Genomic DNA, 288358 nt, shown 5'->3' with positions numbered 1-288358 from the left:
CTCCCTCTCTCTCTCTGCCCCTCCCCTGCTCATGCTCTCTCTCTCTCTCTCTCTAAAAAATGAATAAACATTAAATAATAATAAAGAAAAGAAAAAAAATCGGACCAAAAGGTTCCTAAATAGGCTGAAGTCTATGAGGCCCCCTGGGAGGGGGTGGCGGTGAAGGTGGAAATTCTAATTACTTCCATACCACGTGTCTGGGCCCTGGGGCCAGATGACTCTCCAATAGTGTGACCCAAACGTCAAACAAAAGTGTTCCCATGATTCCTCTAAACGCGGTAAAGACTGACTGGAACTTCTGTCAAAGTTTTATACGGTTCTAAGGAAAACCAGAGGAAATACACACAGATAGCGGTACCATGTTCACAAAATGGGTTTTTTGGACCTTGATTTGAGCCGTGCGTTTCCAGGGCGATTAGCCCCTAGCCCGCTTCATGCGCAGCGATGGTGGAATTTGTGTACTGAAGCCCAGATTGCCAAGTTCCTGCCTTACCCTTTTATTTATTTTTTTAATTTTTTATTTTTAAAAATTTTTTTAATTTATTTTTGAGACAGAGAGAGACAGAGCATGAACGGGGGAGGGGCAGAGAGAGAGGGAGACACAGAATCGGAAGCAGACTCCAGGCTCTGAGCCATCAGCCCAGAGTCCGACGCGGGGCTCGAACTCACGGACCGCGAGATCGTGACCTGAACTGAAGTCGGACGCTTAACCGACTGAGCCACCCAGGCGCCCCCTGCCTTACCCTTTTATATCTCTGCTCCTGTTGCCATGTGGCTCATGCCATCATGAAGCCTGCCCCCCAAGGCCTTGGCTAGCCTATAAGGCACTTTGTGAACTTGACAAAGCTGCCTTCTCTGTGGCTTTGCAAGTTCTTGTCTTAGCACAGGGCAGCGTGGATTTCGGCCTCTACTTACTCCCTCAATCAGGCACCCTTGTTCAGTGAACAGCTTGCCCAACTGTATTCAGTGGCCCATCACTCAGGGCTTTTCAAGGGAACTTGATTACACATACCAGGTTTCTTCTACCTACCTAAGACTTTGGCTTTCAGACCGGGCTTCTGATCTAAAAAAAATGCTTCTTCTCCAGGTAACTGTCAGTAAGAACCGTCCAGGCCAGGATACCACTCCTTATATAGACTTTCTGGCCAGCCTATCACTGTCTCAGTTTAAGGTCATGACTATCTCATTTATACAGTAAACTATGTCTTTGAAGTCATAAAGGGGTTATTCCTGCACTGAGAGAATTTTAAAACAAACAAACAAACAAACAAACAAACAAACAAAAAACCAAGTTTAAAGGTCCCTGGATAAGAAATAGTTGAACTCAGTTTGGACTTCTAAACAGCAATAAACCAGCTCTCTAGTTAAACAGCATTCACGGTGAGCCAGCATGGAGCCCCCCTTGTTGATTGCCATCCAATTTTACAAAAGCTCAGAAATATGTTTTTTTGAGCAAAGCAGATAAGCTTTGTGCCTAGGATCAACACGCTGATATTCAGCAAAACACACATCCTGCTGGGTCCTGCTGTACTCACTCTCCCCACGTCTTGAACAGATTATCTTACAAAAGCAAAGGATTGTTTCCTTGTAGAAAAGCCCATGTCCCTTGCAAGGATTGTACCCTGAGTTTCAGCGTATGCATGATGCTTGGGGCAATCTCTCGTTGCCCAGGCGTCCCTGGGTCTAAAAAGACACCAAATGACAAAAGAAACCCTTAATTTAAACTACTTGATCATCAGCGTAGACAAGGAGCTCTACATTTACAAATAGTTTGTGCCCTACCGTGCTCTCCCCTAGAAGCAATGTTATTGGCCACTCAGGTTTCCAGGTTCTTCTGCGTCACCCCCCAAAAAACGACACTGATAATAATGGTACATTTTAGTTAGAATCGTGTTAGGGTATTTTCAGCACCACATTTAAAACAATTTTTTTAAGTTTATCTATTTTGAAAGAGACAGAGATAGTGCGAGTGGGGGAGGAGCAGAGAGAGAGAGAGAGAGAGAGAGAGAAAGAATCCCAAGCAGGCTCTGCGCTGTCAGCACAGAGCCGGACTTGGGGCTCGAACTCAGGAAACCGTGAGATCCTGACCGGAGCCAAAACCAATGGTTGGACCCTTAACTGGCTGAGCCACCACTTTTTTGTGGAAAAAGTTTTAAACATGTGTTTTGCTTTTAATTCCAAATGCTGGGGTTTGGGATAAAAGCATACTTGGAAGCATTTGAAAAGCTAAAGGGTGGGGCACCTGGGTGGCTCAGTCGGTTGAACGTCCAGCTTTGGCTCGGGTCCTGCTCTCGTAGCTCCTGAGTTCGAGCCCCACATCGGGCTCGCTGCTGTCAGCCTGTCAGCGCAGAGCCCACCTCGGATCCTCTGTCCGCCTCTCTCTCTGCCCCTCCCCTGCTGGCACTCTCCCCAAAACACATAAATATTACAAAAAAGAAAAGAAAAGAAAAGGTAAAGGATGATTGAGGGGGCTTCCAGGTGGGAGAATTGACAGAGGAGCAGGATCGCCCAATGTGCAGTGAACCAAGATGCACATAATCTAATATTTTTTTTGAAAGTTTATTTTTGAGAGAGAGAGAGAGAGAGAGAGCAGGATAGAAGCAGAGAGAGAGGGAGACACAGAATCCCAAGCAGGCGTCAACCTGTGGGCACGGAACCGGACGCGGGGCTCGAACTCACAAACCGCGAGATCATGACCTGAGTCGAAGCTGGACGGTTAACGGCCTGAACCACCCAGGAGCCCCAAGATGCGCATAATCGAAAAGGCAAGAAGGGAGGGAGGTGGTGGCCCAGCACCATAGTTACAGCACTGTAGTTACTGACTAGAGCAGTCACGGTGGGGAGGGGGGTGGCGGGGAGGGGGGGGTGCAGGCAAAGGGAAAGTTTAAGGAACAGACCACCGGCTGTTCATGCGTATGCTGCATCCCTGAGTTAGGTGTTTTTATGGCTAGCGGAAGACCTTTTTTCCTCCTAGTGAAACAAATCAATTGACAGAAAATCCGGAGAACAAGAATCTATCAGAACTAGTTAACATTTATTAGGCTCTAATCACCAGCCAAATATTCAGGTAATACGCTGAACACACCGTTTCCTCCTTTCTTGCCACCCCTCTTGTGATCTACACGCTATGGTTCTCCCCATTTTGCGGAAGAGGACATTAAGGAACAGAAAAACTACAGAGCGGGTCCCAAAGTTACAGAGCTTGTAAGTTTAAGGGACAGACTTCACACCAAGAAATCTCAGTCCCAAGCCGCATGATAAAGCCCTCGTGGAAATGCTGAGATACCTAAATAATGATTTGTAATCAAAGTGATAAAATAAATTAACACATTTCAAACCGCAAGAGTGTTTTTGTGACTCTATCAACGGCTTATCTGTAGTTTCTCGGAGGAAGAAGCAGCTTGAGAGAGCTTATTCAACATCCTTCCCTTGAGGCTTTCTCTCTCTCCCTCCCAGCTTCAATCAATACAGAAGAATTCATTAAGCCCCCTCCTCTGTGCTGGGCACTGTGCTGAATTCCAGGGATATAATCGCGAAGATCAGATCCTGTTCTCAAGGAGCTCTCGGGGCAGTAAACAGACTCTTACAACAGAATGCTATCTGGGTAGGAACCCCAGAGTGGTAGGGGGGGACCTCGCCTAACTTGAAGGTTGGGAACCCCGGAAGATTTCTACACTGACCTAAAGGAGGAGTAGAGCTAAAGATGGATGGAGAAAAATGTTGGAGGTAGAGAAGCCAGCGTCAGCAAAAATATCCAGAGGGTCGATCTGTCATTTTCCTTCTGAAACGGAACCTGGTCAATTTCCTATCACTCAGCGGAGTGCCCCATTCAAGGGGAGCGCTTGGGGATGAGGGAGGGAAGGGTCACACTCCGATGTCCTGAAGCCAGCTTCACATTTCTTCCCAAATCTGCATGGGGCGAGGCCGGGCTGGCGGCTGGGAACTGACCACGGTAGGAGTCTCTATACTACGGAAATCGGCAGCCATCACAGAGCGGGGATTTTTATTGCCTGGAGATTCGAGCCCATCCTAACTGCAAATATGTCGGCGATGCAGCTTTAGTTCTGCTTTTCACCTGGAAGCAAACGTATTTTGCTTGATCTTCTGCATCACCCCCCAGCCAGCTGCTCTTGAGCAGAAAGCAGAGTGGATGGTACCCCAGTGGTTTCATCACCCAGGTCCCCTTTGACTGTGAATCTTACCGCACTCACACGTGCTAGCATCCCGTGAGTTTTCCCACATGCGCAGCTTTGAAAGTCAAACATATGGTAAAAAAAAATAAATAAATAAGTAAACTGACACTGTTTTCCTCAGACATTAATGCTCATTAACGCGCACCTAGACTCCCACTGCTTCGTCCTCACACCTGTAATTTGATTTACATGACTAACCAAGTCTTTGCTTCTGTCTGCGGCACCCGTTTCACCAACCTGCTCTTCATATGATCCGGGAGGAAGAATACATTCAAAATACACCTTGCCCCACGGACCCTGTTTCCATGGCAAAGGTCATGGGCCATGATCTTAAATAAGAAATAGACCAGAAATAAGGAAAAGACGGGAGGTCAAGTAGGTCAAGCATATGACACTTTGTCATTTTCGGTCATTTGACCTCCTTTTCTCCCCCCCCCCCCCCGCCTTTATTGATCTGGAACAGATTTATATGCCCAGAACGGACTGAGCAAATTCCCCTGTGCCCGGTGGATGGTGTCTCTCTGTGTCCCTGAAAAGAGAGGCAGCAAAGATAGATCAACTCGTATTGACATGGCGAATGGTGCAAGACTGTCTCCATCGGAGAGGTAGAGAAGAAAATTCGATCCAACTCACGGCATGCTGGGGGTTTGTTTATTTCTCGTATCCAATGTAAATTAGCATCTTCGAATTTATCCACATGCTTTTTCAGCAGGAAGAGGAGATTTTTGTCCTGGAACTCATTCCAAATGTTATGCATGAATATCTAAATCATTTTATTTCTGCAGATTTAGATGTTAATGCCTTGATACACAGGCGCTGAAAACATATCTTAAAACTAATTGAAATGAAGCAAGGCTGTTCCCTTCGAACAGCCCATCAAGGAGTGGGAAGGTGGAATAGAAAGAGGTTGGATTACCCAACTAACTTAGCGGAACAAGACTCCCTCCTAATTGAATCTCCTAATTAAATGCTTTGTCTATAGTCAAAAGTCACTAATAAAACCAATACAGGGGCGCCTGGGTGGCTTAGTCAGCTGAGCGTCTGACTCTTGCTTTCGGCTCAGGTCATGATCCCAGGGTCGTGGGAATCGAGCCCTGCATCGGGCTGCGTGCTGAGTGTGGAGCCTCCTGAAAGCTTCTCTCTCTCTCTCTCAATCTCTCTCTCTCTCTCTCTGTCTGCTCCTCTCCCATGCTCACACTTGCACTCTCTCTCTCTCAAATTACTAAAAAAAAGAAACAACAAAACAAACAAACAAATAAACATACAGAGTTGGTGTTCATATCAATAAACAAAATAGTAGGAAGTTTCTAAAAAGGAAATATTTAGGGGCGCCTGGGTGGCGCAGTCGGTTGAGCGTCCGACTTCAGCCAGGTCACGTTCTCGCGGTCCGTGAGTTCGAGCCCCGCGTCGGGCTCTGGGCTGATGGCTCGGAGCCTGGAGCCTGTTTCCGATTCTGTGTCTCCCTCTCTCTCTGCCCCTCTCCCGTTCATGCTCTGTCTCTCTCTGTCCCAAAAATAAAAAACGTTGAAAAAAAATTTTTTTTTAAAAAAGAAATATTTAAAGGTTTACATAAATCAACTTCCCCCAGAATGCCAATTACTTGATTCCCACCCCCACAACCTTTTTTTCCCATCTCCAATTTAGAAGACAATGCAGAGTAGCTGAAAAAGCCTGGACTTGGGCTCTAACCCCTGCCCCCACTGCCTTCTGGCCACGACACCTCTATACATTCAAAGTTTCATTCCCTGTGTCCAGTTTGGAAGTTCTAATTTGTAGTCTGGAAATAAAGAAAAAAAAAAGTGCATCATTCAAGACCTTACAGAAGTGATCAAGAAATGAGGAAAGTAGCGGGATTAGGGTCGTCATAGCAGACATTCAAGCCCATATTCTTTTGCCATGATGATCCCCACGGGGAGGATGTGGCCATGTTTCTAGAGAGATATTTTTGGGTAACCTCTCTATGCAAAATATTTCCTATTTTTCTCAATAATTTTTTTTCCCTGTCCTTCCTTCCCTCTTTCCTTTCTTCCTTATTTCCTGTCCCAACATTTAACAATATCCTCTCACATTCTCTATCCTGCAACGCTGTGTGTTACACATGAACGTCAAAGCGAAAATCCAACCTCCAGGAATTGAACTGGTCTTTTTTCCCTGACCCACCCGTGGCCGGGCCTGATTAGATCAGTGATCTCAGCTGGGCTTTAAAATATATACCCTCCTTTTCTAGATTGGCTTGTGACTTACCGATGATATTTTAGGTGACTCGCCATGCATTTATATAATCTTGTTTCACACGAAGGAGAGTTTTGAATACAACCATAACCATCTCCATAATTGGGAAAAAAAAAAAAAAAAAGCAGTCAATACAAAGGAGTTCTCCAAAATCTACTCTACAACCCTCAGGGATCCAGACCGCTCCCATCAACTTTCTCCAAATTAAATTTCAAAAGACGTAAGGGCCAGTCTTCGCGTCGGCCAGCCTGCGGCCCCACGGCCACTATGCCTCTTTGATTCTTCAAAGTGCTTTGAGGGCCCTGATCCCCTCCATCTGCCTGTGAGATATCGCTGGCCCCAGGCCACCATGGCCCATTAGGAGAGCACAGTCCCCCAGCCAGATGGAATTCAGACGTCCACCCCCAACAGAACTGCGAAAACCCCTTCTCTTCCCAGTCCTGGGGACTTCGTCCCCGGGACGGGGCCCCTCCCGCTTACCCTCTGGAGACACTGGGCGGCCATTTGGCACCTTCCACTTTGCAACGCAACTTTGCTTTTGGCTGGAACGATACCAGCTCGACACGGGGGCTCTTGGCCTTGTGTAGGTGATGAGCTATTAACAGCTATGCGTCTCTCTAACTAATAAGAAATGTTTTAATTGTTTAAAGGTAAATGCAGTGTGTTTGTTTGTCGGTTGAAATCTTGATCAGCTGGGGTCCTGCGGGAAACAGATGACACACTCCAGGGACGACTGACGGGAAGAGAACTACTTACAGAATGGCGGACAGGGTTAAGGGAACCGTGAAGGTTGCTGACGCGCCCCAAGTACTAACAAAAGTGGGAAACCATTACTGCCCTACAATTAGAGGGGCAGGTGGAGGGCCCTGAGAGCCCTCTGGTTCCAACCCAGAGAGACCTACAGCTATGGGAGAAGAGCTACCTAACTAACGCTACAGTGTTGATAAAGGAAACTGTGGCTTGGCACGGAGGTAGGGAGGGGGCGAAATACATTTCCTGCCCTCTCGCCTCCAGCCCTCTGACTTCCTGTCAGTGCCTCACATTGGCCTGACCCAACTAGAAGCCAGAGGTTGGGTGACCCCACTGATGCGGCACCGTACGGGTCAGCCTCCAGACACAGAGAAGGACAGAGAGGAGAGGAACATGGGCCCGGAAGAACAAGCCGAGGCAATCACCAGGAGAGCATCTTTTAATGCAATAGAAAATGCACAATGGGTGAAAAGATTGCGTATTAAAGAAAATAAAGGATTGGAGCGCCTGGGTGGCTCCGTCAGTTAAGCGTCTGACTTCGGCTCAGGTCATGATCCTGACCTGAGTCCGTGAGTTTGAGCCCCGCATCAGGCTCTGGGCTGACAGCTCAGAGCCCGGAGCCCGCTTCGGAATCTGTGTCTCCCTCTCTCTCCGCTCCTCCCCTGCTTGCGCTCTGTTTCCCTCTCTCTGTCTCTCAAAAATAAATATTAAAGAAAATAAAGGATGGGTGCTGGTCAGTAGAAAAGGTCAGAAGGGACGAATTGAGTCATGAGGGTCAAGGGAGCCCCTCTCTTCCTGGCTGCTTCCCAGGGAGAAATCCTAGAAGTTGTAGCTAAAGAAATCCTCTTCTCACTATATCCATGTGAAGAAGAGACCCTTCCCCAAATGAGCTCACCTTCCTCCAATCCACCATTAGAAATGCGAGCTTCAGTTACTGGCTGAGATACCTTCAGGCCATCTATAATCAAGGCCGTCAACCCCCAAACGTAAAGACTAACGTCTTATACTTGCCCGTTTTGTGGCTGGGGAAGGGAAGAAGTGGTCTGGTTACCTTCTACTTCATAGCAAATCACTCCGAAACTTGGTGGAAAACAACCATGGCTTACTATTTCTCACAATTCTCTGGGTCGGCAAGGCTCAGCCGGGGCCACCTTAGGCTCCGTGCCACAGAGCTGAGGTCACTCCTATGGCTGCGTTCAGCTGGGAGCTCAGTGGAGGTGGGAATGACCAAGGTGGCCTCTCAACGTCCTTCCGGCCATCTAACCTGGGTTTCATCACAGCATAGATAAGAAGATAAGAAGAAGATGTCTAAGAAGAGAAATCCCAGGACGCAAGTATCCATCCAGCTTCTGCTTGCACCTTGTTTGCTAATGTCCCATTGCCCGAAGCGGGTCACGGATCACATGCCCAAACTCAAAGGCATCGCGGGAGGGGACTACAGGAGGACACAGATGCAGAGGGGGATGGTCAGTCGTGAGGGGCCACTGATGTCAGCCCACCACAAAAAGTGAGAGACCCTGGTCTCTGAAGAGTGGGAGGGCTCATCACCAAAGTGAAATGGTGTCGAAAGGAATCAAGACATCAAAGCCGGCCAGGGTCGTCGGTTTTCTTAGGTTTATGAAGGTAAACGTCGGACGTGCTCAGAAGCTTGTTACCGTGACCGCGGGCAGTGCTGCTTCCGCGTTTCGTGAGGGTTTGACCTGAAGCAATAATGCAGTTCTTTACCCAGGAGAGTCATTGCTGGAGCTCTCGGTGGGGCCGGCTCGCTCCCTAGGTTTGGGGAGAGGGAAAGAGGTGTCTGGGGGAGGGAGAAGGGGTGACCGGAGGAAGCAGGAGGATGGAGCTCAAGGTCATAGTGCACGGGCTGAGGAGTCGGCACACAACTAGAGCCCAGCTTATCACCTCCAGCCTTGGACCTAGGAAAATAGAGCTTAATGGAAATAACAGCTTCGCTAAGTTTGACAACATCTGAGACATCTATCTAACCATCGGGAAGCATTCTGTTCATAAACAGTTTGTAATCTTGAAGGTTCTGAGTTTGGAGGGGACCTCCCCCCCCCAAGAGTAGTCCCCCTCGGTTGTGAGGTAATGTCACTTTGCTCCTCTCTCCTCCCAACCAGGTTAAGGATAGTGGCTATGGGGGGTTCTCATATTGACTCGCTAACGATAAACCTGAAGGGGGTCTCAGATGCACGTGTGGACAATCCCTCTGTGCTGGAAAAGCACCCTGTCTATTCGTGGGGTGGGGGTGCACTCTGGAGCCCACTCGGGTCTTCTCTGGGTCTCTCCCTAGTGCCCCTTTCTGTTCCATGTCCCAACATGGCCTCGTGCTTTCTATTTGCCCCAGAGTATCGGGTGCAAAGTCAAATGTGTGAACACATAAACCGTAGCTATGAAGGATGCAGATTGAAAACCTTCAGATTTTAAACATCCAGCTGAAGGCTAAATCAAAATAATCCTTTTCAGGCACTGCCTCCAGGGGCAATTTATAAGCCACATATGGAAATCCGTCTTTTTATTTCATATTTACCAAAGCCAAGACTAAAAACCGGCATTGGCGACCTTGATCACTAACCTTATTTACCTGAATAGCTCTTAATTCTTTCTATTATTCAAATCTACCTGCAAAGGAAAAAATGATTGACCCACAGGCACTGAAGGCAACCCTGAATAAGAATTTAAAAAATCGATTTGAAAAAAATTTTTGAAACAATTTTTTTAATGTTTATTTATTTTTGAGAGAGTACAAGTGGTGTGGGGTGTGGGGGGGGGTGTTGCGGCCGAGAGAAGAGGGGACAGAGGATCCGAAGCAGGCTCTGTGCAGACAACAGAGAGCCCGATGTGGTGCTCGAAGCCACGACCTGTGAAATCGTGACCTGAGACGGAGCCAGACACTCAACAGACTGAGCCACCCAGGCGCCCCGAAAAATATTTTCAGTGAGGATATATATTACTGTTGGAATGTCTAGAGCCTTGTAATTTGTCTGGTTCAACGGGGATGGCATACATTTATGTCTTCAAGTTCTAGCATGTCTGTCTAAATACAGACTTTTCCTGTACCTTAAGCCACGTTTTAGTAAATGCTAAAAGCTCTGTGTCAGGCAGCCTCTAAAAGCCCCATCATACTCTCCACCTGCTGGTATTTGCATCCTTGAGCGAGGGCTGGACCTAGAGACTTGCTCCTAGTACACAGAATACAGCAAAGGAGGTGGGATGTCACTTCTGAGATTAAGTTACAAGAAGAACGATTTCTTTTCTTGCTTATGAAAGCTACCCCGTGGAGACGCCAATTTGGCAAGAGACGGAAGGAGGCTTCCAGTCAACGGCCAGTGAGAGTCTCGGTCCAATCACCTCTGAGGACCCGAATTCTGCCGACAACCACGTGAGCGAGCTTAGACGTAGACCTTCCCCAAGCAAGCCTTGTGAGAGGTCCTAAGGCAGAGGATCCAGCTACACTCTGCCCAGATTCCTGATCCACAGAAACTGTGGGCTAATACACGTTGCTGTTCCTAATGAATAATAAATGTGAATTATAGTCAGTGTAAATGTTGCTTTAAGACGCTTAGTGTAGGGGTAATTTGTTGCATAGTAGTAAATAGTTAATACAGGATCCCTAGCATGGTATAATCAAGAAAAGAAACATTTCTTTCTGCTGTCCTCTGCCTGTAGAGAGCATTATTCCAATACATTTATATAAAATTTAAAATAATGAGCTTTCTTTCATAGTTCAAGATTCTAAAATGCGAATGAAGGAACCTTTTAAAGGAGCTAACCAACCAGGGGAACAATTCTCCCAGGAAGTTCTGGTAAACTGGATGATGGCCACCTACAGCAATGCCCACTGTTGGTAATGTAGAATGTTAAAACTCACCTTTGGGGCAAAGACCAATTTTGATTCCATACATCCCTTTTAAAATTTCCACTTCCTCTTGAAAGGGAAAGCTATTTTTCGCTAACTTCATCTTGTAACATTTAAAAAAATCAATTTTCACCAATAGAACACCCTGGAATGCCTTCCAGAGAGGATATTAATTATCGCAATCACATAAACAGAACCGTATCTGCTCTGAACAAGTCTTTATTTCATGCTTGAGATCATTTCCACAACCTTTGGAGACAACCCTTTTATTTTCAGGAGGAGTTCTAAGCCTGTGTCCCTGCTGAGAGAGGATCACGGCGGTCTGCAGCCAGTAGCTTCTTTGTACGAGCCTTTCTTCCCTTCTCTGTCCAGGAAGTTCACTCAGCTGAAGCTATCTGGTGTGACAGTGAGGCAGCTGGATGAAGTCATGGTCATCATTCAGCCTGAATCCAGCCCATGATGGTTTCTCACAGGTTTGGTGAATGACTGCCCACGGAAGGAAAGTCTTGCCATCTGAAGGGAATTGTATTTCTTGGGTTGAGTCTTGGAAGACAGATACAAGCTAAGCTTCTCTCCCACCCTTTATTTCACTAATGGCTCACTAAATAAACCGAGTTTTAATGACAGAGTGATTCCCCTACAGGTCTTAGAGTCTGTCAAAAACATCCAGTTTATAAACTCAAATCAAGGAAGTTTACATTATGGTTATGCGTCTTGGCAGATTAGATGCAAAAGAGAAAATTACAGACGCGAGGCCTCTCATAGAGCGTGCAGCCAGAGTTCAGATTGTGCCAACATTTCCCCTGCAACCCATAATTCTAAGCGTCAAAATGGGAACCGAAATAGAATATCCCATAGGGCTCTGGCCATTTCTGAGAAGGGTAGTTTGGTGATTTTCCCAGTTCACACTTGGATGTGCATCTTTACGCACGCACGTAGGAACAAAGATCAGATTTCAAGAGGACTCGGTCAACTTTGAGTTAGAGATGAAACTCCTGATTTCTATTGATGTGAGTCTGGCGATTTGCATTTCTGGCAGTCACTGACACTGCCAGGCCTTCTGGGCCAGCCACGGTGGGAAATTTCTACAGTTTTCTGTCAAATTTCTTCTATGAGAACTTTTGAGAAGAGCTAAGAAATCTATTTCACTGAGGAAGCTGAAGCCTGATGTGGAATTATTTGGGGCTGCATCGGGGTAAATAAAAGATCTCTGGGACCTGAAGACCTCTCTCTGCTGTCCTGAATTTAGATAAATGAGATGATCAAGGCCAATGGGGTAGTAGATTGGATTTGTATTCCTAATGCTTAATTCCTTTCTTGTAACAGAATTACACATCCGCACCCTTTGCCGATGGGGATTTGCAGTGCCTCTTGGGGAAGAAAGATTATCCCTCACCCATTGCCTTTGGCCTTAACCAGGTGACCCGCTTTGGCTAATGGAATGTAGGTAGAAGTGAAAGAGTGTCAGCTCCCAGCTGACACCGTTAAGAGGTATTGTGCATTTCCACTCATTCCTTTGTGTGTGTGTGTGTGTATATGTGTGTGTGCCCCAGGTAGCTGCTGGCCCCAGAGGAACAGGGTGCAAACCCGAACCCGAGTCAAAGCTTGGAGCTGAGCGCAGCTGAACTATAGCTAGTTCAGAACTAGTTTCAGAACTGTAGCTAGTTCTGAAAATCTGGAAGATTTTCAGATCCCCGAGCTAGGAATCAATGCGAATAGTTATAAATCATCAAGTTTTGGAGTCGTTTAGAACACAGAATTATTTTGGCAGAGTCCTGATTAATGCACCTGGGACCGTCCGTCTTTCGTGTGCAAATGGTAGGATTTTAATTCTACCTGAGGCCGATGCTTGTCATCCTTTACTTCTAGCCCTTCATGGGAGCATCAAATCCATGTCAGTGAGATGACAAAGTCCTAAGGTAGAAATGTTAGGTGACAGAGTCAGGGCCCAACCTCAAATGTCTATATTTCCACGTCATGATAAAATACATCCTTAATTTTTTTCCGGTTTATTTATTGATTTTGAGAGGGAGAGAGAGAGAGAAAGAGAGAGAGAGAGGAGGAGGGAGGGGCAGACAGAGAGAGGGAGAGAGAGAGAGAGAGAGAGAGAGAATCCCAAGCAGGCTCCACACTGTCAGCAGAGAGCCCGATGTGGATCTTGAACCCACAAACTGTGAGATCACGACCTGAGTTGAAATCAAGACAGAGCCACCCAGGCACCACCCGCCCCCCCCATCCTTAATTTTATTTAGAAAACACTTTCCACTCAAGAAATCATATGTCATATCCACATAAATGTTGGATATACAGTGTAGTAAAAAAACAAAAAAACAAAAAAACAAAAAAAAAACTAACCAAGATGATCTATAGACAGATCAAGCCAGGAGGCATCAAAATGATGGTGTCCTAGTTCCAGAAATTCCTCCTAGGACATTTTCTCATCAGCCCAGACATAATATATATATTTTTAAACATGAAGCAGGTGTCTGCTTCCTGAATTCCAGTGCTGGATGGGCGAGACAGGAAGAAAAACATTCTGTTAGAGATTGAATGTTGATCTGGTCTACCTCATAGTCACCACTTATACAATCTCGGTTACAAAAATAACCGTTAGCTCCCCGTTTCTGTCTCCGTGCAGACCTGGAGAGTAAGAGAGACTGTCATCTTACCATTTCTCTGAAGATCTTCTACAGTGGACAGAGTCGGGTGGAACAAATGTGATCCTACCTGGAGACGGCACGTTGGGCCAGATGGTCTTTGACAAATCTTCGTTTCAGGGTCTTCTACGAAACGTCTGGTCCTGTCAGCTAATTTGCCATTTCTCCGCTTCCATAAATCCACGGGCGCATTGTCTCAGAGTGTTCCAATGCCATCTCTCTACCATAAACATAGCTGATAACCTTTCATTGCTTGGCTTTTTCCTACAGGGTGTAAAAGATTTAAGGAGGCACGGGCGTGCGTTGCTGTGACTCAGCGTTCAGGCGGCCTGAACTTGTCCCTGGTCCTGGACTTGTGGGGTCGACACGCAGAGAGAGAGAGTGAGAGAGACCTGGGGGACCTGACTCCCACAGACGCCCAGTCTCTTCCCGTCACAGGCCCACAAGGGGCCTAATTACGAAGAACTTTCCCTCACTGTGTCATGACTGCAGTACGGGGAACCCCTAACCCCAGGAGAATGGTCTGTTGGGCTTGGGCTTCCCCTTTGACCACAGGCCTGGGTGTCTGGGAAGCATGAGGGCAGGAGGAGTGCGGCGAGAGAAGTGCACAAAGAGAAAAACAAAAAAAGATTGAAGGAAAAGAGTTCCAAAAGACGCTCACTTTTTCATCACGAAGCTGGTTTAAGCTCCTTTCGGGGGAAGCTCCATCAGTGAAGAGTCTTTACGCGCTCAGGACATATTTCCCTGGAAGGAGGCGTGACATAGGAGACTGAGTCCCTTTCTCTTGGCCTTTCCCTTGGCCCCATGTGCCCGCCTTGTCGCCCTCTGCCTACGAGTAGAGCAATAGATAAGCGCACCAATGACAGTGGGCAATCATAAATTATAAAAAATTCGACCAGCCTTCCCGGCCACATCCTCCACCGCCTCCCCACCCCCCACCCCCACCCCCCGGCCTGCATCCCCCAACCCAGACCTCAGCTCCCACAATTCCACACTGATCTTGTCAATGGTTGGCACTTCCCTTCCTTTCATAGTATGTAGGTGTATAGTCAGAGTTCTAGCAGGAAAAGAGTTGACACACTCACCAAAGGATAATGGAAGGAGGACTTATTGACAAAGTTGGTACAGGGGAACCACAAAGGATAGTGCAGTAACCTGTAACCAGGAGTCACCAGGTTTTTGCTAGGGCTTGGCCCGAAGGTTGCCGGAATTTGGAAAGAGTGAGTCTTGGAATCGTCAGAGAGGCGGCCACCCGGAAAAGGTGGTTTGCGGATGTAGCCAGACAGAGGGAACGCTTCGAGGAGGGAGCCAGGAGCATAAATACCCTGACCTCACTTTCCTTTCTCCCCGATCATCTGTAGGTGTTCTCTGTTGGCCAGACACGACCGGGAGCCAGAGGGGATGGGAGCCCCGGTAATGGAGTCCAGACCCGCAGGGTCCTGGCAGAGAGCAGGGAAGACAATGGCAGAAGAGTGGAGCCGAAGGGGCGCCTGGGAGGCTCAGTTGGTTGAGCATCCGGTTCTTGATTTTGGCTCAGGGCAGGATCCCGGGATCACGGGATCGAGCCCTGCATCGGGGTCTCGGCGTGCAGCCTGCTTAAAATTCTCTCTTTCCTCTGCCCCTCTCCCCTGCGCGCGCGTGCACGCATGCGTGCCCTCCCTCTCTCTCTCAAAATAAATAAACTTAAAAAAAAGTGGAGCTCAAGGAACCCAGGGGAAATATGTGACCAGTAGATTCTTTCATGCATCCTGACTGTCCGCAGGTCCTTGGACACACGTGGGCACATAAAATGCCTCTCAACCAGTTGGTTACTCGAGGCTAACTCATGCCTGGTAGTACGATTTTTCACGTTTCAATTATTGACGCTACTTTAAATCGTGTGACTAATCCTATAGCTCTTTTGAATATATTTGCTTACCAATCTCCCCCACTTTCTGCCGGATATTTCACTCCGGGGAGCGGGTGAAGATTATGTGGTTTAGGATGTGAAACCGGGCCATCCTGGCCGGGACCATAATGTCGTCCTCCAACTGACAGGCATCCCAGAGAACCGTGTCATTCTTGGGGATAAATTAAGGTTTTCCTTGAAACTGCTAGGGAATGCACGTTTTGTGTTGCTGAGCCCAGTGATAATCACACAAAAATTGTATAAGACTTAAATTTTAGATTTTTCTTTTGTACATAGAAGTCAATATTCCCTCTGGATAACGGCACAAAAACACATTTAGATATCTCACCCACTGCGTTCGAAGGCTTGACAAACGTGGAGAGAAAAGCCCTGAGGTGCCCTTTAAATAAATCAGGGAGGGTTGCCTGGGTGGCTCAGTCGGTTAAGCTTCCGACTTTGGCTCAGGTCACTATCCCACCATTTGTGAGTTCGAGCTCGCATGGGGCTCTCTGCTGTCAGCACAGAGCCCACTTCAGATCCTCTCTCTCTCTCTTTCTCTCTGCCCCTCCCCTGCTTGCATGGGCATGCTCTCTCTCTATTTCCACCTCTCTCTGTCTCTTTTTCAAAAATAAATAAACATTTAAAAAAAATTTTAAAAATCAGGGAAACAAGAGCTCACACTCTTTTCTAGGACAAAGTTGAGTCAGGCAGACACCTAACTCTCTTCCCTTTACCTCCTGCACGATAATAATACGATCATATCTGTGAATGACCCCTAGAAATATACGACAGGTAATGGGCAAACACTGCTGAGTTCACCATCTACTGTGATAAATATGCTACCGCGACGGGACTGTCCCTTGTCTCCCTGCTTGAGAGGCTCAGCATTGTTAGATGTTGACATTAGCAGACGGGATAAAATATCATATTTGAAATTGGAGTCGGGGTGGGATTAAACTGGAGGAAGTAAAAATGCATTAAGTGTCATACTTTGTACATACAGACTGTCCTGAGGTCCTGAGGCAGTCTCTGGAGGTGTGATATCCATAGAAGATGTCAGGCATCACCGAGGAAACGATGGTCAGTATCCGGGGACATCCAGGTTGAGAATTTCGATGACGAGTAGGAAATGCATTCATTGGCATTTGCTCTTGAAGCGTGTCTTGAGTACCTGTGTCCCCAGCATTGTCCTATCTAGCCATGGGCGACGCCAAAGGAGCAGACTCCACACTTGCCCTAAGGAGACAAAGGAGAAGCTGGTGGTCAGGAAACATATTGACAACATAGATTGGGGACAGGGATGCATGTAAGAGATAGAGTCATTCTTGCCTCAGAAATGGAACGTCCGTGTGACTCGGCTATGCCGAGAAAAGGTATTGGGATCGGTGGATGTTGATGGCACCAGGTACATGGGTAGGGAGGGGCGGCAAGAAAATGTGCGCGTTTTTACACAGGCGTGCGCATTGTGTAAAAAATGCGACCCGATGGACAGCCCTGAGAGCTGTCCCTTTTCTCATTCTTCGTCACTATTTCCTTATATTTCTTTCACAGGGGCTGTGCTAGCCCCACACTCATACAAAAAGAAATTGAGTACCACGGGAAGATTAAGGGCTTGTTTGTTTTGTTAAAAAAAAAAAAAAAAAAAAAAAAAGTTCCGGATGGCCATATTCTTTCCTTCATGCAAGCCAAGGGAACATTTCTCAACACTTACCCCATGCCAACCACAAGTCCTAAATCTGATTTCCCTCTGAATCCAATTTTTAAAGAAGACACTCTCCAAATGTTATACCACCAAGGTGCCTGCCTTGAGGTGGATCCTTGAAGCAAGCATTAATTGGAAAAGGAAATGCAAATAGATAAGACCGTATAATTTGGGAGCTAGGGACGGATGGCTAACGTATATTTTGTTTTAACAGATATAATCTCTCAAATAACAAGTGAGCATTTAAGGGAAACATAGTGCTGTCTTTTGTATAGGACCTCGATGAATTCTAGCTCCTTCCTTTAGCATGAGTGAGTCACTTCAAGGGTCTGAAACTTTGCCGTATGAGATGATCTTTGGCAGATAAACAATCCAGGGCAGTATACCTGGACCCGTGTGTAGAGTCCTTCAGTACACAGAGGGCTTTTTCTGTATTTCATGGTCACTCTCCGCTGATGGCAGAACTCTCAAGATAGTGGAACATCTTTACTAGCAACGAGGGAGGAAAGGTCCTCAGTTTTGTAGAGGATCAGGACACCCAATGGAAGGGAAAACAAAATGGTGAGTACGTAGACGATTTGTATCACTACAGTCCTCTCTCAGTTATGAGTGGCGATTTTTAGATAAGCACGAAGAGGGTAGGGGTGCAGAGTAAGTTACTCTGCTGAACAGCACCTTGTGGATTACAAAATACTTTCCCTACACATTTGGTGCCTCTCGCTGATTCAGGCTTTCTCAAATTATTGGGGTAGGGTTTCTAAAGTTAAGACAACAAGTGAGTGCCTTGGGCTGATCCAGAACTGGCAGGTGGACAAGGTTAGAAGCAGGTATGTATTGATAGACATATAATCAGATAGGAGGCGGATAACGTGTTTCCTTCATGCAGAAGAGCACATTCCAAGGAGGAAGCGGGGTGCCGCATCCCATGGGTACCTTGGAGAAACAGCTGTGACCAGCAAGACTGAGCCGGGCGGAAACGTTTTCGGTGATGAGTGGGTGCCCAGCAATGTAGCAGCTAGAGTTGGAGGCCACGATCATTCCAACCCCTGCCTTGGCCGGTCCCTTGACCTTGTCCAGGCAAGACGCTGGCTGAGTCTCACAAGTGAGATTTCAAACCCAGATGTTCTTCTGAACTTTCGCTTTAAAAGGTTCGTCCTGCCCTCTGTTATTCTACAAAAACGAGTCTCCAATAATCATTTGATAGGATTCAGCCAAAGCAGCCAGGAGAAGACAGGGAGGGGACGATGAACACATTTGTACTAAAGATCATGAAATCATGTGATGATAATATTCAGAGAGTTCCTAGACTATTCCAGAATTTCCCTTCCTACCCGTATGCTGTTTTGAAATGAATAGTCCAGAGATTGCACGGGCTGATTATGTGGGCCACTTCGAGGCCTTTCTCTCACAGACTTGAAGCTCTTGGCTGAGGGTCTTTTGAAAACCTGCTTCTTTCTAAAAAAATTTTTTTTTCAACGTTTATTTATTTATTTGGGACAGAGAGAGACAGAGCATGAACGGGGGAGGGGCAGAGAGAGAGGGAGACACAGAATCGGAAACAGGCTCCAGGCTCCGAGCCATCAGCCCAGAGCCCGACGCGGGGCTCGAACTCATGGACGGCGAGATCGTGACCTGAGCCGAAGTCGGACGCTCAACCGAACGCGCCACCCAGGCGCCCCTCTTATTTTTAATGTTCATTTATTTTTGAGAGAGAGAGACAGAGAGAGCGTGAGTAGGGGAGGAACAGAGAGAGAAGGAGACACAGAGTCCGAAGCAGGCTCCAGGCTCTGAGCTGTCGGCGCAGAGCCCCACGCGGGGCTCGAATTCCCTAACCGCAAGATCATGACTTGAGCGGAAGTCGGATGCTTAACCGACTGAGCCCCACCCACCCACCCCGGGCACCCCTGAAAAGCTGCTTCTGAGGCTCATCAAGCCATGTGCTTCAGGTCCTGCTCCTGGGCAGTTTCTATAGCAATAGTCCTCAGAGTCCAGTACCTTACGACTCTGTGTTATCATTACGGGCCTTCAGAAAAGTAAAGGGAGCACACAGTTTATCAGAAGGCGGCCTTTTGCCCCATCTCCTGAAGCTGGGCCATGGGCTGCCAGAACCAGCCTCCGCCCACTCGTTCCTTTGGGAATTTTGGAATTATTTGTAACTAAGTAATATGCTTTTCTTGGCTAAGGAATCACTAATTGCTTATTTTCCTTGGTGCTTTGCAAATCTGACTAATGTTGACTCAGGTAGATATTATAAAGTTATTTCTGCGGCGGGGGTGACAATTACTTGCAAATACCCTCATAGCTAGAGCGAAGCTTTAGCGAGTGGGTACGATTCAATTATCTAGGTAACGATTGCTGGGTAATGATTGCTCCCTCTCCTTTAAAAAAAAAAAAAAAAATGTTACGACTTGTTCTTGATGCAGATGGTGTCCTGAATTTCACCTCCCCAGCTCATTACGCAGGGCCATCGATGTGAAAAAGGGAGACGAAGGTAATTTGTATTTCTTTTTGGAATACAGCTTTGTGATGGCTGGACTGCCCCCTTTACAATCATTTATACACGGAATACATATTGCGTGGCACCAAGCTCATTGAAAAAAATCCAGTGGCTCATTGAAAAAGAAATCTACAGTTTCTAGAAGTAGACAATGGGCTACAAGTGGTAGATGGATTTAGTGGTTAATTCATTGCCAGCACATCCTTGCTGTTCCCCAGCAGGCTACATGTTACTTTTAGAAAAGATACATACTTTAGTACAAAGTAATTGACTTTCCTCCGGGTAATAGCAAATTATTTTTCCCCACCCAAGATTTTGGCTTGTAGCTCAAAATATTTTAAAACTGAGCTTTACTACCAGTCACGGTTTCCACAGGAAACTACCTCTCTGGTAAAAATAACTTACAACACACATTTTTTCGTACAGCACGACCCATCCACATTGATTTTCATTTTAGCTTATTTCCCCCCCCCCCCCCACTCCCCTAACAGGGAACTTGAAAATAGTATTTCCTCGGGAAAATTACTTGGGGGGGGGGTGCGAACAACCCAACCTGTGGTATTTTTTTAAGTTTCGGAAAAGCTGAATTCACAGGCAGTAGACAGAAACGTGAAGGTATTTAAGATTAATGTCGCGCCAGATTCCCTCAGTGTAAGACAAAAAGAAAAATGTAACTGGAATAAGGATGTGTGGGTGGGTGTGTGGGGAAGGGTGGTTTCTAGGGACACAATTTTGGTGGGAAGGAAAGAGCCCCCACCGCGCTCTTCTGCAATGTGGCTTTGACGCTCCCCCCATCTTGAGTGGGGACTGTGCCCCCCGCTTCCCATGAAACCGGATGTGCTGTTGGAACTAGTTCAACCAACAAAATACGGTCGAAGTGGCGTTAGAAGGGCATTGGAGGTTAGGTCATGAGAGACAACTCAACTGCCACGTTGCTCACAAGCATGAGCCTCCATAGTTGCGGACTGACGGACTCCCCGGAAGTCCCCAGGCTTGGCCCGCGTGGCCAAGCCCGAGTTTGAGGGGTGATTTGTCTTCCAGCAACAGCGACTGGCACCCTGGCTCAGGATGCGGCACCTGAGTGGGGATGGAGAGGGGCGGGAGAGGCGGAAAAGGAGGCTCATGTTTCTCGGACTTCCCTATTTTCACCATATTTCCTCAGGGCCCTTCCATCTCCACATCTGGTTACCAGAGAGTCGGCTCCTTTATTCCTCCACTCTGGCTTCCTTCAAAGGCAAAGGCCCTGCCTTACAGTGGCTCCGTGACCCTCCATGAGGCCTCAAGTGGCTCCCAGGGCTGAGAGAACCAAAGAACCATGCTTTACCAAGCAGCTGAGGCACTTGCACCTGACCTGCTTGAGGAAGGAGCGGTCCCTGGCCTCAAGGGGCTCATAAGTCCTTGTAAGAGAAGGCCAGGCGTAAACCAATTTATAGTTGCTTCCAGGCACTAGTTGGAGGTGGGACCACAGAGGGGTCAGGCACAAGATGGCGGACTGCATTCTGTCCTACCCTACGCAGCTTGCCACAATTCTCTCTCCATCTCCTCCTCCTTCTCAGACGGCTAATTAAATTGCTTGTTCCCGAATGTGACGAGGTGCTTTAGATTCACCAATTTCAAAACTCCAAACTGGAGGGGCGCCTGGGTGGCTCCTAAAGCCTCCGACTTCGGCTCAGGTCATGATCTCACAGCCCGTGAGTTCGAGCCCCACGTCGGGCTCTGCGCTGACGGTTCAGAGCCCTGGAGCCTGCTTGGGATTCTGTGTCTCCCTCTCTGTCTGCCCCTCCCCTGCTCATGCTCTGTCTCTCTCTGTCTCAAAAATAAAATAAAAACATTAAAAAAAATTTTTTTTTAATCTAAAATGGAGTTTATATCTAATTCCCAGACAACACCTGGGGAGCAAAGGGTGATCCAAACAGATCTGATGCAACAAGTACTCAGGCAGGCATTCCTCAGCTGAGATCAACTCATTTCCAAAGTCTTTTTTTTTTTTTTTAATCTCTTCCTTCCCTGCAGGCAGTCCTATTTCCTTGCACAAGAAACAAGACATGGTTGTTGAACTGAGTTAAACTTAGGTGTAACTAGTACGTTTACAGAGTTATATAATCCCTTCACCGTAACCGACAAGTGTAAGATTATGAGAATAAAGCCGGAACTCTCGGAACTTGGTTTATAAGAGAAGGAAAGGCCGCATATGGGATGGGGATGCTAGACAGAGATTGATGATGGTAAGGATTGGTGAAAATGTGTTTTGAAAATTAAAATACGTTCCACATTTTTTTTTTTTTTTGAAGCCCCAAGCAGGCCTTTTCAAACTTAAACTCTGTTTGCACTGGGTAAAGTGCGACTTCCTGTTTTGAAGAAAAAGTTCCAGAAGGTTCCTAAGGCCTCTCGGGGACTCACTCATCTCCTACGAACACAACATTTGAACAATTTTAAATGTAAATTAGGGAAAATGTGGATTGGATTTCATCTGAAACCCAACTTAAGGGAGAGAAAGAAACAAAATAGATTTGAAAATTCTTGCCACCATTCGAGAGCTCCAGACCCACGTCAGTTTCCATTATCTTCCACCAGCAAGAGGCCGGGCAGGACAAAGGCTATCAGTTTGCTTTCCCCGACCTCACTGTAAACAAACACCCACTTAGGGCTCATCTCCCCTCCTCCTTGGGGCCAGCGACAGTCTCTCTGAACTGGGGCAAGATTTTGAAAACAGAATACAGGTTTGCCCTCCCTGTCCAAAAACAGGGATACCTTAGGACACCTCTCGCCAACAGATGCACAAAATAAATCGAGATAAAGCACAAATGCTCCTAGACACGGTGCAAAGCTCTGGTGGCTGGATGCTGAGATCCTGGGTGTAGCCGCCGGGGAAGGAGCTTGGAGGGACCACTCTAGCTACTCAGGGCGGGCGCCGCCCCTCTAACAGCTCAATTGCAAGACAAATGCTGAACACTGCTTTTGCTTTGCGGCTTTTTTCCTAAAAGCAAAAACTCCCTTCGGACTTCTTCTCATTAGCAAAAACAAGTGCCAATGTAGCTGTTTTTGTAAAAGCGAAGTGGTGTGCTGCGAACTGGGTTAGGTACGATTGCTTTACGACGAAGGTGTCAAAGTTTCTTAAAATAATTACTGTGCTTACCCGAGATGAAAGTGTTTTCACCTATTCTTGTCTACCCTGTACTATTTTCCTCAACACGTTCTTCCTGCGGAGAAAGGGCAGAGGTCAACGTCAGCCGGAGCCAGATTGAATCATCATGAATTAATGGACTCCAAATCAATAAAACCTTACTGCATTTGATGGAGAAATTTTGTTTGTTTGAATTTAATTATCTGACGTGGGAGCACTTTGCTAGGACTGGATTCTACTAATGAAATAATTTTTTCATCGCTTCTTATTTACACACGCTTAGACGTTCCGTGTTAAATGCGACCGAAGGGCAGTTGGTTTATCCACGAGATCGGCTTTGAACTAAGAAAGGGCGATGTTGGAATGCCGACTCTGATTAAAGTATACTTCTGTGCACGTGGAGAGACAACACCAATGCTCATTAAATACTCACTGTACAGAATAACAGGAAATTATAAGGAGGAAAAGCTTCCTGATTTATTCTTATCTCCCTTCCTGGTATAGAAACCTTAGCTCTGTACCCCCCCCCCCACCCGCCATCAATTTAATGCTCTGGAAAAGAGATCTCACATCCATCCTTATACCCAGTTCAGTAGTTTTATATCCAAACTGTTTCATGTGTTTAATCCATAAACACGAACCTGTAGAACAAATGGCTGCCACTGTCTTCGTGGGGAAAAAAAAAAAAATCTCTTATTTTATAACGATGCTCTAAGATCTCAGCGTTTGGGGCTCCCGTAAAATGGAAACCATGGAGAGGCAGCAGGAAGTCGTGAAAAGGGGATGGGAATATGGAGTCAAAATGCCTGTGTTTGAGGGGCACCTGGGTGGCTCAGTTGGTTAAGCGTCTCTTAATTTCTGCTCAGGTCATGATCTCACTGTTCATGAGCTTGAGGCCCGCATTGGGCTCTGCGTTGACAGGGCGGAGCCTGCTTGGGGTTCTCTCTCTCCTTCCTTCTCTGCCCCTGCCTCACTCCCAGCCCCCCACCCCCGCTCAAAATACATAAATAAACTTAAAAAAAAAACCCAAAAACCTAGGTTTGACGGGTACCTCTACAACTGAACTTCTTACTGACGTTCTCTGAAATAAGAAAAATAGCTCTATGAGGGGGTCCTTGGGAAGCTTGGAGAAAAAATTTAGCCAAGACTCCAGCGAATTATGAAAATGCTATTACAAACAGTAACTATTTATCGTATTGAGTTTTGTTACAGGTGTTGGACTGCGTCAGGGAAGATGATGCTTCTACTCTTTTTGATCGATGTGTCAGTTAGGTCCTCTTGGCCCGGTTTTCAATGGCTGGTATTTGATCGTGAAACAAAATAAATCTCATTCAAAAGAAACTGTTCACTCAAAGCTCCCTGATGCCACGCTTTATGGCATACATCATTGCGGGCACATCCAAATGGACCTCCGAGATGACAACAGTGATGTCTGTTGGCAAAATTTACACTGAACGGAAAACCAATGTCATCTATTGACCGGGACCTCAACCCATATGTATTCGTTTGCCAGGGAGGCCATAACAAAGTGGTACAGACTGAGGGGCTTAAGCAACAGAAATGTATCGTCTCACAGTTCTAGAAGCTGGAAAGTCTGCGATCAAGATCTTGGCAGGGTTCGTTTCCTCTGAAGCCTCTCTCCTTGGCTTGCAGACGGCCACCTTCTCTTTGTGTCTTCACTTTGTCCTCCCCCTCTACATGTCTGTGTCCGAATCTCCACTCCTGTTGCATTAGGGCCCAAACTGATGATCCCGTTGTGACTTAATTAACCTCTTTAAAGACCCTATTACCAAATCCTGTCACGTTCTGAGGTACTGGCCGTTAGAACTTCAACATATGACTTTTGGGGGAAACGCAACTCAGCCATATATATGCCCATAACTTCTGGTCTATCTTAATGGGATGGAGATGACAATACTCTTCAGTGACTTCTCTTAATGCTTAAGTAAAGGTAGTCTCTTGAGCGTGTTCTAGAAGCGGTTTTGACCACCAGAGGGCTCCTGTATTTATGCAATGAAACAATTAGAATGACGTGTTCCGAAGTAAATACGAAGTGTATCATGAAAGTTAAATACTCGATGTCCGTGTTTCCTTAGTGACTTAACCTACTATTAATTAATAGCAACTAGTAATTAACCCGATGATAATGACAATGATGATGATACGTTTATTGAGAGGCCATGATGTGTCCCTCACCATATCGGGTACTTTACATAGATGATGCATCTTAAAGGTCTCGACTCCCCTGTTACTTACATTCGGTGTTTTGTTACTTCAGAATCCCAACTGATGAATCTAAGGCTTGGCTAAATAGCGACACAATGCTAGCGAGAGGCCACATAGAAACATGAATCTCCAACATCATCATTAGCACCAGTGGCATCTTATAGCCCTTGGAAGGTAATTCCTGATTAGGTCTGAGAGGTTTGTGGACTTCCTGAAACACTCTGCAAGATTTGCCATCCTGTGAAGTTCAGCTCTGTTCTGTAGTCTAGAAAATGTTGATTATATATACAAACAAGAGTCGAAGTGGCTCTGAGCTACCCCCTGTGTTTTTGTGTTTTCATTGCTTGATTGAGTCTCCATAGTCTGTCCTCTGAGAGCTTCTCTACTGGATGTATGACTTCCATTATCCTTTCAGTGTTATCACCTGTGTTGTCCTGAGTGGCTGAGTTTTCTTTCCCCATTGCTCAGGACTCTTGGTTGCAAGTGACAGAAACCCAATTCAAACCAGCTTAAGACCCGGGAAGGCTGGAGCTGGCCCCAGAAACACCTAGAACCAGGGACTCGAATTCCATCAGGACCCTGGTTCATCTTTTCTCCATGTGCCCCCTTCACTGACTTCTGCTACAGATGGGGTTTTTCCATCTGGCAGTAGCCTGGCCATAGGTGTTTTAGGTGTGTGTCCTCACAGCCTCGGGGCTTCCCTCTCAGCGCTAGTTAGAAAAAACAAATCCAAGGAATGGGGCGCCTGGGTGGCCCGGTCGGTTAAGCATCTGACTCCAGTTCAGGTCATGATGTCGCGGTTCGTGAGTTCAAACCCCACATCTGGCTCTCTGCTTTCAGCGTGGAGCCTGCCTCAGATCCCTCTCTCTGCCCCTCCCCTGCACACACACTCTCTCTCTCTCTCTCAAAAATGAAAAAAAAAAAAAAGGAGAAAATTCCAAGGAAAAGACTCATTAGCCTGGCTGTAAGAATGCACCTACTTCTCGAGTAATCACTGTGTTCAGGGGGAAAGTGGGACTTTGGATGTCCAGGTCTCACTTATGGGCTCTCGTCTCTGACTAGGTGGACGGGATATCATGAAGAGTGGTCTGAAAAGAATCACATAGATGGGGTCGGGGAGGAGCAGCTCCCCCCGCCACCCCAAGGAAGAGTCGTGCTATGAGTGGAAAAAAGTGGGGGGATGGGCCAACGAATGTATCTAAGATCCACCAGGGTGGTGATTTTATTTTATTTTATTTTTCTAATGTTTATTTTTTTGAGAGAGAGAGAGAGAGAGAAAGAGAGAGACAACACAAGCAAGGCAGAGAGAGAATCCTGAGCGGGTTCCGTACTGTGAGCGCAGAGGCCAACCTCGATCCCACGAACCATGAGATCAAGACCTGAGCCAAAACCAAAAGCCAGCCACTCCATCAGCTGAGCCACCCAAGTGCCCCTGGGATTTTAACCAACAGAGGCAATCCCTTCTCCTTCGTGACCCAGAACCGAGAGTGCAGCAGAACTGAGTCGCCCACAGGAACCCGGACTTAGAATTAAGTCCAAGCTGACCTTGGCTCCTGATTTTGCAGAATTGCTGGTTGTCATGCCCAGAAAAATTGGGCACTCTTCGTGAATTTTAGCATTTTGTCTATTTTAGTGCCCCAAAGGGCAGTTGTTTATTATATAGAACATTCTTGTTCTATGATGTCTAGAAACGTACAAACGTCCACTATTTATTGACACAAATGATTGGTATGGATGGGCTTATTTTTTTGTTGAACACATTCTTTAGTTCCTGAGGGTCATAATGGCACACATGCCCACCTCCCCAAATGAAATGGCTGTTGGGACTTTGCAGTGAGACCTAGGACATAAACGCTCCTTCAGGGAAACGCCCTTAGCTTCCAGATCTTCCTGATTTCCTTCTCCTGCCTCCACCTCTAGCTATTTCAGGTCTTGGAATCTCCTCCTGGGAAGACTTCCTAGACCCTCTGGGCTTGCGTTAGGTCCTCTCCACTCCGCTTCTGGGGGTAATGGTTGGAGACAACCTGCTAGATCTTTCCGTTTTAGCTTTGCTTTTCCATTTGCTTTTGGCCAAGCCAGGCTTCACTCTAGCTTCTATAAATATAAAATTAGATGAATAATAAGCAGCTTTTCTCCAAGATTTATTGTATGTATGCATGAAGCAATATGTGTGAGCCCATATGGTGGGAAGCTATATGCATAAGGGGCTCAACAAACGTCAACAGGAAATGCACGCGGTGGTAGGATAATAGAAAAGAATAATATAATTTTTTATTGAAAAATTACTAGATGTCAGCATCGTGTTAATCACTCTATACACAGTTGAACCTGATAGGGACTGTAAACAATAGACATTATTATTTCCATTCCACACATGAGGTGACCAAATGTCCATTGTCACCCAGCTCGTAAGTTCCAGAGCAGGATTTGAACTCACTGACTCCAAAGCCTTAGCACAGAGCAAACTGTCAAGACTTCTAAATACAGACGCAGTGTAGCCCTGTTATAAAGCTCTTCACCGTCCTGTGCCTTTTGTTATGCTTGAGATCTTCTTAGCTGGGCCCCCTCTTCTGTGAATGTTGTAATAATCGGAAGTTCTTCCTCACCGTAACCCATGTGGTTCTTTTTCTTCGTCTCTCTCAATAGCATTGAAACCAGAGTCTATTGTGGTATTATTTCATATCCCATCTCTTTTGACGGAAGTCTCCCAAAAACATTCTTAGATGTGTGAGGAAAATAATTAGGTCCAGACAGACTACAAACCAGCTTGGGCTTTTTTTTTTTTTTTTTTTTTAATTTCCGAACATTATCTGAAATTAGAAGTTGGACACGAAGACGCAATATGTCCTATTCAGCATGACTAATGATTTTCTATGGGAAATGATTCCCCTGCCCCATCTGTTTGTGGCCGGAAGTTAAGTCCATGCTTGTTCCTGAGACTCTGACTTGGTGATTACCCAGCCTTCCTTGTCACATCCCTGGATCACCAGGGGAAAAGTGTTAAAAACGCTTCACATTTTTATTTCTTTGTAAGGCTACTGATGCTACATTTTCTTTTCTTTTTCTTTTTCTCTTTCTTTCTTTCTTTTCTTTTTTTTCTTAGAGAGGGCGCAAGTGAGCGAGGGCAGAGAGAGATAGGGAAAGAGAGAGAGAGAGAGAGAGAGAGAGAGAAGTGGGGCTCACCCAAGTGGGGCTTGAGCTCACCCAATGTGAGACTCAAACTCACACACTGTGAGATCCTGACCTCAGGCGGAGTCAGACGCTTAATGACAGAGCCACCCAGGCACCCACGATGCTCCATTTTCAATGGCAACTTTCATCAGTTATGAGAGGAGGGGTGGTGAATGGTTGAGGGAATCTGCACAGTGTTCTAAACAGCGGTTATGTATTTCATTAACAAGATGATCTTTGCCTAAGTCAAAAGCTTTGAGTAATTTCCCCTGTCTCATTTCCACGGTGTTTAAGTTTGGGCTTCCAAAGACTTCAGACAAAACACACACACAGGGTGGCATATCATACAGCAAAATGAGCTACAGGTCGTATATGCCAGAGGGCTGAGGGGAAAAAAAAAAATCAAATGAAAACAAATGTGTTGGGCCAAATAATAAGAAATAAACAGAAATGAAGGAAAGTCACAGACCAAGCCAGAAAAGAAACAGAAACCCCATAAGAAAACACACTTAAGGAAATCAACAGAATGCGTAGCCAAAGGAACATCAGGAAGGTCGTTCCCAGATGGCCATCTCTCCTGTGCAGTCTCCCCTTGGGAATGGAATGGAGCCTTGGGCCCGGAGCAGGGCATTGCCTGTGGAAGAGCCTGGGCCTTGTGAACCTTCAGCAGATTTTAGTGAGCAAAGGGGAAAGGATTCTTACCTCGCGGGCTAGCTTTTTCTGGGGAGACCTCATTGCTGAGGCTCCCAAATGTAGCGTTGGGGGAATGAGGTATGAAGTGGAAAGATAAGGGGCCTCCCCACTTCCCAGAGAGAGCAAGATGCTTCGGAGATAAAACAGCAGGTGGCGAAGACCATGAACTTTGCAGTCCCACAGTACTGAGTCTGAGTCCTACCTCCAGTCTGTGACCTGGGGTGCTCATTTCAGCTCTCTGTATCTCGGTTTCCTCATCTGTGAGAAGGGGATGAAAATAGCATGCATCTCACAAGGTTACGGCGGAAATAAATGAGATAATGTAGGTAACCACTTAGAATGGTGTTTAAAATGGTATCTGCTGTTAAGTTAGTTAAAGTGTCTGTTACGTTAGTGATTATGTTGGGGAAGAGGATAGGGACAAAGGGTTAACCAGAGGGTGACAGAAATCCTATAAGGTGACAAAGGAATATGGCTTGTTCAGGAACCTCTGTCCTTGTGATTATTTAATCACAGTATTCTTGAAGTTTCTTATGAGTTGTTGAGTGTCTCAGAGGAGTAAGTCCTCTGGGACCTTCCCAAGAACCAGTTTGCCCTTCCCAGATGTCCTCAAGAATTGTCTGGAACACATTCGCCACATAAATGTGTAGATCAGGTGTGGTGTGGGTTTCTTTGTGACGGAACCCAAAGATCCCGGCATCTCTGGCATTTCCTGGGTACCAGGAGTTGAGTCCAGGAAAGCAGCCACCCAGCATGGCGGGCTGCAAAACAGACGTATCCAGCAAACAAAGAATGGAAAATACCCCCCGCTCTTGTGGGCTTTCCCTGAGCTTATCTGAACCTTTACGGTCTCTAATGGCTGAATCAACATGCAGTACAGGGATATAGGAAAAATAAAGATAAGGTAAAGAAAATAAATATTCCCTCCGTTTTAACCTTAGCCAATTCCCAGAGGGTCTAGTCACATATCCATTTGTCTCAACTGTCTAGCAACAGAGGGGACACGGTTTCCTCAAACTGGGTGTCTCCACCATTGGTGCAACGCCAGAGTGTTTTTCCATCCCATTTCCCTTTTTCTTCCTTTCATGGGAATATGGCGGCCATCTTAGTCAAGCTTCTCTGTCAAGCAGAAATAGGGGGGTGTACAGGCAGTTTGGAGTCCAGTGTGAAAAGCCCCACATTGCACATTCACCTTTTTGTCTTAGAGATCGTTGGATGATCAAAACGTTATTTCACGCTGCATTCTTACCAGCCTCTCAAGGTAAAATTGTTAGGTAAGTGAATTCTTTCCTTGATATTCCTATACCTTCTTTTTAGGTGTTCTTCATCCCCAGTCCAATGCTTTCCTCCTCCTCAGGGTCCCAAACAGACCCCCCACACTCACACGCCTCAGCTCAGCTAGCCTTTCTCTCCCCAACCCCTCTCTACACTCAACAAAAAGGTGCGGGTCCTGGGTCCCTCTCAATGCCAGGAGGTATCTTCTGTGCTGAGGTGACAAATAACTAAGCTGATCGATGAATTTCTGCAAGTAGGTTAATGTCCGTAACCAATTTGTATGTAATCACTCTTGAAGCATAGATTTCCATTTTAACAGGCACTTTCTGAGGGCTTGATGTCTTTAGTCAACCCAGAGGAGGGGGGAGATGTTTGTACATCTGCCCAGTGTCCATTTGGGGCACTGACTCTTGCCTTCATCATGTTAGTCATCTGCAACCATCAAACATCTTGATGTGTCTTGGAAAAAGTATCTGTTACATCCCCGGAGTGGGATAGGATACTTGGAAGACATCAATGATAGCCTGGCTGTGCTACAGAAAATAATCCAGAAGCTCTTGCCTTTCCAAGCTTGAACTATTTTATTTACACTGTCGGATACTTGTGAGGTTGCTGCCGTAAGGGTGGCCTTGAGGATATTAATAGATTCACCACTAGAATTGAGAAATTCGGCGATACCTCTGTCACCAACTAAGTTTATTTATGGTCCCAGGAGAGCCCCTTCACCTCTCCGAACCTTGGTTTCTTCCTTTCACAATTAGGAGAGTTGGACTAGATAATCTCTAATGTCCTTACGAGCTTGAACATTCTATAATTCTAAAATCCATTGGTGAACTCGGTTAGGGTGTTGGCTGTCCAAGTGTTGAATGCTGACGTGTTTTCAGCGAGGTTACTTCAGGTCGTTGCAGTAATATGTCACTGGGGACATTGTTTTTTTGTCTGAAGATTGATATCTCGCCACAGAGAGTTCTCTCGCATTGTTCCAAGCCCTGTGTTACAAACCCATAAACAGTGCCTTAATAGTTTTATCTTTCCAAGAACAATTGGATGGTCGGTGAGTATTTCTTCTGCACATCTTCAGTGTACTTATTTCAGCTTCACTTGATTCCAATCCAAGGTCTTTTGGTTAGAATATTTGTCTTGATGCTTATTTTAGCCAGTGATTTTGTCTGCCCAGCTCGGAAGGCCACACTGTTGACCAACTGCATGGGGTACACTTATACTTTGTCAAGCTTGATAGCTTCCACACCAGGAGACTCCCCAGGTAGTCTCCTGACAGTTCTGAACATCATATCATCTCCCAACATGGGTCAAGCACCTACAAGTGCGATTTAAAATAATTGGTTACAGGGGCGCCTGGGTGGCTCAGTCGGTTCAGCGTCTGACTCTTGATTTTTTGGCTCAGGTCATGATCTCGAGGTTCGTGAGTTCGAGCCCCCATTGGGCTTTGCGCAGGCAGCTCGGAGCCTGCTTGGGATTCTCTCTCTCTCCCTCCCTCTCTTGCCCCTCCCCTCCTCGTGTTCTCTCTCTCTCTCTCTCTCTCAAAATAAACACACTTAAAAAAATAAATTGGTTACAAAAAATACAGTAAAATAAAATGATCGATAGCTCAACAATTCCACTTCTGGGTATGTATCCAAAAGGACTGAAAGCAGGTCTTGAAGAGAAAATGGCCAGTCTGAATGCTCATCAGCAGATGAGTGGATAAACAAAGTGTGGTCTATCCTCGGAATGGAATATTATCCAGCCTGAGAAAGGAAGGAAATTCTGACACGTGCTTCAGCATGAATAAACCTTGGGGACATTACAGTAAGAGAAATAAACCGGTCACGATAAGGCAAATACTGTACAATCCCACCTATTTATGTAAGGTTTCTAGAGCAGTCAGACTCATAGACATGGAAGGTGGTAATGGTGGATGCTAAGGGCTCAGGAGAGAAATGGGGGTGGGGGGGTTGTTTAATGGGTACAGAGTTCCAGTCTTACAAAATGGAAAGGTTTGGGAGATTGGTTGCTCCACAGTGTGAATATGGTTAATGCTATGGCACTGCACACCCTAAAATCGTTAAGATGGTAAATTCTGTGTTTTGTGTATTTTACCACAATTAAGAAGAAAATAGAATTCTAAAAAAAATTGTTGCCTGCCACTCCTTTAGAAAAAAATTTTTTAAGGTTCTTATTTATTTGTTTTTGAGAGAGAGAGAGAGACAGAGCAGGGGAGGGGCAGAGAGAGAGAGAGAGAGAGAGAGAATCCCAAGGAGGCTCCACACTGTCAGTGCAGAGTCTGATTTGGGGCTTAAACTCACAAACCCTGAGATGGTGACTTGACCGGAAACCAAGAGTCGGACGCTTAACCGACTGAGCCACCCAGGCGCCCCTGCCCGCCACTTCAAGTTCGGCAATTCTGCCACAAGGGCTCCCTAATTTGCTGTTTAGGCAAGCTGCTGGGAGCTGCATCGGTTACCTTGTTTTCTGTAGCCTGTTTACAATAACCCTCCCCGGTAGTATGTTCTGAATGTCAACTTGAGCTCCCAAGTTTGGTGTTAGGTTTCAGCTGCACTGATCTTGCATTTTCCCCTGTTTATCTCAAGGGATTGCAATTCTGGGGATAAGGAGTGCTCGATATTGTCTTGCAATTTTAGGCATCTTGGAAGCTATCAAGTGGCTCTTCCATTGGAAACTTGGATGTGGCCATCCCCCAAACATCCCCTCGACGACTTAAAGAATGGCATATGGTCTATCAATTACTTTTTTCACACGTATCTGCTGCTTAATAAATGTTGAAGTGCAAAAAGAAACGTCCCCCAGGGCCGGCTTCAAGGGTGTCTGATCTGTGTAGTTACACAGAGGTCCATACTCAGAAAGGTCCTGCACTTTGGTTCCATGCCCTGCTGTCACTTTCCTGAGCTTCTTAATTTTACCTTGAACTTGTGTCTTGCTCATGAAATCTGATGTAACAGCGGAGAGTGAGTGTGAGCAGAGAAGATATTAGTGAGATGTGTGTGTCTGGGGTCCCTTGCCAACTCATTAGCATATAGCGATCATGAGCACGGGATTCCAGTGGACCCGTGACGTGAATGCCGAGCGATGCCAAGCATGTTCTATCTACAACTGAGTGAGTGGGGGTAGCTGACAGCTTTGTGAGGTGATGGTCTCCATTTGAACCAGAATTTGCTTCAATCGTGGAACGAATGCAGCAGTGTTCTAAGAACCGTGAAGGAACAAGGAGCCCTCTCGTACTCTTTCCCACTTGCATTCTTTCCCTGTATGAGCCAACCACTCGCACAGAAAATGATGAGACTGAAAGGAAGGGAAAAACAGGGCAACCCATAGCTCGTTTCCTTCCCATCCTTCCTTACTCACCAGGGCGCCAAAGACTGAGAGTGTTGATAGAATGCGTGCATACGAAGAAGTGAAATGAACGCAGTTGAGTTAGTTTTGCGCAGTATTTCCGCTATTCTGATAAGAACAAAATACACATGTCCATAGTGAGCTAGGAAGTCAGAGTTGTGTCATTGCAGACTTCCACATATGGGTTAAATGCTCTTATATTTGCTTTTGTGGCTGGCGTTGTGCAATATAAGATGAATGGTGAATTCATGCTAATAATTTAAAATTTGAATTTTTCCTTACTTCGAGTGACTGGAAAGAGCAAATGGAAAACATCATGACAAGGCAAGGGAAAAACTGGAAGAAAGGAAAAGCCTTTATATTTTGGTACCTTTGAGGCCCCCTTGCCCCTGCTTTTGAACAAGGGGCCCTGCGTGCATTTTCATGTTTCACTGGGCCCCGCAAATCACGTGGCTGGCGCTGTCCCCCACGGCATGTGGCTAGTGTGTGTCTCAGGGAGATGGGGAGAAATGTCAAAGGGCCTCTGTGTTCACGTGGGCCTCACGTCTCCGGTTCCAAGGACAAAAAGGCCCACGAGACATAGTCCTTGCGAGTCTGTCCTTTGTTTTTGTCCCTCACCCATACTGGACGTGTGGTCAAGCCAGAGGGATCTGAATGAGCCGCTTCTATCCCAAAGGTTACAACGGTGAGTACTTTTGCTCCCATAACATTAACCAGTGGCACCTGTGCTAATAGTGACATGTGAAACGAAGTTAGGAACAGATGGACTTCTACGGCCAACTGTTGCCAATCATGGAAAACCTGCTCTCCTTAAATAGCCTCTGGTGCAATTATCTGCCCACTTTTCGGGTTTAAATACCAGGTGACATTTGGTATGCATTTCCTGTAATAAGGAAGCATGTGATGATTATTCCCAAGACGTTATTTTTAAGACTATTGTTAACTGTGGTCTGTCTTGGCTTTCTCAGTTAAGGAAAAAGCAACTAGACTCAAAGCATCTTTTGGTGCATGTTGGGCAACCACAGCAGAGCAAATCCCCCGAAGGAAAATTGAGTGGGGACGCATTTGCCCCACCCCCCCTTTGCAGACACGGAAGTATGGAATGAGTTGGTGGCCCCCGGGGAGAGATCAAATCTTATAACGCCGTGCACAACACCGGGAGTGAAACAAACACTTGGGGCTATCTGTTTTCTTGTAACAGTCGTAAAGAAATATATACTTATTTGAATATACCGTCTTGAAGACAGCCTCGGTGTTCCTTGCCTTTTTTTTTTTTTTTTGAGTTCTACTTTGAGCGTTAGAAATCATTTGAAAATCAATCATGTCGCAAGGTAATTTTTTATCTTTCTCAGGACGTACAAAGGAAATATGATGCAGGCCAACGTCATCAATCAAAAGAACAAGACCATGGGTACACTTACATTGGGAAGGGGCTTGTAACACAAACGAAGTCTACGGTCCTATGGTGGGAACGTGACTGAGTCTGGTTCACACTTAGGTCTTCTGTCTTGGGCCCAGTGCTCATCTAAAGAGGTTGGCACCAAGAGGAGCAGTGGGAATGGCTTCAGTAGAGTCTCACCTTCCCTGGAGAATGCTAAGAAATGTCCTGCCTTCTCGTTCCCGGGTAAGTAGTAAGACATTAGTAGGGAGGTGGTACCTACAGGGTGAAGAAAGGCCTGATCTCACTACAGTTTCCAGGAAGGCTTCAAATTTATGAAAAGGCTGGAGGTCCACTTACTTAGCCCTGGAGTGGACATTCCCAGATAAGTGTGTTTGAAATTAGGTGCAATTTACTTAAGAAGGTATCTGGTCGAGGTTAAGAGTGGGGCAGGGCCTCTTTAAATCTATATTGCATGTATAAAATCTGTAAAATCCAGCCAATGTTCGTAATTCATGTTAGCTTGAACCACGTGAAGAGGCTGGTGGAGATTTCATATGGTTCAACTTAATACTTAAATATTTCTACTTGTTATTTCCCTAAAAAGATATCATCATGCTGGGGGGGAAAAACATTGTATTTGGATCGTACTCAATCCCTGCTCCCCCCCGCGCTAACTGTGCTTGGGGTAGGATGAGTCATTCGTGTGTTGTAGCGTTATCCGAAATCTCGTATGGTTCCGTACCACCCGCCCTGGCCGTTCTGGTATACAGCGATCAGTGTTAGGATAGGTTGCAAATAATTGATTATTAATAATAGCTAACGCACTGATGGGTGCGGGTTTTTAACGTGTTAAAAACAAACCAGTGCAGATTCGAGGTTATGCCTGTCAGGCTGATACTCTCAACCAATTGCACAATAGACTTTCTTGAATGGGAAAGAAAAGGCCACCCTGGGAGCGAGTGATGCCATGGGAGTGACGCATGCGACTCTCGTACGATAGCGGTCATGGTGCAGGCAAGAGACGATAGGGGCTTGCATGAAGGAGGTAGACATGGCAATGGAAGAGTTTTCGAGTGAGGTCTTCAGAAGTAGACCCTGAGATAAGGATTTGTGTGCCAGTGCATTTTTCAGGAAACGCTCCCAGAAGAAGCCAGGAAGGAAATGGAGGCAGTAGGAAGTGGAGGCAGTGAAGAAGAAGCTAAGGGAGCTGGGTCAGAAGCAAGTCCCAAGGAGGGTGGCCTCTGCCCGATCCTGGGAGGGGCTCTGGAGGGTAACTCAAGCCTGAGAGTCGTCTCAACTCAGAGCAAGAGGGCCGGGTTCTCATACTCCCATACCAGTCAGCCATTGGCTAAGGGCTGGTCAGAGACGGTGTGGGGCGGCAGTGGAAGGAACGGAAAGTCCTAAGCACTCCCGGCTGTCCTATTTGGGCAAAGCTCTTCAGTAGCTGGAAGACAGTCCTAGAAAGAAGAGTCATTAGTGCAGGCTCTTGTTGGCAAAAGCGCAGACAGCTGGGAGACGGGCACATGGGAGCGATAGAAAGAGGGGGCGCCTGGGTGGCTCGGTCGGTTGGGCATCAGACTCTTGGTTTCGGCTCAGGTCATGATCTTACGGTCTCGTGGGTTCGAGCCCCGTGTCTGGCTCTGCACTTCCGACTCGGGATTCTCTCTCTCTCTCTCTCTCTCTCTCCCCTCCCCCCCGCTCTCTGTCCCTCCCCTGCTCACGCTCTCTCTCTCCAAATTAGTAAAGAAACTTAAAAAAAAAAAAAAGAGGTTGTGGGGGGGATCAGAGCAGATCCCCAACAGTGTCTGCTCCACATCTGAATTCAGAAGCACCCCAGAAAGAAGAAAGGAAAAGCACAGCTCGCGCCCACGATGCTACGGAACTGGTGACCGCGTCAATCATGTCCTCACAGAGAAACAAGAGCCTTCCGTAAAGCCACTTTGCTCCATTCCCCTTGCTACCTCCTTAATCCAGGGCACTATCATCTCTTCCCGGTCCGTCCCCCCCCCCCGCCAGAAAGTATCACAACCAGCTGCCAGACAAGAGTAGATACTCTTGCCCACCTATGTTTCCTCTCTACCTTAGTAGTCGCGGTGGTTGAAAACACAGCGGTGACGCACGGGGATGAGAGTGAGTTGAGTCGGAGACAACTTGGGTCATCTCATAATCACCACTAACCCCCCCCCCCCATTCTTCGGTAGGCACAGTGGACACTTTCTCAATTTTATGCAAAGTGCTTTACCCCACCTCCCGCCTCCCCCTGCCCACCATCTCCCCCTCAACAGCCTTGTAAACATCTTACCGCTTGCGAGCTCCTTCCGCGTAGAAATTCGGGAACCACCAAAGTTAAAATGCAAACACGACCGTGTTGTCCTCCTACTTAGAATCCTTCAAAGCGTCTCATCACACTTGGAATAGAATCGACCTCTTGGGGCGCCTGGGTGGCTAGGTCAGTTGAGCGTCTGACTCTTGATTTGGGTTCAGGTCCTGATCTCATGGTTTGTGGGCTTGAGCCCCGCGTCGGGCTCTACGCTGATAGTGCAGAGCCTGCTTGGGATCGTGTCTCCCTCTCGCTACGCCCCTCCCCCGCTCGTTCTCTCCCCCTCAAAAATAAATTTAAAAAATTAAAAAGAAAAAAGAATCGACTCCTTCCTGTGACCCATGAGCCCCACTTCAGCTGGTTCCTGCCTCTTTTCCAATTTGGTTTCACCTCAAATGTCCCCTCCTTAGAGGGGTAGCTCTCCATAACTCTCTGACCACCAGTCATTTCCAAACCATTCTTTTTCTTTTTTTTTTTTTAATGTTTATTTATTATTTTTTTTGAGAGAGAGAGACAGAGACAGAGTGTGAGTGAGGGAGGGGCAGAAGAGGGAGACACAGAATCCGAAGCAGGCTCCAGGCTCTGAGCTGTCAGCACAGAGCCCGACGCGGGGCCCGAACTCATGAAGCGTGAGATCTCGACCTGAGCCGAAGGCAGAAGCTTAACCGACTGAGCCACCCAGGCGCCCCCAAATCGTTCTAAAATGATTTGAACGTCAAAGCATGTCAAGGACATCCTCATTCTCATTTCTGCCATCTTGTCCACAGACTTGTCGGTTTGTCGTCTAGCCCCGATGCTACGGTGTAAGCTCCAGGGGGCCTTGCCTCCACAGGCCACCACTGTCTACCTCTGTGACGGTGCCTGTCACGGCCATAATAAGTGCTCACTAAATACTTGCTAAAGCTGAAGTCAGCCTACCAGAAGAAGCAATTTATGTAGAGGCACGGGCAAAAACCTCACAGGCCTTACAATGGAATTTGTGAGGCATTATTTTTTTTTTTTACCACAAGGTTTCACAAGCAGGCAGATAAGAGAAAGGGGAGCCTTCAGAAGTCTCCTTAAGAGGAGTCTCCATTTTTCATACACCCTACTGGTCTGAGCCCCCCGAGAGAATGGCGTTTATTGCCAGCGGCCACGCTCAGTAATAGAAAACCAGTCCATGGTCATGGGGCTGAGTGTCGTTAGCCAACAGGCCGCAGCTGCCACACCCGGGGAGCCCGCTGCCTCGATCGCACTCTGGGATGACTGGGCACGGCGGGGGTTACTAGAGCTGGGCCATTTCAGCCGTTGGCCATTTCTTCCGGGCACATTTTATTCCAGTGCCGCCCATCTGCTGGGACTTCGTCAGAGCCTCCCTGCACTCTACGGCTTCCTTCTGCTCAGTCTTCCTTCTTTCCCTCTTTCCCTCCATTGGCATAAAAACATCCATCTTGGCATCACACTCCTCCTCTAGAGAGTTGAAACTCTCCACTCACTTTCGTGGTTCTGGGTCAAAGTACCGATATCAACATCCTTGAAAATCGTGGGTCCTGGAATCCATGTTTTCCCCCTTTTAAAAAAAATACTTCTTGATGTTTTTTTTAATTTTTGAGAGAGAGACAGACAGCCCAAGCGGGGAAGGGACAGAGAGAGAGAGAGAGAAGGAGACAGAGAATCCGAAGCAGGTTCCAGGCTCTGAGCCGTCAGCACGGAGCCCGACGCGGGGCTCGAACCCACGCACCATGAGATCATAACCCGAGCCGGAGTCGGACGCTCAACCAACTGGGCCACCCAGGCACCCCGACTCCTTTTTAAGAAAAGTGTATTTATGTATTTATTTTGAGAGACGGGGAGAGAGAGAGCAAAAGTGTGCACGTGGGCAGAGGCAGAGAGAGAGAATACCAAGCGGGCTTTGCACCGTCAGCGCAGAGCCCGATGCAAGGGGTCCGTCTCACAAACCCTGAGATCATGACCTGAGCCAAAAATCAAGAGTCGTATGCTTAACCGATGGAGCCAGCCAGGCACCCCTCCATTTTTTCTCCTAATTGGGATCCCAATACAGCAGAATTGCTCTAAATTAATTCAGTGGGGCTTGATAGTCGTTTGTTTCATAGAGAAAGTTGGTTCAGCCTGGGAATCATAGACTCGATTTACACAGGAATTAAAATTTTTAAAAATAATTTAAAAAGATGAGCACTGACTCCTGCATAGAAGTGTTGAATCACAATATTGTACACCTGAAGCTACTATAACACTGTATGTTAACTGTGCTGGAATTAAAATTTTAAAAATGATTGACACATTTCTTAACCTTTTCCTTTTCACTCCAAACCTGCAAACTTGCATGAATCCCCCAATCCTTTGATGAAGGACCAAAGCTTCTATAATCTCTAGTTGTTTCTTGAAAGTGAAGCAGACATTTGGGGCGCCTGGGTGGCTCAGTCGGTTAAACGTCCAACTTCGGCTCAGGTCACGATCTCACGGTTTGTGGGTCAGGTTCTGTGCTGACGGCTCAGAGCCTGGAGCCTGCTTCAGATTCTGTGTCTTCCTCTCTCTCTGTCCCCTCCCCACCCCCACCCCCCCACTCGCACTCTGTCTCTGCCAAGAATCCAAAAATGGGAGGGAGAGGTGGGCTCAAGGCTGGAGGCCGCAACGAGTGTACTTGACGGATGAAGCAGAAAGCATTGGTTACTCGGGAGTCTGTTGAGGAGTGGCTGCTCAAGAGGGCTTTTACTAGATGATGCCTGACGTGCAATGCTTCAAATTATTAATGCTATTGCATCCGCAGTTCCTTTGGCTCTCTGACATGCCTTTGTCAGACGACGGCCATCACTGATGCTGACTCTCTGGCAACGGAACGTTCTTTCACACTGGTTAGTTTTATCATCTGGGGGCCCATGGTTTCTGTCGACAATCTGATGAGCTATGGAACTTCTTATCAGAAAGATGTGCACACACACACACACACACACACACACACACATGCAAACTTGTAGGTGGGGTTTTTATCCCTGCACCTAATTTGACGATTCCTTGTTCATAACCCCCATACGCTATCGATTGAATGTTTGTGTCCCCCCCCCCAGATTTGCATCCTGAAGCCTAATCCCCACAGCGATAGTAATTTCAGGTGAGGCCTCAGGGGAAGTGATTAGGTTACGAGGGTGGAGCCCTCATGAATGTGATTAGTGCCCTCATAAAAGAGATCCCAGAGAGCTCTGTCACCCCTTTTCCCGTGTGACAGCACAGTCAGAAGGCCCGGTCTGTGCCATGATCTTGGACAACCACGTCCAGAACTGTGAGAAATAAACGTTTGCTGTTCATAAACCCCCCAGCTCGTGGTGTCTTGTTATGGCCCAGCCAGGCTAAGGTAGCATGTTACATTATGAAAACATTCAGAATGGGATGCCTGGGTGGCTCAGTCGGTAAAGCGCCCAGCTCTGGATTTTGGCTCAGGTCACGATCTCCTAATTCATCGGACTGAGCCCCGCGTTGGGCTCTGTGCTGAGAGCGTGGAGCCTGCTTGGGATTCTCTCTCTCCCTCTCTCTCTGCCCCTCTCCCACCCATGCTTTCTCTCTCTCTCTCTCTTTCTCAGAATAAATAAATCAACATTTTTAAAAAACATACAGCGTAAAATGTAAATAGTACACTGGCTTGTCGTCTGTAACCAAGAAAAGGAAACAAAGCATGGACCCTATTTGCCGGATAAGACTGATTCATCTGGAAATGCCACTGTCTCGTTCTTAGGAAAAGACACGCCCACACGCACACTCACATTTGCTTAGTTCCCTCAGAGAGTGGCAAGAGTCATGCCAGTCTGATTCATCTTTCAGGAAGGCAGAGGGAAGTGCAGCGTAAAGCCACAACCCAGGCCACAGAGAGGCCTTGGTCCCGTTGCACAGCAGAGGTTGGGGCCATGCGAGGGCAGGGCAGTTGCCGTCAATTGAGTAAGACTGTGTCCCCAAGACCGGCACGGCCTAACGGGGCCTTGGAGCTCATCCAGACCAACTCATTTATTACTCAGTCCCACTAGACGCACACTATTACAGAGTTACAAGCAAGAGACCATTCTCTCAAATCTACTTCAACTCCAGGAGCAAGAAGGATTGCTTTCCTGGCCTCGACTGGCATGGGGGTATTGAACACCAAGCACTTTCCTCCTTGTCCTGAAGATGATGAAACGTGAAGGCATCGTGGTTAGTGCCTACGAGTTCGTAACGAAAGCGTAGGTGGGCATCCAGCCTTTCTATTCCTCTTCCGGCGCTCTGGCTCCCAAACCCCTCTGCCCCAGACCTTGAGGGTGTTCCTGCAGTTCAGCTAATTCTAAGAAAACGACTGGAATCTCAAAACCTTTCGAGGACATTCTCATTCTGTCCCCACTCTCCTCGCTTGTTCTTCTGCTCAGGAACAACTTTGAGGCCTCAGGCATAACTTCCAAAATCGCAAGTGACATTAAGGTTTCTATTTAAAGGGCTTGTCAGATCCATCCGCGTGAGGTTGACTTCCATTTCTTAAGGGCTGCTACTAACTTTGTACTGAGTGCCAACAACCCAAAGTCAAGTGGTTAAAACCTGCAATCAAGTGCAAGGCAGCTTAAAAGTGTGGGTTAGGATGGCCTTTTCGCTTTGCTAACTTTTTTCCAAGAGCCGTGAAGAGTGATGCCACTTAAAATGCGCAAAGCAATTACGTATAAGGCAAGGTGACAATTGGTTGAAAGCTGGTTTCTCAAGTGCCAGTTCTTGAGCTGAATAAAGACCTTAGGAGTGGGGTGGAGAAAAGCCCAGGGGAAGACAGAAAAGAGACTTAATTGTGCTTTGGGCTTCAGTGGAAGGGGAATACCTACAGGGGTTGTGGCAGACAGAATAATGCCCCTTCCAACAGTGTCCTTGTCCTGATTTCTAGAACCTGTGACTATGTTAGGTTACACGGCAAAGGGGAATTACAGTAGCTAATCAGCTGATCTTGAAATAGGGAGACTATCCTGGATTATCTGGTTGGCCCAATGGAAAAACAAGGGTCCTTAAAAGTGGAAGACGGAAGCAGATGGGGACAGTCAGGGGCTGATGTGACCATGGAAGAGGTCAGAGTGATGTGATGTGAATAGGGCTTAGCCTGCAGTTGCTGGCTTTGAAGATGCATGAAAGGGCTATAAACCAATGAATGTGGACAGCTTCTAGAAGCTGGAAAAGGCAAGGAATATATTCTCTTCCCAGCCTCAGAAGGAGCCTGGGACAGGGAGCACAGCATGGAGACTCAAGGACCTGAATCAGGAGTGAACCTCAGATAACCAGAAGACAGCTAAATAGATATGGAAACCAGCAGATATAATGATTCATATGTGCTACTGATCGACTGCTTTGGCTAAGAATCAACACGTAAGGGGCGCCTGGGTGGCTCAGTCGGTTAAGCATCTGACTCTTGGTTTTGGTTCAGATCATGACCTCAGGGTCACGGGATCGAGCCCCGCATCAGGCTCTGCACTGAGAGTATGGAGCCTGCTTGAGATTCTCTCTCTCCCTCTCTGTCCCTCCCCTGCTCACATGCATGTTCTCTCTCTCTCTCAAACTCAGTAAATAAACATTAAAAAAAAAAAAAAAAGAATCTGCACACAAAATGGAAATAGCCCTGAGCTTAATACTCTCTTTCTCAAGAATTACACAAGACAAGAAACAATTACTTTCACAAGCATAAAAAACACGCAACATAACTGAGGAGCGCCAGTTACCCATATGGTAAAGGTGGCTAGTTGTCTTCTGTTTTTGTTTTCCTCTTGCTCGGTCCTAGTAGAACATTTAAGATGGCACAAGGCCACCCAGCTTCACTTGTACAGAGGTATAGCCATGTGGCTAAGTTTTACCCATTGGCATGTGAATTGGAGTGACATGTGGGCACTTCAAAAGAGAAGAGTTCTACCTGTCACTCTTCCTCCTGTCCACTGGCTGAAACAAGGATGTGGTGGCAAGCCATCTTGGACCCCACAATGAGGGCAGTACCCTGGAAATGGGAGGCAAGGAGATAGAAGGAGCCTGGGCCCCTGCTGCCTTCTGAGACACAGCACCCTCTGTACTTAGGTCTTACAGAAATAAAATTGTCTCTTGTTGGACCCACTATCATCGAGGGTCTCGGTTTCCATGCCCGAAACAATACTGAATGTTTCCCCAGGTAAGTTGGGTTGAGGCTCTTTCAAGTCACAATAATTGGGATCCTTTCTGCTTTGCCCAGAGGTGACTTAGGCTTTTATAAACTCCGACCTGACAAAAGAGTTTCTGTCACTGTTCGTTTTCTATGGCCATCGTAACACATGACCATAAACTTAGTGACATATAACAACATACTTTTATTACCTCACTGTTATGTGGGTTAGAAGTCCAACATGGGTCTCACTGGGATAAAACCAAGATGTTGCCCTCTCTGGAGGCTCTAGAGGAGAATCAGTTTCCTTGCCTTTCCAGCATCTAGATGTCACCTGCTATCTTTGGTTCGTGGGACCCCTTCCTCCATCTTCGAACATCTTCGAATGTTAGTTAATTCTTCTCATGCTAGCCACCTGTCTTCTGCCTCTGTCTTCTGCTTTTAAGGATCCTTGTGATTACACTGGACCCACCTGGATCATCCAGGATCATCTCCCCATCTTAAGGCTGGCCAATTAGCAAACTTAATTCCTCTTGTAACTTTAATTCTCCTTTGCCACGTGACCCAAGATATTTATACTTTCTGGGCAATCTGACTTGGACCACTATGGTGCCTACCTCAGTCTCTTTCTTTTTCTTCCTCTTCTGTGCACTGCCCACTCTCCAAAAATTCTGTTTTCTGTACATATATGGATGTTTCTTTGTTATATGCCTCCATCTATTCGCTACCTCTGTCCAATGGGTTGGCCTAGAAGCAATCTTAGAGACACCGTAGGAGCGATCGAGCATGCCTTGCACCTAGATTTGGTTTCTATCTCCAAAAAACAAATCTAGACTTCTTGGAGAAATAGATGATTCCACGGTGGGGGCAGAGAAAGTACAAGATGAGTCTGGAACATCTTATTATGCCATCCAGTAAGGAAGGGCTCAAGGAGTTACAGAGACATGACAAAAGGACACAAGAGCGGCCTTGAAAGGGCTACCATTGGGAAATTGGAGACCATTTGAGATTAAAATAAACAATGATAATAAAGGGTTATAACCCACCAAACAAAATAAGAATCCATGTGTCCATGTGTCTAGGAAAAACTCTGTTTTCCTTTATTCTCACATTTAATATTTCTGAAACTAGATTTGGGGGGGGACTTTTCCTACACTGACCAATTCTCTGACACCAGCTGGGTGCCCTAAAATTCAATTCAATTCTGACCATCCCCAGGGTTCTCATAAACCCCACAGATTAAGGGCTCAATTCCATAAGACTGCCCCCCACTTCAGATGCCAATCACAAGTAGCAAGTCTCAGGTTACCCACAACTCTTGTACAGCTTAGCTGCCGATTGGAAGGTCCCATGACCCCCTCTTGGAGTTGGCTAATTTTCCATAGTGGCTCACACAACTTAGGAAAACTGTTTACTTACTAGTGCTGATTTATTACAAAGAATGTTTTAAAGGATACAAAGAACAGCCAGATGGAGAGATACATAGAGTGAGGTCTGGAAGGGTCCTGAGTTCAGGAGCTTGTGTCCCAGTGGAGTTGAGGTGTGCCCCTCTCCCCTTCCCAAATAATGGCAGGTGAGTCTAAAAGTTCCAAACTTCTAATCATGGCTTGGTCTTTCTGGTGACCAGTCCCCATCCTGAAACCATCCAGGAGCCACGAAGAACCACCTTACCAGAACAAAAGACGCTCTCTGTCACCCAGGAAATTACAATGGATTTAGGAGCTCTGTGTCAGGAACCAGGGTCAAAAACCAAATAGTAGAACAAAAGACACTCCTGGTGTTCTTATCACTTAGGAAGTTACAAGGGTTTCGGGAGCCCCGTGTCAAGGATGGGTCAAAGGCCAAATGTTAGAACAAGAGATGCTTCTAGTGCTCTTATCACTTGGGAAATTACAAGGATTTTAGGAGCCTTGTGTCAGGAACCAGGGGCAGAGACCAATGCATATGTTTTCTATTATTTCACACCATGGTAATATAGATGTGTCCATAAATAAATACAGGAGAAGATAATACTCTTTCTTACAATAGAAAGGTCCCAAATAGAATTAGAAGGAATGTCAGAAATGGAAAAATCACCATTTAGCATCATTCTAATGATCACTGGGTTAGGCAAGAATCATCAATGGATGACTAGAACCAGTCAGACACGTCCCATCCAGGCTGACCACAGTGGGACATCTGATCTTGCTCTACACATAAACAAAGTAACACAAGTGACCCACTATTATTCTTTAAAAGCAGCATCCGGGACCAACTGTTGTTTCTGGCTTTGAGTAGATGCCTGTGAGGGTGTAGTTGACCTCCTCTGTGGCTTCTAAAGAACTTTTCTTATTCAGGCTCTCAGCGGCTGGTCAAGAGCTTCGCATCCAGGATCTGGGACCCAGGAGGCGCTCAGGGAACCTGTGTCATGGGCACAAGTTGATCATGTCCCAAGACGTCCATCGTCATTTGTATCTCAAAGGAGCCACCATTTCTTGAGCTAGCAGATATTTTGCACGATTCACCATGCTCTCTCTTTTGTAACTTTGGACATTTGAGGAGGACGCACGAGGCTTCCTGGGAGGAACAGTCGAACCTGTTGCAATGGTGGCCCTGCATAAGCCATGCCTCCCTGTACTCTTGTTCCGTGTACTCCCTTTCCACGCTGACCCTGGGCTGGCGCATTGAAGCTTTTCTGCTCGGAAAGCTCACTCTAAGAGCCAACCAACCCCCGTGTAAGAAGCCTGCGGATTCTGAGCTCACTATGCTGTCAGGAAGCTGACGCTAGCCACGTGGAACAGCCAAGGTACTCAGGCTGTGTTACACAAAAGAATGGCTCCCCAAAGATCGCCATGTCCTAAACTCTGGAACCTGGAAATATGTCATATTACATGCAATGTTACACGCTGGATGCTATGCAGCGTTTCCGGTGTTCTGGTAAGAACAAAAGACATATACATGTAACAAGCTGTAAAATATGAATTGAGTAACATTGGTGATTTGGCACGTGAGTTGAGTACTCTTATATACGCCTTCAAAATTGGCATTGAACACTATAAAGATAAATGGTGACACTTGAACTCATAATTTATAATTTTAATTTTTAATGACAGATCTTTTGATTGCAAGTAACAGAAAAGTACGTGAGCTATCTTAGGTTAAAAACAAAAATGGCGGGGGGTGGGGGTGGGGGGGACATGGGTGGCTCAGCCAGTTAAGCATCCAACTCTTGATTTTGGCTCAGGTCATGATCTCATGGCCTCTGGGATTGAGCCCCGCGTCGGGCTCTGTGAGGACAGAGCAGAGGCTGCTTGGGATTCTCTCTCTCCCTCTCTCTCTGCCCCTCCCTTGCTCGTGCGTGTGCATGCACCGCCCCCCCCAAATAAATAATTAAAAAACCCAAAAATGTATGAGGAAGATTTATTATAACAATACAGAGGTATGTCACAAACCGGAAAATGAGGGAAGAACACAGGAGGGCCTTGAACCAGGACCTGATAAACCATCAGAAGCACAGCAGGGCTCTCTCTGCCTCTTTAGAAATTCATGGTCAAACAGGGTATTCCCAAGCCCAACCTTTCTTTAGCTTGCAGTCCAAGCTCCCAGTACCCCCTGTGATCCTCGACTGTAAATTCCTTGGAGAAAGTAAGTGGTCCAGGTGGGTCCTTTATGCATCCATGGCCCAATCGGCAGTGGCCAGGGGGGGCGGGGTCAGCGGATGCAGGGCCTGTGTGCATGCATGCGCGTGTACATAGGGATGTGTGCGTCCACACGAGCGTGACGGCATTTTGAAGCGGGCAGGCACACTAGACATGTCCTTATAACCCAGCATGTCGAGGCGGTAGTCATCTTTTGGGGCCTGGCTCTAGGACTTTGAGGAAAGTCAGAAGCGTAGGTAGGACAGGGGATCCCAGAGGCCAAAACCAGGAATCCTGGGACTACGGAGCCAGATGCCCTTCTCGGGAAGGCCTGAGTCAGACGCCGCTTCCTGGAACTCGCACCCCACCCGCTCACCCTCAGATGGGAGAAGTCCGGACCTATGGGACTTTCGGGGCATGGGCGTTCGGGAAGCTACCGTGTGGCGTGGGCGGTGAAGAAATAGCCTGTCTGTGCCGAATCTGCCTCTAGACAACGTGCTCCTTTATGTTTCGCTACCCTTCCTAACGCACGTCTCCCTTTGAGGAACTGAAACTGCCACACCCTCGTAAGTGTGGTTGCGTCTTCCAGGTGAATTAGTTATCGTGGCTCACATCCAGTCTGTAGTTGTAACAATGACAATTCATTTTGAAATAAGCATCCATCCCCCCCCCTCCCCCCCAGGAGATTCTGATGCATCGTCTCTGGGGGAAGGGCACTCCACTGCCCCACACCAAAATGGAATCCCACCCCGGGTTGAGATTAACTGACTTCAAGCATAAAACAGACTCTTCCTTTCCACAGATATTCTTATCGGTGGTAATTATTATCAAATCAACACTTTGGGAATCTAAGAAATGGCTTTCGAGCGAAGATTCATGAGGATGCATTTCCTTGCAACGAAGCAGTCGCCTTGAGCCACTTCATTTTATTAAATTGCCTTTGTATTGGACATTTTTATATCTGCTATTAAAACGTCAGCTCTTTTAGATGTGCCCTCATATTGTGCTATACTTTCTGAAGTCTATATAAAATGCCATTTGTGCAAATGAATAAAATCGCAAACTCGACGGCTGGCTGATCTCTGCATGGCCGGGATAATAAGTTTTCCCAGCGTGGCCCTCCTACCTACAAGCCAAGTGGTAGTTAAGAACCGCATTATGTCTTTGTTACTCTCACATCCCATCATTCACTGAGAATTGGGTTTATTAAGGCCACCTCTTGTGGTCTTTGAACATTAGCAAAAGACCTCATGCTATTTCTGCTTGAAAGATAAGTTGTTTTCAGCAAATATCGAGAAAGGCTGACGTCTAAAAACCTTCTCCCTAGAACAGTTAGAACGAGAACAGGTTGAGCCTTTCTTGTCTTGGAAAGATCTAGCAGAGTATTTCCCCAACTGTGTTCTGTGTGATGTTATCAGATAGGATGCAGAGAGCTGGGGGATGAGAGTCCTCGTGTAAACAAACATCAAGAGCTTTACTGCAGGACCACTCAGCATCCGTAACACACTAATGCAGGGTGGATATATCCAGGAAGACGACACGGGTCCACTGCTTCAAAGCAAATTGGACCACGGAAGTCCTTTTTGGAGAACCATGTTGGGAGATTATAACTCCATGCAATGTGTTTTTGGAAAAGCCCATCTATCGTATGGTGGCTTTTTAAGAAACTGAGGTGAAATTCACATAACAGAAACTAAATCATTTTCCGTGGCAGTTAGTGCATCCGGTTTGTTGTGCAAACACCACTTCTATCTAGTTCAAAACATGTTCATCATCCCAAGAGGAAACTCCCTGCTCATTAAGCAACCATTCCCTGTTCCCTCCTCCCCTAAGCCTCTGGCAACCCGTGATCTTCTGTCTTTACGGATTTAGTATGGTGGCTTAAAAAAACAAAACAAAACAAAAAAACAAAACAAAACAAAACAAAAAAACCTTCATTTTTTAGAGCAGTTTTACGTTAACAGCAAAATTGAGCAGAAGTTACAGAGAGTTCCCATTACCCCCCTGCCCCTACACATGCAAAGCCTCCCCCACCATCACCCCAACACCAGAGAGGTACATTTGTTACAATTTTATGTTGGCTTTTTAATTGGACACTTGTAATGGTTCTTTATTATTTTTTTAATGTTTATTTATTTTTGAGAGAAAGAGAAAGAGAGACAGAGCATGAGCAGGGGAGAGACAGAGTCAGAGGGAGACACAGAATCTGAAGCAGGCTCCAGGCTCTGCGCTGACAGCACAGAGCCCGAGGCGGGGCTTGAACCCACGAGCTGTGAGGTCAGGACCTGAGCTGAAGTCGGACGCCTAACCGACTGAGCCACCCAGGCGCCCCTGTAATGGTTCTTTAAAGCCTTGTTTCCCTAGCTCAGATATTTTATATGAAAAGCTATGCATGGCATATTTCTACAGAATTGTTCTATAGTTCCGCGTTTAACTCTGTTGTCCTCTTTCCCCCAAATGGTGTCTACACGAGCGTTTTCCCCTACTCATCTGCATCATAACATCTTGCTTCATGACCATGATGCTGAAGTGCAAAGGTATTTTCCGATGACCCTTTGGAGTTTGGTCGTGTCACCTCTCCAAGATTGGCATGGTGGCTTCCACAGAAGACATTACTAAACATACCTTACACCTCACCTCCCTGGAGCAAGAAGTCTATTTCCTGAGCAGAGTAATGGATGCGTTGTAGAAAGATGGGGAAGCATCCGGTTTTTAAATGTAGTCCTCTCAATCTTCGGGTGAAATGTAAAACTTTAGGCCATTGTTGTTTCCATCTTAAGATAGCCACTAATTTAGAATTTGAAATCAGTTCATCGATCATTCAGTCATTCGATGACCATTTTTCAGGCACCCTCAGTCTTCTGGTTGCTTTGGAGGAAAACCAAAAAATGTAAAAAGGAAACAACAACAACAAAAAAAAACCCCAAAACTAGATACCTGTGTTTAGTTGGGGAGATGATGAATAGTTGTGGGTAAAGTTCCTTAGGCTTGAGTCCAGGCACTCAAAACACGCAACTTGTATTGATTTTCTTTTTTAAAAAAGTTTTTATGTACATTCTAGTTAGTTAACATGTAGTGTAATATTGGTCTCAGGGGTAGAATTTAGTGATTCATCGCTTACAATACAGCACCCAGCGGTCAGCCCGATAAGTGCCCTCCTTAACGCCCATGACCCATTTAGTCCATCCCCCCACCCACGTCCCTCCAGCAACTCTGATTTTCTACTATAGTTCTCGAAAACTCCTCTGTATGACTGGTTATCTCTAGCTCCCATCATGCTTGGTAAAAAGAAACTTCACTATAGTTTTTTTTCCCACATACATTTCATCCATCCGGGGTTTTCTTGGTCATTTCAAAGCTTCCCCGTTCTGCCTTGTCTCTGGGGTGGTAGCCAACTTCTCAGAGGCTCAGTATCAGGCAAGGATTGGGGTTTTTTTTTTTTTAATTTTTTTTTTCCAACGTTTATTATTTATTTTTGGGACAGAGAGAGACAGAGCATGAACGGGGGAGGGGCAGAGAGAGAGGGAGACACAGAATGGGAAACAGGCTCCAGGCTCCGAGCCATCAGCCCAGAGCCTGACGCGGGGCTCGAACTCCCGGACCGCGAGATCGTGACCTGGCTGAAGTCGGACGCTTAACCGACTGCGCCACCCAGGCGCCCCAGGATTGGGGTTTTTAGCTTCAGCAGAGGAGCCAGGATGGGTCTGCTCCCCCGGTCCCTGCACGTCATTGGCATTCATGCTTGCTCGCACCCACCCAGATATTTCCACCTGGTCTCTGGTCGGTGGAGCTCTGCCAGTTACCTGTGTCCTCCTCGCCCCAACTCAGGATGCTCTAGTTCCATTGTTGTCCTCTCGGTTACACCTATGCTTGGGAAAACCCGGGACTGCTCCTTGGACCATACTGGAGTGCATGGGGGCTCCCCAAGGGTCCCTTATGTCCTTCTGCCCGGCCATTCCCAACCCTCAAGAGCCACTGTCACTTATCTGTACTCATTCCACAGAGGAGGGCATGGGAAGCTTGTTCAGAGTAGTTCACTCCAACTGGAAAGGGACCACAGGTTTCTATCTCCATCTCCTACTTCCTGCAAAAGCCCCTCCCCCCGCTCTGACTCTCTTTGCCTTTGCCCAGCTCAGGTCATTGTTATCTCTTCTCCATGCCTTTTGATCGGCAGTCTATGGCTCCTGAGTGTCCTTGACTTTTCAAACTGGAAACGACTCTCCTCTTGGAATGCGATCTTTTGCTTTCAAACTACTGGCTCTTCCACAAATTTCAAAAGCCTTTTTTTAAAATTTTTTTTTCTTTCTTTCGGTAAAACAGTATAGAGATTCCTCAAAAAAAATAGGTATTTATCCAAAGGATACAAAAATGCTGATTCGAAGGGGCACATGCACCCCAATGTTTCTAGCAGCATTATCAACAGTAGCCAAATTATGGAAAGAGCCCAAATGTCCATCGTCCATCGACTGATGAATGGATAAAGATGTGAGATAGATATCTATATCTATATCTATATAGAGATATAGATACAGATAGATATAGATATCAGAATACTGTTCGGAGATTAAAAAGAGTAGTATTTATAACATGTGGATGGGACTGGAGGGTATTATGCTAAGTGAAATAAGTCAGTCAGAGAAAGGCATATATCATATAATTTCACTCACATGTGGAATTTGAGAAACAAAACAGATGAACATAAGAACATAGGGGAAGGGAAGGAAAAATAAGATACAGAGAGGGAGGCAAACCATAAGAGACTTTTTTTTTTTTTAATTTTTTTTTCAATGTTTATTTTTGGGACAGAGAGAGACAGAGCATGAACGGGGGAGGGGCAGAGAGAGAGGGAGACACAGAATTGGAAACAGGCTCCAGGCTCTGAGCCATCAGCCCAGAGCCTGACGCGGGGCTCGAACTCACGGACCGCGAGATCGTGACCTGGTTGAAGTCGGACGCTTAACCGACTGCGCCACCCAGGCGCCCCGAGAGACTCTTAAGTACAGAGAACAAACTGAGGGCTGCTGGAGGGAAGGTGGATGGGGGAATGGGCTAGAGGCATGATAGGCAAGGAGGGTGCTTGTAGGGATGAGCACTGGGTGTTCTACGTAAGTGATGAATCACTGGGTTCTACTCCTGAAACCAATACTGTTAACTAACTTGAATTTAAATACATTTTTTAAAAATTTTAAGCTTATCTTTATATTCAAAACCCAAAAAAACTGGGCACACTTTTTCCCGTTTACTCTGCGCTAATAATTCTTTCTTCCCTAAGTTGATGCCTGTGCCTAGAAGGGGGGAGGACCGTCAGGTCACATCTCAAATTGCTAACCTCCCCCTCTCTGTCTCTGTCTCAAAGAAGAAGAAGAGTGTAAGAATTCACTAAAATATAAGGCTACATTACAAGAGGTGTCACAAAGCTGCGTTTGGTTATTGACCAAACTGATATAAATAGTATGCAGTCAGTGGCAGGTCAGATCAATATGGGATGGTCTCGGGAGTTTTCGAAGAGGAGAGGGGCATTGATCTGTTCGTAATACGTAAATCAGTGGAAAGAAACACCTAGTGGGTTCCACGCTCAACCACTTAGATGGGAATGCACAAGGCATGGCCATGGAGGGCACATGGGGACGACTTCAAGGAGGAAAGGGCCAAGTGTATGACAAGCTATAAGGAAGTAAAAGCAAAGACCTATTGAGAAAAGGCTATTGTGTTGGCTGGAAAGTTCCCATGTGTTGCTGTTGGGAAACCACCCAGCAACATTCCCTGATGTTTCAAAAGTATTGACTTCTCAATGGAGCGAAACAATGGAGACTGTAGGAGTGGACAAAGACAGGTAGGACATGTTGGGCTCGTGGTGGAAAATATTCACTGACCCGGAAAACTGCCAGAGAACAGTTCCACCTCCCGTGGATACAGGTCCCTGGGGCTCTGTACCCATAACAGACATACTGGGGGTGGGGGCTACTTGGCTATCCGCAAGTATGCAAATGACAAGAAAAGAGGAATAATATTAGCATTCTATTACAAACTGGCAAGCGAGTATGTTCAAAATCAGCCTTCCTTTATTATTTTTTTTCAGCTTATTTATTTTTAGAAAGAGACAGAAGGAGAGGGAGAATCCCCAGCAGGCTCCATGCCACCAGCACAGAGCCTGACAAGGGCGTGGGGGGGGGGGCGGGGTTCAACTTACGAACTACAAGATCATGACCTGAGCAGAAATCAGGAGTCAGATACTCAACTGACTGAGCCACCCAGGTGCCCTCAAATCGGCCTTACTTTAATCTGTGCATATAGTGGGGCGTTCTCTCAGCTGTGCTCAGCCGTTATTTATTTATTAGTATTCTAGATGGGCTCTCAATGCCGTATCTCTACATTAGAAATGCACAAACAAAGTTAGTGGAGAATCAGCCTGCAGTATTAAATTTTATATTGCATAGCATGTTCATAATATTCTTGGGTCTTTTTTTTTTTCATTTTAAAGAATTCCTTTCTGTTCCACTGATTTGAGGGGGAGAATAGATGACTTTCATTAGATTGTAAAAAAAAAAAAAAAAATGGCTTTGGCTTACCTGGAATCAGTGTCTTGAAGCCATTTTAGTCTTGTCTTTGTACTGTGTATAAAATGAATACAGAAATCTGCTCAGAATGATGAGTCCAAAAAATCTATAACTTTAAAGGGCTCAATCTATTTTTTTTTTCATGTTTATTTATCGTTGAGAGAGAGAGACAGAGTGTGAGCAGGGGAGGGGCAGAGAGAGAGGGAGACACAGAATCTGAAGCAGGCTCCAGGCTCTGAGCTGTCAGCACAGAGCCCGATGCGGGGCTCGAACCCAAGAAATGAGAGATCATGACCTGAGCTGAAGTTGGACGCTGAACTGACTGAGCCACACACCCCCCCCCGCCCCTGATCTATTTTAATGCAGTTACTGAAGGATCAGTTTGATGTGTGACAGAGCCTTCAATAGCATCAATTTTGAAGTAACTGCATGGTGAACATTTGCTGTTAGCCAAATAAGCATTTGGGGAACTTGGTGATAAGAATAAAATCTTGATCCGAGTGAGAGGACACTATCAGAGCCCAGTTAAAGTGTCTGTCTGCTGAAGAGCCAGATAATGGTTCCACTGGGCAACTGGGAATTAGACCTCAGAGCAAAATGAGGGTGTGAAAGACACCCTCTGTCTCAGTGACAGCGAGAGGCGGAGGGTGCAACTGAATGAGTGGCCGCAGGTGGTTGATGAATGACCGCGAGGGCGTGAAGAGAACGAAATTGATTTCGAGACACTCCCAGGTGTAGACCTCCATCCACACGTGACCGTGGGGTCACAGTCTTTCTGCTTACTTAAGTCCTCACTTGGTGGCCGCCACTCTTTCACGCATTTCACCAGGATCAGGCAGTGACCTAGAAATGCTAGAGGCACCCGGAAGTTTTTAGGACAGGGAAAAGAGTTTCACAAGTACAGACAGTCACTATCACGAAGTGATCTTTACCAAAATTAAGAGTGCCCTTGTGGTGATGAGCCCCGAGTGATGTATAGAACTGGTGAGTTGCTATATTGGTGCTATACCCGAAACTGATAGAACACGCGGACGTGTACGTTGATTATCCTGGAATGTTTTCTTTTTTTTTTTTTTTTAACGTTTATTTATTTTTGAGACAGAGAGAGACAGAGCATGAACGGGGGAGGGGCAGAGAGAGAGGGAGACACAGAACGGGAAGCAGGCTCCAGGCTCTGAGCCGTCAGCCCAGAGCCTGACGCGGGGCTCGAACTCATGGACCTCGAGATCGTGACCTGAGCTGAAGTCGGACGCTTAACCGACTGAGCCACCCAGGCGCCCCTCCTGGAATGTTTTCAATAAATAAATAGATAAAAAGACCAAAAAAAAAAAAAAAAAAAAAAAAAAAAGAACTAAACCAAAATAGAAAAAAGATGAATCCTGGAAGAAGGTCTTTCTACTCCACCAGACTTTCTGGATTCACGTGTCTGTGACGGAAGATACTTCTTACAACGAAGGACTCGACCGAAAAAGCAAGTGAGCAATGAATGATGGGGCCCACGTTGGGTGCTGAGGACTCCTAGTGGGTCCGGATGTCTGTCACCAGTGCCTCCTCGTAGGACCTGTTCAGCCTAGCTTGACTCTTACATTCTGGAACCCGCTCACTTCTTCTCTGCCCTGGACTCGCATGCGTGCTGCCCCTCTACTTGGGATGATTTTCCCCAAGTCATGGGCCTCTTCCTTCTCATCCCTCAGGTCACGGCAGCAAGCTGTCCTGAGTACTCAACCCGGACAGTTCACCACTCATAATGATATACTTGTTTGTCTGTTTACTTATTGGCTCCTGTTCCCCCTCAATGGTGACTGGCTTCATTTCCTGGGGCTGCCATAACCAAGTACCACAGGCTGGATGACATAAGCAAAGAAAGTTCATTGTCTCATGCTTCTGGAGGCCAGAAGTCTAAACTCAAGGTGTTGTTGGTGTTGGTGCCTTCTGGGGGCCGTGAGGGAGAATGTGTTCCAGGCCTGTCTCCTTGCCCTTGTAAGATGACCTTCTTCTCCATGTGTCTTCACGTTGTCTTCCCTCTATGGGTGTCTGTGTCCAAAGTTCCCGTTTTCATGTGGACACCAGTCCTACTGGGTCAGGGCCGACACCAATGACTCCGTTTTTGTTTTTTTAATGTTTATTTTTGAGAAAGAGGGAGAGAGAATGAGCGGGGAAGGGGCAGAGAAAGAGGGAGACACAGAATCCGAAGCAGACTCCGGGCTCCAAGCTGTCAGCACAGAGCCCGATGCAGGGCTTGAACCCATGAACTGTGAGATCGTGACCTGAGCCAAAGTCAGATGCTCAACCAACAGAGCCACCCAGGCGCCCCACTAGTGACTCCATTTTAACTTGATGATCTCTGTGAAGACCCTATCTCCAAATGTAGTCACATTCTGAGGAGCTGGGGGTTTGGACTCCAAGACGTGAACGGGGAAGGGGCACAATTCAGCCCAGAACAACAGGAATTATGCAGTTTTCTCATTATTCGCTGTACGGCTGCTCAGCACCTAGAAGAGGGTCTGGCACATCATAGCCCCTCAACTAATGTTAGTTGAGTGAACGAATGACCTATTCTCAGCTGTTTAAGAAATGAGTTCTTTTGTGGGGCTGGTACCGACTCCCCTCTGCTGTGCTTTATGATTCTTGCATGCTGGGAAATTCTTGCATTACCTCACAGCCCTTAGCGGGTGTACTTACAACCTTATACCAATTCTGTGTCTTCCCTGGAAAGACTTAAGCTCACTTATTGGAATACGCAAAATACAAGATGACAAGGTTCTTACGCGGAACAATTACATGTCACATAGATTCATACCCTTGTTTACAGAGGTGAACATAGGTTGTCTCCAAGCTTTCTGGTTTACATGGTTCATAGGGTCCATCAGATAAAAACAGGTCAACTGCTCGGGACAAGAGCAACTGTCATTGGTTGTTCTTGTCAAGAATGGATAAGAATCTCTCCAGGGTGTTCCCCTGAAGGAGGCACTGCCTGTCATGACAAACGCATACTGACAACAGATTTTGCCATCAGACACACCAAGAGGTCCACGAGACTGCTTGTTTCCCTTTTTTGACTTCTTAAAAGTATTTTTGACTTAATTTTAATGTACTGACAATTTCTGATTATAGAAGAGTGCGTGCTCGCTGAAGAAAATGTGAAACCGACAGGTAAGCCAAAAAAAAGGATGTTATAAATCATCTGAAATCCCAGCATCTAGGAAAAAAGCATTGTTAACATTCCGGTATGTGCTTTTCCTGTCTTATATTCTGCATGAATGTAATTTTTAACAAAAAGTTCAAACTGCATGTTATTTCTCAATCTGTTTTTAATTAAACTATATATCATGCGCATTTTCCCATGTCATTAAATATTCTTTAAAAAATACATTTAATGGCTTCTAGGTATTTCATTAGATAAAGGCATTTATTTATTGAGCCAATCCTTTATTAGAGAATAGTGAGTTGGTTTCCAAGATTGGCCATTATAAGAAATGAGGCTGTGGATGTACTTACAGATAAATCATTGGAGAAATATATAATTATTTCCTTAAGGACAAATTCCCAGAAGCCCAATGGTCCATATATATACACACACACACATATATATATATGTGTGTGTGTGTGTGTGTGTGTGTGTGTGTGTGTGTATACGTATATATATATATACGTGTATATATATATATACATATATATATGTATATGTATATCTGACCACTTTTATACACAGAATGTTATAAAATTTACACTCTCGCCAGCTGTATTTGGGAGTACCAGGGGTGGCACACTTCACCAAACTTAGTGTGTCGTAATTTTATTTCAGCCTTGTCAGTTGACTACACAAAAGGTGATGTATACCTTGTGGTTATTTTGATTTGCACTCTGTTGTTAAAGAAGCTACACTTTTGCTAAAAATAAAGCGACTGGCTCTGCGATTCGGTGAATTACATTTTCCTGGCCTTTGCCAATTCCAACATTACTTTTTTCTCTGACTTGTGAAAGCTCTTTATGGTGTATCTTTTTATTTTTCTGCTTCATATGTAGTCACGATGTTTTCCCAATTTTGTTTGTGCTCTTCCACCAGAGGAGCACACTAGGCTTGAGTTTATAATATGTATTGTTGTTGCTTTTACGTGTTAATATTTTTATAGAGTGAAAGACACCAGTGTTTGCTTCTTGTGATGTTGCTTTCAGTGTTATGATTTGAAAAGCCTACTGCACTCCAGAATGACATAAATGTGTATCTATATTCTCTTCTGGAACAGTTCGTGCTTTTTTTTCCCCCTAAAAATTTACATTTTTTTTTTAGCCCAGCTGAAATCTATTCTGGAATGTAATGAAGTTAAATGAATTTTTCCACAAATATTTAGTCAAGTTCTATAAAAATATGGTTTTTAAATGAGACAGCTATCATATGCTAAATTCTTAAACATTCCCGTGTCTGTTCTGGACTTTCTATTTGTGTTACCTTGAATTGTTTGGCTAGTCTTGCATCCACACCACATTGTTCAAATTATTGCGGCTTTATAATATATTTCAACATTTGGCTTCAAGTCCCTTCTCATTTTTCTTTAAAAAATTTTCTTGGTTATTCTTGCCTGTTTATCCTTCTGGATAAACTTGAAAAGCCTTTGGTCAAGTTGCAAGAATGTGAAGTTGGTGTTGGATTAGATTAGAAATGTATCACATTTGTAAAGCAAACTGGGAAGAATTAACACTTTAGTAATAATGGGTTTTCCCATCCAGAAATACAGGGTGCTTCTGCATTGTATTCTAAACTCTTCTTTTAAGTCCATTTTTGTTTTCTTTTCTTTTTTATTTTACGAAAGTTTATTTTATTTATTTTTGAGAGAGGGAGAGCATGAGCAGGGGAGGGACAGAGAGAGAGGGAGAGAGAGAATCCCAAGCAGGCTCCAAGCTCTGAGCTGTCCGCACAGAGCCTGACGCGGGGCTCAAACTCACAGACTGAGATCATGACCTGAGCCGAAGTTGGACGCCCAACCGACTGAGCCACCCAGGCGCCCCTGTTTTCTTTACACAGTGTTGCACATTTCTTGTTAAGATCATTTGTAAATAGGTTATATTTTTTGTTCATTTTGTGAATGAAATAATGTATATTTTTTAATATGTGAAAGTTATCGACACTTGGAAATTTGTGTGGGTGCCCATCACTTCCTAGTAGTGACAACCTTTTCGTGGATGATTTTCTTGAAGTTTCAAGAAAAAAATTCAAAATGGCATTACTTCTATTCTCTCTCCAGTGTTTATGCCTCCTATTTCTTTTCTTGTTTCCTTATGTGGTTTGGAACTTACAACAAATGAAAAAGAATAGTGATGATGTGAAGCATCCTTATAGTATTCCTCTCTTCAATTGAAAGGCCTGTCAAAATGACGTAAATCGTTGGTTTGCAAAATATGCTATTTATCATGTTGGCAAAATTTTCTTCTAGTCCCAGTTTACTACACATATTTGTAATGCATGGTATTTAATTTTATCACTGATTAATTAATTTGGGATGTCTGTTGAATTTTTTTCTCTTCTCCCTTGATGTGATAAATTATGTGAATCGATTTTTAAATACTAAATAACCCTTGCATTCCTAGTATAAATTTGTGTCTAGTGTGGTGTACTATTCTTTTCTTTTCACGCTGGATTCGGTTAATGAATGCAATGTTTAGGATTTTTGTTTCTACAGATTTGCTGGACTATTTAATAAGCTTTGTCTCTGAGTGTTTAATCTTTATCAGGTTTTCACATCGTGGTTTTGCTAGCTTCGTAAAATGAGTTGGAAACTTTCCATTGCTTTCTCTACTTTGGAATTATTTAAATAGCATTGGAATATTATAAAAATGAAAATAACTCAATAATTCATGTTTGACAAGGTTTGTGATTTCTTCCACGGTCTATTTCTGGTCTACTCCAGTCTATTTCATTTCTATTTCTGGTCTATTCCAGTGTCTTACTTCTTCTTGAACCAGTTCATAAAGCACTTTCTCAGGAAAGTGTTTCTGGAACATTAATGTACACACAGATCTCCTAGGGATCTCCTTGGTGTCTAGATTCTGATCCGTTAGAACTAAACCATAAGAGACTCTTTTTTTTTTTTTTTTTTTATTTTTGGGACAGAGAGAGACACAGCATGAACGGGGGAGGGGCAGAGAGAGAGGGAGACACAGAATCGGAAACAGGCTCCAGGCTCCGAGCCATCAGCCCAGAGCCTGATGCGGGGCTCGAACTCACGGGCCGCGAGATCGTGACCTGGTTGAAGTCGGACGCTTAACCGACTGCGCCAGCCAGGTGCCCCAAGAGACTCTTAAATACGGAGAACAAACTGAGTTGCTGGAGAGGTGCTGGGTGAGGGGATGAGCTAAATGTGTGATGGGCATTAAGGAGGGCACTTGTTGGGATGAGCAGTGGGTGTTATATGTGATGAACCACTAAATTCTACTCCTAAAACCAATACCACACTACATGTTAACTAACTTGAATTTCAATTAAAGAAAAAAACAAAAAGAGCTACACCATGTATCCTACTCTCTAGTGAGTCATCCTAATTCACAGAAAGCTAGTAGAATGTCGTAGACTCTGGGGCTGGAGTTCTCTCTTGTCCAGCAAGAGCGCGGACGCGGGATTAAAATGCAAGAGAGGCTGATGTCCAGGAGGAGACAAGAGCCCCAGGTAAGGGTCCTTGCTCCGTTTTTATTAGGATCAGAGGGCCGGCAAGCATGATGGACGTGCACAAGGAGACAATGAAATCGTGATCATTAACTCACGGGTGTGGGGGAGAGGGGGTTTTGAAGATACGCGGTGTCAGGGGTTTGGGTCGATACAAAACAAAATCCTGGCACCGGGAGGATGGCTGTTTACAGCAGACATGAGACACCACATCTGTTTGTCTAAACTTGCCTAGGGGACAAGAAAGGCAGAGCATGCTACCTCAGGGTCAACAAGGCAGCTTTCTTTTGCTAATTAGCTCTGCTCTGGGCAACTTCGCCCTGCCATGGACTGCAGCCCTCTGTGTTCCTGTTTTTGTCCTTCCTTCCTGTGAAAGCGGCTTTCTGCTATTGTACTAAGTTGGGAGATGCTTCCGCCCTGAATGCCTAATCTTGTTTACCTCATCTTGGAGGCTTTCATCCTGAGATTTCCAATTCCTATGCCTTTGCCCTGTTTACCTAATCTTGTTTACCCAATCTTGGATGCGTTCATCCTGGGACGTTCTATGTCTTTATGCCTCGTTAACCCATCGGCGCAAGCTCAGGGAATTCCTAAGCTTATTCCCCACAGTTGCCCCTTTTTGTTTTTCTTGGTTCTTCCAGTCTTGTGTTTGAGGACCGTCATGACCAGCTCCTGGTCCTTCTTTTGCTTTTGGATGGTTTGGAGGCTGGTGGTCTGTGGAGTGGTTTCAGGACGAAGAGTCCATGAAGAGGCATCCTCCATCTTGAAAAGGGGGGTGGGGGTGGGGGCTACTCATTCAGAGTCATTCTCTGGATGTCCTGGTTCATTGGAAGATATCCAGGGGGTCTCCACCATGCCCTGGTACGGCTTCACCAACTGAGAGGGAATCCACAGAGGTCTGGAATCTGAAAGAACACAAGCATATTCTTGACCCCGGGTGTGATGTTTAGCGGGTCCAGTCTGTGTGGACCCCCATTCAGGGACTTTGTATAGCGTCCTAGCTTGAGAGGGTTTATTTGATTTTGAAGAATGTCACTCAGGGGCAGGTAGTCCTTGAGGATTAAGATTTAAAACCTTAAGAATCATCATAGCACAATTCAGAAGGAGCTGAGGTCGTCATGCAGACAGTCAGGGATATCTCCCCCTTTTTGTTTTTTTTAACATGTTTTGGAGCGTCTTATGTGCTCATTTTAAAGTTGCTTGGCCTTGTGGATTATAAGGAATGGGCAATTCCAACCAAGGCTTAAGTAAAACAACTTAAAAAGGGCATTGTGTCCTGTTGTTTTACCCTTTGGGTGAAATTATATTTATTTATAATTAATAAATATATGTGTATGTTCATACATAAATATATGTGTATATTTATTTTCAATATATGTATGTGTTTATTTATTTATAAATATATGTGTGTATTTATTTACTTACTTATTTATTACCTGTAACAAAAAGGTAGTTTCATTTTGTGTATCTTTCTTACGTATCTCTCACTTTCTTATAGACGAAGTTACTTATTTCCATTAGCCTTAATTACATTTAGCAGAATGTTAACTTTTAGAAGTCTTAGTCTCCCTTGAAAACTAAGTAGCGAGCAATTGTGAACTGTTTGTTACATCAGAAATTTTTTAGGTGGCGGACTTATGAATCCATTAAGCATAGAGCATGTTTTTTTTTTTTTAATGGGTTTAAATATTCTTAGTTTTTGTGGGTTTTTTGCCATAAGAAGTCAGAAGCATAAACCTATGTTTAGCAAGCAAAGCTGCAGCATCCCGTTGGATTTGGAAGAGGCCTACATGTCCGACGAACTTGATTCAATGTGCCATTTAAGCAAAACGTTCAAGTTTTAGGTTACCAAAGACCCTGAAAGCTATTTTAACAATTACGCCTGAAAACTCTGAGACGGACAAAGTTCACCATTCCTTTAAGTCGTCCTCTTGCTGACAAATTGGAAGAGATAACATGAGTTTATTGGACCTTTAGTAAACCTTAGTAGAATGAAGTTTTATTATTTAATTTTAATAATTCAAAAGACATGTCTACCTTAATTAGATTTCAGCTGTGTCCCCTTAAAAGTTTACCATTGTTGGGGCGCCTGGGTGGCTCAGTCGGTTGAGCGTCCGACCTCGGCCCGGGTCAGGATCTCACTCACGGTCCGTGAGTTCGAGCCCCGCGTCCGGCTCTGTGCTGACAGCTCGGAGCCTGGAGCCTGCTTCGGATTCTATGTCTCCCTCTCTCTCTTTCTTTCTCTCAGGCCCTCCCAGCGCATGCTCACACTCTGTCTCTGTCAATAATAAAGAAACTTAAAAAAAATTTTTTTGGAAAAAAAAAAAGTTTACCACTGTCAATTTTTTTCTGGTGGAAACAGCGAGGAAGTCTGAAGCGTAAGTCTAAGGGGGTGTTTTTTGCTTTCTGACAGGTGGGGAGGAAGGGAGGGCAGAAAAGGTGAGGTGCCTCCACCAAGAGGCCTGAAGGCAGATAAAGGCGCAGAGGGCAGAGAAAGAGTTCACGCGGTCCTAAAGCCTGTCGGCTCAGAGAGATGAGCAAGATAGCGATTTTGGTTGTGTTTTGTATTATTTGGTTTTCCACTAGTGGGATCTGGGCAGTCCGTATCGGGCCAGAGAAGACAGGGAAGTTCCCCGAGACAAAAGGAGTTTCGGCAGCTGCTTGAGAATATTCCTTAAAATCTCCATCCCGAGGTAGACCCTTAGCCAGAGACAGTTGGCGCTAATCATCATCGTTCGTAAGCCGGGAAATGAATGAGGGAGAAGCCCCCGCGTACGGTTAGTGCATTGTTTTATTGTCAATGATTGGAAGCTGGGCTCGCTGCCTTGGTTGGGAATATTGCCCTGTGCTGGACAGTCGTTCAAAAGACGCCGGAACAGTGGCGTCAAAGTGTTGCTTAGCACAAGCCACGCAAGCAGCCCGAAACCCTTGGGCATAGGTAGCGTGTTGGGCCGGGGTCAAAACGATGTTGGTAAGGGAGCCCCAGTCCCAGGCCCACATGGAATGAGTGCCACAAATATTTTCTAAAATGCCGATCGCACAAGGGCTGTGCTGGCCATACAGCTGAACTGATTCTTGCCATTCCTTTACTATTGGAAAGAGCAGGCCTTCATGGACGTATTGCCTACTTTGCCTGACAACGGGGAAACCGCTGGAATTTACCGGCCTTATGAGCTTCCTTCACGTACTTTTGCATTGGGGTAAGGACCTTATCAGAACCGGTCAGTGAGGTTTTTAGAGGCTCAATATCGTCCCATCTTTTTGAGGGAGGGGGAGGTGCGGGCTGTAAAGGCACCGAAGGCACAGGCTGACTAAAAAAAGCTCAGGGTTTTCCTCTTCTTTGGGGTAATTTGACATCTTTATATACATCCTCTGAACTCAAGGGGAGAGGGGCAGTGTGGACAAGGGACCAAGTGAGGACGACCTCAGGGGCGACATTAGCCCCCTCAGAATGCCCAGCTCTAGATGTTTTCCCTACTTGTTCCCAAACGTCAAGATCACAAGTTCCCTGTTTGGGGAACCAAGGGCAGTGTTGCTGGGTACTCATTAATAATGTAAGGAGTGCTTTCTGATTGAGGATAATGTTGGCCACCTTTTCCGATGACTGTAAAATACGAATGTGTCGTTCCTGTTTGGGGGATAGGGAGTCTCCCGTGATAAATCTCTCCAAAGTTCCGCGGCAGCGAATCCTAATATAGTTTCGCTTATCTCTTACCTCGTCAGGAAGAGATTGTAATCTGGTGCCTTTTTCTTGGAGCTCTTTAGTCGCTCCACGGCGTCCTGCAGTCCTTGAGTCGCACCGCCTCCTGGCCATGTCGGCCTGTAGTGCTCTGGGTTCCAATCCCGCCGGCGTCACCGTCTGTCGTAGACTCTGGGTCTGGAGTTCTCTCTTGTCCAGCAAGAGCGCGGACGCGGGATTAAAATACAAGAGAGGCTGATGTCCAGGAGGAGACAAGAGCCCCAGGTAAGGGTCCTTGCTCCGTTTTTATTAGGATCAGAGGGCCGGCAAGCATGATGGACGTGCACAAGGAGACAATGAAATCGTGATCATTAACTCACGGGTGTGGGGGAGAGGGGGTTTTGAAGATACGCGGTGTCAGGGGTTTGGGTCGATACAAAACAAAATCCTGGCACCGGGAGGATGGCTGTTTACAGCAGACATGAGACACCACATCTGTTTGTCTAAACTTGCCTAGGGGACAAGAAAGGCAGAGCATGCTACCTCAGGGTCAACAAGGCAGCTTTCTTTTGCTAATTAGCTCTGCTCTGGGCAACTTCGCCCTGCCATGGACTGCAGCCCTCTGTGTTCCTGTTTTTGTCCTTCCTTCCTGTGAAAGCGGCTTTCTGCTATTGTACTAAGTTGGGAGATGCTTCCGCCCTGAATGCCTAATCTTGTTTACCTCATCTTGGAGGCTTTCATCCTGAGATTTCCAATTCCTATGCCTTTGCCCTGTTTACCTAATCTTATTTACCTAATCTTGGATGCGTTCATCCTGGGACGTTCTATGTCTTTATGCCTCGTTAACCCATCGGCGCAAGCTCAGGGAATTCCTAAATGGACTCCCCACAGTAGAATATCTAAGGAAATGGAGAGCACTTATGCCTTGTTCTCCAGAAGCAGACCCTCCCTAACGTGAGGGCTCAAATTTGTGCCCTCAAAATTTGATTTCTTTAAAACGTGTTCCGGGGCGCCTGGGTGGCGCAGTCGGTTAAGCGTCCGACTTCAGCCAGGTCAGGATCTCGCGGTCCGTGAGTTCGAGCCCCGCGTCGGGCTCCGGGCTGATGGCTCGGAGCCTGGAGCCTGTTTCCGATTCTGTGTCTCCCTCTCTCTCTGCCCCTCCCCCGTTCATGCTCTGTCTCTCTCTCTCCCAAAAATAAATAAACGTTGAAAAAAAATAAAAAAACAAAAACAAAACGTGTTCCCAGGAGAAACTGGCAAGGGCGTCGTCGGGGCAGACAAGAGGGAAAAAGGGGAAGAAGCTGAGGAAGGGTGTGAGGTCGAGTGACGTCCCAACCTGAACCTGATCCTACAGGGGGCTCTGGAGGAGAAATTGCAACTCAGAGTCTGTCCTGACCCGGGGCAAAGGAACTGTCCTACGCCCACCAGAAGTTGGGGGAGGGGGGGACACACTGTTATAAGGGATCCCGGGGATCTGAGCAGAGTAATGAAAGGGGGGATTCTGTATGATTCTATATGAACAGGGGGAATTCTCTGTCCCTCAAGTAATCTTCCCCAGACATTTTCTTTTTATTTCAGACAAACATTCAACGAAAAATAGAGCCACAGAGGGTTTGAGATTGCGCTCTGATAAGTTCTGACAGTCAGCCTTTGTATGTTGGAATACTTTTGCAGACGGTCGATCACCCGGGAGTAGGGTTGACATCCATCTGCAAAAAACTGGGAATCAGTTAATAAGGGTATATGACCGAATAGGGAGCCATATTACCTCTGCTTTAAGGTGAGACAGGGGCACACCATGGGCCAGGCCAAGATCCTCCCAGAAAATTGTTTTTCATTTACTACAGTACATAGACACATAGGAAATAGAAGCCCAAACGCTATTTCATATGCAGCAGCAAAACTATCTTTGGTCTGGAATTTTTCAAGGCTCTGAACATTAAAGCTATCTCAGTAAATGACCCCAATTATTTCCAAACGTACAAGATAACTACATAAAATAACGCATACGGACATTTAACCTATATACTAGTTTGTAATTCGAGGAAGGTCTACCAAAACGTCTTTAATTTTAGAAAAGCTTATCGGCTGCCTCTCTTCCTTCATGTAATTATTAGCTAGAGTTTCAGTAATCTGTCCAAACCATATCTGTGTGTAAGAAAGTGTCTGTTATTCTCATCTCCATAGTAGGAGGGCAAAAATTAGCTTGTCCCAAAGTAGTGTTGGTTCCTTAACAAACACATTGCTCATTTTCACTGTGACAGATTGTATTTTTCAGAGATGGTAAGTCCATGTATATATATTTTTTTCCCCATCCTTCATGCCCTTCTTATAATACGACATGGACACTTCTCCACTGAAAGGCGGTGTCTGTATTCTCTCCCTTAAACCTGGGTGAACCATTGCAACTGCCTCAATCAGTAGGATGTGGCAAAAGTGATGCTGTGTCACTGCGAAGGCTCAGGTCGCCATAGGGAGCACGGCCCTTTTTTTTTTTTTTTTTTTTTTTTGCTTACGTTCACCCTTAAAACCCAGCCACCATGTTGTGAGGCTGTCCAGGCCATGCAGAGAGGCCACACGTGGGTGTTCCAGCTGCCGGTCCCAACGAAGCCTCAAGCCAACAGCCAGCATCAGCTCTAAACGCTGTGCAGGGTGTGGAGACGAGCTATCGCCATGCCATTCTGTCAGAATTCCTGACCCCCTGAATCTGTGGGAGACAATAAATGATCACTGTTGTTTTGGAACACTAGGTTTGGGGTTCATTTGTTAACTTAGACGTGCACCAGTAATCCGTATTTCCTCACTGCTTTAAGACCTCATTGTCATATACTAAACTTGTAAGTAGACACGGGTCTATTTATGAACCCTTTGGTATTTCATTGATCCGTTTGGGAGTGTCTTTTGAGGAAACTTTCCTTTTGTATCACTATATACATATACGCTATGGGAAAACCCAAACCCCCAAATCTCTGTAGTTGAATACAACAAAGACTTGCTTCACATTTACCTGAACTCCACCTTGGGGTGGGCAACGCTCCAGACCAGTTGTCTCTCATGGAGAGATTCTGTGATACAAGCCGCTTCCATGGGCAATGTTGCAATCTTAGCACATGGCCTTCGGGTCACCAAAGCATGGGAAGAAAGAAGTGAAGAGTTGGTGCCCGAGGTCGTAAATGGCGTGACCCAGGGGTGACACCTTTTCTGCCTGTTGGCCAAAACCAGTCACATCATCCCATCAACAACGTGGAGGCTGACAAATGTGAGAGTACGTGAATATTGGGTGAGCAGTAGGTGTTTTGGCCACACCCTTCGTTAGTTATTGTTTATCTTCCCAGAAATGTCTCGGCAATGCTCACACATATCTTCTACCTGACACATTTTAGAATCCAATCCATTACATTTTCGTGATCTTTTTGTTTTAGAGGGGAAGAAATAAACTAACACCAAGAGGGACCAGACTAGTTCCCTAATTTTTACTTGTTGCTCCACTCCTATCAACCAAGACTCTTTCGGTTCCTGATTAAATATTACTAATCATGATTTAATGTCTACTTCATTTAGCTTAGGCCACAACCAATTCCTGGCTGTAGAATAAGTGGAGGGAAGGCCGATGGCATTTTCAAATTTCCTTGATGATTTCTCCCTAGAGTATTAGAGAACATAAGCCTGATCTGCGGTAGAATAACCATATCGGAAACATCGTTGCTCTGTAACTCAGGCCAAAGAACATTGGCCTGAAGGTCCTCCTCTTGAAGCAGAAAGTAGACATATCCCACGAAGGGAATGTCTACTAATTTAATAGTTCTGTAGTTTTATGGGAGGACAGAGTAAAATATAGCCCAATTAAAAATAGGATAAGATGTTGCATTCGAAAGAAAAACAAATCTTCTCCAAAAAAACTTTGAGATAATTATATCATTTTAATTGAAGTCTCTGCAAGAGACGAATTTTGCCAATTTTCTGTTCAGCTGATAGGTAATTCTCCTTGGAGGAGTGAAGAGAAAGCTGTGGTTTAATATGTGTATGTTCGTCATGTTTTGTATCTGTGTTTGCAAAAATACTCCCCCATGGCCTTGGAACGGGACGCTTCCGGTCTGTCTCAGGCCTGCCTTATGCGGTAAATCACAGGCATTATTTTGAGATTACATTGTGCTTGAATCTTCCTTCTTTTCTTGGTGTAGGCAACCGAGAGTCTAGTGGGCATTAGGAGAAGTGGGTATGAGGCCTTCTCCAGATTTCTAAATATTGATTATAACCCAGGCTGAGTTCAATTTGTGGCCCTTTTCTCTTTTATATTTGCTCCTGAGAGGATCCAGTCCCCTGGCTCTATTGTTTTTTTAATTAAAAAAAATGTTTATTTATTAATTTTTGAGAGAGAGAGAGAGCAGGGGAGGGGCAGAGAATCCCAAGCAGGTTTCACACTGTCAGCGCAGAGCTCGATGTGGGGCTCAAGCTCACGAACTGTGAGATCGCGACCTGAGCTGAAATCAAGAGTCGGTTGCTGAGGGGCGCCTGGGTGGCGCAGTCGGTTAGGCGTCCGACTTCAGCCAGGTCACGATCTCGCGGTCCGTGAGTTCGAGCCCCGCGTCAGGCTCTGGGCTGGTGGCTCAGAGCCTGGAGCCTGTTTCCGATTCTGTGTCTCCCTCTCTCTCTGCCCCTCCCCCGTTCATGCTCTGTCTCTCTCTGTCCCAAAAAATAAATAAACGTTGAAAAAAAAAAATTAAAAAAAAAAAAAAAGAGTCGGATGCTGAACCGACTGAGCCAGCCAGGCGCCCCTAGTCCCGTGGTTTTAAAAGGCACCTACGTGCCGATGACCCCAAAACTTGTATCAGCTACACAGATCTCTCCCCTAAACTCCAGGTGCTGGCCGCCTGTCTACTTGGGTGTCTATCAACCATTTCCAGATCAGCACCTCCTTGATCTCACCTCCGCCCTCACTACGCACTTCTTTAACCTTCCTTATTTCCGTGAGTGACAACAAGATGAAATCAGCTGTTCGGGACAAAAAAACTCTACGTGCTTCTTGAGACCTCTTTTCCCCCTCAACTGACGAGATCAATCCATTAGCAAGAGGTTTTTTTTGGTTGGTTGGTTTGCTGTTGTGTTGTTGTTTTAGAAAATCTGTATTCAGACTGTTTGCAGAATCCAAGCACATTTCACCCCTCTACCAACTTAGTCCAAGTTTTTTTTTTACTACGAGGTAGGTATTAATTTGTCTGTGATTTATCCCCTGTAGAGAGGAAGTTGGCCTCTTGCAAATCTCCGTAGAAGCTGGCCAAGGCTTAGTACTTAAGGACATCAATCCTGGTCGACCATGAGACTTGGACCTCAGCCCTCCAAACATGCCCAAATTGAAGCTGGTGCTCCTTTAATCGTGAGCACTAGTGTGACAAATCCTGCCGCTAGGCTCTCTTTGTCCCTACAGCTGCGGCACAAGGTCTGGACCCTTCAGTCACTCCCCTAACACGGGAAGAGGCGCTGGCAGGATAGGAATGGGGCACAGCTCGACTTTTTCATACTGCTTTTACGTCCTGGCCCCTCATCATGCCAGAGAAGAACTTGGCTCAAGGTACCCCAGAGTGGGAGGGGCCGTGTGGAACTCACGTATCTGCCCCAATCCTGTTCCCCATGAGTTTTCTTCCAATGAGTGATGTTCTTACAGGTCTGGTCTGTGTGGTAGCCATTTTTCCTTGTTGCACAATAGGTGTTCTATTACGCCCAAATCCCAATTCTTGGTTCTGCCTCCCTCATCCGCTGTTTCAGTGAAACGAGAACGCCAACCGATCACCCATTGTGTTCCTACCAAAAACCTAAGTGTGTCATTGCCTATTCCTCTTCTTCACCTAAACCATACATTCGGTCCTTCAGCCAGTTCTGCAAGAGCTCTACTTTCAAAATACAGTCAGAATTTAACCATGTTTCATTGCATTCGCCTCCTAACCAGACTATTTCCGCAAAAGACCCCGAGGTCATCCTTTTTATATTTTCAATTTTTTTTAAGGTTTATTCATTATTGAGAGACAGAGAAACGGAACATGAGCATGGGAGGGGCAGAGAGAGGGAGAGACACAGAACCCGAAGCAGGCTCCAGGCTCTGAGCTGTCAGCACAGAGCCTGACGCGGGGCTTGAACTCACAAACTGCGAGATCGTGACCTGAACTGAAGTCGGACACTTAACCGACTGAGCCACCCAGGCGCCCCCCCAGGGTCATCCTTCATAAACCTGAATCAGGTCATGTCACCTTCTGGTTTGAAACTCCCAGATGACTTCTCATCACATTTAGAATACCCTCAAAAGCCTCATCATGGCTACAAGGCTCTACGTGATTTGGCCCTTGCCTCATTTTCTTCTACTCTTGCTCTGTTTCCTCTGCCTGGAATGATCCTCTCCCAACATGACTCTCTCTTACCTTCACCCACATCTCTGTTCAAACATCACTTCCTCCTGAGTGCGTTTCCTGGTTGCCCACTCCAAAATAATAGTCCCCTTCACTCTGGATCTCCTTATTATTACTATTTTTTTTAATGTTTATTTATTTTTGAGAGAGAGACAGACACAGAGACAGAGCACCAACAGGGGAGGGGTAGAGAGAGAGGGAGACACAGAATCCGAAGCAGGCTCCAGGCTCTGAGCTGTCAGCACAGAGCCCGACGCGGGGCTCGAACCCACAAACTGTGAGATCATGACCTGAGCCGAAGTCGGACGCCTAACGGACTGAGCCACCCAGGCGCCCCTATTACTATTTTTTAAGAGAGCATGTGCGTGTGCACACCAGTGGGGGAGGGACAGAAAGGCGGGGGGGAGAGACTCTCAAGCAGGCCCCATGTCCAGCACAGAGCCCAATGCAGGGCTTGATCCCACAACCCTGAATTATGACCTGAACCGAAATCAAGAGTCTGACACTCAACTGACAGAGCCACCCAGGAGCCCCATCTTTACTATTGTTTTTTGTTTGATTGTCACCATGGCGCTTACCAATTCCTGAAAGTATATTGTCTGTTTGTTTATGAGCCTGTTGTCGGCCTCCCTAATGGAATTTGTGCTTCACGAGAGCTTGGACCTTGTTCGTGTCCTTTGCTGTTCTGCCTCCAAGGCCTAACACAGGGCGTGGCTCTGCTCAAAAATTATCTGTTGAATAAATGAATGAGTGGGACTGAAAAAAGAGGTCTGAAAATAATTCCTCAGAGATCTGGGAAAATCTGAAGACATTTCTAAAAGCATAATTATCCATCAGCCCCGTTAGGAAAGATGGAGCCTTCTGCACTTAATAGGTGTTTGATAAATACAGATCGAATAAGTAAATGGATAAAATCAAGCTGCCTTTATTCATCACACGGAACAGCTATAGCATGCCTCTATGCCTGTTATTTTTTTCTTGACTCAAACCACCACATGTGATTTTTAAAATGAAAGTTTTGATTGAAAAAGTCACAAATTTGCGGAAATGGTTCAATATGTGAAAAAAATTCTTTGGGGAAAAAATAAAGAAGTGGGAAGTATGATGAGTGGTATCTTTTTGCGTGGCGGGGGGGGAAGATCAAGAACTATAATCTTTCTCTGAACATCAAGTGAGTGATTATTCATCCTTTGAAAAGTATACGTGAATTAGAAGCTGTCAGTACAAACTCTTAGAGTAATTCTTTCTGCGTGAAACTGACCTTAAGTAAGATGAAAACTGGCCTAACATGAATTTGTTGAGCTACTAGTGAACGTAGTTTGTCCTTGATCACGGAGACATGCAAAGTTAATTAAGAATGTTATTTCCAAACGAATGTCGCCTTTGGTACTAAAGGAAGTGAATGTTTCTTAATACTGTGAAATTGAAGAATCTCTTTGATTCTTAAAGAAGAATCAAGAGTTGACAGCAGAGTCTATTATCTTACAGGAAGAACCAAAGAAGTTGAAGTTCAAATATGACGGAAGCAGTTCGGTTTCATTCTGTAGAGAAAGTCATTACTTCCCAGCCTCCCAGTAGTTTTATAGGCATCTTAACATGGGAGTCGAAGACCTTGGGCCTGTTTGTAGTTGGGGCTGAGTTCACCATTTCCGTTGGCGTTCTCCAGCAGGGTAACAACACACAGCGATAATCTTTGAAATCATGTCAGCTCAATGCCTCAAATAACCTTCACGCCGAGCCTCTTAAATTGGTTTTCTTCACCCATAAAACAGATGAAGTAACTGAGGTTGTAAGGAGTTTAACGACTCTGCCCAAATTGCTGAGCTAATGAGATTTGCCAGGCTGGGGCATCCGTGGTGCAATTGAGTTAAAGGTGCAGATAATGTTGGAGACTTAGAGGATAATCAGTTGCACTTATGTATCCCGTCGAGAGGTGCCCATGGGAGATTTAAGTGGTGCTTTCTCAGGAATAAGTGGCAATTCCTGTTTCGAAGTTCAGAAACTAGGCTGAGAACAGAGATCGACGTGGAGGTGACGTAGGAACCAGGAACTAGATAAATCATTCAGGTGGGTGTTAGTGAAGAGCATGGAGGCCATGAAAGAAAAGGATGTCAGGGAAGAAAAATTTGGAGGAAGAGTGGCTCGTTTGTGTCCGATATTATTGAGGGCTCCTGTGGAGTGAGGACTAAGACCTTTGAAATAAAATGGATATCGGGGTCCTTACCGCTAGTATGAAGCACCCCATGCCCAGTAGTGTGGCATAGTACTAACTGATGATTTTAGTTCTATTTCTCCCCTAAATAAGGAAGAGCTTATTAGCAAGCTGACACATTTTGTTAGAGGATTTGTTTCCCCCCTAAATATGTCCTTTTTTTTTTTTTTTTTTTCTTTCTCAAATGTTCTTCGGACTGCTTTGAATCTTTGCATTTCTAATTGTGTGTATAAAATGATTGTTCACTATCTTTCTGGAGTAACTCGCGGATAGAAGAATGGATTTAAAAAAAAAAGGGCTAGATAAAAATCTTAGTTTTCTTATTGCACTAACAATGTGGCCCTTAAATCACTTTTTATAAAGTTCAAAAGGTGCTTGAATTTAGGGCTGAGAGTCTTTTTTCTTTCGTCATCTTTTTATAAACTGAAGATTGTCCTGATTTATGCTTTGATGAGATGTACAGTATGCTGTATGAAAAAGATATCCTCTCAATGCTTTGAAGATTCTCATAAAATGGTGAAAACCGTGCCAAAAGAGATTATTCACTAAAATTAGTACATATGCAGTGGTTCATTAGCTTGAATTTACATTGTGAAATTGCTCATTGAATTGACTGGGTATTTTTATAATGGTTAAAGACTGGTTCTTAATTCTGATTGTGCTTTAGAATTGCCTGGGAGTTTCCCCCTGCCCCTCGAGGCTGTCTGCTTAATTGGGTAACATTTCATGCGGTGGGTGGGGGGAGAAAGAGGGTGTGCTATGTTGTTGGGTTTTTTTACATAGACTTTATTTTTCAGAGTAGACTTAAGTCCACAAAAAAAATTGAGCGGAAAGTACAGAGAGTTCCCGTATTTCCCCTGTCTCCCCTCCCCATGCACACACACCCTCTCCCCATATCAACATTTCACACCAGACTGGTACATTTGTCACAACTGATGAACCTACATTGACATCATTATAACCCAAAGTCCATATAGTTGACATTAAGGCTCACTCTTGGTGCTGGACATTCTATGGGTTTGGACAAACGTATGATGACATCTATCCATCATTACGGTATCTTGCACACTATTTTCACCGTACTAAAAATTCTCCATGTTTGGCCTATTCATTCCTTTCCCACACCAACCCCTGGCCAAACACTGATCACTTTACCGTCTCCATAGTTTTGCGTTTTCAAGAATGCCATATCGTTGGAATCATACGGTAGGTAGCCTTTCGGATTGGCTTCTTTCACGTAGGAATGTGCATTTTCCACGAATGTAAGCTTTATTGAGGTATTATTGACATATACGATTGGAAAGTAATATGCATTCAGGATTCTTTTCTGTCTTGTCATGGCTGGATAGCTTACTCCCTTTTAGCACTGAATAGTATTCCACTGTCTGGATGTACAGGAGTTTATTGATCTGTTCACCTACCGAAAACAGCTTGGTTGTTTCCAAGTTGGGGCACTTATGGATAAAGCTGCTATGGATATCCACGTGCAGGTTTTTGTATGGTATAGTTTTCAACCCTTTTGGGTAAATATTAAGGAGCACACCTGCTGGATCATATGGTTAGAGTATGTTTACTTTTGCAAGAAACTGCCAAATTGTCTTTCAAAGCGGTTGTACTGTTTTGCATTTCCACCCACAATGAATGAGAGTTCCTGTTGCTCCACATCCTCGCCTGTGTTTGGTGCCGTCATTGTTCTGGATTTTGGCCATTCTAGTAGGCATGTGGTTAGTAGCTCACTGTCGTTTTTGTTTTTGTTTTTGAATGTTTGTTCATTTTTGAGACAGAGACCGAGCATGAGCAGGGGAGGGGCAGAGAGAGAGGGAGACACAGAATCTGAAACAGGCTCCAGGCTCCGAGCTGTCAGCGCAGGGCCCGACGCGGGGCTCGAACTCATGAACCGCGAGATCATGACCTGAGCCGAAGTCGGCCGCTCAACCGACTGAGCCCCCCAGGCGCCCCTCACTGTCGTTTTAATTTGCATTTCCCTAATGACATATGATGTGAAGCATCTTTTCATTTGCTTTTCTGCTTTCTTCTATGGTGAAGTGTCTGTTCGGGTATTTTGCCCATTTTTTCATCAGGTTGTTCATTTTCTTCTTTTGAGTTTCAGCATTCTTCACAGATCTCATGTCTTTTGCAAATGTTTTCTCCAAGTCTGTGGCTTTTCTCTTCATTCTCTTACCATGGTCTTTCACAGAGCAGTCTTTGTTTTAATGAAGTCCAGCTTATCAGTTGATTATTTGATGGACTGTGCTTTTGATGCTCTAAGGGAAACTTTATTTTAATTAATGTATTTTTATTCCTTGTCTTCTTATTCTTTTTTTTCACACCTCCAGTTTTGGTAACCACCTCCACTTTCTGTTTCTAAGGGTTCTGTTTTTTTAGATTCTACATGTAAGGGAGATCATACGGTATTTGTCTTTCTCTGTGTGATTTATTTCACTTAGCATAATACCCTCATGGTCCATCCAAGTTGTTGCAAATGGTAGGATTTCCTTATTTTTCGTGGCCAAATAATATTCCTCTGTGTGTGTGTGCGTGTGTGTGTGTGTGTGTGTGTGTGTGTCTCACATCTTCTTTATCCATTCATCTGTTGATGAACACAGGTTGTTTCCATATCTTGGCTATTGTGAATAATGCTACGTTGAACACAGGGGTACATATATCTCTTCAATATCCCGCATTTTCATTTCCTGTGGATATATACCCAGGAGCGGATCATATGGGAGTTTTATTTGTAATTTCTTGAGAAACCAAAGAGAGCTTTTTAAAATACCAGATGCCCTGTCTCCACCTTTAAAAACCCTGTGTTTTTTTAATGTTTATTTATTGGGGAGCCTGGGTGGTTCAGTGGGTTGAGTGTCCGACTCTTGATTTCAGGTCAGGTCATGATGCCAGGGTCGTGGGATCAAGCCCTGCATTGGGCTCCTCACTGAGCATGGAGCCTGTTTAAGATTCTCTCCCTCTCTCTCTCTCTCTCTCTCTCTCTCTCCCTCTGCCCCTATTCTCTGCTCATGTGCACACATGCTCTTGCTCTCTTGCTCTCTCTCTAAAAAAAAGAAAATGTTTATTTATATATTTTGAGAGAGAGAGAGAGAGCAGGGGAAGGACAGAGAGAGAGGGAGAAAGAATCCCAAGCAGGCTCTGTGCCATCGGCGCAGAACCCAATGCACGGCTCAAATTCATGAACTGTGAGATCGTGACCTGAGCTGAAATCATGAGTCGGGCACTCAACCCACTGAGCCACCCGGGCGCCCCAAGAGCCTGTTGTAATTAGCCTGAGTGAGGCCTGGGCATTAGCATTTTTAAAGCTCTTGTCTATTCTGAAGTTGAGAAGCACAGTGCCATCATTTCCTTTCTCCAGTCTTAGGCAACAGCTTTCAGTGTTTAAAAAACAAAAACAAAACTATCATTTGTTTTTTTTTTTTTTAACGTTTATTTATTTTTGAGACAGAGAGAGACAGAGCATGAACGGGGAAGGGGCAGAGAGAGAGAGAGAGACACAGAATCTGAAGCAGGCTCCAGGCTCTGAGCTGTCAGCACAGAGCCCGACGCCGGGCTCGAACTCACGGACCGCGAGATCATGACCTGAGCCGAAGTCGGACGCTCAACCGACTGAGCCCCCCAGGCGCCCCTTCAGTGACCTCTCTTGTTGCCCTCTGCCCTTCCCCCCTCATCTGCCCATGACCCACCTGCATATGAGGCAGAGTGAGCTTCCAAAAATGTGAATGATTGCTTTACACTCATCGGTGCGTTCCTATCCGATGGCAAACAAAATTGTGTTAATTTCCTCTATCAGTGTATCAAAAACTGTGCGGTGTTAGACAACAGAACGGTATCGCATCACAGCTCTTGAGGCCAGAAACCAAGATGGCAACAGGGCTGTGTTTTCTCTGATGGCCTTAGGGAAGAAGCGTTCTTTGCGTCTTCTATCTCCTATTGTTCGTCAGCAACCTTCGGCCTTCCTTGGCTTGTGAATCCATCACTCCAGTCACACGACCGTCTTCTCCCTGTGTGTCTTCACCTCATCTTCCCTCTGTCCGTGTCTGTCTCTGTGTCTAAGATTCTCCTTCTCATAAGGACATCAGCCATATCAGGTTAGGGCCCACCCTCGGGACCTCATGGTAATTTGGTCATCCCTGTAAAGATCCTATTGCTTTTTTTCAAGCCTATTTATTTGTTTTGAGACAGACAGAGAGAGTGAGCAGGGGAGGGGCAGAGAGAGTGGGGACAGAGGCTCTGAAGAAGGCTCTGCACTGACAGCAGAGAGCCCGATGTGGGGCTCGAACTCACAAACTGTGAGATCATGACCCGAGCCGAGGTCAGACGCTCAACCGACTGAGCCACCCCCATGCCCCTAAAGACCCCATTTCTAAATAAGGTCACGTCCCGAGGTACTGGAGGTTAGGCCTGCAACGGATGGTTTTCCGAGGGGACACAATTCGACCGATAGGAAGACCCAAACTCTCTCCACTGGCCAATAAAATTTTATTTTATTTTATTTTATTTTATTTTATTTTATTTTATTTTATTTTTTTAACGTTTATTTTTGAGACAGAGAGAGACAAAGCATGAACGGGGGGGGGGGGGGGGGGGGGGCAGAGAGAGAGGGAGACACAGAATCTGAAGCAGGCTCCAGGCTCTGAGCTGTCAGCACAGAGCCCAATGCGGGGCTCGGACTCACGGACCACGAGATCATGACCTGAGCCGAAGTTGGACGCTTAACCGACCGAGCCACCCAGGCGCCCCTAAAACTTTATGTGACGTATACGACTGCCGCTTTCATGTCCGGCCCAGCTCCTATCACTTGTCGCTCTCCCTCTTTCCAGCCACCTTGGCATTTCTGCTTCCCAAGTTTGCTCTTAGCATTTACATTCAAATGCCACCTCCACGGGGGTGCCCAACTCTGCTCACCCCATTAATTCAGCCCTCTTCCTGGGCTACTTCACTTACTCTTTATCTCATTACTGTTTTGTTTGCCTCATAGCACACGTCACACTCCGAGGTATATAGCGTGGCTCTCCCTGTGGCAGAGGCTACCGGCGATCTACCCACCTACTGGTCAACCTTTTTGATCACTAAGAAGCAGGCATAGAGCAAGCTCTTTCCTCCTTCCCTCTTGATCCCTGAATCGAGAGGCGATTTCTAGAGTCCCCACCGGTTATCTTGAGTTCACGAATTAACCTCCCAGGGAACAGAAGCCAAGAACGGTGAGCACGACAGAAGTGGAAAGAGTTTGAGGTTTTTGATGACACCAGGTCCTGGTCTCACGGTTCGTGGGTGCGAGCCCCACCCGTCAGGCTCCGTGCTGGCACTTCGTGAGCCTGCTTGGGACTCTCTCTCTCCCTCTTTCTCTGCCCCTCCCCCGCTCATGGGCACTCTCTTTCTCACTCTCTCAAAAATAAATAAATAAGCTTGAGAAAAAGCCTTAGTATAAAAGAGAATAACAGTATTCACCTTACAGGACTGTTGTGTATCTCTCTGAAAGAGAGCATACGTATAGAATATTTCGCTCAGAGCCCAGCAGACAGTAAAAAAGCATTCAATAGTTGTTGTCGTTATTATTATGGATAGGTATTTTTGAATGAATACTGTCCTATTCATGAGGATGGTAAAGATTAGTATTCTCATAGAGAATTAAAAACTGTGGGGGCGCCTGGGTGGCGCAGTCGGTTAAGCGTCCGACTTCAGCCAGGTCACGATCTCGCGGTCCATGAGTTCGAGCCCCGCGTCAGGCTCTGGGCTGATGGCTCGGAGCCTGGAGCCTGTTTCCGATTCTGTGTCTCCCTCTCTCTCTGCCCCTCCCCCGTTCATGCTCTGTCTCTCTCTGTCCCAAAAATAAATAAAAAACGTTGAAAAAAAATTAAAAAAAAAAAAAACAAAAAAACTGTGACTAGCAGATTATGCCAGTATGTCTGGATTTTACACACACACACACACACACACACACTCGCACACTCCTATCTTTATCCATGTAGATATGATATGAAATGTTATTGGCTCTCAGTGGGTACCTCGATAAGTATTGATATATAAGAACTACGGGTCTTGCTGGGAATTTTCTACATTTGAAATTTTATAACAGAGACTATAGTAGACGGTCAGTGAATCGGAAACCATTTTTTTATTTGGGGAAGTGGCTAAGAAGAAGTAAAGGCTACATTTCCATCTGTATGCTAATGGTGTTGGTTTGCCTAAATTTGGAAAATCGAATGCTCAGGTCAGGACACCAGGTCGCCCATCTCAAAAACTGTTTCTTGCTAATTAAAGCAGAAAGGAATTTATTGGCAGGATCTTGGTGGGTATGGTGATGGGGGGTACCGTTCATAGAATCACGTGGAAAGCTGGAGATCCAGGCTCATAAAATGGTGAATACGGATGTAGTCAAAAAGAGCAAATTGCTAAGGATGCCTTCTTGGACCCTGTGTCCCCAGGAGAGCCACCTCACGTGGCTGGGCTCGGTTGCCCCCGACATTGGCTGTTGTATCCTCCGGGCTCTCCATTCCAGAACAACCATGGAGAATAACCTTTGAATGTCTGCATGTGTTGGCCACTCCTCCTGGATGGCACATCCACCTGGCTCTCCAGCTGCCCAAAGAGGGGAGAGGAAATACCTCCTCCCTTCAGATTCCGCAGGGAGGAGGCAGGACCTATCTTGGGATTACCCATCCCTTCCTAGGTGTTTGGATGCTCGGCGGCTCCAGTAAATACCCACGAGAGCTCCCAAGAAAGAGAGAGAGAGAGAGAACCTGAAAGCAGCACCAGAAAACAAAGGCTCAGAAGCGAGCCCTTAAAAGATTTCCCATCCAGCTGATAGACACCTCCTTCTCAGAACCCCGAGTGCATGTGAAATCGCAGCAGGAGTATTTTCATCCCTTTTGGCATGGGTGGAAATTTAAAGGGAACCCTTCTTCCTCAGCAGTGTTTACAACAAGCCAGTAAAGTAACCATACGTGGCACAGCGACCTTTCTGAAAAGCACGATGTGAGAAAAAAAGAGTTCCTGTCGCCAGATGCCTATTGATAGGCTCGGAAACGGGTCTTCTGGAGCCCAATGGGCGGAAGCGAAGCCTTTCTCTTGAGAAGGGAGCAGATGGTATTCTTCGCCACCCCTGACAGAATAAACGGCTGGAGGAAGCAGTGGGGCTCCATCTGGGAGAGAGCCGGTCTTCTGTGGCCAAGCAGTCAATGTGTTTGCGATCTTTACACTTCTCTGTGGTGCTCTTGCAGAAGGGCAGGTTGTACAAGGCTGGAAAATTCCAACCGGGAAGGACCATACACCTCTTGACGTCCCTTCAGAGCAGATAAACTCTGAGAAACCCAGAGGAAACAGATAGTAGGGCGGAGTGGTGACCACGCGTTGGGAAAGCCACAAGGTATTGATTTGAGAGAAATGAACAAAGGTGGATGGGCGTCAAGCTGTGATATTTGAACGTGTTGGTGGCCAAAGAGTTCATCCTCCCTCCCGATCTGACCCAGAGAACTGAGCCAGAAAATGTGTTCATGACTATTTCCATGGCTCTTACTCAGCTACAAGTCATTTTCCCTTTCAGATTGTTTCCATTTTTAAGGCCCAATTTCCATTTGCTTTTTTGATCTTCTGCTTTTAAGACATTTGGCCAGCATCATCATCGGCCCTAGTGCCCGGTTTTCTTGCAAGGCTTTGAACTTGTCATTTCTCCTTTGGCCTTGTAGGTGGATTCTGTTTGTAACTGGCTGGTCCCAGGTAGACAGAGTTTTGCTGACGGGGCAAAAGGAAAGGCTTCTTCTGAAAAAGGTAGAGGTATAACTGAACATTTGAAGACACCTCTTGTAAACATCAATGACGGTTTAGAGTAAAAGTTCTGTGGAAAAGTAATGACGTGATCATCAATTTATTAATGAACAAATGAACATGACAGTTTCGGCATCAACAACCCTATGGACCTCCCAAGAGAAATTTCTTCTTCAGTTTTATGATACATTTACTCTTCCGTGAAATGCCATTTTTTAAATATTCTCAGTTTAATTCTTCATCAGGGTTAATTAAAAAAAAATCATTCTGGGGCTGTGTCCGTGTGACATAAAATAATGCATAAATGGTTCAATGGTTCTTTGTGTTCTCCGCAAAAATTGCTTGATGGTTTTCTGTCTTAATTTTAAGCTTTTGAAGGAAATATTCCCCTTTGTCTTTTCACAGCTCCTAAACAGCGTTATCCAGCTAGCAAGCACTTAGCGCCCACACATAGTGACCTTTGCCACTTTTGTACAAAACTAGCTGTTTCGCTGGGGAGTCGGCCTTACCTATTAGTTTCACACTCCTCTATTCCAAGGAGCCACGGACTGCACTTCCTCATGGTTTCAAAGTCGTATGGAGAGTTACCTGTTAGTTTCACACTCCTATATTCCCAGGAGCCAAGGGCTGCACTTTCTCATTGTTTCAAAACCATATGGAGAGTTTTATTCTAAGTGATGCAGATGAAGGCACTTATTAACGTGCCCTTGTGGATTTCATCGTGTACACGCTGCTAGAAATCATGTAATGGATGAACAACTCAGAAAAGAGCTCTCGCCACCCACACACATCGTGATGAAACGGGGCAGCGTTTTGCACTTGCTTCTACAGCATCGCCTGAGAAGTCGTTCTGATTCCCGTCCTCCTCCTCCCTTATACTTAGAATCTCAACTTCATCTCGGGCAGCTGCTGAATCGTCAAACAGAATGCCACCGTCCCTGTATTTCCAAAACTACGACTCTTCCCTGCGGACTGCCCATCTCCAGGGCATGCTTGCCAAAGAATTAAACCCAGAATATTCATTCAGCCTCTTGTTATTCCAAAAGGGGGATGGGGGTGGGGGGAGGAAACTTCCTCGCCCTTGCCCTTGTTCTTCTGTGTCGTTCCCATCCCATCGTAAGATGCTCCGTGGAAGGGAGCCGAGCGGTGGGCAGTGGCCGAGTCCCCGATAAGGAGCGCCTCACATTTCCGTGGCATTCTCATTTGCTAGTGCGCTGCTGCGGCCGCACGCCTGATTGATATATGACTGCAATGGCACTTTTCCATTTGACATTCTCTCTCTCTCTCTCCCTCTCCCTCTCCCTCTCTCTCTCCCTGTGTCGCTTAAACAACAGTCCTAACTTTTGTGTGTTGCAAATATAAAAGGCAAGCCATGTGACAGAGGGACAGAAGAACAAAAGCATTTGGAAGTAACAGGACCTCTTTCTAGCTCTCAGAAAAGTCTGAGAAGAAAGGAGCCCTACGTTTCCCCCAAGGTAAGCAGGAAAAACAAACGCTGACGGCTTGCCTAGGAAATTGCTTCTTTCCAAACCGACCATTTCATCCTCCTCTCAGACAAAGAGACAACCTTTAAATACCACTTAAATTTGCATTACTTGAATTTGCATTAATCGGTAGCATGCTAGCATTGTGGGTTTTTTTTTTTTTTTTTTTAAATGAACGGGTCTTTGAAGTCTGTGACAGAGCCGGGGAGCCTCTCGGAGAGGCTGCTGGAAAATCCCTTTGGGTTTGACCGAAAGAGATTTTATTTTCGAACTCTCTGCGTAGTTCGATGGAACTTTGTAATGGTTCTTATATCTGACCCGGTGAAAGGAGGCTGGGAAGGAGCATTGGGCGACATGGATTCCTGGAGCCCCAGTATCTTCCCCACCGCCCTCATCCCTGTTACAATGGGGGCACTATGAAGGCGGGCAACCCTCCGAGTTTAAAAGCGCACTGTTTACTTTTATTACTACTTCTGTATGCTGCTGATCTCCTGCCAGGGCTCCGCCGGAGTGCTTAGAATGACTTCAAACAATAGGCAACATTTATTTCTAGCTTTCTCTGTCACGCTTTGCAGGAATCCTGTTCCTTTGCACTCTCCTCCCAATGTGCAAGGACTTCGCTTTCCGTAGACGCAGTCAGGAGCGCCGGGGAGAGAGAAGGACGGGTTTACTATAGGATTTTGATTGGGCAAAAAGTCCAAGGAAATGCATGCTGTTTGCCTTGGCCTTATCGCAAAGGGTTATTTTTAGTAGTCAGCTTGTCCCTGCGGCTCGACCGATGCTACACTGTCCGAACGGTGACCGAGGAAGGATGCTCCCACCAGCGCAGGGACCGGGACCTGTAGGAATGACTCCTACAGACACCTGAGGAATATTCGGAGGGTTCTTTCGAGCTCCTGAATACAAGTTCTCTCTTTAAATGAACAATTGGGCTGTAGGAGGCCTGGGCATAACTCTTTCTTGAGGGACGGGAAGTTTGTGTACAGAATGTTAATGACTCAGGACGCGTTGTAACTGAGGCTCATTGTAATTCACGAGCCCAGATAAACCTGCGTGAAGAGTAGACTCCCTTCTCCAGTGAGATTCAGGTGCAGCAAAGGAAGCTCTCTGGCGAGATGGGAGTCCCACTCCCTTGCCCTTTGTAACTGTCAGTAACAACAGATATGGATGCTGTGAAACCGTCTCTTCGTTTCTAATATTCGTGTATTTTAATTTACAAGGAGCTGGCTACGGCAAACTGCTCCAACATGTAACGTTAAGTACCTGGTATATTTGAAAATGTGGAGATGCCTGCAATACGGTGTCGGCTGTGGGTGTCAGCCACATACAGCGGGGACTGCAGAATGCTTCTCGAGTGTGTCCTTAGACCAAATGCAAATATCTGCCCATTTCCTTCTCGCCAGTCTGGCTTCTGAAAGTGAACTTTAGGGTCCTATTCAGTTTATGGGGAACTTGCCTGATCTTCTCTAATAACTAGCCTCCCGGGCATTGCTGAGTGGAAATGCAGCTTCTGAATGAGTTCATTTACAACTTTGGGCTATTCGCCGCCGTTTGAGAAAGCCTGAAACGATGCTATGGGTTCTATTGCTATGCAATTTTATGGTGATTTTTTTTTAACTACTGCGGTTAACAGAGCCATCAGCTGAGTCGAAACAATAGTCTTCTACTGTTCTTCAGACCGTTGTATGAGAATGTCTGAACACAAAATGCAAAGTTTTGCATCATTTACTTTAAAGTACGTTTGGTTCAGGTAAAGGGACAACTGACCGAGGCCTTCTTGAGCGGCTCTGTAACCAAGCAGCTGACACCCACAGATGGAAACAATGCCTGTGGAGTTTTCAATCTTAATCCGGGTTCCAGTGACACTGTCAAGGGGAAAATAAATCATTTTTCAATACATTTAACAATTTCCAACTCATTTGTTTTTCCTGGGCCCTTGAAAAGTGTGAGTTTCTCGGAATCATAGCCACCAATGGTGGCTGGCAATTTCTACCAGACCTTAAGGACTCAGGATTCAAGTGCTATTATTCTTACTGGTGAATTATTCATTCCATCATTCCTTTAAGAAATTCCGCTAGTCCTGATGGATGCAAAGGTGAATGAGGCATTGTCCCCTGCCTTGATTCTCAGCCTGTATGCCCTCTGCAGTTAGATTTGGGGACTGCGATGGACTTTGCCAACGGGGAAACGGGTCAATGGCTTTCTTGTAACAAAGAGCTATTTCAAATATCTGCTGATACCCAGGCTTACGTGAAATGATTGTCGCTTATCAATGGGTTTTCTTTCCATTTGTGACGAAGGGGTTCCCCTGAGGCCTCTATCACCGGATCTCGGGTACACATCACTCAAAGCTGACAAGGCCCGGACCTTTCCCGCCTGGGTAGAGGAAGCCTGGAAAAAGGGCAGTTAATCCTTTCTCTGCTCCCTTGAGCACACTTTGGAGAGGATCACGTGTTGTCTCTATCAGCTGTGAGTCACCTACTCAGCAGCTGACATCAGGGCCGCTGGATGAATCACTGAATTAAAAACATGCCCGGAGGAAGATGCTATCACTGTCTCCCACCGCTCACTAGTCCCGCCCCCAGGATCCAAACCAGTGACCTCTGGGGTCTGGCCTAAATTCAAGGGGGCCCCTGGGAAGAAGTTGCCGGAAGTCATTCCCCAAGCCTAGGTCCCAGGCAGAGCCACACGCAGTGTTCCTTTGAAATAAGGCAGTCTTGTGTTTTCTGGCTTCGGTAGGTTACTCGGGGGAGGAAAAAAAAAAAAAAAAAAAACACCCTGAAGACAGCATCACCAGAGTCCTTGATTTCGGTCCTTATCAGCAGATAAGCCCCCGTGGTTGGATTAAAATGCCTCTGACTCCCTGGGGTGCCTGACTCACCCTAGCCAGCCTCAGCTTTTTGGCCAGCGGCCTCTAAGGCCAGGCTCACCTCTTCCCATGACACTCCGCTCCTGCTCCTGCTACTTTGTCCAGGCCACCTCTCCCCCTCCCCCCAACACCCCCCCCCACCCCCAGGCTGGGCCAAGCAGGGGCAGAAGGGATGGGGAGGCAGGTGGAATGACCGAAGTGCTAAAGCAATGGAAGAGAGCTGGGCCATGTGAGGGTGGGTAAGCTCCAGGGCCCAGATCGCTGTGGCCTGCCCTGGGCTGTGATCAGCTGTCATTTCCTCTTTGTGTATGACACTGTGGAACATATTAAAATTTCTCGGGGCTGGTATGTGTGGAATTCCTCTGATGCCCCACCTCACCAACTTACCCGGACAATAAAAGCAAGGTTGTAAGCCTTTGAACAGCTGGCAGGCTATATATTTCCCCGCTTTCTTTCGCATAATCTAATTCAGAAAAGAATCCAGCTAGACTGGCAGTGCCACGTCTGGGCACTTGTTGCCTGCAAGTCCTTCCTCCGCCACCTCCTTCCCGCCCGCCCTGGAATCTTCCTGGGTGGCATGTGGCTTTTATTTTCTTTTGCTCTCCACCACTCGCACCCCGCCCCCTTTTCCCTGCGCCGGAGCTTCTGCCATTGTGAGCTTGCTCTTCTGCCCTGCCTGAGTTTCCAGACAGCCTGGGTCCGGCTCCATCGGGGGGGGGGGGGGGGGGGGGATGGGGGGGAGAGCAGCCCCGTGAGGTCTGCTAGGATTCGGGGGGCTTCTGGAGCCCTTGAGCCTGAACCCACTCGCAGAGAGGAGCAGGGCTCGGCCTGCCCCTCAGGCGGTTGAGAGCGGGGCTGGAGTGACCCCGGGCTGGCGGGGACAGGCATACCATCACAGTGACCCGGCACATCTCCTCCGGCGCAGGGCTGGGGGGTGGACAGCTATGGGAACGCCTGGATGCACTTCGGCCTACATTAAGAGAAATGTGATTATTGTCTGTTCCGGGGACAAGTGGCTTAAAACAAAGCTCCCTGGATCCTCAGGCCCCACTCCGCCCCCTTTCTCCGTCCTTCCCACAGCCGTCCCTTCCCAAGGAAAAAGAAGGACAGACAGGGTTTTTCATTTGGCTAGCACGAGCTTGACTGTCTTTTGGAAACCCAACTGGGCGAAAGGGAGAGGGAAAAAATGGATCCTAGCCGGAGCTGAACTAAAAATGCATGGGGCCGAGGAGATGGGGAGGACTTTTTCTCCCTTCCTTCCTTCCTTCCTTCCTTCCTTCCTTCCTTCCTTCCTTTTTTTTTCTCTCTCTCTCTCCTAACAGCAGAACAACCGTTTGGTTTATGAGTTGCCAATGGAAGGCACTGGACTTCTCAATTAGGCATCCCCATTTAAGAGCCTCATGCAAACCCTTCAAAGATGGGTTTAAAAGCATCCTTGAAAGATGCTGCTAATGTCTTTGGGACCAAAAGGTATCCAAGAGCAATCGACGATGCAGCTTCCTATTCCTTTTCTTTTCCTGGGGGTTTTCGTAGTCTTTTCTGAATTAGCTCAAGTTCATTAAAAGACCCAAAAGGAGAAATTTAACACAGCTGAATGAAAATGAGTCTTTTCCTGTTCGCTTGACAAGGGGTGGGGGGTGGGGGGGGAGGAAAGAAAGAGAAGAAAGAACCCTCCTCTGCCACTTCTTGGGTTTTAATATGAATTATTCCATACAAGTCCCTAGGCTAGAGGATCTATTTAAAGACGCCTGGCAGCATGAAGGGAGAGGGTAAAAATACAACCGCTCTTTTGTCCATCAAAGGTTTTCTTTGGGAGGACATTAAGAGCATTTCTATTTTCCTGTCTGCCCCTGCCAGTGGCAACGTTCCAGCTGGTAGTACCCACTCCTCACCAGTCAGATCAGCAACCATGAACTTCTGTGTTTGATTCGGGCAGAAGACAAAGGGTGGGGAATCCTTCCGAAACCCCCAAGCGTGTGCAGCGCGGCGGGAGAGGCTGGTATAGAAATGAGTGCTGGCTCGGCTGTTCAGGTTGCGTGCTGCAAATCCACACACACACACACACACACACACACACACACAAACACCCCACGTTTGAGTTTCTGAGGACGATTGTGCCGATGGCTGAGAGTTACACCCCCTAGACCCATTTTCAATCGTCAGACTGTAACACCCTGGATGGGGTTCACAGTCTGGAACAACCGCTTTCTTGTTAGAAAGAGTGCTGACTCAGAAAATTCAAAGAATGGGTAACTTCAGTCGACAATATATCCCCAGTGCTTAGAATCAGGAATTCATCCAATTGGGGGTCCGTTTCGCCCTCATGTCAAAATCTGCACATGAACGCTGACTGGTGGCTTTAAACTGGCTTCTAGAAGGTTTGCAGTGGATGTGTTTCTCTTTTTGTTTTTCTGCAAAAGCTAAGAATTTTTCAGACAATTTTCTCTCTTCCAAGGCCTGGCTCAAGCCCAGCTTTTCCTTTCAAACTGTGATCCAACCAATTGCAGGATCCTTTAAAAATGAAAGGGCCACAGGTTAATACATTCACAAAAGTTGATGAACTGTCAGAATGTCACAATAGCCCTAAACAGGGCGTCCCCTTCCGTCCTGCCATCAATAGGGAATAAAAGCGGGGAGGGAGCCGGGCACGGGAGAAGCAACAAAAGAGAAGGAGGAAGGATTATTTTTGATGTTCAAAATCTGCCACCCCACATTTTCAAATGGCACCATTTCAGAAAAGGAAGCTTCCTTCAGTTTCACCTACTCTCCCCGCCCCCCCAGGAAGAGGGGTTTGAACTCTGAGGTTGCCTTCTTTACTTGGCGTTAGAAAAGGAGGTCAACTCTTCAAGTGAAAAAATATCCCCATCCTCAGCTCTCAGTGAAATGTAGGCACATACGTGCCTAAAATGGACGTGAAAAATCAAAGTCCGATTTTTTTTTTTTTTTTTTTTAAAGCACAAGGCGATATTTTAGGACTTGATACATTTCGGTGATTTTTTTTTTCTTTCCTTCAAACTATGGGAAATTACTCCTTTTCGGAATTTAGATTTTTCTTTTGAGGTTGGAAATCCAAAGGCAGCAGAACGGAATTGTTCAAGGCGGACTGACAATCAAATGCCATGGCTAGCCGTAAGTGTGCGGAGTTTACGCAAAGCAAGAATACAAAGGGAAAACCCACAGCCCAATGAGTTCAGAATTCTTAGCAATATGGGAGGAAAATGTACCCCGGCGTGTTTTTATTTTCACCTTGCCCCTTTGACGGAAGTCTGCATGGATTACAAGAGGATTGAATTCGGTATTCAAATCCCACCGTTGGGCAGAAAAGGCCATTTGAATGGAGACTGGGAAGAGCGAGTTTGTCCCATTGTTTATGCCCCATTTCTAACTAAGGGCTCTACAGCTGTTAGGTGAGATCAACTACCCACCATTCCAAATCGCTGTTGCGGGTGAGGAGATTCAAACGCAGCTTTGGAAACACTTTGCTGGATACTTTGAAGAAAAGCCAACATACTCATTTGGCTCCAGGGCAAAAGGAAGCCTGTACCCTGAGCTAACATTGGTCACCTCTCTTCTCCTAAGGCCACACCAAAGCCAGCAGTCCAGCGGCAGAGCAAGTATCGAATTGCACCGGCACTAGGGTCCCCAGAACACCTGGTCACCTTTTCTTTCCCGTAGGGAGAGCAGACCTTCATGCTCTGGCAGGACTGAGTCCCCTGGGGTGGGTATCTCAACACTCTCACCCCTCATGGGAAACCCCCTTCAGGGGAAAGAGTGGGCAAAATGTAGGGAGTCTTCCCTCTCTGAAATTGGGCTATTTGCAATCGTTGAAAGAGCAGTGGCAGATTTTGAACATAAAAAAAAAAAAAAAAAGAAAGAAAATCCTTCTTCCTTCTCTTCTGTTGCTTCTCTTATGGCTTCTGCTCTGCTCTCCCTGTTTTCACCCCCTGTTGATGGAAGGATGGAAAGGGGCTCCGTGTTTAGGGCGGTCGTTGATTCGTGGCACCGTGGAAAGGCCACCCCTAAGCTTTCAGTGGAGTGGTAGATTTACAGAAATAATCCAAACCCCCCGAGGAGAAGACTTCAACCAGATCGTGCTTTTTGACACACGCGGGTAATCAGACTTCATCACTTCCAATTTATGCAAGGTTTTGTACTCTAAAAGTCGGTTAGTCATATCAACCATTAAGAACTCAGAATGGGTCTTTTCATAGAAACTATAGAAGCCCACAGAAGCCCAGCACTGGATCCAAGAGCCATCACCAACAGGCAACTCTTTTAGACCCGAGTCCCCACCCGGGGCTTCAGGAATGTACCTCCCCTAGCATAAAGGTTCTATGGATGCTTTACCAAGCAGAGTGCCTGGCTCTTGACCGCTAGGACCTTATTCATTTTGCATCCACCAAGAAGACGGCCCTTCTAATTAATCTTCCTCTTCTATCCCGAACCAGAGTATCACAGATGGCCCCACCAGGGGATGCCGATCTGGGGCTCAACCTCGGTTTAGGAATAAGGTCATTCGTAGGAAAAGTGCAGGAGGGTTGAACTCACTTTATATCTACCATGATCGGCTGCCATCAGTGTTTCTCCTCTCCCCACTTGGTGGACACTGGAAAGAAACACTGCAAATTTTAAGACGGGTCTAAGAGACATAGGGACTGGTTACATATCCTCGCCAACCACTTCTTACTATGAACAGCATATCACTAATTTATAACTATAGTTGGTACATTCGGGGACTGAGTCAATTGGTTATTTAGGGCTATTTTTATTTCAGGCCACCAATATGGTCTCATCAAAAGGGCAAATTCCTATGGCTTGACCTTCGGTTTTGCTTCAGGCCCCACGTTACGACTTGTTTGGACTTTTCTGCAATCATTAACTTCTGGAGTAAGAAAGGAACCCTTTCTTACTGTAGTATTGCTTCGGGGAAAATGAAGCCCCAAAGCACTTGCTGTACTCTGAGAAGGTAGGATAGACTTGGAGGATGTTGGAAATGGATAAAACCCCACCAGCATCTAGAGCAGTCCGTTCCTTTTGTAGATGAGAAAACTGTGTCCCGGAGAAGGCGAGGGACTTGCTCGGGATCACACAGCCAGTGAGGGGAAGGGTTTCTGGTTTCAGGGGCGCCTGGGTGGCCCAGTCAGTTGAGCGTCTGACTTTGGCTCAGGTCATGATCTTGCAGTTCGTGAGTTTGAGCCCCATGTCGGGCACGCTTCTGTCAGCACAGAGCCTGCTTGGGATCCTCTGTCCCCTTCTCTCTCTGCCCCTTCCCCACTCATGCTGTTTCTCTCTCTCTCTCTCTCTCTCTTTCACACACAAAAATGATCTTTTAAAAAAATTCTAAAAATGCTCTTCTAGTTTCAGAATGCAGTGGAATAATTATCTAATATTTCTAACAAATGAGTGCAGAACACTGGGGCATGGGACACGGAACCCAGGCTGGCAGTGGGTTTGGGGAAGAAGAATTGAAAGCTGTAGGTAAGCGGGAGGTTGACTAACGAGAGGCTCCTCTGGAGGTCCCGAAAATCAGGATTTTTAAGTTTCAGTCAAGTCTCAAGGTCAAGTCCTCCCACACCAGTCCCTCCCCAGACAGTAAAACTATTTAATCCAAGGACACACACACATAGGAGGGGCCACTTGACACTTGACTCATCCTCAGAAATCACTTCTATTCCCAGTCCTTCTTTTTTGCACCCTTCGTTCCTCCGGGATCGTGATTTACTGCCTTTTTCCCACGCTGTGGTCCTCCCCCCCGCGCCTTGCTTGTCCCACCACTCCTCTCTCCATCACTGCCGCTGCTGCCTTTGGCCATGCGTGGCTAGGAATGCAGGTGGTGAGAACACAGAGTCCCATCCCAGACGGGAAGACTCAGGTCGACTTGCAAAGAAGTTGCCGTCTCTCTCCCAAGGTGCACCGTGGAGGCAGGCGTGGCCTCACACCCCACGCGCCCCGCCCCCCCCCCATCGGAGAATAGACACGGGGAGATGACAAGGGCGCGAGCCACACCCTCCCCAGTGACCTTGTGGTTGCCCAGCCTCAGTACCGCTGCCCCCGGGTCAGCCCGGGCTTGACTGCTTGGCTGCTTACTGATGTGCCGCCAGATGGGAAGAATATCAAAAACCATTCGTTGAGCGCATGGCATGCTTTATAAAATCCAACATGCTGTTTACAGTTTATAAATTAAGTGCCTTGGGAAGAGGCATCTGACTTATTCTCCAAGGCATCTAGTTGACTAGATCCAATTGGAATTCTTGGAGTTCCTGAAAAGGAGTTACTTAGCATTCACACTCTCTGATTAGACCTAGAATTCTTTCTTTTTCGAAAAGCCTAGGTGTGATGCGTCCTCTCAAGGCAAGCTTTCTTCCACACTTCAGTCTTCTCGTTTTCCTTCTGGCCGTTCCTTTGAGAGAGGCTGTGTGTTCTGCCGTGTTTACCCTTACTCGTGCCTGAGAGGCTTGCTGAAATTTTTTAAAATGTTTTCATTTAGTTTTGAGAGACAGGGCGGGAACATGAGTGGGGGGCGGGGGGGGGGGGCGGAGAGAGAGGGAGACACAGAACCCGAAGCAGGTTCCGGGCTCCGAGCGGTCAGCACAGAGCCCTAAATGGGGCTCGAACTCACGAACCGCGAGATCGTGACCAGAGGCAAAGTCGGATGCTCCACCGACTGAGCCACCCTGGCGCCAGGGTTGTTTTAAATGATAGGAAATATCAAATCATTCTGTCTGTTACACTGACGCCATTCCGAAGTCATGATGTTCTATCTGTTTAACTTAATCTTCTTAGAAATGATGCAATGCGTGTTAGATATGAATTAGATGTTAAGAGAGTTGATCCTGGTGTCCAAAAAATTACCCAGGAAACAACAGGCCAAGCCTCTTTGCTCGTAGATGCAGTGAGCTGGAAGAAGGCACCAGAATAGGCCCTATTCCCCCCCCCCCACCCTTAACTGTTATCTGCTAGAGCAAAAAGAGACACATCGTAGGTGCTTAACGAATGTGTGTTAAACACATATTTGTACAAAGAAGCCACAGGAGGGGCGCCTGGATGGCTCAGCCGGTTAAGCGTCCGACTTTGGCTCAGGTCACGGTCTCACGGTTCATGGGTTTGAGCCCTGCGTGGGGCTCTGTGCTGACAGCTCAGAGCCTGGAGCCTGCTTCGGATTCTGTGTCTCCCTCTCCGCCTGCCCCTCTCCCACTCGTGCTCTGTCTCTTTCTCTCTCTCAAAAATAAGTAAAAAGTATTTTAAAAAATTAAAAAAAGAAACGAAAAGAAAGGAGCCACATTACTTGCATCTATCAATACTGAAAACAGCCTCCCGTGGGAATATGGATACCCAAGCACTGCCCTCTCTCGCCTGGCAAGCGGGGCAAGAATAAGGCCATTCTTGGCACAGGCCGCTTGTCTTAGCCTGTTGCCGGAATAACTTGCGTGAAACCAGCAGTCCGGCCTCTGCCAGGCAGAAGGTCAGCCCAAGAGTGAGCTGATCTGTGGACACAACACCATCTCTCACCCAGGAGGCTGGGCCCGCTGTAAGCTCTGCTATATTATTTCCCCGAGGATGACAGGTGGGGAAATCTGGGCACCAGTTGTTCTTTTCCACTGGTATCGTTTGGAGGGTAGCTCCAAAGTCGGGCACGCGGGCCTACGTGCCTCTCCTGCCGGCAGAGGCTCTACATCGGAGGGATGAGAATGTGGGCTCTGTACGTCGGCCAAGTCCGTGTCTCAGAGACCGTACCCAGCGCACGGGGCGGCCCTGGAGCTCCTGAGTTCAGCAAGAGAGTCGCTTTCTCATTCAATCCATCGCTGGCCAGGCCGAGGTTCTCAGTCTCGATGGGCAGCATTTGATTTTTGATGCTATGTGGCTTAAAGAAAGAAAGAAAGAAAGAAAGAAAGCAAATTGGAATTAATTTAACTTTGGGAAAAGTGACAGGAGCTCCTTCAAGACAGACATCAATTGCCGCTAAGCCGCCGTAAATCAGGGCTCTCGAGTGACGTGAATTTCCCTCATTTTCGTGTTCCTCTTCGTGAATGCTTCCCCCGGCCCTGTGCGCTTCTCCCCTATGCACCCGCCACCGACACTGCGTTAGGACAACTTGATTTAACATCGCTCTTTGTTTCAGCGTGAGGTTTACTTCTTCCACACGACGGTGGCGGTTCATTCGATTTGAGCACTTCAGGCAAAAATCCCAATGTTAAGTTGCAAGAATCTGACCTTTATGTTTTGAGAGCTCTGTGAGTTCTGTGGCATTATGTGCATTGCTGCTTGGATTCTTGTTTCGGAGTTTAACATGAAAACTGAACAGAAAGTACCATGCTTTGTGAGTGTGTGGAAATGAAAAATGTATTTCTTATCAGCAGTAAAGCAACATTTTCCCTGTCATGCTTTTATACTTTATTACCACTTCTGGGTTCAGCTTATCTTCAACGAGAAAATCAGATAATAAAGTTACATTTTGTGTGACATTAACTATCTCTTTGCCGTTCTACGCTTCCCAGCATTCGTTGGCAAAATACTTTTGCAAAAAGTATCTTTACCTTTTAGGAAAAAAAAAAAAAAAATTCAACTGTGCTTGCAATTCAGGATGTTGCTACTAGGTGGCAGTAGTGCTTAAGAACCAAATGATCCACCAGGAACAATGTTTGACTAAGAAACCAGACTAGCCCCTACGCGGCTCAGTCGGTTGAGCAGCTGAGAGTCCCACTCTTGATTTCGGCTCAGGTCGTGATCCCGGGGTCCTGGGATCGAGCCCTGTATCAGGTTCCATGCTGAGCCTGCTTGAGATTCTCTCTCTCTCTCCTTCTGCCCCCTCTCCACTGGTGGTCTCTCTCTCTCTCTCTCTAAAATTAAAAAAAAAAAAATTAAAAAAGAGACTAACACGTCTTCCAATATTTATAAGAGATAAAAATATAATACTACGAAAATACTCAAACTGGCACAGATCGCAAGCATCCATTAACTTAATTGCTATTTTTAAGCCAAGTTTTGAAAAGACAAAGTGTAATTTTTTCGAATGAAATTTTGGATGGGCAATACATTTACAAGTTCGGAAATGCACAAAGAAAATAGATGTCTGTATACAGTGAAAAGTCTTCCTCCCATGCCTGTCCTCCCGCTGTCGCAAATAGCTCATCATAGAGCTTCTTGACTACCCTGCCAGAGCGACTCTGTGCCAATATAAATGAACACAAATATATGTTCTTATCACACACAAATTAGTAGAGTCACTGCATCCTTCTTTACACAGTTGCATAGTATTCCATTGTGCGAATGCTGTATAATATATTTAGCCAGTCCCTTGGTGGTGGGTATTTTGTGCAGTGTCCAACTTTATGCCATGACAACCAATGTTGGAGTGAATAGCCATATGCTTGTGTGATCTCACACGGAGGGTAATTCTCAGAAATGGACTAGCTGGGTCTCGACATTCACATATATAGGGTCTTGTCATTGGATGTCGTTTGCTTGTTTTTTTTGTTTTTTTTTGTTTCTTTGTTTTGTTTGCCATCAAGCTATGGGTTTTTCTTTCATTTTGCTTTGTTCATTTAACCATCCCTGCCGGCCATCGGCTCTGAAGAGAAGTGGCTGGAAGTGGGGAGGGAGGGCCAGGACCAGAATGTCTGCCTTTCCCTTCACCCCTTCACCGCCGATTCCTGGGGGGAAATACCTGTAGGGCTGGAGCGGTAAAAGGAGAAATCCATAAATTCCTTTTCTGAGACTAATTAAGGCTTCAAAGAGACAGATAACCACTTGGGATAATATAGTCATATTGAAACTCAGGAAATGGTCAGTAATGCTGCAGCTTCTGAACGTTGAACCCTAGAAAGCTCTGGCTCTTTGAGGTGAAATCTTGGTGAGTTTCAGTGTGATGTGCAGCCGAAAAGAAAACAAAAAAAAATGCTCTTTGTCATTCTTTGCCAGTTTGGAGCTTTAGGCTCAGGTTTGACCAATTTTTTAAAAATAAAAAAATTGGGGGGGGCGCCTGGGTGGCTCAGTTGGTTGAGTGACCGACTTTAGATCAGGTCATGATCTCACGGTTCATGAGTTCGAGCCCCGCGTCGGGCTCTGTGCGGACGGCTCGGAGCCTGGAGCCTGCTTCGGATTCTGTGCCTCCCTCTTTCTCTGCCCCTCCCTCACTTGCACTCTGTCTCTCTCTGTCTCTCAAAAATAAATAAACATTAAAAACATTTTTTTAATAAATAAATAAAAATAAATTTTTTAAAGCTTATTTATTTATTTTGAGAGAGGCAGAGACAGCGCTAGTGGGGAGAGGCAGAGAGAGAGGGAGACAGAGAATCCCAAGGAAGCTCTGTGCTGCCAGCGCAGGGCTTGAACTCACGAAACCGCCAGATCATGACCTGAGCCAAAACCAAGAGTGGGACGCTTAACCGACTGAGCCACCCAGGCGCCCCAGGTTGACCAGTTTTCATGAGATGTTGCCATTAGCAAGCTCATAAAAGAAAGTGGTGCAAAGTCGTGTGAAGATATGGTCTTACCTTTAGGACTGTCTTCTACATTTGGAGATGGTGGTGACTGAATCCGTGCGTATCAGGCGGGGCCGTTTTAGAACAAGAGGGGACGGTAGGCGCTATCTTTTCCGACTCTCCTACTCTACAGATGGGGAAACTGAGGCCAGACCAGTTGAAATGCCCTGTGCAAGGTCTCCCAGCTAATCGATGGCAGTGCTCCAGCCCAGGTGTGTCTCCTCATTACTGGTCCCTGCCGGTCCTGCCATTTATAGGATTTCCCAGAAACACTCGCGATGAGATTGTGCCATCACCAGGGATGCTGTTCTCTGAAACGGCCCTTTGTCACATACACTTTTCAGCCTGGGATCCCCCCCCCCCATAAGAGAGCTAACTGAGGCTAAGTGGGTCTGGGGCCATTCTATTGGAGCAAAACGAATTGACTTACGGGGACTTGAACTTCTTATCTGGATCTTACCATTACTTTGCCCTGTTTATTTGGAGTGGCCCTAAGTGGGAAGTTAAAAAAAATGTTGTACCATGAACAAAATAATCAAACTCTTATCTGAAATACCTTTTGAAAGTTTGTCTGAAGCTTTTATTATCATGTTCCTTTTGTTTGGGATGTAACGACAGGTCCCCCTAGTTTTCCTAAAAGTTTGCAAGTATTTTTGATGCTCTGTCATCTGGTGGGATAAAAAGCACCCATGTTAGCCATGTGGAGGGGGGCTAGTGAGGTGAAATGAGATCTCAGGACCTCAGTCCCTTGCCCAAGAAGTACATAGTTAAAAGAACAAAGCAAATTTTGGGGCGCCTGGGTGGCTCAGTCGGTTAAGCCTCCGACTCGGGCTCAGGTCATGATCTCGCGGTTTGTGAGCTCGAACCCCGCGTCAGACTCTGTGCTGACAGCTCGGAGCCTGGAGCCTGCTTCACATTCTGTGTCTCCCTCTCTCTCTGCCCCTCCCCTGCTCGTGCTCTGTCTCTCTCTGTTTCTCAATAATAAATAAACCTTAAAGAAATATATATATTAAAAAAAAAAAAAGCACAAAGCAAATTCCAGGACAACTGGTATACCCTGATCCCATCGTAATGGTAAGGGTTTGCTCTGACGACCGCTTACTTTGTCACATTATACCAGGTGCTCAGGCTACAGAGGCTCTGCGGAAACGTGTGACTCTTTGGCAAATAACGCGGGTGTCGCTTTAACCACACTGGGGGCTGGCGCGCATAATGTGTATTTCAGATGCACTTTGTCATTGATGCTGGGTGGCACGGGGCTTCAAACGAAAACAGGATGGGCCAAGAGCACAGAAGGGGAAAACTAGGTGGGTGGACTAGGAAATGAAAACTGAGCTGCTTTCCCCTGGGACGCGGCCTGTGTTCATTCGGGCTGGCCTGCCTCCTTTCTAGTCCTGTGCGCTTGACGTGGCCACCAGAGCTCACTGAAAAGCTGGATAGACCTTCCCGCCCCCACCAGCCAGGGATGGGGATGGGACCACCCGTATTCAGTTACGCTGGGGCCAGAACCACATGTTTCATCTTGACCGTGAGTTCAAACTATCCTTGCTCCTAGAAACGTGGGGCTCCGGCAACTGAAATCAACATGTGCTTTCCTGAAACCATTGCGTCCACCTCCCAATGGCTATAAATACGTAGCACAAGCTATGGGGCGGGAGCTGGTAGGATGAAGGACAGCCCGTGCTAATGGCACTCTGGAAACCGATACTCTTTCCTCAAAACGACATGGAAAAATTCTACTCAATACCTCCTGGGCTCCATTCGTTTTTCTGGGTAAATGTTTCTGGGGAAAACTATTTCTGTTTTCATTCCAGCTGTGCGGCAGATATCGTGAGGGTGGATTGCAAGTGGAAAGAGTGAGACCCCACTCCGACACACAAAGGACAATGACAACCAGAAAGCTCCGGCCAGATCGTGCCCTTTGCTGGGAAGGAACTGGATCCTAGGGGGCGAAGGCATTGCCAATCTTTAGTCCTCTGCCTCCCTCTGCTGTTCCTTCTGAGAAGTTTTCCTTACAACAATGAGAAATCATGCACTCGCTGCATCTTTTTCTATGCTCTCCCTGCTGGCGCTGATGGGAGATACAGACAGCAAAACGGACAGCTCGTTCATGATCGACTCGGACCCTCTGCGCTGCATGAGGCACCACTATGTTGATTCTATCAGTCACCCGTTGTACAAGTGTAGCTCAAAGGTAAGACGAAGGGCTCGGTGAAGGTGGTGCGACTTCCCAGAGTCGGGAGAGGAGCCGTATTCCTTTGTCAGGGGCTGCAGAACCATGATCGCAGTCCGAACCTGAGCTAGATGGCTGGCCCACGGGGCTTGCGGGAGAACCGTGCCTTTCCTGCTTTTCGGGTTTCCCAGCATGCTTTGGACCTTTGTCAGTAAAGCCGCCTAATTGACCGTGTGCACACCCAGGCAGCTTCTCTCCTTTCAGGCTGCTCAAAGTCCATAGGAAAGGCCGGAAGGTTCTCCCAAGGAAATTGTGGCTAAGCACGGGGGAGAGAGGTGTGTTTCGTCCCTGGCTGTGAAATTCACGAGCAGTAATGTTCTTTATCGACAAAGAAAAGTAGAGTAGAGGCGCCTGGGTGGCTCAGTCGGTTAAGCATCTGAGTCTTGATCTCGGCTCAGGTCATGTTCTCACGGTTCGTGGGTTCGAGCCCCGCATCGGGCTCTGCGCTGACAGCGCGGAGCCTGCTTGGGATGCTCCCTCTCACTCTCTTTCTGCCCTTCCCCTGTTCTCTCTCTCTCTCTCTCTCTCACAAAATAAATAAACTTAAAAAAAGTGGAATCTACAGGTTATCAAATCTCCTTCTACTTTCACTGGCAATAAAGAGGAAACAGAGGCAAGAAATGTGGTTGAGCAGCAAATCGTACTTCTCAGGGGGACTCTTCAAAGCCATGCCTGATGACATAGCTGCTCACCGGCCTCGTGGCCCAAACCTTTCTCCACCTGCCACGTTTACCTTACGATGATTTCGAAAGATAAGTGGCAATTTGATCATTTATCGTTCTTACCTGGATTATCCAAACCATTCTTGTCTGGAGTAGGTTGTATGCTCATTTGTGGAGGCATCCTGTGCGGGTAATGTCTCAGTGTTGGGACGAGGCGTGAGAAGGAGTACCATGCTTCAAAGGCCACCGACAGTGGCCGGCCACCTGGACCACCCAGAAGGGAGGCACATAGTAGCGAAGAACAGACTCAGACTGAAAAATGTCACGACCGTCACTGCCCCCAGTCACATGAATGAAATGTGCCCACATTTGGTAAATAGGAATCCTTTTAGCCCAACCTCAGAGATTTTCACTGCAGTCCTGAGACCAAAACCGCTTAAGCATTCTCATATGGCAAGTATTTTTTAAATTACCAGTATAATTAAGAAGTTTGGGTAATATCAACCACGAGAATTAAGACCATATAAGTTAATGTCCCTACCCTCCATTTAAGAACATTATGACTTCTGTCTGCCTTTAAAATTTCCATCACTTCTCTGATTACACCTCGATGATAATGGCTTGTTTTAGTTTGGGGGAATCAGAATTTGAATTAAATCATTTTACCCATTATATTAATAAGATCTAGGACTGTGGGAAAAATAGAGAGCCTTTCCACTTAAAAACTTTCTGGCTCTCATTTGTAGTTATAGAACTAAAAAAAAAAAAGGAGTAAACAGATAAACTTACATTTTTGCAAGATTGCAATCCCTTCTTGGGGGGGAAAAAAAACTGAAGCAAATTGAGGGAAAAAAGTCGGGACATGTTTTTACAACTGTGATTGCTCAAAGACTGTGGGCCTCAGCAGTTATTAGCTTCTCCTCCACTAGTATTTGAAAGAAGAGATGCTGTGAACTTGAGCCCCACACACTCAGGGTGCTGCAGCACGATTCCCAGACACAAACTTTGGCCCACCTTTGTTCACGTCTGTTTCTTCCAGAATGCCACGGTAACTAGCACAAACTTGTGATAGTAGCAGAAATGTTTGTAGTTCTGTGGGAACAATCTGTTTCCAAACATCCCCAACTATGTCAGATAGAGCAATATTATTATGTAAATGGTGCTCGTAATTATAAACCTTTCTTTCTCGGCCTTAAAATATGCCTGGCAGAATCTGAACCACCCAGACCTGTCCAGGAACAAAAACTGGTTTTCATTTTTATTTTATTTTATTTTATTTTATTTTATTTTATTTTATTTTTTTGGTTTTCATTTTTAAATATTCTATAATTCTTGACTCTCACAGACTCAGGCTGGTCTTCTTTCTAACGGGTCTCGTTAACGAAACTGTTCGTCTTGACAGACTCGGGATAAAACTCATGCTGTTCAAAGACTGTTATTTACTAGACACATGTCTACCGTTGGCCTGTTGCTTGTTAATACTTCCTGACTTACATTTATCCCACTGTCTGGCCTTGGGAAGACAGGTGAACGGGAGAGTGCGAGCCAGGCTTAGGGGAGGGAGAGCATCTCATAATATATGATCATTGCCAGCAATGATTAGATCATATATTATGATCTCACGGTCACGGCTCGGGTCACGGTCTCACGGTTCATGGGTTCGAGCCCCGCGTCGGGCTCTGTGCAGACAGCTCGGAGCCTGGAGCCTGCTTCCGATTCTGTGTCTCCCTCGCTCTCTGCCCCTCCCCTGCTCTCTCTCCTTCTCTCAAAAATCAAATTAAAAAAAAACCTAAAAAGTGTAAAAACGTATTCAGCATAGATTCCTTGTTTAGTCCAAGAGTGAAAGTGCCTGTTTCAGATCATTTCTTTCGACCGCTGGGATCTTCATGTTGGAAAATTGCAAGTAAAATGGAGAAGGCACTTTTAAAAAAAATTTTTTTTAACGCTTATTTATTTTTGAGACAGAGAGAGACAGAGCATGAACAGGGGAGGGTCCGAGAGAGAGGGAGACACAGGATCTGAAACAGGCTCCAGGCTCTGAGCTGTCAGCACAGAGCCCGACGCGGGGCTCGAACTCACGGACCGCGAGATCGTGACCTGAGCTGAAGTCGGATGCTTAATCGACTGAGCCACCCAGGCGCCCCTGGAGAAGCCACTATTTCGAAGTCCAGGCTCAGCTTCGGATCCACGGGAGATAGTGATTTCTACTCTGCAATGTTTCTAGAAAATAGGAAGAATAGTGGGAGTCTTCTGTGAGCCTATCTGATCCCCGTTGCCCTGAGTTCCAGAGGCCTGGCGCCCATCGCCTAGCAGTTCAGGAAAGGGCCGTGATGGAGTCTGGCAGAGAAGACTGGCCACCGTGGTCCACCAGGGAGGTCAGTGTGGCCACAGATTAAGATGTGCCTGCTAGCTTTCGGGGGTGACACTTCCTAGGACTGGGTACAAAGGATCCTGGGAGTGGCAGGTTCACTGACAGTCTTCCCTGACATTCTGAGTGCGTAAAGGCTCTAGAGCGAACAGCCAGAAGGTCAGTGGTTAGTGGAATCTTGAAGGGAGCTGAGGCATCTCAGACTTTGAAGTGAGAGGGAGCCGGTTTCCTATTCCAGCTCCACAGTGCGCCCAATGGGTGACTTTGGGAGAAGTGAAGTAGTTCTTGGGTGCCTCGACTTGTTCCCACGTAAACTGGAGCCAATGCCGCCTATCTGAAGGTGGGGTGTGGATGGGCATGGGTGATGATGTTTGCCAAGCACGCGGCACGGTGTCGGGCGTATCATAGACGTTAAGAAACGACGTTATGATCTCGATGATGAAGTTATGCACCGGACAGGTGTTCAGACTCACTTTTCTATTTCAGTCACTACTAAGACCTCAATAACGGTTGGGATCTCGGATAGCCTTAAAGGATCAGGAAAACGAACCTCATTGGGGTTCTGGTTTAGCACGGAAACCTGGCGGGGGTGGGGGGAGCGTGCCGAAAAGCAACGTAAGCGTAAGCCATCACGCTGGCTGCTAAGAGTGGGGATAAAAGCAGACGAGAGGCAGATCCCGCTGTCTGACCTCCCTTCCCAGGTGAGTGGAGGAGGGCGGGGCCGGTTCTGGATTCGAGCCAGGGAGGGGTTTTCAGGAACCGAAGCTGGAAGGCAACCTGGTAGGGGAGGCCTGTGAAGTCAGAGCTGGGTGAGCGGTGGGAGATGGTGGCCCCGCAGGGACATGGGACCAGGGCAGATGGCTGTCTGAACTCAAGGGCCACAAGCCCAGCAACCGAGGAGAAGGACAGTTCAGGGGATAAAGCCTGGGAAAATTCCCAGGGGTAAAGGGGCCTGGCAGGCCAAGGGTTACGCCTTGGGATTCGGAGGGAGCTGTTAGGATCTCTCTCCCAGTGCCGCCCAGGAAGCTCATACTGTGGTAGAAGACATAGGGAGAGTCCGGAATATTGAACTTATAACACAATCAACTCTTGGAGAGATAGGACTTCTTTTTTTTCTTATTTTGTATTTTTAATGTCTATTATTATTTGTGTGTGTGTGTGTGTGTGTGTGTGTGAGAGAGAAAGAGAGAGAGAGAGAGAGAGAGAGAGAGAGAGAGAGAATGAGCGGGGGAGGGGCAGAGAGAGAGGGAGACACAGAATCAGAAGCGGGTTCCAGGCTCCGAGCTGTCAGCACAGAGCCCGTCGCAGGGCTCGAACTCACAGACTGTGAGATCATGACCTGAGCCGAAGTCGGACACTTAACCGACGGAGCCACCCAGACGCCCTAGGACTTGTTTTGGGGTTTTTTTTTGTTGTTTTTTTTAAGGAATGATTTAATCCTGAATGCCCACTACGGACAGGCACCGTGGCCGGTACTGGAGGCACAAAAACCAGGGGGAGGGCAGAAATGGGTCTCCGGGAGGTGCCAGAGAATAAGGGGTATGTCGTGTTCACTGCTGAGAAAAAAGGCAAAAAAAGAAAAAGAAAAAAAATAGTTTCTCACTTAACTGAGGCAAAATCCGGTTTTAGCATAGGATGTTTTGTGTGCAAAGTCTTTTTTTTTTTTTAAGTTTATTTAGTTATTGAGAGAGAGAGAGGGCAGGATAGGGGCAGAGAGAGAGGAGAGAGAGAGTCCCAAGCGGGAGCTGCACTGTCGGTACAAAACCCGATGCAGGGCTCGAACTCACGAACTGTGAGACCTGATCAGGACCTGAGCCAAGATCGAGAGTCGGACGCTTAACCGACTGAGCCACCCAGGCGCCCCATCTGTGGGCAAAGTATTTATTCTGCGTCTTTATTCTGAAACCGATGAAGACACCTCGTCAGTCATGGCCTGAGCCAGGAATTCACAGGGGTTCCACATGACAGACGAGGAAAGTGGCTTTGGCAACGGTAAGAATCTTTCAACAAGGAGCGATGAAAACCATCTGTGGTTGGGTTTTCTCTCACTCAGAAGATAGGTGTATACAGCAGGAGAGGACCCAACTGCCCAAGACGTACGGGCAAGTCTCCGGGTGCAATCCTTGGTCGCGACCCAGGAATCACAGCAGGCTGTAACCCTCACGATGTAGCCTGAACTTGCCCATGACCACCTGGAGCAACCTGAGGTTGACAGGGGCTTGACAGGCTGACTGTCATGGTTAGGACGGAGGGCTCAGCGATGAAGCTGTCTCTGTTCAGCATTCTGACCCTCCGTTATACAGCTGTGTGATTTCAGGCCAGTGACTTATCCTCTGCCTTTTCAGTGCTTCATTTGTAAAATGGGGAAGGCTTAGCTTTTGAGATGGCTGTTGAGAATGAGATTGCACATGACGGGCTTGGCACAGAGCCTGGAGCCTGCTAAACGTTCAATACGTGTTATATATGTCATCATTACTCTTCTGTTATTATTATCCGAGGGCCTTGCATTCCCCTTAGCCCCAGCCCACGGAAATCAGATGACAACAGGAAGGAGCCCACAGCTCTGTTGGCGGGAGCCAAGTGACTCTAAGGTTGGGGGGCCCCCAAGGGACCGCCGGAGAAGTCGCCTAGCTTCCCAGAATCAGGCCACTCGTCTGGGGAACATAAGACAGCAAACATTAAACTGGACCCAAAGCAGATAATGTGTGTCTGTCACCCTCCTGAGCTGTGAGACGTCAACAGAAGGCCAATGAGCACCAACCAACTGTTGAAGCTTCTCCTTTAATGGTGGAGCCCCGTGCGGGCTCGCTGGCAAAACGAGGTCGTTTCCTGATTTCGCAAAGGAGCCGTGTGGATGCCCTTTGTTAGGAGCAGTTGAGTGCACAGTGAAGAGTCTTCCCGTGTGAGTAAGACACGGCCGAGTCCCCCAGGCATGAGGGGGGTGCGTCTGACCCGCAAACTGGATCTTGGCGGGTGAACTGATGTTTGAAGGTGGTGAAGGTTTGTTGAACCGAAGGGTGAGTGGGTTAAGGAGTTAGACACTGTGTGGTGTGGTACCATCCAAGGAATTTCTGGGAGTCCCCAGAAGTCCCCCAGTCGCTGGACGATGGAACCGGTGGAGGGTCTCGGTAGTGGAGGAGATATTATTTAGGAGGGCACTTTCACCATTCAGCTCTGCGTAAGCTCGGAGGTGGTGATGCTATCTCCCAAGAAGTTCATAAGAAAAAGGGCAGACTCCTATGCTTTTGATAGGGTTAGGGCTCCCAGAATCAGGTCAAAGTAGATGAGAGAAGGGTGGGAGCTGGCTCATGCTTCAGGGAAACATTTTGCTATGATTTAGACCCGGGGGGGTTGGTTTTGGACAGACCCGGGTTTGATTCCAGCTCTGCCTTTCACCAGATATGTGAGTTTGGGCAAGTTACTTAAACTCTCTAAAGCCTCGGTTTCCTCATCTATAATAATACTACAGATAATAATAGTACCCCAGCAGGGGAATGTTATGAGGAGTAAATGAGATTGTAAGTGTTGTAAGCACTCAGTAAATGTTAGCTGCCATTATTATTATTGGCTAAATGACTGCTATCTAGTGGCCCATCTAGTGTGGAACCTGTCGGACTCTCCCACTTTGCTACTCAAAGAGTGGACCTTCAGCAGTACCGACATCAACCAGAATCCGACGAGAAATGCAGGCTCTCCGGCCTCGGCCGGAACTACTCAGTCACAATCTGCGTTTTAGCAAGATCCCCAGCTGATTGACATGCCCATTATAGTTTGAGAAGCTCTGGCCTGGAAGAGGTGAGAAGATCCTCGTGAAAGCCATAAAACAGGCGAGGCACGGCCGAGAGCGAGCCTAGAAAAGCAGACATTTATCCCTTCCATCCCGTAATGACACTCGTTTCTCGATCTTCCCTTCCAAGCTCCCGGCTGTACCCCTCCAACGCACATTCACAAAACAAAGCTAGCCTTTTATAGCATTTCCAGCGTTGTGATGGGATCTATATACTGGAAATCTCCCAGAGGGGAGATTTGCACGTGTGTGTCGAGACCATCAAGGGCCCCGATAATTCTTTCATAGTGTCTTCTTCGAGGAGAGGGCATCTGAACGTGGCAATGGAGGATAGCCGGGATTTCATTAAGCAGAGCTAGGAGGAAAGGGCATTCCTGAGAGACGAAAGACAGAAGTGAAGGCAAGAGGCAGGGAAATTCAGGGCGGTTCCCTGAACTCCTAACTGATTAGGCTTGATCAGAACAGGGAGTGGGTAATGACAATGAGAACAGCTTTAAGTAAGACTGGAAAGATGTGACATCCGGGTCACAGAGGATCTTAATACCCTTTCAGGATCTGGGGTTTTATTCTGAAGGCTGGAGGCAGCCACCAAATGCGTTTATGGCACATGTCTGTGCGTTCTCCTTGCGCAAAAATCCAGCTGCGGAGAGAGGGGGATCCATTGGAGGTGGTCTCGGGGTCTTTTCAGCGCTGGAGTTCTTGTCCTTCAGAAAGAGCCGAAGGTGGAGCTTGAGACCCTTGAACACGTTTAGTGAAATCACGGTCAGGTTAGTGCTTCTACCAATGGCCCGTTGCTGACTTGGTCGTTTTATGGACAGTGTTAATTACATGGTCATCCAAGGTCTACATTCAGTTCACCTGCATTTGCATCATTCGGGTATGATGCACCGCCATGTCCGTGCCCCTTTGAATTAAATCTGTGGACACGGATTCACTACATTCATCTGGACTGAAATTGGACCTCTGAAGACTTCCGTCTGGGGAGGTGATCTCTGAATATTGCTTAATCTGCCTAGGAGATGACCCGCATTAGAGATGAGCACATTTAGAAGACCTTGGAACCCATCTCATTAGGGGGATGGGGTGGGCACCAGAGACTGGCCCGTGTGCTGCTGATTTATGGCATAATCTCTCAAAACCTATTTCAGGTCCTGTCTGTTTTGCCTATCAACGGGCAGGCAGGATGGCACAACGCTTTCATAAAACCAAGACGGTTTATAGCTGCCATTTCCTCTCTGCCCCTGCGATCTTTCAGAGAAAATAAATCAATAGGTCCTACCCCCCACTTCACCAAGCCCAGCTGGTCGCTTCCTAGCAACTCGTATCCTCTTGCGGGATTCATCCGAGCATCTTCTTCGATAATGGGGCTGATCGTCTATAGTTACCAGAGGTCATCTTGGATTCCTTTGAGAAAGATGAGCAGGCCATGTCTTTCTTTTAATTCTTTTCTCTTTAATGCTTATTTATTTTTGAGAGAGAAAGGGCGAGCGTGCATGAGTGGGGGAGGGGCAGAGAGAGAGGGACAGAGAGAATCCTAAGCAGGCTCCCCACTGTCAGCTCAGAGCCCGATGCGGGGTTCGAACTCACAAACCATGAGATCGTGACCTGGGCCAAGATCAAGAGTCAGATGCTTAACAGACCGTCGCCCCCCCCCCCGGTGCCCCTTCTTTTTTAATTCTTAGTGAATCAAGCTCCCCACCCTACCCTACCCATGTCTGCCACTGCCAGGATCCCGGGATTTATGTACGGGAGACATAAATGAGCGCACTCCATCCCCGTGAGCTGGATGCTTGTGTCCATCGTTCGGAGCATAACCTTGGTAGTTTGCATCGGACTCTTAAAGGAGACTCTTTACTAAAGCCAGGTTAAGAGCCACTAGAGAGAACACACAGCCTCTGTTACTTCAGCCCAACCTTTATTGTCACCCTAACCTACCTTCGGAAATGGAGATGGTCAGAATGGTAATTTGCCATAAATGACTCTAAGATTGGGTTGTACAGGCTCCTTCGGCGTATATAAGCCCAGAAGTGTGATTCCGGGGCCCCAAACGTATGCTGTTTCTGTTTCATTCTCTTGTTTCAAAACATATTTTTTTTTAATGTTTACTTATTTTTGAGAGAGAGAGAGACAGAGTGTGAGTGGGGGAGGAACAGAGAGAGAGAGGGAGACACAGAATCTGAAACAAGCTCCAGGCTCTGAGCTGTCAGTACAGAGCCCGACGCGGGGCTCGAACTCACGAATCGTGAGATCATGACCCGAGCCGGAGTCGGACGCTCAGTCGACCGGGCCACCCAGGCGCCCCTCGCCCGGTGATTCTAATGTGCAAGTGGGGCTGGGAGCCGCTGGTGTCATCCAGCGGGAATTGGCCAAGGGTGTTAGGATGCTGCGGGACCCGGCTGAGGTTTTGGCACCCCCCACAGGGTAACCATTTCCCTTCTCTCCCCAGATGGTGCTTCTGGCCAGGTGCGAGGGGCACTGCAGCCAGGCGTCACGCTCGGAGCCCCTGGTGTCCTTCAGCACTGTCCTCAAGCAGCCCTTCCGCTCCTCCTGTCACTGCTGCCGGCCCCAGACCTCCAAGCTAAAAGCACTGCGGCTGCGCTGCTCCGGGGGCATGAGGCTCACAGCCACCTACCGGTACATCCTCTCCTGTCACTGCGAGGAGTGCGGCTCCTGAGACCGGCCGCTCAGCGGCTTCTGGACGGGACATCCTCCTCCCTCGCCGAGGCAGATCATCCAGCCAGGGAGAAGGACTGGCAAGAAAAGAGTTAAGGAGGAAAAAAACCCCCAAAAGATGCAGCAATTCCCACGGGATTCTGCATATTCTAGTAATAAAGACTCTCCATGCTTGTTGACAGAGAGACAGAGAGAGAGAGAGAGAGAGAGAGAGATGCTCTGGGAACTTGGTTTCCATCCCCGTCTCCTTTCCCTGGTACAATTTCTTTCGGTTCCTTTTCAGATTCAGGCATCCCCCCACCCCCCCTCCTTGGCCTTGGCACTGAATGCCGTTTGGGTCTCCAACAATTCAGCGTCAGTCGGGAACGTGGGCCCCCGTGCAAGCGTGGGTCAGGCCGTCACATGTTGGGTGCGCGTTGGGGGCGCATTCGCCTCGGAAAGCAGGAAAGCGCAACCCTTTCCGCGATCCCGCCTGGCTCTCTTTCGCTCCGGTCTTTATCTTGCCATTTGGTCTCAGGTCGCCACCCCTGCTCAAGGTTACCCATTTCAAATTGCAGGCACCGAGCACGTGGATGTGCGTAGCCAGGCTCACTCGCAGCCGGCTAACCAACATTAAAATAGCTAACAAACGGATGCTGCAACTCCCGAGAGCGGTAATTATTGTTCCGAAATAACTCCTGGGAAGTAAAGGTGGCATAAGGAATTCGTCACCCGAAGGCTCTTGCAGATAAATTACGGTAGAATTTTGAAAGGGAGCAGACTCTTAAAGACCTGCACAAATACGGATCCTGCACTGACTTTGAAAAAGGCATACACGTACTAGTGGCATGGAGAACATACTATACTCATGCATGCAAATTAGACAACTCAAGTATGAACCTATTTGTGGGTGTGCTATAGTTTTAGCCATGTTGCGGACATCATTCTCAACCATCCACTTGTCCGTGTGAAGCTTGCTGCCCCGAAGGCAGCCTGACTCATCCTCGGAACATTTGGCTCAAATATATTTTGGTCCTTGAGACTCAAAATTTGAGTTATTCCCATGTTGTGAAATAAAAAGACAGTATCTTCAAGATTTTGACTGTATTAGTGTTTTTTTCCTACTAAATATCCTACTATAATGCATGCCCGACGGTGTGTGTGTGTGTGTGTGTGTGTGTGTGGAAGGAGGTCCAGAAAAAGAGAAAGATAGGGTTCTAGAATGCACGGTAAGGACATTTTTTGAAATTTTGTCGTACAAAAGAATTAAATTTAATACCTAAAGTTACAATGGTTATAATCCTTAACTGATTATCCTTAACTATACTCAGGTGATGGAGGCTTAGGGAACTTGGCTTTTAGTTTCAGAAATTAACTTATTGAATCAACATAAAATCTGATGCATTCCGGCTTCTTTGGGCACTATGGAATGAAATAGAGGTCATTTTCTTTAAGTTTATATAGTTATTTTGAGAGAGACAGAGACAGCACTAGCGGAGGAAGGGCAGAGAGAAAGGGAGAGAGAGAATCCCAAGCAGGCTCTGCACCATCAGCGTGGAGCCCGACACAGGACTCGAACTCACCAACTTTGAGATCATAACCTGAGCCAAAATCGAGTCGCTTAACGGACTGAGCCACCCAGGTGCCCCAAAGTCATCTCTTTTTTAATGTCTTCAATTTACTCGGAAAAGAGTAAGTATCCATAAATGAAGTCTGAAGAGCCAGGACGACAAATAATTCACCCACCATGGTTTCTGTGCCTTTGACTGTCCGGGGCCCTAGGTCCGATTATACTCCTGAGCATTATGAGAATTATCGCAGCGCTTTAGGCGCCACAACACTACCCCAGACTGGCGACTCAGTTTCCAGGGCAACCTTGACACTGAGCTGTCTTGGTTCACCAGGGATAACGGTGCACCCCACTGTTAGTGCAGCCATCTTGTGAATTGCTTTTCCTTTGTACGCTCTCTGGGCATAGCTTTCGCACCGTTTTTCAGAAAGCCAGCAGGGTTGAATTTGTATTTGTGACCTTGGAACGGAATCAAACGAATGCTATTAAACCTTGACCTTGATCTCAACCTTCCTGGTGACAGAGCCAGGCAGTTGACTGATTAGAGGTCTCCTCATTTTGAAGGCAAATGTGAACTGGTAATTTAGACCATTACGTAAAGAGAAATTTTGTCATAAAAAAAGAATTAAATTTGATACCTAAAGTTACATGGTTATAATCCTTAACTGACAATGAAAGTATTAGCTGCAGGTCACATTTATAGCTATATTCTTTCATGTTGCTAATCAAAAAGCGCAAATAATGCATCTAGCCTTAAAAGATCTCTTCCCGGCTTTGAAAATTCAATTTGCTTTGAGCGTCATATGCCCCCAACTCCAGTTTTTGTTTCCTTACTACCAATTTGGGACTAGAGGGGGCAGTTATGTGACTCATGTTTTCCAAATTCCCCAGAAGCCATTGAAAATGTTCCCTTCAAATCCCATTACATAGCCTATTGTCAAAGCTTCCCCCATGGAAGTGAGCAGACTATGCTCGAAACACTAGAGAAGCAAAGAACAGTGGCATTGAGAGAGCCATGAAAGACCACCCATCCTCTTCTCTCCCTAAACACGAGCAAATGGAGACCCGCAGAAAGCCAGGAACTCGCCCAGTTGCCCAAAGAGTGAGAGACACAGAGCGAAGTTTAATGGGGCATATCAAGGCTGAGAAAGAGGAAAAAGAATGATATTTTCCCTAAAGACCTCAAAATAGCCCTGGGAACGGAGAGAAGTTGGACATTATTGGATATTGAGTTACTATGGAATTTGTATTATGTCTTTAAAAAATCAAACATATTTAGCCTTGTTTTAATGTCTACCCCTAAGGATTGAGAGGAAACCAAATGAAAACATTGATCAGTTAAAAACATTACCCCTGGAATGCCTGAGAAATGTTCACCCACCTTCCCCATTTGCTATGCATGAATAAAGGGAGATCAAAGTATGTTATGATCTTAGTAGCATACATCTTCAGAATCTGCATGAGAATCCATGACGGTGGAGGGCAAGACTCTGGTAAACCGATTTTACCCTCACCATTTATAAGCATTTATTAATGGTGAGTTAACACCGCCCTGGAAGATAGAGGGGATTATGGACCAAATTGATTTTCTTGAGTTTCCCAGACCAATCTCTTGAGCCTTATTCATGTAAGCTTCTGAACTTTCCCCAGAAGCTTAGAATGAAGGACAAATGAGCCCTTCTTGGCGCTAAGGAAATAATGGTTGATTTTTTTTTTTTTTCTAAATTCAAGTGCTTGTTAATCCAGCCAACGCAGTATTTTGTATTAGGCAGGGCGGGCGGCATCCACATTATGACTGGGTAACTGAGTACGTTCATTTCTTCCTTGGGACGTTGGAGGAATTAAGGTCCAGACATGCTTTAGGCCACTTCTTCAGGCCCTGCTGAAACAGACACGCTTGAGCAAGAGGGCCGACCAATATGGAGCACCAAATGCACGGGGGTCAGGTGGTTGGGAAGGTTTATATCCGAAAGGCAAGCCATATCCTGCTGACGCTGTCCTCTTCAGGACCCCAGGGCGCGGTCACATCATGGTGGATAGACATGGCCATTCCCTCCAGGAACTGGAACAGTGGAGACGCTCAGATCTGGGAAGAGAGGTCCTGCCCGTAGCTGTATCATTACACGTTGGGAGCAGCGTTTTGCTTAGTAATGCCTGTGACAATGCACAAACGGGTACCCAGCAACTACTTGCCGAAGGAAGGTGTTTCATGGGAGAATGATAATCACATGCCAACAAATCAATACCTTCCTCTTAAGTCTTCACTACGTTAATGAAATGTTTCGGTACGTTCTACCCTAAATCTGTAAGGGCATAGGCCTTTTCTGTAATTCAATTAGGAATGTATAATTCCAGGGGTGCCTGCGTGGCTCTGTCAGTTAAGCATCCGACTCTTGATTTCAGCTCAGGTCAGGATCTCACAGTTCGTGAGTTCGAGCCCTCCGTCGGGCTCAGTGCTGGCATCGTGGAGCCTGCTTCGGATCCTCTCTCTCTCAAAAGTAAATAAGTAAACATTTTTTTAAAAAAAGGAATGTTGGGGCGCGTGGGTGGCTCAGTCGGTTAAGCGTCCGACTTCAGCTCAGGTCACGATCTCGCCGTCCGTGAGTTCGAGCCCCGCGTCTGGCTCTGGGCTGACGGCTCAGAGCCTGGAGCCTGTTTCAGATTCTGTGTCTCCCTCTCTCTCTGCCCCTCCCCCATTCATGCTCTGTCTCCCTCTGTCTCAAAAATAAATAAACGTTAAAAAAAAATTTTTTTTTTTTTAAAAAAGAATGTAATTCCAAATTTCTCATTCATTGAAGTCATTCTGTGCCCTCAAATATTAACACCATCTTCTCGCGGGGTAGACAGAATCTTTTAAATCTGGTGACTATGGTGAACATGGACAAACACCAAAGAAGGATTTGTGGCTTCGACTGTCAATCCCTTCAGGAACTGCCTTAGCTACGGAGTCACCTTGCCCAAGGGCACGTTCTTCCAGGGGTGGCTCAAACCCAGTGACTGACGGGGGTGGGGGTGTAAGAGCCTGGCTATCCTGGCCTGATGAAAGACAGCTCGAGCAGACGGTCCCGGCTCCAGGGCTGGCCAGCGGGGTTGATGGACGCATGCCAGCTCCATCCGTCTTTGTGTCCAAGCTTGATCAGGCACCCATCCCTAATCAATACTGTACCACAAGCACCACCTCAGCTCAGGAACCAAGCCCACAGCAGTAACTTTTACATATTTCATTGGCCTATGAAAGGAGACAAGTGTCTTTAAGCCATCGAGTCTCATTACACACGTGGCCCATAACATGTGGGGTTCAAACCAATGTTCGTGCTCCCTCTGAACGCGTACGTCCAACATATTATGCCAGCGCCTACTACGTGTCCGCTAGAGTGCTAAATGCCGGAGAGATTTGAGGTGAAAAACTCATAGCCTTGCTTTTAATATGTGCCCAAGCTAGAGGGGCCGAGAGGTAACTGTAATACGTGATAATCCACCAAGTGATGACCTTATGTGCTTGGCTTTGAAGCAGCCATTTCAGGGGCGCCTGGGTGGCTCAGTCGGTTAAGCGTCCAACTTCGGCTCAGGTCATGATCTCACGGTTCATGGGCTCGAGCCCCTCATTGGTTTCACTGCTGTCAGCACAGAGCCTGCTTCAGATCCTTTGTCCCCCTCTCTCTACCCCTCCCCCCCTTTCTCAAAAATAAACATTAAAAAGAAGTAAAAGAGCCATTTTAAAAGTAAGGAGAAACGTGACTTTAGGTGATAACACTAACATTTGTATAGCATTTGCACGTCTGGTTTTCAGAATATCCTTACGGCATAAGTTAATTATTACAAAAATCCTGCAGGTAAGAAACCGGAAGTTGACGTTTGAACTTAAAGTCTATGCCTTCTTTGCCATTTCCAAACACGCTCTGTTTCTTTTTCCTGAAGCATGTGGACAGAACGAAAAGGAACTCCAAATCCCTTTGTGTTGGAATATACCAGTCCTCGTTAACAAACGATAACACAACATACACAGAGCACGCAGGACCTTGACCCAATAGAACATCAGAGAATATACTGTCCTTCTATAAGCATCTGGAGAAAATAAATACATTCCAAATTATATATGAGGCCAAAACTGTGCTTATGATTTTAAAATCCTATCACACTCGGCTGTAATCGTTTTAATAGCTTCAGCGTCCTAGCGCTAGACGAGCATGTTAACTGGAATGTTTTATTTTCAAATTGTTGAGAGTGGGACAGAGCTCCCTAGGACCATCATCATCGTCGTCATCAACCTCGAATCACAGCATATAACGAAGCAGACATTGTGATGGGAACTTTCTCTGCTTTATCTCATTTAATCCTCCCAGACGACCTTGAGGTTAACATCACCCTTGCTTTACAGAGAAGAGGAATAAGCGCTTTGGTTTTTAATCACTCAGACTTTTCTTTTCGGCATCGCAGAGTTCTTCATTATCTTCAAAATGATCACCAGAACTTGTATTGCCATCATCACTGCAAAGCATATGTGAGGTATTTGTGCGTGCATATGTGCTATGGAAATAAATTTAAAGAGGTAAGTTCTCTCCTTGCCAGAGCTGACATTCTAAACCCTGCTTACGGTTTTAAATAACTGAATTCTTCACAACGCATTCTCTTCTATTTTGGTCTACACCAGCAGTGTGTTTTTCCATAATCTTAGCATCCAATTATGCCCTTTTTTCGCACTGGGACAATCTCGTCCCCTTTCCCTTATTTGATTCCACGGCACCATTTGCGATTCACGACTTTTTGGGTACCTGCTGTTGGAAGAGGCCATAAGAAACCATGGTACTAACATCAACACTGAAGAGGCACATGGAAGGCGTGTGGTTCACCTCTCTCATTTTATAGAGGTTTTTGATTCTGTGTCTTCTGACTGCTCCACCAGTACTCACGCCGTTGGCCAATGCGATGTTCCCAATTCTTCTTGCCTGACGGCCCCTCACGCACAATACAAAAGCATTCTTCGCTATTGTCCTTGAAACTGACATCCTAAGATTTTGTTTTGACTGTTTGCCCCCTTTCACTGACTAATTCGTAGTGCTCAGCACACATACTGTTGCATGTTAAGAGCATTGGGCGCCTGGGTGGCTCAGTCAGTTGAGCGTCCAACTTCAGCTCAGGTCATGATCTCGCAGTTTGTGAGTTCAAGCCCCGCACTGGGGTCTGTGCTGGTAGCTCAGAGCCTGGAGCCTGCTTCGGATTCTGTGTCTCCCTCTCTCTCTGCCCCTGCCCTACTCATTCTCTCTCTCTCTCTCTCTCTCAAAAATAAATAAACATTAAAAAAAAAAAGAGCATGAACCCTAGGGCCAGACTGCCTAAGTTCACATCTCTGCTGTTTCGGAGTCATTTGACTTTCAGGCAAGTTATTTGGCCTTTTTGTGCCTTGGATTCTGCCTCTGTAAGTATGTATAAACTTCAGGGTACTGTTATGAGGATTAAAGCGAGTGAATGGGTGATGTGTAGAAATCTAGAACCTTACCTGACGCCAGAAAGCAGTCAGAAGTATCAGCTACCATTTACTCTATCCATTCATAGTTCAAGCAAGCTGTAACTTCTCAAATATAGCTTCGCTGAGGCTGAACATTATGCTTACCCATATTTTTTCCCAGCAAAAAAATATGCATTCTTAGGATTTCTTGTTACATGACTCTGCAATAAAAAGTTTTAGGTTTTTTTTTTTTTTTTAAGGTTATAGTACTACATTGATAGAAATAAATCAGAGCTGGCTGCTATTTTATAGCTCAATTTTTAGCCTGGGTATTCTGCCTTAAAATTACATTCACGCTGCCTGCCGAAGATACCTATTAGATCATTTTATTTGCCCTCCTATGTGCCTGAATCAGGCTTCTGTGGAAACAACCAAAGCAATGAAATGTACAAGTTTCTCAGTACCTTTTCTGGGAAATTAATTTACTCCGAAATAAATGTATAGCCTTCTTATCCTCCAATTATCCAATTATTCTCAGAAACACTGTTCTCTCTCCCTTTCTCCCTTCGTGTCCCCCGCCTTTCCCCACCCTTTAACAATTCCTCTTACAGCTTTGACCTAACAAGCCTAGTCTGAAGTATGGCCTGAGCACTGGCCTGCTGAAAGAACCCCATGAAGGTACATGTTTCGTGTACGTGTTCCACCCCAAGGAAGGGAGGATTACAGTAAACAGTACAAGTCCAGACATCGAAATCATTTATTTCTTAAGCTTAGCACAGCTTAGTACACCTGAGTCATTTATCTCTTACATTAATCCTATTTATCCAAAACTGCAATCTTTTATCCAGAGCCTAAATCCATGCCACCTGATAGAAATGTAATGTGAGCCACATAAATCATTTAAAATTTTGTAGGAGCCACATTAAAAACAATAACTAGGGGCGCCTGGGTGGCGCAGTCAGTTAAGCGTCCGACTTCAGCCAGGTCACGATCTCGCGGTCCGGGAGTTCGAGCCCCTCGTCAGGCTCTGGGCTGATGGCTCAGAGCCTGGAGCCTGTTTCTGATTCTGTGTCTCCCTCTCTCTCTGCCCCTCCCCCGTTCATGCTCTGTCTCTGTCTCAAAAATAAATAAACGTTAAAAAAAAATTGAAGCATAATTAACACAATGTTGCATTAGTTCAAAGGGTACAACGTAGTGATTTGACAAATCTAGATGTGATGCTTGGGATTCTCTCTCTGTCTCCCTCTCTCTCTCCCTCTCTCTCTGCCCCTCCCTTGCTCGTGTTCTCTCTCTCTCTCAAAATAAATAAAATAAACTTGAAAAAATAAAAGAAGAACAAAAAAGAGAAGAGAGGGAAACAAACCACAAGAGACTCTTAACAGTAGAGAACAGACTGGGGGTTGACGGAGGGAGGTGGGTTGGGGATGGGCTGGATGGGCGATGGGTACTCAGGAGGGCACTCTTGTGATGAGCACTGGGTGTTGTATGTAAGTGATGAATCACTCAATCCTAGTCCTGAAAGCAATATTACACTGTATGTGAACTAACTAGACTTTAAATTAACAAAAAAAGTAAAAGAAATAAAGAAAACCAAATAAAGGAGCTTTTAAAACATCTGTTGTGTTTTTCCCCACTAAAAAACCTTATATTTTTGCCTATCAAGTTTCTCCGTTTCGCCTTTTCTTCTTTTCAAGAGTTGTGCACGGTGATGTTTTATATAAGGGATTAAAACAACGGGAGTGAGCTCATTAAAATCCTGCTTTGACTGATCTCGGAACATGGTGAGTTGCCGATAATGCCTCGTTCATTTTGAGAATTAAAAGAATTTTTAAATACGGGATATTTCATGCAAAATGGATTAAATGTTTCCTTTTCTTTACCCTGCCCCCCAGCTCACTTTTCCTCCTTTCCATTCTAACAAAGGCAGCGAGCCGCAGGTCGCTGGGGAGAGATCGGAGGTCATTCAGTAGGTGGGTGGATGGGTCAGCCATCCTTCTGCTTTTGTGCATTGAGGCCCTGGATAGATGCCAAGGGTATTTGAGGAAACAAGAGAGCAATACAGGCCTTCAGGCAGAGCGCTCATTCATAATTAAGTTGCTTAGTTGCAGGGCCATCAAAGGAAACTTCAAATACCCTGACAGCAAAGCCACCTGGGCTAAAAGCAGAAGCAGGATCATGCCCAAAAAAGGCAGGGCCAATAGCAGATAGGAAGCACCAAGCAGAGAGGACATTTTGAAATATAAAAGCAAAAGCCTTGGGGGCGCCTGGGTGGCTCAGTCAGTTGAGCATCCGACTTCAGCCCAGGTCGCGATCTCGCGGTCCGTGGGTTCGAGCCCCGCGTCGGGCTCTGTGCTGACACCTCCGAGTCTGGTGCCTGCTTCGGATTCTGTGTGTCCCTCTCTCTGTCCCTTCCCCGTCGTGCTCTGTCTCCCTGTCTCTCAAAAAGAAACATTAAAAAAAAAAAAACAAAACAGGAGAGTGATTTCAAAATAATAAGCCGATGACGTCACTCGTGGAATATTGACTGTGCATTGAGTATTGTGCCAGGCACGACGAGCGCAATATCTAATTTCATCCTCTCAACAACTTTGTTGTTAGCTGCGTTTCACAGAGAGAGAAATCAAAGCCCAGAGAGGCCGAATGATTTGTCCTGAGTCTCAGAATCCGCACGGGGCCAAGGCAAACTGACCACAGATGTCTCTGCTCTGCTTAGTAGCTAGAGATTCTTTTTCTCTTTGCTCCATCCACCCTGTGTCCCCACACCCACCTAGGTTTGACCCTTGAACCGACACATTCCCACTAGATGACTCATCAAAGGGTGAGGATCAAAGGTCAATCTATTCTAAAAAACAAAACAAAACAAAACAAAACAAAAACAAAAAAAAACCCCAAAAAACCTCCTACCACTCAAGTCTTTAAAAGACTGGCCCCTCTTCCTAAAAGGTCCCCGGGAGCTTCTAGGAAATCTAGGGACTCCAGCTAACCACTGGGGCCTCGTAAACTTGCCAAGGAAACTTTCAGTCAGTATTTCCTTGGCCTTGAATCCAAAGGGTTTGGGTGAAACTAAGCTGGGCTTAAGAACACCATAAACAGAAGCCTGCCTAGATCGTTTTATTTCACTCACTACAATGATAATGATAGAAGGAGAGGTAGGGGACCATGTCATTTTACATGGGCTTCCCAGAGCCCAGGGTCACACTGATGGTAGAACAGGAGAGATCCCTAGAGAAAATCTAGTTGAAAGGCCTTGTTTTATGCATGACAGGCTCAGAGACATTTAGGTCACAAACCTAGCAAACAGCATCATGGGACTGGAGCCCCCATATCTCCCACGAAGGCGAACGGTTACTGGATGGCTACTCCAATCTCCTCCCCCTAACCCGATCCACCCCCCCACCTCTGGCCCCAATGCTCTGGTTCAACTCCAAGTTCAGACTAGGCCCAGCGGCGGGGTGAATTTCCTGAGCTCAAGAATGACGGATACCTACGTAAGCAAGCAAGCAAACACAACTTCTGATAAATGTGACCTACTCTTTCTAACAGGCATTCCTCTCTAGGAATGTCACGGTCACAGCCACATAGCACACAGTAGGGGCCCCCTGCTTCCTTCTATGGCGCTCATAGCAAACAGCGTTTTGAGAAACATTCACATTGCCAAGACATTTGGTACATAGCCTTTAGATGGTGCTCATGTTCTATTATAACACAGAACCTGCGAGAAGTCTATGCTCAGACTTCCTGAGGCAGACCAGGGAAACACACCCACAGGCACTTTTTGGAGGTGTCTCGATAAAAGTACCTTTCCGGGGCTTTCACTCCCACAGCAGGGGTTTGGTAATGCTAAACGTACGAGACTAGCCTAAACAGGTCTCACGCGATCCGCGCCCTCAGTCCGTGTTTAAATGTGAACACACGCTCTCAGAACTCAGATTCATCTTGCGTCTTTGTGCGTGGACTAGAGTTTGTGGCAATCTTGCTTCAAAATGTCCAACTGGGTCGCTGGATTGTGTGATGGAGCCATTCATTTTGTGAGGCTGTTTTCTTCGGGAAACCCTCTTTCATTCACTTAAGAAAGAGCTGGTGAAATCCAGCATCATTCTTCAACCTCCTCCCTCCCCGCCCCCGGCTCTGAAAAGAGGGGTGGGAAAAAACACATCACGCCATAGCAACCTTTCTTTCATTTCTTCTCCCTTCCACACATTGTGAGGTCCTAAGGCTCTATTTGCCTCATAGTTCTGCCAAAAGACACGATTCTTTGCTATCCAGTTTTTCTTTGCCAATGCAGCGGGTGACAGGCTGTGTCACAGTTGCATTGAGAAGCCCTGGACATTGTTGAGGTTTTCTATGCAGGGGAGAAAATAACTCCTTGCCCATTCACACGGATGGCTCTGGGCATGTGGGAGCTGACAGAGATTTCCAAAGTGGGACGTTATAGTCAGTGTATGGGTACGTGTGTGTGTGTGTGTGTGTGCCCACCTTGAGTAGAGGAGGCTTAGGGATCGGGCAGCTGTGAAAGTCAGGAGGGAGGTAAAGTTCTCATCTGGAGCATCTGGTGATAACAAGTCCGGGAGAATCCTGATACCGTTATTCTCATGTCTGAAATTCTAGTTCAATGGGGAAAAATCAATTCATCCAGAAAGATCAGATAAGGAGCAGAATTAGAACCGAAGGAATAGAGGGGGGCCGGAGTGGCTCAGTCAGTTAAGCGTCCCACTCTTGATTTCGGCTCAAGTCATGATCTCACGGTTCATGAGTTTGAGCCCCTCGTTGGGCTCCACACTGACAGTGTGGGATTCTCTCTAAATCTCTCTCTGCCCCTCCCCTGCTTATTCTTTCTCTCTCTTTCTCTCAAAACAAATAAACTTAAAAAAAAAAAAAAAAAAGAACAGGGGCTCCTGAGCGGCTCAGTCAGTTAAGCATCCACTTCAGCTCACGTCACGATCTCGTGCTTTGTGGGTTTGAGCCCCGCATCGGGCTCTGTGCGGACAGCTCGGAACCTGGTGCCTGCTTTGGATTCTGTGTCTCCCTCTCTCTCTCTGTCCCTCCCCTGCTCATGCTCTGTCTCTCTCTCTCTCAAAAATAAATAACAAACAAGAAAGAAAGAAAGAAAGGGAAAAGAAAAAGAACCAAAAGAATAGGAATCTTTAAAGAATAGATTGCAATTCAATTTCAGAAAGAACTTTTTAGTTTTTAAAATTAAAAAATATTCTAACTTACAGAATCATTGCAAGAAAAGTACAAAGAATGCCCATATGCTGCTAATCTAGATTCCTCAATTGTTAATATTTTTGCCACCTGTGACTTCTCTCTATCTCTTTCACTCATTTGTGTATTGATATTTTCCTGAACTTCTTGAGAGTAAATGGCATTATAAATTCCCTATATTCCTAAATATCTCATCACGGAGTTCCTAAGAACACCGTCTTGCATAACCAGAGCGAAATTATATACTCCATATTCAAATTTTAGCAAATTGTCCCAATCATGTTCTTTATAACAGTATTTTTTCCCCTGACCCAGGATCCATTAAGATATATTACTGGTGATGTTTAATAAGTATAAACTTTTTAAGCTTTAGGGTTTTCAAAGAAGAGCAAAGCTGGAAGCATCACAATTACAGACTTCAAGTTATACTATAAAGCTGTAGTAATGAAAACAGTGTGGTACTGGCATAAAAATAGACACATAGATCAATGGAACAGAATAGAAAACCCAGGAATGAACCCACAACTATATGATCAACGAATCTCCGACAAAGCTGGAAAGAATATCCAATGGGAAAAAAAAAACTGTCTCTTCAACAAATGGTATTGGGAGAACTGGACAGCAACATGCAAAAGAATGAAACAGAGCCACTTTCTTATGCCATACACAAAAACAAATTCAAAATGGATGAAAGACCTAAATGTGAGACCTAAAACCATAAAATCCTAGCTGTAGCGACTTCTTTCTAGATGTGTCTCCTGAAGCAAGGGAAACAAAGGCAAAAAATATGTATCTGTATTGGGACTACATCAAAACAGAGAGCTTCTGCACGGCAAAGGAAACGACCAACAAAACTGAAAGGCAGCCTACAGAATGGGAGAAGATATTTGCAAATGACATATCTAATAAAGGGTTACTACCCAAAACGTATAAAGAACTTATCAAGCTCGACACCCAAAAAACGAATAGTCCAATTAAAAAATGGGCAGAAGACATGAACAGACATCTCTCCAAAGAAGGCATCCAGATGGCCAACAGACACGTGAAAAGATGCGCACCATCACTCCTCATCAGGGAAATACAGACCTTTGAAACTACAGTGAGAGATCACTTCACACCTGTCAGAATGGCTAAAATCAACAACAGAAGCAACAGGTGTCAGTGGGGATGTGGAGAAAGGCGAACCCTCTCGCACTGTTGGTAGGAATGCGAACCGGTGCAGCCACTCTGGAAAACGGTATGGAGGTTCCTCAAGTAGTTAAAAATAGACCTACCCTGCAATCCAGCAATTGCATTACTAGGTATTTACCCAAAGAATATAAAAATCCTGACTCAAAGGGTTACATGTACCCCACTGGTTATTGCAACATTATCTATAACAGCCAAATTATGGAAACAGCCCAAGTGGCCACGGATTGATGAGTGGCAAAGAGGATGTGGTATATGTATATATATATATATATGTATATATCCAATGGAATATTATTCAACCATGAAAAAGAATGAAATCTTACCATTCACAACGACATGGATGGATCCAAAGAGTATGATGCTAAGCAAAAAAGTCAGTCGGGGAAAGACAAATACCATATGATTTCACTCATATGTGGAATTTAAGAAACAAAACAAATGAGCAAAGGGGAAAGAGAGAGAGAAAGAGAAACCAAGGAGTGGACTCTTAACTATAGAGAACAAACTGATGGCTACCAGAATGAAGTGGGGGGGCGGCCATAGGTGGCGGGGATGAAGGAGGGCACTTGTTGTGATGAGCGCTGGGTGATGTATGGAGGTGCTGAATCACCATATTATACACCTGAAACTGATATTATGCTGTATGTTAACTCACTGGAATTTAAATAAAACCTTAAAAATTATTTAGGATTTTCAGAAATGAAAGGGGCTGTATCAAATATCAAATTTTAAACATCAGCTTGGCAAGTATATCATGTACAGTTTACCAACTCAACGCGTGGTGGCAGGATAAACAACGTATGTAAATAAATAACCGAAAACACCAAAAACAGTGAAGGCTTTCTGTGTCCTACGTGCGAAATTTGCCTGCCCCGAAGTCATGGAAATCCCCTCTAAGTCTTCTAGAAGCTTTATAGTCCCAAATTTTACATTTAGGTTTATGATAACACCCCAAATAAATTTTTTGGTGAATGGAGTGAAGTAGGGGGTCGAGGTTCTTTACAAAAATTTTCTTTTTCTATACTACTGTTCCAGTTCCTTTTTTTTTTTTTTTTTTAATTTTAGAACATCAGTCCTCTCTCTGCTAATCACCAGGCGTGTTTCATAGACAAAGAGATTTGGCCAAAGACTTGCATCCAGATGTAGAGCTGAGCAGAGAGGGCATGGCATTGGAAGGATGTGGTCGTAGGAGGGGCATTCCTTTGCATTGAACCTCAGTGTTGGGGGTTAGTCCCGGAGCTCTGAGGTGTCACTTGAGGTCTTTGTGCTGAATTTCGGAAGACAGAGAAGGACTTGCCTGCTGCCGAAAAAAAAAAAACCCACAAAAAAACATAAAACAAAAAAACCATCTATCAGTGGACTGGCCAAATAAGCTATCACTCAGGTGAAGGTATGGCTGCCCAAGGGTCCAGCAGCGCCCAAATCACCAAAACTCGGGAATTCCAACATGGATTTAATGTGAAAAGGACGAAAACCATGCAATGTCGTTTCAGAGCATGGGCTAACTTAGTCAGAAGAGACACTGAGGCTGAGACTGAAGGATGGGCAGGAGAAAGCAGGTGGAGAGGAGACTCAAGATGGCGCCAGCATGCACCGGCAGCCATGGACGTGGGGTGTGGGAAGAGTGAGGCAGAGGGTGAAGGAGCAGGAAACAGCATGGGCAGGCAGGTGAGAACTGACTTGCCTCTGCAGGGACTTCTGTCATGCCAGGAATCTTAGACTGGATTTTAGGGACATTACGAAGTCTCTGATCATTTTTTTTTTAAGTTTATTTATTTATTTTGAGAGAGAAAGAGACAGTGAGTGGGGGAAGGGCAGAGAGAGGGAGAGACAGAATCCCAAGCAGGCTCGGTGCCGTCAGTGTAGAGCTGGATGGGGGCTCGAACCCACAAACCGTGAGATCATGACCTGAGCCGAGGTCAACAGTCAGACGTTTAACCCACTGAGCGACCCAGGCGCCCCGCCTCTGAACATTTTTAAATGTTGGTGACTTTTCTGTCCAGAGAGCTTTCGTGCACAAAAACATTCTCACAATTACTTCCGCCTTACTATTTAACGTATCCGTGTAATAGAAATAAAAACCTACGTGTTTTAAGATTTGAAGCTTACCTTGTATTTATAACCTGGGTGATTTTTTTTTTTTGTAAGAAAAAGAACAATCAACTTAACTGGTTATTTGATTCGTGTGCACTCATTTCATAAATGTGACAGATCAGATTCAAAATGGATGAAAAGTCTAAATGTGAGACAGGAAACCATCAAAATCCTAGAGGAGAGCACAGGCAGCCACCTCTTTGACCTCGGCCACAGCAACTTCTTAGTAGACACGTCACCGGAGACAAGGCGAAACAAAAGCAAAAATGAACTAGTGGGAATTCGTCAAGATAAAAATCTTCTGTATATGGGAATGCAAGCTGGTGCAGCCACTCTGGAAAACAGTATGGAGGTTCCTCAAAAAATTAAAAATAGAACGACCCTACGACCCAGCAATTGCACTACTAGGTATTTATCCAAGGGATACAGGTGTGCTGTTTCGAAGGGGCACGTGCACCCCCATGTTTATAGCAGCACGATCAACAATAGCCAAAGTATGGAAAGAGCCCCAATGCCCATTGACGGATAAGTGGACAAAGAAGATGTGGTATATACATACAATGGAGTATTACTCGGCAATCAAAAAAGAATGAAATCTTGCCATTTGCAACTACATGGATGGAACTGGAGGGTATTATGCTGAGTGAAATTAATCAGTCAGAGAAAGACAAAAATCATATGACTTCACTCATATGAGGACTTTAAGAGACAAAACAGATGAACATAAGGGAAGGGACACAAAAATAATATAAAAACAGGGAGGGGGACAAAACAGAAGAGACTCATAAATATGGAGAACAAACTGAGGGCTGCTGGAGGGGGGATGGGAGGGGGAATGGGCTGAATGGGTAAGGGGCATAAGGAATCTACTCCTGAAATCATTGTTGCACTAGATGCTAACTAATTTGGATGTAAATTTAAAATAATAAAATTTAATTTAAAAAAAGTGAAATAACCTAATAATGTCTTATTTTCTTAGTTTTATGTAACTTTATACTTTCTGAAAATTAAAACCCCCTTAATATATATGTACTCGAAAAAAAATCTTCTCCATAGTGAAAGGAACAACCAACAGAACTAAAAGGCAGCCTACGGAATGGGAAAATATATTTGTAAATGACATATCTGATAAGGGTTAATATCCAAAATATATAAAGAACCTCTCGGGGTGCCTGGGTGGTTCGGTCAGACGAGCGTCCAACTTCAGCTCAGGTCATAATCTCACAATTCGTGGATTCGAGCCCTGCATCCGGCATTGTACTGACAGCTCAGAGCCTGGAGCCTGCTTCGGATTCTGTGTCTCCCTCTCTCTCCCTCTCCCCTACTTGTGCTCTGTCTCTCTCTCTCAAAAATAAATAAACATTAAAAAAATTAAAAAAAAATGAACTTCTCAAACTCAACACTCAGAAAACAAATAATCCAGTTAAGAAACGGGCAGAAGACACAAATAGACATTTTTCCAAAGAAGACATCCAGATGGCCAACAGACACATGAAAAGATGCTCATCACCACTCATCATCAGGGAAATACAAATCAAAACCACATTGAGATTCCACCTCACATCCGTCAGAACGGCTAAAATTAACAACACAGGAAACAACAGATGTTGGCAAGGATACAGAGAAAGAGGAACCCTCTTACACTGTTGGTGGGAATGCAAACTGATGCAGCCACTCTGGAAACCAGTATAGAGGTCCTTCAAAAAGTTAAAAATAGAACTACCTTATGACCCAGCAATTGCACTACTAGGTATTTACCCAAAGGACACAAAAATACAGGTTCGAAGGGGGTACGTGCACCCTGATGTCTATAGCAGCATTATCTACAATAGTCAAACTGTGGAAAGAGCCCAAGTGTCCATCAATGGATGAAAGGATAAAGAAGATGTGGCATATACATATACATATACATGATGGAATATTATTCAACAGTCAAAAAGAATTGAAATCTTGTCATTTGCAATGAGATGAATGGAGCTAGAGGGTATTACGCTACGTGGAGTAAGTCAGTAGGAGAAAGGCAAATGCCATATGATTGCACTCATATGGAATTTAGAAAATAAAACAAATGAACATATGGGAAGGGGGAAAAAAGAGAGAGAGGGAAGCAAACCCTAAGAGACTTTTAGTGACAGAGAACAAGCTGAGTGTTGATGGAGGGGGAGGGATGGGCTAAATGGGTGACGGGCATTAAGGAGGGCACTTGTTATGATGGGCACTGGGTGTTCTATGTAAGTGATGAATCACTGGGTTCTACTCCTGAAGCCACAGCATTCTTTGGCTCACGGACCCCTTCCTGCATTTTTAAAGCCAGCAAAGGTGAGTAGGTTCTAACAAAAACATAAGACTTCCTAAGTTTCAAAATATATCCTCCCCCCCAAAAGAAGGTGCAAATGAAATATAAGATTGAAGAGGAAATTGTGGCTCAGAGGTAAATGAGCTAGTAATCTATGGACCCAGGGTTCAAACCTAGAATGTTTGATTCCCAATCTCTTGCTTTTTATTGCTTTACGTGATAAAGTTCAAAGACACATCTCTTAAGAAGTGGAATAATGGGGGCGCCTGGCCGGCTCAGTAGGTACAGTGTGCAACTCTTGATCTCAGGGTCGTGAGTTCATGTTGGGAGTGAAGTCTACTTAAAAAAAAAAAATGCCTTCATGGGGCGCCTGGATGTCTCAGTCGGTTAAGCGTCCAACTTTAGCTCAGGTCATAATCTCACGGTTTGTGAGTTCGAGCCCCGCGTCGGGCTCTGTGCTGACAGCTCAGAGCCTGGAACCTGCCTCGGATTCCGTGTCTCCCTCTCTCTCTGCCCCTCCCCTGCTCACGCTCTGTCTCTCTCTGTCTCTCAATCATAAATAAAAACATTAAAAAAATTAATTAAAAAAAAAGAGGAGCCAAAGGGATAATTACTGTCTTGAAATATATAATAGGATTTTCATGGAGATGACGTGGGTCATTTTTCTTTATTTTCTTAGAAGACAGAAGTACAGTAATAGATTTAAGTTAAAATTGCAAGAAGTGAGATCTTCATCAGAAAGAAAAGTCTTTTAAGAGCAAACACTGGAAGAGGCCTCCAGTGAAAAAGATAAGGAACAGAATAACAACTCGAGAGAGGTGGAGGCAATTCCCCAGTGAAGGTCAAGCAAGACAGATGATTTCTGGGGACGTCTCTTCATTCTAGTGAGAGATAACAAGATTCTGAGCGTAAAGAGTGTGTCACATGTCATGGCCCAAACTCAAACTGCTGTTGTGCCTGACAGTCACTGGGTCACTGGGAAAACCCATCAGGCCAAAGCACAAAGGAAAGCTTGGGTATCAAGCATTTGGAAAGTAAATGCTTCTTGTTTTGAAGGGATGAGAGGACAACAATGGGAGAAATACCTACATTACTTTTCCAGTCTTGAAGGAAGCAGTGGGACCATGTTTTGGGTTTCTATTCTGATTCTGTCATTTACTAGCTGAGTGATTAGGCAATTGACTGAACTTCTCTGAGCCTCAGTTTTCTGGTCTGTCAAATGGGCATTATAATGTATCTACCAAAGAGATTTTAGGAAGACTAAGTGAGGGAAAGGAAGGTGGGCCTACATGTGACAGACACTCAGTTAACGGTATTCCCTTTCCTCCAAGCAAACCATGAAACAGGCTGCATTTGATTTAAGATGAACTGGCCTGAGTGACACCTCCCTGAGAATGTGCCCTCTATGCCTACGTTTGCTCCCCCCCCCCACCGTATTCATATCCCCACCCCAAATTTACATTTGAGTGATCCTTCAACAGATGTTGGGTGAATAAGACGTGCTCCTACTCTCAATGACAAGAAGAAAACAGACACAAAGAGACCATTATAAGCATGTATTTGTTTGTTTATTTTGAGAGAGAGAGAGAGACAGAGAGAGCGAGCGGGAGAGGGGCAGAGAGAGAAGGAGATTGAGAATTCCAAGCAGGCTCTGCTATCAGCACGAAGCCCGATGCAGGGCTCCAACTCATGAACCGGGAGATCATGACCTGAGCCGAAACCAAGAATCGGACGCTTAACTGACTGAGCCATGCAGCCCCCACCCCCCCAGAAACCATTATAAAACAACATGAAAGCCCCATGAGACGTGTTGAGAGCGGCCAGCAGACCTTATGGTCATGACATGCTTGGCAAGGTGGCAGGTGGTAAATCTGAGCTATAAGTTGTGCTTTCTGCTGGCCTGGCTGCACTTTGATTGGGTAGGTGCTCCTGGGGACAGGTGCCTCCGTATTGTTAACTCCAAAGACGCGGCTCTAATGGTGGAAGATACGCTGTTGGTAGTGATTGATGCTTTTGGACCAATTGGGTCCTTTCTCCTGCTCATATTACCCTACTTGGTCCCTTATAAGATGGATATGGTGGCGATCTCTCCAGGGCCATCTAACCTCATCCTAGAAAGAACCATTCATCCTTAGTATATATCGTGGAAGATCATTCAGATAAATGAATTACGGTTGGCTGTGAGCTACAGGATCACAAATTCTTTCCCTCCCACCAACAGGTGTAGTCTATTTTTGCACCCTTTGAATTTGGGTTGGCCTTGTGATTTGCTTTGGCTAATAGGAAGTTAGCAAACAGGATGCTTGAAAAGCAGTTGCTATTTCAGCTAACCCCATTCTAGACCAGCCAACCCACAGCCAACAGGCATCCGACCCTAGACCAGGGGTTGGCAACTATTGTTTACTAGACAGCTGCCTGTTTTTATAAATAAAGTTTTATTGGAAAGCAGCCATGCTCATTCATTCACTACCTATGGCTTCTTCGGTATCATACTTGCAGGGTTGAAGGGTTGTGACAGAGACTGTATGGCCTGCAAAACCTAAAATATCTACTATTTGGCCCTTTTCAGAAAAAGTTTGCTGACCTTTGCCCTGGACACATAAGAAAGCCCAGCCAAGAGCAGCAGAAGAACCCCCCTACCTGTCCCAGCCCAAGATGCCAATCCATAGAATTATAAGCTCAACAGTGATTGGGGCGCCCGATTGGCTCAGTCGGTTAAGCATCCGACTTCGGCTCAAGTCATGATCTCACAGCTCGTGAGTTCGAGCCCCACGTCGGGCTCTGTGCTGACAGCTCAGAGCCTGGAGCCTGTTTCAGATTCTGTCTCCGTCTCTCTCTGCCCCATGCCTGCTTGCACTCTGGATCTCTCTCTCTCTCTCAAATATAAATAAACGTTAAAAAAATTAGTATATAGGCTAAACAATGATTGCTTTCAGCAGCTTAATTTTGGAGTAGTTACTTGTGGAGTCAAAACTAACTGGTACGGTCACATGAGGATTTCTTAGAGAAGTTTGAGAACGACATGTTAGCTGAAGGAAGGTTCAGAAGTCAAATGAAGCCAGTGCAATATTTTCGCCTTTAGCCTTTGACAGTGTTTTGGGAGAGGAAATTGATTTATGAACACCTCTAGACAGATTACATACTTGGAGGGCACAGCCATCAGAGATAGAGAATTTGCAAATCAAGACCCTCGGATATTAAATTTTGACAAAACTTTTGTTAAAACCGGCGAGACTCGGCTTTTCATGATACCTATGAATACTGAGACGTGGTCATTAGCATACACTTGACCCAAAACTTAAAAAAAAGGCTGTTAGGTGGTTTTTTAGTGTCTCAAGGAAAGATCGTCTGTGTGGTAAGAAAAATGAAGATCTTCTGTTTAACTCCCCGAAAGCAGATGTATTATTTCTATTTCAGCAAGTAGCACTATACTTCCCCGGTCCCATACTCTGGGCCCCCAACTTCTCACAAGGACAATGCCTTTGGGAGAAAAGATCACTTCATCATGTCTATGCAAATTGCTGCTTCTTTTTGTTTTTTTTTTTTTTTTTTTGCAAATTGCTTATTCTTAATCATTCTTTGTGTCTGTTTTGCAAAAGTTCAAGTGAACATAGAGACCACGTGTGCGTAGCTAGAACTAAAAGCCTGAAATACTGATTGGTCAGTTGATGGATTTCCTAAACCAACATTTATCCAGGTGTATGTGAGAAAATAAGGAATCGTGATTCCTTCCATTGTGTAAGGGACTAAAGCCAAAAGTTACATAAAACCATTCAAGGAATGGCCATTAAATCTAAGTTTGGTGCCCACAGTTCTTGGAGCCCAGCCCAAAGTTAAAACGTCTACATATGAACTGGTGGGGGGGGGGGGGGCGTTACATAATTCAGCCCATAAGACCAGGCTACTGTAAATCCGTGTCCCTCTGTCACGCTCTAGTTCACTCGTTACACTACTAGATTATGCTTAGAAGTTCCTTCCTGTTGGGGAGCCTGGGTGGCTCAGTTGGTTGAAGGTCTGGCTTCAGATCAGGTCATGATCTCACAGCTCCTGAGTTCCAGCCCCGTGGGGGGCTCTGTGCTGACAGCTCAGAGCCTGGAGCTTGTTTTGGATTCTGTGTGTGTGTCTCTCTCTCTCTCTCTCTGCCCCTCCCCGCTCACGCTCTGCCTCTGTCTCCTTCAAATATAAAAAGTAAACATTAAAAAAAAAATTTAGGGGTGCCTGGGTGGCTAAGTCAGTTAAGCATCCGACTTCAGCCTAGGTCATGATCTCGCGCCATTCCCGAGTTCGAGCCCCGCGTGGGGCTCTGTGCTGACAGCTCAGAGTCTGGAGCCTGTTTCAGATTCTGTGTCTCCCCCTCGCTCTCTGCCCCTCCCCCGCTCACACTCTGGCTCTATCTCTCAAAAATAAACATTAAAAAATAATAAATAAATAAATAAAATGTTAAAGAATTTTTTAAAAATTAAAAAGAAAAAAGAAGTTCCTTCTTGTTAAGAGAAACAAACAAGACACAGAAAGACAAGTCCTGCGTGATCTCATTTATATGCAGAATCTAAAATAGTCAAACATGCAAAAGCGGAGAATAGAATGGTGGTTGCCAGGGACTGGGTGGAGGGGGAAATGGGAAGGGCTTGGTCAAAGGGTACAAAATTTCAATAATGCAAAAGAACGAAGTTCCGTAGATCTATTGCACAACCTAGAGCCTACGATTAACAATACTGAGCCGCATCCTTAAAAATTTGCTAAGAAAGGGGCGCCTGGGTGGCGCAGTCGGTTAAGCGTCCGACTTCAGCCAGGTCACGATCTCGCGGTCCGTGAGTTCGAGCCCCGCGTCAGGCTCTGGGCTGATGGCTCGGAGCCTGGAGCCTGTTTCCGATTCTGTGTCTCCCTCTCTCTCTGCCCCTCCCCCATTCATGCTCTGTCTCTCTCTGTCCCAAAAATAAATAAAAAACGTTGAAAAAAAAATTAAAAAAAAATTTTGCTAAGAAAATAGATCTTATGTGAAGTGCTTTTACCATACAAGGAAAAAGAAAATAGCAAAGAGAGTAGGAGGAAACTTCCCGAGGTGATAACCAAGTTGATGGCATTAATAACACATCAAATTGTATACATTAAATATCTACAGCTTTTTGTAAACAGACAAAGACATATTATACAACACTAAAGTGACTTTTGAAACCCTCCTTCTTTGGGTGAAGACCTTGTCCCTTTAAGTATCTTGTTACAAATATTACTTGTGGGAGGAGCAAGTTATGTAAACAATAACGCGCAACCATATATCTCAGGATTTTCTTACTGTTTTGCCAAAGAGTGTAACTGATTGCATAGTTTCAGGGTGAATCCCTTCCATTAGTCAGCAAGAAGTGTCTGTTTAGCCCTTACTCTCCAAAATATTACTACTGACAATTGATCATAGCTACGATTTGTTGAATACCTACTAAGTGATTGGTTTTTTGTGTATGCTATTTTAACACTTAGCAATTGTAGGAAGTGAGTTTTATTGTCTCCATTTTGCAGGTAAAAATCCTGAGACAGAAAAGTTTATTAGCAGGGCGTCTGAATGGCTCAGTTGGTTAACGGACCAACTCTTGGTTTCATTTCGGGTCACGATCTGATGATTCGTGAGTTCAAGCCCCGCATCGGGCTCCGTGCTGACAGCACGGGGCCTTCTTGGGATTCTGTCTCCTCTCTCTTTCTGCCTCTCCCCGACTCACACACTCTCCCTGTCTCAAAAATAAATAAACAAACACTTAAAAAAAAAAGAAGAAGAAGGGGCGCCTGGGTGGCTCAGCCGGTTAAGCGTCTGACTTTGGCTCAGGTCATGATCTTGCAGTTCACGAGTTCGGGCCCGCGTCGGCCTCTGTGCTGACAGTTCAGAGCCTGGAGCCTGCTTCCGATTCTGTGTCTCCCTCTCTCTCTCTGCCCCTCCCCTGCTCGCGCTCTCTCTCCCTCTCTCTCAAAAGTAAGTAAGCATTTAAAAATAATTTTTTTAAAGAAAGAAAAGTTTATTAGCTTGTCCAGATGTACAGCCGGTAAATTTAAATCCCGGTCTACTTGTTAGTACTTCCTCTCCTCTCGATTTCGGAACTGATTCTGACAAAGATTTTACTTTCAGGAACCTGGCATGCTACTAAATGAGCTACAAAAATAGAAATAAAGTAGGAAGAATAGACATGAAGGAGGATAGAACTCCTTCCTTGGAAGTAAATTACTGCCCAAACATTTTCTCACTAATGGGGTTTTTATCTTCAGCTCCAGGAGGTGATAGAAATATTAATAATGCTAACAATAATGATAATTCTTAGACCAGGAAATTTGAAGATCTTCATACTTTATCAGTAAAACTACCCAGGGGACACCAGGCATGAGATCTAATTTAAAAATTGTTTTATTGTTTATTATTTTTGAGAGAGAGAGAGAGAGAGAGAGAGACTGAGAGCAAGCAGGGAAGGGGCAGAGAGAGGGAGACACAGAATCGGAAGCAGGTTCCAGGCTCTGAACGCTCAGGACAGAGCCGGACATGGGGCTCAGCCTCAAACTCGCAGATGGAGAGATCATGACCTGAGCTACAGTCGGCCATCCAACCGACGGAGCCACCCAAGCACCCCGAAATCTATTTTATTTAAAAAAAAATTTTTTTAATGTTTATTTCTGAGACAGAGAGAGAGAGACAGAGCATGAGTGGGGGAGGGGCAGAGAGCGAGGGGGACACAGAATCCCAAGCAGGCTCCAGGTTCTGAGCTGTCAGCACAGAGCCCGATGCGGGGCTCGAACTCACAGAGTGTGAGATCATGACCTGAGCTACAGTCGGCCACCCAACCGACGGAGCCACCCAAGTGCCCCGAAATCTATTTTAAAGTAGACATTGTCAGAAAGTTTAAGTCCATCTTGAAAATTGGTATTTTTCTCTGTCACATTTTTGCTGATTATCCAAATAATACATGTTCATTGTTAAAACTGGGAATGGGGCGCCTAGGTGACTCAGTCAGTTAAGCGTTTGATTCTTGATTTCGGCTCAGGTCATGAGCTCACAGTTGTGGGATCAAGTCCTGTGTCGGGCTCCAAGCTGAGCGTGGAGCCTGCTTGAGATTCTCTCTCTCTCCCTCTGCCCTTCATTTGCATGCTCTCTCTAAAAATAAAATTAAAAATAATTAAAAGTAAAAATATATTAAAAACTGGAGAAGCATGAGGAAGAAAATACAAGAGTCTATATTCTTACTTCCAGTGATAACAATCAATGATGTATTTGTAACATCGTACTCATAAGTTCCGTGAAATTTTAACGTGGTTGTATAGCTACTGTACGTTTGATTTTGTTCCGGTTTTTTAACCTTAATCACTACGCTTTGTCCCTAAATTCTTTGTGAACATTATTCATGATATCACACCATTTTATTATTGAGAAAATATCATTTATTTAATCAATATTATATTATTTCCAGTTTCTTATAATTTGAGCTTTTTCATGTACAAATAGATTTTTGCATTTAGAATTATTTTTGCTTAAGGGTAGTTTCCCAGGAAAGGAACTAGGGAATCAGAAGAGAGGAACGCTTCTAAGACTGTTGATAAATATCGCCAAATTGCTTTCACAGGGAGAATTCTTATTTTTATTTCCACTGGCAATATAGACAAGCACTCATATAATTTCCTCCACCTTGCCAACTTTGGATTTCATCTCTTCTTAACCTTCTTTAATTTGATAGGTAAAAATAAATTCTTTTTTTTTTTTTAAATTTTTTTTTTTTTTAAACATTTATTTATTTTTGGGACAGAGAGAGACAGAGCATGAACGGGGGAGGGGCAGAGAGAGAGGGAGACACAGAATCGGAAACAGGCCCCAGGCTCTGAGCCATCAGCCCAGAGCCCGATGCGGGGCTCGAACTCACGGACCGCGAGATCGTGACCTGGCTGAAGTCGGATGCTTAACCGACTGCGCCACCCAGGCGCCCCTAAATTCTTTTTTTTAATATAATTTATTGTCAAGTTAGCTAACATACAGTGTATACAGTGTGCTTTTGGCTTCAGGAGTAGATTCCCGTGATTCCTCACTTCCATACAACACCCAGTGCTCGTCCCAACAAGCACCCTCACCCATTTTCCCCTCTCCTCCAACCCCCCACCAACTCTCAGTTTGTTCTCTGTGTTTAAGAGTCTCTTATGGTTTGCCTCCCTCTCTGTCTGCAACTAGTTTTTTTTCCTTTCCCTCCCCCCATGGTCCTCTGTTAAGTTTCTCAATTTCCATGTATGAGAGAAAACATAGATTCTCATTCTTACTTTTAGTTTGTAGTTATTTGATTACTCCCATTATCAGTAATTTATCACAAGCTTATTCAGTAATTGAATTCAACATTTTGAAGAATATATACTTGTAACATGGACTCATTTGCATTTGGGGTCATGTTCATTTTTGTGTTAATTTCAATTTCTCTTTAATGTATACAAAGTTATGAATACTTTGTATATAAATGTTTACTGAAAATAGTTTTCTCATTTGCATTTAATATTTCTTGAAATATAGTTTGGTTTTTTTTTACTTTCTATCAATCAGATCTATTATCCTGTGTTTCCTAACACAGATTTTAACTTAAACTTAGAAATTGTGCATGGAGGAATTAAATACATGTTTGTATTTATCTTTTTAAATTTTTTTCAATGTTTATTTATTTTTGAGAGACAGAGACAGAGTGTGAGTGGGAGAGGGTCAGAGAGAGAAGGAGACACAGAATCTGAAGCAGGATCCAGGCTCTGAGCTGTCAGTACAGAGCCCGATGTGGGGCTTGAACTCAAGAACCATGAGATCATGACCTGAGCCAAGGTCGGACACTTAACTAACTGAGCCACCCAGGTGCCCCTGTTTGTATCTATTTTTGTATTTTTTTTCTGTTTTTTCCATTTGTTTTTAATCTACAGTAATTTTTTGTTCCGATATTTACTTCAAGTATTTTGTGTGGTGAGGATAAAAACTGATTTTGTTCCTAAATAGCTGGTGATTTTCTGGCTCATTTTGCTGATTAATTCCTCCTTTTGGCCATTGATCCACAATGCCACCTTTATTACCCATTACATGACTATCTGTCAACGATATACGGATTTATTGACTGTCAAGGAATTCTTGCATTGGTTAAAGAAAGGTTTAATCATTGCCCCTTCATGGTGCATATTAAAAAATGTTTATTTGGGATTTCTGCTTCCATCCAAAATGAAATAACAAGAACACGTGACTTTTTTTGAATGGAAAAAAATACATATGAAACAATAGGTTTCAAACATTGGACATTAGTGCAGAATGGTAATCCCTGAGAGATTGTAAACGAGTCGAGTCCCATGACTGCCCCCACTTGCTGCTCAGAGAACTTCCTGGCAACAATGTGGGGAGGGGGAAACTTGATGAAGCCTGGTGATCTCCTTGAGTTGAGTTTGCAGGACAGATTACTGAAGAAGAGAGTCTCCAAAAAGAGTTTTCCAGAAATCTTCAGAGGGCCCCCTTGACTCTTCAACTGAGAGCTGATCCATGCATGTGCAGAAGGGAACTACCAGAGGCTGGGGGGAAGAACAACCCAAGAATAGCAGAAGAAAATCTCCAGAACTCACACAAGGTCACGAATACTTTGTGTTCCCACCAGCCAGAGAGGCATAACTCATAATTCACAGGGCATCGAGAGTGTAATTACATGGAATTGACTAACTCATGAGACAAAATGAGACCCATGCTAAAGGTTACCAGGTCTCATCTAACAAGCCTTAAGACAAAGCCTCACAATTATCATCTGTTTCCAAATCACTTGACTACATACGAGAACAAAGCTCACCACGTTTTGGGGGGAACACGAAAGTAAGCAACCACTAATAAGGTAAAATTCACAATGTCTAACAGCCAATCACAAATTATCAGGCATTCAGAGATGCAGGGGACTATGAGCCTAAATGAAGAGAAAAATACACTAATCAAAATGTATCCACAAATGGCAGAGAAAATAGAATGAGTAGACAAGGATATTAAAACTATTATAGCTATATTCTATGTGTTGTAAGGTAGAAGATCGCCAAGCATATTAAGTACAGATATGGAAGAAACAGAAAAGGCTCAAATGGAATGTAAGGGATAAAAATGGAAAATTTTTTTAACTTTATTTTTTATTTTTAAAAATTTACATCGAAATTAGGTAGCATGTAGTGAAACAATGATTTCAGGAGTAGATTCCTTAATGCCCCTTACCCATTCAGCCCATCCTCCTTCCCACAACCCCTCCAGCAACCCTCAGTTTGTTCTTCATATTTATGAGTCTCTTCTGTTTTGTCCCCCCTCTGTTTTTATATTATTTTTGTTTCCCTTCCCTTATGTTCATCTGTTTTGTCTCTTAAAGTCCTCATATGAGTGAAGTCATATGATATTTGTCTTTCTCTGACTAATTTCACTCAGCATAATACCCTCCAGTTCCATCCACGTAGTTGCAAATGGCAAGATTTCATTCTTTTTGATTGCCGAGTAATACTCCATCGTATATATATACCACCTTTTCTTTATCCATTCATCCATCGATGGACATTTGGGCTCTTTCCATACTTTGGCTATTGTCGATCGTGCTGCTATAAACATGGGGGTGCATGTGTCCCTTTCAAACAGCACCCCTGTATCCCCTGGATAAATGCCTAGTAGTGCAACTGCTGGGTCATAGGGTTGTTCTATTTTTAGTTTTTTGAGGAACCTCCATACTGTTTTCCAGAGTGGCTGCACCAGCTGGCATTCCCACCAACAATGCAAAAGACATCCTCTTTCTCCGCATCCTTGCCAACATCTGTCGTTGCCTGAGTTGTTAATGTTAGCCATTCTGACAGGTGTCAGGTGGTATCTCATTGTGGTTTTGATTTGTACTTCCCTGATGATGAGTGATGTTGAGCATCTTTTCATGTGTCGGTTGGCCATTTGGATGGCTTCCTTGGAGAAGTGTCTATTCATGTCTTTTGCCCATTTCTTCACTGGATTATTTGTTTTTTGGGTGTTGAGTTTGATAAGTTCTTTATAGATTTTGGCTACTGAACCTTTATCTGATATGTCATTTGCAAATATCTTCTCCCATTCTGTTGGTTGCCTTTTAGTTTTGCTGATTGTTTCCTTTGCTGTGCAGAAGCTTTTTATTTTGATGAGGTTCCAGTAGTTCATTTTTGCTTTTGTTTTCCTTGCCTCCGGAGACGTGTTGAGTAAGAAGTTGCTGCAGGCAAGGTCAAAGAGGTTTTTGCCTGCTTTCTCCTCGAGGATTTTGATGGCTTCCTGTCTTACATCGAGGTCTTTCATCCATTTTGAGTTTATTTTTGTGTCTGGTGTAAGAAAGTGGTCCAGGTTCATTCTTCTGCATGTCACTGTCCAGTTTTCCCAGCACCACTTGCTGAAGGGACTGTCTTGATTCCGTTGGATATTCTTTCCTGCTTTGTCAAAGATTAATTGGCCATACGTTTGTGGGTCCATTTCTGGGTTCTCTATTCTGTTCCACTGATCTGAGTGTCTGTACTTGTGCCAGTACCAAACTGCCTTGATGATTAAAGCTTTGCAATACAACTTGAAGTCCGGGACTGTGATGCCTCCTGCTTTGGTTTTCTTTTTCAAGATTGCTTTGGCTATTCTGGGTCTTTGCTGGTTCCATACAAATTTTAGGATTATTTGTTCTAGCTCTGTGAAGAATGCTGGTGTTATTTTGATAGGGATTGCATTGAATATGTAGATTGCTTTGGGTAGTATTGACATTTTAACAATATTTTTTCTTCCTATCCAGGAGCATGGAATCTTTTTCCATTTTTTTTGTGTCGTCTTCAATTTCTTTCATAAGCTTTCTATAGTTTCCAGTGTATAGATTTTTCACCTCTTTGGTTAGATTTATTCCTAGGTATTTTATGGTTTTTGGTGCAATTGTAAATGGGATCAATTCCTTGATTTCTCTTTCTGTTGCTTCATTGTTGGTGAATAGGAATGCAACCGATTTCTGTGCATTGATTTTATATCCTGCAACTTTGCTGAATTCATGCATCAGTTCTAGCAGTTTTTTGGTGGAGTCTTTTGGGTTTTCCATATAGAGTATCATGTCATCTGCGAAGAGTGAAAGTTTGACCTCTTCCTGGCCAGTTTGGATGCCTTTTATTTCTTTGTGTTGTCTGATTGCAGAGGCTGACTTTCAATACTATGTTGAATAACAGTGGCGAGAGTGGACATCCCTGTCTTGTTCCTCATCTTAGGGGGAAAGCTCTCAGTTTTTCCCCATTGAGGATGATATTAGCATTGGGTCTTTTGTATATGGCTTTTATGATCTCACGGTGTGAGGTGTGATCCTTCTATCCCTACTTTCTTGAGGGTTTTTATCAAGAAAGGTACTGTATTTTGTCAAATGCTTTCTCTGCATCTATTGAGAGGATCATATGGTTCTTGTCCTTTCTTTTATTGATGTGATGAATCACATTAATTGTTTTGTGGATATTGAACCAGCCCTGCATCCCAGGTATAATCCCACTTGGTCGTGGTGAATAATTTTTTAAATGTATTGTTGGATCCAGTTGGCTAATATTTTGTTGAGGATTTTTGCATCCGTGTTCATCAGGGAAACTGGTCTATAGTTCTCCTTTTTAGTGGGGTCTCTGTCTGGTTTTGGAATCAAGGTAATGCTAGCTTCATAGAAAGAGTTTGGAAGTTTTCCTTCCATTTCTATTTTTTGGAACAGTTTCAAGAGAATAGGTGTTAAGTCTTCCTTAAATATTTGGTAGAATTCCCCCGGAAAGCCATCTGGCCCTGGACTCTTGTTTTTTGGCAGATTTTTGATTACTAACTCGATTTCCTTACTGGTTATGGGTCTGTTCAAACTTTCTATTTCTTCCTCTTTCAGTTTTGGTAGTGTATATGTGTCTAGGAATTTTTCCATTTCTTCCAGATTGCCCATTTTATTGGCATATAATTGCTCATAATATTCTCTTATGATTGTTTTTATTTCTGTTGTGTTGGTTGTGATCTCTCCTCTTTCATACTTGATTTTATTTATTTGGGTCCTTTCCTTTTTCTTTTTGATCAAACTGGCTAGTGGTTTATCAATTTTGTTAATTCTTTCAAAGAAGCAGCTTCTGGTTTCATTGATCTGTTCTACTGTTTTTTTGGTTTCGATAGCATTAATTTCTGCTCTAATCTTTATTATTTCCTGTCTTCTGCTGGTTTTGGGTTTTATCTGCTGTTCTTTTTCCAGCTCCTTAAGGCGTAAGGTTAGGTTGTGTATCTGAGATCTTTCTTCCTTCTTTAGGAAGGCCTGGATTGCTATATACTTTCCTGTTATGACCGCCTTTGCTGCATCCCAGAGGTTTTGGGCTGTGGTGTTATCATTTTCATTGACTTCCATATACTTTTAATTTCCTCTTTAACTGCTTGGTTAGCCCATTCATTCTTTAGTAAGATGTTCTTCAGTCTCCACGTATTTGTTACCTTTCCAAATTTTTTCTTGTGGTTGATTTCGAGTTTCATAGCGTTGTCATCTGAAAATATGCACGGTATGATCTCGATCTTTTTGTACTTACTTAGGGCTGATTTGTGTCCCAGTATATGGTCTATTCTGGAGAATGTTCCATGTGCACTGGAGAAGAATGTACATTCTGCTGCTTTAGGATGAAATGCTCTGAATATATCTGTTAAGTCCATCTGGTCCAGTGTGTCATTCAAAGCCATCGTTTCCTTGTTGATTTTTTGATTAGATGATCTGTGCATTGCTGTGAGTGGGGTGTTGAAGTCTCCTACTATTATGGTATCACTATCTGTGAGTTTCTTTATGTTTGTGATTAATTGAGTTATATATTTTGGTGCATCCACATTTGGCACATAAATGTTTATAATTGTTAGGTCTTCTTGGTCTATAGACCCCTTGATTATGATACAATGCCCTTCTGCATCCCTTGGTACAGTCTTTCTTTTAAAGTCTAGATTGTCTGATATAAGTATGGCTACTCCGGCTTTCTTTTGTTGACCATTAGCATGATAGATGGTTCTCCATCCCCTCATTTTCAATCTGAAGGTGTCTTTAGGTCTAAAGTGGGTCTCTTGTAAACAGCATATAGATGGATCTTGTTTTCTTATCCATTCTGTTACCCTATGTCTTTTGATTGGAGCATTGAGTCCATTGACGTTTAGAGTGAGTACTGAAAGATATGAACTTATTGTCATTATGATGCTTGTAGAGTTGGAGTTTCTGGTGGTGTTCTCTGGTCCTTTCTAATCTTTTGTTGCTTTTGGTATTATTTATTTATTTATTTATTTATTTAATTTTTTCATCTTTTCTCCCCTCAGATAGTCCCCCTTAAAATTTCTTACAGGGCTGGTTTAGTGGTCACAAACTCCTTTAATTTTTGTTTGTCTGGGAAACTTTTTATCTCTCCTTCTATTTTGAATAACAGCCTTGCTGGATAAAGAATTCTTGGCTGCATATTTTTCTGATTCAGCACACGGAATATAACCTGCCACTCCTTTCTGGCCTGCCAAGTTTCTGTGGTAGGTCGGCTGCAAACCTGATCTGTCTTCCCTTGTATGTTAGGGAGTTTTTTTCCCTTGCTGCTTTCACGATTCTCTCCTTGCCTGAGTATTTTGTGAACTTGACTATGATATGCCTTGTTGCTGGTCGGTTTTTGTTGAATCTAATGGGGGTCCTCTGTGCTTCCTGGATTTTGATGTCTGTATCTTTCCCCAGGTTAGGAAAGTTTTCCGCTATGATTTGCTCACATAACCCTTCTACCCCTATTTCTCTCTCTTCCTCTTCTGGGACCCCTGTGATTCTGATCTTGTTCTTTTTTAATGAGTCACTGATTTCTCCAATTCTTAAATCGTGCTCTTTTGCCTTAATCTCCTTCTTTTTTTCTGCTTCGCTATTCTCTCTAAGTTTGTCCTCTATATCGCTGATTCTCTGTTCTGCCTCATCCATCCGTGCCGCCTCAGCATCCATCCGTGATTGCAGCTCAGTTAGAGCATTTTTAATTTCATTCTATTTTTTACTTCTTTTATCTCTGCAGAAAGGGATTCTAATCTATTTTCAACTCCAGCTAGTATTCTTATTATGGTGATTCTAAATTCTGGTTCAGACATCTTGCTCGTATCTGTGTTGGTTAAAGCCCTGGCGGTCGTTTTCTCGTGCTCTTTCTTTTGGGGTGAATTCCTTCGTTTTGTCATTTTGAAGGGAGAAAAGGTATTAATGAGGTAGAAAAATTGAAATTAAAAAATATTAAAATTAGGGGCGCCTGGGTGGCTCAGTCGGTTGAGCGTCCGACTTCAGCTCAGATCACGATCTCGCGGTCCGTGAGTTTGAGCCCCGCGTCGGGCTCTGGGCTGATGGCTCAGAACCTCTCTCTCTCTGCCTCTCTCTCTGCCTCTCCCCCGTTCATGCTGTGTCTCTCTCTGTCTCAAAAATAAATAAAAAAAAAACGTTAAAAAATTAAAAAAAAAATAAAATTAAAAATTACACACACACACACACACACACACACAAATCGAATAGATGATGCTAGATCCTACGTGTGTTTTGGTCTGGGTGTTGAAAGTGGTTTGACAAATTACAGAAAAAGAAGGGAGGGGGAGACAAAAAAGGAAATCGTTCGAGAATTTTAAAAAATGAATACACTGAAGTGGACTAAAATGAGATGATGGGAGTAAAAGAGAATTTGAAAAAAATATACGCAAAAGTAAAGAATATGGTAGAAAAAATTAAAGAAAAATATTTTTAGTAAAAATTAAAAATAAATATGAATTTTTTTGTTTTCTGTATTTAAGAAAAAGGAAAAGAAATGAAAAAGAGAAAAAGAGAAAAAAGAAAAAAAGAAATCGTTTGAAAATTTGCAAAAGTGAATACAGTGTAGTAGACTAAAATAAAATGATGGAAGTAACGTAGAATTTGAAAAAATTTACACAAAAGTAAAAAATATAGTAATAAAAATTAAAGAAAGATATGTTTAATAAAAAATGAAAATAAAAATGAATTTTTTTCTTTCTGCATTCAAGAAAAAGAATTGTAAAAGAGAAAAAGGAAAAAGAAAAAAAATTGAACAGATGAACCTGCTAACAGATTGAAGTAGGACTGAAATTGCTTCGTTTTCCCCTAGAGGTCAGTCTATGTAGCTCTTTATAGTCCGTAAATTAAGCCGGCGGTGAGACTTGTGTTCTTGAAGACCGAAGTTGGCCCAGTTGGGCGGACTCAGTGTAACACCTCCGCCCACCACTAGACGGCGCTGCTAGCCTACTGGGGTGGATTGTTGCGGGGCTCATAGGTGCGTATGTGCATGCGAGGGAGCAGTGAAAATGGCGTCACCCAGCTACCCAGTCTGTTCTCCCGGATCGGCAATCGAGCACCCGTCCTGTCTTCAGCTTTCGTCCACTCCCCGCTTCTTCACTGTCCATGACCAAGCCCCAGGCAGTACCTCTCTGCCGAGTTTTGTCTCAGATGCGACTGTTTTCCCTGGCCCCTTGCTTCTGAGGGACTGCAGCTTTGATCTGCTCTGCCCCTCTGTGGGAAGGTCTTACCGAGCAATGGCCAAATGCCGGCTGCGCCCAGGAACGCTTGTGGGACCCTGCTGCTGCCGGTGCCCAGAGACTGCGGCCGGGTGTCAGTCCGCCCCACAAAAACTTCGGGAGGTAGTGTAGCAGCAGCGCCTCAGGGATTATGGAAAAATCACAACACACATCTGGCCCCAGGCTTCACCCTTCATGACCTTGTTCCAGCACCAGCGAATGTGGCCGTTCTCTGGGTTCTGCTGGGCCCAGGTGGCCTCACAGCCTCTACCAAATGTCCTTCCAGCAGTGGAACTGCTTTTCCCCGTGTGGCCCGAGAACCTCCCGGACCCCACTCTGCTCCTGGGGATTCGACCTTCCCACCAGAGCACCGCCAGGTATCGAACTGTGGAGTTTCAGACTCTGCAGTCTTAATGGAATGTAAGCCCTCTCCTTTCTCCTTTCTCCCTTTTTAGTTTAGTCCCTGAGGCTGTTTCCAATTTTCCACTTTCTCTCCAGCTGCTTTTGGGGAGGGGTGCTCCCCCCCACCGTCTCCATCCTCTCTCTGCCCGCAAGAGCGGTTCCCTACCTTTTGCGACTTCTCACTCCCCAAGTTCAGCTCTCTGTGCCGCACACCTGCTGAATTCTGTGGTTCAGGTTGTGCAGATTGTTGTGTTAATCCTCCGATCAGTTTTCTAAGCGTGTAGGATGGTTTAGTGTTGGTCTGGCTGTATTTCATGGACGCGAGATGCACAAAAAGCTTCCATGCTGTTCCCCCATCTTGGCTCCTCCCCCTAAAAATGGAAATATTTGAGGTGGAAAACACTGTACACGGGATTAACAGCACATTGAACTTTGCAAAGGAAAAGATTGGTGAACTTGACACACAATGATAGTAATTATCAACAATGAAATAGAAAAAGGACTGAAAAGATAAATAAAAATGACATACCAATCATGAGGAAAACAATAAACCCACAAATTCAGGAAGCTCAATGAACTCCAGGATAAGAAACATTTTAAAAACTACAAAATTTAGAACATAATCAAATTGCTTAAAAACAGGGATTTTTCTCATTCTTCTCATTATGAATTAGACTTTATTACTCAATTAGTAAATAGTAACTATATAAAAGTCTGAAAATTCAAATAAGCAGAAGAAAAAAGAATTGTAATTTTCATTAGCTATGACAAGTATATAAAAAAGACAATGCTTTTGTATACTTTTTATTGATCCCCTGTGATAAATTCACTCATTAATTATAATAATTTTCCAATTGATTTCCTTGGAATTTTCAGGAAAATTATGTAGTATCCCAATAATGGTTATTTCAACATTTTGCATTAAAATGCTACCTCTCTTGGGGTGTCTGGGTGGCTCAGCCTGTCGAACGTCTGACTTCACCTCAAGTCATGATCTCATGGTTGGTGAGTTCGAGCCCCGCACCAGGCTCTGTGCTGACAGCTCAGAGCCTAGAGCCTGCTTCGGATTCTGCGTCTCCCTCTTTCCCTGCCCTTCCCCTGCTTGTGCTCTGTCTCTCTCTCAAAAATAAGTACACATTAAATTTTTATTTTAAACTGGTACCTCTCTCTTTTTATTTTATAAGTATACCCTCTTTTTCCAACCAAAAAATTTAGAGACACTTTCTTTCTCTACTTTGGGTGAACATTATAAAAGGGAACCTCTTGTCTTGTATAGATAGTCTTTAAAAATTTTGGCTATTTTTTTCACTTATTCCTTCTTTTGTCTTCTTATTTTCTTTAAATTTTCTTCTTAATGTTTATTTATTTTTGACAGAGAGAGAGAGCTGGGGAGGAGCAGGGAGAGGGGGAGACACAGAATCCGAAGCGGGCTCCAGGCTCTGAGCTGTCCGCACAGCTGACACAGTTCTCATACTCACAAACCGTGAGATCATGACCTGAACAGAAGTCGAACGCTTAACCAACTGAGCCACCCAGGCGCGCCTTCTTTTGACTTTTTGTTTGCCACCTCTTTGTCTTTGTATTAGTTTCCTGTTGCTACATTTAAAAAAAAAAAAAAAATTACCGCAAACTTATTGGCTTAAAACAACACAAACCTCTTACAGTTCCGGAGTCAGGAGTTTAAAGTCATCTGAATCAGGTGTGAGTTAGAGGGCATGGTCCACCCTGGGGCAAAATTCTTCTCCGTCTGCGAATCTGAGAAACCAGGCAACAAGCTAACTGCTTCCAAAAGACAGTGGTAGAATATAACACAGGCTAGACATTCCCATTCCAAAAGGGAGAAATTGAAAGGAAAAAAGGGATCATGGGTCCCAAGGAAGTTCAAAATTCAACAGGAAAAAGTCCATTCGATTTCAAGGCTTGCGAATAAAATTCTCTGTGGCTTCATGCTCTGTCTTTCCTGCCCACTGGAACAGCCTTGACCTTTTGGCCCTGGGTCGCAGCCCTACCCACTGACCCTGAGTGATGGCCCTGCCCTCTGGAACTGAGGCGGTCCCGTTGACTCAGGCCTGTGTGTCTGTGGCTCTCCCCGTCTTCCTTCATGTTACCCATCTCTGTCTCTTCCATTCCAGGCTGGCAGAGTTTCTGCTCGTGGAAAGTTGTCTAGTGTCCTCCAGGGGCGCCTGGGTGGCTCAGTGGGTTAGGCGTCAGACTTCAGCTCAGGTCGTGATCTCATGGTTTGTGGGTTTGAGCCCCGCGTCAGGCTCTGTATGGACAGAGCCTGCTTTGGATTCTGTGTCTCCCTCTCTCTCTGCCCTTCACCACTCATGCTCTGTATCTCTCTCCTTCAGATATAAATAAACATTAAAAAAAAGAAGTCCTAGCTGGTGTGCTAAGGAAAGGAACCAGAAAAAATATATATAAACATATGAAACAAAGAATTAAAGCTGTTTTTACATGCAAATGACATGATTGCATACGCATGTACATAGCAAATATTTTTTAATGTATTTTGTATTTTTTATGTGTAATAATTTGTATATAGCAAATCTTAAGGATTCTACAAAAAGATGGGGACAACTAATAAATGAATTTAGCAAACCATAGAATATAAGGCCAATACAAAAACATCAATTGTATTTTTATATACTTATAACAAACATTGAAACACAAAATTTGAAAAGAACTCTTGGAACAGTGTCAAAGCGTGTAATATGCATAGAAATAAACTTAAAGATGGGGTGCCTGGGTGGCTCAGTTGGTTGAGCAACCGACTGTAGATCAGGTCATGATCTCACAGTTCTGAGTTCGAGCCCTGCATCGGGCTCCGTGCTGACAGCTCAGAGCCTGGATCCTGCTTCAGGTTCTGTGTCTCCCTCTCTCTCTGCCCCTCCCCTACTCATGCTCTGTCTCTCTCTGTCTTGGAAATGAATAAATATTAAAAAAAATTTTTTTTTAAAGAAATAAACTTAAAGAAAAATACGGAAGCTTTCTTTGCTACAAACTATAAAACATTGCTGACTGAAATGACAGCAGGTTTAAATACATGGAGACCAGTATTTTCACTGAAGAGGAAACGGAATATTGTTAAGATGTCAATTTCCTACAAATTGCTTTATAGATTTAATGCAATCTCAATCATAATGATAACAGGTTTCTTGTTCTGAGTCAAAATGGACAGGCTGACTCTAAAATTTACATAGAAAGCAAAGGACATAGAATAGTCAAAGCAATTTTTTAAAATAGAGGAAAGTTGGACAACTTAACACCGTTTGATTTCAAGGCTCACTATAAAGCTCATCCAGTGTGGTTTAGCATAAGGATAGATAAAAAGATCAATGGGATATAATAGAATTCAGAAAAAGACTCATACCCATACAATCAAGTGATTTTTCAACAAAAGCACAAAGTTTTTTTAATGGGGAAAATAAAGTATATTGAATAAGCTGTTCTTAAACAATTGTGTACTTCTATGGAATAAAATGAACCATATCTTGTACCTCGTCCTGTGCCTGAAAATAAATTTGAGATAGCTTTAGACTTAAACGTAAAATCTAAAGCTATACAGTCTCTAACACATAAGAGTGTATCTTCATAACCTTAGGCTAAGCAACATTTCTGATGGAGGACACAAAATCACTAATCATAAACCATCAAGGATAAAATTAATAAATTGGATTTTATCAAAATTCACAACTTTGGCTAATCAAAATCTACCATTAAAGGAGTGAGAAGGCAATTCATTGACTGGGAGAATATACATGATACATGTATACATGTATATACATACATGATATATATACATGATACATATATATGATAAAGACATATTCAGAATATATTTTTTAAACTCCCAAGAAAATTTGTAATGTATTCGACTTAGTTCTATATATCCCAAATGTCACAGTTTCAACCTCTAATCAACATAAAAGTCATTAAGGGGCATCTGGGTGGCTCAGTTGGTCAAGCATCTGACTCTTGATCTCAGCTCAGGTCATGACCTTGCAGTCGTGGGATTAAACCCATGTAAAATATTAAAAATATATATTATGTATATGTACATGTACCTATATGTCATTAAGGAAGAATTTTACGCTTTTTTTGGTAGAAAGTCTTCAAAATCCAGTGTGTATTTTCCATTTACACTATGTCTCCATTCGGGCTAACCACATTTCAAGTGCTCAACAACTACATGTGACTAGTGGCTACCACATTCAACAAGCAGATCTAAGGGATAAAGACATTTTTTTAAAGCTTATTTATTTTGAGAGACAGAGTGTGCGCGTGCGAGCAAGGGAGGGGCAGAGAGAGAGAGAGAGAGAGAGAGAATCCCACTCAGGCTCCGTGCTGTCGGCACAGAGCTGGATGTGGGGCTTGAACGCACAAACCATGAGATCATGACCTGAGCTGAAATCAGGAGTTGGAGGCTTAACCCACTGAGTCACCCTGGCGCCCCAGGGATAGACATTCTTCATCAAGACTTGAAACTCAGAAACCACTGAGCACAATATAGATATTTTGACTATATCTTGGGACAAATGTTACCAGAAACAGTTAGTAATGAAATTTGAACAAATATGTGCAATATGGAGGGCAGACAGAAGGTCGATATCTATTACAAAGGGCTCTTATGATTGGACAAGAGGAGTAGTCAAAGGATATGAATAGACAATTGACAGAAGAGCAAATATGAAGACCCAACAGATGCATGAAAAGATGCAAATTGAATTAACAATGAGATTTCACTTTGTTCTATCAACGTAGCAAAAGTTAAAAGGCTTAATAACAACTACTGCTCTCATACACTGCTGTTCAAAATAGAAAAGATTAAAGTCATTTTAGAAAACAATCTGGCGACGTTTCTTACATTAAAAAATGCATATGCCCTTTGACTGAATGCCTCAGTCTTGGAAACCTCCTCCTTAAAAATAAATTACCGGTATATAAGGATATTTGTACAAGGATGCTTATTGCTGCGTGGTTCGTGGAGATAAAACACTGGAAACAAATGGAATCAAAAGGGGGAATCGTTGAATATATTATGTCCATCCACTATAGACAATTATCTAACCATTAAGAAGAAGGTACCCCTTGATTTGAAGGGATTTTTAAAGGAATGTTGAGGAAAAAGATGATACAATAGTAGGAGTGTAATACGATCCACTTTTAATAAATAAACAATGACAAACACCCAAATGTGTGTATGTGTATATACGATTATGTAAGCTTGGTAAGAAATATGGACGGATGCATACTAAGTAGTCAACAAGGTGCGTGTGTGTGTGTGTGTGCGTGCGTGCGTGTAGGAGAGGTGATTGTGGGTCAGGGTAGACAAAGGAGGTTAATAGAGGAGCCAAGCAAAAATGGGAAAGGCAACAAAAAGTTGGCATTAATAAAATACGTGCATCTGAAAACGTATATGAATTCGCATATGATTTTAAAACGTATTTTTAAAAAGGATGTTATAAAGTTTTGCATGCTTCATATCCATACTCAAAACACTTTTGGGATTTGAAGCTCACTCCTACAGATGTCTTTTGTTTTGAGAGACTTGAGCTAAATAAAGGAAACACTGTTTTCCTCTAAGAAGGATTTCAGGACCATGTAGTTCATAACTTCTGATCTTAGGGCCAAGAAAATATCAGAACCTCAATCTATGAAATCCACCCTTTGTTTTATGTCCTCATATACCGTCCCCTACCCCCATTGCCTTGTTTCAGGCATAAACCTCTGGCCAACTTATTTTTAAAATGTTTGTTGTTGTTATGAACAGAATTAAATATTCTATGGCTGTTACTGAAGCCACTGAAAGACAATGTAATGAAATTTGTCCCAGATAAAATTTTTCATTGCTTCGGATGGTTTGGGTCTGAGCAATTACCTTGAGAAATCAAATAAGCAAGCTCTGTTTTCCCTCTAGAATTTAAATAACACCTGCTTTTTCTCAGAACAGTTGGACCCAGCCCTGTCAGATGCTATTTACTGTAAAGAGGTCCTAGATATGAAGCATCTTGGGCACTGATGTAATTCAGAAAGACTTAAAGTGCACTCACTGAAAGAAAGGTGGTGTCTTGAATCAACAGGCTGGCTCAGTAGCATAGGAAACACACAGGAAGCATTTAAGTTTGACGCCCACAGGACAATGTACTAGCTGCTGCTCCTCACACCCCCAAACTCAAGTGAACAAACAAACAAAGCCAGAAGCCTTCTTAAGGGGAAGTGAGATGCTCTGGGGTATTCAAAGAAATGGAGGGACTATTCGTCACTGTTTTTATACGGAAATGAGAGAAGGATGTGACGAAGAAAGATAAAAATAGAATTCAGGCACAACTGTTTAAAATCTAACAATCCTGGAAACCTGCTGCTATTGAAACTGATATATGATATTTATTGTTTTTTTTTAATGTTTATTTATTTATTTTGAGAGAGAGTGAGAGAGAGCATACATGAGCAGGGGAGGGACAGAGAGAGAGAGAGAGAGAGAGGGAGAGAGAGAATCCCAAGCAGGCCCCACCCTGTCAGCGCAGAGCCTGACGCGGGGCTCAATCCCATGGCCCTCAGATCATGACCTGAGCCAAAATCAAGAGTCAGACGCTCAATGAACTGAGCCCCTCAGGCGCCCCTGAAACTAACAGATATTTGAATCTCAGCAACTAGCAGTTTTGTAGAAAGTTAACTTCCAGTTTAATTATGTCTCTTCATCCAGAATTCTAATCATACTGCAGGGGTTAACTTGCCTGCGAATCTAAATATGTGGGACCTTATAAATCAAAATATTAATTTTGTGAATTCATTTGTCTTTAAGGTAATACTCCAATGTGTCTGGACTGTACATGTCAATGAACTGTGGAACTACATGCACATGTTTCTTTGTGCAACATTTACATTCGTCTTTATGCCCACGAAGTGCATGTAGTGTCAGAAAGAAGGTGCATTGGAGCACCTGGGGGGCTCAGTCAGTTAAGCGTCCAACTTCAGCTCGGTTCATGGCTTCACAGTCCATGGGATCGAGCCCCACGTGGGGCTCTGTGCTGACAGCCCAGAGCCTGGAGCCTGCTTCGGATTCTGTGTCTCCCTCTCTCTCTGCCCCTTCCCCACTCACACTCTGTCTCTGTGTCTCAAAAATGAATAAATGTTATAAAAAATGTATAAATATTGAAAGAAAGAAAGAAAGAAAGAGAAAGAAAGATGCATTCAGCTGACCCCAAATAATACTTTTCACTGGAAATGTATAGTTAAAAGCTAACTCTTAAGTGGGGTGCACCAACACTCAAAATAGCCCCAAATTCTGGGCATTCCAAGTAACTTTAGTTTTGTTGATTGTTTCCTTTGCTGTGCAGAAGCTTTTTATTTTGATGCAGTCCCAATAGTTTATTTTTGCTTTTGTTTCCCTTGCCTCAGGAGACATATCTAGAAAGAAATTGCTACAGCTGATGTCAAAAGAGTTACTGCCTCTATTCTCTTCTAGGATTTTTACGGTTTCAGGTCTCATATTTAGGTCTTTAACCCATTTTGAATTTATTTTTGTGTATGAAAGATTGGTCCAGTTTCATTCTTTTTTATGTCTCTTTCCAGTTTTCCCAACACCATTTGTTGAAGAGATAGTCTTTTTCCCATTTGATATTCTTCTCTGTTTAACCATGTTGAAGATTGATTGACCATGTAATTGTGGGTTCGTTTCTGGGTTTTCTATTCTGTTCTATTGATTTATATGTCTATTTTTGTGCCAGTATTATAATGTTTTCATGACCGAAGCTTTGTAATATAACTTGAAGTCTGTAATTGTGATGCCTTCGGCTTTGGTTTTCTTTTTCAAGGTTGCGTTGGCTAGTCTGGGTCTTTGATGGTTCCATACCAATTTTAAGATTGCTTGTTCCAGCCCCGTAAAAAATGCTGTTGATATTTTGATAGGGATTGCATTAAATGTATGGACCGCTTTGGGTAGTATAGACATTTTAACAATATTTGTTCTACCAATCCATGAGCATGGAATACCTTTCCATTTCTTTGTGTCATCTTCAATGTCTTTCGTCAGTGTTTTATACTTTTCCAAGTATAAATCTTTCAACTTTTTGATTAGATTTATTCCTAGGTTTCTTGTATTTGGTGCAATTGTAAGTGGGGTTGATTCCTTAATTCCTCTTCCTGCTGCTTCATTATTGGTGTATAGAAATGCAACAGATGGGGCGCCTGAGTGGCTCAGTCCGTTAAGCGTCCGACTTCAGCTCAGGTCACAATCTCGCGGTCCGTGAGTTTGAGCCCCGCGTCGGGCTCTGGGCTGATGGCTCAGAGCCTGGAGCCTGCTTCCAATTCTATGTCTCCCTCTCTCTCTGCCCCTCCCCTGTTCATGCTCTGTTTCTCTCTGTCTCAAAAATAAATTTAAAAAAATGTTAAAAAAATTTAGAAATGCAACAGGTTTCTGTACTTCAATTTTGTATCTTCCAACTTTATTGAGTTCGTTTATCAGTTCGAGCAGTTTTTTGGTGGAGTCTTTTGGGATTTCTATATAGAATATCATGTCATCTGCAAATAGTGAAAGTTTTACTTGTTTCTTGCTGATTTGGATGCCTTTTATTTTTGTTGTTGTTGTTGTCGTTGTTGTCTGACTGCTGTAGCTAGGACTTCGATTACTTCGTTACATGAAAGTGGTGAGAGTGGACATCCTTGTCTTTTTCCTGACGGCAGAGGAAAAGCTCTCAGTTTTTCTCCATTTAGGATGATATTAGCTGTGAGTTTTTCATAGATAGCTTTTATTATGTTGAGGTATGTTCCCTCTAAACCTACTTTGTTGAGGGTTTTTATCATGAATTGATGTGGTATATTGTCAAATACTTTTTTTGCATCTATTTAAATGGTCATGTGGTTCTAAGCCTTTCTTAAATCTTTTTTTTAAATGTTTATTCATTTTTGAGAGAGAGAAAGCATGAGCAGGGGGAGGGGCAGAGAGACAGGGTGACAGAGGATCTGAAGCAGGCTCTGCATTGACAGCACAGAGCCCAATGTGGGGCTCACACTCACAAACCATGAGATCATGACCTGAGCTGAGGTCGGATACTCAATTGCTTGAGCCAGCCAGGCACCCAAGCCTTTCTTTTATTAATGTGATGTTATCATGTTGTTTGATTTGCGTATATTGAATCTCACTTGCGACCCAGGAATAAGTCCCACTTGATCATGGTGAATGATTTTTTTAATGTATTGTTGGATTTGGTTTGGTAGTATTTTATTGAGAATTTATGCATCCATATCATCAGGGATATTGGCCTGTAGTTCTCCTTCTTAGCGGTGTCTTTATCTCGTTTTGGTATCAGGGTAATGCCTCCTTCATCCAATGAGTTTGGAAATTTTCCTTCCTTTTCTATTTTTTGGAATAGTTAAAAAAGAATATGTATTAATTCTTCTTTAAATGTTTAGTAGAATTTGCCTGCGAAGCAATCTGGTTCTGGACTTTTGTTCGTTGGGAGTTTTTTGATTACCGATTCAATTTTTTTGCAGGTTATTGGTCTGTTCACGTTTTCTATTCCTTCCTGTTTTGGTTTTGGTAATCTATGTGTTTCCAGGAATTTATCCGTTTCTTCTGGGTTGTCCAATTGTTGCCATACAGTTTTTCATAATATTCTCTTATAATTGTTTGTGTTTCTGTGGTGTTGGTTGTTATTTCTCCTCTCTCATTTGTGATTTTATTTATTTGGGTCCTTTCTCTTTTCTTGTTTATAAATCTAGCTAGAGGTTTATCAATTTTATTAATTTTTTCTAAGAAACAGTTCCTGGTTTCATTGATCTATTCTATTGTGGGTTTTTTTTTTTTTTTTTAGTTTCTATATCATTTATTTCTGCTCTAAACTTTATGTTTTCCTTTCTTCTGCTGGCGTTAGGTTTTATTGGTTGTGCTTTTTCTACTCCTTTAAATGTAAGGGTTTATCAGATTTTTCTTGCTTCTTGAGGTAGGCCTGCATTATTATATACTTCCCTCTCAGAGTACATTTTGGTGCATCTCAAAGGTTTTGGACCGTTGAGTTTTCATTTTCATTTGTTTCCATGTATGTTTTTATTTCTTCTTTGACTTACTGTTTGATCCATTCATTGTTTAGGAGCATGTTATTTAATCTCCATTTCTTTGTGGTCTTTCCAGACTCTTTCTTGTGATTAACTTCTAGTTTCATAGTGTTGTGGTCAGAAAAGTTGCACAGTATGATGTCAGTCTTTTTGTATTTGTTGAGGCATGTTTTGTGACCTAATATGTGGTCTATTCTGGGGAATGTTCCATGTACACTTGAAAAGAATGTAAATTCTGCTGTTTTACGATGGAATGTTCTCAATATATCTGTTAAGTCTATCTGGTCTATTGAGTCATTCAAAGGCATTGTTCCCTTGTTGATTTTCTCTTTAGATGATCTGTCCGTTGATGTAAGTGTAGTGTTAAAGTTCCCTACTATTATTGTATTATTATCAATTAGTTCTTTTGTGTTTGTTATTGTTTTATTTATTTGGGTGCTTCCACATTGGTGCATACATATTTACAATTGTTATATCTTCTTGTTGGACTGTTCCCTTTATTATTATAAAATGCCCTTCTTTGGGGCACCTGGGTGGCTCAGTAAGTTAAGTGTCTGACTTTGGCTCAGGTCATAATCTCGTGGTTCATGAGTTCGAGCCCCGCGTTGGGCTCTGGGCTGACAGCTCAGAGCCTGGAGTCTGCTTCCGATTCTGTGTCTCCCTGTCTCTGCCCTTCCCCTGCTCACACTCTGTCTCTCCCTCTCTCTCTCTCTCAAAAATAAATAAATATTTAAATATATATATAAAAATTTAAATGCCCTTCTTTGTCTCTTGTTACAGTCTTTGCTTTAAAGTCTAGTTTGTCCAATAGAAGTATTGCTACTCTGTTTCTCCATCTCCCTCACCTTTAACTTGCATGTGTCTTTAGGTCTGAAATGAGCCTCTTGTAGGCAGCATATACATAAAACTTGTTTTTTATCCATTCTGACATTCTGTGTCTTTTGATTGGAGGGTTTAGTTCATTTACATTCAAAGTAATTATGAGTACATATATATTTATTACCATTTTATTACTTGTTTCATGGTTGCTTCTGGAAATTTTCTCTGGTCCTTTCTTGTCTTTGTCTCTTTCATGCTTTGCTGATTTTATTTAGTTATGTATTTGAATTTCTTTCTCTTTGTTGTTTGCATATTTATTAGTGGTTTTAGATATATGGTTACCGTTAGGTTTGTATATAAACTCCTCTGCATCTAGCAGTCTGTATTAAGTTGATGGTCACTTAAATTTGAACCCATTCTTTTCTTCACTCCTCCTCATGTTTTAGGTATACGTTATTATATTTTATATCTTTTGTGTGTGGGGGTGAGTTCCTTGACTGATTTTTACAGAAATATTCACTTTTACTGCTTTTGGGTTTTCTGCCTTTATACTTTGGCTTTTAGTCTCTTCTTTCCACTCAGAGTCCCCTTTAATATTTCTTGCAAGGCTGGTTTAGTGGCCATGAACTCCTTTAGTTTTTGTTTGTCTAGGAAACTCTTTATCTCTCCTGTTCTGAATGATAGTCTTGCTGGATAGAATATTCTTGGCTGCATATTTTTCTCATTCAGAACTTTGAATATATCATGCCACTCCCTTGTGGCTTGGCAAGTGTCTGTTGAGAAATCTGCAGCTAGGTCTTTCCTTGTATATTAAGGACTTCTTTTTTTATGTATAATTTTTAAATGTTTATTTATTTATTTTGAGAGAGAAAGAGAGAGCGTGTGAGCAACAGAGTGGCAAAGAGAGAGGAAGAAAGAGAATCCCAAGCAGGCTCCATGCTGTCAGGGCTCGACCTCATGAATCGTGATATCATGACCTGAGCTGTTATCAAGAGTCAGACACTTAACCTACTGAGCTACCCAGCCACCCCAACGACTTCTTTTGTCTTGCTTCTTTTAAGACTTCTTCTTTATCACCGTATTTTGCAAATTTAAATACAATGTGTCTCCATGTTGGCCTGCTTTTGTTGATTTTGATGGGATTTCTCTGTGCCTCCTGCATCTGGATGTCTCTTTCCTTCCTCAGATTAGGGAAGTTTTCAGCTATTATTTTTTCAGATAAATGTTCTGCCCCCTTTTCTCTCTCTTCTTCTTCTGGGACTCCTATAGTATGAATGTTATTATGTTTGATGAAGTCACTGAGTTCCCTAAGTCTATTCTTGTTTTGCAGAATTCTTTCTCTTTTTTGTTCAGCTTCATTATTTCCATTATTTTGTCTTCTAGGTCACTAATTTGTTCCTCTGCTTCTTCCAGCCTTTTGTTCATTATATCAAGCCTGTTTCCAATCTCATTTATTACATTCTTCACTTCTAATTGATTTTTTTTGAAGATTATTTATTTATTTTGAGAGAGAGAGTGTGGGTGGAGGAGGGGTGGAAAGAGAATCCCAAGCAGGCTCCACACAGTGCAGGGCCTGATTCGGGGTTCAAATCCACAAACCAAGAGATGATGACCTGAGCCAAAGTCAGTTGCTTAACTGACTAAGCTGCCCAGGTGTGCTGATTGATCCTTTTTTAATTCTTTTAGCTCTGTGGTAAGGCTCTCACTGATGTCTTCTGTTCTTTTCTTAAGCCCAGTGACTATCCTTACGATCATTTCTTTAAATTCTCCATCAGGCATGTTACTTATAGGTATTTCATTTAGATCTCTGGCCATCTTGTTCTTTCATTTGGGATAAATTCTTCTGTCTTCCAACTTTGCCTGAGTCTCTGCCTTGTTCTATGTATTAGAAAAACCATTTATGTCTCCTGCTCCTGAAGTAAGGGCCTTATGAAGAAGAAGTCATGTAGTGTACAGGGCCTGGTGCTTCAGGGAGTGTCTCCCGTGTATGCTGCGTATGCTCTACTGTTGTGTTTTGGCTGCTCTATCCTTCAGGCCGGTTGTCTGCAGAAGCTATCCTCGCCTGCTGTGGGCACTGTTTGGTCAATGGCCTGAATGTGGTGAGTTTTAACCAAAGGTGCTCTGGTCTGCTTGTGAAATGATTCCTGTCACCACCTCCACTATAACGGAGGCTCTGCAAATGTCTCTGGCTGGAAGATGTGGTGTGGGCAGGGGTTTGTGCTGGTCTTCTGGGGGAAGGGCCCACTGCACTGGGACTGAGGCAAGTGAGACTGAGAAGGGCAGTTCCACTGGAGCACATGGGGTTGGGACTTGGTGTAAACAACTTAGGCATCCTGTGTCAGCACTGCACTGCTTTCCACAGGTGGCTCGGCATTTATGCTGAGGGGTGGGGAGGGAAATGGTGCTGGCTAGCTCCTTTGTTCCCAGAGAGGTATTACAATGAACACTGCCTGTCAGGGACAAGTTCTGAGAAGAGCAGGTAATCTCCCCACTTTGTGCCCCAGGCCCTCTTCTGATCGCTTTTTCCATTACATCTGCCCCCAGGTTGTTTGCCTGCCTTCTCTCCAGAAGCAAGACCACGCCCTCTGGGATCTATCCCATCCAAGCCTGCTGACCTTTAAAACTCCTGGTCTTAAGCCCTGCTGATTGCAAGAACTTGCAAAACTCAGCCCTTCTCATTTTACAAGCTAATGGCTCTAGGGAAACATTCTCCTTGTGTGTTCTCCCGTGTGCTCCTCTGGCTCTCTCACCCTTGTCTGAGACCACGGCTCCCTCCGTTCCATAGTAACCAAGATGTGTTTCTCCCCTAAACCGCATCTCTGTACTTCCTACCTTCTTTGATGTGCCCTCTTCTCTCCCTTTAGTTGTGGAGTTTGTTCTGTCAGTCTTCAGGCCAATTTCTGGGGTATTTAGGATGATTTGATAGTTATCTAGCTGTGCTCATGGGACGAGGCGAGCTTAAGGTCCTCCTATTCTGTGGCCATCTTCCTCGGTTCCTTTCATAAATCCAGTCTCTTAACAATCTAGAGTACCCCGGATCTCATTAGGTTGTTGAAGTTACCATGATCAGTCTGAAATACAAAGCCCTTTTCCAGCTTAAAATTATTCAGTGATTTCCCTTTTTTTTCAGATGTGCTTCAAATTCCTTACCCTTAATATGCAAGATACAACATGATTATGCTCCCATCTGTCTCTCCACCTTCTCCTCTATCACACCCTCAGGTTCTTTTCTTTTTGTGAACATTGAGACATCTCGGATGTTATGCTGTATCCATTGAGCTGCTATACCCTTCCAACACAATACTGAGTTTTCCCAAAACACTCCTTCATCTCATCAACTTCTACTTTCTACAAAAATGAATTTTTGTCTATAACATCCCCCAGAAAGCCTTCCCAGCTGGGACTTAACTTCCAAGTCATTTTCAAGATACCACTTAGAGCTTGGTTAAGAGGCTGGGGGTGGGTTATAATGGTCAAGAAAGGGACTAGAAACAAGAACTAAGAAGCCATTAAAACCTCTAGGAGTCCTGGGGCACCTGAGTGGCTCAGTCAGTTAAGCGTCCAACTTCGGCTCAGGTCATGATCTCACGGTTTGTGGGTTCGAGCCCTGTGTTGGGCTCTGTGCGGACAGCGTGAAGCCTGCTTGGGATTTTCTCTCTCTCCCTCTCTCTGTGTCTGCCCCTCCCTGAGTCATGCTTTCCCTCTCTTTCAAAATAAATAAATAAACTTAAGAAAAAAACCCTCTAGGAGTCCTGGCATCTTTTCACTTTTCATTGTTTATTTATCCCATTTCCTCTTTGCCAATTACTCTTTCCATGCTTTTAGCTACCTTGAAACATGAAAGATAATCTCTAAGACTCAGTTTCTCAGCTGTAAAATGGGTAAGAATACTAGTTAACTCATAGAAATGCTGCAAAATTTAAAGAAAATGATGCTTGTAAAGGGCTTAGTTCATCCATCGGCATGCAATAGACACTGGTTGTTATCTTATTAGACAAATCAAAATGGATCATTAGAAAACTAAGGTTCTGGATACATTCTACTCAATTCCAAAGACATTGTAAGAATTCAATACTGAATTAAGTAATACACAAAAGTAAAATGAGCAACAAAATATAAAACTAAATGAATCTATTTTGGAGTCAGAGTGATATTTCCATTTTCAAAAGCAAAGACAGGGGTGCCTGGGTGGCTCAGTCAGTTGAGTGTCTGACTTCGGCTCAGGTCATGATCTCGTAGACTGTGAGTTCGAGCCCCGTGTCGGTCTCTGTGCTGACAGCTCAGAGTCTGCAGCCTGTTTTATTTTTGACACAAAGAGAGAGAGACAGAGCACGAGCAGGGGAGGGGCAGAGAGAGAGGGGGAGACACAGAATCCGAAGCAGGCTCCAGGTCTGAGCTGTCAGCACAGAGCCACACGCGGGGCTCGAACTCACGAACCGTGAGATCATGCCCTGAGCCGAAGACGGACGCTTCACCGACTGAGCCACCCAGGCGCCCCAAAAATAAATAAACATTTTTTTTAAAAATTTAAAAAAAGAAAGCAAGGACAAATGGGTTCTGGTACCCAGGGAGGAATGTTCTTGATGGAATTGCTCAGCAAAACTCTCAAACAGATATCAGAGAGATAGTTTGGGGTACACAAATGGAAGGCATGGCCACTGTGTTGGAATGAGATCACCAACAAACAAGTCAAGTTTTGTTTCTTTGTGAATAGTGTTCATGAAACTGGTAACTGAGGGGTCTTGCAGGCCTAGTGAATTTAAATTCAACAGGGTACTTGACAAGGCATTTAGTTATGTATTTGCAGAAAAAAATTTTGGATTAGTAGCGATTTGAACAGTTTTGCCCAAAGGATAACGAAGTGATACCAGTCAGGTGTGTGCAGGAGAGAATTCCAGGGCTCTGTACTTAGCCTGGCTTTATTCGTTTAACCCCTACAACAACCCTGTGAAGTAGATCGTATTTTTACAATGAGTAATAGAAGCACAGCAAGGTAAGAAATTTGTGCAAAGCCTCACAACTAGTAAATCAGAAAACCTTCCTGGAAAAAGGTTCTATCAGCCAACACCATGCGATCTTGGGTAAATTACTCAACTGCTATGGAAATCAACTTCTTCCTTGGTGAAATGTGGATAGTAATGCTTGCTACAGGTTAGGATGATGAGGTTGCTTTTATCCATTCATTTAACAAATACCAATCATTGTGCAAGATGTTGGGGATACACTATGGGGGGGGGTGGAGACAGACATCCAAGGAGGAGGAAGGGAGACATATCATACCAAGTGAACAAGCAAATAAATATCAATTGCAAATTGTATTAGTACAGTGAGGTAAAGGTACAGGTGTTGTGAGAAAGAAAACCAGGTAGAAAATGATTTAAATTATAAGAGTTTAGGAATCATGCTTTAGTCAGCAAAGTGTCATAGGAAAGAGAGGGATTTTAAGCTAAACCTTTAAGAATGGGGAGGATTTGAGAGATGGGGCGCCTGGGTGGCGCAGTCGGTTAAGCCTCCGACTTCAGCCAGGTCACGATCTCGCGGCCCGTGAGTTCGAGCCCCGCGTCAGGCTCTGGGCTGATGGCTCGGAGCCTGGAGCCTGTTTCCGATTCTGTGTCTCCCTCTCTCTCTGCCCCTCCCCCGTTCATGCTCTGTCTCTCTCTGTCCCAAAAATAAATAAAAAACGTTGAAAAAAAAATTAAAAAAAAAAAAAAAAAGAATGGGGAGGATTTGGATCATTACGGGAGGAGAGGCAGCCATTTTTAGGAAAGAGGCAGAGGTTCAGGGATGCCTGGGTGTCTCAATCGGTTAACCCCCGACTCTTGGTTTCGGCTCAGATCACGATCTCGCAGTTTGTGGGTTCAAGCCCTGCATCGGGCTCTGTGCTGACAGTGCAGAGACTGCTTGGGATTCTCTCTCTCCTTCTCTGTCTGCCCCCACCCTGCCTGTGTTTTCTCTCTCTCTCTCTCTCAAAGTAAATAAATAAACACGAAAAAAAGTTTTTAAGAAGGAGAGGTTCAAACAAAACAAGATGAAGTTAATATTTATTCTACCCCCCACTACTATCTAATGAGTAGATATTCGTGTTTACCCACTTTAAGTTAAAATATAAGCATCATGTACCTTTAAAGATTATTAAATAAACCTATAAGGAAATTTCACTAAGAAGATAAGCTTGTGTTATTACAGGGCAATTACAGGCTTTGTAGATTAAAAATGAGGACAATACGTACAACAAAACCGAGAGGGAGATTAAGTAAAATGGATATTGAAAATTGAGTGAGAATTGGACAAGAAGGAGCTCTAAACTTAACTTCTTTGAAATTTAATACACTTTGCCCTAGGTAAGATTTATGGCCTGCATGCTTGTGGTTTTGCATTCTTAATAAACTACGCCTAAGGCAGAGCATAAAGATAGCAAAGAGAATGAATTTAAGCAAAGTTTTTGGACAAGGAAGCCCTTTAAGGTGTAGGACACACGAGATATTAATGCCTAGATATGGGGCAGAGGTGTTGGGATCTTAGTGCACGTTCTAGTGATAGCAATAAAACCATGTCACGATTTGAGTGGATGGCATTATCATGAGTCAGTAATAGAAAGCCATTTTCTGCACCTTTTTTTTCCCCCTTTGAAAGCAATGCGGTCACAAACTGTATAGGGATGCATGAAAATGCACAGATGGAAGTTGTTTTTTTGTTTATTCTCAAACTGGGTAGATCCAGAGTAAAATGGCATAACCATTCTCTGCTTTCTAAAGTGTAGAAGGGGCTAAAGACCCAGGTAATAGATCAAAGGAGGGTCACTTTGCCCAGGAGAACAAACTCCATTGAAAAACTGTTTCTAGGGGCGCTTGGGTGGCTCAGTCAGTCAGGCATCCAACTTTGGCTCAGGTCACGATCTCGCGGCTGGTGAGTTCGAGCCCCATGTAGGGCTCTGTGCTGACAGCTCAGAGCCTGGAACCTGCTTTGGACTCTGTCTCAGTCTCTCCCCTGTTCTCTCTCTCTCTCTCTCTCTCTCTCAAAAATAAATAAACATTGAAAACAAAAACTGTTTCTATTGGGGCACCTGGGTGTCTCAGTCGGTTAAGCATCCAACTCTTGGTTTAGGCTCAAGTCATGATCTCACGGTTTGTGGGTTTGAGCCTGCATGGGGCTCTGTGCTGACACGATTCAGAGCCTGCTTGAGAGTCTCTCTCTCCCTCTGTCTCTCTGCCCCTCACCTGCTCTCTATCCCTCTCTCTTTCAAAATAAATACATAAACATTTTTAAAAATCTGTTTTTATTTTTCCTGAGAATGGGGTGAGCTAATGGGTCACCTTAATACTGCTTTGAATATACAAAGCACTGGGGCACCTGGGTGGCTCAGTCGGTTGAGCGTCTGACTTCGGCTCAGGTCATGATCCCACAGTTTGTGAGTTCAGGCCCCATGTCGGGCTCTGTGCTGGAGCCTGGAGCCTGCTTCAGATTCTGCATCTCCCTTCTCTCTGCCCTCCCCTGCTCATGCTCTATCTCTCTCTATCTCGCAAAAATATACATTAAAAAATATATATACGTGTATATATATATATACATATATATACGTATTATATATACATATATATATGTATATATATATGTATATATATACGTATATATATACGTATATAATACGTATATATATACATATACGTATATAATACGTATATATATACATATATATGTGTATATATGTATATATATACGTATTATATACGTATATATATGTATATACGCTCTATCTCTCTCTATCTCGCAAAAATATACATTAAAAATATATATATGTGTATATATATATACATATATATGTATATACATATATATGTATATATATATACGTATATATACGTATATAATACGTATATATATACATATACGTATATAATACGTATATATATACATATATATGTGTATATATGTATATATATACGTATTATATACATATATATATACGTATATATATATATATACGTATATATATATGTATATACGTATATATATACACAAAGCACAGGTTGACAAGAATAAAGCTTAGTTTTCCTTTTCATTGAAAGACGAACCAAACGGAAGACTTCAGCCCAGTTAAGATGGAAGGAAAGAAGGAACCTTTGACAATAATGATCTTCTAATAAACACCTGACTGGATTACTTGATGATCTTGGAAATCTTCTATTACACCAGTGCTAGGCTGGGGATCAGAAGACCTTTAAGCTTAGTTATTAACGAGTTCCATGACCTTGGGCAAGTTACTTAGCCTCTCTGGGTCCTAATTTCTTCCAAATTTCTTTAAAATGACAGCCTTTGGACTACCAAAGGGCACTTTGGATTCTTAGCTGGATTTTCATCTTGCTGAGCCGATCCCTACCTCATGCCAAGGAAATGAGCTAGATTTCCCTGCTAAGGCTATTCCGTGGTTTGCAGTAATGCTTTCCTCTTAAAGCACCAATTCCTGCACATTTTCTCGTCATTTCAGCCATCCTCTGAGACAGAAAAATGCAAAATGTCTTGTTTCTAACCTTTCTTATCAAACATATATTTACACTGAAAGGTCAAACTTCTATGTTGTTTGCACTTTGACGCTTTGCCGAGAGTACTATCTTCTCTCTTGGAACACTTTACAACCGCCCTTTACATTCATTCAGTACCAGGGATGAGGTGCGGGCTCAGCTCGCAGAGTCGCGTTTCTTTTATGGCCCGAGACACAGAGAACGTAATGAGAATCTTTTCTTCTTCTTCTTTTTTAAGTTTATTTATTTTTGAGAGAGAGAGAGAGAGAGAGAAGAAGCATGAGCAGGGGAGGGGCATAGAGAGAGGGGGACAGAGGATCCAAAGAGGGCTCTTTGCTGACAGCAGAGGGCCCGACATGGGGCTCGAACTCACGGACTGTGAGATCATGACCTGAGCTGAAGTCGGATGCTTAATCGACTGAGCCACCCAGGCACCTGACAATCTTTTCTTTTAAGCCTCTTTGGGCTGGTACCTTTGGGGTGTTTCCTTGCAGGGCTGCAAATCTACTCGTACAGATACTGATTAATGTCAACGGACATTTCTCACACGGGTTTCATGCTGGGAATACACACAACACAACACCGCTTCTAAAGAGAACGTCACAAAAATGTGCTATATTCTATGATGGAGGCACACACGTAGGCCCACAAGGGCCCTGAAGAAGACGCTCAGGCCAACCCAGGGTTTTAGGGAAGGCTTCCTGGAGGACAGGACCCTTGAAATGTGTCCCAAAGAATGACTACGACAGCATTCCCAGCTAGGGTAGCTAGATACAATATGGGACCCACAGTTACATCTGAAGTTCACATAATAAACCATTTTTAGCATCTTTTTTGGTATAAACATGTCCCAAATACTGTGTTGGACCCGATTACACTAAAAAAAGTCGTCACTGTTCACCTGAAATTCAAATGTAAGTGGGCGTCCTGCATTTTGATTTGTTAATTCCGGCGACTCTAGTTTCGGCCTCTATCTGCTTTTTATGCCCCTGACGTACTAAAGTACTCATCTGTCCCCAGGGCAGGTTCTCGGGAGCCTCACCCCTTTCTCCTATAGCTTCTTCCCAGAACAGCCATTGCTTACTAGTGCACCCCACCCACATTAAGTTAATTACTCTCCCCCTTGTGCCAAACCATCCCTTTAACATTAATTTCTGCATAAAGACTAATCATACTGTATGGCAATTATTTATGTAGTGTCTCCCTTACTATTAGAACATAAGCTTCTGGAAGGGCACCTGGGTGGCTCAGTCAGTTAAGCGTCCAAGTCCTGATTTTGTCTCAGGTCATGATCTCACGGTTTCATGAGTTTGAGCCCCATATAGGGCTCTGTGCGCTGACTGCACAGAGCCTGCTTGGGATTCTCCGTCTCCCTCTCTCTCTGTCCCTCCCCTGCTCACGCTCTCTCCGTCTCTGTCCCAAAATACATAAATAAACTTAAAAAAAAAAAGAACATAAGCATCTGGAAAATGATCTCTGTGAACATTTGTTGCCTAAATGAATATACGGATATATATATAGGAGTGAATGGGTCCACGTGTCTCTGATTTCCCGCACTAATCAGAGGACAAATAGGAATGACACTTTGAACAAGACTGTTTATATATTTTCTTCTATTTTCCTTTGCAAGTTGAGTATATTGGATGTTTATCACGCAGGGGACACTTTTCTCCCTTTCGACTACCCAGGATCTAAACTCCTTTCTTGCGTTTGGGGAATCTGCCATTGAATTCACACAATGACATGGAGAAGGACAACCTACGGGCAGCTGCACCATGGTGGCACTCTAGCCAGAGAATTTTCCCTCTGCGTGACTGTGATAGTCTTGAAGGCTGTTTGCCAAGTATCTCCAGTTCTTTCCTTTGGGGTACATGGTACAATTTCATTTCCCGATGGCCCTGGGGTCGAGTGCAGCCATAAGACCTGTTACGGCTAATGAATTGGCCTGGAAGTAGTCATTGCTAGCTCAGGGCTTTCTGGCAGAGCGAGGTTTGAGATGGTGGCTGCCTTATCAGTTTGGGGCCCCAAGCGACTACGTTGAGCAGAAGCACTCTGTCAAGCCAAGATGGACCTGTGGATAGGGCAAGAAATAAGCCTTTATTGGTTTACGTTGCTGGAACAACCTAGCCAGGCTTGTAACTTGGGTTTCTGTTTATTTCTTAGCCTGGTTCTTTAGTAATCCCACTGATTCTGCGAGCCAATCTCTATCTCTCCAACAACTTCTTTCCTTCTTAACATAGAATTGAGGGGCACCTGGGTGGCTCAGTCGCTTGAGCATCTGACTTCAGCTTGGGTCATGATGGCACAGCTCGTGGGTTCGAGCCCTACATTGGGCTCTGTGCTGACAGCTCGGAGCCTGGAGCCTGCTAAGTATTTTGTGTCTCCCTCTCTTTCTGCCTCTCCCCTGCTCTCGCTCTCACGCTCTCTCTCTCTTTCTCTCTCTCTCTCTCTCTCAAATAAATAAACATTTAAAAAAAATTTTTTTTAAGATAGAATTGATTTCAGTTGCTTAGTACCAAGAATATCAAGTGGTCCATTAGAAATACACTGACAACTATACCAGAAGCTGCTCGTGGCAGTGTCCCAGCTTTAGTTTGTAAGAAGAGAGTCCTTTTGGCCTAAGAGCTGTTTTCAAATTATTGTGGACAAGAAGTAGAATATCCAGGGGTGCCTGGGTGGCTCAGTTGGTTGAGCGTCTGACTGTTGATTTGGCTCAAGTCATGATCTCGAGGTTCGTGAGATCAAGCCCCCGAGTTGAGCTCTGTGATAACAGCACAGAGCCTTCTTGGGATTCTCTCGCTCCCTCTCTCTTCATCTCTCCTCCGCTTGCATTGTCTCTCTCTCTCTGTCTCTCTTTCTCTCTCTCTCAAAATAAAAAAAAAATAAACTTAAAAAAAAAAAAAAAAAAGAACATCCCGGAGGAAAGAACATCACTAGAAATCCTAACATCCTATGGCTTGGGAGCTGTGCCTCCTCTCGAAGATAGCTGCCGCTTTACCTTTTGAAACCCATTCTTCTGAGTTTGGTGTGAAGGTCAAACAAGAAATGCCACGCGAAAATGTCCCGTAATTTTAGCAGGGCCTTGCGAACGTGGCAGTTCGTACCTGTCCCAGGCTGGGACGGAGCCAGTCCAAGTCGCGGAGAATTTAAGGAGTCCCAGGGCAGTAACGCTTGAGATTGAATTACTAAGCAGCCATTGTGTAAATGCCAAGAGGAGATTAGGGACCTTGGGAAGGGATGGGCCCTAAGACATCAGCTGTAGTTTCAGCTGGGCTTAGGTGCCTGGGGTGTTAGAACACCTGCCCTCCCACCCAAGCTGTCGCTAGAACGAGACCAGAATGGCTAATGGGAAGGGCGTCGCATCCAATGAGAACTTCACCTGAAAACTTGTTTCTTACGATGCGGCAACTGCTTCTGGATTCTTCTTCTACTGGACAAACGCATTGTAGCAGACCCTTCAGGTGCATTGCCTCACGTCCTCCCAGCACACCTTTTTGCCCCGGCCGTTGGAGTGGCAACCAGTTCTACACAAGTATAAACTCACAGCACCTCGTTTCAACGGTAGCTTGAACGTCTCACCTTCTGTCCCCGGAGTTCCTGTGACACCACTGTATGAAACTCCTGCAGAAACCCTCTTAGCACTCGTAGATGCACAAGCTACAAGTGCGGGAGAAGTAGCCCGTGGGCAACCCTTGGCCAGTGGAGGATGTGAGTCAGTGGATAAATGCCCTCTTCTTCTGGACCACTGGCAGACAACTGTGAGGCTCATTCCGTACAGTTCCCCAGAAGGTTCCAGTGAGACTGAAGCCCAGGTGCCCATGTTGTGTCCCTCCTTCCTTATTTCCCTTTTCCCAACCCACAGTACCATTCTCTGGAGTCACAACCCAGGCTAAGGAGAGCCCCATATTTATGCAAAGCCTAGACGAGACATCGCTGCTCTCCAGGCTCACCTGTCCTAGACTCTCCCCTGCTCATTCCCAGAACTCCTATCTAAAACTCCCATATTCCACACTGGCCTTCCCTGTTTCTCTCCTTCTCTTTCTCTTTCGTGCACCCTCACACACACGCACGGCAGCTGCTGGCACTCTTTTATTAAGATCTGCCGTTTTTGCCTCTGAGACTCAGAATACTCAGAGTTGGCCATTCCACAGACTGATAGAAGTTCCCTAATTGTAACAGTAATAATAAATTGGTTGCCTGGTGGGAGGCTGTTAAGTTTTAATTGTACCAAGTAAAGGTATTCTAGCGACTATCTATTGTTGACATTATTTTATAAAAGAAAGGACATAAGGGGCGCCTGGGTGGCTCAGTCGGTGAAGCGTCCGACTTCGGTTCAGGTCATGATCTCACAGCTCATGAGTTCAAGGCCCCGCATCGGGCTCTGTGCTGACAGTTCAGTGCCTGGAGCCTGCTTCCGATTCTGTCTCCCTCTCTCTCTGCCCCTCCCCTGCTTGAGCGCACACGCTCGCTCTCGCTCTCTCAATAATAAACACTAAAAAAGTTTAAAAAAAAAAGAAAGAAAGGACATGATAACACCCAAAAAAGCCAGAAGGATATAATCTCCCATTAGGTGATGTTCTCCAAATTAGCATAATCTTAGTTTCCTGAACATTTCACTGCTGTGTTCTTAGCTTTCCCGTTTTGGGGAGGGTAGATAATACATGGTGAGCACAGGCATTATCTGTTACCTCTGGGCTCCCACGTGCCCTCTGCTGCTCCCTTCTCAAACTCTTTGGTCCCTGCATCCCCTTTTTCTTTGATCTCTGTGTCCCCTCCCCCCATCTCTCTCTCGGTATTGCCAGCCAGATCTGTTCCCGGTGCTACGCGTCATTCTTCAGTTATGTGATGTCCCGGAAAGTCCCAACCCTGGTAGGCACAGTGTCCTCATACTGTCACGTGTCCTTACCTGTGTGTTTTTACCAAAGGGGTGACTGGGGTTTTAAGTGATCTTGTAAATAACCAAAGGGTAGGGCTAGAACCTGTGGAATTTGGACTCTGCCGCCCTGCCCCTCTGACATTGACAGCCTCTGCCCAAGCCCCACCCTGGGGCATGGCCATTCCTGTTAGAAATTGTTAATAATTCTGTTACGAGGGGTGGGACTGTTCTCTTGAAACTTATCCGTAGCTTGGCGTTCTGTCGGTTTTGAACACTCTTCCTCTGGTTAGCCTGTTTTAAATTACTTTTCTACAATTTGCACTCTTTTTTCTTTTCTGCTCTTTGGCTTGCTAAGATTTGCGCTTTTAAAAACTCTTCCCTTGGATTATCTCTAAAATTTATATGATCTTTTATGTCTTCAATCACCTTTATATGTTTACCATCTTGTTTGGTTTGACATAATAGTTTAATATGATAAATATCCTCTTTAATTCTAAGTCGTTGACCGTTACCCTTCCCTGTCTGTCATTTCTACCATCCATCGTAACCTGCTGTTATGGTTTTTCAGGAAGAAACAGCTATTTTATTTTATTATTTTCTTCACATCCAGATCCCAAGCCGAGCAAAGTTCTTTTTTATTCTTCCTTTCAAGAAGGTGGCTTGTGTCCAATGAGCCTTCTCATTGACTCATTCTTTTTAGTGTTTGGGTTTCATTCAGGGGTCTCAGTTCTGACATCTCATGCAGCCTGAGTCCAAAGCACTGCCTCCTGTCCTGTGCTGCCTTTAAAGGTCAATTCCTGGGGTTAGGAAAGTCATCAAAGACCCCAGGGTAGCTATAGTTATACAGAATCACTTGTATTTCCATCTGCCTCCTAAGTTTTGGTCCCTCGTGATTTTTATCACTTTCTTATTAACTTGGCTATACATTGAAAACAATGTTCGTTATGTCTTGCTATACATTTTACTGAGATGACATTCACAAAGCATGAAATGAACCATTTTGAAATGTACAATCCAGTGACGTTTAGCACATTCACCATGTTGTCCAACCAGCACCTCTGTCTACTTCCAAAACGTTTTCATCACCCCCAGAGGGAAACTTTTACCCAATGAGCAGTTAATTCCCCATTTCTCCCTCCCCCGAGCCCCTGGAAACTATCGTTCTGCTTTATGTCTTTATAGATTTACCTATTCTGGACATTTCATATAAATTGTATCATACAGTATGTAAACTTTAGTGTCTGGCTTCTTTTATTTATTTCTTTATTTTTAAGTGTTTATTTTTGAGAGAGAGGGAGAGGGAGAGATCGAGCACAAGCGAGGGGGGGGGCAGAGAGAGAGGGGGATAGGGAATCTGAAGCAGGCTCTGGGTCGACAGCAGAGAGTTCGATGAGGGCTCGAATTCAGGAACTGTAAGATCATGACCTGAGCTAAAGTCGGACACCTAACCAGTTGAGCCACCCAGGTGCCTCTGGCTTCTTTTATTTAATACAGCGTGATGTTTGTTATGGTTTATGTAGAGTTTTCAGCTATTTTGTATTAGGAGAATTTTCAGGACATCTAGTATATATATTATGTTTCTGGAAATACAAGTCCTATATCTGATTATTATTTAATGTTATTATTAACTCATGTACTATGAGTGGGAAATTAAAATTGAAAATTCCTTTTTTTTGAGAGAGAGAACCGGAGAGACAGAGCACACAAGTGGGGGAGAGGCAGAGAGACAGGGAGAGAGAGAATCCCAAGCAGGCTCTGCATTGCCAACTCACATCCAGATGTGGGGCTTGAACCCACAAACCATGAGATCACGAGCTGAAGTCAAAAGCTGGGCGCTTAACCAACTGAGCCACCCAGGTGTCTCAAAAATTCCTTTTAGGGGCGCCTGGATGGCGCAGTCGGTTAAGCGTCCGACTTCAGCCAGGTCACGATCTCGCGGTCCGTGAGTTCGAGCCCCACGTCAGGCTCTGGGCTGATGGCTCGGAGCCTGGAGCCTGTTTCCGATTCTGTGTCTCCCTCTCTCTCTGCCCCTCCCCCGTTCATGCTCTGTCTCTCTCTGTCCCAAAAAAAAAAAAAAAAAAAAAATTCCTTTTAACTGATATTTATCTTTCAAAGCTTCAAAACTTTCAATGCTTTACATTAAAAAAAAAAAAAACAAGGAGAAGAGTTTTTCCTAATATGTGATCGATAATTCCCTAAAACAGTGAACATTCAAAATATAAATTCATTTTATCTTATTTTGAACCCCATATTAAACTTTAGTTAATCAATTATCAGAAAGATGTTTTTTTTTTTTCTAATTTCACCATAGGAAAAAATAATTTTTTGAATCAGGAAAAATACACTGATTTAAAAATACACTTGCTTTTCTCAAGGGTCTCTTTCCTTTTCTTTTATCTCTGGCAATTTTTCTTCTGCCCCAAATTGTGGATGTAAAAGCATTTATTAAAGGTAATCATCTCTGTGATTAACCAATAATGACTTGCTTTTTATTGTCAGGTCTGTCTATTTCAATGAGCGAACCTGACTGAGGCTGGCCCAGGATCACTGAAGTCAGGACCTTTGAAGTGAACATATGTGATCTCAACGGATATAGTTCATCATTTGCCTTTTCATCATCTAGTACTCATGTCTGGCAGCACTTTTATTCATCTTAGAGACAAGCTCCTCAAATGCATAGGCTTTGTTTGCACAAATTGTCCCTTATTTGTCTCATTTGGAGAGGAAAAGAATTACATTAGAGACTTCTTAGACGTCCAGTTCAACTGGTACAGTGGGCTTTCATCTAGACTAATGGTTCTCAACAGGGGAGTAATTTTTCTCTCCCAGGGGATACTTGACCATGTCTGGAGACATTTTTGTTTGTCCCAAACAAATGGGGAAGGGGGCGGTTGTGGAACTTCTCAGCCTTCACAAGTGTGCAAGCCAATTCCTAACAGAACCAGTAGGATGGAGAGATGATAGAGATATAGAGATAGAGATAGAGATAGAGATAGAGATGATAGAGAGATATATAATGAAGAATTGGCTCGCACACTTGCGAAGGCTGAGAAGTTCCACGATCTGCCATCTGCAAGCTGGAGACCCAGGAAAGCCAGTGGTGTAATTCAGTCCAACTCCAAAAGTCTGAGAACCAGAGGAGCCAATGGTTCCCATTTTAGTCTGAGGGCCAGAGAAGATGAGAGGAGATGTCCCAAGTCAAGCAGGCAGTCAGGAAGCAAGAGGGGCAAATTCTTCTTTCCTCCATCTTTTGTTCTATGTCAGCCCCCAGTGGATTGGATGATGCCCACCCACATTGGGGAGGGCAACCTGCTTTAGATTCAAATGCGAATCTCATCAGGAAAGACTCTCACAGGTATACTCAGAGACGCTTAATCTGGGCATTCTGTGGCCAGTCAAGCTGACACACAAAATTGACCATCACACCAGGAATACTGCTCAGCATCCTACAATGCACAAAACAGCCCCCATAACGAAGAGTTTTTCTGTCCAAAATGTCAACTGTGCAGAAATTGAGAAACTCTGATCTAGCCTGAAGCAATTCTAGAGTTCAAATCTTGTTCCTTCTCGGGCTCAGGTGCTTTTAAATGACTTTTTAAAGTGCATTCAAAGTCTGCCAGGCCAGAGAATATGCTCTTAACACTTTCATACCAAAATGTTAAAAATCTAAGATTTAGTCTCTCAACTTTTCGTTTTTCCAGCTCGAGAAACTTCACACCTACATTCTAGTTGAACATTGCTCAAAATACAGTCCTTGGGTCACCAATGGGTGACAGGGTTCCCCTGGAGAGTCGTAGGCAGACCTCCCAATGTGCTTCCAGAAGCATCACATGCCATTCTGTAGACTTTAATTTTGTTTCCCTAGTTCTTTTTCTACTGGAAAGTGCAGCGAGTAGAGTCGGCAGCTGTGGGATCTCTTGCTCTGCCGAAGTCATTCTCGGTCACAAAAAAGTTTGAGAACCACCGCTATTGAAAGGTGTGCTGGGAGGACGTGACCTTCAAGACCCACCTCAAGTTCCCCTCAAACTGATTCACATATTCATTTATTCATTCATTACACACATTGAGACCGTACTAAACATCACCACCACCATGCTAAGGGCTGAGGACATAGGAAGACCGTCCCTCCAAAGACGGAGTTCCTTGAGTAGCTCATTGTTGGAGGAATTCTGATCTCTGTTAACCCTGCCCTTTCCCTGCATTCCACAATTTAATACGTGCTCGTAGATGACTGTGTTACTCTCAAATTGACCTCTTTGTGTTGATTTCTCCTCCTGAACCAGGGCATAGTATCTTTCCTGGCTAGGGTTGCCAGATAAAGTGTGGGACATCTAGTTAAATTTGAATTGCAGATAAATAATGAATGATTTTTTTTGTATGAGTATGTTGCAAATGTTGCAGGGGAGACATTTATATGAAAAAAGACAATTCATTGACCTTCAAATGCTAATCGGGCATCCTGTATTTTTTATGTGCTAAATCTGACGGCCCTGTTTCAGGCAAGGGTTCTCTAATATTCTCCCTACATCTCCAAGGACATATGAGAGAGGTCTGGACGCACAGCTGGTCCTCAAATAAGCACTCATACAAGCAGGTGTCTCATTACTTTGAGGTAGACAGAAAGTTAAAATATTCTTCCTCGCAAGGTAGGGACAGTGAGTGATTTCTTCTAGCACCCTTGGCATAGTTAAATCAGTTGTGATCTGAAGGCAGGGCAGGCTTCCAGGAAATGGTGGGGTTTAAAATATAACTTCTAAATACCAAATCAGGACAGGAGAGAATCCAGGACCCAGGGAAATTTTTTCCCCCGGGGGAGGAGACAGTGGGTGAGTCTGTCTTTTAGTCCTGAACGTTCACACAGGGCATTGGTATATTGACAATGCCAGGAAATAACTTTAACTTGTCTCCAGTCTCAATTACTGAGATAACTAACCATGGAAATTTAACCCTCAATAGTATTGCTTTTTCATCTAGCATTTTGCTATCAGTGAACATTACGCTGTTTCTCTACAGTAGACATTGTGGGTGAATGTACTTTGAGCTGCTCCTGAAAGCATAAACAGCTATTGCTAAATGGCATTCATTCTTTCTGATCCCAGTGGGTTAGAGTTTCTGTTTGCAACACCAACACCAAGTATTGCCTTTCTGGAGCCCAAAAATGCCCTGCTATCTGGAATTTGTCAGTAAATGTTACATGCCCAGTCAAATATTATACAAACAGGGACTCCAGTCACATAAAATGCCATGACAACTGGAAAACACATGAGCTTTTTCATGTGTGTTTTGTTTTGTTTTGTTTTGTTTTGTTTTGTTTTGTTTTAATAACCAGGAGTCCTGCGTTCTAATCTCGGCTGTCAAAAATCGCTGTCGGGGCACCTGGGTGGCTCACTTGGTTGAGCGTCTGACTTCGGCTCAGGTCATGATCTCATGGTTCGTGAGTTCGAGCCCTGCGTCGGACTTTCTGCTGTCAGCACGGAGCACACTTCGGATCCTCTGTCCCATCTCTCTCTGTCCCTCTGTGGCTTGCGCTCTCTCAAAAAGAAATATTAAAAAAAAAATGTGTGCTGTTGGTTGCAGAAGGAAGGGGTTTCCTATGCAGGCATACTATGTATTTGAATTATTATATCCAATATTATTTTATTTCAGAGACCTGCTCAGGTTTTCTACCTTTTAGAATACATTGCAGGTTTTTGCAGCATCTGGCCCACTTTTTACTTCACTTCTTTTTATAACTGTCCCTAGTTGAAACCTTTAATGAGTCCCAACATCCATAGTGAAAAACAAATTTTGTTCTTTTTTTTTTTTTTTTACATTTATTTACTTTTTTGAGAGAGAGACAGAGTACAAGTGGGGGAAGGCAGAGAGAGGGAGACACAGAATCCAAAGCAGGCTCCAGAGTCTGAGCTGTCCACACAGAGCCCAATGCGAGGCTCGAACCCACAAACCGTGAGATCATGACCTGAGCTGAAGTCGGACGCTTCACCGACTGAGCCACCCAGGCGCCCCACAACAAATTTTGCTCTTAAACACCTTCATTTGAATCATGTCTATAAACTGGATTTCTATTGAAGAAAAGACCTCAAATCAACTCAAGCCCCAGCTATTAGCATCATTTTGTACCGTGTAACTGTCCTCACCGGCAATGTGACCTGAGTGGCAGCCATTTGTCAGGGGGTCCCTCTTGTCATCTGATTCCTAGAATCACCAGGCTCTTGATTGCAATCACCATCTGGAGTGTACATGACACAAATATCTACTTATAAGAAAACATGGAGAGATGATTTCACTCTGGACTACATAAAGATAACCAAAGGATCGATTCTGTGTCGGTGATCTCACACTACGAAATTAGAATCATCCGTGTAAGAATAATTAATTAAAAGTAATACTGTTCAACCACCCATAATTAGTATCCAGTGGGGCCGTAATCGTAATTTCTAATTTCCTCTTCCCCACAGAATTTGTGAAAACCCTCACGCCGGCATTCTTGGGCAATGTCCGTTCTGGTAGCCTCTTCTTCCTGAGCCAAACGGTTGGCTGTTTGCGCTTCCTCTATGCGTCCCATACAGCCTGCGTCACACCATCTGTTGTGGTAGGTCAGCCCTTATGATAAAGTGATTAGGAGCCCATATTACCATTTGGAGAGATAGTCTTAGTCGCGGCACTAGTCGCTGCAAAAAATCACTTTGGGGACAGTTGGTTTAGCACTTACTTTGCAAATAAGGTTTGGTTTTTGTTGACATGCTTTGCCACGTGTCTATAGGTGTGACCTCTATCTTCCTGAAGTCTTGGAGCTTGGTGTCTCTGCCTGACTTCCTATGTCTGTCTCCCTTGGCCTCTGCCCTGCCCGTGCTGTGGAAATCAGGCCACCGGGGACAGAGCCCCACTCCGGTTCTATGGGCGGGAAGATTTCTCTTCCATCTCAACCTTGTGTCTATAAGCCAGCTTGGCACATCCCCACAGCTGTTGGCCTGTTAAGGCAAGTCATGAACACCCACCTGTCGCCTGGCTTGTTCCTTCCAACTCTACTCAAGCCGGTTCCTGACCGGCACCCTGGCCCTGGAACACGTCTTTCCTTTGGCATCTTAAATCAGCCTCTGTACTTTGACTCGGATCTCCAGCTTCTAGCCCAAGGTCCAGTGAAGGGCTTTGGCTTCGATTGAAGCTGGGTGCCCCCTAACTCTTGGGCTGCTTGAGGATGTGGTTCCCCTCCAAACAAGTCCTTGAGGCCAAAAGCGAGGTCTTGGCCCATTGAAAAGTCACCTGTTGCCTCCTCGTTGTCCCCAAGGAGGGGATCTGGACACCCAGATTAGGATCCAAGCAGATGATGGATTCCTCACTGGGTAGAATCAGAGGTCCTAGAACACTTAACAATTGTTAAACTGTTAAAATTCCAATTTAACATTGTTCAAGAACTGTCCTGGCTGCAGTGACTGACCCTTTCATCATTCGATCCCTCAGTGTACGTTTTTCAAAAGATTAACAAAGAAGTTGGGGGAAAAAACACGGTAGGCTCTAAATCTCATTTTGAAACAAATTTTCCAGCCCCGGTCAAACCTCCAGTGTTCAAAACCAGTGAAATGCACAACATAGATAATATCTGGTGAACTCTGTTCTGCACAGCCTGTCTCTTTATTGAAACCTTTTGTGGCATCATAAAAGACTCGCTGAAATATCCATTCATGAAAAGCTGGACGGCAAGAAAGAAGTAATAAGGACCTTTTATTACCTTGGCAGTCTTCTAATAAAAAATGACAGGAAAGTAAGTTCCTTTTAATTGACGAAGCACGGATATCATGAAGTTGGAAAGGCAAAGAAACACTGCTTGGGGCAAACGGCATTTCTGTGCGCTTCTTAGGTAGAAGAACGCGGCTCCCCAGCAACATGAGTTAGGTTTGCTGTAATTGTCCATTTTCATGCTTGTTTTGGGGAAGATTCTTGTTTATAAGGGCGTCTGTCCAGTGATGAGTACACGACACAGAGTTGGTGCTCAATAAATCATTCTTGGATGGACGAATGAAAGAGGACGCATGATCCCTTTCTGCAGGAATCTGTTACCACAGACACACCCAAGGTTAGATGGTGCTTCCTATCGTTTTATTCATTGTTGATTTTTCCCCCATTCCATTCTTATTATGCACTATTAGTGTTTGCGGTACGGGTAATAAGTCTTAAAGGTGGTCAAAGACGTTCTTTGTTCACTGGACTGTGTCCAGTCCTCCCAATGCTCCAGCCTCGTACTCTGCCTGGTGTGCTCATCCTCAATAGTTGATTAACCCCGGTTCATCCTTCAAGTCCTAGCGAAAAAGTCATTTCCTCCTGGAGGTCCTCCTCCATTGCCTGGGCTAGGTTCTCTCGCCCTGCTACGTGTCCCGGAGCAACATTCAGAATTACGCTGGTGATTACCCCTCCTAGATGTCTTCTCTGATGCAGTGTGAACCCCGAGAGGGCAGGGGGCAGGGGCAGCTCTGTTCTTGTCCATCAATTCCCCAGGGCTCAGCGTAGCACTTACGGAAGACGTATAATGACCAGACAGCTTCTCATTAGGACCACCTTGAGACAGGTCAGGGGCTCTGGAGTGTGGAGCTGGTTCTGGAACTGTTGGGAGAGTAGAGGCCTGGAGGAGAGGAGAATGTGCCCAAGGCCTGTGGACCAGCAACACTAGCATCACCTGTTGCTTATTAGAAATGCAGCTTCTCAGGCCCCACCCCAGACCTGGGTGCTTTATACTCACATTCAAGTTTGAGAAGCACTGCTCTTAGAAGCTTTGTGCAGAGACAGAAGAGGAACCTTGGGAGGTATCCCCTGTAGGAGACGGACCCTGAGCAGGCCTGAACGACCCCTTGCATGCAGGGATAAGGTGACCTCAGAGATCCTCTGAAGGCTCCTGAGTTCTCAAGCTGGTTTTGACCTCATGGAGCACAAGGTTCACTGACTACCTTCGCCTGGAGAAAATGCTGTTTGCTGGTAAGTTTTCTCCGAAGACGCCACGGTTCCTCTCCTGGCCTTGTTGCCAGGTGGACATCGAGAAAGGATAAGTTGGTCAGCCTGCCTTGAACTCAAAGCTTCAGACGCCCCGGGGGCCTCCTGCTGATTCCGTATTTTTGGACCCACGCCAAAGAGATCCCAGGCAGACCCTACAAGTATCCCCTCCACCCATCTCACCCCACCCCACTGGACATGGGATTCACTGGCAAGATAGGTGAGGGGCCAGAGTGTCCACAGCTAAGAAGCCCGAAGCTTCAGGGCCCTGTGGACAGAGGCGGACAGGTAAGGCTTGGCGATGAGGAGGCCAGCCCCGGCTCTCTTCGGGATGGGGCAGTGGGGACCTAGGTTCAGGCCCAGGGGCTAATTAATTAATTAATTATATTTGCATTTATTTATCTTCGGGAGAGCACAAGTGGGGGAAGAGCAGCGAGAGGGGGACAGAGGATCTGAAGCGGGCCCTGTGCGGACAGCCGATGAGGTGGAGGCTTGTTTCAAACAATTCGCCAGGCCTGGAGCCTGCTCCCACCAAACCCGCAGCAACCCTGCCCTGAACCGAAGCCCTTGACACAATTAGTTCTTGAAAAGCCATCCCACATTGCTTCTTTTGACTTTCGGAAAGGTGGCTAAACACCTGTAATATTGTTGAATCCAACTCCCCCCCACCCCCCCCATGTTTGGCAAAGCCAAGGTCCCTAGACCCACATCCCAGGGCCACAAATAACTCCACTTGCTGCTTTAGTCTCCCGGAGCTAATTGCGGACATAAGGGCAGAGGGAGTGGGGGAGGGGGAGAGGTGGGTATTTGGAAGGAGGACGAGAGGGGCGGAGAATGCCTCCCCAGTACATGCCAAGATAGTGGCAATACTGGGTGGTGGAGCAAAGTGAGTCTCGGAGCCTTGCTGGCCTTTTTACCTACTTTATCTCGCTTTTCTCATCTGTGAAATGGGTTGTTAGAAGGCTTAACCGGAATCATGCAGGCAAAACGCTTAATGCGGTGCTTGGGACCTGGAAAACGCTCAACGAACGAAAAGTCTGGTGTTCTTTGTATTGCTCTATTTGGGGGAATAATTGCAGGGGGCTGGAGGCAGACACCCAAAGGGGCCACCGCCCGCCCCCCAAGCTCAATAACGCACTACGGAGGCTGATGGAGAAATAAAGGCCGCGCTGAAGGCCCAGGGGAGGTGTCCCCCCCCCCCCCTCCAGGCTCCCCGTGCGGGCCCCAGGTGATCTCTCCGCCCCCGCGCCCGCCCTCCCCAGGTCTGGGCGGCGGAGCTCCGGGCGGGGGGCGGGGCCCGAGGCGGGCGATATAGCGGCTGGGCGGCGGCACCAGTGCGCGGGGGCAGCGCGGCGGGCGGGGGCCGAGACCCAGACAGCGGAGCGGCGGGCACCGGGGCGGCCCGGAGCGGGGCGAGCACCATGAGCCACAAATGCGACGTGATCGTGGTGGGGGGCGGTATCTCAGGTCAGTCGCGGCCGCGGCCCTCCTTCTTTCTCCTGCGTCCGAACAGGTGGCCGCCGCCGGGGTGGGGTGGGGAGCGCGGGCGGCCGAGGGCCTTGGGGGCGGGGGCCGACCCCGGGAGCCTCGAGCCTGTCCGTGTGCGCGGGCAGGGATCTCGCGGGCCCCGAGCGCCGCGCACGGAAGCTCCCACGAAGGGAAGGATTTGGTGCGGTCCTGGACAGAAGGCGGGGGCGGGGGGGTGGGGGCGGAGGGACGAAAGTCTGTGGACCGGCCGGGGCCAGGCTTTGAACTTCTCCCTCCGAAGGCTGCTGGGCCTGCGCTTGCGGGAATTTTCGAGGCGAGGAGAAAGGGGGCTGGTTAGCGCGCGGGAGGTTTCTGCTAGGGGGTGGCGCAAAGGTCCGTCACTTTTTCCAAGCAAAGGTCAGTCATGTGCTCCAACCTGCCCTGGGCGCTCGGCACCCCAGCTTGAAGCAGGCGTGCACCACAGCGTACTATAACCCTGGCAGCAGGGGAAACGACCTTGAACAGTTAGCTCCTGGTTCAGAAAGCAGGGGTTGGACCCTGGGGCGATTGATTGACAAATACCGTCCTGACCCTGATTCTCTGTGGTTCTGTGATTGTCACGGGTCTGTCCCTGGGGCTGCAGGGCCTTTTGAGCAAATAGCTCTTCTCACCACTACCCGCTTCCAGAACAGGATGAACAAACTGTCCAGTGGGGCTGGGGTGGGGAAACTTGACTCTCTGGCCCAGCCTATGTTTGGCAGGTTGGAGACTACCCTCTCAGACACAGGGAGGCTGTGTGCGCAGCAGGGCGCAAAGACAGAAGCCAGAGGGAGGGATGGAGTGGGTGGAGAAACCCATCCTCTAACGAGGGTCAGGCGGATCCTATGGGTGGGGGTTAGTGAGAATAAGCAGTGTTCCCAGAGCGGCCTAACAGCCCCCTGGGGACGCTTTGGCCCCAATCCCGGGGCCTCCTGGTTCCTAAGAAGTAATTGGGATGCTTCCCAAATCCACGGATGTGTTGCCCAACCCTTGGCCCTAACCAGGTCTCAGGAGCAGGGTTAGCCTTTGCTCTCCATGGAGTGGGCAGGGCAGAGGTGCCCCGACTGCTGTACCTGGTGAGGAAACCAAGACCTTGGATGTTGGGGGCTGATCCTGGTCTTGTGCCACTCCCTCCGCTGCAGCCCTCCTCACCTTTGGGTCGAGTCTCAGGCTACCGTTTGTATTCTCGTGGCCCTCCTGGACTCACTCAGGCCAGGCCCTGTGTCCCGTGCTGCAGGGTACACAGACGCATAAGACAGTGGCACGCCAAGGTGGGCCAAGGCTGGGTTGATTTGGCTTGCTTTCGGTATTTTTGACATCTCTTCTCCTATGGGGGCTTGGACTTCAAAGCATATGTAGAAAATATTATTCAGGGGCACCTGAAGTTCTCTTGCCAGGCCCCCGAGGTCCTGTTTTTGCCCAAAGTCTAATGGGTTCAGATTTTTCTACTCCCCCCCCCCCACACCTCTTATTTTGCCCGGTCTGATTCATACTCCAAACCTTCAAGATCACTCAAATAAATCATGTTAGACTCGTTCAGGAGGGGTAGATAAGGGTTTGGCTATTTCCACAAGCAGTGGTGAACTTTTATATTGACCCTCAAACTCTGAAGACAGGGGTCAGATGACTAGATCTGCCTTCTTCTCAGGAACATTACATGGAACAGTCGTTGTTCTAAAAAGCAAGAAAACAGGCTTCCAAGGCCTTACTCAACTGCTTTATCTGCTGCATGAGGATAACAGCGACTAGTCACAGCTAGATGATGACAGCATCACGGTGAAGGGCAAGAGCAACAATGCATGTGAAAATAGCTTGGCAAAGGCTGACATGACAAGAGGTCCTACAAGAATTGTACTCATTTATTCAAACAGTAGGCATTAGAGTAGGCTGTGGTAGGGGATGCAAAATTGGGTCACATTGCTTTTGAAGATGTGTCAATCCAGGAGGGGAGAGGAGATACCCAAACAAAGACAATACAAGGTAGACAGTGGTGCATGTGATAGATGCTTTAGTGGTGCGTGCACAGAGTCCTAGGGAAGGTGATTGGAGAGAATCTCCAACTCTGCTGAGAAAATCTGGGCAGACTTCACAGAGGAGGTGACATTTGAAGTAGGTGGGAAAGGAGGACTATGAATTCAGCGGGAGACTAGATGAGGAAAGCATTTTGAGCTAAGGAACCGCTTATATAAAAACACAAACATGTGAAGGAACACAGTAGCCAGGCTTAGGAAACCTCGAGAACTTCCGTGTGGAGAGTCGGAGGGAGGGTGTGGTGGCACGAACTTTGGGGAGGCTTGCGCATCATCCGCAAAAGGTGCCGTTCTTTCTGTGGTCGGTGAACGCCGATGGGGATTTTTCATTCCCAGAAATACAGGGATGGTACTAACCAAAAGAGGGAGGTGAAGGGGGAAGAGCAGGTTTGGGAGAAGGATGGGGCACGTGGAGTCAGAGGTGCTGGGAGGACCACGGGAGAGGTGTCTGGCAGGTGGAAATTCAGGGAAGTTGGGCTCAGAGATACGTGCACGCGAGAGAAGTTTGAGCTGAAGCCACTGATGCAAATGAAATGACCCAAGCCGAAAGAGAGGAGAGAGGAAGTCTGGAACAGACTAGACGAGAGGGTGGAGGAGAGGAAGGTGTCCATCATTCTCTGTTGTCTGAGGACCGAGAGGAGGAAACCGAGACACCGGAAGACACTTAGTTAACCTCACAGCTTAGCTGAGATATCATCTCCCAAGGCTGCCCTTCCGAATCCCCCCCAGGTTGGGTTAGATGCCTCCGTTTTATTCTCCCCTGCCACCTGGTCCTTCTTCCTGAGGTTTTAATGGCTCACTTTCCCCTCCACTAGACTGTGAGCCTCCAGAGCCCAGGGAAGTGTCCCTTTTTCTCTGCAGAGAACCCCCAGCCCCCAGCTCCAGAGCCCTGCCTGGCCCAGTTAGCACTGAGGACTTGCTGTTGGCTTAATGGACTTTACACCAACAAAGTAGCAACTGATTGGATTTGAAACTCACATCCACTGTAACCACCAATCTTTTGCATTTCGCGCCAAATCACCCTGACAGCAGGAGAAGCAGTCAGATCGGAATTTTAGAATTAGTAGGTGACCGACCCAGTGTTTACATTTAGAAGTGTCTGAATTTGACTCTGCTTTTTAAAGTTTGTTAGTTGTTAAGCTTGGGGCGTTCTGCTAATTCTCTAATCGTTTTGAAAGCCGTCAGCAAATTTTCATCACTCCCTTAGGATAAACACAGATAATGGGAGGGTCAGTCGGTTAATATACAACCTTCTTTTTTAATGTTTGAAAACTTCCAGGGCAGCTGTAGAATAGTTTTTTTTCAGAAATGTGTGCGCTATATGAATACAGACTTACTGAAATCTCTTCCACTGAAGGAGCAGGTGATCCCTGGAGTTTTGACAGAGTAACAGCATTTCCCACATGGAGCTGGACAGCAGCATTTTGTTTCTGTCCCGAGTCTCGGTTTCAGTGTTTGGGTTGGTGAAACCATGGAAACTATCTTTTGCAAATCTGGATTGGCTCTTGCTGAATCCTCAGGAAAAAGCACCAAAAAAGGGAAATTCGAAGCAGAAAGGACATTGTTTTTGCCAGGCTTGAGAGAGGAGAGTCAGCTGTCTGGGGTTAGTGGGCACTTAGCCGAGATCCCGCAGAGCTGGGAGCCAGCCTTCCAAGTTGTGACCAACACCTGGCCAGGAGAGCAAGCCCGGTACGGGCTGGTGGGCCCGGTCTGGGCAGGGTGGTGTCACAGATGGCCCCGGAGGGATCATGAGTTGAGTTGGAACACAGCCGGCAGATGTGGCCTGTGTGTTAATGGCAGAGCTTCATCTAGAACCCACCCGAATGTTCTGAAAAATAATAATTGTGTAGAAGTTGCTTGGAAATCTGTCTATTCCCATCAAAGAGAGGCTATGGAGAAGCAGTATGGCAATGTTAAAATGATATATATAGTTTGGTATCAAACAGACTCATTCTACACTTACCCTACTGTGTTACCATGAAAGTTCCATCACCTCCCTGTTCTTCAGCGACTTCATCTTTTTTTTTTTTTAAGTTTTTTTATTTATTTTGACACAGAGAGAGAGAGAGAGAGAGGCAGAGACAGAGCACGTGAGCGGGAGAGGAACAGAGAGAGGGAGAGAGAGAGAATCCCACCCAGGCTCTGCAATGGCAGCACAGAGTCTGACTCGGGGCTCAAACTCCCGAACCTCGAGATCATGACCTGAGCCGAAACCAAGAGTCAGACGCCAAACCGTCTGAGCCACCCAGGCGCCCCCAGCGACCTCATGTTTTAAATGAGACTCCTAATGCGTTTATTGGCAAGAGGGGGTTGTTGCTAGGATTAGAAAGAATGTACATTGGCAGTCACATGGCTTCAGCTTACACGTTTTGGAAAATATATCCTTGTTTAGACCCTAGGATTTTCCGGTCTGTGGGAGGAGAAGCAGGCTTTTCTGCGTAATCACTTCGTCCTCTTCACCCCTTACAAAGGCTACGTATATGTGCAGGCATCCGTCGGGACCCGTCTGGTCGCAGCCCCATCCTGACCCACCCCATCTCTTTACTCCCTGCACCGAAGGGCCTCAGGAGCTCAGGCTCACCTCGGGTTCAGGAAAAATGTTGGCGGCCCCAGATCTGCATTTCAGCCGCACCCCAGCCCGGCTGTTATTCAGATTCTGACCAGGTCCTCATTCCCAGCCACCTCACTCCCATCTTCGTGATGATAACAAGTGCATTCATAATGAATGCAAATCTTATTTATTTAACAGGATCAGTTGTTTCTTAAGAATAAATAGTACAAGAGTTAGCATTTCGAGGGCCGCCCACAGGCTGGGCAAGGCAAGGCGTTGGGAGCTTAACTTTTCACGGCAGCTCTGTGCGGGTTGAAAATGACAAAGCCCTGTACCTTCTGCTTGATCCTAACACTTGGGGTGCGTTGATTGGGGGGGACCTGCTTGGTTGGCCATGTGGGCAGAGCCAGGGGCCACTAGAATGACAACTTCTAAGTCCTTCTGTATCTTCCAGGTTTAAGGTTTGGCTTGGCCATTCTCCATGGCAGCAATTTCCTTGGCTTCTGGCTGGATGTTGAGGTCTAGGCTCCGTGTCACACAGGGCACACGGAGCATAGTGTTAAGAGCGTCGCGTCTACCCTGGTTCCACCAACTAGCTGTGCTACCTTAAGCGAAATTGGTGACCCTTTCACGTCTTAGTTTGCTCATCTGGAAGATAAGGATAATAATGGTATCCAGTTCAAAAAGTAGTTGAGAGGATTACAAGAGAAAATGCATGCAAAGGGCTTAGCATCTGGCAAGCACTCGGTAGATACTGGTTATTATTCTTCATCAGGCTGACAAAATGGCCACTAACCGCAGGCGGGTCTGAACAGGCACCTTGCCAGCTGACTCCACTGTCAGAGTTTGGGTTGAGGAAATGGTTAGTGACCGTGCGTGCAGTAACACGTGCGCGCGCGCACACACACACACGTTCATGGACTATTATCTTATATAGGGATGCTGCTTTGCAGCTCTACTTTCTTGGCTTGTATATGACATAATAACACAGATGATATAAGAAAGCCAGCAGCGGGGCTCCTGGGGGGCTCAGTCGGTTAAGCGTCTGACTTTGGCTCAAGTCGTGATCCTGAGGTTCGTGAGTTCGAGCCCCGTATCGGGCTCTGTGCTGACAACTCGGAGCCTGGAGCCTGCTTCGGATTCTGTCTCCCTCTCTCTCTGCCCCTCCCCTGCTTGCACTCTGTCTCTCTCTCTAAAAAATAGAAAATAAACATTAAAAAAAAAGAAAGCCAGCAGCAAAATTCAAAAGGCTTAAACTCTAATGACTTTGAATGTGTACGTGAGAGAAATACGTGAGAAATTCTGAACGCAGGACACCTTTCTATATGGACTCTTCTAACCCGCTTGGTACCCTGAAGATGTTAATAGTAGGCTCACCCCCACTGTTACTCAGTTTCACATTTGTTTCCTTGTTTGATGTCTTCTACTCCCGTGTAAATGTCATCATGGGAAGCAGCTGGTTCCAGTCTGTTAACCTTTCCCCATCATCAGAGCGGGCCATTTCCCTGTAACAATAACTTGGAGTTTGTTTTGACATCATTTGTTCACACTCACACAGGTGCAAAGGCACACACACATTGAGAGGATTTTACTGATGCGGCTGCTAATGTGTGCCATCAAAATGTGTTCTAAAACACTACAGCTTAGAAAATTCGCTGCTTTAGGGTTTCTTGCACTTTTGATAATAAACACACAGGTGGCCCCTCTGGTCAGATCTATCTCATGAACTTGAAGAGATCATTTAGTTTTATCATTTTATTTTAAGTAGGCTTCATGCCCATCCCGGAGCCCAACGTGGGGCTTGAACTCATGACCCTGAAAACAAGCCCTGAGCTAAGGGACACCTGGGTGGCTCAGTTGGTTGAGTGTCTGACTCTTGATTTCGGCTCAGGTCATGATCTCACGGTTCGTGAGTTCGAGCCCCAAGTTGGGCTCTGTGCTGAGCATGGATCCTGTTCGGGAGTCTCGCTCTCTGCCCCTCCCCTGCTCTCTCTATCTCTCAAAATAAATAAATAAACTTTAAAAAATAATATGTAAGTGAGCTCTGTACTGTGTAAGCCAAGGGCTAAGTTAGATAGAAGGAATGAATCATCGAAGACCCAAGGGGTTGGAGAAGGTGCCATTAAGCAAATGGAATGTGAGCAGGTGCTGAAGAACAGGAATAAGGTGAATCATAGGGCCATGGGCTCCAGTCAACAGCTAATATTTCTATTTATAGGAAGGTAGAAGTCCCAGCAAGGCAAGAGTAATAGGGACGGGGACATGTGGGTAATAAAGTTAGTAGAAGGAGGGAATCAAACAGCGAGACATTGAAAAGCCAAGTGATGAACCTGGCTGGTTCAGGCAGTAGAGCATGCAACTCTGGATCTCAGGATTGTGAGTTCAAGCCCCAGGTTGGGTGTAGAGATGACTTAAAAATAAAATCTTAAAGGGGCGCCCGGGTAAATCAGTCAGTTGAGCATCCAGCTGTTGATTTCCGCTCAGGTCATGATCCCAGGGTCGTGGGAACGAGTCCCATGTCAGGCTCCAGGCTGAGGGTGGAGCCGGCTTAAGATTCTCTGCCTCCCTCCCTCTGCCCCTCTCCCCAGCTTGCACTCTTGTGGTCTCTCTCTCTCTCTCTCTCTCTCTCTCTGTCTCTTTCTCAAATAAATAAATAAAATCTTAAAAAAAAAAAAAAAAGAAAGAAAGAAAAGCCAAGTGAATAGATAGGGTTTTCTGTGATTGGAAACAGGGAGCCACTGAAAATTTGTGTATAAAGATAAAGGGGACAGTTATGTGCCTGACACGTGGAAGGCAGCAACCCTAGGAGCCAGAGAAGCCAAGAAATGAGTAGAAATTCTGGAACAGGTTGAAAGGTGACCGGCTGCTGAGAATGAATTGGGTTATCCTGACCCCCAAGGCTAGTTGTGAGAGAAAGTGGGGGAGGGGAGGCAAGAGGGAAGAGGTCTTGGAGGGCCCTTGGCTTTCTTCTGTTTTGCCGAGAGCTGACCCAGAGGAAGTATCACAAAATAAGTAATTCATGTTTTCTCTCTGAAGTTTTATAACTAGAATCGAAGGACATGACTGTATTTACATTTTTCTTTTTTTTTTTTTTTTTTTAAATCAAAGAGATTTTTCTACCCAGGGCTTTGACCCAGCTTACTAAGTGACAAACACACATCTTGGGCAATCTGAAACACGAAGTGAAGAGTTCATCCTATTTGTTATGTCAAAGTTGTCCTTGAAACCTACGGTTTCGTAAAAGGAAAAAAATTTAAAAAAAAGGGGGGGGCGCCTGGGTGGCTCAGTCAGTTAAGTGTCCAACTTCGGCTCGGGTCATGACCTCAAAGTCCGTGAGTTCGAGCCCCATGTCAGGCTCTGTGCTGACAGCTGGGAGCCTGGAGCCTGCTTCGGATTCTGTGTCTTCCTCTCTCTCTCTGCCCCTCCCCCGATCGAGCTCTGTCTCTCTCTCTCTCAAAAATAAATAAATGTTAAAAAGAAAATTGAAACATACTGTTTTATGAGAGAGAGGGCACAGTCAGAAAGTACCTTCGGGTAGGAATGACCTTTCAAATGTTAGTAATGTCACCATAACCTCTGTTTAATGGTATCTTAAATGGCATGTTCCAGTTAACTTCCACTTTATGTCAGAAGGGTAAGCTCTTGATCCGATGTTAATCATCTCTTCCATAGGCCATTTCTTAACTCTGGCCACATCCTCCCTCTCAACATTTATCAGAATTGGACAACAGGGAAGGTTCGCTCTCCTTCCAGCCCAAATAACCCCTCCCTTTGGGTGTATCTCTCAAATATCTCCAATGATCCTTTTATGTTGAATTCTGACTCCTGACCTCATGCTTTGTAGTTAGAGCTACTTTCTTTCTTTCTTTCTTTTATGTTTTTTAATTTATTTTTGAGACAGAGAGAGACAGAGCCTGAGTAGGGGAGGGGCAGAGAAAGAGAGGGAGACACAGAATCTGAAGCAGGCTCCAGGCTCTGAGCTGTCAGCACAGAGCCCGATGCAGGGTTCAAACTCAGGAACTGTGAGATTATGACCTGAGCTGAAGTCGGACGCCCAACTGAGCCAGCCAGGCTCCCTGAGCTACTTTCTATTCTTGTGATCCCAGTTGTGTTTCTGTCTTAAATTGTGTCTTTATAATTATGTCTTTAATTCCATCTCACTTCTGTGGATTATTTCCCAGTTTTCTACATTAAAACAAGTTCTTTGGGGGGCACCTGGGTGGCGCAGTCGGTTAAGCGTCCGACTTTAGCCAGGTCACAATCTCGCGGTCCGTGAGTTCGAGCCCCGCGTTGGGCTCTGGGCTGATGGCTCAGAGCCTGGAGCCTGTTTCCGATTCTGTGTCTCCCTCTCTCTCTGCCCCTCCCCCATTCATGCTCTGTCTCTCTCTGTCCCAAAAATAAATAAACGTTGAAAAAAAAAAAAAGATAAAGTAAATAATTAAGAGGCAAATTAATTACTAACCAAAATTCCCACCAAAAGTTTTAAGGAGAGGGGTGCCTGGGTGGCTCAGTAGGTTAAGCATCTGACTTTGGCTCAGGTCATGATCTCTCACAGTTTGTGAGTTTGAGCCCCGTGTTAGGCTCAGGGCTGACAGCTCAGAGCCTGGAGCTCTCTCTCTCACTCTCTCTGCCCCTCTCCTGGTCGTGCTCTGTCTCTCTCTCTCTGTCTCTCTCTCTCAAAAATAAATAAATATCTAAAAAAATTTTTTTTAAGTTTTAAGAAGATAAGCCACTGATACAAAGGAAAGATGAAATCACATTTTTTTCTTGGTGATTTATAGTTTAAGGACTTTTTTGGAGACATGGAACATTTTTTAATAACCTGAATTGTAGAAATAATACCTGTTTATTATGAAAATCTGTAAATTGCAGAAAAGGACAAAAAGAAAATGAAAATCATCCATAATTGTTTTCTACAAAAAAAACTAACCACTGTTACTAATGCCACCTGTATTTTCTTTTGGTAAACCACCTGTTGGATCTATGTGTTTGTTTTTATTTTTTTAACGTTTATTTTGAGAGACACAGAGAGAGTGAGAGAGCAGGTGCAAGCAAGGAAGGAACAGAGAGAGAATCCCAAGCAGGCTCCAAGCTGTGATCTCACAAACCCTGTGATCATGACCTGAGATGAAATCAAGAGTTGGAAAGTTGGGGCCCCTGGGTGGCTTAGTCGGTTAAGCGTTGGAGTCTTAGTTTGGCTCAGGCCGTGATCTCACAGTTTCATGAGTTTGAGCTGACGAGGTGGAGCCTACTTGGGATTCTCTCTCTCCCTCTTTCTCTGCCCCTCCCCCACTTGCGCTGTCTCTCTCTAAATATAAATAAATAAAATTTAAAAACAAAAAAGAGTTGGACATTTAACCGACTGAGCCACCCAGGTGCCTTTATTTGTTTATTTTTAAATAAATAATAACATGACCATTTAATCATGTCTTAAGTGCTCTTTTCCCGTAAGATCTTGAGAACTTTATATTTCTCCATATGATCGTATCTATTTACCCAGTCTCCTATTGCTGAAGATTTGCATTTCCAAACTTCTGCTGTTTGAAAGAAAGCTGTTATAAACATCACTACACCTAAACCATTGTGCATGATTCTGATGATTTCTTTTGGAACCTTCTAGAAATAAATGTTGGGAATCCTTTGAAGGCATTTAATAATTATTGCAAAACCGTCATTCCCAAGAGAATTTCACACTTACTTCAGAGTGGAATTGTAATAATGGGCTTCTTGGTTACCTCAACAGGCAACCGACATCCACCCCCCCCCCCCAACTCTGGCACAATACCGAGAAAGCCATGGTTCTTCACGAGCTCATAGCTGTAATTTAATGAAGTTGTAAAATCACAACCCTCTTCTGTTTTGTAAAATTTCAGTGGTGGCAAGTAAATTTTGCTCTCTGCAACTGGTCTCTGCAATTACGGCTTTATGCCCGCCATTATTTACTAGGAACATACCTTTTTTAGAGTACCTCTAAATTCTTTGGGTGCCATTTATCCGCTGCGTCTAGAAGTTTGCCATCCTCACTTAGATCACTCTGGTGTGTTTCAGTGCTGAAAAGCAAACAGCCCGGTGACAAATCACTTTCTATGATTAATTATTTTTACCCCTCTAGATAAGACACGAATATAGCCTTTGTCCACAGTCTGTTTTAACGGCTGATCAAACAGCTGTTTCATGTTTTACATTTTAATTTTCTCTCTAGTTTGCCTTCACATCTGCCATAGATTTTAGTTTATTTAGGAGTCCTGTCCGATGCAGTTGACGGTCTCAGAATAGCCCTTTTGTGCTATGCCAGTTAGTCAAAATCAAACAGCCCTTGTTAAGCACTGAAGATAAGCGCGCACAAAGGCGTACACGCAAATGAGCCCCTCTTTTCATCGAACGTGGTGCCCTATCTTGTTGTTTCTGCAGGGGAGAAAAAGAAGGCACGTTTGCTCATTTCCTCGATGTGCTCACTCGTTCAATTAACGCTTATCGAATGCCCCATTTGCCAAGCATTGGGCTGGCGTGGGGGCGAACACATGGGTTATGCGTGTTTCCGTCCCGTACAGCTACACACAGGTGAATGCTCTGAGGGGGCGTGGGTGCTGAGAAAGAGAAGTGCATCTGGTTCAGATGCCGCAGAGGAGAGAAGGATGACGGCGTCACCTCGGGGCCTCAAAGAACCTGCTGGAACATTCAGTGACAGGATTTGCTGGAGAGTTGATGGGCCAATTCAGATATTGTTCCGTAAACTGTAGCTTTAAGTGGTTGAGATTTCAATCTACATTCTAATGTACACAGGCCGTTGAAATGGCAGTTTCGCCCTTCCGAATGTAGGGCCTAAAATGGCAGCACAGGGGATGGTGTGGTTGGCTGTTCGAGCCCCCTTCGGGGCAGTGATTCCCTCACCTGCTCAGAGGGTTGGCCGCCCGCTGGTGCACTGCTGAGTCCCTCTCTGGAGATTGCCCTTGACTGAGGGGAGCCGACTCACCCAAGAGCTTGCCCCTTCCTTTGGGGACACCCTCACATCAGGACGACTCTGACAGGCCCTCTCAGCTTCTGTTGTTCAACTCCTCCCTGTGACCATTCCTGCCTCTCTTACTCCTTGACATGTGTTGAACCCCGATGAAGCTCCTACATACAAATCTGTCTCAGAGGCTGCCGGCCATGAACCTTAATCTAAACAGACAGTAGTTGAACAGTATTTTTGTTCTGTACATCACAAGATGTTCTAACCATGAAGCGTTAGTCACTTGGAGGTGGACGCCTGGAGAGAGGGCTGAGCCTCCAGAACAGGGTGGAGGGTGGAGGCTGACCTCTACCTCAGCCCAAACAAGCTCCAGGGAATCTAATTCTCTTACCACTCTGTGGGCTGATTTAGAGCTGAGATTCATAGCCTCTTATCTGGAATTGCTATAAACAATTAGAAACATTTGTGGCAGCGGAACCAAGGGGTGAATTATGAAACAAACAGCCCTAATCAGTGAAGACTGGACACAGAAGGTCATGGACTGTCCATCTATCGTAGGCTACCTTTTTGGGTCCAGCTCAGATTCTGGGTTCTTGGCAAAATAGTTCTGTTGGTGTGCGCCTCTAGTCTTCCCATAATCCTACTACTATTCCATTCAGCCTCCTATGGCATTTCTCACAAGGAATTGTAGCGATTGTAGAAATTGGACGACACAACCCAAGATGGGCAAGGCAAAAAGGGAGCTGGTTGGTGGTGTTTGAGTGGAGAGGTTAGAGGTTGGGGGTCTTTGGTCCAAGGACATTCATATTAGAGGGAATCGACAAAGGAACTAGAAAAGCTAGATCATGATCGTGAAGGAGTGCATTGTGGAGTTTTCACAGGTAACCTTTAGACTGTCCTCTTGGAAATGACCACTGATAGCATTTAAACGAGTTGCAGCATTCTGAATCGGCATGCCCAGAGATACGATCCTCTGTGCGATTCAACAATTGATTTGGGGGAGGGGGGAGAGAAAGAGAGAGAGCCTGTTCTTTCCATGCCCCACCAAGCCAAAGCTTACAGAGCTAGACTATTAGTATTACAAGGACATTAACACTTTGAGGGGTCTGTTCTCTGATTGGAAAAAGACCTAGCACATTACTTACAGAAATATCTGTAAAAGGAAATTGTGAGCTAGATGGCTGCCCATCTCTTTCCATCTGCCTGCGGTTAGTTTTTTACTTAGAAAACAAGAAGTGAGTGCCTTCTACGTGCTAGGTGCCAGGAATGAACAATCCAGAAACAATTCCAGCTTGACACATGCACACACGCACAAGAAATGATGTGAAATTACATTTCCCGTGCCTATTAACTGTTGGCTCACGCACACACAGAAATGTACTTTTTTAAGTAAAAGCCGCCTCTGTATCCCTTTACAGGGCTCCCATCTGAACTGAGTCAGAACAGATGCTGAGACAACTCGGGTTTGGGTTTCCAGGTGTTGTGTCATCCGCTAACTTTTGCAGGCTTTACTCATAGGTGGTGTGATATTCCTGGCCTTCTGAGGGGTAAGTCAAATATCATACATGCCTTTTATGCCGTCGGAAATCGGCCGCATGCCGGAGTGGTCAGAGGCTGAAAGGAAATCACATGGTCCCAGCTGATAAAAGCCAGCACATCCAAAATACACTGCCTGTGATCCGTTTTTCTCTCCCTTGTTCCTTTCTCTCTGATATCATGGAGAGTGTGTCCAAGGGGAAAATGAGTTTTCTGTAGATAAATCAGTCTGCCGGTCCACAATATCGAGCTTCCAGCAGACAGGTCTGAGAAATGGAATAAAAGTACAAAGAGGTTAAGATGACTGTGAGGTAGGAAGGGAAGCAAAACCGTTTTGTGTGCAGAAGAAAAACCATTTGGGACTTAGGCATGCTTTCATTTCTGGGTTTTAGTTTGTGAACAAAAACCCGTGAAAAGCTGATGAAAATGACAAAACAGTTCTTTCCTCCTCCTGTGTTGTCTTCAAGGTATGTTTCAGGAAGCCCGTCTTCTAAATCTGGCTCCCTTCCCTATGGATGAATTCCTTTGAAAGGAATTTGCAGGTTTAAAGATGGCTTGAGAGTAAGTTTAAAAACCAACCTTTAAAATGAAAAGCATTCGCGAATGTTACGTTTCCAGTGAAGGTACGTGTGCACGCTGAGGTGTTGGAATACGTTTTCTTTGACAATAGAGATTTAGAGAAAAAAAAAATGGGGGCACTTGGAACTTAAACCCGTGTTCAAACCCACGCTTTCTCTATATAAATTCTTGGCATCAGTATTTTTCAAATACAACGGATGAAGGCTTCAGTGCCAGTGAACAGTGACGTCTGCAAGTCATTTGCAAAGTGCGAGCTTTACTCAGTCTTGCTGTTAAAATAATTGCAGTGTCCGTGCAGAGCCCAACTCGGAGCCCGAACTCACGGACCACGAGACCATGACCTGAGACCAGGAGTCAGACGCTTAACCGACGGAGCCACCCAGGCGCCCCTGGTTGAATCCTGTTTGCCGCACGTTTGGCATTTTAGCTGTGTGGTGCAGAGCGGTATAGGGTTTTCGGCCCCTGTAAACCGCCGTTGAACGAGTAGTGTTTTCCGAAGAAGTTCCCACGATCCAAGAAAAAGATTTTCCAGCTTCTCGTGCTGTGTATTAGCCGGGCGTTTGAAAGCATCACTTCTTTCCACCTCCCTTCCAGTTTCCCGCTGCCCTCCCACCTTTCGAGCTGCTCCTTCAGACTCCTTCGCCCGCTCCCACCTGCTTCTCCTTCAGTATTCGCTGTTCCAGGAAACAGAACTGCCTTCGGACCAGTTTTTAAGCCAAGACCGCTGACATTTGGAGCAGACGCTGTAAGGGTCCTACCATTGCCCCTCAGCACCCGTTCCCATACATGGGGACCTGTGGCTTCTGGCAACTCCAAGTCTTTGCCCGAGGCCTTTCTCCGGCCACTGGGGCCCCCCACCCCACCCCACCCCACCCCGCCTTGGCTCCCACCCCCGGCCGCCATCTGCTCCTAGGACTGGCCTGCTCAGTAGCCTGGATTCCTCACCTGTCAGTTGGAACCACTGAGGCATGTTCTTTACGGTCTCCCAGAGGCCCCCAAGTGGGATGGAGCCCTAGTTGGCCACCGTGGCGTCCTGCTCAACTCTGCGGCCCTTATTGCCTACCCTCTCTTCCTTGTCTCACCTCCCCAGAGCCTACGGGGCTTCTTGAGGTCACTTCCCAAACCAGCTGTTGGCAACCAACTGCCTTGTTTCAAGGTCCGCCTTTGGATACTAGATACTAGAGGTTTTCTTCTCTACTCTCTGTTATTAACTGCTAAAGCCCTGTTAGTTCCGGTTTCAAAATATGGCTCAGACCAGTCCACCTCACCGTCTCCGTGCCCTCCCCTGACCTGGGCTTCCTCACGTGGACCACTGTAGTTCCCAGAGTCTGCTCATTTGTATCCCGCCGTAGGGTCCAGCCCTCTCTATTCCTTTCTTTTTCTTTTTTTTTTTTATGATAAAATATACAGAACATAAAATGCACCATTTGGACTATTTTTTTTAAAAAAATTTAATGTTTACTTATTTATTTATTTTGAGAGAGAGAGAGAGAGAGAGAGAACGCACGCAGGAGAGGGTCAGAGTTAGAGGGTGATAGAGAATCCCAAGCAGGCTCCGCCCTCTGAGCGCAGAGCCCGATGAGGGGCGCGAACTCACGAACCATGAGATCATGACCTGAGCTGAAATCAAAAGCCGGACACGTAACCGACTGAGCCACCCAGGTGCCCCTGGACCATTTTTGAGTGTACAGTTCAGCCACATTAAGTACATCCACGCTGTTGTGCAACCCAGAATTTTGCCATCGTCCTAAACTGACACTCTGTCCCCGTTTAACAGTCACTCCCATTCCTTGCTCTCCTCGGCCCCTGGCAACCCCCATTCTGCTTTCGGCCTCCACGAATTTGACTATTTGTCCTTTCATGTCCGGCTAATTTCACTCACCGTAACGTCCTCAGGGTTTATCTACCTGAAGTAGTGTCGGTTCTTACACGAAAGGAAGAATAATTTGGCTTTAATGAGAACAAAATTCAACCTTTGATGTTTTTGATGTTTTCAAACCACAGAAAGATGTTTACTGTCAGAAGTGAAGCAAATGAAGTTGTTCAGAGACGAAGCTAACTATCCGTTGGCCTTCACCCCATCCTGACCCTCTTGAGGTGACCCCGGTTAATAACCTGTCATGTATCCTTCCAGAATGTCCTCCCGGCGGGGCAAACTTTCAAAAATGTCAATGTCATGAGGTTACTCCTCTGCTTCAGACCCTTCAGTGGCTTCCATTAACATCAGGATTAAGTCCAAAATGATGACTCTGGCCCAGACACACTGGAGATCTGACCCCTGCCTACCTCAGAAAGGACATCGGCCACCACTGTCTTTGTTCTGCGTCTGCCCCGGCCGACTGTTGAAATCTCGAATAATCTACCTCAGGCTCTGGCCTTCTGTTGCCACCAGACTTTCAGCAACAAGTTAATATATGGGAATCTCGATAAAGTTTCCCGGTTTGAAGCTTTTGATATTTTCACAGCAGCGTTCTAGTGACATCTGCTTTTCTGTCCCTCAGGGTAGGAACATCACATAAACTCAACCCCAGAGGAAGTACTTGCACTTCTCCATGTGGAAACTCTTTCTAGCTCTTCTCCCCCCTCCGCTCCCTTGCCACTTTGGTGACTCTTGACCATCTTTCAGAACTTAGTTTGTTATTTTTTTAATTAATTAATTTTTGAGAGAGAGAGAGAGAGAGAGAGAGAGCAAGCACGAGTCGGGGAGGGACAGAGAGAAATCCCAAGCAGACTCCGCACTGTCCACTCGGTGCCTGACTTGGGGCTCAAACCCACGAACCGCAAGACCATAACCCAAGCTGAAATCAAGAGTCGGCTGCTTAATTGACTGAGCCACCCAGCTGCCCCCAGAACTTACTTTAAACCTTTTTTTTTCTTAGATCTCCGTGTCTGACAATCTTCTGCACACAACACGCTGCCCACACCACCCCCCGTTCTACCCTCCCGGGGCACTCGGTTTTACACCTTTTCTGTCCACCCTTCCGGAAGCTCCGGGAGGGCAGGGACCCCATCTGTCTTCTTCACCACCTAGGACGGTGCCTGTACCTCCTGGACTTCACAGTTGATATTAATTTGTTGATTGACTCTTTCTTTGAGAGCTTCATGAAGAGCCTTGGTTCTATATTGCATTTGTCCCTCTCTGTGTGTTCCCCCTCTTCTGAATTGTATTGTCCCGTGCCCGACACCCTCATCCTCAGCACTCATTTGATGGCAGCGACAGCTGGCACAGGACTGTTACATAATACGTGCCTCTATACCGTTTTGTCCCTTTAAAAATCTGAAAGTAATTGAAGTTCTGCAATGCATTCAGTTCCCAAGGTTTCCAATCATGGAAGCCTTTTAAAATAGAAACTAGGAGGGGGCACCCGGCTGGCTCATGTCGGTTGAGCGTCCGACTTTGGCTCAGGTCATGATCGTATGTTTCGTGAGTTTGAGACCCGCGATGGGCTGTCTGCTCTCAGCGTGGAGCCCGCTTTGGATCCCCTGCCTCCCTCTCCCTGCCCCTTCCCCTTTTGCGCGTGTCCGTGTGCTCTCTCAAAAATAAATGTGTAAAAAAATAAAATAGAAACTAAGAGGAGGGCATACATTGAAAAATACAATACCTAAAATGAGATGGGCGTATACTGTTACGTTCATCACGAGGTTTTTGTTTGTTAGTTGGTTTTTTGCTAATGCATGTGGCTCATTGTTCTCAACAAAGACCTAACCGTTCCCACCAGACTTTCGGCAACGAGTTAATATAGTATCCCAGTTTTAAGCTTTTGATACTTTCATGGCAGCGTTCCAATGACATCTGCTTTTCTGCCCCTCAGAGTAGGAACATCACATAAACTCAACCCCAGAGGAAAAGGAGGGTTCCCTATTCACCAAAAAGCTTGCCTGACTCTGGAACCTTCCATGGGCTGGTCTCTGACAGCCCCGGTGTCCCTGAGCTGCTCCGCTGAAGCCCTTGTTGCTGTTTCCATGGGCCGGAGACACAGTTGATGTTTCTGCAGCCCTGAGCTGGGAGCTGCTCTTTTTACACGTGTAGGGTAACGCCCCAGAATCCTCTGGTCTGAGCCCCCAGAGGAGACAGTGGCTCCAGAGACCGATGCTTCGAAGGCCACCACGTTTCACATGCAATTTAGGGAAACTCCGCATTATTTGTAAACATGAGTCAACAAAATCTAATTCTAAAGCTAGCCCTCTGTGTTGGTGAAACGTAGCCACAGAAATGTTCTTCTAATGACCTGACCCATTATCACTTCAGATCTTTCTAGGGGAGCAAGATACGAATATTAGTTGAGAAGGGAGGAGAGAGTAATGTGTACTGTGGCTTGGCTTCCCCTAGAAGCTGACCCTGACATGGAATGTGAGCGGAAGTCATATATTTGGGAAGTGATCTCAGCATCAGCAAGCAGGAGTAGAGGGGGCAAGGAGGTCAGGAAAGGGTGATGTTCAGGTCTGTTTCCACTGTGGGTGGCCAGAGCTCAGTCCTCCTGGGGACCTTGGAGAGACAATGCAAGCTCCTGTTCAGTTTATCCCGCACTGAGGTGTGAGGCAGTTGGGGCACCTAACGTTCTAAGTGGCGACAGAAGCTGGAAACAAGCTGTGGGACAGAGTCAGTCACTGGCTCAAGTCTGTGAGAAGGCAGAGGGTATGTGGGGGGGGGGGGGCATCCACAACACCTCTTGCAACATCTTTCATTAAAACCTCAGAATAGGGGCACCTGGGTGGCTCAGTCAGTTAAGCGTCTGACTCTTGATTTCGGCTCAGGTCAAGCCCCACATCTGGCTCCACACGGATGGTGCAGAGCCTGTTTGGGATTCTCTCTCTCTCTCTCTCTCTCTCTGCCCCTCCCCGGCTTCAAAATAAATAAATAAGCATTTAAAAAAATGCATATGACCCAGAGGGAAATCAGCCTGTGTTTAGTATTTACATTGAACACCAGTTTCATAATTACTGCCTTACATGAAAACTGGTTAAAAATAATAAAATAAAATAAAATAAAATAAAACAAAATAAAATAAAACAAAATAAAATAAAACAAAACAAAATAAACTGGTGGGGAATTCTGTAACCTCTTTGCTGTTTTGATACCTGCTTTTTGTTTTCTTTTGTAAAAATGATAAAGTTCAGAAAATAAAGTGTCAGTGTTGAATTAAAAAAAAAAACAAATCAGACCTCAAAATAATGCCTGGGTGGCGCAGTCGGTTAAGCGTCCGACTTCAGCTCAGGTCATGATCTCGCGGTCCGTGAGTTCGAGCCCCGCGTCGGGCTCTGGGCTGACGGCTCAGAGCCCGGAGCCTGCTTCGGATTCTGTGTCTTCCTCTCTCTCTCTGCCCCTCCCTTGTTCATGCTTTGTCTCTCTCTGTCTCAAAAATAAATAAACGTTAAAAAAATTTTTTAAAAAAGTAAGAAGAATGATAGACCTTATTGAGTTCTGAAGTTTCATCTTAAATTTTTTGTTGAGTTTCTTATTTTAATTCCATTATAGTTTACCTACACTGTTCTGTTAGTTTCAGGTGTACAATGTAGTGATTCCACAGTTGTATGCATCACTCAGTGTTCATCATGGAAAATGTACTCTAATCCCCTTCACCTATTTCCCCCATGCCCCCCCCCACCTCCCCTCTGGTAACCACCAGTTTGTTCTATACTTAAGGGTCTATTTCTTGGTTTGTCTCTCTCTCTCTCTCTCTCTTTCCCTTCTGTTCATTTGTTTTGTTTCTTAAATTCCACACGTGAGTGAAATCATATGATATCTGTCTTTCTCTGACTGATTTCACCTAGCATGATACTCTCTAGCTCCATCCGTCAGAGCAAATGGTAAGATTTCATTCTTTTTTTTTCAAGTTTTCATTTATTTATTTTGAGATAGAGAATGAGAGAATGAGTGAGAGAGGGGCAGAGAGAGAGAGATAGAAAGAGAATCCCAAGTAAGCTCCACACTGTCAGCTCAAAGCCCGATGTGGGGCTTGAACTCAGGAACCGCGAGATCATGACCTGACCCGAAACCAAGAGTTGGATGCTTAACCAACTGAGCGACCCAGGTACCCCAAGATATCATTCTTTTTTATGGGTGAATAATATTTTATTATATATATGTATATGTATATGTATGTGTATGTGTATATATATTCATATATGAATATATATATACATATTCATATATGAATATATATACACATACATATACATATATATGTATACATATACATATACCTATATATACATATATGTATACATATACATATATATACATATATGTATATATATACATGTACATATATACATATACATATATAATGTATATATATGAATATATATACACATACATATATATAATATTCCATTAGATACATAGATAGATAGATACACACACCATATCTTCTTTATCCATCTATCTATGGACACATGGGCTGCTCCCATAATTTAGCTATCGTAAATGATGCTGCTATAAGCATAGGAGTACATACAGCCCTTTGAATTCGTGTTTTTGTGCAATTACCATATTGTAGGGTAGTTTTATTTTTAACTTTTTGAGGAGCCTCCGTACTGTTGTCCACAGTGGCTGTACCGGTGTGCATTCCCACCAACAGTGCACGAGGGTTCCTTTCTCTCCACGTCCTCACCAACACTCGTTCCTCGTGGTGATTGTAGCCACCCTGACCGGCGTGAGGTGGTGTCTCATTGTGGTTTTGATGTGCATTTTCCTGATGAGCAGTGATGTTGAGCATCTTTTCATGTGCCTGTTGGCCATCTGGATGTCTTCTTTGGAGAAGTGTCTATTCATGTCCTCTGCCCGGTTTTTAAATTGGATTATTTGTTTGGGGGGTATTGAATTGTATCAGTTGTTTATATATTTTAGATCCTCACCCTTTATCGGATATGTCATCAGCAAATATCTTCTCCCATTCCATAGGTTGCCTTTTAGTTTTGTTGATTGTTTCCTTCCCCGTGCAGAAGCTTTTTATCTTGATGTAGTCCCGATAGTTTAGTTTTGCTTTTGTCTCCCTTGCCTCAGGAGACGTGATTAGAAAAACGTTGCTACAGCCCATGTCAGAGAATTTACTGCCTGTTCTCTCTTCTAGGATTTTTATGGTTTCAGGTCTCACATTTAGGTCCTTAATCCATTTTGAGTGTATTTTTGCATATGGTGTATGAAAGTTGTCCAGTTTCATTCTTTTGCATGTAGTTGACCAGTTTTCCCAATACCATTTGCTCATTAGTTGAAGAGACTGTCTTCTCCCCATTGTATATTCTTGCTTCTTTTGTCAAAGATGAAGTGACCATATAATCATAGGGTTTTTTTGTGGGCTCTCTATCCTGTTCCATTGATCTATGTGTCTGTTTTGTGCCAGTACCATACTGTCTTGATTACTACAGCTCTATAATATAACCTAAAATCTGGAATTGTGATGCTTCTATGTGATGCTTCCAGATTTTTCCATGCCTTTTTTTTTTTCAAGAGTGTTTTTGCTGTTTGGAGTCTTTTATGGTTCTATACAAATTTTAGGATGATTTTTTCTAGTTCCGTGAAAAATGCTGTTGGTATTCTGATAGGGATTGCATTATATCTGTAGATTGCTTTTGGTAGTATGGACATTTTAACAGTACTTGTTCTTCAATCCATGAGCATGGGTTATCATTCTATTTGTTTGTGTCATGGAACACATTTCCACTTATTTATGTCATCTTCAATTTCTTTCATCAGTGTTTTATACCTTTCAAAGTACAGTTCCTTCACCTCTTTGGTTAAATTTATTCCTGGACATTTTATTATTTTTGGTGCAATTGTACATAGGATTGCTTTCGTAATTTCTCTTTCTGTTGCTTCATTATTAGTTTATCATTTTAAATTTTTTAAATAACAGCTTTATTGAAGGGTGCCTGGGTGGCTCAGTCAGTTAAGCATCTGACTCTTGATTTTGGCTCAGGTCATGATCTTGAGGTCGTGAGATCAAGCCTGGCATGGAGCCTGCTTAGGCGTCTCTCTCTCCCTCTCACTCTGCCCTTCTCCCTGCTCTAAACACACACACACACACACACACACACACACACACACACACAATCCACGTACCATACATTCATTTAAAGTATACAATTTAATGCTTTTTAACATATTCACGAGGTTGTATAATCATGACTCCAACGCAGCTTTCGAATATTTTTGTCTCCCCAAAAGAAAACTCCACACCCATTAGCAGTCATTCACTATTTCCCAACACCATCACCACCACCGCCAAAACCCCCCTGCCCCAACCCCTGACAACCACTAATATACTCCCTGCCTCTAGATATTTGCCTGTTCTGGACATTTCATATAAATGGAACCATACCATATATGACCTTTTGTGTCTGGTTTCTTTTCAGTCAGCATGTTTCCCAGGTTCACGCGTGTTGTAGCATGTACCGGTACTTCATTCCTATTTATGGCAAAATAATATTCCCTTGTGTGGATAGAGCACATTTTGTTGATCTGCTCACTAGTTGATAGGCATTTGGGCTGTTTCCACTTTTTGGCTATTGTGAATTATGCCACTCTGAACATTCGCGTATAATTTTTTGTGTGGACGTAGGTTCTATCAGCCAACACCATGCGATCTTGGGTAAATTACTCAACTGCTATGGAATTGCTGAGCCATATGGTTGCTCTGTGTTTGACCTTTTGAGAATCATCTGAAAATTTTAAAATGTGATCCTCAGTGATTTTTTTTTTTCTGGATACCACTTAGTGTGGGTGCTTCTGGAAAGTAATTATTTGGTATTGCCTTCTGGAAAGAGGAGCCGTTGACTTATGAATCAAGAAGACTGGAAGGAGACAGGAGGGGCCTGGCTTTCCCCAGATGGTTGGGATGGGAACAGATCTTTTGGGAAAAATGCCCCAACATGAAAAGCTCTGCCAAAGAAAATCCTTTCCTGTTTATTTAAGTATATGCTTACATATAAAGTGTGATATTTACATGAATAGATCTGTGTGTACATTTAGGTATTACATTTAACATACAGTAAGTATTTTCCTTTCTGCAGCTTTCCCATGAATTTCAGGGGGCATGTTAGTTGGCCCATGAACCTGGAGTTTCAGTTCGTGATGCCAAATTCAGTCCCTTAACTGGTGAACAGTAATTGCTCTGTATACAGCAGTTTAGAAGGCACCATATAAATAATGTTATTAAGTTCCAAATTTTACAGGGTAATCTAATAATGATATATTGGTGGTATTGAAAGAAAAAACAATTAAGGGAAACAGCTCCCAAGCCTTGAAAAAATACCGTACATCTTTCTCTCCCTTCCCCAACCTGATCCTTAGGTTGTAACTGAAGTAAATTTCATAAAATGTCACGTAATTGCTTTCATCTTGATTTGATTTGATATACAGTTGACTACTCGGAAAGCATTTCAATCAGTGAACTTGCCTAGAATTTTTTTTTCTGAAAAAAAAAAAAGGTCAGTGGTGGTGATACGAAGGAAGATAGTCTGTGCTTTATAGATAATTTATGCAGTTCTGTGGCTCTGCTTAATTTCAAGTCTCTAAATTTTATAAACTTGTAACAAAAGTCAGTCATTTATACAGCAAATCCTGGAAATAGTCTAGTAAGTGAAACGACTCACATGATATCATGACCAAATAAGTTATTTTTTTGTACTAATTCTGGATGGATTATCTTTAAAATTTAATTTTTAAGTCCTACCGTCCAAAAACAACCACTGTTAATATTTGGGTATATTTTCTCCCAGACTTTTTTGTGTATTTGTTTTCTTTGAGTGTGTGTGTGTGTGTGTGCATGCGCACACCTGTGCCACACATTTATATTGTAGACACTATTTTATATCTTTCACCTGATATTAAAACACAAGCATTTTTCACAATGTTGCAGTCTTTCTGCACATAATTTAATTAATATCAAATAGCTGTGCTATAGCTTACTTAAAACTAGATTATTGGACATTATGGATATGTGTGCTATTATAAATGACACTGCCCTGAATCTTGAGGAATAATAAGTTTTCCATATTTGGCATCATTTCTTAGAATTGAATCACAGAGCAATCGTTTCTGATTTAAAGATATGGACACGGGGCGCCTGGGTGGCTCAGTCGGTTGGGCGGCCGACTTCGGCTCGGGTCATGATCTCGCAGTCCGTGAGTTCGAGCCCCGCGTCGGGCTCTGTGCTGACCGCTAGGATCCTGGAGCCCGTTTCGGATTCTGTGTCTCCCTCTCTCTCTGCCCCTCCCCCGTTCATGCTCTGTCTCTCTCTGTCCCAAAAATAAATAAACGTTAAAACAAAATTAAAAAAAATAAAGATATGGAAAGTAGAGGGACGCCTGGGTGGCTCAGTCAGTTAAGCCTCCAACTTCCACTCAGGTCACGATCTCGCAGTCCCTGAGTTCGAGCCCTGTGTCGGGCTCTGTGCTGACAGCTCGGAGCCTGGAAAGTTCTTCAGATTCTGTCTCTCCCTCTCTCTCTGCCCCTCCCATACTTGCCCTCTGTCTCTCTCTCTGTCTCTCTCCCTCAAAATAAATAAACATTAAAAAATAATTAAAAATATGGACAATAGAAAGTTTTTGCCAGATACTGCCACAGCGTTTTTCTCAAATGTTTTAACAATGCACATTTCAGCCAGATTTGTTTCATCACATTGCTGGCAGCATTTAATATCCTCTCTCTCTCTCTCTCTCTCTTTTTTTTTTCAATCTTTCTCAGACTGAGAGTAAAAATGCTATTTCTCAGTTTCTCAAACTAAGAAGTGAAAATGGTCGTTTCTCATTTTTAATTACTAGCCAAGTTGAACATTCTTCTTGCAGCCAGAATAGGGGGTGGGATCCATTCTTCTTTCTGAATCACCCGGTGTGTGTATGTTTCTGTTTCTGAACCGATAGGCAGCTAATACTAGAGACATCTTAGCCAAGATGTTGAAATGCTCTGTTAGGAGACCCGTGATGCCTTTCCGATGCACGGAGTCCTCCGTGAGCCTCTCGACCACTTTTGGTGCACAGATTTCACACCCAAGTGTGTGGCCGTTTGCCACAGGATGATTCTGATACTGCAATTAAAATGGCCTAATCCAATAAGGAAACTTCCTTGAACGTGTTTTTCTTGTGGTATTCTTCTACATAAAGTTCGTATTGTGAGTCTACTTTTACAGAACTCCAGGGGAGCTCAGTGGTTTCAGAACTCACCTGTACTAAGGTGACATCCAAATCCCTGTATTTTTGGCCCAGTCAACATTTGGGAAAATAAAGAACTAACTATTGACTTTGTATTTGGGTCAGCTGAGAGACAGAAGAGGAATTGGGGAGGTGGGGGACACAGATGGACATAGTGAGACCCAGAGCCAAGAAAGCGCACGGAGGGGTGCCTGGGTGGCTCAGTCGCTTAGGCGTCCGACTCTTGACTTCGGCTCAGGTCGTGATCTCATGGTTTGTGGGTTCAGGCCCCGCATCGGGCTCTGCGCTGACAGTGCGGAGCCTGCTTGGGATTCCCTCTCTCTGTCTCTCTCTGCCCCTCTCCTGCTCTCGCCCGCATGAGTGCTCTCTCTCTCTCTCTCTCTCTCTCTCAAAATAAATGAATAAATATTTAAAAAAATATTTTTTAAAGTACATGGAGACTGTCACGAAGATATATACAGAGTAAAGGAGTCCCAAAAGTGAAGACTCGTGGAATCAAACAGAAACTCAGAGGGACCAAGGGGCACAGAAGAACATGACATGACATGACAGCATGATTTTCCAGATTTAAAATGTTGTCACTAAGGGCACCTGGGTGGCTCAGTCCGTGAAGTGTCCAACTTCAGCTCAGGTCATGATCTCACGGTTCATGGGTTCGAGCCCCACGTTGGGCTCTGTGCTGACAGCTCGGAGCCTGGAGCCTGCTTCGGATTCTGTGTCTCCCTCTCTCTCTGCCCCTCCCCTGCCCTCTCCCTCTCTCTCAAAAATAAATAAACATTAAGAAAAAAAGATTTAAAAAAAAATGTTGCCCACTAAAGGCTTTTAAATGTATTTTTTGCTACCGTGGGTACAAGTGGTGACGTTGGCACTTTTAGTTCCATTTGCTCCTTTGTTTAGGAGGAATTGGTCCAGGATTGTAGGATGTCCAGCTGTGGCTTACACTTCCTTTCAACAAGATGGAATTGGCCTCTTCCATTAGAGGTGGCTTTACCTTTCAATGTGGAATGCTGACTGATATCACAGTTTGGGGCTATGCCCAGAGCTTAAGTACAAAGAGTTTGTTTAAGGTACTTAAACACACACACACACACACACACACACACACACGCGCGCGCGCGCATACACATGCCCACACAAATATTTCAGCTATAGCATGACATAGGAGAAATTTAACACAGGAGAAATTTCGGTGAGTAACTAGTACATCATAGCCCGAAGTATCTTTCTGTTCCATAATCTAATGGTGCAGGCACCTGAGGAATTAATAATAAATGCTCCTGAGGAATTAAGAATGAGCAAAGCCCTTAAAATACCTCTTTAAAATATCAGATGCTCAACTGACCACTGGCAGAAGAAACAGTTTCATTTTCCCACCAGGTGCCCGGATGGTGTTATGGATTAAAGAAAGCTCTAGAGACTTTAGATGTGGGGCAGAGGGGGTGTGGCGTATTGTCAATATTTCGGGACCTCTTTGAATCCTTGGCATTTTTTTTTCCATATTGGCATTTTTTTTCCTCGCAAAAATTTTGTGTTATATTTGTAATTTAAAAGATATGGGGGGGGGGCGCCTGGATGGCTCGGTCCATTGAGCATCCAACTTTGGCTCAGGACATGATCTCACGGTTTGTGGGTTCGAGTCCCACGTTGGGCTCTGTGCTGACAGCTCAGAGCCTGCAGCCTGCCTCAGATTCTGTATCTCCCTATCTCTCTGCCCCTCCCCTGCTTGTTCTCTCTCTCTCTCTCTCTGTCTCATAAAAAAAACATTGAAAAATGTTTTGGAAGATATTTGGATCAGAAAATTGGGGGCTGAGAAATTTGAAGGACACCTGTGATCAAATGAGCACATGGACATTGAAATAAGTTTTGTGATACATCACTTTTTGTGTAGAAATGCATTCTGAGGAAGCCACCAGAATTTCTTTGCAAAATGAACCCCTCTTCATCCTTCACGGATGAGCTAGTTGATTCATCTGAGTTCTTTCATGCCAACAATAAACAGTTATTTTTTTTAATGTTCATTTATTTTTGAGAGACAGAGAGAGGGCACAAGCAGGGGAGGGCACAGAGAGGGAGACGGAGGACCTGAAGTGGCTCCGAGCCGACAGCAGACAGCCCGATGTGGGGCGTGAACTCATGAACACGAGATCATGGCATGAACCTGAGATCATGGCATGAACCCAAGTTGGTTGCTTAACCGGCTGAGCCACCCAGGCACCCCAGCAACAAATATTTATTGAGAACATCTACATGCCAAGTATTCTGCCAGGTCCTGGGGATAAAACAGGGAACAAAAGAAATAATCTAGTGAGGAGGGACACACAATAAATAACCAATGAGTCAACCAAATAAACACCTACCTACTTACCTACATATATTCAAAGTACTTCCAGTAGTAAGTAGTCCATGAAGAATAACACAGATGGGGTGATGGAGCACAGTCCCGGAATGCCTCTTCCTTAGAGATGAAGTATAAGCTGAGATATAAGATGTTGAACATGTAAGTATCAGGGGGAAGAGTATTACTGGAGAGGAGAACAGTTGGTGCAAAGCCCCTATGTTAGGAACGAGTTTGACACGTTCAAAAAACAGGAAGCAAATCATGATGGCTGGATTGGAATGAGCAAGGGGTAGTAAGACAAGATAGGTAAGCGGAAAATGAGGTCATATGGGGCCTTATAAATTAAGTAATGGTGGGCTCACCTCTTTACAATGTAAGTCACTGGGGGATTTGAAACAAGGAGGTGCCACGAATTTGACTTTGTTTTAAAAGATATTCTGGGTGCGCCCGGGTGGCTGAGTTGGTTGAGCGTCCAACGCTTGATTTCGGCTCAGGTCTCGATCTCACAGTTCGTGGGGTCGAGCCCCACGTCGACTCCACGCTGATGGTACCAATCCTGCTTGGGATCCTCTCCCTTTCTCTGCCCCCCTCCCTCAAAATAAGTAAATAAACTTAAAAAAAATTATTCTGTGCTTTGTAAATGGAAACATTACAGGAGAAATGGTGTCATCTTAGACCAACGTGGCGGTAGGAGTGGTGCAAAGAAACAGTTGTGTTCAGGTAGAATTGACCAATGATGGAGTGACTGGAGGGTGAGGTGGTCAGGGGAAAAAAAGAATCAAGCATGATTCCTGAATTTTGGCCTGAACAACTGGGTCATTTGTGGTACCGTTACTGAAATGGAAAATACTGGAAAAGAACTGTTTTGGGGGAAGGCACTCAAGAGCTCTGTTAAGTTCAAGATGATAATTACATAGCAGAAGGCACTATTGAGTAGGTAATGTATATATCAGACTTGGAGCTTCAAGGCTATGGGATTAGGTGAGATCACTTGGGAATGATGTAAAAAAAAAAAAATAGGTCCAAGAACAGAGTCCTGGGGCTCTCCAACATTTAGAGGTTGGGAAGAGGAGAAGGATCCAGCAAAACATCTGAGAAGGAACAATGAGACGGAGAGGGAGAAACCCAAGGAAGTGTGTGGCCCAGAAGCAGAGTGAAGACAGGAAGACAAGACCAAAAGCTGCTAAGACAATAAGTAGTTTAAGGACAAAGACTTGACCAGTTGGATTTGGCAGTGTGACAATCACTGGTGTTCCTGACAGGAACCGTCTAGGCAGAATGGTAGGATGAAACCCTGCCTAGAGCAAGGTGGAGAAAGAGAGGCGATGCATGTAGATAACTCTGAAGAAGTGTTACTGGGGGGCGCCTGGGTGGCCCAGTCGGTTAAGCATCGGACTCTTGATCTCTGCTCAGGTCATGATCTCACAGTTTGTGAGATCGAGCCCCACGCCAGGCTCTGCACGGACAGCCAGGAGCCTGCTTGGGATTCTCGCTTTTCCTCTCCCTCTGCACTCAAAATAAATAAACAAAACCTTAAAAAACGGAAAACGAAGTGTTACAAAGGGATGCACGGCAGGGGGAGGGGCGGTTATAAGCAGAAGATGTTGGGCCACGTTTAGGTTTTTTGGAAATGAGAGCTCCCAGAGCAGGTTTGCGTACTGATGACCCTGACCCGGGAGAGAGGCAGCAATTGGTGATGCAGGAGAGAAGTACATGATGACCAGATCAAACCCTGGAGGGAATAGGATCCAAACGAGTGGGGAGGGGTGGCTTCCGTAAGGAAGTCCTCTAAGTCCTCAGACGTAAAGCAGGGCATACAGGCACAGGTGAAGGTGTGTCCGCATTTATTGTGAGAAGATGAATGTGTTCTTTCATTTTCCCGATAAAAGATGCAGAGTCACCAGCTGCAAAGGGCTGGGATGGGTAGTGTCGTGTAGGAAGTTTACGAAAAGGTACGAAATAGCCATTTTGGACAGCGAGAAAGCACACGGTGAAGTTCAAAAGTATTATTCGTTTAATGACATGAATCCGTTCGAATTCATTCGTTCGGATGACATGTCATTCGTTTAATGACAGGATATCTGTCAAATACAATGGTCTTAATGTGAGCAAAGAGATGTTAAAATATTATTTCTGGTGACGATCAATCAAAAGATACTGCTTAGATTGTTCCAAGTCCGTGATGAAAATGTTATCAACAGAGAAAAAAATTGCTTTACCTCTTCTCTGCTATGGTCGGTGGGCATTCATGTAGCTCATGATATAATTTATCCAATTCCTTTTTATAGGTGGGAAAAAAAAGTGTTTAAAACCAGGTCATTTTGGGGGGCGCCTGGGTGGCTCAGTCAGTTAGCATCCAACTCCTGATTTCAGCTCGAGTTATGATCTCAGGGTTTCTGAGTTCGAGCCACACGACGGACTTTGCACCAACAGTGTGGAACCTGCTTGTGATTCTCTCTCTCTCTCTACAGCCCCCGCTCATGCTCTCTCTCTCTCTCAAGATAAATAGATAAAACTAGGAATATATCACGTAATTTTTTTTGGTGTGCAATGTACAATTTGAAAAAATATTAAAACCTAGGAGGTTATGCTAACTAATATTTAAAGATATGGCCTTATAGATAGGGGCTCCGGGGTGACTCAGTTGGTTGAGCGTTTGGCTTCAACTCAGGTCATGATCTCACAGTTTGTGAGTTTGAGCCCCACATTGGGCTCTGTGCTGACAGCTCAGAGCCTGGAGCCTGCTTCAGATTCTGTGTCTCCCTCTCTCTCTGCCCCTCCCCTGCTCACGCTCCGTCTCAAAAATAAGTAACACATTCTCTCTGCCCCTCCCCTGCTCACGATCTGTCTCTCTCTCTCTCTCAAAAATAAATAAACATTAAAAAAAAATTTTTTTTTAAAAAGGGGCGCCTGGGTGGCTCAGTCGTTTGAGCGTCCGACTTCGGCTCACGTCACGGTCTCTCAGCCTGTGGGTTCAAGCCCCGCGTCAGACTCTGTGCTGACAGCTCAGAGCCTGGAGCCTGCTTTGGATTCTGTGTCTTCCTCTCTCTCTCTGCCCCTCCCCTGCTCACGATCTGTCTCTCTCTCAAAAATAAATAAACATAAAAAAAATTTAAAAAAATAAGTAACACATTAAAAACTTAAAAGACATAGCCTATAGATAAATCATCTATACTGAATCAAAACTTGATGAGGTGGTACAAAAATCATGAGGTTGTCAGTATTTGTAGGGAGATGGAAGTGAAGGAGAAGTAGAGGCAGAATTAATTTCCAAGCCCAGCCTGCCTATCACCAGGTAACAGCAGGCCCAGTATATGCAAGTAATTTTGTGCACATAATCTTTGCATCAACTCCACCTGCAAGGTGTCATCCCCGTTTCACAAACCGGAGTTGGGAGGAGTTCAGAAGTTCCTTGCCCAAGACTGTACGGTGCCTAAGAGACCAAGGGGGTGGAACTTAATTCTTCCAATTTCAAAGCCAAATACTTCTAACGATGTTGGACTCATCCGTTCATTGAAGAGATACTGTTGGGTATTTACCATGCAACAGGCAATGTGCTGACTGAACACTTATAAATTTTGCCTGAATCACCTTTCACTACTGCTCAGTGAGTTAAGGAATAAATGTTTTTACTCTTTTACGTGTTAGGAAGTTGAGATTCGAAGAAGGGGGTAAATTTGACCACCTAACTCCTAGCAGACCCAGACCACAAGACATGTTTAATTTTGTAGAAAGGTTAAAATGTCCTTTTTGAGGTAATAACAAAGCAATTTAACATGAGGAATTAATCAAGACAGCATGAAATCTGTACATTCTGGCTCAAAGTGACTGAATTTGTTTTTGATTTGGGGTAACTGAGCAGATGTCCGAAAATCAGTGGGGAAGCTGGATCCCGGCTACAGACGCGTCTGAAATCATTTTCCCAAATAGCAATAGATATTTTGTTTTTCTGCAAATGTTTGCCCTAGTGTTAATTTCTGTGTGGCAGGCCCTCTTCTGATACTAACTTTGACAATTGAATCCAGGACTTCCCACGGGAATTTCGAGTATAATTTTTCCCTGAGAAGAATTGAATCTAATAAACATGGAAGTAATTTCATCTGAGTTCCATTTGAGGCCTTGTCTACACAAACATTGCCAGCTTATTCGGGCTTTCTGTTAAATCTTTTATCAAGCCACAAGCTGGGTTTGGGCCAGACCCGAAGAGATTTCAACCTATCTCTGATCTGTTGGTTTCAAATAACAGGAAAAGGCTCTTGTGAGGCATTGAGGATAGGATGGGATGAGGGACCAGGAAAACTCACAGAAGGAGCCCCGGTTTTAGAGTGGACTCCTCGGTAGATGACTGGGCCCAAGTAATAAATCAGAAAAAAAAAACCCGGGAAAATGGCTAGGATTTGATCACTCATTGGTTGCCGGTTTGTCATTTTTCCTTACATGCTAAATATGATGAAAACTAGAGATATTCTGAGTGGGTTGATGAAGAGGCCTGCTTTGGAACAGGGAGAGCCGCCATCTTTGAAGCCATGCTAAGAGCTGAGGTATCAGTGAGGACCCGGGAAAATGGCGCCCTGTGCCGGAGCCCCATCCTTGTTAACGAGACGAGGCCCAGAAAGTAACTTACAGCAGAGGTTCTAAACTGGTAGCCCGCAGGCCAAGTCTTCCACAATCTGGGGATGGCTCTCCAGGGTTTTTAAAATGTAAGTGCTTTTATTCGAGCCACAGTCTTCGGCTCTCCACAGCCCTCGGCCCTGGCTGTTGTTTTTCACCTTCCCGCTTCACACCCTTTACCTGCTCTCCCCTGCTCCCTATTGTTTCTGGATTTTCAGTCCCTGACTTGGAAGGAAAAGTAAAGGCAAGGTCTTGCCAGAACCTCAGTATCCATAACTGAGAAACAAACCCAGGCAATGTAACTTCCAGAGGCTAGCACTTGCGAGGTGTGAGGTAGAAGTGGTTTACCAGAGCGTCTAGGAATGTGGAAGAAAATTCTTTGCAGCCACATCAGCAAGTACTTTTTCTTACTCCGGAAGGCGGATGCCAGAGTGAGAGGTGCCACGTTTGGGGAAAGTGCTTTTGGGCTATCAGCTGCGCGTAGAGTTCCGATTTTGTGTTGAGATGGTCACACAATGGGCAACCTGTTTCAACATGCTGGAAGGCACTTTCTAGTCAATACTGATGGTGGGGTGCTGGTGGTAGGGGAAGGCTCTGGATCCACTACTTTCTATTTTAAAAGAAAGAAATGCCACATAATTAACATTTTTTGTAAAATGGAACACAGAAGAGAAAATACAGTGAAAGAACACAAAGCTTCACGGAAAAGCTGCTATACTTGAGTTTTTCAAACACTATGATTTCAACAGGGTCTTTAATGAAAATTAAAATAGTTGAGGGGCGCCTGGGTGGCTCAGTCGGTTAAGCGTCTGACTTCGGCTCGGGTCACGATCTCATTATTCGTGAGTTCGAGCCTCACACAGGGGGCCCTGTGCCGACAGTGCAGATCTCTTTGGGATTCTCTCTTTTTCTGTCTCTCCCCCACTTGCGTGCACACTCTCTCTCTCTCAAAATAAATAACACTTAAAACCCTAACACCATGCTACCCAAATTCACTCGTCTGGTTGTCCCTTGGCTAACTTACAACACCAGAGAGGTGGCTGCCCACTTCCCCCATTTTCTGGGACTCTAGCTGTGGTGCTGCCCCCAGGCTTTCCAGATTCCTGGACTTCCCTTCTCTCCTTGGCCTGCCTTCTCCTGGGCAGTCCGACTGCACCGCATGTAGGACTAGAAGAAAGAAGGAACCTTCTGTCTCCTCTCTTGGTAAGATGCTGTCTTTTTCCTTCTCCATGTTCCACTTTTCAATAACTCAGCTGAACCAAGGACACTTCCTGCCTCCCAAGGAAGCCCTCTTGCCAGATCCATTACAGTCACTGTCCTCCCATCCCCATGGTGCCTCTCTTGTTAAGCTTGGTTCTCTTCTAGAAGCAAGTCCTGCTTAGACATCAACCCATTGATAACATGCAGCCTAAGGAAGACAGTGGTGTGGTTGAGAATGTTTGATTTGTTGAGGGAAGAGGGGAGGATTCTGTGACAAAACTACCACCACTTGTGGTCGCACCGAGTGAACTAATTGCTTTAGGTAATATTTCCCAAAATATGTCAGGAGACATTTCTTCCCTTCTCTAAAATCCCTTCCACCCCGTTCCCCAATAAATTATAAAGATGAGCATGTAGTACATTAAAATCTCTGACAAGTTCAGCTGAACAGAAATTGGCTTAACTTTGTGTGTGTGTGTGTGTGTGTGTGTGTGTGTGTATTCATTTTTATTTTATTTTATAACAGCTTGGTAGCATATTACTAACAACCATTACTACTTGTTACTAACAACCAATTATTGATATAGAAAAGGTCAGCAAACGTTTCAACATTTGTACTTGAACAATATTTCACTCACCTTTAAGTTGGGCAAACCTTCAGTATTTTGCAATTGAAAATATAAGGGCGCCTGGGTGGCTCAGCTGGTTGAGTGTCTGACTCATGATTTCGGCTCCGGTCATGATCTCACAGCTGGTGGGATCGAGCCCTGCATCGGGCTGTGAGCTGACAGTGTGGAGTTGGCTTGGGATTCTCTCTCTCTCCCTCTCTGCTCCTCCTCTCACTGATACACATGGTCTCTCTCTCTCTCTCTCTCCAAATAAACATTATATATCTGTATCTATATATCTATCTATATCTATATCTATATCTATATCTATATCTATATCTATAGATAGATAGATCGATTGATCTGGAGTGCCTGGGTGGTTCAGTCACTTAAGCCTCTAACTCTTGATTTCAGCTCAGGCCATGATCTCACAGTTGTGAGATCGAGCCTCACATCGAGCTTGCACTGGGAATAGAGACTGCTTAAGATTCTCCCTCCTTCCCCCTTCCCCTCTGCCCCTCCCCCACTTGCACTGTCTCTAAAAAATATATATTATATATATTCTAATATATAATTATATAATATATACATATTCTAAGAAAATCCACACATTTCAAATTTTTTTAATGTTTATTTTTGACGGAGAGAGAGACAGAGTGTGAGCAGGGGAGGGGCAGAGAGAGAGGGAGACACAGAATCCGAAGCAGGCTCCAGACTCCGAGCTGTCCGCCCAGAGCCCGACGCGGGCCTCGAACTCATGAACCGTGAGATCATGACCTGAGCCGAAGTCGGCCGCTCAACCGACTGAGCCACCCAGGCGCCCCTAAATCCACACATTTTAAATTACAAATAACCATCTCCATAATTTTGATTTCATGGACAATTTTTTTTAAAAAATTGAGATGTAATTAACATATATTAGCTTCAGGTGTATGACCTAACGACTCACTATTTGTATATATTACAAAATGATCACCACAACAAGTGTAGTTAACATCCATCACATATAATTACCAAAACTTTGTTCTTGTGATGAGAACTTTTAAGATCTACTCTCTTAGCAAGTTTCAACTATTAATACAGTATTAGTGACTAGAATCACTATGCTGTACATTACATTCCCATTATTTATTTATTTTATGACTGAAAGTTTGCTCCTTTTGACTACTCACTTTAACTTTTTTTCCAGAATTTTCTGATTACGAAAATTTTCAGAGAATTATACAGTTAAGACTCATGTACCAACCATCTAGATTCTGTAATTAACATTTTTGCTATATTTGCTTTATTCCATTGTACCCATCTATCCATCTCTCGTCCATCTATCAATCCCTCATATTTTCTGATGTATTTTAGAGTAAGTCACAGGCATCGGGACCTTTTGTCCCAAAGACCTCAGCACACCTATCCTTAACCAGCTTTGTTCACAAATTTGCCCAGCGGCGTTGCTAATCTTCTCTGTATTATTCCCATGTTAGTATATGTGCCTGCCAAAGTGAGCACAAGCCAGCTTCGTTTCAATCAGCACTTCCTTGTCCCACAAAAATCAGCGTTCTTTTACTAACACCTATTGATGTCACCCAAATTTCATGTGGCACGGGGCAGTCTTTGGACTAGATGCTTTGGGGGTTATGAAATCTCAGCTTTATTTAAAAGCATTGTCCTGTCTCATTTAGATTGTCACAGAATGGGAGGGGCCAAAATTAATCACAGATGAAGAAAGTGAGGCCCTGAAGGTCAGGGCCTCCAAGGTCAAGTAGCCAGACTGTGGCCTATTAGCTATAGAGCTTTTTCCACAAAATGGCAGTGTTCTGCCCTTGTCCTTGAATCCGGCGACATTTTCCTTCTACTCTGGTCTTTGCACACTGTTGACTGCCTTGGGCTTTGGCTCACAGAAGTGTTTCAGGGGAGGACAAAGTAAAGCTCCTGGGCCGAGCTCCACACTAGGCTCCCAGAAGATGGAGGGAGGGGCAGACTTTGGCATAGATGAATGAGTCCTTTGTAATTTCATTTCTTCTGGTTACTTGTTACATCTCACCCAGATTTCTTTTCCTTGGCTGTGCCCACATTTTATCCTCTCCTTCCAGAATTCCTAAAATTCGTCATTTCATTTTTGGTGAAAAAAGATGTTTACATGGAGAAATATTCAAGGCAATCTACAGCAGGCCTCTGGCCCTCTTCAGGGCATTTGTAACACCCCAGCTCTTTCAGAGACTAAGATCTAGGGTGTGTGTGAGCCTAAGGGGGAATGATAGCGCTCCAATTTTATATCCTACCTGAAAAAATGTTTGTGATTCTAAAACTCATGCTGGGATTCCATAAGAGGGCCTGTGTCACAGCAATGAGGTATTTCATCCTCAAAGTACAGTCGAGGAAACTATCATGGCATCCTATGATTACCATCCTATGATACTTCCAAAACAGGGTTTTTTAGTATTTAATTTCTCTCCTAATGATTGGATGTATCTCAGGAAAATTGCTCTTCGACCGATGTCTAGGATTTCTAGTAGTAATTATTATTTCTATAGCACTAATCTTTTCAACATTTGAGGCTAAGCAAATTTAACTCTTTGTTTTCTGCTAATGTCTTCTTCATCTGAGAATTATGTTCTTGGTAATAATGATTGTTGGGATCCCAGTTCTTATAACCTATTTTTTAAAGTTTATTTATTTATTTTGAGAGAGCGAGAGAGCCAGGGAGGGGCAAAGAGAGAGGGAGAGAGAGAATCCCAAGCAGTCTCAGTGTTGTCAGTGTAGAACCTGGCACGGGGCTCGATCTCACTAACTGTGAGATCATGACCTGAGCCGAGATCAAGAGCCTGACGCTTAACTGACTGAGCCACCCAGATACCCCACCAACTATTATAACGTAGTCAAGATTCCATAATTATTGACTGGTTACTAGTGATTGATCGATTGATTTGAATTCCAGTATAATTAATATATGGGGTTCTGTTAGTTTCAGATGTACCTTATCATGATTGAACAATTCTGCACATGACTCGGTGCTCATCACATAAATGTACTCTTTGTCTCCTTATTTATACACATTCCATGGAATTTCCAAAAGGATTTGAGGCCAGTGAATGAAACATTTATTTTTCTATAACAAGTTTGTGTGTTACATTCTTCATTTAAAGAAACTGCGACAAAGCTGTAACTTCTGGGTTTGCATTGTTTTTTTCATGGGACTCCATACTGAGGTAACGTGAAAATAAAGTTTGTCTGCCCCAATTACAATATTACAAAAGCTCTCCCACTCTTTTCCAACAACAAAGGGTAAAAGCAAAAACTTGGTTCTGAAATAAGACTTACTGTGATTGCTGACATTTTAGGAAATTGTAATCATTTATATATATATAAAGCATGATGAAGAAACCATTTTTATGGCTTTAGACATATTCTCAAAAGCCCTGGAAGCAATCTTATTCTAGTATCATCTGGAGAAAGGTTTCTATGGCAACTCAGGAATGCTTGGTGTCTTTTATCCTTTTCAAGAGCATAAATCATCCTATGGTCCGAGGCTTCGGTAAAGGTCTCTTTTATTTTATAAACTATTGCCATTTGTTTTTCTGATATGTTTTGACGGTCTTAGGGAAAACAGAGCAAAGGGCTTCCAAGAAAGCTTGGAATCTGTTTCGCATTTGCAAGCAAGACGTGAATAGCTTAAATCTAGACTTTGCGTCTTAGTGACTTTCGGTAGCTTGGTCTCTCTTTTCCAAAAAGTGGCGAGTGGTGCATTGTCAGGAAAGACGAGTCGGTCTGTACTTACGGAGAAGGAGCTATTTGGCCAAAGCACTTCTTAAGGAACAGTTCAGTGGAGGTGACCTTGAGGGCACTGCATTGATCTAGAAGCTTTCAGATCGTCCTGTAATGATAGGGTCTCAGGGCTTTGGGCATGGCAAGCTGCAGGTGATTTTTATCCATGTAGCCTTTCCAAGAAAACTAATAAAGATAGATTCTAATTTTAAAATTTGGCATCCCTAGAGAAATTTTTAAACATACGCCATGTTAAAAAAAAAAACAAAACAGAATTTTTTAAACATAGGCCCTGTATGTTATAGGAAGTAGTGGGACTGGTGAGAAATACCTCGGGCCGAGAAACAGAACTGGATTTTAGATCTACCTCTGCCGTAGCTGGTTGTATGAGGCTGAGCAAAAAATAGGAACAATAATGCCGGCCTCACAGGTCATTGTTAAGGACTGGATGGGCGTGAATACAGAAATCTGCAATGCTGTACAAATGTAAGGTGGTTAATATTATCAGTTGGCTGGCTTTCTTTCCAGCTCCTTCCCTTTGAAAAAGTCCAAGGTGTCCTTTACCATTTCCAGTGTCACCAGAGCAAATCAGTTTCAGCGTGTGCAAATATTTTGGTGTCTTATACCATATTAAATACACCCTGTTTACACAGATGCCATCGCCGCCATTTATTTGTTTGTTTGTTTATTTATTTATTTATTTATTTATTTATTGCCTAAGTAATTAAATGTCATCTTTGCGGAAGGGTAGTAAATGAATCCATTCAACAATCACGTAAGGGCCAACCGTGTACTGGCACGGGGGAGACAAAGAACAGATAATTAAATTCTTATCATTCAGGAAATAAGTTTTCTGAGTTTCAAGGCCACAGCGCAGTCTCTTCAGGCAGTGCCCTGCACAAGCTCGCCCGGCTGATGCAGTCAAAGAGGGGATGCGATCCAGCCCCCATTTTGCCGGCCCAAGCCACTTGGACCAGTGGGTGCTGCATTTCACCCGAAAGGAGGGACGCCATTTTGAAATTTACCTGCCAGGCGCGTGCCTCTTCTTGTAATTTACACAAAGGCATGGAATGTGCTGGCAGTGGCCTGTGATGTTTAATGGAAGGCTTTCAGTGTTTCACGGTTTAGTATGAGGAAGGCTGCTGGGCATGTTTGTTATCTGAAGTCAGAGCGCCTGCGTTTGAATGTTGACTCAGTCCCTTGGTAGCTGTGAGACCTCGGGCATGTTACTGGGCCTCTCTGTGCTTCACTTTCTACATCTACCCACTTCATAGAGTTGAGAGGATAAACAAATTCTTACATGTAAAACACTTAGAGTAGAAGCTGGCATACACTCAGTGCTCAAAATGTTGGCTGTTTTGTGGTATCTTTACCTGCGTCTCTGTGTTGAAAAGTTCAGCAATTAACAACTGAATTCCACCTACAAATACCATTTTCCTTTAATGAATTTATTTCACAAAGGGGATATTTTTCTCCTTAACCCAGACCTTTTGTGTGTGTGTGTGTGTGTGTGTGTGTGTGTGTGTGTGTATTTGCGTAAATAGCTAAAAGGCATTCTCTTTAGAGACATTAAAGAATCTCACTTCTTTGATCCGAAGGTCACTTGGTTGTTTCCAGAATTTTCTCATAAAGCCTTTTCTTTGTTGGAAGTGACAGAGGTATTGAAGGCTATTTTCATATTTTTGCCTTTCATCCCTCCTGGGGAAATGCTTGTATCTTTTACCAAGGTTATAAGGTTAGAGATGCTTTGAGGTACAGTGAATTTTTTTGTCAATTTTGGTTAGCGTGATACTTTTTTTGGTGGGGGAGTGCCTTTAAACTGAGAAAAAGTCCTCCCGTGGTATTGAAGTATTGATGTTTCATAATGTTTTCAAAACAATTAACTTTGCATTTTATTAATAAACATTTTTTAAATGTTTATGTCTTATTTATTTTGAAAGCGAGAGAGAGAGCATGCACACGAGCAGGGGGGAGGGCAGAGAGAGAGGGAGAGAGAGAATCCCAAGCAGGCTCTGCACTGTCAGCACAGAGCCTGATGGGGGGCTCGAACTCACGAACCGTGAGATCATGACCTGAGCTGAAATCAAGAGTCAGATGCTTAACCAACTAAGCCACCCAGGCGCCCCAATTAACATTGTTTTAAAACTCTGAAAAAGTTTTGTGAAGTGTCAGGTTTTGATACGAAGGACGTGAGCCAGATTGACAAAGCAAAGCATGGGGCAAGAGGTGATTGTGATTTTTCTCTTCCCTCTGCATCCTAACCCCTTCTCTGCTCCTAAAACGCCTTGAAGCACCCCTTCTGTTACCAGCACTGCGTATCTTACCATCTCCTCACATCATCCAACTTCTGGGTTGTTTTTCCGTGACACATAAAAAACCTGGAAGCATTGAATGCTAATAATGCTGCACACCACTGATATTTAGATATTTAAAATCATTTGCACGCCTAATCCAAACCGAAGTATGCAAATGGTCGAGGCAGTCATCACTTTGGTGAAACCTTTTACAAGTAAACTACCTGAGAAGAAAGACACAGTGTTTTTATAATTTCATGGAATTAGGCATCCGTCCATCATTGTGCTGTGCTATTCGTCGTTCATCCAAGGAAGCCTCTTTGAGCCCAAACACCGTGGACTCTGCACCATCTGGAGTCTACAAATGAGATGATCTTATCAGGAGCCTGTGCAAGGCACAGAGGAGCTGCTGCTGAATATGCCAGCGATAATCCGTTTGTGAAATATTAATTGATACTGCGCATTAAGTTCTGGTTTAATTAACTTTTTAAAAGCACAAAGCAGGGGCGCCTGGGTGGCGCAGTCAGTTAAGCGTCCGACTTCAGCCAGGTCACGATCTCGTGGTCCGGGAGTTCGAGCCCCGCGTCAGGCTCTGGGCTGATGGCTCAGAGCCTGGAGCCTGTTTCCAATTCTGTGTCTCCCTCTCTCTCTGCCCCTCCCCCATTCATGCTCTGTCTCTCTCTGTCCCAAAAATAAATAAAAAAAACGTTGAAAAAAAATTAAAAAAAAAATAAATAAAAGCACAAAGCAGGGGTGCCTGCCTGGGTGGCTCAGCCGGTTAAGCGTCGGACTTCGGCTTGGGTCATGATCTCACAGTCTGTGGGTTCAAGCCCTGCGTCGGGCTCTGTGCTGACAGCTCGGAGCCTGGAGCCTGCTTCGGATTTTGTGTCTCCCTCTCTCTCTGCCCCTCCCTGGCTCATGCTCTCTCTTTCTCTGTCTCTCAAAAATAAACATTAAAAAAAATTAAAAAAAAAAAAAAAGAAGTACTCCCAGGGACTCCTCCCTGATGACTGGGGAAAGGACTGATAGTTTAGCCGATGGAAGAATTAATAAGCCAAGCAATGAACTCTACAGAGCTGTGCAGCCTACGACAGGACTCTTTCTCAAGAGTTCATGTCTCTGCCGATTTGGGGGAACTTGAAGCGCATTTTGCCATAGAACAAAAATATGAGGGATGGTGCATTCTCTGGGAGGTCTGGGGATTTTAAAATGCAATACTAGGGGCAAAAAAGAAAAAAAAAAAAGCCCAAATCAGAAAGTAGCAGAAATATATTTGCCCTAAGACACCAGACAGTGGCATGGGCGCTGTTTAAACACTTAAGCAATCATTTCCTGACACGTTAAAAAACTACAGCAGTTTCTTTTTCAACAGAAAATAACAGGCACTGTCATAAAACACAGCATTTGTTTTATTCCGTGTGAGGCACTTTATAAGCAAAGCTCATCTGATCTTCACAGCGCTGAAAAAAAATTTTTTTTAAGAAAAAAATGGAGGTTTAAAGACATTCACTGACTTGCCGTTGATTACACAATCAGTAAACAGCAGCGTCAGAGTTCAGCCCCAAACCTGAACTCTTAACTACTATCCTTGAACCAAAGAGGAATAATGAAAAATACAGTAACTCCATTACAGTGAGTCACATGAAATATCTTAAAGCATTCCGCTCTCCATCTAAATATAAGAATCTTAAAGTGCCAGTTTTTCTTATACATGGATATTTAACTTTTGTAACCCATTTAAGAGCGAGCTTATAATTGCTTTGTACTTTTAATTTTTTCAGCGTTTATTTATTTATTGAGAGAAAGACAGAGCGTGAGCTGGGGAGTGGCGGAGAGAGACACAGAATCCGAAGCAGGTTCCAGGCTCCGAGCTGTCAGCACAGAGCCTGACGCAGGGCTTGAACTCACAGACCATGAGATCATGACCTGAGCCAAAGTGGGATGCTTAACCGACTGAGAGCCACCCAGGCGCCCCCTGGAGAGCTACTTCCTAGTCTTAATCGCCTCCTGACCAGACTCCCAAATCCTCCGTTTCTTAAGTCTTCTGAAATTCCCTTTTCCTAAACCACAGTGACTTCTTTAAGCCACCCATAATCGGACCAATTATTTTCCAAATCCATTTTTGCCACTTGATGTCCGACAAGCAATTGAACACCCCCGCACTCCCCCCACGGTGAATATTAAGCAAATTGTGAGGCATTTCCAACCACATACCCTCCTATTGCCCTGTTTACAGATATGTTTGTAAGTTTCTGGGTATGACTTTTTAAGGCACACAAGCACAGAGAACTGTCTATTGAATGGTTTGATAAGACCCTGGCTTGTTTTAATAACTGTTCGTGTTTAGCATCAGATACTGTTGGGTAACTGCACAGACCAAAAGACAGTGCCTTTTGTGGAACAGAAAATGCTAGCATGTGTGAGCGATGTTGTATTTCATTCTGAACCCTTTTGTTTAAGCCCGGGCGTGCTCAGCGGGTCTGTCTGAATTCCCTGATAACAGCGGTTACTATGGCTGCGTGTTATTTCATATTTCATTTGCTGAACTGATGCTTGATAAGAGAAATGGCATTGAATCGTCTGCAATTTTGAAATTGCGTTCTATCTAAATAGAAATGTTTTCTCCTTTTTTTTCCTCATGGAGGTCGAATTAGCACTGGGGTTAAAAATCCAAGCCTTGTATTTCTAAATGAGGGTGTGCAATCCCGTATGCACTGCGTGGGTGGTTGGGGACTTTGGGACCCTAACTCTGCCACCAGCTGAAAGCCTCCTGCCTCCAAGGACAGGGCATGGAAGACAGATTAACTCCAATAATGAAATGTCAGATCAGATCAGCCTTTTTTTCTAAAAAAAAAATGGGTTTCCTCTTTTAGGGTAGCTGATAGACAATGAACAGAGCCCCGACTTTTCTTTATGGCTTTAACGGGTGGGCTCATATTTTATGTTTTATGGATTCTTATCGGACCACAAGATACAAGTGTGTTTTAAAAATGTGTTGATCCAAATAAAGTAAAAAATATCTTTTGAAATGTAATTTCCCCCCGGCGCAGAAATGGAAAGATGCCATCTCTGGAGACGATGGCCGGGAGGCTCCGTGGAAAACAGTGCGTGTGGTTATGAATCCTGACCCGGGAGTGAAACTGCCTGGCTTGGCTTTGCTGGCTCGACGTGAGACCTTGTGTGTTTCAGTGTCCTCGGCCATAAAATGGAAAGATCAACAGTGCCTTTTCTCAATGGGTTTTTGTGAGAATTCACTGAATTAATATATAAAAACACTTAGAACAGGGTCTCAAATGGTAGGGAGTATGATATGAGTATTAGCTCTTTTTATAGGCATCTCTCTCTCTCTCTCTCTCTCTCTCTTTTACTTTGCACCCAGTGGGGTCTAAAAATCCCAGAACTATTATTTTTGAAAGACAAGATAGAAGCCAGTTTCATTTCTCTGTAATGCACAGCGTCTTGGCATTTCCTCGATTTTGTTTGTTCTCACAAAGCAAACGATTAAGGTAATTAGAACTGAGGAAATTCAGTCATCATGGTAAGGGCTCCAGAGCTCTCCTGTCTGTGAAAGATCTTACTGAGCTATGTAAGGTGGTTTTAAAGATGCACGATTTTAAGGTCTCCGAGGTCAAAAACTACACCTACGGAGGCCTGGGTGGCTCAGCCGGTTGTGTGTCCGACTCTTGATTTTGGCTCAGGTCATGATCCCGGGGTCATGGGATCGAGCCCCTCAGAGGGGCTGCTTCGGATTCTCTCTCTCTTCCTCTGCCCCTCTCCGCCACTTGCTGTCTGTCTGTCTGTCTCTGTCTTTCTAAAATTAAAATTAAAAGAAAAAAAAAGAAGTAAGTCAATGGCTACATTTGGTCTGGTGTTGACTGGGGCTTGTGCATTTAAGTGTGGCCTTGTGTTTCCGTTTGTACTGTCAGACATTTTGATACAGTGACCGAGGATGTTTTTAAGATTTGAGACGTTTACCAAAAACGAAATCCCTTTTGTTCTTGCTAGAAAAGACCAGTTGGTTTCCCATTCTTGGAATCTGGGCCTCTGTTGAGAAACCCCAGCCACCTGTAAGGTGCACGTAACGGTAGGCCATGTGTGTGAGCCGTCGTGGGCTTTTCTCATCGACGTTAACATGAGGCGCTTACCCGGAATCCCTGTGAGGTCTTTGATGGTGATTGTATTTCCTCCCAGGTATGGCGGCAGCCAAGCTTCTGCATGACTCTGGCCTGAATGTGGTTGTTCTGGAAGCCCGGGAGCGAGTAGGAGGCAGGACTTACACCATCAGGGTAAGTAAGACATTAAGGATGGGATGGAGAAATGTAGGACAGAAACGGAGTTACTGTGTCTTTTTTTTTTTCCTTTCTAGAAGTCTTGAATTTCATTTGACTCTTACTAAAAGAAACATTCTCCCCAGCCTCTCAATTTGCTACCTTTTCCACATGTGCTTCTGTCTCTTTTCTTACCTCACGATGCCCCATAAATTATTGCACCAATAAGGAGGTGTTTGGAATACATCAGTAAATAAACTAAAGATTCCCGCCTTTGTGAAACTTATGTTATCTTCGGGGACAGAGGGAGCTAGACAACAAAAGAAAACAAGAAACACCTTCTATGGTGTCCCCGGCTGATAGGTATCTGGTTATGCCTGGACATGTTCAGACATAGGGAGCTTTTGTGGTTACTTCTTCTTCAGAGATTGGTCCTTCGTCATTGGAAACCAAGCTGATTTGTAACCATATGGAAAACTTGTTTATGAACATAGGAGAGCAATTTCAAAGGTTCACATTATGGCCAAAATATTCCCTGATGCTATCTTTCAAATGTCTGGATTAACCACAGAAGTGATCATTTCCTTTCTTCGTTTTTCTCTAGCATTAAGTGGCTCAAAATTAGCCTGGAGTACCAAGTAAAGAGAAATGCATCAACGATTCATAGCTTACAAATTCAAGGCACTAGGAAACAAACCATGAGGTGGTATATATTGTGAGTGATGGCATTCAGAAGTTTCCTGCCTATTTAAAATTCAATCCAGGGGCAACTGGGTGGCCCAGTTGGTTAAGCGTCCGACTTCGACTCAGGTCATAATCTCACGGCTCATGAGTTTGAGCCCCATGTCGGGCTCCATGCTGCCAGCCCAGAGCCTGGAGCCTGTTTCCGATTCTCTGTCTCCCTCTCTCTCTGTCCCTCCCCCGTTCATGCTCTGTCTCTCTCCGTCCCAAAAATAAATAAACGTTAAGAAAAAAAATTTAAATTGCAGAATGGTTTAAGGACAGGTAAGTCACATGAATGAAGTACAGTTGAAAATAGAATCTCATTTTCCACGGATACACCTCAAGGTCTGTGAAATACCCATTTGTTGATTTCAGAGCTCTCTTTTTTTTTAATCTAGGAAGAACATTTCCGCCAATATTTATTTCTGTTTTTTTTTTCCCTGGGAAAACAGAACCAAGAGGTTAAATATGTGGACCTCGGAGGATCTTATGTTGGGCCAACTCAGAATCGAATCTTAAGATTAGCCAAGGAGCTGGGATTGGAGACCTACAAAGTGAATGAAGTGGAACGTCTCATCCACCATGTAAAGGTAGGCCTGGGCCAGCCTTTGAAAGGTTTGAAGACTTCTCTATGGGTCTTTCCATATATGAATTCCAGATCCTTCACTCAGAGAATCTACTGTAGTCCTCAATGATGTATGTGTATTTTATAAGTGTATTTTAACCACTGTGAAAATGTTTTCGCTGCCACCAAAGTCGAATTAAGATGAGAATTCTAACCTATTTGGGAAGGTTGTTGACAAAGCAGCATTGCCCATTTGGCAAAAAGTTTCACAAAACCAAGAGAGAAAAAAATGCAGTCGATTTATTAAGTGCCTCTATTTAAATATCTGGGTTCTTTCATGTGATACAAAAACCTGAGTACAGTTTTATAAAGGCTGCCCTAGACTTCATGTTGTAAAGAGTATTTGTAGTATGCCTAACGTAATATTTTGAAATTTGTCATTGTATTCTACATATCATTAAAGGTTACTCTTCTTTGGAGATTTACATAAAAGTGGCTCAAGTCCCAAATTCCATCTATTGTGGGGAGCCTCCATTGATCTCCCCAAAATTTCTGTGAGTTGACTGGGTCTCCCATTCCCATGATCATTTGTGGCTCATGGTTCTTGCTTCCATGATGCCTTTGCTCATTCACGTCTTATGGCCTGTGACTCTTTCTCCTCCCTTCGCTTTATGCCAGCCTGTGTTCAAATTCACCTCCTCATCTTGATTTTCTTCAGACCACCCCAAGCATTTGTGTGCGACACGCTTGACTGAAGTTTTGAGCTCTGGGGCTGGGAGGTTTAATTGCAGAAACAAACAGCTAAGAATCGAATATTGGACATTCTTACTCTAATAAGCTATTAGACCAGTGAGCCCCTGAGGATTTCTTACCGGCCACACTTCTCTGTGCATCCAAGTCACCCACCATGGTGATGTCTCCAGACTCCTCTCATATCTCCCTGATCCTTGTTTTCCCGGCATCGTTGTCTTCGTCCAAAAAGTCACTGTTGTTCTCTGACCAACAGAGTCACCTGTTCTGGGCCCCATCCTGGAGTCCCACAGAAGAACTGTTAGAGGTTTTGAACTTCAGTTTTTCCTCTCTTCCATACTTGCCTTTGTAGGTGGAAGTGAGAATACAGAGACATACTCCTCCGTGGTAGAAATCCTCCCTTTAGAAGACAGAAGAAACTAGCGGTAGGCAGTTTTGATTTATATTCACAATGTTGACACCCTGATATTCTTTGTGAGTGATAATATCAAGAAGGACAAATAACAGACTGTACGTTATGAGTCATTTAATAAAAGAGGAAATAAACATCTACATGCGAGTAAAAGATTTCCTTAATTTTTACATAAATGTTTGGTTGACCTTCAGATTTTGTCTTATAAGCCTTTTTGCCTTGCTTTCCATCTGTGTCCAGCGGAAGAAGGGACACAGGAATTAGAAATGAAAATGTAGCATGGTGATAGTGCGATTTGTTGAGCATCAATCCACAAGCTTAGCGAAGATCTTTCACTGGGTTCCTTGCTTTTATTTTTATTTTTATTTTTTTTTAATGTTTTTTTATTTTTGAGACAGAGAGAGAGCATGAGCAGGGGAGGGGCAGAGAGAGAGGGAAACACAGAATCCGAAGCAGGCTCCAGGCTCTGAGCTGTGAGCACAGAGCCCGATGCGGGGCTCGAACTCACGGACTGTGAGATCATGACCCGAGCCAAAGTCAGATGCTCAACTGACTGAGCCGCCCAGGCGCCCCGGGTTCCTTGCTTTTAAATGCAGGTCATGCTGACTGATTTCTTTGACTTCCCAGAACACTAGGATCTCTTTTAGGTTTTTCCAGACAAAGGAAACGATGCTACAGTGAAATAATTTTTCAGGGCTATGGCCAGACGTGCTGCTTTCTTAGACGATTTCAAATTTTTTTTTTTCAACGTTTATTTATTTTTGGGACAGAGAGAGACAGAGCATGAACGGGGAGGGGCAGAGAGAGAGGGAGACACAGAATCGGAAACAGGCTCCAGGCTCTGAACCATCAGCCCAGAGCCCGACGCGGGGCTCGAACTCACGGACCGTGAGATCGTGACCTGGCTGAAGTCGGACGCTTAACCGACTGCGCCACCCAGGCGCCCCTCTTAGATGATTTCAAATAATCTATGTGCAGCTAAGAAAAAAATACAAATAATTAATCAGTATCCCTGACTTGATACAGGGTAAATCCATATGCCGACAGTGCTCCTTATGAAATTTCAAATAAATGCCATTGCGTTTTAATTATCACAAAAGTACAAATATAATTAGAAAAGGCGGGTAAAGGAAAACAACTTAAAAACCCTTCCATGATCCTATCTAGAGAAAATCGTGCTAAGTATTCTTTGGTTCATAGATTTTCATATTCCTGTATTGCTATTTTCTGACCTCTACTGGAAGAAATGAGAAATATCAGTACACTTAAAAATATTGCATACATATGCATATATGTATATGTATTTGACATACTGACTTACTCTAATTAATTCTCACTGCCAGGACAATTGAAACGCTAATGAGGCTACATGAAGGTCTTTTTCAGTGTTGATAGAGGTGCTAATTTGACCTCCTGTGGTCATATCCAGTGAGGAGCTGCATTATAATACATGATAAAGACCTGATACCTAAGAAGTCCTCCCAAAACTAAATATTTGTCCTCCACCATCACCACCTCCATGTCTCTGCTAGCATGTCATTTTTTTTTTTTTTTTGCTTAATGTTTATATTTATTTTTAAGACAGAGAGAGACAGAGCATGAGCAGGGGAGGGACAGAGACAGAGTGGGAGACACAGAATCCGAAACAGGCTCCAGGCTCTGAGCTGTCAGCACAGAGCCCCACGCGGGGCTCGAACTCATCAACCGCGAGATCATGACCTGAGCCGAAGTCGGATGCTCAATCGACTGGGCCACCCCAGTGCCCCTCATTTTTCTTATTTTTAACCTGTGAAAGCATTTTGGATGGCTACATCCATTTCTGGAATCACTGATAACAACTCTAGTGTTCTATCTCCTACTACATGCCAAAGAATATCGTTCAGAAATTTGTCTCCTCTGTCCTGGTAGGCAGTACTGTAGGCGTTTGGATGTTACTCTCTCTTGCCTATTTCAATAACTACTGTTCCCGAGTGCAAAGTATGGTTCACGCATATATATAGTACATTTGTGCCTTGTTTCATCAGATTTTTTTACATGGACGTTAATGGAAGACAGTTTTATGGGCAGCTTTAATACCATTCGGCTAAGGAATTTGACTATGTTGCAACCAGCAGTTTCAAATTGAAACTGGCGAGGGACACCTGAGTGGCTCAGTCAGTTGAGGGTCTGCCTCTTGATTTCGGCTCAGATCATGATCCCAGGATGGTGGGATGAAACCTTGAGTCGGACTTTGAACTAAGCATGGAACCTGCTTAAGATTCTCTCTCTCTCCCTCTCCCCACTCACGCACTCTCTTTCTCAAAAACAAACAAACAATCAATGAAACAAACAAACATAAAGAAACTGGTGAAATGGAGCTACTCATAAAAGCAGGAGGGTCCAGGGACACCTGGGTGGCTCAGTCGGTTAAGTGTCCAACTCTTGATACTGGCGCGGGTCATGATCTCATGGTTCATGAGTTAGAGCCCCGCATCAGGCTCTGCGCTGGCAGCATGGAGCCTGATTGGGGTTCTCTCTCTCTCCCTCGCTCTCTTCCCCTCCCCCACTTGCATTTTCTCTCTCTCTCTCTCTCTCTTTCTTTCTCTCTGTCCTCTCTCAAAATAAATAAATTAACTTTAAAAAAAAAAAAAAAAAAAAAAGCAGGAGGGTCCAGCATCTCCCAATGGGCTAGCTCTCCAAAGGAAGGGTGTCTTTCTCAAGAAATGATGACTCCCAGTATCACCAGTTCCCTGGCATCTGTGGAAGAAATAGTCTGCTGATAGATGGGGTATGTTCATGCCATGCCCCATAACCAGCATCCACACGCTCTTGGTTTGCTGTGATATGCAGCCTCTGTCCTGTCTGCCTCCGATCTGTAAGAAATGTTTATTACTACTGGGCGGCATTCACTTTTAGTACTATAATAGATCTGTCTTACGTGGCTAAAATGTGGTTTTCTAAAGCCTTGCTCGTGAATAAAAGATGTGATCTCAAGCTATGTTGGGATTTAATTATCAGTGGGAAAAGCGATCACTTCAGCTCATGTCTTTATAATTTAGAAGGTGTTTTCCTGACTTCCAAAATGTGTAACGTGGCGGTTAGTGCTTAACAGTACGGAAATTTTTAATCTGTTTTGCATGCTAATTTCATTTTTTAAATATTTTTTAGTGTTTATTTTTGAGAGAGAGAGAGAGCACAAGCAGGGGAGGGGCAGAGAGAGAGACGGAGACACAGAATCTGAAGCAGGCTCCAGGATCTGACCTGCCAGCACAGAGCCCAACGCGGGGCTTGAACTCACGAACCGTGAGATCATGACCCGAGCTGAAGTTGGCCGCTTAACCTTAGACTGAGCCACCGAGACACCCCTGGTCATGCTAATGTCTGCTAGTACAGTTTAGAAGGCAGCTGTTTAGATACCTTGAAAGCGACTTGTAAAACTTGTTCCCTTTTGGGGACTATCTCATAATTAAAAAAAAAAAAGGCAAAAAATAAAAACTTAAGAAGGATCTTCACGATATTTTGATTTATACCCCTTTCTCTCATTGTGTGTGTGTGTGTGTGTGTGTGTTTGCGTGCGTGCGTGTGTGGTGGTTCTCATTCATCTTTTTGTTCTCTTGGGCTCGTCTCTCAAAGAAAGTGGAGAAAAGTCTCGTACAATTTAGGCTGTCGGCAAATACAGTTTCTCTGTTTCAGAAACTTCTGTAAGTCTGAACTTTGGAACCAGAGTCTAGTCAAACATGAAACTGTTTTAGCCCAACTCCACACTGATAATCCTTTCCAAACCTCAGCCATCTGGAGAAACTGAGGTGGGTGGGGGGGGGAAGATCGTCTGGTCTTAGTCTGCTTCCCAGCAGGCAGAAGCCAAGCTCATTGTTAACGTCCCTTGTGTGTATGTCTGGGGTCAGCCTCAGTGCTCGAGGCCTGCGAATGAGACCCCTCTCAAATATATTGCACCATTTGGCTCAGCACCTGTTTATTGGGAACCCGGAAATCCACTGGAAAATACCACGCGCAAGAAGCACATAAAAGACAGAGAACGGAGACTGGATCTCTATCAACAAGACCTGTTATGTGAATTTCTCCAAAGAGATCACAGGTGCTGAAATGCCTATCCGTTTTGGGGAACATCAACAGAAGGAGAGCCCAGGGGCCCCTGGGTGGCTCAGTCGGTTAAGCTTCTGATTCTTGATATTGGCTCAGGTCATGATCTCACCGTTCATGGGATCGAGACCCATGCCGGGCTCTGCACTGACAGCGCGGAGCCTGCTTGGGATTCTCTGTCTTCTCTCTCTGCCCCTCCCCCACTCCTCCCTCCCTCCCTCCCTCTCTTCTCTCTCTCACGCAAAATAAATAACTCAACTTTAAAAAAAGAATGAGGGGCGCCTGGGTGGCTCAGTCGGTTGAGCGTCTGACTTCGGCTCAGGTCATGATCTCACGGTCCGTGAGTTCGAGCCCTGCGTCGGGCTCTGTGCTGACAGCCCGGAGCCTGGAGCCTGCTTCGGATTCTGTGTGTGTGTGTCTCTCTCTCTGCCCCTCACCCACTGATTCTCTCTGTCTCTCTCTCTGTCTCTCTGTCAAAAATAAATAAACATTGAAAAAAAATTTTTAATAAATAGAAAGAAAGAATGAGAGCCCAAATACTGAGAAATAAAATTTTCAAATTAACATTGCATTTGGCAAACAGAAACTATCCTGTCGTGCAGGACCTCAGCATCTCTCAGAAATCAGCAAATCAGAAGTGTTGGGTCTTCTTCAGGCTCTTAATATTCTCTTCTCCACACCTTTATCTCCAGTCCTATTAATCCAGGGAAGCCTGGAACAAAGTCCAAAGTGCACTCGATTCTCTTATGATGACAGAAGCCCCCGGGAACAGGTTAGACAAACTCTTGTATTTCACACAGGAACAGCTGCCCATTTCACATGAACTTCACACATGCCACACAGAGCTCACTGGCTCCGAGAGTCTGCCCTAGCCGAGATGGGCTTTGGGAACCTTCTTTTCCCCTCCTACCTATATGCCAAGACATTTCTTTTTTTGCTGGAGACAAATATCTCTTAATCATCGTGGGAGATTTTTTTTTCAATGTGGAGAATAGTCATTTTCTCTTCAGCAAGTGGAACCCATTTGTCTAGTGATCATTCTGAAGCTTATTTTAAGTTGTTCAAGAAACCATAATGCTCATTTGTGTTATTTAGAAAATACGGTGGGGGCGCCCGGGTGGCTCAGTCAGTTAAGCGTCCGACTTCAGCTCAGGTGAGGATCTTGTGGTTCACGAGTTTGAGCCCCGCATCGGGCACTGTGCTGACCGCTCAGATCCTGGAGCCTGCTTTGGATTTTGTGTCTCCCTCTCTCTCTGCCCCTCCCCTGCTCATACTCTGTCTCTCTCTCATAAATAAAGAAAACATTAAAAAAATTTTTTTAATTAAAAAAAAGAAAATACAGCGGCTTTTTGGCATGTAATAATTCGCCAAAAATTATGCTTTCAATGGCTGCGTTTGGAGCACTATTTTGAGATAGGAGATGAATTTATTCTAGGGCCTCAAGGTTTCCATTTGGAACTGAATTTATGATAAAATCAGTAAGCGTATTCTCTATGTACAAACATATACATATGCACATTCGGATAAACTTAAGAGGGGCTAGAGTTGTGGGTAGCACAGAGTTACTTTTAGATCTAACCTGCTGAAGGTGGAGGGCAGAGAATGTATAGAATTCAGTTACAGTGGGGTGCCTGGGTGGCTCAGTCGCTTAAGCATCCAACTTGGGCTCAGGTCATGATTTCACGGTCGGTCTGTGAGTTCAAGCCCCGCGTCGGGCTCTGTGCCAACAGCTCAGAGCCCGGAGCCTGCTTCCGATTCTGTGTCTCCCTCCCTCTCTGCCCCTCCACCATTCATGCTCTGTGTCTCTCTGTCTTAAAAATAAGTAAACCTTTTTAAAAATTAAAAATAAATCCCAAGGAAGATGCAAGGAAAGGGTCGCATCTTGCCAAAGAACGGTGGCGAATAAGGGCAACCTTGTCACAGGTCAAAGAGCGTTAGCAGCCTGCACGTACGGAGGGAATGACAGGACGTACAAAATGGCCTAAACTTGCCTTTCTCGTGGCCTTTGCTACAACCAGCAAATAATAACAATGGTAACACTACTGGGATATGGACGTCTGGCTCCTACCAAGTACGTGATTTTACACATGCCGTCTAATTGGTGAGTCCCAAATAACCAGAAGTTATTTGGTTGTGAACTCAAAGTTTTGGCCCCGTTTCACAGGTAAGAACATAAAGGCTAAAGCGATTAATTGCATATGGCAGAAAGCGATGGGTTCAGAGCATGAACCAAGGTCTTGGGGTGCCAGAAATACACCATAAGGAGTTTGCCGTCCCCTGGATGAGAAGCTTTGCATGGTTTCCTTCTGAGCCCCAGCCCCTGGCTTGCCCGCCTGCCTTCCTTCCAAATGTACACCCTCGCATCTTAGAAAAATCCAATTCAACATTTTCCTTTCCTTAAAATGTTCTGCAGCTGACTACAGTTACTCCACTGGTTCCTTCCCAAGCCCTGTTTCTTCCTCACTTTCCTGATTATACTTTCTCACAAACCCTGTTGGAAAGTAAGATGAATAGCGTTCCCTTATTTGCGCTTCAAGATTACACACAAACATACATACACACACACAGCATATTTTGCTTATATTTAACATTCTTGGATCCCTGTTTTCATACTTTCACATTAAGAAAGTTTCTAGGTCCGGAGCACCTGGCTTGCTCAGTCGGTTAAGCGTCCGACTTCGGCTCAGGTCGTGATCTTGCAGTTCATGAGTTCGAGCCCCACACTGGGCCCTGTGCTGACAGCTCAGAGCCTGGAGCCTGCTTCGGATTCTGTGTCTCCCTCTCTCTCTGCCTTTCCTTTGCTCATGCTCTGTCTCTCTCTCTCTCTCTCTCTCTCTCTCTCTCTCTCTCTCCTTCAAAAATAAATAAATACTAAAAAAAATTTTTAAAAAGGAAAGTTTTTAGGTCTGCTTTTTCACTCGTAAATATTTCACAAATACTCTCCAATGTCGTTAAAAGTTCTTTGTTAAAAAAAAAAGTTCCTTATAGATCCCATTTTATTTTTTTTTTAATTTTTAAAATGTTTATTTATTTTTGAGAGACAGACAGACTGTGAAAGGGGCAGGGGCAGAGAGAGAGGGAGACACAGAATCCAAAGCAGGCTCCAGGCTCCAAGCTGTCAGCACAGCGCCTGACACGGGGCTCGAACTCACAGACTGTGAGACCATGACCTGAGCTGAAGTCGGACGCTTAACCAACTGAGCCACCCAGGCGCCCCTGTAGATCCCATTTTAAACAGATACATAATATTCTGTTGCAAGAACGCTCTGTAATATGGTGGATATTGTGCCAATCAGTTACAATTAATTAGGCATCTATATTCAAATCGTTACTAGCATGCGAGGCACTGGGCTAAATAATTGAATTTGAGACACTTTGGGCTACAGTCAGCGTGAGAGTGGTGAGATCAAAGATTTCCCTGTCAGTGTAAAAGGAAATGCTTCTAATCCTGGCTGCTGAATCCCAGAGTTCAACTGTTGCTGAAAACGTACATATTACAAGTAAAAGCCAATGATCACAAACGCTTCAACAATTTCCCTTAGAGCCCCAAGACTGGTAAGTACTTGGTCTGCCTTTCAGATTATCCAGACAACAGTTTTACCAATGCCTTTCCACTTTCTCTACCTCTTAATCCAGTGGCACCCTAGGTGGGTAGGTAGGTAGGTAGGTAGGTAGATAGGTAAGTAGGTAGTTTTTATTTTAATCTCAGTTAATATACTCTTACAGCATTACATTAGTTTCAGGTGTACAATATAGTGATTCGGCAGTTCTGTACATCACCTTGTGTCATCAGACAAATGCACTCCTTAATTTCCATCACCTATTTAACCCAGTGGCACCATATTTGAAATTTGGTCATGGGGCACCTGCGTGGCTTAATGGGTTGAGGGTCCAGCTCTTGATTTCGGCTCAGGTCGTGATCTCATGGTCGTGAGATCAAGCCCCCCATTGGTCTCCTCACTGGGCATGGAACCTGCTTGAGATTCTGCCTTCCCTCTCTCTTTCTCCCCCTCCCCCACTCATGTGAGTGCACATGCATGCTCTCTCTCTCTTTCCCTCTCTCTAAAAAAAAAAAAAAAAAGTCAGGGGTGCCTGGGTGGCTCAGTGGGTTGAGCATCCGACTTCGGCTCGGGTCATGATCTCACAGCTCGTGGGTTCGAGCCCCGCGTCGGGCTCTGTGCTGACAGCTCGGAGCCTGGAGCCTGCTTCGGATTCTGTGTCTCCCTCTCTCTCTCTGCCCCACCCACTCGCATTCTGTCTCCATCTCTCTGAAAAGTAAATAAACAATAATTAAAAAAAAAAGTCATAAGAACACTCTTCTTTAAGGTATCATCAAATGGGGATCCAAAGAACTCAGGAATGGGTAAACTTTGGTGAAATTGTTGCCAAACGGTAAATACACTTAAATAAAGACTTAAATTTAAAGAATTAGGAGAATTGTGGTTAGAGTACAGAATGTACTACAGACTGTATTTTTCTTTTTTTTTAATTTTTTTTTCAACGTTTATTTATTCTTGGGACAGAGAGAGACAGAGCATGAACGGGGGAGGGGCAGAGAGAGAGGGAGACACAGAATCTGAAACAGGCTCCAGGCTCTGAGCCATCAGCCCAGAGCCTGACGCGGGGCTCGAACTCACGGACCGGGAGATCGTGACCTGGCTGAAGTCGGACGCTTAACCGACTGCGCCACCCAGGCGCCCCAGACTGTATTTTTCAAAAAAACTTTATATTATAAAAAATGATATAATCTATAGAATCAGAATGCGGGGAAGGTGAGAAGGTAAAAAGTATAAGCAAACGGAGTGCTAGTGACATCTTAGTTCATAGCATGGAATCGGTGTGTACCAAAATTAAACTTGTAGTCAATAAAGAAACACAGACTCAAATCGCCTAATGGTTTTTATGATCTTTTCATTTTCTGCTACAGGGCTCTTTCAGGAGCTCTTATTTCTTAGGGTTATGCAAGATTTATTTGAAATTTAGTACTTCCTTCAGCTCACTTCAGTTTGTGTTTCTTCCATTAAATTTGAGTACATTTAGGTCATTAAAAATGGAAAATACAACATGATTTGATTCTCAAATATTTGCATTTCTTTCTTTGCCCCTTCCTCCTTTCCTTCCTCCCTTTTTCTTTCCTTCTTCCCTTCCTTCCCTTTTTGTTTCCTTTCTCCCTCTGTCAGTCATCCACTTGTGCACTTATCCATCATCCATCCATCCATCCACCCATCGATCCATACTTCCGTCCATCCATCCATCCACCCATCCAACCTCCTATCCATCTATCCACCCATCCATCCATCCATCCATCCATCCATCTTTCTATCTTGTAGATGGTTATGAAAGGGTCTGGAATGTCATGCACCAAATGTTACAGCTACTTTGTTAACCTGGATGGTGTGATTTGAGATCATTTGCTCCATTCTTCTTTGTGTTTTTTAGTACTGCTGGAACTTTTTTATAAAGAGCTCCTCTCGTTTTTATTTTTAAAAATGTAATTAGACACAGACTCTACTTTTGAGAGCTTATGGAGTATGAGAGGAAATTGGGCTCTGTGACTCTCATCTGCCCAGCAGTGGTCTCCCGGGTTATATATCTATTAACAATGACCAAACTGCTTCCAGCTGGGCTTAGTGACTGAGCTTCAACCCTTTGAGTTCAGACGGTCTAGCTCCCAAAGCAGCTGTTTGAATGCAGAACCACAAAGGCTCTTATCCTGGTATTACTGGGCTGCAGAATTTTCCCTGTCTGATACACACACACACACACACACACACACACACATTGTTGACCCTTTGTGCTTTAATTTCTCTATTTGCAAAAAAAAAGAATATTTGTACCTGTCCTGACTAGTGCCTTGAGCCTTTAAAGAGACAAGATGTTAACAGAAGACACTGATTAACATTATTCTCGCCAACAAGGCAGGTACAATACACTGAAGATACTAAGACTGTCTCGGTAGGAAGGCTTGAGTCTATTTACTTTCCTTTAGAAAAACTTTTCTAACACACTGTGCAGATTCTCACTCCCAAGTATTTGAATGGCCAGGTGCCAGCGGGGGTGAAACTGTACACATTCTTAGCAGAAGAGAACCAGGCCAGTAAACTCATCCTGCAGGTATTTTTATAGGCTCCTTATATACTAACTCTTCCTGCTTTTAAATCCAGCCTTCCCGTCTTCTTTACCTGTATCCCATATTATTAATAGGCTAGGCCATCAGCATTTGGCTGCAACTAAACTCACGTGCCCAGACCAACAATAAATAGATAATAGAAGAGAGGGAAGAAAATCTCCTTTCCTGGTTGTTTGCCTTCTATGTTTCCTTCAGCTCTCCTCTGATTTCTTTAAGCCCTAGCATATGGGACAGTGTTATTATGAGGCCCCCTTGACAACCTTCCTTTCAGCTTACTGAGTAGCAATGCTGGTGTTCTTTTAGAACTTTCAGGGGACCGTGGGCATGTCAGAGTTGACGAATCTATAAATAACCTAAGTTCAGAGGATCAAAACACGTTATTTTTTTTCTTTTTTTTGACATAGGCATGAAACCCGGGAATACTCAGTAAAATAGCTTAGAACAGCACTGTCCGATAGAAATAGATGTGCACGTGTGTCATTCAAATTTTCTAGAAACCATATTGGAAAGTAAAGCAAGGAATAGGTGAGGCTAACTTTTAATAGTATGTTTGATTTAACCCAATATATTCAAAAGAGCATTGTCTCAACATGTAGTCAATATAAAATGTGATCAAGAAGGTATTTTGCGTTCTTTTTTTTTTTTTTTTTTTTTTTGTACTAAGCCTTTGACCTCTGGGTGTGTATTTTATACTTCTAGCACATCTCAGTTTGGACTAGCCACATACCAAATGCTCAGTAACCACATAGGCTAGTGGCTACTGTACTGGATAGCACAGACCTCAAAGGTTAGCAGACCGCATGTATTTTTTGCAAACATTTCTCATACATCTTCAATTTTGTAGAAACCTGTACAAAACGTACACCTAGATCCCATCACATAAATGCTACACGATGGCCCAGATTCACTTCACTTATTCTGGCATCTTCAAATATTTGGCATCACAAAGATCTTGGAAGTAAAACGGAATGAAATTCCTCCTATGTATTTTGCTTCCTTGTGGCAAACTGGCTTTGAATCACATTTTTAAAAATGTTTTATTTATTTTTGAGAGAGAGAGAGAGTGGGGGTGAGGCAGAGAGAGAGGGAGACACAGAATCTGAAGCAGGCTCCAGGCTCTGAGCTGTCAGCACAGAGCCTGACACGGGGCTCGAACTCACAAACCACAAGATCATGACCTGAGCCGAAGCTGGATGTTCAACCGACTGAGCCACCCAGGTGCCCCTTGAATCACATTTTAAAACTCTCCTAGGTGCACAGGGAGGTACCGTGTGTCTGTTACCTTTACGCATGAGACAGTGAGCAAATTGGAACTATGTGAGGTCAAGGTGGTCAGAGACACTGCCATAGACAATGTTGTGAACACTTCTCAAAACCTCGAAGGACATCGCTAAATAGATTTACGGGGATCACTTTATGGAGAGCACAAAGACTTTTTGTATACAAGCATCATTATCTTACAAAAATTGTCAAATTGTCCCTGACTACGACTAACTCAGGGGGAACCATAGAACTGGCCCAAAGTACTCTAAATGATTATTGTCTTAAAACACAGCGAGAGAAGATTCCCCCAAGTACTGAGTTGTAGAGAAGATAAGCCTGTGGTTCATTGCATAAACTCATTTATTTACTCATTTCATCTTTCAGCACACATGCTCCATGCAAAACTCTCAGCAAAAGGGCTGCAGAGTGGCCCGGAGCTTTTTACTGCTGACATTTACTGTTTCCCCTTTTTTAAGTTGGCAAATGTTAAGGGCAGCTGCCACAGACCGTGTCTGGTCATGTGCAAACCAAGAAAAATAAATCCATAATTCATAATCACCAATAGTTTAGGCTCCCACATTGAGCCCAACACACATGTGCCTCATGGCCCCTGGCGATTCAGGCCAAAACCGAATTTAATAATGACAAGAGCCAACATCTTTTGAGATTTCGATATATACCAAGCACTATTCTAAGCATTTGATACGCATTGTCTCACTAATACTCAGAAAAGCCTGACGGTTATGATTATCCCTTATTTACAGACGAGGGCATGGAAACCCAAAGCGTCTGGGTGATTTGCTCAAGATCCCCCAGTTGGTAAGTGATGGAGTGGGGTCTCACTCCGGAGTTTGGGTACTTGGCTCGAGAGCCGAGGTGCTGACCCGCGCAGAAATCGTGCATAAGGGTGGGGAAGTCTCCAGAGAGACGAGAAAAGGGTACGGGTGCAGAGAACCGAACCCTCCTCGTCTTTCTAATCAGGTTCTTGCTGCCTCCTGCTGCGTTTTTCTGTCTTACGCCCCACTGCTGATTTTTGTGTAATCCTCATTTGACCTTCTGGGACCTCCCTGATCTCCTAGTGGTAGTGGGAGCTCGTGGAGGCCACTGACATGAACTGCCCCGTTTGGTTAAATCAAGAACTATTGGGAGACAGTGGGGTCATCTTATTTCATTCCTAATCCAAAAATATTTTTTTTAATGTTTATTTCTGTTGAGAGAGAGAGAGAGAACGTGCGAGGGGCAGAGACAGAGGGAGGGAGAGAGAGTCCCAAGCAGGATCCACACTGTCAGCTCGGAGCCTGATGCAGGGCTCGATCTCACAAATCGCGAGATCCTGACCTGAGCCGACACCAAGGGTCGGACTCAACCAACTGAGCCCCTTAATCCAAAAACTCTTAAAGCATATGAAAGGTGCTCATTCTGGGGAGCCTGCCGGAACCCTGTGTCACATGAAATACACACGAGAGTAGACAGCCGCACACACATCCGGGGCTCGTTTCACTTTTCCATCGCAAAGTATAATCACAATAAAGTGACAAGAAGCGTTGCTTTATAGAAACGGCTTCAACCTTAGGCAGAACAGAGAAGATGAAACTATACATTTAAGGGTGACCTGTGTACAGGAGATGTTTGGCGGTCAAGGGGTATCATTATAATGATACCTAATGACATTGATCCCTTTGGATTAAAAAGAATGAGAGTCCATCTAAAAACAACAGGTTGTGTTAAGCTGCTACTGCTCTTTCTCAGGCCAGGATGCTTGTACTGCTGCTATTTTAGCGGCCTCATTATTTCTCCCTTACTGGTTCCAGGCATCTCTCCCAGATCTCTCCTGACATCTTGTCTATGTATCCAGGCTGGAGCCACGGTTTCTTGACTGTAGAACCCTAGCGCAGAAAAACGCAATAAAAAACGATTCGAAACATGAATAGAATTAAATTGTCAGCGTGGGCTACAAGCACCTGGAGGGTATGTGCTTACCACGATCCCGACCCAGTGCACTCTAGACCACCCACTCTGGATTCTAGTAAGTCAAGTATATTCCTGCTGTAGGGCATTTGCACCTGAAGACAGGCCAAAGATGGTCACAGATCCTCTGACACGCCTCCCATAGAGAGGCAGAGGTGGGTTCTGTGCACCCTCCCTTTGAATCTTAGGGGGGGCTCTGTCATTGCTTAGACCAGTAGATATGGCCGAAGTGATGCTGTTCCAGTTTGGGCGTTCAGGCCTTAAGAAGCTGGTGTTCTCTCTTGGCCCTGTCTGACGCAGCGTGAGTTCAAGCAAGAACCGCCCAGCTGAGCCCAGTCAACCCACAGACCCGTGAGCGATAATATTGGATTAACGTTTTAAGCCCTGAAGCCGTGGGGTTACTTCTTTATGCAGCAACGGATAACCAAAACACGCCTGCTGTTTCCTCCCCTGGGGATGCCCTTTCTCCTCTCTCAACTCAAACACCTCCTCTTCAGAGAGGCCTTCCCTGATAACTCTATCCTAAGGAATTGCCTCTCCCACCCCACCTGGTATTCTCTATCCCTAATTTGTCCCTTCTCCGCTTCATTGTTTTCCCACAGCACTTGCAAATGCTTAACATCGGGGCGCCTGGGTGGCTCAGTCATTTGAGCATCCGACTTTGGATTTCAGCTCAGGTCATGATCTCACAGTTTGTGGGTTCAAGCCCTGCGTCCGGCTCTGCACTGACAGTGCTGAGCCTGCTTGGGATTCTTTTTCCCTCTCTCTCTCTGCCCCTCCCCTGCTCTGTCTCTCTCTTGCTCTCTCAAAATAAATAAACGTTTAAAAATTTCAAAAAACAAACAAATGCTTAACATCACATTATATATGTATATGTTTTTGATCTGCTTTCTCCTGGTAACTTGTAAGCTCCATTTGGGCAGAAATTTTTTTTTTTTTCTATTTTGTCCACTGCCATATCTCTAGCATTCAGATTGGGACCTAGCACATAGTAAGCTTTAGATAAATGTTTTTTGCATGCATGACTGAAAGAAAGGGTCTTTGCGCCTCTGCGAGTCTGTCCCTTTTATTTATTTAAAAAATGTTTTTAATGTTTATTATTTTTGAGACAGAGAGACAGAGCGTGAGCAGGGGAGGGGCAGAGAGAGAGGGAGACACAGAATCCGAAGCAGGTTCCAGGCTCCGAGCTGTCAGCACAGAGCCTGACACGGGGGCTCGAACTCACGGACCAAGAGATCATGACCTGAGCCGAAGACAGAGGCTTAGTAGACTGAGCCACCCAGGCGCCCCAAGCCTGTCCCTTTTAGAGCACAGTTGAGCAGACCTTGATTTGTATTGCGCTTTGGGCAAAACGGAGCTATTTACAAGTAATGTAGTAATTTACAAGTAATGTAGTCCTATAGGAAGATGAGTGCCCTAACATCTCAACACCAACTCCCGTCAAAATTCCACAGCTGAGGGGCGCCTGGGTGGCGCAGTCGGTTAAGCGTCCGACTTCAGCCAGGTCACGATCTCTCAGTCCGTGAGTTCGAGCCCCGCATCGGGCTCTGGGCTGATGGCTCGGAGCCTGGAGCCCGCTTCAGATTCTGTGTCTCCCTCTCTCCCTGCCCCTCCCTGGCTCATGCTCTCTCTCTGTCTCAAAAGTAAATAAAAATATTTTCAAGAAATTTTTTAAACACAAATGCCATGTGTCATCGTGATTTTTAAGAATACGTGGCTTATTCGACCTAGAGCTTCTCATAAAAGGGAAGTGCAGCACAGGTTGCGAAGGCTTAAGTTGTCATCACAATTAGTTCCATTATTTCATCTCATTAATTGGTGGTGAAAGGATCCTTGGGATCCTGCTCGGAAGCTCATAATGTTCTATTGAATGTTATTCTATTCAGTTCTACTCTGATGGATGTATACTTGGGAAACTTAAGGGTTTTCAGCAGACATTCAGTAATTTTGAAGAGGAACGTTTTGAAAGTGTGTTTAGACCACTCTGCATTTCTGATTGCCACGGCCATCGTTTAAACTAACTGCAGGTCAGCGTAAGGTGGCTATCACCCTGTGGCCTGTCTTGCAGTGTGAAGTAATCATACGAAACAGTATCCTTGAACAGCATTCTAAAATTGAAGTTATGCATAGGCATGGCGTCCGAGGTATCATAGGAACTTTCTAGGTCTGTAGATTAATTTTGAGGGAGTCTAAATGACACAGATGAGAGAAGGACAAAATGCTTGTACGGCGACAGACTTCCTGAGCATAAATACATAGGCTTGAGCGTGGAAAAAGCGAGATAGTTGAAAAGAATTTCAGGGAAGAGAAAGAGGTAAACGCTTACAAACTCAACATAAGCCGTGAATTCTAATATATCTTAAAAAGCATTTCTCCCAGCTATGAAAGAGATAGGCTTTGCTCCAGTAGTCTTTACTAATATCTTCCAACAGCTCCAAGGTATGTTGGAATTATCATATCAGAGCTCCTCTAGCCATATATATATGTCATGGGGGCACTTGAGTGGCTCTGTTGGTTAAGCATCTGACTTAGGATTTCAGCTCAGGCCATGATCTCACGGTTCATGGGATCGAACCCTGCATCAGGCTCTGCGCTGATGGCACAGAACCTGCTTGGGATTCTCTCTCTCTCTCTCTCTCTGCTTCTCTCTCTCTCTTTCTCAAAATAAATAAATAAACTTAAATACACACACACACACACACACACACATATGTTATCAACTTTTAACCTTAAAATATCAAACTTATCAAACTTTAAAATATTTATTTATTTATTTATTTATTTATTTATTTATTTACTTATTTAATCAAGTGTATTGGGGGGGAGTCAAAAGATAAAACACCCAGTCCATCCATGGTAACATAGAGACTGAGATCATAGACTTAGAACCCAGAGGCCTGGATTCAATTTTCCGACTCACTGCTTAGCTGTGTGATTGGAGGCAAGTGTCTTAACAACGCTGTACCTTTGTTTCTTAATCTAAAAAAAAAAAAAATGAGGCTAACAATAACCCCTTCTTCATATGGTTGTTGAGAGGGAGAGATGAATTAAATTTGTAAAATCTTGAAAGAGTCCCCAGCACATAGCAAGTGTTCAGGCAGCGTTAGCCATGATAGGGGCCCCTGGGTGGTTCAGTCAGTGAAGCGTCCGACTCACGGTTTCAGCTCAGTTCATGATTTCAAGGTTCATGAGTTCGAGCCCTGCGTCAGTCTCTGTGCTGACATTTCAGAGCCTGCTTGGGATTTTCTCTCTCCCTCTCTCTCTGCCCCTCCCCCGCTTGCCCTCTCTGTCTTTCTCTCAAAATAAATAAGTACATTTTCAAAAAATTTTTTAGGGGCGCCTGGGTGGCGCAGTCAGTTAAGCGTCTGACTTCAGCCAGGTCACGATCTCGCGGTCCGGGAGTTCGAGCCCCACGTCGGGCTCTGGGCTGATGGCTCAGAGCCTGGAGCCTGTTTCCGATTCTGTGTCTCCCTCTCTCTCTGCCCCTCCCCCGTTCATGCTCTGTCTCTCTCTGTCCCAAAAATAAATAAACGTTGAAAAAAAAAATTTAAAAATTTTTTTAAAGGGAGTGTTAGACATGATGATGGCGGTGGTGGTGATGGTAATTATGATGCTTTCTCTCATCATCTTTATTTCTCTTCCCCTTTTTCTTATAGCTCGTGACTTCTCCTTTGCAATGCTTTTTTTTTTTTTTTTTTAGAATATGGATGTCAATCCAAAAAAGTACCACTTAAGTGAATTTCTTTGAAAACTCTTTCTTCCTGAAAATAATTGTCTCAAATAACTGGGATAATCCTTTCATCTTAGTGCAATTGATAAAGTTTGAATTCCTTAAAGTGTCTCCAGGGTGTCATCCATGTAAAATTCACAAGTCGCCTCTTTGCCAGACTTGCCTCTTCCTTCATCTGAATCTCGCTCCAGATTTCTCCTGCCACATCATTTCTTTACTAGACCCCAAATGTTCCTCTAACTGGGATCTGCCCAGCACCCTTCTCACTGTCTCGACAAGGGATCATCCCTTAAGTCAACACAGTTTTGCTACGAGGGATTAATGTTCATAGCAGCAAAGCTCCTTTGGGGGCCAAGGAAACCCTTTTATCTATGCATAAGTCTCTTTTGATTTATTTCAAAATAGAGTTCTTATATCGAAGCATTGAGCTTCTTTTGGGAGGAACTTTCTGACTCAGCGAAGTAAATCATCATTTTGGTTTCTACCATTAGAGAAAGTAAACATGTTCCTCAAACAATTCATGGAGTGAAAAGTTGGTATCTTTGCCAGTATTGATCAGAGCCTGACTCTGGAACTGAGTGAGTTACTCAACGGAGTGTACAGAGAGCAAATTGTGGGTACAATCGAGGATCTGAATTTCCATCTTGTGACAACCTCTCTGTAGAGAAATACAGACTAAGTCCGGAGTCACAGACCTCTGTCAGAGTCCTGGGCTTTCAGTAGATTCGCCATGGATCGTGGCCATGTAATTTACGGATTCCTAGAATGTTCAATTCCTATCTATTAAATGGAACTATTAGTTTCTACCTCCCAGTGTGGTCATCGAAAGTGAATACGATAATATATGTAATGGCTTTATAAACATCAGGTATTTTCACCATTGGATTTGTGTCTTATATGGTAGAGAAAGTCTTTAGGAGGGAATTGTTTTTGATAATTTGCTATTTTATTTTTTTAAGTTTATTTAGAGGGAGTGCAAGCAAGGGAGGGGCAGAGAGAGGGGGGAGAGAGAGAATCCCAAGCAGGTTCTGCGCTATCAACTCTGAGCCTGATGCAGGGCCGGAACTCACAAACCGTGAGATCATGACCTGAGCTGAAACCAAGAGTTTGACACTTAGCTGCCTGAGCCACCCAGGCGCCCCAGTAATTTGCTGTTTAGATGCAATTTTTCCAGACTTCGGTCATCACAGATCCTCAGATTTCAAAATGATAGTCTGGTAACCCAAAGATGATAATTGACATCTGAAGAATGACTCATTTGGAGAAAAATCCTTTGTTTTTAGAAGTCCTTATTTCTTTCTTTCTCCTTCCTTCCTTTCTTCCCTCCTTGCTTTCTTTTTTTTCTTCTCTCTTTTCTTTCTTTCCTCTCTCTCCTACCTCTCTCTCTCTCTTTCTGTCTCCATACCTCCCTCTGTTTCTCTCTCCTTTTATATTGTACTGTGTCTATACCCAGGTTACTAAGAGCTTTTTCATCATCTCATCACTCTACACAGTTTAGGGACATCAAAAGCATTTGGATCATATCTTTGAAAGACCAGGGATGCACCTGTCGTCTGGCACCTGTGACCCCAGGGAGGCTATAGTTGAGCTAGGAAAGGGGTGCATTTGTTGGGGATTAGCTGAGCTGCTCTCTGAGGCTGGGGTTCAGTGTCTGGTGCTGGAGGTTCAGAGAGGGCTTGGTAGAGAAGGTGACTGATGAGCACCTGCCCTGACAAGAGGGTGCTGGGGTGAGCAGTCGGAGACTGGTTTTTCTGCTGGTAAATCCCAGCATGACAAGGGATGCTGTGAGAGTAAGAAGCTTCATGTTTCCTCCCACCAAGTCTTCTGTCGCTCACACAGTGGGATTCCCCTGCAGGGCCTGGAGAACCTCCCTTCGTGGGAAGCTCAAGATGTGACATCTGGCGATACCTTTCACGGAAGGAAGAGCGTAGGGACGGTAGCGATGATATTAGTCAGTATTGACACACTTACTCTGCGTGGAAATCTCTTCGTGGAGATGCATATACATCATCTCACTCGTCGCTGGCAGTGACACCCTGACATTGGTTCTGTTTACGTCCACATTATAGAGAAGTGTTTGGGGAGGAAGAATTTCCTCCGACTTTCAAGGTCCTTCTCTCTGGACCAGGAATCAAAGAGACACGAGACAGATTAACAGGAGAAAATCACATCTAATAGGCGTGCTTCGACACAGACGTGGAAATTCCAAAGACACTGAGGCAACATGAAGCTTATAGGAGCTAAGGAGAAGGATAGGCATCTGAGGCCACCCCAGAGCCCCGAGACTGAGATTCTGTAGACCTTGCTACAGTCTCGTGCCCCTTCCAGTGAAAGGCTGTTGCAGGAAGTTCCCCAGGAAGCAGGGTCTGAGACAGAGATTAGCACGCAGGAGGAGATAATATTTTTCTGAGGTGCTCTGGGAATCAACAGCTGTGGATAGGAGGGAAAGAGCCAGCAGAGGGAGAAGTCAAACTGTGACGCAGTCTCAGTGGAAGCCTCAGCCAACCCCACAAGGGATTCTGAAGATGGGGCGACCCCTCAGAGCTGTCCTGAGTGGGGCTGCCCAGAGAAGGCGGCCTAACCTTGGACAAAGTGGGGTTTTTTGCAGCTGGGGTAGTCTCTGAAGGAGGCTAAGAACCAAGGGCTGCCTGCCAGGAATAATGCAAGCAGCCGAAGAAATAACTCCCTTATTTCCAAATGGGGATGTGGGCAAGCTTATCACAGCATCCGCCACATTGACCACTGGGTAGACCCCTCTCCTCTTGAGGAATTCTAGGCCAAGCTTTACTTTTTGGGGCTTCCGTAGACCTTGTCACCTGGCTAACGGGTTGGCTCTGGGCAGAGACGCGTAGGAGTGTCTCAGATAAGATAGATGCTAACCGCGCTCTCGGCGAAATAGCTCCCTTTCCTCCAAAGACTCCGGGTTTCATCAAGGGACGTTATAACTGTGGTGCAGTCATTCTCTGCTTCCGTGAACCTGCCTCTCCCCAACTAGACTTTGGAATTCCGAGAGGCTGGGACTGTGTCTTACTTCATTTTTGTATCTTCAGAGCATTACATGGTGGCTGTTTCATACCTTGGGGTCAATACATTTTTGCTGAATGAAAGAAGACATTGCCCAAGCGTCAGCAGCACTTAAAATTATGATGCTTAAAAATTATTCCTTAAAAAGGAACGAAATTCTGATACACGCTGCAACGCTGGAAAACATGCTAAGTGAAATAAGATACAAAATCCACTTAAAGAGTTATCTAGAATAGGCAAATTCAGGGCGCCTGGGTGGCTCAGTCGGTTAAGCAACTGACTTCAGCTCAGGTCACGATCTCGCGGTCCGTGAGTTGGAGCCCCGCGTTGGGCTCTGGGCTGACAGCTCAGAGCCCGGAGCCTGCTTCGGATTCTGTGTCTCCCTCTCTCTCTGCCCCTCCCCGGCTCATGCTCTGTCTCGCTCTGTCTCTCTCTTTCTCAGAAATAAATAAAAACATTAAAAAAATTTTTTAGAATAGGCAAATTCATAAAGACAGAAAGTAAAGTGGAGGTTACCAGGAATGGAGAGGAGTTACGATGGCGGAGAATGAGGAGGAACCCTGGACTTTCCTCGTCCCTCCAACACAGCTCTATTGAGGTCAGATCACTCAGAACGCCCAGGAAATCATTCTGTGGCGTGGCAGAAGGATCTCCACAGTTGAAGGGGAGCAGCTCGGCAGGTGCAAGGTGGGTGGAGGTTACCAGGATGTGATGGGAGGGGGAAATGAGGAGAGAGTATTCAGTGGGTATGAAGTTTCTGTTTGGGATGATGAAAGCATTCTGCAAATGGATAGTGGCGATGGTTGCACAACACTGTGAATGTACTTAAATGGGGTCAGCTAATCTATGCTTCTTAAGACATGCTAGGGCTCCTTTTCTGGGTGCTAACCTTCCTCACCCTGAGTTCAGAAGTTACATCAGCCATCAGGTTTTTTTTTTTATTTTTTTTAACGTTTATTTATTTTTGAGACAGAGAGAGACAGAGCATGAACGGGGGAGGGTCAGAGAGAGAGGGAGACACAGAATCTGAAACAGGCTCCGGGCTCTGAGCTGTCAGCACAGAGCCCGACGCGGGGCTCGAACTCACGGGCCGCGAGATCATGACCTGAGCCGAAGTCGGCCGCTTAACCGACTGAGCCACCCAGGCGCCCCACACTTTATGTTTTTCAGGAGAAATTAATTTTGATTGTGTTCAGAAAACACTCAGGGCCCCTCTCCTAAAAACTGTCACACGGGAGGTTAGGTTTCAACATACGAGCGGTGTGGGAAGGACACGAACATTCAATTTCCAGTCACCCGTCTATCCGTCCGTTCCTCCATCCAATCATCCAAAGCTTGTCAAACACTGATTGAATATATAACGCTCTTAAGCGTTATGGGAGCATGCAGATGATTGATTCCTTTCCTGAAGGGACCGGAAAGAGAAGAGATACCCACTCGGAACACCTAGAGAATGCTATCCGGTTAACAAAGTGGACAGGTGCTGGCCAACACAGTAGGGGCTCAAAATGGAGTGAACTTTATGTTTAGTGCACTGATTGGGGGTGAGGTGAATTTTGGAAGGCTTCTAGAAGAACCTGTCTTGTGCTGGGCATAGAAAGTAGTTTAAGCTTTGCACCGACGGAGATCAGAAAGCAACGAATCTTCGAGGGAAGAAGCGGCAGTAATGCAGGGGTGACGACGGGCTGCTAAGATCGGGGGAACTTGTCTCCCTGACCAGAGCACAGAGGCTATCTCCTCAGCAGTCACCTCCAGAAACAGACTCAGGTGCCTGGATTTGTTCCAGGGAGCAAGGGCGCATCCCAGTAGCAGGGATGGGATGGAGCTGGCCTCCTTCCTTTCCCTTCTGAAGTTCAGGAATACGCCCGTCTCAGGACACTGTTCCCTGCCCTCCCAGAGAGTCCCACGGTTCTCTGTCCTCTTTTATCTTTTCCCGCAAATGTCACCTTCTCAGCGAGGTCTTCCTTGACCACCTTATTAAAATTGCAATCAGGGGCACCTGGGTGGCTCAGTCGGTTAAGTGCCTGACTTGGGCTCAGGTCATGATCTCACGGTTCCTGGGTTCCAGCCCCACGTTGGGCTCTGTGCTGTCTCTCAAAAATAAATAAGCATTGGGGCGCCTGGGTGGCTCAGTCGGTTAAGCGTCCGACTTCGGCTCAGGTCACGGTCTCACGGTCCATGGGTTTGAGCCCCGCGTCGGGCTCTGGGCTGATGATGGCCCAGAGCCTGGAGCCTGCTTCCGATTCTGTGTCTCCCTCTCTCTCTGACCGTCCCCCGTTCATGCTCTGCCTCTCTCTGTCTCAAAAATAAATAAACGTTAAAAAAAATTTTTTTTAATAAATAAATAAATAAATAAGCATTTAAAAAATAAAAAATAAAATAAATAAAAATAAGTAAATAACAAAAAGTTAAAATATAGAAATTAATTAAAAATTTTTTTAATAAAAAAAGTTTTAATCAAAAAAGAAAAGAATCTCAAGTGGTTCCTGGATCGAACTGGCCTTCCAGAGACCTTCTTTAAGTGAACTGAGCAGAGGCTCATAGAGCAGAGACCTAAGTAAGAGCTTGAGCCCTGAATACACGAACCCGAGGTTAATTTCTGTTCCCACTGCATGCAAGCTGTGTGACCTTGAACAAATTACTCAACCTTTCTGTGCTTCAGAAGTCATTTGTAAAATGAAACCTACAATAAGCAGCTTACGCACGGAGTTGTTGTGAGCATTAAATTAAATACTTTAATGAAAACTGTTAGCCCTGTGGAGTTTAATAATTATAATTAAGAGGCTGGGAAGCTTCATGATCAAGAGTAGTGGCCTTTGAATGTCTGAATTTATATCCTGCTTATGCTTATTACTTATGAGACCTTGAGCAAATGGTCATGATTTCATCTGCCTCAGCTTCTCCTTCTGAAAGGGTTGTTGTGAAAATTAATGAGTCAATACAGGCAAAGTGCCCAAGAGAACAAGGCCTGAACAGGGTACACACTCCGTGTTAGCTGTTGTCTTACTGTTTGTTATCATTATTCCTGCAGGGTTTTGCTTAATATCTTAGCCATCACCACCTCCATTTCTCCCTGCATGGACGGTTCCAGGCCTTTCGCGTGCTATCGTGCTGCTGGCTGGTTCCAAAGACCTTGCCATTGTCTACCCGCTCCCTCCAGCTTTCCCATGTGGTGATGTAATCAGAAGACAGTGTCAATGCCAGCTCACGGTGCTTAGAAATGTGAACTCAAAGGGGCACCTGGGTGGCTCAGTCAGTTAAGCATCCGACTTCGGCTCAGGTCATGATCTCACGGTTTGTGGGTTCAAACCCCACGTTGGGCTCTGTGCTGACAGCTCGGAGCCTGGAGCCTGCTTCGGATTCTGTGTCTCTCTCTCTCTCTCTCTCTCTCTCTGCCCCACCCTCCCCCCCCCCGGCCTCAAAAATAAACATAAAAAAAAGAAATGTGAGCTCATGAACAGAGGAAGAAAACCATTTGCTGAGTAAAGCTTATAGGACTTCCTTCCTCTCTCCCCCATGGGCAAGAATCCATTTCTTTTCTTCCAAACTGGAAGTATAGACTGAAAGTAAAGCTTGGTCCTCCAAATTTGTTTATGGCCTAAGCATAGTCCTTGCCGATAGCTATAAAAGTGACTGAGTTCTGGAGGGCTGGGTGGCCTTCTCTGGCTCCCCGCAGGGAAGGAAGGCAAGATTCCCATGAACAGCAGAGAAAACCCCCTGAGAGGAAAAGGTCACTCTCAAGGAGCTGGATCTAAGAAGGTCAGTGCTGGGAATAAAATGGCAGAGGGACTTCCCTGATGGGACAGAAATCAGGATGCAGGGTCTTTGCCTCCAGACAACAAGAGCAGGACATCTGGAGCATTGAGAGTGATATTAGTGATGTGGTGTCGCTAAGCCAGCCTGTTTCTGAGAGCTTCTCACCTGCTTTGGTAGGTGGGGAATCCAGAAGGTAGATTTCAGATGTCTTTCCTGAGTCGGCTGAGGCTCACAGACTACAAAATAGGGTCACGTGATCATTAAGTCAGTTGCTTTTTTTTTTTTTTTATAATGCTCATTTATTTATTTTGAGAGAGAGAGAGAGAGAGAGCAAGGGAGGGGCAGAGAAAGGGAGAAAGAGAATCCCAAGCAGGCTCTACACTATCAGCACGGAGCCGGACTCGGGGCTCAAACTCAGGAGCAGTGAGATCATGACCTGAGCCGAAATCAGGACTCAGACCCTTAACCAACTGAGCCACCCAGGCGCCCCTGAACTGTTTTTCTTAACACAAGCACTGACGGCATAAATTTCACTTAACATCTGCTTGGAATATTGTGTTTTCTTTTTCTTTTGTTTTGAGGCATATTTTGATTTACCATTTGATTTCTTATTTGACCTGTTGCTTGTGCAGTACTGTGCTGCTTAATATTTACATATTAAATATTTAATATTTACATTGTCAATTTTCCAGCTCTGTTTTATTTTCGGTCTTTAGTTTTTGTGGTTGGAAAATGTACCTGGTATGGTTTCAGTCTTCTTAAATTTATAATATTTGTTATGTCTCTTTTTATGTGATTTAACTGGGGGATTCTTCTGTGTGTACTTGAGGAAAATGTGTTTTCAATTTTTCTTGGGTGGAATGTTTTGTATATATATACATATATGTGTATATATATATATCTCTCTTTAATCATGCCAAGAATTTTCGATTCTAAGAATTTATCCAAAGGAGGTTAATCAAAAATATGGATGTGGATGTATGGGTAAGAGGTGGGTGGTTGTGTAAATGACGGGACATTTATCATGATCACAAAGCCATCAGCAACATCTATTTAATGAGCACATTTTGTTTGCTATGTATAAACTCACTTAATGCCTATAAAGCCCCTGTGAGATGGGTACCATGATTCCAAATCTACAGTTAAGAGAACATAAATGTCAAGCGACTAGCCTGTAGTCACACAGCTATCAAGTTTCAAGAGTCCATTTAAGTCAGTTGTGTTGGCCTCTTAAAAGCCATCCTGTGTCCCTTGCAGTGCTCTTCAAACTTTTACATTCTTTAAAAAAATTTTTTAATGTTTATTTATTTTTGAGAGACAGAGAGACACAGAGTGAGTGGGGGAGGGGCAGAGAGAGAAGGAGGCACAGAATTCGAAGCAGGCTCCGGGCTCCGAGCTGTCAGCACAGAGCCCGATGTGGGGCTCGAACCCACAAACTGCGAGATTATGACCTGAGCCGGAGTCGAACGCCCAACCGACTGAGCCACCCAGGTGCTCCCAAACTTTTACCTTCCTAAACATGAAGAACTTCAAGTAGCTTTTGCCCATGTGACTCTGTCTATCTTTACTATATTAGAAATTAAAATTGAGGATAGTTTGAATATTAATTCACCGAAAATAACAATAACCCGATTACTGTCTGATATAACATATTTGTACGAAATGCATAGTTTCTAAAACAAAAAAAAAAATGCGTGAGTGGCATTGATTTACATTCTGCATATCTTTTTCACGTCTGCTTAATAGCCGAGAGCTGGATTCTCATATCTGTGTTGGCATTCAGTCCTTTGCAGCGTGTTGTTTGGGTTGAAATAAATAAAGGAAGTCTTCCTTCACGTGTGCTTGGAAAAGGGAGACCCTCACAGACTCTCTGAATGTACTTTAGGGAGCCTGAGGGGGTCTTTGGATCACAGTTTGAGAAACTCCTGGTCTCTGCGTGGTGTGGAATGTTACGTAATCATCAAGGGTAGAATTGTGAAAATACATGAAAGAATGCAAGAAACATAGCTGAAATGTTCATACCCACTATAGATTTCCGCTTGGTGGGATTTCAGGAATACCTACGGTTTATTTTCTTTGTCATCTAAAATTCCTGTAGTAGAACACACACACATATACACATACCTATGATGTGTCACATCAAGCATGGTTCCTGGGATTCACCTTCCCCCCACCAGCAAGATGTATGCCTTTTCAGCCCTGTCTTACCTCTCCATGAGCGCTCATCCTCCATGAAGTGACCCCCAAAGAGCTTGGACTGCTCTGTACCGTGTGTTTGCTGCTCACGTCGCTCCACTGTTTCTTCTAGAAAGCCCGTGAGACAACGTGCCTTGGTCTCAAATCCTTCCTCGTGGTGCTTGCTACGATGCTTACTTAATTTGTATCACGGGGTGGGGCGCCTGGGTGGCTCAGTCAGTTAAACATCCAACTCCTGATTTCAGCTTAGGTCACGATCTCACAGTTCGTGAGATCAAGCCCCGCGTTGGGCTGTCTGCTAACGGTGCAGAGCCTGCTTGGGGTTCTCTCTCCCTTTCTCTCTGCCCTCCTCAGCTTGTTCTCTCTCTCTCTTTCTCTGTCAAAAAAAATAAATAAACAGGGGCGCCTGGGTGGCTCAGTCGGTTGGGCGTCCGACTTTGGCTCAGGTCATGATCTCGTGGTTTGTGAGTTCGAGCCCCGCGTCAGGCTCTGTGCTGACAGCTCGGAGCCTGAAGACTGCTTCGGATTCTGTGTCTCCCTCCCTCTGTCCGTCCCCGACTCGTGCTCTGTTTCTGTCTCCTAAAAATAAACAAACATTAAAAAAAATGTTTTTTAACGAAAAAAATTTTAAAAATAAATAAATAAACCTAAAAAAGTTTTTCAATTTGTATTGCAGGGATTTTGATATTAGTTACCAATGTATACTTACTGGCTGGTGGATGGCTCATGATGATTTGCCAGACATTTCCCATCCACTCCCCGCTACACACACTTGTGACTGTGACAGAAAGAGATAAAGCCACAAGCAGATGGAACAGTCACCCCTTCCATGGGAAGAAAAAACCGCCACCACCAAAAAACCCTTAGGACCAAGATGGAGGGAAAGAAAATAGTACTCAGCCAAACAGTTGAGCTCTCTGGGGGTTTTGTGTGTGTGTTTGTCTTCAGCAACACTTTGGTTCTGCCAGAAATCACCAACGTGGGGCTGCTGATGTCCAGGGCTGCTCCTGGGAACATAAAGACAGTTGTTTCAAAGTCTGAGAACTCTAGAGACGCCTGGGGGGCTCAGTCGATGAAGCGTCCGACTTCGGATCAGGTCACGATCTTGCGGTTCATGGGTTTGAGCTCCGCGTCGGGCTCTGCGCTGACAGCTCAGAGCCTGGAGCCTGCTTAGGATTTGGTCTCCTTCTCTCTTTCTGCCCATCCCCTGCTCGCGTGCTCAAAAATAAATATTTTTTTAAAATCTGAGAACTCTATTCTGACTCATGGAGCTTGCCCTGGGGAAAGGTGAAGAACACCTTTTGGGTGAGGGTAGAGTTTCCGATCCCCTTTGGCCACACTGAGGAGTCTAGGGAGATGTCTTTGTTTCCCAGTCTTGGATGCACTCTGCCCCTGGTAGGTAGCCTGACTTGCTTCTTGAATACTGAAGTTCCGTCCCTCACCCTCTTTCTTTAAGTACCTTGTGCGCATGGTGGGAAGGGGGTCAGGGGCTGGCACTCCTCTCCTGGCGGGAATTGGCAACAGCCAGAGTAGGTCTGGGCTCAGTGACAGACTTGAAAAGAAGAAGGTTGGGGCGCCTGGGTGGCTCAGTTGGTTAAGTGTCCGACTTCAGCTCAGGTCACGATCTCATGGTTCGTGGGTTCCAGCCCCACGTCGGATTCTGTGCTGACAATTCAGAGCCTGGAACCTGCTTCAGATTCTGTGTCTCCTCCTCTCTCTGCCCCTCCTCTGCTTGCACTCTCTCTCTCTCTCTCTCAAAAATAAAATAAACACTAAAAAAATTAAAAGAAAAAAAGTAGGAAGTTAATAATAGTGTTAAGAAATCTGCTCTACACTGAATGTGGCTCCCCCAAATTCACATGTTGAAATCCTGACCCACAATGCGAAAGCATGAGGAGATGGGGCCTTTGGGAGTGACTGGGTCCTGAGCTGGAGCCCTCCCGAATGAGCTCAGTGCCCTTATAAAATTATGAAACTCCAGGGAGATAGATCCCTTGTCTTTTCTGCCATGGGAGAACACAGCAAGAAGACCGCCATCTATAAACCGTGAAGCGGCCCCCACCAGACACTAAAGCTGCCAGCACCTTGATCTTGGACTTCCCAGCCTCCAGAACCGTGGGAGAGAAATATCTATGGTACTTTGTTATGGCAGCCCAAAAGGACTAAGAAAAAAACCTAAGTACAAACGATCATTGTGGGAATTGAGGACGTTGGGTGTCGAGCAAATAACCAGTTCAAGGTCATACTACTGAGATGAACTCACCTGTCCATCACAGCAGTCCTCAGGCATGCGAAGGTTAGGTCACGACAGTAGCAGCTGCAGCAATAGCAACACAACATTTATCGAGAACCTCCCGCGTGCCGGCCGCCGTCCAAAGTGACTTACGTGGCTCAACTCACTTCATTGTCCCAGCACATCCGTGAGGAAGCTGCTGTCGTTCCGTTTTACACACGGCTAGCCTGAGGCCCAGAGAGGCTAAGCAACTTAACACAGCTGGTGACTGGCAGACAGACCCATCACTTGACCGAGGTAGGCCAACTGCAGAGCCCGTGCTCTTACAGCTGAGATCCCAGGGGGTGACACAGAATGAGAAATACACGAAGCTGGTGCAGTGGAGACAGTGGCAGATGAATGGTAAACGGAGAGCTCTGGGACACTGAGAAGGCTCCCTAACCCAGCCATTTAAGGTAATCTGGGCATACTTCCTGGAGGAAGGTGATGCGGCCAACAGATGTTGAGTTGGAAAGGTTGCCATCTGGGGCCCAAGGAGATTAAGCAACTCACTTGCTCTGTGTCAATCAACTCAGGAAAAGGCAAAGCCAGAATGGGGACTCAGGCGTCCTTTGTGGAGAGTGATCCCGTGGGTCGGTCACAGATCTCCATTATGTTCTGTGTGCTGAACACTGATAAGGAGAGGTTTTAAAAATTCAGCATGTAAATTGTGTGATTTTTAAGTCAGCATACGTGGGGTAGCCAGAAGCTGCTTCCTTTTTGTTTTTTAATTTTTTTTAATGTTTACTTATTTTTGAGAGACAGTGAGAGACAGACAGAGCATGAGCGGGGAAGGGACAGAGAGAAGAGGGAGACACAGAATCTGAAGCAGGCTCCCGGCTCTGAACCATCAGCACAGAGCCTGACGTGGGGCTCGAACCCACGAACCATGAGATCGTGACCCGAGCCAAAGTTGGACACTTAACTGACCGAGCCATCTGAGCACCCCACTACTTTTTTTTTTTTTAATTTTTAACTTTATTTTATAGAGAGAGAGAGCACGAGCAGGGGAGAGGGCAGAAGGAGAGGGAGAGAGAGAGAGAGAGAGAGAGAGAGAGAATCCCAGGCAGGCTCCACGCACAGCATGAGTCTTATGAAGGGCTCAAGCCCATGACCCAGGAATCATGACCTGAGCCAAAATCAAGAGTTGGACACTCAACCAACTGAGCCACTCAGGCACCCCCCAGGAGTTGCTTCTAAATATCATTCTTTTGCTAAAAGGAATGAAGTCTCCTTGAAAAAAAAACAGCAGAGGCAGAGTTAATAGAAGAAGAGGCCGGAGAATCTTCCAGTGCCAGAACTCAAGGAAGTGCTCAAGAAACAAAAAGATGGGGTCAATGCAAAGGACACAAGAGCCAGCCTGAATGAGCTCCCTGTGGACACGAGTGGAACACTTTGAACAACAAAATAAATAATACAGTATTAGATTACAATCCAGAGTATGAAGTAAATATATGAGGCCATAGTGATGCAAATAGGTGATTGAACAAATAAATAACAAGGGGGAAAGAGGCAAATCTTCCTTAGAGAAGAATTTTAATTTTTTTTAGCGTTTACTTATTTTTGAGACAGAGGGAGACAGAGCATGAACGGGGGAAAGGCAGAGAGAGAAGGAGACACAGAATCCGAAACAGGCTCCAGGCTCCGAGCCGTCAGCACAGAGCCCGACGCGGGGCTTGAACTCAAGAGCCGTGAGATCATGACCTGAGCCATGTCAGACGCTTAACTGACTGAGCCACCCGGGCACGCCCCCCCTCTCCTATCTCCTCTTGAGGTTGGACTGAAATTAGCGACTCTCTTCCAAAGGACAGAGCACGGAAAGGGGAAAATGGTAAGTTTACAGTGGAGAAAGCGGACAGGAGCCACCCTTAACCAAGGGATCAAGATTAGTATCATCAGTGGTAAGTCATGTGCTTCTGAATGAGGTGATGAGAAGGGCACTTTGCAAGAGAGTAGTTCTCATCACAAGGAAAAACCCAGTTTTAACTAAACTTAACTATGTAATCACTTCATAGCATATGTAAATCAAGTCATGAGGCTGTACATTTTAAACTTCCACTGGGGTGCCTGGGTGGCTCAGTCGGTTAGGTGTCCGACTTCGGCTCACGTCATGATCTCGCGGTCCATGAGTTCGAGCCCCGCGTCGGGCTCTGTGCTGACAGCTCAGAGCCTGGAGCCTGCTTGGGATTCTGTGTCTCCCTCTGTCTCTGCCCTTCCCCTGCTCTCTCTCTCTCTCTCTGTCTCTCTTTCACACACACACACACACACACACACACAAACATTAAAAAATTAAAAAAAAAGAAATCAGTAGACTTTGAGTAAAGTAGATGAGCCTCCATAATGAGAGTGGGCCTCGTCTAATCAGTCGAAGGCCTTAATAGAAAAAGACCACGGTCCTGGAAGGAAGAGGAAATTCTGCCAGCAGACAGCCTTTGGGCATGAAGTGCAGTTCTCTGGCTCTCCAACCTGCTGGCCTCCCCTGCAGATTTTGGACTTGACAAGCCTCCACAATTGTGTGAGCCAATTTTTAAAATAAATCTCCTTCTCCACACCCTGCCATATACACACACACACACACACACACACACACACACAGTGGTCTATGTAGAGTTCTCTGGAGAACTCTACATAACACAAGAAGAAAAGTAAGCCTGCATCATAAATCTTCCCTGAGAACTTTACGGCCTCGTCCGAAAGAGAAGACCAGCATGACCACAGAATGAATACAAGAATGAGCACGAAATGTCTTCTAATTTCCCAACTCATTTCTCTGCCTACGAAATCAGTGTGAGATGAGTCTTTCCTGACCGACTCAGAGTTACCGTGACATTTTGGCTGACCATGGACCTTGAGTTATCCCACGTTGGGTGAAAGATGATGTCAGAAGCACAGCCTGACTTCTGACTCAGGCTTTCAGGTTAACCCAAGGTGCTTTTTGTGCGTGTCCCCAACTGCCATTGGGTTAAACTTCCCAGAGATGATTTACAGGCTGTCTTACCACTAATCTTTGGAGAAATGTGTGTCCTTTATCTCTGTGTTGAGGTGTCCCTACCCTGCTGGGAGAACCAGGTAGTACAAATATGTTCCCAAGAGAGGCTTGAAATTGTCTCTTCTTGGGACGCCTGGGTGGCTCAGTTGGTTGAGCGTCCAGCTTCGGCTCAGGTCATGATCTCATGGTTCATGGGTTCGAGGCCCGCATCAGGCTCTGTGCTGACAGCTCAGAGCCTGGAGCCTGCTTTGGATTCTGTGTCTCCCTCTCTCTCTGCCCCTCCCCACTCACGCTCTGTCTCAAAAATAAACATTAAAAGAAAAAAGAAATTGTCTCTTCTTTCTTTTTTTTTTAATTTTAGAGGGGGTGGGGAGCAGGTGGAGGGAGAGAGAGAGAGAGAGAGAGAGAGAGAGAGAGAGAATCTTAAGCAGGCTCCACACTTAGCATGGAGCCTGACAAGGGGCTCAATCCCATGACCCCGAGATCATGACCTGAGCCGAAATCACGAATTGGACGATTAACCAACTCAACCACCCAGGTGCCTCTGAATTTTCTCTTCTTTCTGCTTTGACCTTGAAATTCCTCCGGGAACTCCTTGTTGACCTAGCACCTATGATTGCTTGGAAAAGCTTGCTGGGCTGTGTCTTATGGCTCTTCCTACGTATGCTTACATCCCTACAATCGGTTTTTCATCTTCTTCTACCTTGTGTAACATTTATAGTTGTAATTTTCTGATCCTTCAGAACCATAGGGTCCCATCACTCTGAGGTATTTGCAAGTATCACTGGCAAATGAGATAACTTTTGGTAACCCCACTAATGTACCGGCATTTAAATTTTTCGTGGCAGGGGTTCTGATTTCAGAGAGAAACCTTTTTATTGTTTTTTTTTGGGGGGGGGGGTTGGCACCAAATTTATTTAGGTAACAGAATTGAGCTGGAAATTTCTATGCTGAAAAGTTAAGTAGGGTTCTAAGGACACAAGGAATTAAAACGCTTAAGTGTATATCACAAATTGACAAGGAATTTGAGTATTTTTACATTATAGTGAATGTTTAAAAATACCTTATATCTCACAGGGCAAATCATACCCCTTCAGGGGCCCCTTCCCACCTGTGTGGAACCCAATTGTGTACCTAGATCATAACAACCTTTGGAGGACGATGGATGACATGGGACGAGAGGTAAATCTCACTAAAGCTTCTTTGACTGCATTTGTATTTTTCATAAGCTTAGTCCTTAAGAGAAGGAAGGGATTATGTATCAGCAATGCCTAGCGTATGGCTTGGTACAGAAGGTATCTCCGTGCAGATTTGCGAAATGGGCGAATGAACCTGTTTCTACCCTCTAAACGAGTAAGACGTCCACCAGAGTGCTGTCTGTGTATCACCGGTGAGAGGGGGAGAAGACGATATAGCACTCAGCCTTCCTGGCAGGACGTTTCTAATTTAGAAAGTCCTCAATACATAGCAGAATAAGACTCCTAAGGTCTTTTGACACACACGGAGCTTGACCTGCAACTCCAATTTAGGTGTGACTTAGTACGGCTGTCTGGTCCTGGTTAAAGAGCTAAATTTATGAATGCCACCTCTAAAGGAGTAACTTGGTCATCGACTTTTGCAAGTGGCCCGATTTCAACGTAGCCTCCACTGATTGTGCAGGGAGTGTTACCGGAAATTAAATATGGATCCGGTGGTGTAGACCGATAATAGGAACGCTACACAAACCGCTTCGGTTGGGCAGTAAAAATCCTTACTGGGAGAATTTGGAAAGCTTACGTTTTCCTTCTTCAAGGTAGAGTTTTGAATACTATTGAGAGAGCTATTTAAAATGGAAAGTTACATTTGTGTTTCCCCCCCCCTCCCCGAACCCTTACCTGAGTGTAGATCCCCAGTGATGCCCCGTGGAAGGCACCCCTTGCAGAGGAGTGGGACCACATGACCATGAAGGAGCTGCTAGACAAGATCTGCTGGACAGAGTAAGACTCCCCACGCAGGCATTTACTCCGATCGTCTTTCAGGTTTATTTAGTGGCACCATTCAGTGGCTCTGGAACTGCTGTGTGTCTAAAACCACACCATTCGGCCCCATGGAATGCTGAGAAATCTTGGAAGTGGCTTCGGTCCTAAAGATGTGTAGACATCTTTAGAATAGCTATGAATCACAGAGGGGTTATTACCCCCCCAAAGTCCTCAGAACAGACCAGAATGTGCCACCATCTTTATGTAGAACAACTTATGGGGCGCCTGGGTGGCTCCGTCGGCTGAACGCCCGACTTCAGCTCGTGTCATGATCTCACCATTCAGGAGTTCGAGCCCCGCATCAGGCTCTGTGCTGACAGCTCGGAGCCTGGAGCCTGCTTCGGCTTCTGTGTCTCCCCCTCTCTCTGCCCCTCCCCCACTCACGCTCTGCCGTTCTTTCTCTCAAAAATAAATAAACATCAAAAAATTAAAAAACTTAAAACATGCAGGCCTGGACTAACCCTCCCCCCCCCCCCCGCCGGCCCCCTTCATTGAAAAACATGTAGCATTGAAAGCAAGTATTCAGGACTCAGACATTTCCATTCTGGTTGGCAGAGCTGGGAACTGGATACAAATTGTGGAGGCGATATAGACAGGCAACATGGAGAGGCCTCCCTGCTCTCCCACCCCAGGAAAAAAGGAAGGGGTTCTAAGGATCGAAGCACATGGTGAATTTGTAAAAAAACAAAGTAAGAGATACAGAAGCCATGTTCGGGGAGACTGTCCTCCCATGCTAAACAACATCAGTTGAGAATATGTTTGGTTCTGGGGTTGATGTCTTCATTTTTTTTGTGTGTGTGTTTATTTGTTTTTGAGAGAGAGAGTGAGCAGGGCAAGGGGAGAGAGAGAGCGAGACAGAGGATCCCGAGCAGGTTCCGTGCTGACAGCAAAGAGCCCAACGCGGGGCTTGAACTCACAAACTTGCTGAAACCAAAAGTCAGACGCTCAAGGCTGAGCCACCCAGGCACCCCTGATGTCTTCATTTTGTAGGCATTGGGGAGGGGAGCTGGACACTGATAACTGAAAATAAGAACAAGTTTGTAGGAATATCTGAATCTAAGATATGGAAGCAAGAGACATAACATTTATATGCTTCTTGATAGAGAAATTCAGCTTTGTAGAGTTTCGCTTAAAGGACAGAGAGGGGCGCCTGGGTGGCTCAGTCGGTTAAGCGTCCGACTTCAGCTCGGGTCATGATCTCACAGTCCGTGAGTTCAAGCCCCGAGTTGGGCTCTGTGCTGACAGCTCAGAGCCTGGAGCCTGCTTTGGATTCTGTGTCTCCCTCTCTCTCTGCCCCACCCCCACTCATGCTCTGTCTCTCTCTGTCTCAAAAATAAATAAAAACATTAAAAAAAATTAAAAAAAAAAGAAGAAGGACAGAGAAAAGAAGAGCAGGAGAAAGGCATACAGGGAGAAGGGGAAAAAGAAGGAGATTCAAAGCTTTAATTTTAAAAGGGAAAATTTATGTGTCCCAAAACAAAAGATTGGTTACATTAATAATGGGGCACCCCAAAACTAGAATACTCTGGTCTTTTAAAATCATGTTGTAGGGGCTCCTGGGTGGCTCAGTGGGTTAAGTGTCCCAACTCTTGATTTCAGTTCAGGTTATGATCTCGGAGTCCGTGGGTTTGTGTCCTGTGTCCGGTTCTGCACCGATGGTGTGGAGTCCACTTGGGACTCTCTCTCTCCTCCCCCTCTGTCCCTCCCCCTTGCGCGCATGCACGCACACAAAAAGTTTTCTTTAATCATGTCGTGGAAAAATATTTAACGGCTTGGAAAAACTTTATAATATTAAACACATATATGATCTCATTTTTAAAGAGGAAACTATATATGTAATGCAAAAGCAATGGACATGCATCAAAAACGTTTTTAATACTTAATGCTACAGTGCAAACATTGATCCATGTCAGTAAAAATGCCTCATTAACTATCATATATTATGATTGCAGAATATTCCATGGAAAGCAGGTGCTATTGTGCATGTATCCGTTATCTTCCTGATGGACATTTTGGTCACCTCCAGTTTTTCATAATTTTTATTATTATATAATATTCTGTTCGAAACATCTTTGTGCTTCTCCAATATTTTCAACCTTTGAAAACAACCAATTCTGGAATAGTAAAATCCTTTCATTATGAAATCAATGCCTATTATTAATGATATCTTTAAAAAAACCTTTTTTTTACATTTATTTATTTTTGAGAGACAGAGAGAGACAGAGCACACGTGGGGGTGGGGCAGAGAGAGAGGGAGACACAGAATCCGAAGCAGGCTCCAGGCTCCGAGCTGTCAGCACAGAGCCCGACGTGGGGCTCGAACTCACAAACCGTGAGATCGTGACCTGAGCTGAAGTCGGACGCTCAACTGACTGAGCCACCCAGGCGCCCCAATGATATGTTTTTAAACGCTTAAGCTATTTACCAGGTTTTTTTGAGAATGCAGTTTGCAATACAACTTATTTTTATTGTAGTGCAATTTCAATATTTTAAATTCTATATGTTAGATTTTCAAAATATAGTGAGGATTTAATTATCTGCATTTATTTTATAACTTCCATTACAAAACACTTTTCATAAAGTCAGTAAGGTTTTTTCTTTTCCAAGAGAGCTTTGAAGCTCCTTGAAGAAGGCACGCATTGTATTTCTTTGGGATTATAGAGATCTGACTTTTTCTACCATAGGCCTTGGCCTAAACCCCCCATTCGTGAATATTCTAGGTTGTTGGTTGACAAAATAAAACACTCTGAGATACTAAGATTATATGAACACAAGGTAATTTTTAAATTTTTCTAGGCAAGATCTACGTGGTATCATTTTCTTGTTTTAAAGGAGATAATCCCCAAAATATCCAACCTATTGTTACTCAAACTAAAGCACAGTTATATGTTCCAAGAATAATGTTGATCAGTCTTCCAGTTATTACCATTTAAAAAGTGTTTTTCAAAAAAAAAAGTACTTTTCAGAAACAAGTTAAATTTACAATGTGGTCAAGGTTATGTAAATACACTTTCCAAAGCCTGTAAACTAAAAAAAAGTCCCAAAATGAAACCAGTGATTACCTTTTGGGGGGCAGAAATATGGAAGATACTCACTCCCTCACCTTCTTATTTTATGAATTTTCCAAATTTTATATAATGTGTATGTATTTTTCATGTAGAAAAATATAATAACATTTATCTTCTAAAAAGTCAACAGGGCAAAGAACATGAAAATATTATTGCACAAGCTTCCTTGACCTGTTCTTCTCATTTCTTTTCTCACTAAAGCTCCCAGAGCAAATCAAATAAAGGATTAGGAATGGCCTGGCCCTCCAAAGAGAATTACTTTTAGATCTCCCTCCATTTCAAACCAGGATTATTTGTCTCCCACCCAGTTGGCAACAATAATAACTAGAATCGCAGCAGTGTTTTTGTGTTTAATCTTGGCCGTCTAGCTGGGCCACTGCTAAATTTTAGTTATTTATTACTCCCCTTACCTCATGCCCCCCAAGTTCACTTACAAGTCAAGGAACAAAATAAATAGGACATGGGGAGACAGCAAAGAATGTTTTCACTTTGAAGTAATATATTTTTTTTAAGTTTGTTTGTTTATTTCGAGAGAGACAGAGACAGAGAGAGCACGAGCTGGGGAGGGGCAGAGAGAGAGAAAATCCCAAGCAGTCTCCGCCCTGTCAGTGCAGAACCCCACGCGGGGCTCAAACTCACCAACCGCGAGATCATGACCTGAGCCGAAATCAACAGTCAGACCCTCAACCGACTGAGCCACCCAGGCGCCCCTCAAGTAATATTTCAAACGAATGTCGGGGTGTTTGCTTTACACACATGCCACAAATCGCCTTTGCAAAGAAAGCCTGGGTCAACAATCGCCATCCCTTCGGTTATCATGAGGAATCTTAGGAAACTAACTTTAAGCCGCTTCAACATAGATTATTGTACTAGTTTCAGGCTAATGGGACTGTCAGCTCATCATAAAGCATTTCGAGGCCTTAAAAGCTTGAGGTTTGAAGCAGGTACGATCTGGTGTGAAGTCGTACCGTTTGGTGCACCTTATAAGACATATTTACTAGCCTCTCTGAGACGCGGTTTTCCGGCTTGTAACCTGGGAGCAAATTGCTGTCTTAGAGAGTTGTTACGACATTTCAGTGCAACAGGTTTGAAAACCAGGGAGTAGGGGGGGGTGCCTGAGTGGCTCGGTTGGTTGAGCATTCGGCTCAGGTCACGATCTCACAGTTCGTGGGTTTGAACCTCACATCGGTTCTTGGGATTGTCTCCCTCTGTCCACCCACTGTCAACGCTACCAGGTGCCAAGCTCTGCCTCAGATATAAGCAGAGTAACATCATGCACGCTTTCTGTCAAAGCCAAAAGGGGGATTGCTTCTTATTAAAGATGTCTCAGAGTACACATCTGTACTAGTGAATTTTAGGAAGTGTTAGATAGGGGCGCCTGGGTGGCTCAGTCGGTTGAGCGTCCGACTTCAGCTCAGGTCACGATCTCGCCGTTCACGAGTTCGAGCCGCGCATCGGGCTCTGTGCTGACACAGCTCAGAGCCTGGAGCCTTGCTTCGGATTCTGTGTCTCCCTCTCTCTCTGCACCTCCACCCCTCCCCACCCCCGCCTCGCTTATGCTCTGTCTCTCTCTCTCTCTCAAAAATAAATACACACTTAAAAAATTTTTAAAGAAGAAAGTGTTAGCCATAACTGAGACATTGGAGTTACATGAGATCCTTCACTTTCTGGTATGCCTCCAGATACGATATAACCTTCCGCTATTGAACTGCCAGCCCCAAGCAAAAGTGCACCTCTCTATGCTCTGTTAATTGCTTTTTTCCCCTTATCCATCCTTTGAGCTTATCTTCCATGAGACACTAAAATAATTGAATAAATAATCGCGACTATTTCTGTGGTTGGGACAGCACCCTAGCATATCCTTTGCACATTCTTGGTAATTTTAAAATAATGTTTAACTGATAACTGTTCATGCATTCAGTCATCCAACAAGTAATTGTTGAGTGCTTACTATGCACCAGACACTATTTTATTAAGATTCCTGTTCCCATCGATTGATATTATAATGGGGGACACATTATAATGTCAATAGAACACAGTGAAATTTAATTTAAGACAGCAAAAAGGGTTCTAAAGACACCATACAATGGTAAAGTGATAGAGAATGCCAGGGTTCTGGTTATGTGGGAGCTGGTGTTCATCTTCATGGACCCAGAAGAGTTCATCTTTCTGAGGAGACATTAGAAGAAGTGGAGAGGGGGGACACATGAGTGGTTCAGTCAGTTGAGCATCCAACTCTTGATTTCAGCCCAAGTCATGATCCCAGGGTCATGGGATTGAACCCCCGAGTCAGGCTCTTCACTGAGTGTGGAACCTGCTTAAGATTCTCATTCTCTCTCTCTCTCTCTGTCTCTCAACAAATGTTAAAATAAAAAAGAAGCAGAGAGGGTACAGAACAAGGTAGAAAAAGGAGGCCCGGGCTAGGTCACTTAGGGCTTTGCAGGCAAAGGGGAAAGATCCAAATTCTATTCTGGTTTTGATAGGATGCCTTTGAAGGGTTTAAAACAGGAGAAGGACATGACTTGATTTACACTACAGAAGGAACACCACAGTGGGGAGTGGGTAAAAAGCTTCTGGCTTTGAGTGTCGTGAATGGACACCAGGCAATGATGAGTGGAGGCGGAGAGACCAGTCTAGAAGAAATAATTACAGTACTTCTGGCAAGAGAGGATGCTAAATTGGTAGTGGTGAAGGTGGAGTGGTGTAGCGAGAGACAACGTGACTTCCTGATTGAGTGGATTGGGGGGCGAGTGACGGAAAGAGGGAAATCAGGGTTGATTTCTAGAGCGTTGGCCTTAGCAGTTGGGTGAATGATGTTGCCTTTCACTGAGATGGGGACCACGGGAAGAGGAGCTGGTATATGGAGAGAAATCATGATAGCACCCCAAATGGAATACAAGCTGAGTCTCAGTAAGCCGTTTGGGGTAAGGGGAAAATAAACCTCCTTCCCCCAAGCTCTCTGATGTCATGTTTTATAATAGTGGACTCTAGTGACGATTTCTAGTGACAACACAGCCAAACTGCACTACAGTTAGCCAAGTAAGTTTATTGCCTGAATAATTTCCAGAGTATGAAGAAGATGCCCTCCCACGTTTGCTCATTGTGCTCTTGTTTCTTCCTGAGCAGATCTGCCAAGCAGCTTGCCACTCTCTTTGTGAACCTGTGTGTCACTGCGGAGACCCACGAGGTCTCTGCTCTCTGGTTCCTGTGGTATGTGAAGCAGTGTGGGGGCACGACCAGGATCATCTCAACAACCAATGGAGGGCAGGTACCCATCCATCCCCCCCACCATTCCAGCAGAAAACCACCACGCCTAAATAAAAGATTGGTATCATGAATGGATGGTATTCACGATGGATGAGGCAGGAGGCAGGCTCGCGGACGTTGGAGCTTCACGATGGCACCTCCGAGTGGCTTCGGTTAAGGGACAGCCTGTTCAGTACGCAGCGTGAGAGCCCAGCAGCCAATGTGGTTTTAAGTTTAGGCTTACCTCTCTACATACTTTTGCAGTCAGAAATGCACTTTCAATCTCAAACACACATACCACACAAAATTCATTCACTCATGCCTTCATTCATTCATTCATTCATTCATTCCTTGCTTCCTGAGCCCCAGCATTGTGTGAAGCCCTGTGCTAGGCCCAGTAGGAAGTGAATTAGAGATCTTACATAATCTGCTTGGTGGTCAATTTCCTTCTTTCCCCTTCCTCATTCTCCCCCCCTCCCCCGCCGCTTCCCCTCCTCCCCCTCCTTCTTCTCTGAGTCCATTTCCTCTATCGCTTTGTCCTTCTCCTTTTCTTTCGTCTCAGACCTATTTGAAATAATCTTTTATGTTTTATTTATTTTTGAGACTGAGAGAGACAGAGCACGAATGGGGGAGGGGCAGAGAGAGAGGGAGACACAGAATCGGAAGCAGGCTCCAGGCTCTGAGCCATCAGCCCAGAGCCCGACGCGGGGGGGCTCGAACTCACGGACCGCGAGATCGTGACCTGAGCCGAAGTCGGACGCTCAACCGACTGAGCCACCCAGGCGCCCCTGAAATAATCTTTTAAAAACTCAACTGAACCACAAACCATAAGACACTCTTAGACACAGAGAACAAACTGAGGGTTGCTGGAGGGGCTGTGGGTGGGGGGATGGGCTAAATGGGTGAGGGGTATTGAGGAGGGCAGTTGTTGGGATGAGCACTGGGTGTTGTAGGTCAGTGATGAGTCACTCAATGCTACTCCCGACTGAGATCATTATTACACTCTATGTTAACTAACTTGGATTTAGATAAAATTTTAAACAAATGACTGAACTGAAAATTTAGGAGAAAGCAGTCAGCTCAACCGTGCGCACAGCCACGCAGAACATTCAGAAGCAACAGGCACCTGACCCAGGATGAGGTCGGTAGCCTGCAACAGAGAGTCGGGTGCCCTGGGGGTAGCTGGGCCAGGGAGGTTCTCAGCCTGAGAAGCAAGGAAGGGAAAAACAGGCTTAAGTGCGCTCAGGCAAGCAGTGGCCCAGCTGCGACTGGAACTTCACCAGACCCGGCCACCCAACAGAACGATGCAGGTGGGACACGAGGCAGGGGCAGCGGCCGGACAGGTGGGTACACGGGGGCCAGGCTGAGGATGTCCAGCAGAGGGTGAAGCCTGGGAATCCACAAAAAACAGTCACCTTGTTAGAAGGCCTGTAATTTTGTCCAAAGCCGGCAATCACTAGTTAGAAAACAATGACCAAAGACGCTGTTGGCGGGGGGCGCCTGGGTGGCTCAGTCAGTTGAGTGTCCGACTTCAGCTCAGGTCATGATGTCGCGATTCATGAGTTGGAGCCCCACGTTCATGAGTTGGAGCCTGCTTCTGATTCTGGTTCTCCCTCTCTCTCTGCCCCTCCCCTGCTCGTGCACGCGCTCTCTCTCCCTCTCTCTCTGTCTCTGTCTCTCTCTCTCAAGAATAAATAAACATTTAAAAAAATTGTTTAAAGAAGACACTATTGGCAACAGCAAAATGCAACCTTTCGTGTGTCGCATAGAGATGTATGAGAAAATCTAGCAACTTAATAATTGAAACCCATTCCTATATTTCCTACCCATCTCTTGAGTCCCCTTTTCTCTGCAGGAGAGGAAATTTGTGGGCGGATCTGGTCAAGTGAGTGAGCGGATAATGGACCTCCTTGGGGACCAAGTGAAGCTGGAGAGGCCTGTGACCCACATTGACCAGACAGGAGAAAATGTCCTCGTGGAGACCCTAAACCAGGAGGTGTATGAGGTAACCAAGAGCACTTAACTATGGGAAGTGGCCAGAGTCCCATTGATAACCAAAGCTTAAATAAAGCCAAGAATATTCCAGACTTTACAGACATTCCCTTTGCCAAAAGGGTGTGAAAGAAGGGAAAAGAGAACCAGAATATTCGACCCTCTGTATTGGGCTCCTATGTAAGTAGATACCAAAGAAAATATTTATTTAATAAGTATCAAGTGCCTTCTATGTGTCTGGCATTCTTCTAGGAACTGGGAACGGAACAGGGAACAAAAATAAAATTCTCTGCCCTCGTGTGGCTTACATTCTAGTGAAGAAGAAAGGGCATAATCAAATATGTGGTTAAGATACAAAGTATGGGGGCGGCTGGGTGGCTCAGTCGGTTGAGTGTCAAACTTCAGCTCAGGTCACGATCTCGCGGTCGGTGAGTTCGAGCCCCGCGTCGGGCTCTGGGCTGATGGCTCAGAGCCTGGAGCCTGCTTCCGATTCTGTGTCTCCCTCTCTCTCTGCCCCTCCCCCGTTCATACTCTGTCTCTCTCTGTCTCAAAAATAAATTAAAAAACGTTTAAAAAAAATAAACAAAAAAAAAGATACAAAGTATGGCACATAGTGGTAAGTACTATGGCAAAAAAATCAATCAGCAAGGAGAAGAAGGTGTGTCAGAAGGTAGGGTGAGGGGATTGGTCATGCAATTTTAAATAAGGTCATAAGGTGATATAAAATGAGAGGTTGAGCCATGTGGCTCTCTGAGGAAAGAGTGTTCCAAGTAGACGGAACAGCCAGTGCAAAGGCCCTGAGGTAGAAGTGAGCCGGGCATGATGAAGGAACAGCAAGTGGTCAAGTGGCAGAATCAAAGGAGTGAGTGAAGATTAATAGGAGATCAGAGCTGTAACAGGAGTTCATTTCCTGCATGGCCTTGGAGGTGAGTGTGGGGGACTTGGCTTTGACTCCAGGTGTGATGGAAAGTCATTGGAAGGTTCGAACTAGAGAACAATAAGGGCTAATTTTGGTTTTAACATGACTCTTCCAGTTTTTCTGTTAAGCAGACACTCGAGGGACACCTGGCTGGCTCAGTCAGTGGAGCGTGCGACTCTTGATCTCGGGGCTGTGGGTTCGAGCCCCATGTCAGGTGTAGAGATTACTTAAATCCTTTGGGGAGAAAAAAAAGAGAAGATACTCAAAGGGGGCCAAGGGTAAAATAAAGGAGAAACATTAGGAAAAAAAAAAACCCACGAACTCTGTTTAACCACGTTTTTCTTTCAGGCTAAGTATGTGATTAGTGCTATTCCTCCTATTCTGGGCATGAAGATCCATTTCAATCCCCCTCTGCCCATGATGAGAAACCAGCTGATCACTCGCGTGCCTTTGGGATCAGTCATCAAATGCATAGTTTATTATAAAGAGCCCTTCTGGAGGAAAAAGGGTGAGTATTATCAGGAGAAGGTCCGGGAAATCTGGTGCAAAGACATGTATTTGCATGTAACTGGTTTTATTAGAATGCTGGGTATAAAACATCAGTCCAGGTTCTGAGTACAATTCTATCAAATAAAACATATTGGCGCAAACTCATGGAATTCACGTCCCTTGGAATATGACTCTTCTTATAATTTAATATGTAAAGTTTTGCTTTATCCTGCCACAGAATCTTGTGAAAATAGTTATTACTGGGGCACCTGGGTGGCTCAGTCAGTTGAGTGTCTGACTTTCGATTTCAGCTCAAGTCATGATCCCAGGGTCATGGGATCGAGCCCCGCATCAGGCTCCATACTGATCGTGGAGCCTGCTTGGGATTCTCACTCTCCCTCTGCCACCTCTCCCCCATGCCCTCTGTCTCTCTAAAATAAAAAAGAAAAGAAAAGAAGTAGTTATTACTTTCTAATACAGTTTTTTAAAGTATGAGTGTATAGAGCCACTCACCAAAATAAGATTCTGAAAATTTCCAGGCAGCCTCTCACTTGTGTTGAGATTCTACTATATTAAATTAAGGCAATTTGAGCGTCTGACTTGGCTCAGGCCATGATCTCGTGGTTCGTGAGATCGAGCCCCACATCGGACTCTGCCCTGACAGCAGGGAGCGTGCTTGAGATTCTGTCTGCCTCTCTCTCTGCCCCTCCTTCATTCACGTTCTCCCCTCCTGTCTCAAAATAAATAAGCATTTTTTAAAAATAAAAAATTACAGAAGTGAATCTGTAAAACTTAAAAGTAAAATTTACAAAAACAATAAAAATGTCCCTCTCCTATGGTATGTGTCCTGGCATATCCTCCCATAAGGAACAACTACTAAAACTTTAAGTTGTTTATCTTTAGAAATGTAGCATATGCACAGGTAATACTTTAATTTTTTTAATGTTTATTTTTGATAGAGAGGACACAGAGTGTGAGCAGCGGAGGGGTAGAGAGAGAGGGAGACACAGAATCCGAAGCAGGCTCCAGGCTCTGAGCTGTCAGCACAGAGGCCGATGTGGGGCTCGAACTCTCGAATGGCAGGATCATGACCTGAGCCGAAGTCGGCTGCTTAACTGACTGAGCCACCCAGGCGCCCCGATAATACTTTAAATGTATGTGTACACATATGTATTAAAATATATATATACACTTCATAAATAAATAAGTATATATATACTTTAAATATAGATTAAGTAATATGTAACATTTACATGGAAATATAGTTTTAAATAAACATGTTCTATATTTTTCCAAAAACATTTCTTTTATTTTTTTTAATTTTTTTTTTAACATATTTTTATTATTGAAGACAGAGAGAGTCAGAACGTGAGCAGGGGAGGGGCAGAGGGAGAGGGAGACACAGAATCCGAAGCAGGTTCCAGGCTCTGAGCTGTCAGCACAGAGCCTGATGCGGGGCTCGAACTCACAGACCACGAGATCATGACCTGAGCCGAAGTTGGACGCTTAACTGACTGAGCCACCCAGGCGCCCCTCAAAAACATTTCTTTTAAAAACGAGATATAGGGGCGCCTGGGTGGCGCAGTCGGTTAAGCGTCCAACTTCAGCCAGGTCACGATCTCAAGGTCCGTGAGTTCGAGCCCCTCGTCGGGCTCTGGGCTGATGGCTCAGAGCCTGGAGCCTGTTTCTGATTCTGTGTCTCCCTCTCTCTCTGCCCCTCACCCGTTCATGCTCTGTCTCTCTCTGTCCCAAAAATAAATAAACGTTGAAAAAAAAATTAAAAAAAAAACTAAATAAATAAATAAATAAAAACGAGATATATACTAAACAAGATATTTGCTTTTTTTGAGTTAGCAATACACCATAGACATTTCTCCGCATCAGTGCATTTAAATCTACCTCATTTTGAGAACAATCTGAGGGTTGATCAGGGTGGGGGGGAGGGAAATATGGATGATGGGCATTGAGGAGGGCACTTGTTGCGATGAGCACTGGGTGTTGTATGTAAGTGATGAATCACGGGACTCTACCCCCGAAGCCAAGAGCACACTGTCTACACTGTATGTTAGGCAACTTGACAGTAAATTCTATTTAAAATTTAAAAATAAAATAAAAATCAGTCAATCTACCTCATTTCAACAACTGAATAAACAGTGTTTCGTTGTACAGCTCCATCAGAATTTACCGCATAGGTCTGCTCTTGATAAGCATGTCAAGTGTTTCCAAGTTTTTGCTATTACCCAACTATGCTGCAGTAAAATGCATTCTTCAGATAGCTCCACAAATCTGTATAGGACCACTTCCTTTTGATAAATTTGTCAAAGTGGCATTTTGAAGTCGATTGACATGGGTAGATGCTTGAAAATTTTGTTAGGGTTCCTGTCCTTGCCCACTAATCACATTTTCAACATTTTGGTGGTCAATAGAGGAAAATATCCCATTTATCTAGAATTTGTAAGTTTTATTTATTTATTTATTTGGTGCAAAAAAAGGTGATTTTAGTAAAGCACAGGGACAGGACCCATGGGCAAAAAGAGCTGCCTAGAATTTGTAAGTTTTAATCATTAAGAAGGTCTTGAGGCTAGGGTAACTACCTGGATGGCTCAGTTGGTTAAGCATCCGACTTCGGCTCAGGTCATGATCTCATGGCTTGTGGTTTCGAGCTCCGTGTCAGGCTCTATGCTGCCAGTTCGGAACCTGGAACCTGCTTCGTATTCTGTGTCCCCCTCTCTCTCTGCCCCTCCCCCACTCGTGCTCTGTCTCTGTCTCTCAAAAATAAATAAATGTTAAAAAAATTGTAAAGAAGGTTGAGGCTATATTAAATTATTTTGTAAATTACTTATTTATCCTTTGCTTGTTCAGCTGTTTTCTTTAAAAAAAAAAATTTTTTTTTAACGTTTATTTTTGAGACAGGGAGAGACAGCATGAACGGGGGAGGGTCAGAGAGAGAGAGGGAGACACAGAATCTGAAACAGGCTCCAGGCTCTGAGCTGTCAGCACAGAGCCTGATGCAGGGCTCGAACTCCCAGACCGCGAGCTCATGACCTGAGCCGAAGTCTGATGCTTAGCCGACTGAGCCACCCAGGCGCCCCTATTCAGCTGTTTTCTGTATATGTTGCAGATTGTCTTTAAAATTTGTTTATGATGGTTTCAGCCTACTGAACTCCCATATATACGTGGGGCTTTTCTGGATTAACCCTTTCCCCTGTCTTTGTCGCTGGGCTCCAGATTTTGTTTGTAGCCCAATACATAAAAAAAACGTAACCATTGATGACCAGTGTATATGTTTATTCCTAAGTTATGGACATGGACCTCTGGAAAATGCATTGTTATAATTATAAAATATACAAAAGTAGACTTTTTTGAAAAGGTGGATTAAAAAGTCAGAATTTCGGGGGCGCCTGGGTGGCGCAGTCGGTTAAGCATCCGACTTCAGCTCAGGTCACGATCTCACGGTCCGTGAGTTCGAGCACCGCGTCAGGCTCTGGACTGATGGCTCAGAGCCTGGAGCCTGTTTCAGATTCTGTGTCTCCCTCTCTCTCTGCCCCTCCCCCATTCATGCTCTGTCTCTCTCTGTCCCAAAAATAAATAAACGTTGAAAAAAAAATTTTTTTTAAATAAATAAATAAAAAGCCAGAATTTCGAACAACTTCCTCCGCTATCTAGGTGCGCAATCTATGTGTGCAATCCCAGTTTGGAGAGCACATATTTATATTATCCAGTGGGGCAGAAAGAGAAGGAGAGAGAGAATCCCAAGCAGGCTCCACGATATCGCTGCAGAGCCCAACGCGGGGCGCGATCCCACACACTGTGGCATCACGACCTGAGCCAAAATCAAGAGTCAGAGGCTTCACCAACTGAGCCACCCAGGCACCCCAGTGCTGTACTGTTTTAATGACTGTGGCTTTGTAATATGTTTGGCATCTGATAGGACATTCTTCCTTATTTTTCCTTCAGTTGTGTCTTTGGTGAACTTCAGTTATTCTTTCAGAGGAGGGTGATCGTTTTCTCTAAACTTCTCCCTCCACACCCCCACACTCAAAAAATCCCATTAAATTATTTTAGCCTGCATATTCCTCTTTTTCACCTCTGATGACTGTAATATCTTCTCCTTTCTCCCTGAGAATGTTACACCTCTTTCAGAGAGATGTCTTCTACTCGCTGAATCATTGTCTTCTCTTCCCCAAGAGTTCCTTCTTTGTCCTGGCATATACGGGACTCTTCTCTCTGCCCCTTGTTCCTTCACTTCCGCCCAGTGTGCCTGCATGGCTCAGAGGTCAGCATTGCTCTGGGAAGAGGTGTCTAAGGAACCACTCCATCCAAAAAGCAGGGCCTCCACTCGGGACAGCCGGTGTCCTTCACAAGCTCTCTGTCCACTCCAGCTGACCCACACACCATCCGTGTGCCCTCTTTCTTTTCTCTGGCTCTCTCTTTTTTTTTTAATTTTGAGAGAGAGGGAGAGAGCGAGAATTCCGAGCAGGCTCCGCACTGTCAGCACAGAGCCCGATTCAGGGCTGGAACCCACGAACCGCGAGATCCTGACCTGAGTCGAAATCAAGAGTTGGACGCTTCACTGACTGAGCCATCCGGGCGCCCCTCTTTCTTTTCTCTTATCACATCCTGTCCTGTTTGTCTTTTCTTTCTTGTCGTCTTATAATGGAGGATTCGTTGGCTATTTCTCTTGGATCCTTAAATCTTCTGGAGTTCTTGGATGGACTTAAGACATTTCTTCTTCCCATACTTCAGCTTTTCTCAACATTTTTCCTGTCCCTGCACCCTGGAGCGGTAGGCAAGCACTCCTCCGTGCAGTGGCTGACTGAGACATTGATTCTCGCGGGTGCACAGCCAGGGGAATGTGGAAGGAGAGAGAGAGAAGCAGGTGTAGGTACAAAAAAAGCCTTCAGGTCCGTTCTCTGTTTTTTCTTTCTCCTTTTCAAACCCTGTCATTGCATTTTCTGCACAACATTTGTTTCAGATCCACCTTAAGTTCGTTCAAACAACCTCAGATTTGCCAGGAAATGATGGAGGGGACTGAGAGAAGCACTTTTGCCCGGAATGAGCAGACGTTTCGCGAGTTGTTCTGCAGATCGTGTAGCAAATGAGGGTTTGGGACTCTGTGCCCTGTCTCCAGAAAATCAAGAACAGTTGGCTTAGTCTAAGTGGCTTCCCCTAAAATGTGAACATTCAGTCCCTTCTATTTTACAACAATTGACTAGTGTTTTGTTTTGGTTTTTTTTACACATCTTTGGGTTTATCTGATTTCTTATGAAAGAGGAAACGGGACAGGACCCAGTCTTAGCATGAAAATAAGATTTTATTGAATTGTGGCCTGGAGTCATTCATAGCATCACATTGCTTTATTCTGTGCAGAGAGGTGTCTACAGTTTGATTTTTCACAAAATGTTGGCTACTTACCCCTCCTTTTGACATCAATTTGGTCTGCCTTCATTATTGAGAGTGTAACATACTTGGCCTTTGGGCTTCTTTTTTTATTTTTTTATTTTTATTTACAAAAATGTTTTTAAGTTTATTCATTTATTTTGAGAGAGAGAGAGAGAGCGCGCGCAAGCGGGGATGGGGCAGAGAGAGAAGGAAAGAGAATGGACGCAGGGCTCGAACTCACGAACCGTGAGATCATGACCTTCGCCAAAACCCAACAGGTCGGGTGCTTAACCAACGGAGCTTCTTAAGTTGGGCTTCTTTGGGCTTCTTAAGTTGAAAATGTATGCTTCGCAGTAACTGTTCTGGGTAGTTTGATAGAGTGATGAATACCTTTTTCCATTTTGCGCTTCTCCAAGATTACTGTGGAACCATGATTATTGAAGGAGAGGAAGCTCCAATTGCCTACACGCTGGATGATACCAAACCTGATGGCAACTATGCCGCCATAATGGGGTAAGGCATGCTTATGGTGGTGTGGATGCCATTCGGTGTTGCCAAAATATTCCCAGGCTCTTCATAAATGTGCCCCAAACATTGTTAAATAATTTTTTACCCAATGGCACTATTCTTCAAATCCGGCAGTAGAAAAATTCTTAATGCCTTTAGAAAAAAATAATGTGTTCCAATGGATAGATATTTAGAAAAGAAGTAGAATACTAAAAATATTTTAAAGTTTGTTGTATCCATTTTCTGCTTCATATTTAGTGCTGGGGAGTAGCTATATTTTGGTGGCCTATCTTTTATGAAAGCATCATATAAAGATGATGTGGGGTGTTTTACTAAAAGGGCTTCTTGTGGATGCTGTATGGGCATCCATGGTACTTAGGTGGGATGCTGAGATCTTCCAAGTCCTGCCAGAGAGGATCTAAGGCCGGCCCAGTCCTCTGCTTGGCAGGGAACAGCGGCACAGATTGGGGATGTCTTCGTGGTCAGAACCAGTCCAGATTGGTGATTACCTGAAGCAGCCGAAACTGACATGGGCCCTAAGATATATACAAATTTATTTCCAAGAGAAGCACGAGCAACAACAGGGAAATCAAAGCCAGTTGTTAAGTTGAAGGCGATTATAGAGCTACAAATGGAGGCAGATTTTCCGAGTCTGGGCACTAGGGAGACATCATCATGGGGACAGAATCAAAGAGCAAGGGCTGGATGAAGTTGAACAGGCTCCAACCTTAGATGAGCATTTGAGACCCAAGGGCTCATGCTTGTTGGCCACCAGCCACGTGGGGGAGGTGGGTCAATCATAGTCATTATCTTAGGCAGAAATTATGGCCAGCATCTGTGTTTAGTCCCTCACATCCCAGAAGCTAGAAGGTGCTTGTCAATGTCAAGGACGCAGCACGTAAATAGGAAAACATTGAACAAGATAAATTAGTATAGAATGTGTTTCTTTTTTTTTCCAACGTTTTTATTTATTTTTGGGACAGAGAGAGACAGAGCATGAACGGGGGAGGGGCAGAGAGAGAGGGAGACACAGAACCGGAAACAGGCTCCAGGCTCCGAGCCATCAGCCCAGAGCCTGACGCGGGGCTCGAACTCACGGACCGCGAGATCGTGACCTGGCTGAAGTTGGACGCTTAACCGACTGCGCCACCCAGGCGCCCCTAGAATGTGTTTCTTCTGGTCAACTTTTCGATTGTACTCGAGGCACGTGTGTGGCTGTAGAAATGCGGCCAGGATGAAAGCAGCCATTAATTTCCCCCCTTATTTGTATGTTTTAGATTTATCCTTGCCCACAAAGCCAGGAAACTGGCACGTCTTACCAAAGATGAAAGGTAAGAAAAAAAATCACTCTTCTTTCTTTCTTCCCTCCCCCCCTTCCTCCTCCCTCCCTCCTTTCCTTTCTTCTTTCCTTCTTTTCCGCCTACTCGCCTGCCTGTCCATTTTACTACGCTTTGTAACTTAAAGACCGCCTAATAATACGTGTGCCGCCAATGCGACGGGGGCGCTATGTTAAATATGAGGGTCTTTGAGAACCAAGTAGTCAGATGATCACTTGGTGAGTTTATTGTACATAAGATACCACGCAAGGAGCTATCTTGAATACAGAAATGGACATAGCCCAGGGGCAGGAAATGTACTTGAGAAGGAGACAACCAGGCAGACTAAATGACTGCATGGCAGGGCAGTCTGCTGTGTCGTTGCATGAGTGATGTGTGACAGTTACAGATGAGAGATACAGAGGGACGAGTTTTTCTGGAGGCCGCAGTTTCTTCCAGCGGTTAGTGTTCACCCCCGCCAATTATTTATTCCCACACCACCACTGATGCGGATTTCCCAACTAAGAGCCTCTGAATTGCATTCCTTCCCCGCCTGTTATCACCATCCTCCGGGACTATGGCCACCACTGTGCTTGGCCGGGGGTATGGAGGTCTGATGGGGCCACGCACCTAAAAAAAAATTGCCACTGGAATATTAAGATCCAAGAAGGTAGGAGGTTTCGTCTGGCGCGTTCACTGCTGGGTCTCCAGTGCCTGGAACAGTGCCTCCAACAACTCTTTTCCCAGTTTATCTTTTTTTTTTTTTTTAAACATTTATTTATTTTTGAGACAGAGAGAGACACAGCATGAACGGGGAGGGGCAGAGAGAGAGGGAGACACAGAATCGGAAGCAGGCCCCAGGCTCTGAGCCATCAATCTAGAGTCCGACGCGGGGCTTGAACTCGCGGACGGCAAGATCATGACCTGAGCTGAAGTCGGGCGCTTAACCGACTGAGCCACCCAGGCGCCCCTCCCAGTTTATCTTTTGACCATGTTTATGGTTTATTTGTTTGATGCTATAATAAAATTTTAACTTCCTATGAAGTTCAATTTATCAATGTTTAAAATCATTGCTTCTGAATGGTCTTGTATACATTGAAAAGATTTTTAAAAAAATTTTAATGTTTGCTTTTGATAGAGATAGAGAGAGAGAGAGACAGAGCGTGAACGGGGGAGGGGCACAGAGACGGAGACAGAATCCAAAGCAGGCTCCAGGCTCTGAGCTGTCAGCACAGAGCCCGACCTGGGGCTTGAACTCCTGAACCGTGAGATCATGACCTGAGCCAAAGTCAGATGCTCAACCAACTGAGCCACCCAGGTGCCCCTAGAAAAAACTTCTTTTAAAAATGTTTATTTATTTTGAGAGAGGGAGAGAGGGCGCCTGGGGGAGGGGCAGTGAGAAAATCCGAAGCACAGATTGACAGCGTAAAGCCCGATGTGGGGCTCGAACTCACAAACCATGAGATCATGACCTGAGCCAAAATCAAGAGTCAGGCACTTAACCAACTGAGCCACCTAGGTGCCCCAGAAAAGATTTTTCTATTCCAAGATTATCGTAAAAATCGCTCATTTTCCAATTACTTTTTCATTTTCATCTATTATGTTGAAGCTCTTTCGTCCTCCTAAATATATTTTGGTGTAAGAAGTCGCAGGGGACTTGAACTTGGTTTCATTCATGGGTAGCTCTTTGTCCCAGTACCATCTTATTGAATAATCTGTCTTTCTCGTAGGTTGTCATGCTACGTTTGAAAGTCATTGCCTGACTCTAAATCATTTGTAAGATTCCCTTCAGCGTTCTATAAAAATCAGACTTGAAATAACTATAATGTCATTCCTTAACTGACTAATGCTAACTGTTGGCTAATGTCCAATTCCCCCATGAAACTAAATTTCTTAAGAGCTACCATTTATTGGGGCGCCTGGGTGGCTCAGGTCGGTTAAGCGTCTGACTTTGGCTCTGGTCACGAGCTCACGGTTCGTGAGCTTGAGCCCCACGTCGGGCTCCGTGCGGACAGCTCAGACCTGGAGCCGCCTTCTTTTCTGTGTCTCCCTGTCTCTCTGCCCCTCCCACACGCGGGCTGTGTCTCTGTCTCTCTCTCAAAAATAAAATCAACCTTAAGAGCCACCATTTATTGAACACCTGTTATGTCCCAGTTACTCGGCCGGGACCTTTATGTGCTTCACATCGGTGGTCCTCAAACTTGAGAATCGCCTGGAAGGCTTGGGAAAACCCAGCTCTGCCACTGTTGTTTCTGAACCAGCAGGTCTGGGGTGGGGCCTGAGAATTCGCATTTCTAACAAGTTCCCAGGGTGATGCTCCTGCTGATGGTGGTGGTCTGAGGGCCACACAGTTTTACACCAGGAATGGAAACAATCATGCCAGTTTGTTGATAAAACTAAAGCTCAGAGAGTTTAAGGAACCTCTTTCTGCTCTGGCCACTTCCTGGTTGGGGGGCGGAGGCTGACAGGAAGGGGGATGCAAGGATCATGTCCAGATCCCTCCAGAATCTTTAGCGCTTAGCAGACTGACCGACTTCAGAGGTACACACTGTTTTCTCCTTTTTTTTTTTTTAATGTTTATTTATTTTTGAGAGAGACAGTGGGGGACGGCCAGAGAGACAAGGAGACAGAGGATCCAAAGCAGGTTGTACCCTGTCAGCGCAGAGCCCGACGCAGGGCTTGAACTCATGAACAGTGAGTTTGTGACCTCAGCTGACATCTGACGCTCAACCGACAGAGCCACCCAGGCGCCCCAGTACACAATGTTTTCTTGAATGAATAAACAAATTGCCGGATGCCCCCTGCAATGCAGGCCACGTATCACTTTGTCTCCCTTAATACTGTTTATGACCTCATAGATTTAAGACATTTGGAATAGATACAAAGTGCCTTGTTGGGGCATCTGGGTGGCTCAGTCAGTTAAAGCGTCCGACTTCGGCTCAGGTCATGATCTCACGGTTCGTGGGTTCAAGCCGCGCATCGGGCTCTGTGCTGACAGTTCGGAGCCTGGAACCTGCTTCGGATTCTGTGTCTCCCTCTCCCTCTGCCCCTCCCCGTTCCCACTCTGTCTCTCTCTCTCTCTCAAAAGTAAAATAAACATCAAAAAAAAAAATTTTTTTTTAAAGAACAAAGTGCCTTATTTGGAAAAATTAAAATGAAATGATTAGTGGAAGCAACAGCTCACAGGGTCTTTTACTTTCTTTTGTTCTTCGTTTTCACTTTTGTCTTTTTCTCCCCCCCTCCCCCTTCCATAGGATGAAGAAACTCTGTGAGCTTTATGCAAAAGTTCTGGGCTCCCAAGAAGCTTTGCAAGTAAGGCTGTGTTTCATCTCTTTCCCGAGAGAGAGAGAGAGAGAGAGAGAGAGAGAGAGAGATCTGGCTGTGTCCTCAAGGAACTACTAGGGAGGGGCTCACGCAAGTAGGGTTCTAGAGCCCGTGTTTTCTCGGAAATCTTCTCGGAAGGTCTGCATGGGGCCGGTTGTCCCAGAGAGGATGGGTCTCGGCTGTGCCCTTGGCGATGCTACACTTGACCCTGAGTTCAGAACTCTTCCTGGCTCTTGATTTTCTTCAAGATAAACCAGCAGTAACCCTGCACCGACCCAGGTGGATAAAGGCAGGATGGGGCAGGACAGAGAGGCAGTGTGGTAAGGGCATTTGGTGACAGTCAGAGGACCCAGTGTGCCCATAACCAGTAGCCGTAACCACCTCCCTGCTCCGTCTTTAAAGCAATGAATTGATGTTCTTGTTACATTCACCGGACTGCTGGCTCTTTAACGTTCGAACATGGCTTAAAATCACCTTTTGAAAGCGATTATTAAATCCAGTTATCCATGAAGCATTTGAAGACAATGGGGACCCATGTACATGTGAGCAGTTAGAGCGTGAGAAAAATCTAATGAGGGGGCTAAGAATGTTTAACGTGCTAAGCCTCTTAAATCCAAATCTCCCCAGTGCACACCGTGACCTAGTTGAGCAGCTACATGGCTTAATCTTATTACTTTCACACTTATCTTGCTCAACTTCACCGTGGCTCGCTTCCTCCTAGTCAGGCTGCTCTGGCTTTTCAGTTTATCATTTTTGTTCATTCTTTTTCTTTTTTTTTAATGTTTATTTATCTTTGAGAGAGAGAGACAGAGCACAAGCGGGGGGAGGGAGACAGAATCCGAAGCAGGCTTCAGGCTCTAAGCTGTCAGCACAGAGCCCGACGTGGGGCTCGAACTCACGGACTGTGAGATCATGACCTGAGTCAAAATCAAAAGTCAGATGCTTAACTCGCTGGTATGGGGCGCCTGCGTGGCTCAATCGGTTAAGCTTCCGACTTCGGCTCAGGTCATGATCTCACGGTTCGTGAGTCCGGGCCCCACATCGGGCTCTGTGCTGACAGCTCAGGGCCTGGAGCCTGCTTCTGATTCTCCCTCCCCTCAGCTCCGCCCCTGCTCACACTCTCTCTCTCAAAAATAAATAAAGATTAAGAAAAAAATTTTTTAACTCACTGAACCACCTGGGCGCCCCTCTTGAACAGCATTTTAATTAATTTATTTTTTTTAATTTTATTTTTTTAAATTTACATCCAAATTAGTTAACATATAGTGCAACAATGATTTCAGGAGTAGATTTCTTAGTGTCCCTTACCCATTTAGCCCATCCCCCCTCCCACAACCCCTCCAGTAACCCTCTGTCTGTTCTCCATATTTATGAGTCTCTTATGCTTTGTCCCCCTCCCTGTTTTTATATTATTTTTATTTCCCTTCCCTTATGTTCATCTGTTTTGTCTTTTAAAGTCCTCAGATGAGTGAAGTCATATGATTTTTTGTCTTTCTCTGACTAATTTCACTCAGCATAATACCCTCCAGTTCCATCCACGTAGTTGCAAATGGCAAGATTTCATTCTTTTTGATTGCCGAGTAATACTCCATTGTATATTTATACCACATCTTCTTTATCCATTCATCTATTGATGGACATTTGGGCTCTTTCCATACTTTGGCTATTGTTGATAGTGCTGCTATACACTTAGGATGCATATGTTCCTATGAAACAGCACGTTTGTATCCCTTGGATAAATACCTAGTAGTGCAATTGCTGGGTCACAGGGTAGTTCTATTTTTAATTTTTTAAGGAACCTCCATACTGTTTTCCAGAGTGGCTGCACCAGCTTACATTCCCATCTTGAACAGCATTTTTAAGCAGAAGACACCAGTCATGGGGTGCCTGGGTAGCTCAGTCAGTTAAGCATCTGGCTCGATTTTGGCTCAGGTCATGATCTCACACTTTTGTGGGTTCGAGTTCTACATCGGGCTCTGCGTTGACAGTGCGGAGCCTGCTTGGGATTTTCTCTCTTTCTCCCTCCCTCTCTCTCTCTCTCTCTCCTCCTCTCTCTGCCTGTCTACCCCACTCACACCTGCTCTCTCTCTCTCTCTCTCTAAAAGAAAAATAGGGGCACCTGAGTGGCTCAGTTGGTTAAGCCTCCAACTTCAGCTTAGGTCATGATCTCACGGTTCGTGAGTTCGAGCCCCACGTCGGGCTTTGTGCTGACAGCTCGGAGCCCAGAGCCTGCTTCGGATTCTGTGTCTCCCTCTCTCTCTGCCCCTCCTCCTCTCGCGCTGTCTCTCTCTCTCTCTCTCTATCAAAAATACACATTTAAAAAAAGTAAAAATAAAAAAATATATACATAAATACATACATAAAACAAAACAAAATAAAAGGTAAGACCAATTTAAAAATGGAACAAGACAATTGCAGTTGACGAACGGTTCCTGACACATGCATCCACCAAGTGAGAGAACTTTTCTCGGGTCAGAATTTCTTCAGAGTTTATTAGCAAGGACACTTAGCTTCCCGAAGACATGTCTCTAACGATATCGGGCTAAGAAGGCTCTATTTCAGATAGATATTGGTTCTTCAGTAGGAAACGTACCAGACTGTGTTTGATTTATTCCAGCCTAGCTGGCTTCCTCTGGGTGTCCTCTAAGCTTTTGTCCTTCCGTCTTGCAGCCCGTGCACTACGAAGAGAAGAACTGGTGCGAGGAGCAATACTCCGGGGGCTGTTACACCACCTACTTCCCCCCTGGGATCATGACTCAATATGGAAGGTAGAGCAAAAGCGCGCTAAGCTGTCACTGAAATTCCGTGAGTCTGAATCCAGACTCTAAATGGGTTCCGATGGCTTTTCTCCCCCTTTTTTTTTCTTTTTTGGTAAATTCTTACAAAAGACAAGAAGGAGCAAGAAATCCCCAGTTTCCTTTGCATCTTGTGAATCTCATGAGTGAAGTCATTCTAATTCTCTATCATGCTGGTGCCTTGCCCTCTGAGTCCCTCTGAAGGAGCGGGCCCAATCAATGTAACCAACGCAGGTTGCCGCATAAGAACAGGAATTCAGATGGTCAGAGGGCTCACTTGTATTGTCAGAAGAATTATCTTTATACTGAGTTTAGAGCTCAGTAAGATCTCCTTAAGTGGAACCGTAGACCTGCCTGCATGGGTACAGCATTAATAAAAGCAATCCTCAAGTCAGAATTGCTTCAAAGTTTATCATCAAGGACGCCGACCTGCCCAAAGACATATCTCTGGAAATGTCAGGATGATGAGGCTCCATTTCAGACATATATTGGTTCTTCAATACGAATTCTAGACTGGGAGTGTGGGGACTTGGGTACAGTCCTGATTCTCCCAGTAACCAACTTTGTCATCTTGGACAGGTCGCTTCTCTCTGCGCCTCGCTTTCCTTAGCGGGTATATGAGAAAGCACAAAATGGCGTACGAGGGATGAGAATCCGTATGTCAATGACAACCCGAGGGTTTTTTTAAAAACATCTTTACTGAGATATGATTCACACACCACATACAGTTCACTCAAAGTGCACAATTCAACGGCTTTTATCATTGACGTGTTGTGCGTCCAAGTAGGACCCATTGGTGTTTAGATCATTGTGTTTTATGACAGCAACAAGGTATGAATTAATGATCTAGCAGTTGGTTATGACCATTTTAGGATACCAAAGCAAACAATAATTTAATGCCAAGAGCTCAATCTAAACAAAATAGGGAATGTAGGGTAGTGAGGGAAAGCCTGTTGGGAGTATGCAATAAAAAGAAGGTATGAGGTAGGGTGCCTGGGTGGCTCAGTCAGTTAAGCGTCCGACTTTGGCTCAGGTCATAATCTCTCAGTTCATGAGTTCGAGCCCCGTGTCGGGCTCTGTGCTGACAGTTCAGAGCCTGGAGCCTGCTTCGGATTCTGTGTCTCCCTCTCTCTCTGCCCCTCTCCCGCTCACACTCTGTCTCTCTCTCTTACTCTCAAAAATAAATAAAAACATTAAGAAAAAATTGTTAATAAAAAAGAAAGTATGAGGAAATATAAATGGATTATCAGTCTGTCCATAAAAATCAATCAAAGGATTAAAGCCTACTTGTAAGAAGATACACAATGACTTTGGTGAACACTTTCCTTATTTCCTGAAGATAGCAAAATACCATGTATGAGAACATTCTGGGGCCAACGAGCACCACCTGATTAGCTACCGGATCATTAAGTTATTAAGTTCATTTTTGGATATGCTAAGTATAGAATACGTCCATAGTAATCGCTTCATTCGGGATTTATTGGCTAAGTGCCAACCATTTGCCAAACACCGTGCTAGAAACTTCGATACTGAGAAAATTCCTCCCTGCCGTGAAGGAGCTGACAGTATTGGGGGCTGCGGTGGGGATTGAGAGAAGAGAGGACAGCAGACATTGTGGTAGGTCCTCTAATAGATGGGCATACAGATACCATGGGGGACCCAGGGAGGGATCGGCTTGCCTGACAGAGAGCAATCTAAGAAGGCTTCATAATACACATACCACCTGAGGAGTATAGAAGGCGGGGAAAGATATTGGAGAACGCATCCTGGGCAGATGGACCATTATGAGCAAACACTTGGAGTCCTTCAAGTTTATGGGTTGTCTGGGGAGAGTTCTGCATGACTGGGCTCTGGGTGACATTGGAAAGGGAATAATCAGAAAAGCAAATAGGATCCTTTGCCTCATAGAACACGTTCAAGAATACAAAACTTACCCTTTCAACAAAGAATGGCCGATCAGAGCATCACTTTTGGTTTTGGTTTCGTGATTCGATTAGATCTCTGACCACGGACTGGCAAGTTTTATGCTCAATCCCATCAGGTGTTGCAAGAAAATGTCTCTCTGGTATTGGGATGGTGGGGAGTGAAAAGGAGATTCACCCACACTGGCGTGACCCTGGCCACGTGACAGAAACAATGTAGACCCCATCGTGTCGGGCATTGGTGGTGACATGATAATGCCCTTTTTTCATCTTTATTTCTTCCCAAGGACGTGTGTCAGCCTTCGTATTGCTAGCTGCAATTCGTAAGGTAGAAACTAAGGCTCAGTATATCTTCCTTTGACCCTTCAGGCTTATGACATTTGAGATACTGCAGAGAGGGTTATCTTCATGACTCTGGAAGTACATGGAAAAGATCCTGCTTCCAGATGAAGACAGGGGGCAGTACTGACAGTGCTTTAGTAAAGAACACATGTTTTACTTATGTATTTTTTAACAAATATTTTAATTAAATATTTTTTAATGTTTATTCACTTTTTGAGAGACAGAGTGTGAGCAGAGCAAGAGCAGAGAGAGAGGGAGGCACGGAATCCGAAGCAGGCCCCAGGCTCTGAGCCGTCAGCACAGAGCCTGACGTGGGGCTCGAACTCACGAACCGTGAGATCGCGACCTGAGCCGAAGTCGGACGCATAACCGACTGAGCCACCCAGGCGCCCCAAGAACACGTAGTTCTTAAGGAGTTTTACTTCCGGGTAGACAGAAAAACTAATGGTAGTGATGAAGCAGTGAAACACATAAAGAAATATTTTACTCCAGCAAGCCGTGAGGAATATACATGGAAATATCCTTTTTTGTGAATAGATACCATCTGCTCACTCACCTGTGGTAAAAAAGGCAGGGACGTTTCTTCTCCAGCTGTTGGACTTCCCCCCCCCCCCCCGACAAGAGAAGATTTGCACATGGCAAGTAGAGGAAAACTATCTCTCTGTTTGACATTAATTCTTGGTTTTTACATTTTTATATGGTAACGTATTAGCCTGACTAGTTCTCTAAGCCTTTCTTCTCTCCTCTAATATTTCACTCTAGGATTTGGCCAGGCCTTCCATCCTGGGGTTTCCAATTTGGGGGTTAGTTCCCTCAAGCTGAAAAAAGCCAACATGTGGTGAAAGCAACATTGTTTAATGAACTTGGAGAAAGCAAATTTACCTTCTCTGGCAGGGATCCCTTCCTGAATACCCTTAGGCTCTCCAGACCATGCTGGCTCTGGACCATTCCAGATTATTCCATGCACTATAGTCAGTATTTAATATTCTACAATATCTTGTCTTCTACTTCCTACTTGGCAACAGTAAGGGACAATGAAAGAAAACCCCACTAATTGAAGCATGCCCATTTTTTTGCTGATAAAAGTCTTGGTGGTATACAGGGTTGACCAAGATAAGAGTTTGGTTGTTCGCTCTGGACCTCCACATCCTTTACTTGATATAATGGAAACCTGATGGGGAGCCTGGGTGACTCAGTTGGTTAAGCATCCGACTCTTGGTTTTGGCTCAGGTCGTGATCTCACGGTTCGTGGGTTTGAGCCCCATGTCCGGCCCTGGGCTGACAGCTCAGAGCCTGGAACCTGCTTCGGATTTTGTGTCTGCCTCTCTCTTTGCCCCTCCCCCACTTGGGCTCTCTCTCTCTCTCTCTCTCTCTTTCAAAAATAAATAAACATTAAAAAAATTGTAAAAAAAAAAAAAGGAAACCTAAGATACGATGAATAATGACATCATAGCAGTGCTCCCCTTATGGTGTTTTTGTCAGGGTAGCAACAAACCATCCCTCTTAGAAGCCAAATTCTAATGCAATTTTGTCCCGTTGTATAGCGTATGGGCACTCCTTCCTAACTAGTGACGATGATACACGAGACAAAGCATAGAGGATAAAAAACAGAGACCTGGACCTCTGGGAGACCTAGTTCAAATCCTGGCTCTGCTATTTTCTAGCAGTGTGGCTCTTGGCACATTTCTTCAGGCCTGTTTCCTCATGTGAAAAAGGGGAGAATGATAACAGTAGCTATGCCATGGAGTTCTTGAAAAGGATCAAGTAATTCAGTAGAGGGAAGAAGTATAACCAGGTGGCTAAGACTGTGGGTGCTGGAGTCAAATGGCCTGGGTTCAAATACCAGCTCTGCCACTTACTAGCCATTACCTAGAGCGAAGGACTTTGTGGCTGTTTAGACTCCCCCGGAAGCAGACTCTGAAGCACAGGTAGCACATGAGCTATGTATTAGAGCCCTTGGTGTCGATGCTTGTGGAAGTGAGAGGAAAGAACCAAGAGTAGGAAGAGGGAGAAGTTGGACCGTGATGTAGTCTCGTGAAGGCCTCAGCTGATCCCCTAGGGAGCTCTGGAGGTAGGATGGCCCGTGAGAGTTGTTCCAAGTTGGAGCAAGGGGGTTAGGTCTTTACCACCCCGTGATGATTGATCATTGAGTGCTTCTGCTTCTGGGAGAAGGCATGACCTTGAGATGAGACAGTTTTCTTCAGCAGCCTCCAAAGAGGATTGACGTCAGAAGGCATGTTCTGGAAGCACCACCACCCCCCCCACCCCCCGGCCAGTAGCTGGGAATAAATCCTTCATTCTTGCCAGGGGAGGCGGGGGGTCTTGACAGTGTTTCCCAATGACACACATGTGTCTCTGTACCTCCATAGTCTCATCTGCAAAATGGGGACGATAACAGCACCGACCTCATAGGGCTGTGGTGAGGATTGATGCAATTAGAAGAGTGCTTGGCACCCAAGAAATGTTAACTGTTACTGAATGCAGTAAAACTCTTAACACTGGTAGAGGGAGGCGCTCAGTGAGTGGTAGTCTTGTAGCCGTCGTCAGACCCACAGATTTGTTACCGGTCACCAGTAGAAAACTTCTTAGAACTCATTGGACCGTGCTCACTAAGAGACGGGGAATCCAAGAGCTCGGCGAGAGGAAGTGATTTGCCAAGTTCATTGCTGGAATAGCCAGGTAGGGAACCGGGATATGTATCACCTTGCTTACAGCTGGTGAGCCATAAACGGAGCTATACTTGACTTGGCTCAAATAGTCCCAAGTTCCACGTAGGTGAAGTAAATACATACTCCCCTGATGTCAGTCCCTTCACCTGTAAGCTCTTGGTGCAGGAGGGGACTTCAGCTTGCATTCCTTGTCTGTAACAAGGACCATGCAATAGCTCGGGGAAGCTGTGAACCTTATTCCAGAATTGCCAGTGCGCTCCTGATGTTTAGTATCGGAGGAAACCGACCACACGCGGTCTTTGCGGGCAGGCTGTTCTCTGACTCTCTGAGACTGACCACTTTTACCTCTTTGCTTTTGTTTCAAGGGTTCTACGACAGCCCGTGGGCAGGATTTATTTTGCAGGCACCGAGACGGCCACCCACTGGAGTGGCTACATGGAGGGGGCTGTGGAGGCCGGGGAGAGAGCAGCCAGAGAGGTAAGGCCTCGGGGTCACGGGCTGTGGGGAAGGAGGCAATGCAGGAGTCTGACAAACAGGTCGAAGATGTCTGAGATCCTGGAGGCCAACTCCCCAGTAACCTCCACCTGAAGATCCATGAAACACCGTTTTTTTAAATTTTTTTAATGTTTATTTACTTTTGAGAGACAGAGAGACAGAGGGCGAGCGGGGGAGGGGCAGAGAGAGAGGGGGAGACACCGAAACTGAAGCAGGCTCCAGGCTCTGAGCTGCCAGCACAGAGTCCGACGCGGGGCTCGAACCCATGAACTGTGAGATCATGACCTGAGCGGAAGTCCGGCACTTAACCGACTGAGCCACCCAGGCGCCCCATGAAACACCATTTTAACAGTATTCTCAGGAACAATGAACATCTGAATCCGGAAGCAATAATGAAAATATCTGTCATGGAACCCAAAGTAAAAAGACCCTATGGGGCAAAAGATCACTATGGATATACTTAAAAGATAACCTAGGTCTAATATAAAACCAAACACATTTTTATTATGACTCAGAATTCGTTTATATATTTCCTGACAACCCCTATGATCTCATGTTCAAAACTACTAAAATTTCTGGTGAGCCTAACAGTTGGAGCCTCTTATGTTCTAGATGAAAGACCTTTTAGAGCCTTTTAAAGGTTGAATGGACCACATTGGCTTTTACCCTATCCCAAGAGACGTTCAGTTAGTCCTTTATTTTTTATTTAAAAATTTTTTTCTGTTTATTTATTTCTGAGAGCGAGAGAGAGAGAGACAGAGCACGAGTGGGGGGAGGGGTAGAGAGAGAGGGAGACACAGAATCCGAAGCAGGCTCCATACTGTCAGCGCAGAGCCAGACATGGGCGCTTGAAGTCACAAACCGTAGAATCATGACCTGAGCCAAAGTTGGACGATTAGCCGACTGAGCCACCCAGGCGCCCCCAGTTAGTCCTTCAAAGAGCAGATTCGCAGGAAGATGGTGTCACTTCTACTATTCGCGAAAATAACTCTTTCTTTTCAGATCCTGCATGCCATGGGGAAGATCCCAGAGGATGAAATCTGGCAGGCAGAACCAGAGTCAGTGGTAGGTTGCATTTTATTTCATGAATTTAAATCTCCTTTCTCTAAAAACAATTATTTGCAGAAAGAACCACTTGTATATAGTCCCACGCCTTTCCCTAAGCGATTCAACCCATGCATGCTTAAAAAGATAACCATGATGGAGACCAATTGGACAATAAATTTCATATTAAAAAAAATTTAAAAATTAAAAAAAATCAAAATAAAATAAAATCCCCGGTTTTTCAGAAAAAAATGGAAACCAATTTGACAATGAATTTCATATTTAAAAAATACATAAATAATAAAAAAATAAAAAATAAATACAAATAAATAGGTAAATAAAATAAAACCACTGTTTTTCAGGAAAAATAAATAAATAGATAGATAGATAACCATGAGTGAGGGCAGAGGTGAGAGAGATGTAAAAGAAATCGATAAATTTGTAGCTGCCACATCCATTGCAGATTATCAGGGGGAAAAAAAACACGATTTATTTTTTTTTTTTTTGGCCAGAGAGTTCTAGGACATATTAAGAACTCAATGATTGCCTGCTGAATATATCTCTAACCAGGTGATTCCCAACAAGGGGTAGGAAACGAAAGGAAGATATGTCAGCATCCCCTGTCTACGGTCCAAGGGATGCAGCGGAATGAAACGGAGCAGATTTAGATTAAAAACAGCATTTGCAGTATACGCCCTATTACTTTTCTAATAAAACCTCAGGAACTTTTCCTATAGAGCGAAATGCATTGCAGAGGACAAGGGTCAAAAGGGTCAGAGTTACTCCTTGATCAAGGTGAAAAGTAAAGCTCTGCCAGTGCCCGTCACTGTCTTAGTGCCTCTGTCAGAGAATGGACCGCGGATTCATTCCCCTCAACAAATAGTGACTTTGTAGCTACTCTGCCGCGGCCACCATGTTAAGGGCCTACCACTGCTTCCACGGGGCGACAACATGTGGGGAGAACAGGTGGTAACCAGAAGGCACAAGGCTCATGAACCAGACATGCCAGGAGTGTGAAAAGAAGGGGCCATCTTGGCCTGGGGACACAGGAAAGGCTCCCCCAGGAGCCGGTGAACTAAGACTGGAAGCATGAGTCCGCATTAGCCAAGTAAAGGGCTAGCGGAGAATGGGGGATGCGTGTCATGAGCAGCGGGCACTTGACATTTAACGGCCCAGCCATTGGCAAGAGTGGGTCATGTTCAGAGGGCTGGAGGAAATATTTCTGGAGCAAAGCGCGTAAGCCCTGTACTGACAGCGTATGTTCTCCGAATCCAGGATGTCCCCGCGCAGCCCACTACCGCGACCTTCTTGGAGAGACATTTGCCCTCTGTGCCAGGCCTGCTGAGGCTGCTTGGATTGACCACCATCCTTTCGGCAACCGCTCTCGGCTTCCTGGCCCACAAGAGGGGTCTACTTGTGCGGTTCTAAGGAGGGGCGTCTGTAACTACACCTTCCCCTTACTCCGCCGGGTGTGTGGGTTTGGGGAAGGGGTTGCAATAAAGTTCCAAGAAGACGTGTAGACTGTAGAATGAGGTGGGGAGCACGAAGACAAGTCAGACTTCCGACCGCAACACACACAGTATGTCTTCTTCCGTTTGGCCCCTACATGTGGTCCCCCGTACCTGGCTTCGCGCTCTGTCTTGCCCATGTCCCACTTTACCACCCCCAGAATCTTTACAGTAGTTAAACAGGCTCTTTGAGGTCCTTGCTGTCCCACAATGCACCTTGCCCATGCACAAGAAAGCTAGTTTTTTCCCCACCTCTGTGGCTTTGTGCTCGTCTCCTCTTACTTATAACGTCCTCTTCGTCCAAGTTCTCTGCCTTTGTCCTTAGAATCCCATAATGTTATCTCTGGGCCTTAGAGACCACCCAGGCTTCACCTTCTATTGTAGTGGTGATCAAACCAAGGCCAGGAGGGGCGGAGCTGAATGAATTGCCCCAGGTCTACAATAAGCCACTGATACCTGGGGGGCTAGAACACAGGTCCGTTGCCTTTCCCACCCCTCAGTATGTGTGCCCCGATCACCCTCTTCCACCCCCTGCCATGGTCACTGATGGCGTTCCTTTGTGTGGGTTTGCTCTGTACTGAGTTGTTACGTGCTACGCAGTGCTACTCGTCATGTATCCTTAAGTCTTACTGTCTCGTGCAATGCGTCTTCGGCTGACGTTAATTTCTTGGAGGATAGGAATCTTGCCTTTTCTTCCCTTTGTACCCTCCATTGTGTCTGGATACAGAGGTCAGCACACATTTAGGCAATCTAAAATAAAGTTGATTGACCAGATGTCTGTTGTCTTCTTTTGGGGGGTGGTGACTTTCAAGGTTTTGACCGATCAAATCAAGACCCAGTATTAGGCACATAACTGTGGGTTTAATGTATTTGGTCAAAATTTCCTTGAGGCCTAGATGATGCATGTATTTTGATTGCGTGACCCATCATGGGCGATGTGTAGGTGAGCGCTTGGTAAATGATCCATAATGATATGATAAGGATGCTAAGAGAATTCCTTCCTTTCATACCCCCCCCAAAAACCTGTCAAAGTAATTGGCATATTAATAAGATGCTTTAACTATTAAGATAATTATAATATTTCAGTTGACTGTTTCATATTCCTTATCAGTGCAAAGCTTTTTACTAGGCACACTCACTAATTTAAAAGTACAGTTTCAGAGTCCATTAAATCCTATTCAAACTACTTTTTGAATAGGATATCATCATTTCAAAATATTCATGTGTCTCAACTCCCGAGGTCAGTTCTTGTCA

At 44.8% G+C, this 288358-nt stretch overlaps 2 protein-coding genes and 1 non-coding gene across 5 annotated transcripts; 2 read left to right on the top strand and 1 right to left on the bottom strand.

The window, feature by feature from the left end:
* Positions 1 to 39010: 39010 nt before the first annotated feature.
* On the bottom strand, positions 39011 to 39095 carry TRNAR-CCG. Its single transcript has one exon. It is a non-coding gene; the product is annotated as a tRNA-Arg (tRNA).
* A 17549-nt stretch (positions 39096 to 56644) lies between these two features.
* LOC101092497 (norrin cystine knot growth factor NDP) lies at positions 56645 to 107955 on the top strand. 3 transcript variants are annotated; one of them, XM_019823754.3, is made up of 3 exons: positions 56645 to 56758; positions 96974 to 97353; positions 106656 to 107955. In XM_019823754.3, exons 2-3 carry the CDS (start codon positions 97180 to 97182, stop codon positions 106881 to 106883), a joined length of 402 nt encoding a protein of 133 aa, XP_019679313.1. In that variant the 5' UTR covers positions 56645 to 56758; positions 96974 to 97179; the 3' UTR covers positions 106884 to 107955. The 3 variants fall into 3 exon arrangements, with proteins under 3 accessions (XP_019679313.1, XP_019679312.1, XP_004000470.1); XM_019823753.3 differs by lacking the exon at positions 56645 to 56758 and adding an exon at positions 64059 to 64227; XM_004000421.6 differs by lacking the exon at positions 56645 to 56758 and adding an exon at positions 81436 to 81800.
* A 68180-nt stretch (positions 107956 to 176135) lies between these two features.
* Positions 176136 to 287878, top strand: MAOB (monoamine oxidase B). The gene is made up of 15 exons (XM_023248804.2): positions 176136 to 176294; positions 220134 to 220228; positions 221386 to 221523; positions 255146 to 255250; positions 255953 to 256044; positions 262281 to 262422; positions 264256 to 264405; positions 265660 to 265819; positions 271599 to 271695; positions 272967 to 273020; positions 276260 to 276317; positions 279000 to 279097; positions 284423 to 284534; positions 285555 to 285617; positions 286872 to 287878. Exons 1-15 carry the CDS (start codon positions 176249 to 176251, stop codon positions 287022 to 287024), a joined length of 1563 nt encoding a protein of 520 aa, XP_023104572.1. The 5' UTR covers positions 176136 to 176248; the 3' UTR covers positions 287025 to 287878.
* Positions 287879 to 288358: the final 480 nt, after the last annotated feature.

This window comes from Felis catus, chromosome X, assembly GCF_018350175.1.
Source record: "Felis catus isolate Fca126 chromosome X, F.catus_Fca126_mat1.0, whole genome shotgun sequence".
Lineage (NCBI taxonomy): Eukaryota > Metazoa > Chordata > Mammalia > Carnivora > Felidae > Felis > Felis catus.
Note: the sequence above shows the minus strand (reverse complement) of the source record. Positions and strands in the feature narration are given on the sequence as shown.

Bases quoted from the DNA above. Each gene is read 5' to 3' on its own strand.
- LOC101092497 (XM_019823754.3), top strand. From the start codon at position 97,180: ATGAGAAATCATGCACTCGCTGCATCTTTTTCTATGCTCTCCCTGCTG. The intron at 97,354-106,655 runs GTAAGACGAAGG...TTCTCTCCCCAG, and splicing joins TGTACAAGTGTAGCTCAAAG to ATGGTGCTTCTGGCCAGGTG.
- MAOB (XM_023248804.2), top strand. From the start codon at position 176,249: ATGAGCCACAAATGCGACGTGATCGTGGTGGGGGGCGGTATCTCAG. The intron at 176,295-220,133 runs GTCAGTCGCGGC...ATTTCCTCCCAG, and splicing joins GGTGGGGGGCGGTATCTCAG to GTATGGCGGCAGCCAAGCTT. The intron at 255,251-255,952 runs GTAAATCTCACT...ACCTGAGTGTAG, and splicing joins TGGATGACATGGGACGAGAG to ATCCCCAGTGATGCCCCGTG.